The sequence below is a fragment of the Ptychodera flava genome, chromosome 4 (assembly GCF_041260155.1).
Source record: "Ptychodera flava strain L36383 chromosome 4, AS_Pfla_20210202, whole genome shotgun sequence".
Classification (NCBI taxonomy): domain Eukaryota; kingdom Metazoa; phylum Hemichordata; class Enteropneusta; family Ptychoderidae; genus Ptychodera; species Ptychodera flava.
Genome location: NC_091931.1, coordinates 46,154,306 through 46,442,663, shown reverse-complemented (window position 1 = coordinate 46,442,663; position 288,358 = coordinate 46,154,306). Strand labels below are relative to the sequence as shown.

At 37.5% G+C, this 288,358-nt stretch overlaps 8 protein-coding genes and 2 long non-coding RNA genes across 14 annotated transcripts in view; 3 read left to right on the top strand and 7 right to left on the bottom strand.

Moving 5' to 3' along the window:
* The window catches only part of LOC139131970 (dnaJ homolog subfamily A member 3, mitochondrial-like), a 19,816-nt gene extending 19,328 nt beyond the window's left edge, over nucleotides 1-488 (bottom strand). The window contains exon 1 of one of the 2 annotated variants that reach the window (XM_070698308.1): nucleotides 274-488. In XM_070698308.1, coding sequence (XP_070554409.1) covers nucleotides 274-454 — 181 coding nt within the window. In that variant the 5' untranslated portion in view covers nucleotides 455-488. The remainder of the gene's footprint in view (nucleotides 1-273) is intronic. The other variant, XM_070698307.1, reaches the window with a different exon arrangement.
* A 238-nt stretch (nucleotides 489-726) lies between these two features.
* LOC139131969 (coronin-7-like) lies at nucleotides 727-52,153 on the top strand. The gene is made up of 25 exons (XM_070698306.1): nucleotides 727-861; nucleotides 1,484-1,559; nucleotides 11,453-11,549; nucleotides 11,773-11,924; nucleotides 12,264-12,450; nucleotides 13,974-14,098; nucleotides 17,220-17,306; nucleotides 22,101-22,183; nucleotides 22,534-22,588; nucleotides 25,179-25,236; nucleotides 26,520-26,665; nucleotides 26,869-26,964; nucleotides 27,504-27,641; nucleotides 28,074-28,547; nucleotides 35,361-35,556; nucleotides 36,747-36,889; nucleotides 38,529-38,633; nucleotides 39,924-40,009; nucleotides 40,269-40,407; nucleotides 41,740-41,829; nucleotides 45,865-45,981; nucleotides 49,306-49,441; nucleotides 49,535-49,626; nucleotides 50,627-50,713; nucleotides 51,204-52,153. Exons 2-25 carry the CDS (start codon nucleotides 1,497-1,499, stop codon nucleotides 51,210-51,212), a joined length of 2,961 nt encoding a protein of 986 aa, XP_070554407.1. The 5' UTR covers nucleotides 727-861; nucleotides 1,484-1,496; the 3' UTR covers nucleotides 51,213-52,153.
* Nucleotides 52,154-55,276: 3,123 nt separating this feature from the next.
* LOC139131965 (muscarinic acetylcholine receptor M2-like) lies at nucleotides 55,277-67,334 on the bottom strand. The gene is made up of 2 exons (XM_070698299.1): nucleotides 67,058-67,334; nucleotides 55,277-60,026 (listed from the first exon to the last, which is right to left on the bottom strand). Exon 2 carries the CDS (start codon nucleotides 59,908-59,910, stop codon nucleotides 57,892-57,894), a length of 2,019 nt encoding a protein of 672 aa, XP_070554400.1. The 5' UTR covers nucleotides 59,911-60,026; nucleotides 67,058-67,334; the 3' UTR covers nucleotides 55,277-57,891.
* Nucleotides 67,335-72,731: 5,397 nt separating this feature from the next.
* Nucleotides 72,732-82,849, top strand: LOC139131961 (structural maintenance of chromosomes protein 2-like). Of its 2 annotated transcripts, none has more exons than XM_070698296.1 (8): nucleotides 72,732-72,955; nucleotides 74,418-74,627; nucleotides 76,627-76,792; nucleotides 77,115-77,159; nucleotides 77,927-78,103; nucleotides 79,076-79,204; nucleotides 80,615-80,806; nucleotides 81,125-82,849. In XM_070698296.1, the coding sequence occupies exons 2-8, from the start codon at nucleotides 74,490-74,492 to the stop codon at nucleotides 81,454-81,456; spliced, it is 1,179 nt and encodes a 392-aa protein (XP_070554397.1). In that variant the 5' UTR covers nucleotides 72,732-72,955; nucleotides 74,418-74,489; the 3' UTR covers nucleotides 81,457-82,849. The 2 variants fall into 2 exon arrangements, with proteins under 2 accessions (XP_070554397.1, XP_070554398.1); XM_070698297.1 differs by lacking the exon at nucleotides 72,732-72,955 and adding an exon at nucleotides 73,797-74,071.
* On the bottom strand, nucleotides 73,199-77,965 carry LOC139131962 (uncharacterized). The gene is made up of 4 exons (XR_011552222.1): nucleotides 77,299-77,965; nucleotides 76,657-76,890; nucleotides 74,389-74,495; nucleotides 73,199-73,299 (listed from the first exon to the last, which is right to left on the bottom strand). It is a non-coding gene; the product is annotated as an uncharacterized lncRNA (long non-coding RNA).
* Nucleotides 82,435-124,528, bottom strand: LOC139131960 (prokineticin receptor 2-like). The gene is made up of 2 exons (XM_070698295.1): nucleotides 123,640-124,528; nucleotides 82,435-84,438 (listed from the first exon to the last, which is right to left on the bottom strand). The coding sequence occupies exons 1-2, from the start codon at nucleotides 124,383-124,385 to the stop codon at nucleotides 83,736-83,738; spliced, it is 1,449 nt and encodes a 482-aa protein (XP_070554396.1). The 5' UTR covers nucleotides 124,386-124,528; the 3' UTR covers nucleotides 82,435-83,735.
* A 17,749-nt stretch (nucleotides 124,529-142,277) lies between these two features.
* Nucleotides 142,278-165,296, bottom strand: LOC139131967 (progesterone-induced-blocking factor 1-like). Its single transcript, XM_070698303.1, has 15 exons — nucleotides 164,689-165,296; nucleotides 164,096-164,215; nucleotides 163,423-163,556; nucleotides 161,915-162,023; nucleotides 159,667-159,848; nucleotides 158,866-158,991; nucleotides 158,065-158,163; nucleotides 157,166-157,331; nucleotides 156,288-156,438; nucleotides 153,735-153,825; nucleotides 152,763-152,865; nucleotides 152,079-152,209; nucleotides 150,224-150,308; nucleotides 147,888-148,040; nucleotides 142,278-144,198 (listed from the first exon to the last, which is right to left on the bottom strand). Exons 1-15 carry the CDS (start codon nucleotides 165,226-165,228, stop codon nucleotides 144,100-144,102), a joined length of 2,289 nt encoding a protein of 762 aa, XP_070554404.1. The 5' UTR covers nucleotides 165,229-165,296; the 3' UTR covers nucleotides 142,278-144,099.
* Nucleotides 165,297-166,157: 861 nt separating this feature from the next.
* Nucleotides 166,158-266,220, top strand: LOC139131966 (NF-X1-type zinc finger protein NFXL1-like). 2 transcript variants are annotated; one of them, XM_070698300.1, is made up of 20 exons: nucleotides 166,158-166,278; nucleotides 168,188-168,339; nucleotides 169,002-169,157; nucleotides 170,860-170,972; nucleotides 173,119-173,249; nucleotides 178,408-178,477; nucleotides 180,495-180,603; nucleotides 187,459-187,620; nucleotides 189,263-189,478; nucleotides 194,209-194,324; nucleotides 195,447-195,578; nucleotides 202,102-202,192; nucleotides 206,222-206,342; nucleotides 221,429-221,591; nucleotides 222,019-222,132; nucleotides 222,360-222,491; nucleotides 224,873-225,039; nucleotides 229,140-229,320; nucleotides 229,785-229,925; nucleotides 265,383-266,220. In XM_070698300.1, exons 2-20 carry the CDS (start codon nucleotides 168,189-168,191, stop codon nucleotides 265,551-265,553), a joined length of 2,637 nt encoding a protein of 878 aa, XP_070554401.1. In that variant the 5' UTR covers nucleotides 166,158-166,278; nucleotide 168,188; the 3' UTR covers nucleotides 265,554-266,220. The 2 variants fall into 2 exon arrangements, with proteins under 2 accessions (XP_070554401.1, XP_070554402.1); XM_070698301.1 differs by lacking the exon at nucleotides 166,158-166,278 and adding an exon at nucleotides 167,977-168,056.
* LOC139131959 (uncharacterized) lies at nucleotides 245,107-246,105 on the bottom strand. The gene is made up of 3 exons (XR_011552221.1): nucleotides 245,892-246,105; nucleotides 245,398-245,414; nucleotides 245,107-245,300 (listed from the first exon to the last, which is right to left on the bottom strand). It is a non-coding gene; the product is annotated as an uncharacterized lncRNA (long non-coding RNA).
* Nucleotides 266,221-268,130: 1,910 nt separating the features above from the next.
* LOC139131968 (NF-kappa-B-repressing factor-like) lies at nucleotides 268,131-279,525 on the bottom strand. 2 transcript variants are annotated; one of them, XM_070698304.1, is made up of 2 exons: nucleotides 279,316-279,525; nucleotides 268,131-270,312 (listed from the first exon to the last, which is right to left on the bottom strand). In XM_070698304.1, exons 1-2 carry the CDS (start codon nucleotides 279,495-279,497, stop codon nucleotides 268,854-268,856), a joined length of 1,641 nt encoding a protein of 546 aa, XP_070554405.1. In that variant the 5' UTR covers nucleotides 279,498-279,525; the 3' UTR covers nucleotides 268,131-268,853. The 2 variants fall into 2 exon arrangements, with proteins under 2 accessions (XP_070554405.1, XP_070554406.1); XM_070698305.1 differs by having other exon boundaries at nucleotides 268,131-270,468; nucleotides 279,316-279,494.
* Nucleotides 279,526-288,358: the final 8,833 nt, after the last annotated feature.

Sequence of the window (288,358 nt, the reverse complement as noted above, 5' to 3'; positions counted from 1 at the left end):
AAAAACCAAAACTCACCGACCGCCTCACCGTAGAGCTACAATTTTGCAGCAAGGGCCTCTGGATCTTCGGAGACAGGGCAAGATCACGATCGGTTGCGAACAAATCTAATTACTTTGGCGTGGAACGCACTCACAATTTTCGGGGGCCAAGTAATGCCACCGATGCATGATAACACACCACTCTCATAGTAAAAAAAAACCAAAAAAAAAACGATTACGACACTACTAACGTGCAAGTTGCAACCCAATCTCACGTTAGACTATTTCACTCACCATGCTGTGTAAATGATTTCTGGGGAGTGTTCGTGCACTGTCTAAGATCGATTTTTTCTAAGCCTCTTGGTGGTAATGTAACGGTCGAGGATTCAACGTTCGCGATGCTAACGATCGCTTTTTGGCATTTTAGAAGAGAATTTCGCGATCGAAAGAAGTACTGTAGCCTCATGGTCGCCATAATTGAGAGAAGCCCTGTGCGCGCGCACTACCTAAGCCTTAACTTATTGTAAAACTCTTCTATGGTACCAAAAAGTTAAGCCGATGTCTTAAAAAAAGAAGTTCGACAACACCTGGTATTAAAGGTTGAAGTATCTTTGTTTGTATCTAAACTTATGTTTGGAAAAAAATGGCTTGTTTTCGGGAGAGTTCTATAGTAAGAACTACATTTCTACTGCAACAGTATATTTTAATGAAAAGTTAGAGGGTCTTGTACGATTTGACCTTGGGTCAATTTGCCGGTGCTGTGTCCACGTGACAGGAAGAGCCTGAACGCTCAATGCAGCGCTAGTCAAGTACAACTGTGCAACGAGAAGTTGGTTACACCACGGTCCCTCCGTGATTACACGCAATAACTTGAAACTACAGGTAAGTAATCGTCGTTTGGCATGTTAACTTTGAGCTTTCACTTACAAAATACCAGGAAAATTGTTTCTTCAATCAAGTTATGTCTCAGGTATAAAACTCGAGATGGGAAGTGCATGCAGCACAAATCCTGGCAGTGAGAAGTGGCACGCCCCCTGATATGAATGTACAATGCTTATTCAATAACAGAGAGGAAGATTTGTGCACAAGTAAACAGATTGTTTTGTCACGTTGTCCTCCCTCCGGCGTATATGTTGTGCCTGTGCAATGTTTCTTAATCAGATAATGTAACTATCTTTGCATACAGTAGTTACAGGCTCGAGGCCTTGGAATGTCAATTTTACACAATTAATATTGTTCACTTGTCCAATCTCACCACTTTTATTAGAACAGTGTACAACAACGGTAGATTGAAAGATTTCTTGAATAAGGAAAGCATTTATATCAAGTAAAATTTCCTAAGAAGTGAAAAAAAGAATACAGTTGATAGAGTAATAATGCAGTCATGACTCCAACTGTCAGTGTCACTGTGATTCAAGCATGTCACAATATATTAAATACAAAGAGAAAGTTGTCAGAAAACTTGATAATTTTGTAAAATGCTTCCAATTTTGATTTCAAATAGGACAGCAATCACGATGTCATACCGTTTCAAAACATCTAAATACAAGAATGCTGTAGCAAAAATACCAAAGAAAGAGGTAGGTACCTTTTTATACAATGACATTTTATTATTGCAATAATTCCTGCAGTGTAGTTTCTCATGTCATATAGGTATCTTTTGTTTTTCTTTTAACTTGACAGCGAATATACACACACACACACACAAACATGTGAACACACACCCAGAGTATGATATGGTGCATCAAAGATAAAATGCAAATGTCTATAAAAGTTCAACAAACACAAATGAGAGACAAACACAAATTATAGTGACTGAACTTCGTAAAAGTACAAGGAAAGAAATGTGACCCCTGCAATCACCCTTAACGCAGTCTGCAGCGTGAGGGTGGCTGACCTCTTTGATCACATTAAATAGCAACCAGGTGACATCTGGCATGAAATGTAAAATAATTTAAAAGTTACAAAGCTTTTGTGTATACAGCCATCTTAGGACGTCTGCAAGAATGACATTGTCAGAATCACATAATCCTGAAAATTGTGATCGAAGAACAGAATGATTGTTACATTATGTGAATAATTTAACAATATACAGTGCCTTTTGGCTTCATAATTCTACCGTACTCGTCCGAGTATAAGCCCCTGCTCGTGTATAAGCCCCCCTACTGATTTTAGAGGATTTTAGAAAATGCATTACATCCGTGTATAAGCCCTACCCTAGTGTAACTCAAATACAGAAAGGTTAGGAGAGTATATTTGGTCATTTAACTTGGTAAAATTAATTTTAGATAATAAAGAAACCATTAAAAGATGTTAAAACAATGGGAAACTGGAGTTCCCTTGACAATATCGTAAGGAAAATGACACGTTTTTCCAGTACTATCTTGATTCTTTGACCCTACTCACCCCCGTCGCCTAAATAGAATAGTCTCACTCACGTCCGCCATTGTTTATTTTCATTCACGGCCACGATGTTCTCATGCTTGAAACATGCAGCTTCTTTTGTTTGAAGCAATTATCCTTTCATTTGTGAAGACTTTTCCTGGTGACTATTACAATTTTCACTGCTATGTTGTTGTTTTCACAAGATGTAGACAGTTTGATATTGGAATATTGAGTTGCCTTTCCGTGTGGGCAATGCATGCCAGTTCACAATCACATACTGTTGATCAGCAGCATACATGACGTCTTTGTTTCAAGTTTGGGTTTTTTTTCGACGCTGAAATTTCACCAAAATGTCACTTCTGTATTCAGAGATTGTACAATCAATTTCTTTGGATGTGTAAGTCGATTTTGAAAGCGATAGAAAGATCGAGTGGTGTTGAAAAAAAATCGTGCATAAAATTAGCATAAATTAAGCGTCCATGCCAGATAACATGGGGTTGCTCGAGTATAAGCCCCTCCCCTAGTTTTACCGCTGTTAGTGTTGCCGAACCGGGGGCTTATACTCGGACGAGTACGGTATGGCTTCATAAAATAAAACTGTCTCTAGTTTGCTGTAATTTTCAGGAGAGTGAGTCAATGAGATATTCAATCAAACTAGTGATTTGTAAAGAATTCATCTTCAATCAGAAGCGAAACCAAGAGTGATATCAGATACAGTCATCTGACAACTTTCCATTTAATGAATTTATTTGTTTCTGCTTCTCACATCAATAAACTGACAACCATTCAGTGTGAGTTACCCACCATGACTGCAGTAGAAATGAATGGCAACACAAGACTAACCTTTTGATATTGTACAATATTTGTTGAACTAAGTTTGTCAGCCTGTGTTAACACAAGACTAACCTTTTGATATTGTACAATATTTGTTGAACTAAGTTTGTCAGCCTGTGTTAGTAGAACTGAAGTATATGGGAAAAGCAATTCCTATGCATAGTCCTGGATCATCACTCAAGGTGTTCAGAGAATGCCTATGAGAGTCTAAAAGTTGATCTCTGCCCCAACATTTCTTAGATACATCTGTCAGTCATAGATAGTGTTTGAAGTAGGTATATCAGGTAAACCGTTGGCTGCATAAATCTATGAATAGCATATTTGAATATGGTCTTGAAGCTTAACTTGTGGAGGTACTCAGTTTTCATTATCATTGATCAAAAACAGAATCACAAATGATTGTGTGGCTGAATTGCAAAGTTTTAAAGGTTGGCTTTTGAAACTACAAGTCCATCATTTGTGTATTTCTCAGCGGCATACACAGTGCCCATCAGCTGCTGTATTTCTCTGCAGCATACACAGTGCCCATCAGCTGCTGTATTTCTCTGCAGCATACACAGTGCCCATCAGCTGCTGTATTTCTCTGCAGCATACACAGTGCCCATCAGCTGCTGTATTTCTCTGCAGCATACACAGTGCCCATCAGCTGCTGTATTTCTCTGCAGCATACACAGTGCCCATCAGCTGCTGTATTTCTCTGCAGCATGCACAGTGCCCATGAACTGCTGTATTTCTCTGCAGCATACACAGTGCCCATCAGCTGCTGTATTTCTCTGCAGCATACACAGTGCCCATCAGCTGCTGTATTTCTCAGCGGCATACACAGTGCCCATCAGCTGCTGTATTTCTCTGCGGCATACACAGTGCCCATCAGCTGCTGTATTTCTCAGCGGCATACACAGTGCCCATCAGCTGCTGTATTTCTCTGCAGCATACACAGTGCCCATCAGCTGCTGTATTTCTCTGCAGCATACACAGTGCCCATCAGCTGCTGTATTTCTCTGCAGCATACACAGTGCCCATGAGCTGCTGTATTTCTCTGCAGCATACACAGTGCCCATCAGCTGCTGTATTTCTGTGCAGCATACACAGTGCCCATCCCCATCAGCTGCTGTATTTCTCAGCGGCATACACAGTGCCCATCAGCTGCTGTATTTCTCTGCAGCATACACAGTGCCCATGAACTGCTGTATTTCTCTGCAGCATACACAGTGCCCATGAACTGCTGTATTTCTCTGCGGCATACAGATTGCCCATCAGCTGCTGTATTTCTCTGCGGCATACTCAGTGCCCATGAACTGCTGTATTTCTCTGCAGCATACTGTTACGTGCAGAGAAAACGAACAAAAGGGTGAACTCAGCAGTTTCCGTTTAAACAAAATTATTACGAAAACAAAACTAATTGCTAAGTTAGGGACAGAGTACAAGCTTTAAAAGTGTACAGACTACTTATCTCAGCTGGGACGGCAAAGGTCCAGTCTCAGAGTTGTAACAGTCAGTCGGATGAATGAACAGTCCTTCGGCTTGCAGGCTTGTAGTTGCACAAAGTCCACAGTATAAATCCAGCGTTGACAGTGAAGGTCTTGAAAAGTCTTGAGAATGACTACTGCTGGAGTTTAGTAACACACAAGAGACACGATCCCAAAAGTCTGACTGCAAGCCTGCTGTCCCAGTATTTATACTCATGTGTTTACATAAGCATATAAGAACAATCTAGAACTTTTATTGACATGCTAATTACTGTTCTAAAATTATCTCCCTTACACAACTAATCAACTTTCCAGAACATTCCAAACATGACTAATTGAATTCAAGGTTGTGAGGTCATCAAGGGCAGTGACCTTGAGAATGTTCTAGACTAATTGAACTCAGGTCATGATGAGTGTGGGGGAAATGACCTACATAACACACCCCTCTTCAAAAAAAGAAAATTTTTCAAAGAAAAATCTTTCTTTTGCAAATGTAATCTTGAAAAAGATTCAAGTACTCAATTTTTTTTTCTTACTCTAAAGTAAAACTTCTTGAAAGTGAACAACAATAAACTCTAAATACGAGAGAGACAGTCTGCAATTAAATTGTCTCTGCCTTTGATATGTCTAATATCAAGATTAAACTCCTGTAACATTAAACTCCATCTTAGCAATCTCTGATTTTGCCTTTAAATTTCTGCAGAAAAACAAGAGGGTTGTGATCAATATAAACCACTATTGGCTGATTTGAAGAAGTAACATAAACTTCAAAATGCTGTAAAGCTAATATCAAAGATAAACACTCTTTTTCAATTGTAGAGTAGTTTCTCTGGGATTTGTTAATTTGCGTGAAAAATAGCAAACAGGATGATCTACACCATGACTATCCTCTTGCAATAAAACAGCACCAGCAGCCGTATCACTAGCATCCACAGCTAATTGAATGGCAAAGTGAAATCTGGTGCAGACAACACTGGAGCACTTTGCAGTATGGCTTTAAGTGTATCAAATGCCTGTTGGCATTGCTCTGACCAAACAAACTTTACTTTCTTTTTAAGTAAGTTAGTCAAAGGCTCCGTAATTGTGGAGAAATTTGGACAGAATTTTCTGTAGTAACCAGCCATACCGAGAAAGCGCATCAGTTGTCGTTTGCAGTTTGGTATGGGAAAACATGAAATGGCACTGATTTTGGCATCAACAGGTTTTACCTCACCCTGTCCTACAGTATGTCCGAGGTAAGTTACCCTCGCCCAACCAAACTCAGATTTGGCAAGGTTGACAGTCAACATTGCTTTACTCAGTCTCTCAAAGAACTTCCGCATGAGCTTGATGTGTTCCTCCCAGGTGTCACTATACAGGACGACGTCGTCAACGTAAGCTGCACACCCGTCTAGCCCGGATATGACGTCGTTGATCATCCGTTGGAACGTTGCGGAGAGTTCTTCATTCCGAATGGCATCACCTTGTACTGAAACAATCCGTCTGGTGTAACAAAGGCGGATATTTCACGAGCACGATCCGTCAGAGGGACTTGCCAAAATCCCTTCAGTAGGTCAAATTTTGTCACATACTTGGCTTTTCCCACTCGGTCGATGCAGTCATCAATCCTCGGGATTGGGAAAGTGTCTGTCTTTGTTAAAGTGTTGACTTTCCTAAAGTCCGTGCACATACGATAACTGTGATCTGATTTGGGAACAAGTATGCACGGCGAACTCCAGTTACTTTTACTGGGTTCAATAAAGTCATTGTCCAGCAGGTATTTGACTTCTTCCTGGAGATATTTCGCTTTTGTTGGATTCAGTCTGTATGGATGTTGTTTTACAGGCTTACTGTCCCCAACATCAACGTCGTGATAGATGACGTTTGTCCTCGTTGGAACATCTTGAAACAGGTGTTTATATTCGTGGAGCAGTTCTTTCACCTGTTGTTGTTGTTGTTCTGGCTGGAGGTGTGCCAACTTTGTAGACTCCAGCTTCTCCAGGATTTCTGAGTTCTGAAGCTTGACCGAGCCCAGCTTTGAGTTTAGAGTATTTTCACTCAAGTCAGTTTCAGTATCACTATCTTCATAATGGTTTGAACTGACTGCACTGACAGGCTGAGTTATAGTAGGATTATCCCTATCCAAATATGGCTTAAGCATATTTATGTGACATAGCTGTTTTTGTTTTCGCCTGTCAGGTGTTATTATGATGTAATTTAAATCACTCAATTTCTTATCATTAGATATGGCCCAAAGTAGCGAGCATGGAGTGGTTTGCCAGGAATCGGAAGAAGAACAAGAACCTTTTGACCCGGTTCAAACTTCCGTTTTGAGGTGCTTTTATCATATTTGATTTTCATTGACTGCTGAGATGACTCAAGATTTTCTCTGGCTAATTCACATGCTTTAGAGAGTTTTGTACGAAAATCTGACACATATTGCAAAATATTCAGACAATCATCATCGTCTGATAGGAATTCTCTTTAACGAGCTTAAGTGGGCCACGGACTGTATGTCCAAATACAAGCTCAAATGGGCTAAACCAAGAGACTCCTGAATTGACTCTCTAACAGCAAAGAGCAAAAAATGAATTCCTTCATCCCACTGCTTCTCTGTGTCAAAACAGTAGGTCCTAATCATGTTTTTCAAAGTTCGATGAAATCGCTCAAGAGCACCCTGACTTTCTGGATGATAGGCGGTGACCTATACTGTTTAATGCCTAGCTGATCCATTACTTGTTGAAAAATTCCAGACATAAAGTTGGAGCCTTGATCGGACTGGAAACATTTAGGGAGGCCGAATAAAGTGAAAAATTTGACTAAAGCTCTCACTATAGTCTTTGTCTTTATGTTTCTCAGTGGTATGGCTTCGGGGAACCGAGTTGATGTACACATTATTGTCAGCATGTACTCATTTCCTGATCTTGTTTTTGGTAGGGGCCCAACACAGTCTATTAGTATCCTACTAAATGGTTCTTGAAATGCAGGAATTGGCTGTAAAGGGCCTTTGGAATGGTCTGATTCGGCTTTCCTACCATTTGACATGTGTGACAAGTTTTACAGAAATGTGCTACATCCTGCCTGAGATTAGGCCAATAAAAGTGACTGAGAATTTTATGATAAGTTTTCCTGACTCCTAAGTGACCAGCCCAGGGGGTTTCATGGGCCAGGCGCAATATTTCAGCACGGTAGGGCTTTGGAACCACAATTTGATGTTTTATAGCCCAATCGTCATCAACCAAAACATCTGGAGGTCTCCATTTACGCATGAGAATACCAGATTTTGTATAATAGGAAACAGAGCTATCTGAAGTTTTACCTTATCATCTACCCTGTCAAACAAAGACAAAATATCTGGGTCTTTGTGTTGTTCTGCAATGAGATTTGATCTAGAAATGTCTGACTTTGGTCAGCAGAAGTTTTACTGGAAGTTTCAAATCCACGAGGGATAACGGAATGATCCGTGTCAAACACCTGACTGAGAAAGGTGTCATTTAAGTCAACATCTGTGACATTATTTTTGAGAGTATTTTGATTCTCGGAAGTTTTCTTTGACATGGCTCGAGTAATAGCACATGAAGAAATAAATCGGGTATCTCTTGTTCAATTGGCTCTGGATCCTGATTTAAAGTAGGATTATCAGTCACAAGTGGATTAGTAATGACCTTGTCCCCAGCAAGGTCGTTTCCAAGAAGAAGGTGAATCCCTTCAAAAGGCAAAAAAGGCCTAATACCTAAAGTCACAGGTCCAGAAACAAAGTCCGAAGACAAATAGACATTATGGAGAGGAACAGGAATGTAGTCATTACAATCTACCCCCTTAATAAGAACTTTAGAACCTGAAAATGACTTTTCAGAAAACGGCAGGGTATCTGCCAACAAAAGAGACTGGGACGCCCCGGTATCTCTTAGAATTTTGACAGGGGTAGCGGAAGAAAAATCACTAGAAAGTGATATAAAACCATCATGAATAAATGGTTCGAAAATACCCATAATGCTATCTTGAGAAGAATTGACCTTGACCTCATTAATTGGGGATAAGAGGGGTTTAACCTCAGAAAATGTGTTGCACACATTATTAGACTCTAATTGAGTTGATGAAGAAATAAAGCCGGCGGGCTTAGATCCACTTTGACCACTTTGACCTTCACGTTTTCTTTCAATTTGAAACACTCTGACATTAAATGGCCGCCTTTCTTACAATAATTACAAGAAAGTGTACCAAACTGTTTGTCAGAAGGAGATTGAGACTTGGGATCTGATGATGTGGGAGTGTTACTTGAATTTTGTGGACTGTTGTCATTTGATTTTCTACTGTCCTTTGAGAAATTCTTGGATGAAAAGGAGGAGTTAAATTTACCTGCATTGTTTCTGTATGAAAAGGACTGGGATGGTTTGCTGAGAAAGGAAGATTTGTGGGTCAATGAATAATCATCGGCCAAACGTGCAGCAACCTCCAATGTATCTGCCTTTTGTTCATTGATAAATGTCTTGATGTCACTCCGGATGCACCTTTTAAATTCCTCAATCAAAACAAGCTGTCGTAATTTGTCATAATTCTGACTGACCTTTTCAGAAGAACACCAACGATCAAACAGTTGTTCTTTTGTTCGAGCAAATTCAACATAAGTTTGATCCTTCACCTTCTCACAATCCCTAAATTTCTGACGGTAAGCTTCAGGCACCAACTCATAGCCCTTGAGAATTAATTCCTTCACAGAATCATAATCTGAAGCCTGCTCTACTGACAACTGAATGTAAATTTCTCTGGCTTTACCCACCAAAGCACTCTGCAAAAGCATAGACCAGGACTCCTTAGGCCAATTCAGACTCTGAGCAATTTCTCAAAATGGAGGAAATATTTATCAACATCCTTTTCTTGGAAAGGGGGAACTAACTGAAATGCTTAGTGATGTCAAACTTGTCTGAAGGGAAGAATTTTCCTGACTGTCCAAGCTCTAAACGTCTCATTTCTAACTGTAGTCGATGTTCTTCCAATTCTCTCTCCTTTCTCTCTGTCTTTCTTCCATTTGTAATTCTTTGTCTTTCATTTGTAATTTTCCTGCCTTTCCCTTTCTTCCATTTGCAATTTTTCCTTTTCTAATTCCAATTCTTAAGCTCCAAATCTGCCTGTATTTCTAATTCTAATTTTTTGAGTTCGAAGGAAGACTCAGGCTCATAATCTTTTAAGGCAGACTCTTCAAAATGGCCAGAATTAACTAAATGTTTTGCAATCTTGAACTGTATTTCTCGCTTGCGCATAGATCTTTTGACATCTACTTTAAGGAAATTTGCCAGTGCTATGAGGTTGTCTTTTCTGAGGGAATTAAATATGTCCTGATCAAGGTCATCCATAAATTCGTCTGGCTTGAATTCCGCCATGATTGAATTTCGCTGAGTTCACAGTATACAGTAGTTTTGAAAAGGCTGGCAAAATGTTGTCAAACAGCTCAAAATATTCGTATCCCGGACAAGCCCCCAATTTTGTTACGTGCAGAGAAAACGAACAAAAGGGTGAACTCAGCAGTTTCCGTTTAAACAAAATTTATTACGAAAACAAAACTAATTGCTAAGTTAGGGACAGAGTACAAGCTTTAAAAGTGTACAGACTACTTATCTCAGCTGGACGGCAAAGGTCCAGTCTCAGAGTTGTAACAGTCAGTCGGATGAATGAACAGTCCTTCGGCTTGCAGGCTTGTAGTTGCACAAAGTCCACAGTATAAATCCAGCGTTGACAGTGAAGGTCTTGAAAAGTCTTGAGAATGACTACTGCTGGAGTTTAGTAACACACAAGAGACACGATCCCAAAAGTCTGACTGCAAGCCTGCTGTCCCAGTATTTATACTCATGTGTTTACATAAGCATATAAGAACAATCTAGAACTTTTATTGACATGCTAATTACTGTTCTAAAATTATCTCCCTTACACAACTAATCAACTTTCCAGAACATTCCAAACATGACTAATTGAATTCAAGGTTGTGAGGTCATCAAGGGCAGTGACCTTGAGAATGTTCTAGACTAATTGAACTCAGGTCATGATGAGTGTGGGGGAAATGACCTACATAACAAACACAGTGCCCATCAGCTGCTGTATTTCTCAGCGGCATACACAGTGCCCATCAGCTGCTGTATTTCTCTGCAGCATACACAGTGCCCATCAGCTGCTGTATTTCTCTGCAGCATACACAGTGCCCATCAGCTGCTGTATTTCTCTGCAGCATACACAGTGCCCATCAGCTGCTGTATTTCTCTGCAGCGTACACAGTGCCCATCAGCTGCTGTATTTCTGTGCAGCATACACAGTGCCCATGAGCTGCTGTCATCAGCTCGGTCCTAATCATTCTTCTTTTTTTTCATCAACATTAGAAGTAGGCTGGTTCACAAACAACTTGACTGTAAGTCTCCTTGCCCAGTCAGTTTGCACATATATGTCTCCATGGACATGCTATGAGTGCCGATAGAAATACCCAGGGACTACAGTAGCCATGCTATGGGTGCATTGACATATTTCAAGACCATCTATTGAATACAATGATTTTCATCTTGAGCATTGTTTAATGTATTGACTTACATCTGTTGGAATGGAGTTGTTGAAAATAACATTGTCATGTTTATAATTAAAATTCTGAAGTGTGATGCATTTGTCAATTCACAGGTCATTGTAGCTGACAGTCACCCTCTGATCGATACATCTTTTGAAATGTATCTGTTGCCAATATCTGCATGTACCAGTGAATAACTATGCCAAGATTAAACAGGTCTACCTTCATCTGATGTATCATTGATTTCCTTGTTCTTTGTTAGGAATGGATTTCTGATATCTCGGTTGGTTCACTTCAGTCTTGTGGTAATCACATCAAAGCTAGCTGTGCTTTAGTAGCATTCAGTGTGGAGCATGCTGGTAAGGTCTCATAGCACTGGTTTTATGCCACTTCTATTTTTTTTATTTCTCACTGCTGTTCTTTGTAACTAACTATAAAACCTGTTAGCAACAATGCTTTTTCAGCGCCTAACAGATAGCAAGGAATGCATGAAAGGCACACTATTTACTGACTTCCCTTGGACATTTCTGTCAAATCTTGTATCAGTACATTCAGTCTAAACTTTGTTTTCATCTACAACAGGGGGAGGGAGTCTTGCAGTGTTCCCAGTCAATGATTCTGGCAGGAAAAGCAAAGATATTCCTCTACTTCATGCACATTCTCAGCCTGTCACTGATTTGGATTTTTCACCATTTGATGATCATCTATTGGCAACAGCATCTCAGGATTGTTCAGTAAGTAAAATTAAATTTTTTTCTGGTGAAAATTGAAACAGTAGGAAAGTATACCATATTTCAGACCAAACATTAATGACAAATTATGGTAGAATGTACTCTGGGAACAGATATTCAGACTCAAATTTTTACAATACTTACTGCTTGTGTAAACTTTTTTGAGCTTTGTAGATTAAATAAAACATTCTAATCTTGTTTTTGTTAAATTTAGTAGTTTTCATTAATTTCTCCCTGTCAGTCAAAGTAGGGATGTAGCCATTTTGAATTTCAAATATCAGTAAATCTTAGAAAGGACACACTATGTCTGATTAATTTTCCTTTCATTTTGTCTCTCGGCAGATTCGGATATGGTCTTTACCAAAAGGTGGACTGACAGAAAGCATATCAACACCAGAGTTGACTTTACCAACTCAAGGGCACAGAATTGAAAATGTACTGTTTCACACAACTGCTGATAATGTTCTTGCAACATCTGTGTTTAAGACTGTCAAAATATGGGATATTGTGCAACAAGAAGAAAAATTAGGTTTGTAGCTCTTTAATTTTTTGCTTTTTGCCAATTCGCACAATTCAGCAAATTTGATCAATCAACAAATTTTGTTTATACTAGTAACTATTCATCTAAGCTAACAAATTAAATGGCAAGGAATGTTTCAACTCAGTTGGACTTGGTGTACATACCACCATGCATGTTGATCTTTAGTCATTATTCAGACATAGCTAAACCAGTTTTGTACAAATAAAATGCACCATTGCATATTTACTGGTATGTGCACTGACTCTGTCAATGATACAAATCAACATGGCCACCAGCTGTCTGATCACTTTGAAAACAATGTATTCCTCATTTTATTTCAGATCATTACCTTCATTTTTGTGTTCTCAAATCTCGTATATACATATCCCTGAGTCAATATTATAAACTGAACTCAAATCAGATACCTGCAGTTTATGTGTGCAGTATGGCTTGTACCGTGCTTTGACAATGACTTGCTTCTATAAAGATGAGATTGTACTACAGTGACTTAAAATAGAGACAACATGCCACATCCAATAGGGTTTTCAACATCAATGAACTATAATCCAGTTTGTCACTGTTTTGATCGTAATGTATGTTTTATGGCTGGGAAGTAGATGCTTTATTCACAGTTTACTTCCTTGAAAATGCCATTATAGTTCCTCACACCGAAACTCACATTGTTGTAATTTCCTGTTTCTGTGAACACTGACTGAGTTCTATCTCTGGGACACAATAGAGAGATTTTGAATGTGATTAGCATTGCATGTTTGTAGATCTATTTTGATATGATCCACTAATCAGTAATGTTACTTTCATTTTGGGCAAATAAGATATTGTCAATATTTTCTTCTTGATGAGCAGTGCCATTGTGTTTTTGATTTTCATTGTGAACACTTCCCTGGACAAGTTATGTTACAAAATAAATGACCTATCAAATTAGCTTACAATGTCAAGCATTTAATGGAAACATACAGCAAAAAGTTAAAGGTTCACATAATTTTAGCTCTCTGGGATGAAGTCTGCAGGGACCACTATGATAGATTGACCTCAGTCTGTCCATCTGCAGCCTTGAGAAACACTGTCGGTAGATTTTGTCCAGTCTATGCTAGACGTAACAGAAATTAACATCACATTGCCAGGTAGTTGTTTTGTAGGGATTTTCTCAGCGACAAAGACACTGGACTGATTATATCCAAACTTGGTAGAGGGACAATGTACTACAAGGGTCATATGCACATCAATTTATTTGCTGATCTAATCAAATATGGCCACCAGACAGCTCTTTTTTATGATATTTTCACTTCCAGAGCCATTATTACGTACTCATATCTGAACTGTCATTCAATCTTGGTATAAAGGACAATTTACTATGATAAACACATCTGTCATAATCGATGTAAACTTTGGTTAAATTTCAACAACCATTACAATATCTTTTCTTTGAGATTGGTCACATTTTACTTGAACCATAGTTATTTCTTTTTCAAATTCAGAGTAAATGAAACAGTTCTTTCGTGTTTTATTATCAGTTCTTGAGGGTTCAACTGACCAGATCCAAGGAATATCATGGAAACAAGATGGCACCCTCTTAGCCACCACCAGCAAAGATAAAATGTTCAGAATTTTTGACCCTAGATTGCAGACAGTGGTTTCAGTGAGTAAAATTCCATACACCTTGGTCATTTCTGTTGTTTTTTATTCTTAAAACTTTTTATATCTGTCAAGGTGCCAAGCCTTTTCCTTTTAAGCTCCACTGTCATATGTTCAACTTATCAGATACTATAGTAGGTAGCTGTCTGTCATCTATCAACTTTTTGCATTCTTAGTGTCTTCTTGAAACTGTAAGTTTGTTCAAATTGCGGTGAAATAAGCAACTGTATATTTTTATGGCCATTTGTTTTTTTATTTTTGGCTCAATTTTCTTCAAAAATCCTTTCCTCTGAAACTGAGCAGTGTAAGTTCCTATGTTTGTTCAAATAGAGATGAAATTTGCATATGCTCATTTTCTCATTGTAGTTAAACCATTGTTATCGCTATACCACCAGTCATACAACTTTGAAGTTCACGATACAGCTTCTGATGGCTGCCTTTTTATTAGCATAAATATTGCATATTTAAACTTTTGACATTTTTCCCCCTCAGTTTTAGCTCAATGTTCTTGAAAATTTTGCTTTTCTGAAACTGTGTGTCCAATAGCAATTAATTTTTTTTCATAAATTCCAAAAATGACCTCATTAAGTGTTTTTTTTCAAATGGCAAAGAAATTTGCATGGGCAAATGTTCTAGACTACTTTTCTCATATTTAGCCAAAACATCTTTTTCTCTATACCACTTGTCGCACACCTCTCAAATTCAAGACTTTGCACATTTAATGTTTTGAAAATTCTTGCCTTTTGCTCAATTTTCTTTAAAAATCTACCTATCTGAAGCTATCTATCCAATAGCAATCAAAGGTGGTTCATAAGCTTGCAGTAATGACCTTATTAATTTTGTTGAAATTGTGATAAAATTTATTTATGCAAATTTTGGAAGCTAGTATGTGCACTCTTGGTAAAATAATATTTTTCTCCGGTGGCTTCTGAATTTGACATGTAGAATAAGATGTTGGCACATTATGAAACTGTAAAACATCCTAAAATGTTATTTCTGTTCAAATATTCAAAACATGGTTCTGTGCAATTTTACCATCAAATCACTGTATTTCCTTGACACTCATGTGTCTTCAAATATGTTTTGAGGTAATCCCTCTATTGAACACTGTACCATATTCACTGAGTGTTTTAGTTGATAATAATGAATGATTTCCAATGGGATTGACCTTGGCACTGAGATACTGCATCAATGTAAGGCAAGCGTTATTTGAGTGTTGTTAATAATAGTACAAATTTGATGTTTTAGAAAAGCAGTTGAGCTATATCAGTCGTCAGGCAGCTTATTGTCTACAATAATTGAAATGTATAATCATCAGCAGTTGTATGACCATATTAATATGTCCAGAAAAACATGATACTAAAGTTAAAAAGACATGATAATGAAAAGCAAAACAGTGAATTTGAAAACATGACTGTCAGAGAATTAAAAATTGCAAGTTTTTTGTCCCCACGGACACCGTCCGGGGGGACTTATAGGTTTGGTCATGTCCGTGCGTCCGTGCGTCCGTCCGTGCGTCCGTGCGTCCGTCCGTTCACGCAGATATCTCAGAGATGCCTGGAGCGATTTCATTCAAACTTGGTACAAGGATTACTTCATATGTCATACAGATGCACATCGATTTGTTTCGTGATACGATCCAATATGGCTGCCAGGCGGCCATTTTATTACGATTTTTTCATGTACAGAGCAACAACTCAGGCATGTTTCAACTGATTTTATTCAAAGTTGATACAAGGACATTGACCAATGTCATAGATATGCACTTCAATTTTTTTGTGATACGATCCAATATGGCCGCCGTGCGGCCATTTTGTTACGATTTTTTCATGTACAGAGCCATAACTCAGGCATATCTCAACCGATTTTATTCAAACTTGGTACAAGGACATTGACCTATGTCATACACATGCACGTCAATTTGTTTTGCGATACGATCCAATATGGCCGCCAGGCGGCCATTTTATTATGATTTTTTCATGTACAGAGCCATTACTCAGGCATGTTTCAACAGAATTTATTCAAAGTTGGTACAAGGACATTGACCAATGTCATAGCTATGCACATCATTTGTTTGTGATACGATCCAATATGGCCGCTGTGCGGCCATTTTGTTACGATTTTTTCATGTACAGAGCCATAACTCAGGCATATCTCAACCGATTTTATTCAAACTTGGTACAAGGACATTGACCTATGTCATACACATGCACATTGATTTGTTTTGTAATACGATCCAATATGGCCGCCGTGTGGCCATTTTATTGCGTTTTTTCATGTCCAGAACCATAACTCAGACATGTATCAAGCGATTTTATTCAAAGTTGGTAAAGGAGATTGACCAATGTCATACATATGCATGTTAATTTGTTTTGTGATACGATTGGTCATACATATGCACGTTAATTTGTTTTGTGATACGATTCAATATAGCTGCTGTGCGGCCATTTTGTTATGATTTTTTCATGTCCTGAACTCAGACATGTATCAAGCGAATTTATTCAAAAGTATTTTTATCACAGTATTTTTATCACAGACCTAATGAAGAGGACTCTATCCTCTCTGAGGACCTGTAATCAAAGTACCCATTAACAAGTGGGGACTGTGTCATCAACGATGACTTGTTTCTGGTGATTCATGGAGCCTTACATTTGCATGACATTAAATGAGTTTATAAAAAAAATAGATTACAAAATCATAATCTGAGAAAAGCAACAGCCCTGAAAGAATTTACAGATCAGCTGACAACAAAAACTGTTTAATAGTCCTTTCCTTAGAATGTTTGACTAGAAGATCAGGTACAGCAATTCATAAAATGTAAACTTTGGAAGTTTATTTTTTCATAGAAATTCTGAGAGAACCTGAGATTTTGATATTTCAAATAAACCATAAACAGTAAAAAAATATCAGACATTGGTTTGTTGTAAATGTAAGAACACTTCTTTCAAGACAGACAGTTGTTGTATTGCCGGTGTCAGTTTCTTCATCTGAAGTAATTCCTATTCATTGTGCAACACTACTATAGGAAATAATCATGAGTAAAGGTGTTGAGGCATTTGTTCTGTCACATTACCGTAGCTTTTACAACTTTGATAAACGTAACACAGAATGTTATTGTCTTGTAGGAAGCAAGTAGCCATGACAACGTAAAGGACTCAAGAGTGTGTTGGCTCGGAGACCGAAATATGGTACTTACAACAGGCTTTGGTAGGGTGAGTTGTCAGTGTTTCAGACTTAGTAAAGATTTGCCATCCATTGAACCAAAAATGAGGAAGTAACAATCCAATCAAAATGTGATTTTATACGATAATAAATATTCAATAACCAATCAAATCAGGACATTAATTATTCACAAAATACCCAAATGTGTGGAGGCACTGTGGACCAGTGGTCAGGGTAATAGACTCACTGTCTGGAGGATGGTGAGTTTGAGACCCAGTTCAAGACTCGGTAGGTCCAGAGTAATGGACTCACTATCGGAGGGTGGTGAGTTCAAGACTCTAGCACGGTGTTGTGCCCCTGAGCAAGGCACTTTTCTCCTCAGTGCTCCAGTGGGGGTTAATGAGTTATGTGTACCTCATCCGTGTAATTGGGCTAATGCCCATTGGATGATGATAGAGTAAAGAGTTCTGTCTTCTTGTGTCCACAAAATCTTTATTCCAAGTGAACAGATCTTTGTAATTTACTTCAAGGTATATATGTTTTTTTCTCAAACCATGCAATGAACACATATTTTACTTTGACCTTTATGACGTTCATACTGAGCAATTATGTATATTAATGTTAACAAATTTTATGAAATGGAAATTTCAAATATACAGATGTCATTGTTTAAGCAATAAAGCACACCCAACAACGGTATACCATGAGATTTTGACCAGTTCACGACATATACCGTATGCACGAGCGATAGCGAGTGCATATATGAAGTGAACTGGTCAAAATCTCATGGTATACCATCCCTGGGTGTGATTTATTGCTATTATATCGTAACGGTATATTGAAATTCTGGCGTGGAACGTCAAAAACGGATTTTTGCTGAAGCTGAGAGCTCGTGCGTATGCCAGCCGTGGTATATCGCCAATATACCACGGTTCTTTTTGCGTCTCAACCAATCAGATCGCTGTATTTGCGCCATCAATATACTGTTATGATATAATAAATAATATTCACTGATCTGCATTGAAAATATTTGACATATCATTCCGTACCAGACCTATTCACAATTGGAAAGAGATATGAGTTGTTACCAAGTAATGTAAATATTCTTGATGAAAAATACAAAGGTAAAAATATTTATAGAAATACTTTTTATTTCTTGTGGCAAAAGTTTGCCACCGGATATGAAATCTGGTGGCAATTATGAAAAATCTGGTGGCAGTTTAACACATTATGTGATCGGTATAATACAACATTTTGTCATTGCCTTATACTCATTCTAATTTATAAATTCTTGAAAATATGGTGAGTACACGTCACAAAAAGTCAACCCATACTGCATGCCTCGAAAAAAATTTTCAAACTTACTAACCGTGCGACAAGTGAATTTCATTTTTACTTGCCCGAGAGGAAAAAGTACTTGCCCTAAATTTCTAATAACTGTACCAGTAATTTGTAACAGAGAGCAAGAGTTTGGCCATATGAAATGAATTCAAAGAGGGAAAAAACAGATTCAAACAAGAACTACATCTTGTTAAAATGAAGGACTATTACCAAATCTGAAATGTCCCAGAAGAAATGTGAGAATACTTTAGTCTTTTCTGTAGATTTTGGCCATTTAGAAAACATCTTTGAATTTGGAATTTTTCCACAACCTAGTCCAAATTAAAATCTTTGCATAAGAGTAATAAGATTGTGTGATTTACAATGTGCATGGCTGGCTGCTGCTCTTTATTATCAAGCTGAGATCACAAACAACTGCTCTGCTAGTGTTTATCTGCCAATGCATACGCACATGTACATCTGCAACTCTTTTACCTGTTTACATGTTTGCTCACTGAGCACAGCAGTCTTTCAAAGTTTATTGATAAATGTATTCGTCAAGAGAGCAGATTCAAGTTTCGTTTTCGTTACTCTTCAGTGCAGATTTGTTTTCTGTAAGTGAGAGCCGATCCCTAAAAACCAAGGTCACGTAATTTGAAACTGTCTGCATCTCACGCACTACGTAGCTGCAATATGTGGCCTCCTTGGTCGACTGAGCCTGTTTCGACTACGATGTAAACTTGTACTTTTTCATCTGGGTGTTGATTTACGTTGAACAGTAAGCATTGCCGAGATCTATGGCTTTGAATAAGTTTACATCCATTTACAAAGCACATGGTGCAATTACACTATCGCGTGAAGCCGATCGACTGTCATACAACTCATACGCTTGCACAAAGAGAATGGCAACCACTGTCAAGAGCATACCACTTTACGGCACACATACAAAACTGTGAGTTCACTCCGTGTCGTCGGAGAGAACATGTCGCAAAACTCTATTTTTACGACTTTTTGTGTTTTACAACAGCAAGAACGATTATTTTGCGATGTCGGCGGATTTTCAAGGGTTTTCAGAAAACACTTCTGAGAGTTGAGGACTTACAATGATTGTAGACGTGTACAGACCAAGTGAAATACGTTTTCAAGCTTGAATTGTCCAGATCAACCGCTGGTGGACTTGCCGTCGGACGGGAAGCATATTGATTTTAATTGCCCGACCACAAAATTCACTACCACGGGCGTCGGGCGATAGGAATTTTTGAGCCTGTACTGGCTAATGAATTGCAAGTATTTATTATTATTTAAATCACGCATGCTGCAGTTTGGCTTTGTTTTCAAAATGTCACAACATGCTTTTATCTTGTGCCCTATGACTGCATTATGCGGCTATCACAGAGAACAACAACATGTCAAGTGTACAAAAGCTGCTGTCATCGATATGGAGATTAGCCAATCACAAGTTTGGGTTCACGCTATGTTTTCATTCATGCCAAAATGTCGCAATTAGTTTGGTTTTTTTTTGCTAATGAGTTTTTCCGCCGTCCGACAACGCGTGTTCCTTCAGTGTTCCTTCATTCAAGCCGTAGGATCGATGACATGATAACCCAAAATTTAGTGGCAGAAAAAATACCACCAGAAAAAAATTTTGGTGGCAGATTGACAGTTTTTGGTGGCAAATGCCACCATTGCCACCGATTATTTCGAACACTACAAAGGTAAAAATATTTTTAATATTATAGAAATATTAATAATTTGAATAATATCAGGATGACATCAACATGAAATGCCCTAGTGTTATCAAAGCAACTTAAACCGGTGTGCGGGGTATAAAAGGCCCCTAACTTATTGAAAATTCATAATGGCGCTTGAGTGACAACTGGCAATAGCTAGGTAGACCGCTCCGTGAAAATCGGACTAAACGATTCTCAAACATATATTATTGGCATACCATGAACATAGACTGTTTCATAAACACCTAGGCCATACAGGTATCTGCAAAGTTTCACGAAGTTTTTTAAAATTACGACGATAAGGGGGAAAATCGCTTTCTGAACAAAGGGAATGGCCCTCAGGAGACAGTCGTTCCATGATTCACAATCATTCGGTGACGCGCAGAGGCGTAAACTGGTCAAACATTTGCTGTGCATACGAGAACAATTACGATGTAAACAAACTATATGTAAACTTAGAGTTATATCAGTGAGCGAAGGATGAAAACTTTGTGTTGCCATCAACTATTTTGCTAGCGTTTATGGTGCAATGACATCACGAAAGTGAATCATTTTCAGACGTGAGTTAGCAAGAGGACTAGTCAGTAAGCTTACCCGTAGTACGATGTTTTCTAGCAAAAAGCGTGTAAGCAGAGTCCGTAGTTTGCACTGAGAATGGCATCGAAAATAATCATCAAAACATGGCAGTAGCCTCCATGATCAATTTAATTATTGTCAGTCGAAGAGATCCACATTTTTAACAACTTCCCCCTTCCAAATCTACGGCCGAACGTGACGGTACTGAACAGTTGTTTTGGATATATATGCTGGCCCCGAAAACGGCCGTATGTACACGTGTTTTTACACGTGGAAATGACATGTCGTGTTCGGAGGGCTGGTACTAGTAAGGTTTTGACATACCGATTATCCCAGTCACATTTGGACTTCTGTGATGAGAATTTAACAAAAATTGTAAGATATTTGAACAGTTGAAACATTCAATCTTTCAGTTCAAGATGAGCAAGTAAGCGCCGTCACCCAATCTTGTAAACGCTTTAGGATACGCGTGTCTGAGGACAGCTCATTGATTCCGCGCTACATCGTAATAATATTTCGGCAAAAGCTGGACTTTAATTCCTTCAATAACCATGGAGGTAGCAAGAAAGACGGAGAGGAACCCAGTCTGTCATTGATTCCAGTCGAAGGTTAACAAAGGTTTCGAGCAAAACTTGCAATTGCTCCGAAAATAAACATAACTCGTGATAATTTTTCGATATCACCCCGCCGCCAAGCAACCGAGCAAGTGACCGCGATCACTATTACAGATGTCTTGATACACGAGATTCAAGGAAGTCTCGACCCTTTCGCGAACTTCCTTTATTTTTTGGGATCGGTCATGACGTCGCCGTTTACCTATTTCCTACCATTTTCCTGACGTGTTCCTTTTCCTTCCTAGTTTTTCTTTCTTTCTTTTTTCTTTTGAGTATTGCCATCGCATAACTGAAACGAACCGGGAAACGACGGCTGTACGTACCCAAGCCTGAGTGTGATTTGAGAGCAAACAGATTACACAGATAATGCGAACGATCGCAACCGTTGCCAACAGACTCATTATGCAGAGCCATGCCCCCAAACGCCCATCAAAACTTGGCACTAATCCTGATCCCGGTCCATTTCGAGCCGGGCTTTAATTTGACAGAGATTTCAAGCTATATTCCTTTTCTATCACTGTTTGTCAGTAATTAATGATGTTTACAAGATTTTCCCAATAGTAGAATCACAGAAGGGTATGTAATTTTCATTTGTCATAAACAGATGCGTGAGAGACAGTATTATCTGTGGGACACTCGTAATATAGGTCAAAGGTTATCATCTGAGTCAGTGGATTCATCAACAGGGTAAGCCTCTCTTGGTATCTTTCATTTCCATTGACAAATATGTAGTTTGTAATGTTTCAGATCATTTATTGGGCATGAATGGTTCATTGTATGGTAAAATCCTCGGTAAATCTATTTGTTCTAAACTATTTTTTATGCAGTCAAGTCTTGCAGTGACAAAACTGACCTTGGCAGTTGGTAGTAAGTCATGTAATTCAAAGGTATTATGTCTGCATAGTGTTCAGTGTCCAAGTTCATTTCAATTTAATATAAACTCTGTTTTTTAAATGAAAATATGATTTCTCAAAGTTTTCATTGAGGAGATCATGTAAATAGGAAATTTTATGAATTATTTCGTGTCTCCATGACAGAACTTTGATGCCATTTTTTGATGATGACACTAACATGCTGTTTTTAGCAGGAAAGGTAAGTAGTAAATAGTGCAGTTTAGCATATTCTGCAAGGGTATTCATGATTTAAGGTGTTTGTGGCTGACACAGACAAATTCTGCATAATTCTGCATTATTTGATATTCCAAGTACATCATACAGATATGAGATACGATCAATTCATATACACCTCTGGACACAATGAGCTGGAGACCCAGTGTCCAAAGTCACCTCAGTGTCTGTGTTTATGTGCCATTCAATCAATTTTGATATCTGTCTGTCCATCTGTCTGTCCATGGACAGATTTTGTTCCATTCTTAACTTAAAAACTGTTTGTGAAAATATCATACAATTTGGTACGTATCATAATTGTAAGATCTAGATCTGATTTGATTACAGTGGGTGTGGTCTGCATAAATAATTGGCAATTTACGTGATTAATGACCATGCAATGGGTTTTATCTCTAGAAATACAGAACAAAACTTAATGCAACTGTTCAGAGTCTCAAACTGTTCTATTGATGTTTCTCATTATAGTCATAGATCATAAGCTCATTTACATATTTGATGAAATATCGTAATTAGGCCATGTCCTAGCTAAATTCTGTGGTCTGAATTTAATCAAACTTCTAATAGGTATATACATTGGTCATACTTAGGTCTTGTCCTGAAAGTTAGTCAAGTATGACATATTTCATCAGACCCCTGAGGTATAGTGGCCATACCTTATGTGTAGCTGTGCTGAAAGTAAGTGGAGTGTGGCATACTAGATTTTAGCTCACTTGTATATTTGATGACTTTCTATAAAATCAGGACGGCATCAATGTGAAATACCCTAGTGTCATCAAAGAAAATATCAACGCTGAATGCACTGATTTTGACCAGACCTCTAAGATACCTTGATTAGCACTTAGATTTAGTGATGATGAAAGTTTAATTAGCATGAAGTTCTGATGATTAGCTCATTTGCATATCTAATGGATTACTGGGTTAGTCAATACACTGTGTATCCAAGCTTACTTTAGCTTCATTTTATCAACCTTCTGAGGTACACTGATCAGACTCAGATTTATCACCAATAAAGAGACACATGTTAATCATGTAATTGGCATATTACAGATTATAAGCTCATTTGCATAGTTAATGAATTATTAATTATTAGAACCATACACCAAACAAAGCTGACTCAACCTTTATGAAAAGGGGTTTTCAAGAAGTACAGCATTGTCAGTTTTAATAAATAAAGATCAATACTAGTAAAAGAACTTATCTGAATGCACTGAAATGACTGAACTTCAGCAGTACATTGGTCATACTTAGATTTAATTATGCTCAAAGTCTTTTGAGTATTACGTACTGATTAGTGGCTGATTTGTATTTTCATGAATTTATGTTATTTGGCCATGTGATGTATCAAAACGTAATTAAGTGAATTAGCTAAGACTTCTGAGGTACATTTGTTATACATGGATCCAGTTATCCTTAAAGTTTGATGAGTGCAATGTATGATAATGAGCTCATTTGTATATTTAATGACTTCTGTAATTGGACCATATATACCGGTATGAAAGCTGAATGCACGGACTTTGATGTGACTTGTTAGGTTCATCTGTCATATTTTGTTTTGATCATACTGAAATTTTGATTAACATGACTATAGTAACTCCTTTACTATCTTATGAATTTCTGTAATTAGGCCATGCATCAAAGCTGGATGCACTGAATTTGACTGAACTTCTGTGGTACATTGTCAAACTTCAGTTTACTTGTGCTTAAAGTTAAATGAGCATGTCTTATACTAATAAGCTCATTGCATATTTAATAATGAATTTCTGTAATTAAGCCATACCTCAAAGTGAATGGACTGAATTTGATCTGACTTCTGAGTAGCTCTGCATGGCAGGGCTTTGTGTTACCGGCATTATACGGCCTCACACAGCCCTGCCATGCAGAGCTAACTTCTGAGTAGCTCTGCATGGCAGGGCTTTGTGTTACCGGCATTATACGGCCTCACACAGCCCTGCCATGCAGAGCTAACTTCTGAGTAGCTCTGCATGGCAGGGCTTTGTGTTACCGGCATTATACGGCCTCACACAGCCCTGCCATGCAGAGCTAACTTCTGAGGTAAATTGATCATACTATAATTTTAGGTTTGCTGAAATTTTGATAACATGACAAACTGATCAATAGATTGTTTACAAACTTAATTATCTTCTGTAATTGGACCAGATGCTTATTTGGCATACAGCGGCCACTGAAGTCTGACCTTGATTTTTGATGGAGTGACACGTAAACAATAGTTTTGTTTTTTCTGATGACATTCTTCTTGGCATCATTTGTTTTTTTTCTAAATTATACTTTTCACCAGGTCATATCTTAACATTTGGTAGACATCAACTTTGTCGAGAAAATTAACATAATTTGAAATTCAACAGAAAGCCAAAAATATAATCAATAAAATTGTGAGGAAGTATAAGCGCCATCAATATTGATGATACAGTGAAATCTAAATTTACATATTAAAGATGTGTGCTTTAATTCTTTTATAAATTGACATTATTCATTTACCAAAAAAACTAGAAGAAATTTGTACAATAATATGATGTGCATGTATGCCTATCTTTCAGGGAGATTGTACCATCAGATTCTTGGAACTGACAGAAAACAGCCCATACTTAACTCAAGGTAAACTTTACATCCAGTCATTACTTTACATCCAGTCATTGTCACTCAGAGGTGTATAAATGTGCTTCATCGAACATTAATATTCAATTAAAATAACTGAAAATTCAAGGATTGTCTCAGGAAGTTGTCTGGCATAAATATCTGTGATTGGCCAAGGTCATTAATTTTCATCATTAGACCAATTTGTTAATTTATAACAGGTGCATTAATCTTTTAACCAAATATTATATCTCCTGACAATATTTTGTCAGCCCGAATTTAGTTTTCATTATTTGAATGGTTAGGATGAATTTCCCAAGGTCAACATGTTTAAACTTTGATGAAACAAAATCAGCCAGGTGGATGGAGCAATGTTGAAAACAGGATTGTAATGTCTTTGGTAGGGACAGCCTAGACCCAGTGTTTGTGGTAGGGTAGAACAGCCTAGACCCAGTGTTTATGGTAGGGTAGGACAGCCTATAGACCCAGTGTTTGTGGTAGGGTAGGACAGTCTAGACCCAGTGTTTGTGGTAGGGTAGGACAGCCTAGACCAAGTGTTTGTGGTAGGGTAGAACAGCCTAGACCCAGTGTTTGTGGTAGGGTAGAACAGCCTAGACCCAGTGTTTGTGGTAGGGTAGGACAGCCTAGACCCAGTGTTTGTGGTAGGGTAGGACAGACTAGACCCAGTGTTTGTGGTAGGGTAGAACAGCCTAGACCCAGTGTTTGTGGTAGGGTAGGACAGCCTAGACCCAGTGTTTGTGGTAGGGTAGAACAGCCTAGACCCAGTGTTTGTGGTAGGGTAGAACAGCCTAGACCCAGTGTTTGTGGTAGGGTAGGACAGCCTAGACCCAGTGTTTGTGGTAGGGTAGGACAGCCTAGACCCAGTGTTTGTGGTAGGGTAGAACAGCCTAGACCCAGTGTTTATGGTAGGGTAGGACAGTTCAGACCTATCATACTTCTGACTCAATTGTGTGCAGAGTTATTTTGTAAGTTTCTGTGATACTTTGCCAAAGTTTAACATAAAATATTATCCAGGGTTTAAGTCTGTATTTTTATTTTCTCCTCGGCATCTTCATTTTCAAGAAGAGCATGGTAAAGCTGCTCTTTGACAGAGCTGGAGATTGGTTCATGATATGCTTCAGGGAACAACTTGAAAGCCTTTCCAAGGAACATGAATTTTCTATTGCTTGAAAGACATGCAATTTTTATTTAAAACCAGAAACTGTCACAAAGTATAAATAGAAAACTGTACAGTTGTATTTGTAGCAGTTTTCTAATTGTCCAATACTTTTTTCAACCATTAGCATCAGTATACATGGGTGACAACCAACAGAAAGGTGTTGCCATGGTGCCCAAGAGAGCTCTAAATTTAATGAGTGGTGAAGTGAACAGATTATTACAATTAACACAACATGCTGTGATACCTGTCATGTATCAAGTGCCAAGAAAGGTAAGATCAACATTCAATATGAATGAACAATATCTGTTTTGTTTTCTATTTCTTGTAGGATGCAATTAACATTTTTGTCACCCATATTTCTGCTATGGTTGAATGCACTTCATCTTGTTTTCAATTATAATTTACATTTGAAAGTCACCTATGGGACGTGGACACCATTAAGTATCTTTTCATGTTTCCATATGATCTAACAGACATATCGTGATTTCCATGCTGATTTGTATCCTGACACACTGTCTGGAGAAGCAGCATTATCAGCTGATCAGTGGTTTGCTGGAACTGATGCTCAAGTAAGAAAATCAATTTTGAAAGTTTCAATGCATTTGTCATTGTTTTCATGACACTTTATTACAATGCAGCACTGCCTATCCTTGGCATGTATGCTGTTTTGTTGAAATGAGATATCTATATCAATACAGTGTCTAGATTGATGTAAACTTTAGAAACTTATATTTTTGTTATTTTGTAGTATATGTGTCAAAGTGACTTACTTTGATGAGTTGACCATCAAGCAGTCATTTTGTTTGGTGTTTTCTTTAAGTTCAAAGAAATATTAGTACAAGTTCGATACATTTAACCCAAACTGTTACAATGGTTTTTTTCCACATCAGCTCATTTTAATATGTAAAGGTTGAATTTTGCCATGGAAACATAAATTACGTATTATTCTTAATGAAATATCAATTTTTCAATGCTATTACAGTCCTACACTGCCATGTTAACATTGAAAGTCATTTTTTGTGGTGTGACTTGTACTGAATTTGACCTTGTCACATTGGAAAGTGGCAGAAAACAAGTGATTTCACTGTAATTTGTCTTTTCCTTTAAGGTGTCAAAAGTTAGTTTAAATCCCGGGAATCAAAGTTTGAGTGTGGGAAAGAAGAAGACAAGCCTATTAAGTCAGAATACTGGAAAGTCAGCGGAAGGATCTGTAGCAAGTAATGACAAACCAACAGTCACAGCCAAGGTAATACCAATGTCAGTGTCAAAGTCAATCTATGTTGAAATTCATCAACATGTAAACTTAATATGACAGATTTGCTTATCACTAATTGCAGAAAAATGGATGGAATACCACAATGCCAATGTTTCTTTCCTTGAGTCAGTCATATGACAGATAAAATGAAATGAACAGAAAAAAGAATGAAACAGTAAACATCTTTTGAAACATTGTTAGTTAAGTGTATTGTATGTAATTGCACAAATCATAAACAAATTTTGTGTATGTCATCCTTTAACAAGTATTTAACCAATATAGTTAATGCTCTATCTGGATCAAGTATAGAGATTCAACATTCATTCAATAATGTGCAACTTATCAAGACTAAATTTCCATTCTGGACAGCTATTCATTTTGACATTAAGACATTCGACTTTTTTGTCTTCTATTTAATTGTAGCCACCCATTGGTGAGAAACCAATTCTGCCATCAAAGCCAATGTCACTCAATGACAAGTCCAATGACAACATTGTAAGAGAAGCGACTTCCCTTGACATTGACAAAGAAGTGAAAAATGATGATGAAGTTGTCAAGTCTGAAATTTCTTTGCAAACATCTGAAGCCACCATTGAAACTTCCCAGAATGCTACAGTTCAGGAAGCTGAATTTCCAAGACCAGCAGAGGCATCCTCCGAGTCTAAACCTGGAACTGAAAAACCAAAGGAAAAACTTGCAAGTTCAAATAAATTTTCTGCTGGATACACTTCCAAGTTCAGACACATTCAGGGAAATATTATGCATAAGAACACTCACATTTACAACATCAAAAATTTGAGCAAGAGCACTTTTGGAGAATGTGATGGTTTCCATGCCAACAAAGACTTTGCCGCTATTCCATTATCTGGTCCAGGAGGGCTGATAGCGACTCTGAAGGTGAGTTACACTTTCTTTAATACCGTAGATTAGCTTCACTATGGGTGACACAGATTTTTTCACCGTTTTGTTTTTGAATGTCATTTCCAAGCTTCAGTTGTACATGGCAAAGCTTGTTGTAATACCAATCATTTGAGTTTGTCAACATAACATCTACACATGTAACGTAGATATTGTTTACACTTCAATTCTAGTCCACACTAGAATTCAGTTGTCAGCAAACATTGCAGTCTGTACATGTACTGTTGACAAACTTAATACTGTGCATTTGAATAAGTTTTGGGGAAAAGAACAGGTCACAGTTGCTAGCTCTTTAACACAACTTTGAAGTTATGGAAATAGCATGGTATGTTTCTTCAGCTTACTACGTTTTTAGCTCACATTTGGTATACCAATGTGAGGTTATCGTATAAGCTGAATCAGTTCACTTCGACTGATTTGCATGTCTGTATGTATGTATGTATGTATGTAAAGTAAAGTAAAGTAAAGTAAGCCTTTATTGAAATTGTATCCCAGTTGGGATCTTGATCATAAAGTACAATAAAGGTTTTGCAAAAAAAAAACAATGAAAGAGTATATATATATATATATATATATATATATATATATATATATATATATATATATATATATATATATATATATATATATATATATATATATATATATATGAGGTCAACATATTACAGGTTCATAAATAGTTTACTTTGTTTTTTTTATTTTGTCTTGTCTGAGTTTAAAACATGTATGTATGTATTTTCCCACTTCACATAGTGATGCTTTATCTGTCCTTGAAAAGATGCTTATAAGGTCTTGTGTGCCTCTGAATGCGTTTTTACAAATGTTTAGTTTACTGAAAAAATCATGTCTAATGTCTGTGTAGCCTTTGCAATGAAAAAGAAAATGTATCTCATCTTCTACTTGTTTGTTTTGGCAAATTGGGCATGCTCTGTCTATGACATCAAGGTTTCTATATCTACCTGTTTCTATGTGTAGTATGTGTGCACTAATGTGTAACTTGCACATGGCTGATCTGTGGTCTGGGTTTTTTATAGCATGAAGGTAGCTTTCGAGAGAGAAATCTTTTTACAACTCTCTGTATGTGCGAAGTTTATTTTTATGGTGCCCTTGTCTGGTATCATCATGAATCATGAATATGTACGTATGTATGTATGTATGTATGTCCGTCCGTCCACGTCAAAAACACCTAAACCGCAGCACCTACTGTCTTAGTATTTGGTGTACAGGTGCACCTAGGGGTGGAGATGTGAATTTGTTCAAATGAACTGGTCAGTGTAAAAAATATGCAAATGAGGGGAGAAAAGAAAAAACCTGCAAATTGCTAAGACTCTGTAAGCGTTGGTCAGATCGGGTTGAAACTTGGTGTGCAGGTTCCTTTAGGTATTCTTAATTAGGTGTATAAAATTTGGGATGAAATTTGCATGGTTCCATTTTTGGGGTAATTTTTTCAGTTTTTAGTCAAAAAATGATTTTCTCTGAAACCACTCATCTGATTGCTTTGAAAGTTGGTATACATGTTCCTCAGGATGACGTCAGTCAAGTTTATACAAGTTGAATTGAAATTTTCATATTTGTAATTTTGGGGCAATTTTCCAAATTTTTTGTCAAAATTTTTTTTATTCAAAAACTACTAATCTGATAGCTTTGATATTTGGTATACAGGTTCCTAAGGTTGATCAAAATCAGTTTTATGAATATCGTGAAGATATCTCGAATTTTGTATTTTTGCTGAAGTTTTTGGTTATGTTTCTCATTTTATGTAAAATTTCTTCTTCTTCTCTGAAACCGCTGGCCCAATTGCTCTCAAAGTTGGATTGGATGTTTGCAAGGATGTTACCCTTCTAATTGTTGAAATTATGACAAAATCGGAAATATTACTGTTTTGGGGCAATTTTTGTCATTTTGGTCAAAAAATCTTGAAAAATATTTTCTTTTTAAAGCCCCTGGACAGACAGCTTTTTCTATTTGGTGTACAGATGTCCAGGGATGACAATAGTTAGATATGTGGAAATTGTCCTGAAATATACATATTTGTATTTTAAGACAATTTTGTCATTTTTGGTCAAGAAAACTTGTTCTCAAAATTACTTGTCTGATAGCTTTGTAATTTGGTACAAAAGTCCTAAGGGATGTTATTAGATAAATTTTCTGCTCAAAGTGTTGGGAAACCCCCAAATTTTTATATTTTAGGTAATTTATCAGTTTGTGACCTTAAATGACCTACACCAACCCAGGATGTTGTGAGAGAGTTTCGAAGGCTGTGAACATAATTTTGTCATATTTAATATCAATTTGTAGTAAAATTTGATCCAGTAAACAAACCTTAGGTAAATGTTTTCATTGCAAATCAATTTTTGCAACTTTTGCATGTAAGACACACAAGGACTGATCAGAAATTTGGATCCAGGATAATTCCAGATGTCATAATCCCCCCCCCCCCCCCCCCACAGTGGAAGGCATCCTACTATCTGTAACTGATTTAACTGCTGTTTACATTCGAATGATAGCACTCATAGCATTAATTAAAACATCCCCAAGGTTGTAAATACATTTCCAGCCAGCTGGTCTTGTATAACAATGGTCAACCAAGGGATGGAACATTTGATATTCAGGAGGGGGTAGGGGCTAGAAGATTGATGAGGTAGCATTACTTTTTACCAGATCCCTTGTACATTTTTTCCCACTCTTTATTTTTCCCCACTCTCCCACCTTTTCTTTTTGTCAAGCTTCTCTGGCAAATTTGTTTGTTGACATTTGCTTATGTATGTAGGATCTGCTTGTCCCATTGCTATAGAAGTTGATATGCATGTTCCTAAAGATAACCTCCTGTACCTAAGTTGCAGACCTTATTTGCTTTTGTCATTCTTGTTTTTCTGGTTTAAATATTTCTTGAATTTACCAATTGAAACCGAATGTGAGCACACTGTCCTTGACGGTATTTTTTAGATTTGCCATTTTTTGACTGATAATTTTAGCAAAAATATCTGGAAATTACTAAACTTTTAGGCTATAGTTCTGTGAAAGCTACTCTTCTTGTGTTCAGATTTCACCAAACTTAGACAATGTTCACATAAATTCATGTTCAGGTTTTAATAAACTAGAGAGTTGCTTATTTAGATATGTTACAACCCTTCTAGCTGTATACAATGGACAATTTTTAGCTCATATTTGGTTTTATATATAAATACCATACCAAAAAGAGCTTATATAATGAGTCTAAGTGGCGTCTATGTCTGTATATTTGTGGGTGTGTGCGGATGTATGTCCGTCACACACAAAGGCTCCCGTACCGCCAAAGCTACCGTCTCAGTATTTGGTATACAGGTAGATGTAGGGGTTGAGATGTGAATTTGTTCAAATGAACACATCAGTGTCAAAAATGTGCAAATGAGGTAAGAAAAAGCGAAATTCTGAAACAGGCTTGAAACAGGCTTACTCCACTGACTTGAGTCATTTCCTGTCATTGTTTATGAACTGTTACATATTAACAGACCTGCTCAAACCATAGACAGTAGAGGGGAGGAAGACCGTCAGTAGAGGGGAGGAAGACCATCTATGGTCAAACTAAGGGGGGCTAGCTGCCTTTCTGCTATGCATGTTGCTAAAGTTGACCTCCAGTACCTAAAGTTTCAGACCTTAATTACTTTTGTCATTCTTGTTTTTCTGGTTTAAATATTTCTTGTTGTTTTTCTTGTTGTACTGTGCAGAAATCATTGTCATAACATCAACGTAGAATTTTTCTGCACTGAACAGATAGAAACAACATTTATTGTTGATCTTTGGTACCCATACTGGTATGTACCAATTCTGATCAAATTTGAGCGACACCGTATAATTGCGGTATATTTTAGCCAATGTTAATATACAGGAGCTGGTGAAATTTTAATATCATTCTTTGAAAACAGCTTATGACATTTATGCTGTTTGCGACACCCACAATTGATAAACAAGATTTACACCCATCTCAGACCAGTGGGATATTTCCTCACATCCTTCTATACTTGCTGTTATTGCATTTTCTATATCAGTAAATATATCCATACCGTCAGTACTTTCTCCTTCATTTTCCATCTATGTCATTCCTCATAGAAATAGATTTAATAGTTCTCTCATGTTCTTTCAAAACAAACATTACTAAAATATTAGTTGATGAGCTTCATAAGTATCAAAAAATTATCTACACAATTCTTTCAAAAATAACCCTGACCTCCACAAGTTGACATCACCCTATCCTTCCTTGCTGATCAAATGTGTAAAGAAGGCTTATTGCAAACAAACCTGTCCATTATCCAGTTGTCTACTTGATTTAATTCAACTTGTACACTCTTATGAAATCTAGGAGACAGACATAACTGCTATTTTCCATATTCAACACAATTTTTTCAGTCCCTTTCTGTCAAAGCATATTTCTGCCATTTCACCATATGAGGGCGCTCTTCAAACAGGTTGCTGAATCATTCAGAGAGACAAATATCATTAACTGTATCATTGTATTTTAATATTTTAACAGCCATTTCATGATACTACAGAGAGTACAAGACTTAAAAATTGATATGGTTGCACCACTCACTTACAAAAAATAAACAAAACCGCAAAAAAATAATTTACTGCATATTATTTAGAAATATTGCTGTTGATATTCAAATATTTACCATGTTCATAAGTATTCCTTAGATTATTGACAAACTAGCCTACACACCTGTTATCTGAATTTTCTTGAATATCACAATGGAACCATGCTTTGTCAGTTCATCCATTCATATCCCATCCTTGAGACTTAACACTGTCTGGAGTGAGAGATGGACTTGCAATCATGCCAACATTTGTTGTCGTGGACATTTGATAATTTTAAGATTCTATCATTTAGAAAGTACTCATTGATTTATTAGTCCCCATGGACACCGTCCGGGGGACTTATAGGTTTGGTCATGTCCATGCGTGGGTGCGTGCGTCCGTCCGTCCGTCTGTGCGTCCGTCCGTCCGTTCACGCAGATATCTCAGAGATGCCTGGAGAGATTTCATTCAAACTTGGTACAAGAATTACTTCATACTCATGGCATCGGTGACATTGGGCCTTAGTTAGTGACCACTACCTATCTGACTTACAGATTGATATATGGCGGGTGCCACATGTGGGGCAGGATGCGCTTACTATTTTCGAAACACCTGACATCACTTCTTGGTCTTTTGGCCAGAGGTCCATATATCTTTCTTTCATGGATTTGACTTTGTTTGTACCGTCTATTTACTGTCTGTTCTGTGCTGTTTTGTGTCTATGTTTACAACTATTGTCTTACAAATTTTGACCTAGTGTTATTGGATTATGGATTGGTATGATTGCGATTATTTCATATGTCATACATATGCACGTCGATTTCTTTTGTGATACAATCCAATATGGCTGGCGTGCGGCCATTTTGTTACGATTTTTTCATGTACAAAGCCATAACTCGAGCATATCTCAACCGATTTTATTCAAAGTTGGTACAAGGACATTGACCTATGTCATACATATGCATGTAGATTTGTTTTGTGATACAATCCAATATGGCCGCCAGGCGGCCATTTTATTACGATTTTTTCATGTACGGAGCCATTAAACTCAGACATGTTTCAACCGATTTTATTGGAAGTTGGTTCAAGGATATTGACCAATGTCATAGATATGCACGTCAATTTGTTTTGTGATACAATCCAATATGGCTGCCGTGCGGCCATTTTGTTACGATTTTTTCATGTACAAAGCCATACCTTAAGCATATCTCAACCGATTTTATACAAAGTTGGTACAAGGACATTGACCTATGTTATACATATGCACGTCAATTTGTTTTGTGATACAATCCAATATGGCCGCCAGGTGGCCATTTTATTATGATTTTTTCATGTACAGAGACCTAACTCAGACATGTTTCAACCGATTTTATTCGAAGTTGGTACAAGGACATTGACCAATGTCATAGATATGCACGTCAATTTGTTTTGTGATACGATCAAATATGGCTGCTGTGCAGCCATTTTATTATGATTTTTTGATGTACAGAGCCTTAACTCAGGCATATCTCAACCGATTTTATTCAAAGTTGGTACAAGGACATTGACCTATGTCATACATATGCACATCGATTTGTTTTGTGATACGATCCAATAAATTAAATTAATTGACAATTTGCATTACATGATGAACTTTTGCTTTTTTAGGGTGATTGTCCAGAAGCACTGCATCAAACTTTATAAAATATGGTACCAGTGATAATCTATCAGTGTTACGATAGAATGCAAAAATTGCAACATCCTGTTGATTAATTCCTAGTTTACTCATTTAATGACCTTTAGGATGGTGGCCTACATTGGTTTTATGTTTTCATCACCATGGAACTCATTCTTGGCCATTGAGCGCCATTTGTATCAAAGTATTTTTATCACAGACCTAATTAATGAAGAGGACTCTGTCCTCTCTGACGACTTGTAATCAAAGTACCCATTAACAAGTGGGGACTGTGTCATCAACGATGACTTGTTTTGAAAAAATCTGCTTAAATTTTGAATAGGTTGAAAGTGCTCGTATGCTAAAATGCTGCCACTCAAGGCAAGCATGGATCTTTCATAAGCATTAGGAGAAATTCAAAAGTCAAAAGTTGTCAAGAAATGTTGTCTCGTTCCCCACAACATTGTCATGTAATTTTCTCTTCAGCATCTTTTTTAATTGGAAGTTGATGTCAGTTTGTTGAGAATTCTTCTCTGTAAATATGCAAGATTGTCATAAGAACCCTTTCCCTATTGCAATTTCAGTTACAACAGGCTGGCAGATTACCAGATTCAGGATTGCCTGTCATTCAGAATGGAACAACAGTGATGGACTTTGCCTGGGATCCATTTAACAACAGACGACTTGCTGTAGCTTGTGATGACGCCACTATCAAGATCTGGGAAATCCCAGAGGAAGGACTGATGGAAACTCTTACTGAACCAGAAATTTTACTGACAGGTTTGTGAACTAACTTGCAGTAAGTCACAATAGGCAAGATGACAGTCTCTTTTTTGGTCTTCTTTTGTGTGAAGACTTTATTGTTAAAAGTTTGAAGTAGACAAACATTTGACATTTAGCTAACAGTTGGTATATAATAATATTATCTTGTATGAGAAATAAAGCCAACTTTCCCCCATAATCTAAAGAACTAATAATATATGTACAGATACTTGAAGTTATCATCAACAGTAGTGTTCAATGATGCTTTGCTATATTAAATCACACTTGAACTCATTGTGAAGTCTGTGAGGAAAGGCCAAGGCACAACTCATTGTGAAGTCTGTACGGAAAGGCCAAGGTACAACTCATTGTGAAGTCTGTACGGAAAGGCCAAGGCAATATAGTGCCTAAGGTATCTACTTTAGAATGATCTACCGTCATGTTAGTTCACTGTTCCAAATGTTGGTTTCTGTTCACATCCAGCATGATATTTTGCACAGGTGCTGTAAGCGTTGTCTGGATAGGCAATCAAATACAAAGGCCCCGAGTATGAGGCCGAAGGTCAAACCTCAGTAGAAGTGTAAGAATGGAAGATTTGACATGAGAAATCAGCGAGAAACCCAAAACCAACAAAATAAAACATCCATCCTAAAAAGTGACATCAGGTGATCATAATACCTTCAAAAGTTCAATTCTTTACACTTGTAACTGAATGTGACTGATACATGCCAAATCTCAAGAAAATTCAGCATCAGGCAATTCTCTACCTTCCCGTTGGCAATCTGTTTTGGAGATGTGTACTTTCACTCTGACCCATAATCCTTTGTACTTTATGATCCCCAATGGCGGACTGGCAACAAGAATTGGAAGAATTGGCCGATCACAGTGACATGCATTAGTCAAATACTGTTACCAGAGTAAAGATTTGAACTTTTGGAGGTACATGTTTCAGGTTTCAACTATCCGATGTTACTTGTTGTGTAAAACCATCCATTCTTTATACTACCATACTACTACCCAGGTTTGGCCTTTGGCCTTGTGCTCCAGGCCTTTGGTCTTCAATGGTCTATCCAGACAATGGTGCATGCACCTGTGATATTTGGTACCCTTCATAATACCACAAACAGCACTGAGTAGTTTTGATTCCCTCCCATACTACTGTGTGTCATTTTATAAAATCATTTTGTAAATTCTGGTTACATCTTCAGGACACACAGAAAAGATATATTTCATTAAATTTCATCCGATAGCAGAGGGTTTGTTACTGTCTGCATCATATGATATGACGGTCAGAATTTGGGACTTGGAGGTTGATGAAGACAGAATAACACTGCATGGACATAAGGACCAGGTTTGTATGATTGAAAATTGAAATTTCAAAAAACCTGACATCACTTCTTGGTTGTTTTTCCAGATATCGGTACTTTGTTCATAGTCTGTGCTGTGCAGTGCTGAGCTGAGTTGTGCTGTTTTGTCATATACAATAACTACGTACCAGTAATTGGATGTTGCCCTATGATTTTTTGATCACAGATCGGTATAATTGCTATTAATTTTCCACAATTCTTCATTGACTTCTGATTAGATTAGCGAATATCAGTCATTATTCCATATGTGGGTGTTGACAATGGTCATTAGTTCATGTGTTCCTCTTGATAGTGGTCATCGGTCCATGTGTGCATATTGATACCTACAGGTATCCGTAAGTGGCCCATGTGTTCCTATTGAAAGTGGTCATTGGTCCATGTATGTCTAGCGATAGCTGTCATTGGTCCATATGTGAGGCTTTTGATAGTATTAGCATGTCTTGGTAAAGATAGTGGTCATTGATTCATCTGTGCATATTGATAATGGTCATTGGTCCATGTGTGCTTTGATAGTGGTCATTGGTCCATGTGTGGCTATTGATAGTGGTCATTGGTCCATGTGTGGCTATTGATAATGGTCATTGGTCCATGTGTGGCTATTGATAATGGTCATTGGTCCATGTGTGGCTATTGATAATGGTCATTGGTCCATGTGTGGCTATTGATAATGGTCATTGGTCAGTGTGTGGCTATTGATAGTGGTCATTGGTCCATGTGTGGCTATTGATAATGGTCATTGGTCCATGTGTGGCTATTGATAATGGTCATTGGTCCATGTGTGGCTATTGATAGTGGTTATTGATTCATCTGTACATATTGATAATGGTCATTGGTCCATGTGTGGCTATTGATAGTGGTCATTGGTCCATGTTGGCTATTGATAATGGTCATTGGTCCATGTGTGGCTATTGATAATGGTCATTGGTCCATGTGTGGCTATTGATAATGGTCATTGGTCCGTGTGTGGCTATTGATAATGGTCATTGGTCCATGTGTGGCTATTGATAATGGTCATTGGTCAGTGTGTGGCTATTGATAGTGGTCATTGGTCCATGTGTGGCTATTGATAATGGTCATTGGTCCATGTGTGGCTATTGATAATGGTCATTGGTCCATGTGTGGCTATTGATAATGGTCATTGGTCCATGTGTGGCTATTGATAATGGTCATTGGTCCATGTGTGGCTATTGATAATGGTCATTGGTCCATGTGTGGCTATTGATAATGGTCATTGGTCCATGTGTGGCTATTGATAATGGTCATTGGTCCATGTGTGGCTATTGATAATGGTCATTGGTCCATGTGGTGCTATTGATAATGGTCATTGGTCCATGTTTGGCTATTGATAATGGTCATTGGTCCATGTGTGGCTATTGATAGTGGTCATTCATTGATGTGTGCATATTGATAGTTGTTATTGGACTGTGTGTGAGTATTTATAGCAGTCATGAGAACTTGAAAATTTAGTAACTCAGAAAAAAACATTTTGTTCATTGACATGAATGAATGAATGAATGTATGTAAGTAAACTGATCTGGTCTTTGGGTATCCTATCCAGTTACAATTGTCATCCTACACTTGTAATTAGTGGACTCTGCCAAGTTTAACATTCATGTCTTACAGATATTTAGTGCAGCTTGGAGTCCAGATGGAGTGTATTGTGCAACAATAAGTAAGGATGCCTTGATAAGAATCTATGAACCAAGGAAAAAAGTTTTACCAATAAAGGTAATTATTATGCATCTACCATACCATCAAGAACAATAGAATTAAGTGTGCGCTAAAAAAGCAATACTGAATGCCCGTTTCGTAACATTTACCATTTCCAGACCCCCCACCCCCTGCGGCTGTATCTGTGTGTTCACTGTCGAACAGCTTCAAGGGACGCATTGGATGAGTGCAAGACTACATCTCACACTCCGTACATGTACGTAGTGCACAGACTATCCAGAACGCACCGATTTCCAAGATAAAATTCCACTCTATACTTGCACAATAAATTAGAAGAAAAAACGTTGGCATTGCACAAAACAGTCAATACTTGGCCATTTGATGCCTAGTCATGAATTAAGATGCTTAATGATAAAGGTTATCACAAAAAGGATTTGCTTGGACTTTGAGGCCAAGCATCACCCAACGGGAAGCAGAGGGCAATACGCTGTGCCAATATGTTCTCGTGCATCCTTTGTGGTATTTTCATAATAATCTCATAATATGTAGATATCATAATAGTTTATGTTTTATATCACTAAGCTGATCAAAATTGATGAATTTATAGAATTCGTTCATCTGATATGGCACCTTTGTATCAAATAGTATATATGTTAAGTCCTAAATATCAGATTACTTCAAATGAATGAGGCCAAAGATGTGTTTATTTCTCAACCTTAACCTCTTGCAAAGATTATGTAGTGATGCAGTTTTATTATTTTTTCGGAGGATTTTCTTAGCAACGTCAATGTGTGAATAATATGCAGTGACAATCTAACAGGCAGTAATAAGCTAACAGAAACTTATAATCTAACATACAGTGATGATCTAACATGCGGTGACAATCTAACATGCAGTGATAATCTAACATGCGGTGACAATCTAACATGTGGTGACAATCTAACACGTGGCGACAATCTAACATGCAGTGATAATCTAAACTTGCAGTAATAATCTAACATACAGTAATATGGTAATCTAACATGTAGTAATGATCTAATATGCAGTGAAATCTAACACGCAGTGACAATCTAACATGCGGTGACAATCTAACATGCGGTGACAATCTAACATGCGGTAGGATGAGGACGAAAGGTCACTTTCAGAACTGGGTGTTATGTACATGAGATCTTAGGGCAATAACATTGTCAGCTCTGGATACCACACTGCCAATTTTTTCTATTTATTTTTTTCAAGTGAATATTGAAAATAAACCAACTCAGCAAATCTAGATCAATGCATGCAAGGATGAGAAATTCTGTTCTTGGCCTTGTGACAATAATTCCCTTGTGTTTTTATTTTATTCAGGAAGGACCTGGATTAACTGGAAGTCGAGGAGCAAGACTTGCCTATGCTTGCAATGGACAGTACTTGATAGCCCTTGGATTTGATAGGTTAGTTATGTCTACTCAGATATTGGAGACTATTTGATAAGCCTTTGATTTGATATGTTGATCATGTCTACTCAGGCAGACTATTGTCATTTGGACACAAAATGGATGACGAACAAAAATTATGACAAAACAATATGTAAAAAACTTTGACATACTTTTCATGGCAAGATTTTTCCTGAATGGAATATCTTTGATTCAACTTAGATATGCACTGTTCAGTGGACACTGACTCCTAACTGAAAAAATCAATTTCCTGTAGGCAGAGCAGTCGACAGATAAGCATCCATAACACAGCTGATTTATCATCACCTGTAACCATGGTAACACTAGATACATCTCCTGCAATTCTGATCCCTTTTTATGATGAAGATACGAGTGTTTTGTTCTGTACAGGAAAGGTAAGTTATAATGTCTTGTGTATGGATGTTAGTAGGGTGAATGTCAATATGCTTATTTAGGTGTGTTGAGTTTTGTGTTATGGTGTCAGTTTTGAGTAGACTTTCACCTTGCAGATGTCAAAAGATACTGTTTACTGTCAATGTGTGATAGATTTATTTCATGTTTTTCTGTTGGTTTGACATAAAGTAACAGATTACCGTTTAGAAAACTTTGCAGAAAGAGTTGATGACAGGAAATTTCATCAATAGTTTAAATGTTTTGTTTTGTATATGATACTACAAGCAAAGGGCAGTATTCATACGCCCTTGTCACAATATCAATGGAGATTTTGAAATGATATACACTAATTAGTCATTGGTTTTTATTGGCCAGTTCTCAATCCATGTCTTTGGTCTAATTAAACACAATGCACTGACAGTTGATTTTGAATTCAATATGACACTGAAAATTTAAATCCTTTAATTTCCTGTAAAGGTGCTTGCGAATGCATGCCAAACAGAAATGTGAACACATTTTGTGACCTTCTACATGTCCTATGCCATTCTAAGTGCTCTAATAGACATTTTTAGACAAGATGACCTACATTTTATAGCCATGTTAGTGTCAGCAGCAATTACTGTGTTGCATGGTTAGATTTTGTAGGACAAGGCAGCGCTTAGCTTTAATCAATGACAGCCTCAGCATGGTTGACATTTCCAGCTTCAGTTCTATGCTTACTTTCCATTTTCACTCTGGGTATAGAAACAATGAAAACATGCTGTTTTTAAGTTTGCCTTTTGTACCCGTTTTATCAGTTTTATATTCAGGATAATGTATGGCTTTACCACCAAACAAAACAGCCACTTCTGTTAACATACCTTGTGTTTGCAACAAATTGACTCATTAAATACTTTTTTGTATATGTTTACCAACATGTGTATCTTCAAAAAGAATATCACCAGTATAATAACCATCTACCTTCCACTGACCGTGTTCTTACTTGTGTGCCTTGGGTCCCGGGTACCGGTAACTGTCTTTTACTCTATCACTGATCAGGAGATGGCATGATAAGCTGTGGTAAAACGTGTAATATGACAAATGACAAATGACTGATTAGTTGAAGAATGCAGTTACCTTAATGAGCATCCAGTATGTGATTAATGGAATAGAATGCAGGCTGTTATTGCTGCCAGTTTGGTGTCAAAATCATATGCCTTACTTTCAATGAACAGCTGACTTTACAAAAGCCTTATGGACAATGAGTCGTATGGTAACATGTATGCTGTAACATCACCATACGAAAATAATTGCCAATTGAATGTAATATTTATATCTTGATCTTTTATTGTCAGGGTGATAGGATTGTACATGCCTATGAAGTGACAACTCAATCTCCGTATCTGCTAGAACTGTCAAGTTTCAGATGTGAGTCCGGTCATCAAGTAAGTAGCCTAGACAACACTGAAATAAATTTACCTTCACGATTTTTGTTCGATACTACATCATATAATTTGAATACATAATGAGTTAATGCCAAGAAACAACACCAACTGCAGGTTTTGGGCAAATTGGTTAAGGTAGATGACCTTCACTACATCACTGTTGCACACCTGTGATGGTTGTTCTACTGATTGGAGATGGAGGTACATGTCCAACCAGGCCCTCTGACATCACAGCATGTCCCACCAGGCCCTCTGACATCACAGCATGTCCCACCGGCCCCTCTGACATCTGGCAGCCTGGAGACACCAAGGTTCATGCCACAAGCCGGATCCTGAAGCCAAGATGACAATCACAAGCCCTTGTATTTTTATTGCAACTGCAAACGAAACTGAATGGTTTCAAATAATGGCACGCCGTTTAGGATTACTGAATGGAAAGGGAAAACATGTCACTTAACCCTCGCAACCCCCCCCCCCCCCCCATGTTCCTCTCTAGAGGTCTAACTTACCATAGAAGACAATAGGATTGGTTCAAACCATGGTGATGAAAGGGCATTGCACTTATCACTGTTTTGCTCAAAATTACTTTTTTGCAAACTTTCATGAAATTGTCCTTAATTTGTGAATTCAAGATGAAAATAATGGTTGGATTGACCTTTAAGCCTATAAGCAGATGTAAGTTGGATGAGATATGATGCAAATTTACACAAATCACCTGATTTCCTGGCTTATTTTTATCCTGTTTTCAACATTTCAAAACAATTTAACTCCATTCTGGCCAGGTTAAAGAGTGTGAAATTTTCACATTATGTTCTTTAAATACTATAGGAGTAAACTATTGCTACCACACAGGAATTTCAAGGTATCAAAAACGGAGGAGTGAGGGACAAAGTGCGGGACACGCAAACTGTAATTTATGGCACTCTGAGGGACGTCCCGCACTGTGTAAAATATGGGACTCTGAGGGAACGTCCCGCAGAGAGAAAAACTGGACTCTCAGGGACGGGGGCGCCCCCAACGATTTGCATTGGTATAGCACAAAATCACGATCTGGCCCAAGGAAATCGGGCTTACTAAACATTGCGCTGCAGGTCGCTGAAACTGCATGTACTACGTGAAAATTTATCGAAAGGCGTGTAGGTGAAGAGAGTTGCGTGTTCCCCGTGTTTAGGCTGTAGGCTATGGGCAGTCTTACAGCCAGTTTTCATGAAGGTGGGGACATTGTGTCCCAAGACTAGAAAAGTCAAAATTTCGATAAATAAACAGACAAATAAATAAATAAACAATTAGAGAACGAAATATTTTCTCTGAACACAAGAAATGCACATGGAATTAAGATAAAGTAAATCATATCTAATGTCGGATAACTTTTACAACGAATAACGGTTGCAAGTTTTGATACACTTGATATGATGTACAGCAATATCAGGGCATTTGAATGTTCCCTAATGTCTATCAGTGTCACTGCCACATAATCACATATCAATTAGTTTTTTTTGTATTTCTTCAAGTACAGCACGATATCGGCACCCTGACATGTACATAACGGCAAATAGTGTACAGATTTATTTCACGTCTTAGTCGTACTCAAACTTAATTTTTCTTGTCGGTCATTACGCTCATGCCCTCGCTTTCAAAGCGGATAAACTGCTCAAGAGAAACTGGGAGAAACTAGGTGTCCGCTGCTACGCGCAAGGACGTTTACTTAAAAAGTTATAGCAGCGTTCTCAGCCTTGCTATCCCTCACCTTGACAGGCTACTGAAGTTATGCGTCTGTGGCATGGAGTTATGCAACATTTTACGATGCCTTATATCAGGGTTCCAGACAGCACAATACTAGTAAATTCGGGACAAATAATCCAAATGTGTGTCTAATAACGTAGAAAGTGAGTCTGCCTGTGCAACGTACACAAACGAGGACTGCTATTTACTGCCTATCGATATCGATGGACATAGCGATAGTCTTTTCATCGTGTCTATAAAGTGGGTTGAGAGATAGCCCTGCGTACCGTGCTGTGTGTTCCCGACGTTATACAGACTACATGTGAGAGGCCGTATAACGCCGGGAACACACAGCATCGTATGCAGGGCTAAGGTTGAGGGACTGTGGTTGCTATGTCATAATCTGTTCACACGAGAAATTACGTCTCCAGACAGATTTTACGTACAAGCATTTCGATAAACTTCGAGGCACGATCTGCTTGTGATGTTATACCATTTCTCGCCATGACAGTGGTGGCAATCCAAGCCCACATCAGGCAGGACATCATGAAGAATGGGCTACATAGAAAGTTACATTTTCTTCTGATTTTGCTAAAAAGGAAATAAACGTTAGAAGCGATTTCCTGGCGTAGCTGCATCTTTCTTTTCACGTTCTGTCGGCAGGATTCAAAATGTCGACGACGCTGTTGGTGATCCATTGCAAACGAAAAAGCCTAACTGAAAAGTAACGCGTCAGCGCGTACCGGACAAATGCACATTGTTGGGGGCGCCCCCTCCCCGGTCCCTCAGAGTCCAGTTTTTAACTCTCTGCGGGACGTTCCCTCAGAGTCCCATATTTTTACACAGTGCGGGACGTCCCTCAGAGTGCCATAAATTACAGTTTGCGTGTCCCGCACTTTGTCCCTCACTCCTCCGTTTTTGATACCTCGAAATACCTCTGCTACCACACTAAACTTTCAATGCTCTGGAAATATGTATTATCACATGCCTACATTCACGTGCCTGTGTAAAGCTATGGGAGAAAGCGCCCTCAGATCCGTGCATTTTTTTTAAGTATCACGCCCCGGCCCGGTGCCCAAATATGGGCAAACACGTGCATTTCTGAACTATCTCGATTCTGGTTACTACGCGCGTTGCTATCCACAAACGTTCCATTCGTACACAAAGCCAGCGCGAGATTAGGAAAACGTCTACTTGCTCAGATCGTAGTTGCGCGTGGCAACAGTGGAGCCGCGCAGGTGACATCGGCTTTTATTTCTAAATTCTAGTGAAATCCTGTGTATCCTAAGTGTGTGCCTGTTCAGTATAAATTACCAGAAACTGACATTACGCTTTTGTCCTTCTAACACCTCGATTTCAGCCTTGATCTCTGTTGGTCACGTACAGTACGGATGTTGCTTTGCGCGTTCTAGAATTCTGCAGGAAAACAAATGACGTCATTATGTATGTCAATCCGCGACGGGAAGCGGCCGTCGTATTTCTGAAAAACTGACACAAATAGCGATGAATTTTTGATACTGCTCACATTTTTATCTCCTAAACAATGTTGAATATTATGTAAACTACATATTTATCATTCCATATGGTATATGATAAAACCTTTACGGCCCTGATACGGCTTTTGCGGCCCTTGGTCGTACGGCGTACGGGCCCTCGCACGCTCGCGCCCTTCCGCCGTACGACCTCGGGCCGCAAAAGCCGTATCAGGGCCGTAAAGATTAGTATGATGGGGTTTTCCTGTCATCTTGGATAAGAAATATATGCTTTGAATAAAAGTGTCAAGTGCAATGTTATCTTAAGCCAGTGTATAAAGCCTTGACTGCTTTAGGATGAAAGTGCACTGTGTGTTGGCTGCAAGCAAAAAAAGCAGGATATGCTGTGCTTGTGGAATTTCTAGAGTCAAATATCCAAAAAGAAAAGGGCACAGGATTGTTGTGTCATATTCTAGCATTAACCCTGATTACATAGAATTGTCACAAAGTCGCTGGACAGGTTGACTTTTAAGTTGGCAGGCATTTAAGTTGATCAAGTATACTTTAGTTGTAGCTCATGCTGGTCACTTTGGTTTATTGATCCAATCCAATGTGGCTACATGTGCTTTATGACACAATCATCACCAAGCTGCCTCTTTAATGCAATCAAATATGGTACTCCGGCAATGTCTGGTTTGAAATTTCATATGATTTGAAAGTGTGTCATATTCCAAGGTAGTGTCCAGCAATTGTACTTATTCAAAGAACTAATGGGGTAATGCTTTGTTATTTAAATGTTGCTTTTACACTTCATTGGTGTTAATTCTTGTTTTTATAACAGGCAATCTCATTTCTTCCGAAAATCACGTGTGATGTTAAACAAGTAGAAATAGCAAAAGCAATTAGATTGACTCAGACAACAATGGAACCAATTACATTTACAGTACCAAGAGTTAAGGTGAGTATTTTTACATTGAGATTTTATTGATTTCCAACTCAGTCATCGTAAAATGCCAAGTTAAAGCCGTATCCGCAATAGAATACCCACCCTGACTTTGCAACATTGTGTTTGAAAAAGTGTAATTAAGTCATCAACATTTAAATGTGTGATATTTTTTTATGATTTCAAACAATTCATGATATTAGCTTTTAAACAGTGTGCAATTTTGCCCTCAGATAATAAATTGTAATCAACCACACATTGTCAGTAATTTACCAATCATGCATTGTCAGTAATTCACCAATCATGCATTGTCAGTAATTCACCAATCATGCATGAGAACTGTTAAACTTTTTACAGACAGTTAATCCAGACAGATAATCCAGCAGGGACTATGTCATTGATGATGACTTAGGGTTTGGTGAGGTACACAGTTGCTCTGTACCTTGTGCAACACTACAAATACAACACTTTCATTCCTAATATCAAGTCCACTTTGCCAAATAAGGGCAGCACACCAATAAATAAACTGATGTCACTGCAGTTGTGTAGGCATTAATCAGTTAGCAACACTATAAACAAATCAGTGTGAGATTTGAAATTCATTTCCAGTCGCTGAGAAATGTTGCTACTATACAAATGCACCACCAGGAGTTTCACTAAGTTTTAAAACTGGGGCCATAATGAAATAGCAGGAGGCCAAATTATACTGACCACAAAGTGGGAGGGGGTGGGTTTGAGAAGGGGTTGTTTCCAAAATCACTGCAAATTCGCTATATAAAACACCTTCCACACGGTTTTTCATACAGTTACCACACCATACGATATCTTTATTTAATTCCATCATGACATTTCTCCCATAACAAGGTGATAAAATGATTTTGCTCGAAAACTTGTATCTTATACTCAAGCAACGTCAGTTGAGGTTTGCTGATATCGACAGTAGAATCACCTGACCTACATCCACTAAAATCTAAAATGACTACGAGGTTAGCTAGTGATTCAGCATCATAATCAGATAGTGACTTTGAACTTGAGAAGTAATTTCATATTATTTAAACTGTCCGTGAAGTTTTGGATTTTTGTGTACCCTTACAGTACAACAATAATGACAACATTTATTTCGGTGGATTGACAACAGAAATGTACGAACATTGCTATCCATTCAGTGGATTGACAACAGAAAACTAGTCCATGCATTTGTGACGTCCCACTTAGACTATTGTAACAGTCTTTTGTTTGGTATCCCTAAGGGACAACTTGCACGACTACAGTGTCTGCAGAATGCCGCGGCGAGGTTAGTTTCTCGTACGCGCAAATTCGATCATGTCAACCCGTTCTCACAGATTTACATTGGTTACCGGTAGAGGCTCGCATCAGATTTAAAATTTTGTTGCTAACATTCAAAATTATCCATGGAAATGCACCTATTATCTGAGACATTTATTAGATTTATACGGTATGTACCAGCTAGAGACCTGCGATCACGTGACAAATTATGTTTAACCCAGCCCCGTGGCAATTTTAACAAGACATATGGACAGAGAGCGTTTTCAGTATGTGCACCCTTACTATGGAATGATTTGCCATTTGAAATTAAGACTGCCACAAGTGTAGATAGTTTTAAGCGCAATTTGAAAACCCATCTTTTTACTCAGTTTTATGTGTAATTTTCTGTTTTAATTTTCTTGTGTGGTTGTACTTTTTAAATTATTTTATCCAGCTATGTACAATGCACTGAGACGTACGTGTAGTGCATTTTAAACAGTTTTAATAGAATAATGATAATAATAATAATACCGTACTCGTCCGTGTATAAGCCCCCGGTTCGGCAACACTAAACAGCTGTAAAACTAGGGGAGGGGCTTATACTCGAGCAACCCCATGTTATCTGGCATAGACGCATAATTTATGCTAATTTTATGCACGATTTTTTTTCAACACCACTCGATCTTTCTATCGCTTTCGAAATCGACTTACACATCCAAAGAACTGATTGTACAATCTCTGAACACAGAAGTGACATTTTGGTGAAATTCAGCATCAAAAAAACCCCAAACTTGAAACAAAGACGTCATGTATGCTGCTGATCAACAGTAATGTGAACAGGCATGCATTGCTTACACGGAAAGGCAACTCAATATTCCAGTATCAAACTGTCTACATCTTGTGAAAACAACAACATAGCAGTGAAAATTGTAATAGTCACCAGGAAAACTCTTCACAAATGAAAGGATAATTGCTTCAAACAAAAGAAACTGCATGTTTCAAGCATGAAAACATCGTGGCTGTGCATGAAAATGAACAATGGCCGACGTGAGTGAGACTATTCTATTTAGGCGACGGGGGTGAGTAGGGTCAAAGAATCAAGATAGTACTGGGAAAACGTGTCATTTTCCTACGATGCTGTCAAGGGAACTCCAGTTTCCCATTGTTTAACATCATTTAATGGTTTCTTTATTATCTAAAAGTAATTTTGCCAAGTTAAATGACCAAATATACTCTCCTAACCTTTCTGTATTTGAGTTACACTAGGGTAGGGGCTTATACACGGATGTAATGCATTTTCTAAAATCCTCTGAAATCAGTAGGGGGGCTTATACACGAGCAGGGGCTTATACTCGGACGAGTACGGTAAATGTACAAACACTGCTATCCATTTCTGACCCTTATCATTCAAGATATCAGGAAAGTTTTTCAAATTTAGAATCTGAGATTTAACATTGACTACTATTTTTCTCACAATTGTTTATCAGTTGCTTTGGTACATGGCTACACTACAGGTCACTGTATTCATAAAGGTCATAAAGCAATTACTAACATTGTAAACCAAGCCTTCAAAGTAAATCATTTCCATTAAGGTATTCACAAAAGTCATTCAAGTATCAAAATAAGTAATAACATGTCCATCTAAAGTAACGGTACTTTTTGCTGTAAATTTGTCATCTTTTTCACTTCATCCCCTTCATGGCAAATGCCATTTTGCACCACAGCAAATGCTCAGTGATCTCCAACCTTTTAAACCCCTCTATTGCCTTGTGTACATCACATACATGATAATTATACTACTGTTTAATACAACAACAGCATGTATGAGTACGTGATCTCAAATCGTTATTGACAATCAAGTCCATAAAAGAAGTTTCACTTATTTTTCAAATGATAATTCCATAAAACTATTTAAAACAAGCAATGCATCATTTTCAGGTAGATAAAAGTAAACTTTCTATTACTTGCATTCAATATCTGTGACCTTCAGGTCATGATAGGCAGCCATATTTACCTTACAGCTGAGATGATCAGTGACCGGCTTTTAATGAAACCACTGTACTTCTGTTTCAGATGGAATACTTCCAAGATGACCTTTACCCTGAAACAAAAGTAACCTGGCAACCAGTAATGACAGCATGTGAATGGACAAGTGGTGAAAACAGACAACTAAATCTTCAAAGTCTTCACCCAGATGGCATGAAACCATGTAAGTATGCAAATACTCTCTTCGGTGTGTGAACTGTTTTGCAACACAATGTGTCAGAGTGTAATTTATTTTTGTTTGTTCTTTCATGAACAGTAAGTTCAGCGCCTAAAGTTGTCGTGGCTAAGAAGTACGAAAGTTATCGGGAACTGGAAGAAATCAAGTCAGATGACCAGAAGAAACAAGAGGTAAAGTGAAAACATAATTTTGGTTTCATTGTCTTTCTGAGATTTAATACTTTATTCAGCAGTGCTTTGTTACACAATGTCTTTAATTCTGTTGTTGCACTGTTTATTATTGTCACTTGGTCCTGTTAAGAGTAAGCTGTTTGTAGTTTCTGTATTTGACCCTGAAAGACTGAATAACAACAGCTTAGATCAATTCTTTGAGTTGTTTAAGAATTCACAATCATTGTTTCATGGTTGAGAGCATTTTGAAATGTCAAGCACTTAACAACTGTCTGATTCTAATTGCATTTGTTAAGCACTATACTCAGCAAGAATTAAATGTTTGTACACCATGGTCATTGATATTCACATAGATATACTCAGTAAGAATTAAATGTTTGTACACCATGGTCATTGATATTCACATAGATATACTCAGTAAGAATTAAATGTTTGTACACCATGGTCATTGATATTCACATAGATATACTCAGTAAGAATTAAATGTTTGTACACCATGGTCATTGATATTCACATAGATATACTCAGCAAGAATTAAATGTTTGTACACCATGGTCATAGATATTCACATAGATATACTCAGTAAGAATTAAATGTTTGTACACCATGGTCATTGATATTCACATAGATATACTCAGTAAGAATTAAATGTTTGTACACCATGGTCATTGATATTCACATAGATATACTCAGTAAGAATTAAATGTTTGTACACCATGGTCATAGATATTCACATAGATATACTCAGTAAGAATTAAATGTTTGTACACCATGGTCATTGATATTCAGTGACACTTCGATAAGATAACTATACTGTATGCAATATCTTTTGTGACATAGGCTATGAAAGTACTGCAAAATTAATTAAATCTCACAATAACTTTGTTTATCAATATTTTCAGTGTTTCTTTGCTTAATTAAAATCTTGGCACCTGATCTCACATAGATTTCAATTGTCATGTTGACTGATTCACTAAAAACTATACAATTTGCATTGCAGTTATTAGATGCCATGAATGTAAAGTTGACTGCAAGAGATGAGCCTTTGCCTCAAGACTTGATGGAAGGTGCTGACGATGATGAATGGGTAGGTCAACTTTGAACTTTGACATCTGAACTCCTATGTCAATGTGAGCCATAATTATGTCGGTCTCAAATTCAATTGTCAAGTTTCTTAGCTGCCATAACAACATTTCTATTGCCATGACTACCAGTAAACGGTTAGAAGTTTCACTGTGCTGGCAATGTGTTTTGTTTCCCTGTGAATGTAACTCTATTATAAGACACATGATAGATGGAAACATCTACATCAGATCTGATGAAATACAGACTGACAGTTGTCAGAATTTTTTCAGGAAATGAAAAATTCAAAAAATTGAAGAAGGTGATCCACCATGGTGATTGCATATCTTATCATTGAATTAACTGTAAGTTGTTGTGGCATGTATACAAACTTCAATTTTAAACCTGTAAACATTATGACTTGTTCTAATAATCTGAGACAGTTCTGTTTCTTGTCTGCACAAAATAAATTTTCACAATCTCTCTGCTAATGCATCATTTATTTTACTTGACAGTCTGACTGAAGACAGAAGTTGCCGGATTTCAGTCCTTGAAAAGTGGATCATGATGTTTTCCAGAAAGTGAGCCTTCAATGTACAAATGATTGTAACTTCCATAGTGTTCATTCCAATTTTGAAATTGTTTTAAGTAAAGAAGGTATGAGTGTTTGCAGCCATCTTGTCACCATAGTCCATGATGTATATTTCATGATTGGAACCAACTTATAATACTGCCTAAATTTCTAGCTGCATAACTCTTGGTGTCCGAGTGTTGTTAATTGTAGGCTGAATGTATCATAAGAATACAATTATTCAAGAGTTTTTCGATATCGATGAGTAGGATGTTATATTTTATAAGTATGCAGGACAGGAATTTTCAAGAGTCTTTAGTAGTCTTACTTTGGATCAGATCATAGGTTTACTGATGTGAAGTCACATTCTATCAGTAATTAGAACCAAAGGTTTTCAAAAACAATCCCTCTAAAAATGTTGTTTGCATTAAAGTTTTGTGTAGTCAGAAGTTTTGAATCCTGGGAGAATGATTAATAATTTACAGGAGTGTAAATGTTAGCTCTAATGACAACTTCATTGCAGAAATTTTGCATGAAATTATAGTGTCTATTAATACTTTAAAATAAGAATTGGATATTGTATGATGCAACCAGAGGAAATACATTAAGACTTTATCACTTTTACATCCTAATAAGGCCCTAACCATTTTAATTTGATATTTCAAAGCCCTTCTTTTAGCACAGAAGTTCAAGGTATTAGGTTTTAAGATCACCTTTACTTCTCAACAAATGATGAAATTTAATCTTTTTTAAAAATTGTATTCTTCATAAATTGTCAGAAGTCAACCTTAGAAAAGAAAGGAGAGATATCTGGTATTCAGGCAATGACGACAGTTCTGCGTGTGATTTTTTCCAAACTGAGACTAATAGACAGAAGACAAACATGAAAAGACACAGGATATTGTTCTTTTTGTTTTTTTATAAGGCATGAATGTAGCTACCAATTTTACAGCTGTTCCTGTTTATCATCATCTTCAAAACTTTAAAGCAATATCATTCCAGTTGAGTTTACACCTTACTTTATAACTTATGGATTTTGGTGCTAAGTTACCTTTGCCCAATGACAGGGAGCTATACTGTCACCTGACCCAATGACAGGGAGCCATACTGTCACCTGACCCAATGACAGGGAGCCATACTGTCACCTGACCCAATGACAGGGAGCCATACTGTCACCTGACCCAATGACAGAGAGCCACATGGTCACCTGACCCAAGGACCACTAAAAAATATATGTAGAGGCAATACTGGTTTTATTACATGCCATTAGACAGCCAAAGTTTGAATATAGCTGGAAAAACAATGTATTGTCCAACTTCACTACATCATATAGATTGATATAAATAGGAGAATCTTATTATTGGAAAATCTTATAACAAGACATATGAAAGTAAACCATCATGGTTGCTGATAGAGAAGTGGATAAATGCATGGATTACTAAAAGACCATTTACAAACTTAAAAACTTGTCGGACCAATTTAGGTAAACTAAAGTGTTGGTAAAACTAATATTTAACACAAGTTCAGCCTAACAGCAATTTTGCTAAATTCACTGAGCCTCAATCCCATGATGCTGGCAGTTTGATGCAATATTGCCACAAAACATGAGAATGCAAATACATTTCTTGAAGCTAATTCATAAAAAATGTATTTCTTGCCAAATGGTTTCATTGGTTTATTGAGACCTGAAACACTGGGCTATGCTGTAAAACTTTTGACTGGACTGACAGTAATACCATGATTGTACAATTGAATACAATGGATAGACTGTGCACCCAAGATATACAATAATTATGTGAAAAATTTCTCAGAAAAAGTAACAATGGCAAAATATGCTATTTTCAGCGATTTTCATATGAACACAGTTCTTGGAATAAAACTCTTAACCAAGAGGTAAATGAGACAGAAATTGAATCTTTAATTTTCCAGAATATATGAATTAGAATCAATTGATATGCTTCATTGACTCTGACATCAGAATATTTTGTCGAAATGAAACTGTGTATAACTGAAGATATTTTTACAATTTTGTAATTGTTAATATCTGAAATAATATTATATGTTTATAATTTGGATTTTGAGAAAACATGAATATTAATATTTCTACCAAAGCAGTCCTCAATTCATATGAATGTGAATAATCAAATGTTAAGGGTCAAATTCCAAATATTTTTATGATTCCAATAGAGGTAACAATGAACAGTGAGTTCATTGCATTCATATGGTAAAAAATTAAAAACCTAGTGATCTCCATTTCGTTTCAATATGTAAATGATTTTAGTTCCTTCAAAGGTGTTCTGTTCAGTTCCTGCGCCATTGTAATATTTGACAATGTGACCTTTAAATGAAAGCATGTTTCTTTGTATCTCATGAATAAATAAAATTTATGTTTTGAAAATAATCTAGCTTTATTAATGCCAAACTATTAATTTTAGTCATAGAATCACAAAATATCTGGACTACATGTCATGAAGACATTTGTATTCAGAACAGTGGTGCAGACTGCATATATGAAAGTCATTTCATTTCACCATGGAGCTGGGTGTGCTTTATTAGTCCCCACGGACACCGTCCGGGGGGACTTATAGGTTTGGTCATGTCCGTGCGTCCGTGCGTCCGTCTGTCTGTTCGTCCGTGCTACACCCTTCATATATGGTATGATTGGACACCTTATGACGCCACATGTTGTACCTCATTAATTATGCGCATATCTAATTTTGAGCGAGCCAATAGAGCTAGAGGTCTGATTTTTGGTATATAGGGATAACTTAGCAATACAATTTTTTTGACAAAATGTCATGTGACCTCAATGACCTTTGACCTCAAATATACATATTTGTGCATAGCTCAGTAACCACAAGTGCTACACCCTTCATATTTGGTATGATTGGACACCTTATGACGCCACATATTGTACCTCATTAATTATGCACATATCTAATTTTGAGCGAGCCAATAGAGCTAGAGGTCTGATTTTTGGTATATAGGGATAACTTATCAAGACAATATTTTTGACAAAATGTCATGCGACCTCGGTGACCTTTGACCTCAAATATACATATTTGTCCATAACTCAGGAACCACAAGTGCCACATCCTTCATATTTGGTATGATGGGACACCTTATCACGCCACATATTGTACCTCATTAATTGTGTGCATATCTAATATTGAGCGAGCCAATAGAGCTAGATGTATGATTGTTATATAGGGATAGACTATAGGATAGAAATTTTTTGACAAAATGTCATGTGACCTTGATGACCTTTGACCTTGATTAAGCGTATATATGCATAACTCAGTAACCACAAGTTCTATACGCTTTAATTTTGATAGAATAATAGACCTTAAGATGTCACATCTTGTACCTCATTTATTATGCCCATATGTTTTTCTTGGCTGGCCAATACAGCTAGAGGTCTGATCTTTTTTCCCGATTTAGAACCATAACTTAGACATGCCTCTTGTTGCAAATTTGGAACAATGACATAGACCTATGTGTCCATAGATTTAATTACCATAACTTAGACATGCCTCTTGTTGCAATTGGGAACAATGACATAGACCTATGTGTCCATAGATTTGAACATATGCCTCCAGTGATACTTCTTAATGACCACATTTCCCTGCCCCATCAAGATTAATACCCCTATTACAAGTGGGGACTATGTCATTGTCAATGACTTGTTGCTTAAATATATATTATCGTCCAAACATGGGACTATTTTAGGGTAGGTGACCATTTGCCCGACGTAAGGAGGGCAAATTGTCTCCTGCCCCAAAGGTACATAGTCCCCTGTTTGGGCTATAATGTTTTTATTACATGCCTCTCTTACACAGTTTTCTCTCAAAATATTTAGATTTATTGGCAAAAGGATATCCAATGCTTTATTTCCATCTTAGATGAAAATCCATTCAAAATTGAAAAATTTTCATCATCGAATGGCGCATTGATATATTTAAACTACTGGTTTGCGGTTTATCGATTTTTTCAGCAAAATTTCCCAGAAACCGGATTTCCTATGGAGAACATGAAATTTCAACATTTTTACATCAAAAAGTTGTCAAGTTGAAATTAGTTCCAGTTCACTTTCATTCAAGTGATGACTATGTGGCCCGCGACATCACCGACAAGTTACCTTTGAATCCTATGGAGCGTGCGACGTCCAATATATGAGGCATGTAATAAGGACATTTTACATGCATCAATGAGAATTTGCCAAGCGCATACTTTGGAATTAGCAGATCGATTTTGCAAATGTTCTTTTTCATGGAGCCAAGTTGTCAAACTTTGACCTCAAGTTCTATGTATGACAATGGTAATAGTCAAAAGTTCCATGAACATCATCTGCATGCATTTAAAGTTTAACAACCACTGACAAGGTTAAGAAGATAATTCATTCACTGCCTTCGGACACTTCTGTCCAGGATCTGATTCCTCAGATATCATCATGGATGCCTTTAAATGATGCTTCACATCACTCAACTCTTTAAGGTCTCTTCACAGTATTATACATTTGACCTGGTAATTTCAAGCAGCTGTCTACTTATTAAGCAATCCCTTGATTGTGAATTGCCTGAAAACTTTCATCCAGTGTCTATTCTGCCATTTTCATGAAGGACTGTATAATGTATTGTTGCAGCTAGATAGACCACCCACTTTGTTAATGAATGACTTGATAAACCATTGCAACCAGCTGATGAGCCAGGACACTGTACAAAGATTGTGTGTGTTACTTTCTCTTGATGAGAAATTCAATCTTTTCTTTGGTGTGTTTCATCTTTCTTCAGCATTGATATATCATAGCATTCTACTTGACTGCCAAGGAGGTCATTTCAGTCTAGGCTTCCAGCTTGTAAAATGGTTTGTTATCTTTCAAATCATCATCAAAGTATGCTTGTCATTCTATTTAATTTTCTTTTTCACCATATGCATTGTGTACTCCTGGGATTAGTTCTTGGACTGATACCTTTAATGCATATACTCTCTGTTTAATAGGATAATTAATTTCTAGTACTAGTTGTGGGTGTCTCTATAGCGCCCACATTGATGACTCATTTCTCTATATGTCTTTTACCAGAGATAGGCAGCTAGCTTGAATTATGTATTGTTTAGGGGAGAACCATTTTATTTGGGGGGGAGGGGTATGGAGGATTTTGAGAAAAAAAAAATTGTCACCAGGTAAGATAGAAGGAAAAAAATTGATTCTGTCATGGCCTGAGAAAAAAAAATTGTCATAACAGACAGAAGTGAAAAAAAATTGTCACAATGCACCAGAAATTAGCAAATTTGGAAACCCTATTCTCATGTATTCTTTGCCGGCGCGCCGCCATAGGCGGCGCAAATGTTTTTACCACAAGCAATTCTTATGTTTTTTCCCCAGCGCTTATGATATAAGCATGCACTACATAGGTCTACTTTACACCTCAGTACACTCAATGTTTTCCTTCCCTTTTCTGACCCAAGAAATCATATTTCAGGATTTTCCGTTCCTGTATATTCATTTGTCTTCAGTCTCTGGCAAACAGAACTGTTTTTCACAAATTGTATTGTCATTGTTTGGTTGTTTTAATATTGTGACTCAACACTGATCATGCAAAAAATGTAAAAAAATATCAGTGTTCAATGTCATTTTCAAACAGTTTTAACAAGTGACTTTAAATTTCATTTTGATGGGTTCACGTTTTTGAACCATCATGAGATAACTGATGATAGTCTAGCAGGGTACATCAGGATTTGAAAGGTCTTTACTGTTGCTGTATTTTGTAAATTTTACAATTACATGTATTGGTATTTAACTTTTCTAAGTGTGGGGATCAGTCAAATTTTCAGAGTTAGAGAGGGAGGTTACTCAAATTCATGGTTGGCGAGGGGGGGCACTCGAAATTTCGGAGTTTCAGGCTGTAAATAATGACAACTCCCTTACATACAACGCATTACAAACTTGATGACCAATAAAAAAATTGCACTGCTACTCCATTTAGAAAAAAATATTGATGCAGGTCTGACAGTAGGAAAAAAATTGCTGTCACTCTGACAGGAAAAAAAAAATGCTCCCATACCCACCTCCTCCATACCCCCGCCCCCAGAAATCAAATGGTTCTCTCCTTATAGGTCCTAAGTAATGAACCTGTTGTAAACCATGTGAGCACATTCAGTTCACATCTGGTTCACTCATGTTGTATAGCATGTATGTGAAAATATTTGTCAAGACTTGCCATGGAACAGTTCATGCCTTCAACATAACAGAATATTGCCACTAGAATTGTCACCTGTTAAAGTTCAAAGTTTAAGCCCCGAGTCACTCAAGTTCTGTGCAGTGGCTACCAGGTTTCTCAAAGAATCTTGTATCAAATATTGCAGTTCTTACTTTCGATTTCATCCATGAGGCTGCTCCAAGGTATCTTTTGTACATGACTATCAAATATGCAAAGAATCAAAATTTAAGGTCCGCTGTTGAGACCAGATAACTTCTGAAGTGTTCTTGTGGATAAATTATCCTGTGTGGATAGGTAACAGAAATAATGAACACATTTTGAAATTTGATAGGACAAAATAAGTTGCACGTTTTACACCATTTCTCCATATAGATTAGCTACATATTGAACTACTGAATTCTCCATGTTTCATTCCTAGGACAGTTTTCCCTTCGTAATTAATCTGATAAAAGCCCGTCTGAATTGCTGGTTTGCAAGAGCGTAACATAGAGGGTTGAGGGCGCTGTTTGTATAATATATCCAGTAGACTGTTTCGAAGGTGTGCGACTTGATACACTTCGTGCAGAAGGCGTTTATCAAAGCAACAACATGATAAGGCATCCAACAAAGAACAAATGCAGCCAGTAAGGTTGACACAGTAATGAAAGCTTTCCTTGCGTTTGATGAACGAATGGTTGATCGACCGGGAGAGTTGAGCGAATCCCCTCGCGCCTGTTTTTCTGTTGTATCTTTCGATTTTCGCCTGGGACTGAACTTTGAAAGTGAACCTGTAAGTCGTGAGATCCGCGATGAACGCTGTCCTTGCTGTGATGAATTCTTTTCATTTAAAATCACTTCTTCCGTTGATTTTGAACAACTTTTAGTCTGTGACTGCATTTCGATGTCTGAGATGTTGACAGAATTCTCAGTGCTGTCTTCGTTCCTACCATCGTCTTTACATTTTAGATTTTCATCAGCAAAATTATTTTTCCGTCGAAGTTCTGATTCTGAATTACCCTTTACAGCTTCGTCGGTCTGCAAAGGGATATTGATTTCTTCTTTAGATTTGGAGGCAGCTTCAGATGATATATTAGTAGTCTCCGATGATGGCCCGGTATTTTCATAAGACGAAGAATCTATGTTTGTCGACAATTCATTTGCAGGAGTCTGGTCACTGTCAAACTCATGGACACAAGAGTGTTCACATATATCGTCTGTACTGGTTATACTGGATTGCCTATGAAAAGCATTTGTGCCATTGTCGGCTTGAGATCCCTCTGTTGTCTCTTTGGTTTCTATGCAATCACTGACTTTGGTATTGTCTATTTCGTTTTCAAATGCCCTGTTTTCATACACATTAATATTTTTGTTGATTGTATCCATAGATACTGTGTTTGTTACCATGGCATCGGTATCGAGATTCGTACAACTCTGTGCCTTGTTGCTTAATATGTCTCTATTATCAGTTGACCGTTTCTGCTCCATGGTGTTAAACTTGTCCGAATCTTCAGCGACCATAGCTATCTTCATATCGTCCGGATCTGACGTTTTGTTTTTACAACTGTCAGCAGATCTGTTCTTCTTTCGCATTGTATCGTGATATCTTATGACACTCTTCCGTTTAGCGATTTTATTTGCAACCTGATAAATTTTTATATACAATACGAATTGTATGATCAGAGGCAGCAGATATCCGAGGAATGTCTGGATGGTAATAAACCATATTACCTGAAGATATTCCACATAGCATTGTCCATCGGGTACTTTATGGTAGCCTTGGAAATATGGCCAAAGACAATTTGGAAGGGCGTAGATAACAATTGAGATTATCCAAGTGGTGGCTATCATGTATCTAGCTTTCCTTTTTGTCATTTTCGTCATATGTCCGATAGGGTCAATAAGCGATGAGTACCGATCTACACTGATAGCAATAATGGCAAAGAGTGAAACACTGCAGATGGTATAATCAATAGCGCTCCATAGATCACACACGATGTGTCCCCATGGCCAATAGGCTAATGTTGAATACATAGTATATACGGGGGTACTTAGGATGCCCACTAGAAAGTCAGCGACTGCCAAATTAACGATGAAGAAATTTGAAATGGTCCTTAACTTTCGATGGAAGGAAAACAGTAAAATAACGAAGAAATTTCCAAGTATTATCCATGTACTTAGCACGGCTCCAATTATTGCGATGGCGACAAGCGGTTCTCCTCTGCCAGGGCTTGACGTTGTTGAAGAGTTCAAGTTGGTCTGATTAAACGTTTCATTTGCTGACATCAAAGTAGTGCTCTCTATGTCATTATCGGTTTGAAAGAATGTCGTTACTAGTGACATCATTGTTGTAACGTAATTACTTTCTGTAGTATTCGCCGTGAATTGCATTTTATTTGAGATGCTGTGTGTTGTGAGATCCATAACAGTCATAGTTGAGTTGCTGCTGTATTCCATGGCACAGTTTTGTCGTAGAGTACAAGCAAACGTATTCCGGACAATGCGATACTCAGTTCAGAGCACGGCGAGGTAATATTCTATTCTGTGCCAGTCTATTTGTACATTTCTTGAACCTGTAAAGAGAACACAAATGATCGTTACATAGTTAGTTGATTATGTATATTGCCGTCCTCAATAGGCGATGATCCGTATAATATTGTAATTGCATGACATCATAAAAAGCGTATAAAAGTATTGACGAAAATAGATATGGTCTCTTGCAAATTATAACATGCATGGTTCGACGGATCAATGTCTAGCGACCTCATTGTCCGAGAAAACGGAAGGATCTGAAAGAGTCGAGCATTCAACTTTGGCATCAAACAGTAACACATCTGACATCGTGACTTTCAAGTTTTGTTTGTAATCCGCCCTGTGTTTGGGGACTCGATATTGAAATGTTTGATGCTATATTGATAGCTATAACGACGTGAATTCAGAAAAAGAAAACAGTGGCAGACTTATTAGAGTAACACGCTGTCACACCTTGGCCATTTAGCCAGCGTATGCCAAGGTATGAAAAATTTGGCGAACACCCTGGACGTACGTCTTATTGATAAGTTTTGTATAAGTTAAGAGCACGCTGAAGCATGCTGGTAGACGTCATAGTACGGCGAGGTCGTCGAAAACTTTTGTGCATGCACAAAACTTTTCGACATGCCAGCGTATGGCTCATACGTCCCGCACACGCAGGCCATTAAAGTTGTAGATAGGTTATGCGCTCGTTCACACGTAGTATATATATATATATATATATATATATATATATATATATAATCTGCCTTTGCTATCAATTACCGTAATTTCCCACGTAATGTCTTTGATGGAAAGGTTTCAAAGTTACAAAATCCAATAACATATGCAACTGACAATTCACAAGTACATTCCGTAATTATACTGAAGACGAAATACATGGCCAAATCAATAATCCCAGACAGAAAAATGCATCGACTTTTAAATTACGTCAGGTGTCTCATAAACGTCTAAATGCTAGTTAACCGGGGTTTTTTAAGCCAGCATTATCCTTGTATCACCCCATGCCAACTTACTTGATGACTCATATGTGTCGTCTTTCAAAATCAAAAACCCATAAAACTCGAACGTTTTGAATTGTTTTCAAACTAAAATAAGTCAATAAACTGCTGTACTGACTGAACGATGTGTATACAAGTATCGGTAACCATAGACTGGGACTGCAAATATGAGTGTCAATGGACTTGCCAAAACTAAACTTAGTCACGCAATCTGTCAAAAACAAATGTTGTTGATCTTCAGTAAAATGCTACATGGATTGTGTAATATGTCCATAAACTACAGAGAGATGTTGTCGTGGACCTTCAATCGGGTCGTTGATTTTGAGTTGTATGTTTAGCTAATGTCACATTCTTTCCGAACACGAATATCGCTATTATTTTATGACAGAGTTAAGTGCATAATGTTAGCAAATACGATCAGCTGTGCATACAATTTCTCAATTACCATCCGTCTTCGTTGAATGCACAGCAGTTCACCTGTTACAGTGTTTACAGCGATTAATCAGTCGCTCTTTCACTGGTTGCATACCCTCGCAATTTAATCGATTATCCTTTAGATCTGTAATAAATCAACTAGAAATGCGACCATTCAAAATGTATGGAATAATTGAAATACTATGGTGTCCTGTTCCTAATTTTCTATCTTTATGGTTTTTCACTTACAAAAACATGGTGAAGTGAGTCAATGTTAGGATATTCGTGTTTTGAAGAGCTTTCTATTTCAGAACACAAATTGTAGGTTCATATCTTGAGAATCTCCATGAAATTCAAATTAATCGCAGATTCTAATCAACGAATTTACCGCGAATCCGCGTCCCTTTCGTCATTAGCGATTAACCAATTCAAGTAGGTCGGCAACTTGCATGGAAAGGTTTTCATACCATGTTACATGCGTCATCTAAGCTTCATTAATAAAAAACATGTCACTGTGTTCTTCGAAAGGAAAAATTTAAACAATTAGTACTCACGAAATCAGGTATGAATTTAACGTCCGCTTATAAGATGTAAACTCTTTCACTTGACGCTATGATGTTGAAATGAACATACACCAATCTGTCTGACACTACAAATTGGAATGACTAATGACTTTAATATAAACAAAGAACAGTGGCATTTCTTACATACATGATTGATCATCAAATTTACGACTAAAGACGATTTACATAAAGATGAGTCTATACTAAATGACGCACAGGCAATAAAACTGTCTATGTGTTTCTTAATATTGTCTTCATTACTTCTCATAAAGAGTGGTTCACTATGGTTTGTTCGCCACAATTAATTCGCTTGTAACACATCCATTGTAAATAGTAAATGGAACATTTTATACAGAAGGGATTCGTCACATGATGACGACAAAATCACAAGTGTTCATGATTGCAAAACACACTCTCAAAGCTATTTCCATTGAAACCACTATTTCAAAGAACGGTAGCAACGCCGGTGAAATTCTGAAATTTAAATACAGTCCTCAAAACGCACATTCTCGTGAAACAGTACTCTTGTTTTTTACTGTATATGTAGGCCTATGAATGCTAATTTATTTGGGTTTTTTTACTGAATTCGGCTGAACATTGCTATGACTATTTTCAGAATTATCAACAGTTTGTTTGTCATTCGCCATTAGAAGACGTTTCATTACATCAAACATTCATACGTCTTTCAATGAAGATGTTTTAACGCAAATAACACGGCATGTCGGCGTTATCCCTTGCTCAGTAATTATGTTGTGAATACAAGAGCGCTGCGACCTATTTTAACTCCGTCAACATACGCTGATTGGCTGTGCTACCGCAGATCGATTTGTTAACGCTCGGTCACATTGAAATTTGATGACTTTTGTAGAGCAATCTTTTTGGCGCCAGTATTTGATTCCCACTTTCGTGGTTTCCTTCTCTTTCAGTGTGCGTCCAGTCTGGATTCAATAGTTGTTGTCCACTGTTTCTGTTACATCGCTTTACATAGCTGCAATTAATTCTATTCGAGTTTACCTGTAATATTCGATATTCACAAAATCAGGACTGTCGAAACATCATTTCCTCCACAAGCTTCAAAATGAGTTGATACAAACAACAAACATTAACGTATTGTTAAAAATTGATGGTCTCAAAACCTTTCCCCCAGGCGCAATTTACCTAAAGCTTTACCTTTTCTTGGTAGAGATTGTTTTACTTTCTGTGAACGCAAAAGTGTTACAGGGCATTGGTTACCGTTATTAGCAATGCTGTTAAGTTGAGTTTTGAAACATTTAATTCTACGTCGCTTGTTTTGATATATAGTACACAGAAGCCGGTTTTGATTGTGTGTGAAGCATTTTCTTCTTCGCCAGCAAACAACCTATTTTCAGAATTTTCAGTAACGTGGTTTATGTCAGTTTCTTTTTTTTATTTGTTTATTTACGTGTAAAGTCAATGAATGGTACTTAAAACACGATTGGAACTAATTTGGGATAATTGGATGGCGAAGTAATATCTTTAAAATTTGCAAATGTAAGCTCATCTGGTTTTTTTTTTACGTTACACACTTGTTTTTATGAGTACTTTGTAATATTGAGACATTCAGCTATAGGGCACCTTATAATTTTACATTTTTGAGAAATTTGAAAAATATGAAGATCCAATTATCCCAAATTAGTTCCAATCGTGTTTTAAAGTGTCTAAGTTTCCTGCTTAACCTGCTTAATGGTGGACACACATGAGTGCTTACTCCTCATGGCTAAGGAGGTATAAGATTTATTTCATATGCGAGATAGTATCAGAAACTTTTTAACACATCATTTATCGACTATACTCGAGCTCGTAAACAAATAAGCATACAAAAACAAATAAATAAATAAACAAACAGCGTTCTTTATTGACAGACATGAATATAAACGCAACTCTTTTTTGGTTCTTTGATATATATGACAATAGTTATACGTAACAAATAAACACGCATAAACAAAAAACAGACAAAAAAGGAGCCACAGTTCCCTGTGGTTAGACGGTGAGACAGTGTGTGTTCATGGACGTGTTCCATCCATTCCATTGAAATTTTCCTGGCTAACCTCCTTTTGGAGGAAGGATGTAAGCTTACTTTAACTTCACCTTTTTGATGTCACCCCGTTTTGAGCTCATCAGATTTGTTTTGAGCTCATCAGATTTGTTTTGAGCTCATCAGATTTGTTTTAGCTCATCGGATTTGCCATGTGGTCCGCATAAAATATGCCATGTAAAACAATGTGTAAGAAAGGTTAAAGTTTGAATTTATTTTAAAATTATTTCATTGAATGCAGAGAATGCAAAGTTACTCGTGCAAAGTGAATTCTAAAATCCAAAAGATTTTAAGACACTCCAAAACTCTTGAGGTTCCGTATTTTTGTAAAAACTGAGGTAACGATTTCAACGGTGTATAAACACTGTGGTATGAAAAGGGTGGATGTAGTTTAAAGAAAACATCGAATGCATCTCGTAGATCGTAAGTCGTGCGTAAAAAACATAAATTGGGACACACCAACAGACTGTGAATTGAAACACAATTGTTAGTCGCTAGGTTATATGTAGTAACTGTTGAATGGCTACGGAATGTCTGAAAAACATGAAAGGGATAAATTTACTGTATAAAGACGTAGTGACTTAAAATGAATAAAGCTATAAACACACCAAAAGACAGCAGACAGGGTAGGCGTACGAGTTTGAATCACGCCAAGACAGGGTAAGCATACAATTTGAAATCACATCGAAGAAAATCGTCGGTTCCTAGTGAGGTCACCCGCATGCAGTACTCCCAAAGCTTCAAAGATTCGATAGATTTAATTTTGTTCCGTATTATAAAAAGTTACTGATAAAACGGCAAACTGCAGATTGCTTTTTGAAATATTTTGCGGCGTTGACAAGGACCTGTGATCACAATATTTTGACACTTCGCTGTGGAAAGATTGGCCCTTTAATTTGACAACAAAGCCCAAACTTCAACTTTCATTATATTGTTATAATGATGATGAGAATCAAGTGAGTTCACATTTTATTCCGACATGAATTTCTTGGAATGGTAGGCAAAATAATTGTATAAAATGTGGGTTTTACTTAATGTTGTGCACAGACTCTAGGTCAAATAGTTGTACCTGCACGGACTCTATAGGACAAATAGTTGTGCCTGCACGGACTCTAGATCAAATAGTTGTATGCTAGGACTCTAGGTCTAACACTTGTGCCTACGCGGACTTTAGGTCAAATAGTTTGGTAAATAAGAGGCTTATTTTGTTGCGTTACTTATTTTAGAAAGCACTATTGTTTTTTTTTTTATGTTTCATAAATTTGAATGAGACATCTTTGCGTCAGCAACTTTCATAGATACAACATTAAATATGATATGTAATTGCGAACACTGAACTCGGTATACGGTATATTGTAAGCAAATTTCCACCTTTCACATAGCGACCATTCCAAATTTTAGATACATGATTGCACTAAGACAAAGTTTTGCCCCTTTAGCAATGTGATCAGGCTACAGTCCTGATGTCCATTATGGGACCACATCATGGAAAATAATCTTAGATAATGCTGATGTTCCTGATAGGAATTAGTTTGGGGGCATTGCCAACGAATATGCTATTAACACAGTGCCGTACATTTCATCTGTCAAAGTCAAAAAGCCTGTGCCATATGGATCACAATACAAAATGTCCAAAAGACCTCCTCGTTGCGTATTTAATCCCCGTCTTAAGGACTCGGTTTATCGCGCGATATCACCGCCACGTTTTTCAAATGAAATGTTTTTGGAGACTGTATTTGTAATGCATTTCTACTGAAACGAATTACCCTATTTTTGGTTTTGTATCTCAGATTTAGAAAGTATTACATGTTTCCAACAATCTTTTGGATACGTAGCTGACAGCACACTTGAAAATGCTATTGTAGTTCTGTAATGATCCACAGCTCGATAGAGTGTCAACTATGACTGTAGATTCACCAGGTGTTACATAAGTAGACCCATAGGCATTGTATAATGCAGCTCAATAAGAAGGTTTCCAAGCAATGCGTTGTGAAGTCAAGCGTGCCAACAGATAGGTCCTATAACCAAGTGGTTCCCTCTGATTATATGCCTGGGTGCAGTGCTGTTCAAAATTGACAGTTGTTTTGAAAATGTCCGGGCTAAAAATCGGGGGAAATGTAGTTTGCATTATGTTGAGTCAAAATTGCCCCTAGAGATAATCCTGAAGACATGGTATTGAAACCACAGAACTGATGACATGATAGTGGTACAACCGTTGAGCTGATGATGATCACAGAGGAAAACCTACCATAGAAACTCATTGTTTATATCAACTGGTCTAAATAAGGTGAATTAAAATATCAAATTAGCTTTTCATCGTTGAAAGATAACTTTGATATTTGCTAGACTTTGGTTAGCAATGGAATGTGGTATTCTGGCGTTCTAACATGAAAGAAATACACGCTGTTATACCATTAAAATGGAACTTTTGAACAGTTTAGTAAAAACAGAAATAGCCATTTATACAATCAATGTATGAACTTCAAAAATATTTTACCTTATAGTAAAAATGAAATACACACAAGACATCATAAGTCGGTCCAATGATTTGTTGCGAAGTGGTGGTATGCATGCACTTAGAAAGTGAGATCACTTGCGAGACACTGTCGATAATTTGATTGATTAATTATTGAAACCATTCCTCAAATGATGTGTTTGGGGATTTTCTGTTTACATTAACACAACATCGATTTTTCAACACTAAGGGACTGTTTGAGTCCAGAGTGCTCATGGACCTGTCATAACAATCTTCCTCTACAAACTCAAACGGCGACGCGATCACTTGTGCTCAAATTAAGCACGTTTTCACATAGGCCTCTTATACACAGTCACAGCGCTAATTTCAATGTCAACAGCAGAGAGTTAATGACAAACTTTAGCCATTCAGAGAAAAATAAACCCAAGTTCCCTGGGTAGACTATCTGAGTACGATCGTCTCTTACACAGCTACCATTAGCATTCTCTGCAAATGCACTGTCCCAGTAAAGCAACCAGTGTCATTACAATCACAGCCCTTTTGGCAAGGATAACATACGTACCTAATACGCCACCAGTCCAAACTCTTCGGGCAGAATTATAAATGACCAATACCGTAGACGTAACTCTCGTAGTATGGTGTTCAAAATTCCAATATTACTGTTCTCAGCGCTTTCCACAGTGCACGCCATCTTCTTTATCGTAACCGACGTTCACGAAAGTTCACTCGTCGTCTCGGAGTGTAAAATGAGTAGAATGGATTAACGGTTCAGTGTATCATTGGGAAGTGAAAGTCTACACACAGGTAGGGAGGTCTTTTTAATTTGCATATCAATCGTGCAAATCTGGTTCAACATTTCCATTGGTCAAACGTAGAACGTCTACTCACAGGTTGATTGGTCATCGTCCAGAACAGAACTTTGTTGACTACGGACTATTTGAGTTTCACTTTCATTGGCTTCCGTAATATTGAAAGGCTTCGAAAATTGTCAAATATTGATCTTATTCCTTGCCTTGTACGCAACTTTTTCGATATTTTGAGATAACCTGATGCATGAATTTGCCATGGTGCTCATTCGAAGACTGAAGAGAATGCATAGAAACACACACTTCGAAGACGTTGCACGCCTTACATACGATCGACAAACACGTGTGTGAATGTTTTACAAACGAATTCTCTCAAAATATAAAATACTGCATTGCATGAACTTTGGTTTGTAAGCAGTGTATGGCGTACAAAATTTCACATCACGAAACAACAAGACGTGGTCAACTTTATCGGATACATTTTATTTTTTGGATAAGTGTATTGCAGAAACAGTGACGTTCAAGGAAAACTGATCACTTACTTTCCCTGTCGGAAAGTTGTAAAATTCGATAGTTTATGTATCGACCGCTCTATCATGAAGTGACGTAGTATCGGCAAAGTAAAGGTACATTTGAGTTACAAAAGTTACATATGATGTTGGCGGCAAATAAATTGGCTTTTACTGGGCATAAATGTAGAAACAAAAGAACAAAACGTGGCGACATCGGAAACATAACGTCTCATGAGGGTTGATAGATGGCGTAACTGTGAGCGATAGACAGTACATTAACGAAGACAGGTACATCAATAACACTTAATATATACGACAGAGTAGGATAAAAGTTGGAGATGGTCAATGTAACAGGTAATTTAGATGTCTATAAGAAACGCCTGAACACACGTACGTGCTGATGCTCAGACAGTCTCTAAGCTAAGCAAGGTCATCCATTTATCTCTTATCTATTGGACAACTCAAATGTTAACATTGTCAAGAAATTCAAGATGTAGGTGAGCGGCTAGGGTAATTTATCGTGTAATATATAAAGTATAAAACCATAGATTCACGTTTCAATTACAAACTTGATCGCTCGTCTATCTTTCTACTGGCCGTAAAAAGTTATAGACAGTAGAGAAATGTTAATTTCATATCGGAACATTGACCTCACAATTTGATTGCAATGTTAGTCGTCGGAATAAGATTCAGTAGTTCTTTTAGGAGCGTTGCTTTTGTTAAGACGTCGGTTCAGTGAAACAAATAGGTGTGAATTTGCAGTCGTCTGTAAAATCGAAATGCTGTCTCGTATGCACGTAGATCTTCGTAATGAATTCGGCGGCTTTTACAACGAGGTTTCTTTCAACTGCAAACATTGTATTAAAGAAAGCATTATCTACACAATGCCTCTACTTTTCCCATGGGCAATGCTCTAAAAACAGAAAAGGAAGAAGGCTTTTGTTTAAGCTCTCTCGTTTTACCATTCAATCCAATGTGTAACAAAAACACTGGAAAACACCTTTGTCAAAGATTGACGTTTCTTGATTAATAATGTGACAAGTTTTTGGCAAGAATCCGACAACCTGTCAAGTGCTGCATCAACTCCATGAATTGATATTGATCATTAAATAGTGTAAAGCCATTTGATTGTCTATGGACATTATTTATGTCATCTCTAATTTGTCAAACACTGGTTTGCCAGTTTGCAATATCCGATAAGAGTGATGTTGCAGTACGTTATCTACCAGTGTTTTGTCAAAACATGGACAAGCTAGATTCATGACATCGTGAAATCGGTGTATCAAGCTAGACTCATGAAATTGTAAAACCGATGTGACAGGCAATGCTCATGACATCGCGAAACAGACGGCTAGACTTATGACATCGAGAAATCGATGTGACAGGCTAGACTTATGACATTGTAAAACCGACGTGACAGACTAGACTCATGACAACGTGAAATCAATGTGACAGACTAGACATGACATTGTAAAACCGACGTGACAGACTAGACACATGACGTCGTGAAATCAATGTGACAGACTAGACATGACATTGTAAAACCGACGTGACAGACTAGACTCATGACAACGTGAAATCAACGTGACACATGAGACTCATGACAACGTAAAATCAATGTGTCAAGCTAGACTCATGACATCGAGAAGCCCATGTGACAGGCTAGACTCAACTCATCAAGAAATCGATGTGACAGACTAGACATGACATTGTAAAACCGACGTGACAGACTAGACTCATGACGTCGTGAAATCAATGTGACAGACTAGACATGACATTGTAAAACCGACGTGACACACTAGACTCATGACAACGTGAAATCAACGTGACACATGAGACTCATGACAACGTAAAATCAATGTGTCAAGCTAGACTCATGACATCGAGAAGCCCATGTGACAGGCTAGACTCAACTCATCGAGAAACCGACGTGACAGGCTAGACTCATGACGACGTAAAATCGATGTGACGGGTTAGACTTATGACATCGAGAAATCGATGTGACAGGCTAGACTCATGACATCGAGAAACCGACGTGACAGGCTAAACTTGTGACGGCGAGATATCCGTGTGACAGGCTAGATTCATGACATCGTGAAAACCATGTATGATGCGATTATGGCTAATATTAGATAATAGTAAATATCTTCGTGCTCAACCATAATATTTTAGCCATCTAATATCTTCGAATGAGTAGAGTACAAACTTTGAAGCCATGGGTGAAGATCGCTATGTGTCTATGACCGGATATAGGAGTGCTTCCTGCAATGTTTTGTCAGGATATAACAAAAACGATTACTCCAAATGGGCCAATATAGTGATCAAGCGAATATGGATGACATCGGTGCAGTTTTACAAACGAAACGATCTGTCCAGTCAACATAAGTTACATCAACATGTTCAGACCGACATAGCATAGATCGGGAACCGTAATTGAATCACAATATGACATTGAATTTGATCAGGGAAGCGTTAATCTTGATTTGCATTGGTTTACATTAGCAATACAAACAGCGATATAGGTCTTTGAAATGCAGTAACCAGAATTACAACTACAAGAATGAAGACTAGACCTTCGACCAACAGTGAAATAGAATCCATGGGTGTATGGACGTCTAATAGCGGAGTATATTACGTGTAGGAGTTACAGACTACTGTTACAAAAGAGGTCGTGAATCCCACCTTGCCTTATGGTTTAGGAAAACTATTTTAAGACATTGGATTTTTTGCCTTTTACTTTTATAAGTTACAAGATGAAAGAAATAGAAAGAAGAAATGGTTTGATGGACTATTTGACAGATCTATTGATTTCATTGACTGATGAAGTGTGTTGTCGTATCGGAAAATGCCGACAAAGGTGTCCCTTTTCCTTCTACCAGCCACAAAAGATGAGCCTTGATTTGCGAGCCGGGTGTCAAAGCTAAATAAACACGATTGGAACTACTTTGGAATAATTGGATGGTGAAGTAAGGTCGTTTTAACCCACGAATGTAAGCTCATCTGCTTTTCTTTTTAAGTTACACACTTGCTTTTATGAGTAATTTGTAATATTGCAACATTCAGCTATACGGCACCTAACATTTTTGAAAAATTTGAAAAATGTGAAGATCCAATTATCCCAAATTAGTTCCGATCGTGTTAATATTAAAAGTCGATATCAAATTATGCTGGGTACTAATCTTCAAACCAAACCAAACACTTCAGCAATGCGAACGGAGTGAAAATAAGGGGGTCACCGTACAAAGTTTGGTGCTATAGAATCAATTCACCTAATATTTTCAGATATTTTAAATTCAAAATGGCCACCACTCCTGTGATAACTTTGATGGGAAAAATAAAATTTTCGATAAGGTGAAAAATTTTCTTACTTCAAGAGATTTACAGTCCGAATATCTGTCCCCGAGTCGCATTCTACCTTATAGTTAACAACAACAACAACAACAACAACAACAACAACAATAATTGTTATCTAGACAGCAATACTCTGAAAGCAATGCTCTGCCTTTAGAATAATGACATATCCTGCAAAGACGCCATTCATTATCCACCTTGCATACAGTTTAAAAGTTTCGGAAAAAGTGATAACATGACGATGCAATTCACCGTGGATTTATTGTAGAACATCGAGTGTACTGCCGGAGTGAGATGACTTGGCGCCCCCTGGAGACTTAACAGAAAATCTCTGTCTTCAAGTTTTCAGGTTATGTGCTGACAGTATAAACGCGTACATAAAGCTTACACTGTATAACATGCAATTCTGAGTACACCCTTTCACCCCTACGGAGTTCTGGGAATCTCCGGGTATTATAACCGAATTATAATGAGAGGTAGGGATGTTTGGTCACTATCTTCTATAAATTGTTTTTCTGCCAATCATAGAGAAAGAGTTCGCTTTCTGTGTTGTACCATGGATTTGCAGATTTTTGTAATTTATTTTACTCTACGAAAGTTTGAATTTGTAGCTCCATTGTATCATGGCTCAAAATTGAAGGTTTTGTCACATCTACCTGGTTGAAACTTTTGTAACACATGTCAAGCTTTGATTGGATAAAATAAGAAGTTGACGTGTGTGTCATTGAATAGTTACATGTACTGCAATAGTGCGATGGTTTGTCGGGATACATGGGTTTTTAGAATTTTAGAAATGATTTCTGATTGGTTGAAAGCAAGTTGACAGATGTGAGCACATCTTCGTTCGAGTCGTGCTTGTCTCGTTTTCGTCAACGACTTTGAGTAGGACACGGTTCCGGAACTTTCTATGCGCATGATTATGGCCGAACCATCCTGTTGATGTTATCACGAGTTGGTATCGATGGTAAGTCCGTATATGTATTTCAACAAACCATGCTAAAGCTGGAAAGAACTGAGCATTTCAGATACAATTGTGAAGCGGCTGAAAAGAAGACTAAGGCCGGAGAATCATCTGTAGGCTGCACCTCTAGCTAAAACCGCAAATATCACATCTCAGTATTTGTTAACCAGACAGTTTTTCTTTAAAAGTGTTTAGTTTACTTGTAATTATGACTGTTTTAAACAAAAGAAAGTCACTCGGATATCATAAAATAATTGATGATGGGGGAACGGAGCATGGTTAGAACAATGGCACGAGACACAAAAGGTTTTGCAGTGCATAATACTTTTATATGTTAAATATAAGTGATATCTTATGTTGACAAAGAGGCACTTTTTCATTCCAATGAACACTTTATGACATGACATGACATGACCTGTGTCATTTTTTAACGCAGCGCCCCCCCCGGACTACAGATCTATCATACTGTATCATAGCAACCAGACAGTTGGTTCAAGAGTTTTCAAAATTGCCGCTTAGTTCATACATACTTATGCGTTCCCTTTAAGCTTGTTCAAGTAAAGGGTTCGTTTGTCTGTCTCTTCAACAATGAAGTCAACGACCTTTGACCAAGATTGCAGATTCCTTCCCATAAAGCAGTCAGCGCTGTTTACCGCACCAGACGGCATTTTTGCACCCTCCATAATCTATGTCTGCCAGATAAAGGATATCAATGACCTTATACAGGACAGCCTATTTCTTAATATAGCAAGTTTACGCAAAATCTAAAACAAGATCGTGTGTTATTCAAAGATCAATTGTTTTCATATTAAGTCATCTGCGGTTAACAGGTAAGTTTGACCCAAGCTTCGCTAATTGGAATGTGGCCAATATCACGGTATGTTTATTTTGTATGATGAGTCTGGCAATGGAAATACAAATGTTTGATTCTCTGTGGCTCTGAGGGGAATTCGATTCTGTGGGCCGACCAGATCTATCGTTTCAAAAATGCATCTAAATCGAGCCTGGAAGTTATAAACGATTGAAATGACAAATACTTGGAAAGTCATAAAATATACAAGTTTGTTGTTTACCTTCGAACAGCTAGTGGTGCTGTTCACTCTACTTCACCACATTGTTCAATGTTCAAAGAGCGGGTTTTTGTTCATTTAACTGAGTGCGGTACATTTGTCATCTGTGAAATAACATCAATGTTATTGAAATGTTAAACACATGGAAAGCTATAGGTCAGCTAAATCGACGACGTCAGACTTGTGATGAGACCTCAACGACAGCTCCCTTAGTGGGTGACACGATGCTTTGATCAGCTATTCTTAACAAAAAAGATGTCATGTACAGCAAAGCCAGCGGACACGCCACTGAAAACTTTATGTAATATTTCGTGCATTGAAATTTTAACCTCATTTCTTTAGTGCTGGTCAAAGTTTTTTTGTATAGAGTTGAGTCAACGGTTGCAATTCAAAAAGTGTTACACATTTCGGTATCTATGACCAAAATTAAAATCTACAGATTGCATGTGTCGTCCAGTAGCGTCAGACTCTCCTCGGTGTTTTGGCAGTGCCAAGCAACTTTGGTATGCACTACATTTTAACAATGGAAGGCAAACAACGACAAAGATTTTAAACAACATAAATGCTCAGTTGCTTAGCAGGTTATTTGGTGTATGGTATGTCTGTGTATTATATTTTGTCAAAATGGTCGCAAGAAACTGTGTGCAAGATTGCAAAATTCTTATTCACCAATGCCACAGTTTGACTTCTTATGGTATAACTTCACAAAAAATATTAGACGCAAGTTGCCGTGAGTATCGTCAAAGGAATTAGTACAAATACTATTCGCTACTCTGAGTCCTCCCATCGTTCTTTCACTGTGGTGCGGTTGGATAGCCTTTTCTTTCCACGTTTGCGTTCCCAGCGGTAATCGAGTATCTTGCAAATTGACTAAAGGTGAGCATGCGCAAGCTGAGTGACCTTTTAGATCAGTTGGTTTCGCTATTAAGATATTTGCAGTGATGTATGTATGTATGTATGTATGTATGTATGTATGTATGTATGTATGTATGTATGTATCTGTCTATCTAGCTAGCTAGCTAGCTATAACTAGCCATCTATGTAGCTAATGTTTGTTTGTTTGATGAAGCGGAATTACAGTATTATTGTCTCTCGGAGTCGCGTGTTTATTCCGTGCTCCATAAAATATCCTTCTTCAATTACGTGCGTCTCTGAGAAAGAGTAATTATTGAAATAACTGATTTTTCACTTACCAGTTTTCTGTATCTAATTCTATTGAAAGACATCCAAGAAGAAATTACAGTTTGTCCTCTTCTTCCTGGTGGCGGTTTCTAGCGACGTACATCTCCCTGAAATGGATCTTGAGCAGAAACGAATTCTCTCTGAAAACTTTGAGTATTTCAGCAAAAACATAAATGTTGAACGTTTGCAAAGGCAGACACGAGAGCTGTATCCTAAAATAATCAGCGATGCTGATATAGTGTCACTCAATGTGAGTAATATATTACTTCAAATATTTCATTTGCTTGTGTCCTAAGAATGCTAACATTAATTTCCCGTTTGTCATTTGTACTGCAAATACTAACGCTTTCAATATCTCTTCATTGTTCATAAACAATAGATTGATACTATTTTTGCATTAAAATTGTTGACACGCTTGAGTGGATGGATTCAAAATGAGTAGTGATTTAACCTGGGGATATCTTGACTGTTTTCAGATGTTAATTCATATCATGAATCTGAATTCACGAAGCTCTTCTTACTCATTTTCATCTTTGTTCTTACATTTTGGTTTCTGCGTAAATTGGCAAACACTACAAAATACATAAATTAGGGAGCCCTCATTATTAATGGCCAGGGAGGTTGGTTGGAGAATTACGTTGGAAACTCAGAAATCTTCCCAGCCAACCATTTAATATGAATTTGTGTACCAAAATTTTGACTGACTCCTCCTCCCCCCAACAACTTGGAAAATTAAACATCAATTCATGGATTTGTATGATTTACGGATACAGCAATGGTAAAGACCTTTCAAACCTTGTTTTACCCTGCTAGATTATCATCAGTTGCCTCATGATGGTTGAAAATGGGAAACCAACAAAATGAACAAAATAGAGATATGACAGCTCACCCAATAAACCATATAGGATTGTTTAATTTGGATGGGTATAGTTAAATGTCAAAATGGTTATTAATTGGGATGCTTTTCCAAGTTTTGAGATATACAATGTAATAAACACATACTGTACTTTGGTCCTTATTACTTGGTTCCATAGTTAATGTTTATTGTTCTGTTAAAGCATTTATTTTGCTTTATATTTATTTATGAGTATACTTTATTAAATGGTCATTAAGATGATAGAATGCATTTTATGCAATTTATTCATTTACGATACCAAAAATCTGTTTCTGCAATTGTGTTTAGCAAGAAATTGCCAAAACTTGTATCAAGGAGGACCAAGAAAATATACATGACAAAGAAAACAAAAATCTAATGTAGAGATTAAATTTACATTTGGTTGAAAGATACAAGGAATATCTATCGCTCAGGTATTTTTGGACTATGACAAATTATTTTCTTGTAATAAAAGGTGGGTTTGATATTGAGGCAGTCCAATGTTTTGTATACTTTGTGGAATTAGCTTTCTTTACACATTCTCCCCATCTAATCAGTGCCCCAGAAATAGAGAGTAGATGTTTCACATGCTGATCAGTATACCATTTTTGTCAGAAAATACTGGAAATTGCTCGTTTTGTGACGATAGTCAAATTTATATGGTATACAAATATATCAAATTGTACAATGTTTTTATAAAATGTACCATTTTTAATCAATATTTTCCTTTTTGTACTATTTCATAACTGCACTAAATGCTTCGGTACATTTCCCAAAAATCTGTGTAGCCCCCTTTTTCCTCTCCATAGTTTGAGCAACCCCCTTCTGGCTTTCATTTTTTGAGTGACCCCCCCCCCCCCCGTGATTCCTCGAACCCCCAGGGCGCAAATAATGACGGCTCCCTTGATCAAAACAATCATGTCATTAGTGTTAGCCATGTACAGTGTCATATCCTTGACAGTTCCTTCATCAACATAAGTCATTATTCTCCAAACCATGTATTTTATTTGTGTACAGAGATTGACAAAACAAAGATACTGCAGAACGCAAGAAAGACGCGCCTACGTTCACGAAATCACGATGTCAAACACAAATTATGGCAGCCATCGTTATAGTACTGCGATGATAGCTGCCGTAATTTGTATTTGACATCGTGGTTGCCCTGTAGATTTGATCGAATCTCATTGGTAAATGAGAAAAGAAACATTTATGAATGGAACAATCTATCGCTAGAACCGACAAATACATGTCATATATAGCCTGAGCGAAATTTCGATTCCGTTAGACTAAAGAAATCGAGGGATTGCTAACACATAATAGTTACAAGCAACTGTTTAGCAATATTGTATTTTGGTTCATTGTTTGTCAATGATAGATGAGGAAACACGAAGCAAGGGTAGCCTACCTTCTTGATCTGTTCAAGAAAGAAAAGGATGGATACAAGAAGCTGTACGAAGTTTTGAAGAGAACGAATCAAGACAGTACTGTGTTGAAGCTGTTAGAACCGGGTATAGCAGGTCAGACACCACAAGCACCGTCAGGTAAATTATTTAGGTCCTATGAATTCATTTCAACGGACGCACTCGGTTAACGACACAAACAAAGCGACAATGATGCGTGTCGACTCTACAAGTGAGCCCTGTCAAAGTATACAAAGGAACAATTACTTTTCGCGTGAGAACTATTCAACTTTTATCTTACATACACTTCATTCTTTTTTACTTATGAACAATAAAGTTGTTAAGATTTATTGCAAGTGTTTGTGTTCTGGGTGACATACTCTACCAACTGCAGTGCAACATGTACCAGAGTTTTTTTGTTAGAATGTCTCTTAAATACTAATATAATATTGCATTTTTCCAGCCTCAATAACGCCAAGTCCCCGCGCAAAGAAGGATGGTACGGAAGGTAAATAATGCTTGACTTGTTTTACATCTGTAAAAACCACACATAAATTCAATAATCCCTCTCATACAGACACGTTTACATCAATGCTGCACTTGTGTACGTCTGACAGTAACATAACAGTCGACACCGCTATGCTTACCCAGATTTAGGCTGGTGCGCACTGCTCGTGCGCATGACGACTGGTTGGCAGGCTTACTCGCCTAGTATATTTGATTAACAAACTGAATATCTTCTTCGATAGATATTTGGTCATTTGAAAGTGAAAAACTGCAAGAGACTGTCATGGGTTTCTTATACATATAGCACAAAGTGGTAGGGGTCACTTGATTTAAAATGATGGCTATTCCTTTACACTCTTTAGACTGTCACTAAAACAATAGATGTATGGCTATATCATTACACCTGGTGTTAGAGTCTCATAGTACTATTTCTTCCCCAGACAAAACTATTCAAGAAACCGCGATGGATATAAAACTGTCATTCTGTTTTTTAACTACAGTCAAAAGTGAATCACGTTTCTAGTAATCTAACATGTGTTCGAAAAAATCTCATTTAAATGAAAGGATATTTTGATACTGGTCACCATCGAGGCGGTACAAAACCGGCCATCATAGCACCACTGTACAACACTGGCCATCATAGCACAACTGTACAACACTGGCCATCATAGCACCACTGTACATCACTGGCCATCATAGCACCACTGTACAACACTGTACAACAATGAAGTTGAAGTTGAAGTTTCATATTCACTCTTTAATCCACAGTATTACTAGCAGCTATGCAAGATATGATGACTCGTCAAACTAAATTGATGACAGAAGAAATGAGAAATGTTACACGAGACGAAATAACCAAGCAGTTATCCGACTTTAAAGAAACAATCAGACATGAATTAGATGAACTCAAGGCGAAAATGGATAGACTAGCTCTCCTTGAAACAGGTATGTTAAAACGTGAATGTTCTTGTAAGATTTGAAACAAGGTAGTTGGTAATTTGCTCATGAGACTTTACTGTGTAAATGACATTACGATGGAGATATTGGTATGTGTTTACGGATGTTTATAAGAAAGTACGGTTTCGCATGTTTAAATCAAGATTTGGATTTATATATATATATATATATATATATATATATATATATATATATATATATATATATATATATATATATATATATATATATATATATATATATATATATATATATATATATATATATATGTATACACTTGTAGTGACTTACGAACTGATGAGATGTTCAAAGTCTACCTGATTTCCAATGCCAACGTTTGATTGACGACGACGTTTCGGTATGACTAGCACACCTTTGTCAAGCACTGATGATAATAAAAACAGAACAAAGCATGGTGTAATGCGCATGCCTGCATAGCAAATCACAAAAGTCACCTGACAACGCTAATTTTGGATGCCTGGTGGCTCATAGTCATTAAGTCCGTTTGGATATATTGTCCCAGCTCTAAAAAATCCAAAGACTTTCCAGGTGTTTTGTATAGTTTCTGGATCATTACCACGAACAAGGCAGAGAATTGTAGCTGAAAGAGTATTGTCAATGATGGTGTGTCCGGGTATCCTGAAGTGTGGAACGACATACCGTGATCTGTCGACTTTGTTGGTTTTGATATTTGAACGGTGACCAATAAGTCTCTTGTGAAATGGTTAAGATGTTTTCCCGATATATTGAATTTGACATGTCCTACAGGTTAGAGCATATATAACTTTGCTTGATTTTGCAGTGACGTCATCCTTAATTTGAAATGAGGCACCTGTTGCTGTAGATATGAATATTTTGGTGTTTTCGATGACTGAACAGCAAGAACATCGAGGAGTGTGACAAGATTTACAGCCCCAAGTTATTTGGGTTGATTAAAATGCAATTATTTGTTTCCTACAGCTATCGCCACCGGAAAGACATCACAAGAGGAACTTAAAAATGTAGTTCAAAAACTCACTCAGGAATTTGCAAAATTCAAAGGAGATTATAAAAATATAGTCGACAAATTAAACCAGCTTGAAAAAAGAGGTATGTTTAATGTCTACTTACAACGTCTTGGCTAAATTTAGCGCATACATTGTCTCATGCAATGTCTAGTTAAAGACCGTTAACTTCACAATTTATTCGATGATATAGAGACTGCTGTGATCTAAAGACCTATCTAAATTCTTAAATTTCGATTTCAAATTGTTTAATTTTGAGTATGAATATCACAAACTTCTTTTGGTCTTTGCTTTTTAGACATGCATAGAGGGTTCAGATATACAAACAGCGCATGCTACATCTTAAATTATACTCTGTTGCATATAACAACAACAAAAACAACAACAACAACAACAACAACAACACAATAATATATTTATAAAGCGCCCAAATCAAAACATTTTTTAAAAGTCTACAAAATTGAAATTTCAGATAAAAGAAAATAGAAACAATCATAACCTTAAAAAGTAAATCTAAAAAGGTTGGTTTTTAGCAAAAGCTTAAAGAGTTTCAAAGTTTGAACACAGACGAATGTTGAGTGGAAGAGCGTTCCACAATTTGGGAGCAGCAACACTAAAAGCCCTGCCACCGTATTTCCTAATTCTTCTCTAACTGAACAGAACTTGAAATGCTTGTCCGAACGTAGATTACGCATTGGTGAGATACATGTATTCGGGGGCAGAACCATTGGGGGCACCTTGCAGTTATTATCAAGATTTTAAATGTAATCCTTTGATGAACTGGCAACCAGTGCAATTCCTGTAAAATTGGAGTAGTGTGAGCATGACGATTTGAAAGGTAACAATCCTGGCAGCAATGTTTTGTATGTGCTCGATATAGCTAATTGACTATTGAGGTATACCGTACAGCAGAGAATTACACATGTCGATACGGGAGGTTATTAGAGCATGAACTAGCTGTTCAGTAGTAGTCCTAGATATTTACAGATGAGGGCAATGCGACGAACGTGAAAGACAAAGGATCAACAGATCAAGCTGACCGTGACTTTCATAGAAAGACATGAATCGAGAAGAACACCCAGAGATTGTGTGTTACACTTGGCAGGAATCAATGCATCACCAATCACTGACCAATATACAGCTTTTGTTGTGACTAATGATCGATGTGTTTGACCATGAATGGAATGTTTAGCTTCGTGTTTTACCGTGTATAGAATGAAAATTGTGCACAATGTCGGATGTTATCTTCAATGAAACACATAGTCTGCGAATTTACCAAATTTTTATGTAATATGTCGATGCGCAGCGTGCAGAATGTTCATTCTCCATTCACTGTTTAGCATGATCAATTAGTTGGAAAGATTTTTAAATAACGTTTAAGGATATTTGCCGATGAGATATTCCAATAATTGATCTTGATTAATTTGTGTTTCTTCTAATTTTGAGAACTGATTTAGTAAAATGAGTAAAAGAGACTAAAATGACAATTATACAGATAAACGACGAGAAGATGAAACTTTTGAAAAATTTCTTGAGAAGTTAAAAAGTTTGGAAAATCTGCATGGTGATGAAATCTGGAAAGAAATAAAACATCTTCGAGAAGAATTTGAAATATTGAAAAAGTGGACGATGGAAAAGTGTGGTAACATGCAGGAAAGATTGGACGTCCTTGAAAAGCAAAAATCTGGTAAGAAAATGACATTGTTGTTAAATGTGGGAGTGAATACGTGATTGAAAAAGTGAATGATATCGTGAATGAAAGTGAACGAATAGTAATGGTGAATGAATAAACAAAGTAGGCCATGTAAATGAAACAAAACGTGTGTGAGTGAGCCCCGAGCAAGTAAGTAAAGAATGAATTCATGAACGTAGACCGTATTTAAAATAAATGACACAAACACATTTACTCATGTTTTACCAGACACTCGAATGTAAAATATCTTCGCAAAAACTTAATTTTGTAATAATGTTAGGAAATACAATATGTGATATGGTTGTCTGATAGGTTTGATGGTGACCTCAATTTCCCGTTCACGGTCAGATGTAATATCCGAATCTGATATCCAGTACATTGCAATCAAACTTGGAGTATACTGGCAAGTCATCGCAAAGGACGTTGGGATACAGAGTGATGCCTTAAAGGTACCTGACTCGAAACCAAACAATGCTGAAGCGGCTGCTGCATTGATATCGGAGTGGCTACATGACAGTCGGAAAAGTGCAACAGCGCCACCGACGTGGGGTACTCTTTACGACATCGTTAAAAGACACGACATGAAGGTTGCCGAAGAAATTGACGAATTAAGACGAATAACTGGACAACCCGAAGAGCTATAATGATGAAGGCTTTAAATTAAACCAAACAACAGTACGTGCTGAGTTTTGTTTTATGCTCGTTTGTAGTTGTACTCTTCATTTAAATTTATCTTTGTTAGTTTGTTTTTATTTCTACTTTACATGTTTTCAAATGTAAAAATCAGTCTTATGGAACAAATGAGTGGTCTATGAAATTGGGATGCCAGGATTTCTCAGAAATGCTAAGGTCAGCACAGATACATTTGTATATGGCCCAACCATGTCTGTTATACTGTAAGTTTAACCTTTCGTTATTTTTGTTTTGTTTTTCCCAAAATGTTCGAGTCGTTCAGAAAGTCGAGAATTCATCAACACTAAAAAGTGTTTGAATTGTCTGTCGCACCTCCACGTTGAAATGTAAAATCCAGAAGAGACATTTTTACCATCGGTAGCAATCTTCAGGTCTGAACATTGATAGATGCATGGAACTTACTAGTAATGAATGGATATAATTACGTTATACTTGAAGTAAATTGTATTATTTATAACGCTCTACTTTTAGCATCGAGCACTGTTGCAAGGGCATCTATACACTTCAATCTATCACTTTAGTTTCATGCATCCTGCAATTCTCAAATAGAACTACATTTCCTCACATTTATATGATTTGGACGTACTTTGTAATAATATATGTTTCGGTGGCGACGATTTGAAACCAACTCAGAGCGTTTGTTTAATATTGTGGATTTATTGGCATTGGTCATTTGTAGCTTTTCTGATTTGCACCCCTTGCTTGGCAGTCACCTTCCGACGGGAATGTAGACGTATCCCAGCAATTACATAAAGATGATCAAAATGTCGCCACCGAAACAAATATTATTTATCGAACTTCAACACTACTTAAGACCGTAGTATAATTGTACGTCCTAAATGTTTACACACGGATCTGAGCATTATCATATAAATATTTTTAATAATTTAGTCTTCATATGCATATTAAATCCAGTCAGCATCAACGCACCTGAAAAATTGATAGTTTTATTTGACACATATTCATCAACACATACATAGTCATACAATTTTTCAAAGAGTAAATGTGAACAATCAGTAAATGTTAAATAGATTTCACTCATTATCCTGTAGATCAATTCGTAAATCCCGAATAGTACAAATTATAACATTCAAAGAAAATTTGAATTTCTTTTTCAACAAAGAATAATAGTTATTTTCAGAAAATTTAAATTAAAACATAATGATTACATAATTCACCATAAAATCTAAATTTCGATAAAACAGTACGAGTTCAGTCAAGAATACTAGACGTGATGACTGTTAACAAATATTATTTGGCTTTGCTATTCAAATGTTCAAAGACATTCGGCAAAAGTTATATATGTTGTACAAATTGTTTTACAAATACAGATATTTCATCTCACCGTCTTTCACCAAAAAGGTTCCGTCATTTGTGTGTGTGTGTGTGTGTGTGTGTGTGTGTGTGCGCGCGCGCGCGTGTATGTATGCATGCATGCAAGCATGCAGATGGTATACATGCAGATATATGTGTGTATATGAGTATGTGTGTGCACATACGTTGATTAATAAAAAGAGATAATACGGAAGACCGATATCAAACAGTAAAATAATGGTGTTTTATACAATTTAACATGACTCGTACGTGTATACAATAATGCGTGCATGCATGGGTATATATGTGTATATATGTATATACATACGATGATTAACAAAAAGATGATATCTAACAGTTAAATAACGTTGTTTTATACATTTCAACATGACTTGTACATACATTCAATAATGACTCAATAATGACTCAGCTGAGGGACTCTCTCCGCATTTTAACAAGACAGTCTTATCTCTTCAATGTGTCAGTGTATTGCGTACAAAATCAACATTTTATTTACAAGGGTTTTTGGTAAATATTTTGGTCTGTTTATAGTCTTGAATACCAAATAATGGTTTTCATTTGCAAACAAACTGGTTGTCCATAGATAAATATTCTACTGCTGTCGAGTGTAGCACTGGTTTCTGTGAAAAAAGTTCTCGCAATATTCAGGAATAAATGCAGCATAATTTCCATGTTTGGCACTGATATTTCGCTCCTACATTTCTATAAGGGGTAAATTCTATTCCAAATGAAATTTTCTTCATAGAAGACGTTCAGCAATGACCACGTGTAATATCTGAGACTCGAAGGGTCGCCATTTCATTTCAATAGTACCTTTAAGGCAAGGAGCTCGGTCCATGTAAAACCCGTTACACAATGATAGAAGTTTTAGCATATCAACATATGAGTGGTCCACTCAAAGATTTGTTTCAAGCGTGCCTGCCTTGGCGGCACTTGTTCGCGTGACATTTCTTACAAAGCTGGCGTTTGTGGCGCTATTTGGATAGAATGTCAGCTTGACACAGTGCAGTTTTCCACAGAGACTGAGGCACTCTCTCCTAAAATTCTCATTCATCAGAAAAAACACAATAGTGTTCATAAAACAGCTACTCATAGCAATAGCTTCAACGACGTAAAATGCAGTGAAGTTGTTATCATGTTCCACGAAAACTTCTTCGTTGAAATGAACAGTGATATTATAAACATAATAAGGTCCCCAACATAGGCAGAAAGATGCTACCACTATGATTAACATTCGAATTGTCTTTTTCCGACTGCCGCAGACAAGTTCTCTTTGCCGATCCGTAGAATCACCAAGTGTCTTCCTAAACCACACTTTCCTGACGATCATCCAGTAGGCAACTATCATTGCGGTCATAGGCAGCAGATACTCAGCAATGGAGAGAAATACCATGTATGCTCTGGACGACACTCTGTCGTGCCAATATTCTGCGCAGGCCGTGATTTGGTTGCCATATTTATCAATTCCTGAAGAAGTTGTGACGTTGAGTGGTGTCGGTAAACTAACCGCCACAGAAACAATCCAGGTTAGCACTGTTATCAACAATACCTTACCTTTTGACAGTCTTGGCTTCATGGGATTGTGAATGACGTAATACCTACAAGAAAATCATAGAAGAATGCCTTGATGATGACACGAAGACCGTTTATTTTGCTGAGTGTTGATTTGTACATGTCAAGAGTGTCAATGAATTTGATATGGAGACCGCGCTTGAGAAAAAAAACTGTCAATCAATGTCACTGCCGATCAGTGTCGACGTCACTATCTATCAACGTCATCGTAGTGTTACTGAAAATCGGTGTTACAATCAACTAATTTCATTGTCAACAAGGGTCAATCTCAACCATTAGGGAGCCGTCATTATTTACGGCCCTGGGGGGGGGGGTCGGAGGAATTGCTTTAGAAACTCCAAAATTTCGAGTAACCCCCCTGCCAACCATGACGTGTTTGAGTGCCCCCCTTCTCTGCTACAGAAATTTTGAGTGACCCCTTCCCCCCCCCCCAAAAAAAAAAAAATTGGGAACGTTAAATATATATACAGTAAAATGGATAGCTGCTGCGACAGGCCCTGTACAGACCCTGATTAAACCCTGTGGTACAGGTCTGTGTTGGAAAGAGGTTCCATTGCTGTGACAGAGGCTGATGTACAGGTCTGTATCCAGTACTCTGATGACATGCAGTGTTCTCCGAAAGCACCACAAGCGACCGTGAAAAGGGGGGAGGTCAGGAGGGGAGACACCCTCGTCCTACTGTTGGAGCTTTTGAAAAATAGAGATTAAAATGGTGTTATTTGGTGGCACTTGGGGAGTATTTTTTCAGATTTTTTTCTTATAAAAAACTCAAAGGAACAGCAATCTGAGACAGTATTCCAAAACTTATATTCCAGTTCAATGAAGATTACATTTTTTAAAAACGAAAAAATAGCGACAGACATACATTTATTCACATAAAAGATGGGTTTGTTGTCAAGGCATTCCACTGGTTTTAAACTTTATAGAATCAGAATTAGCTTGCTTTACACATTTTCCCCTATCGGTAACCTATACAATGTAGAATATAGAAAGCAGACGTTTCTCATAAATGATCAGGCAAGTATATAATTTAATCAGGAAACACTGAAAAATGTACTCAGTACTTAGCCTCTAACATTAAAGGCTTGCCACGTCGAATAGCTAATCATTCTCGTCTGAAAATCACAATAACGTGAAACACATAGTGCAATGAGATTTTAGTTTCTACTTGAAACCACCTGTATTATGATATATATATATATATATATATATATATATATATATATATATATATATATATATGTGTGTGTGTGTGTGTGTGTGTGTGTGTGTGTGTGTGTGTGTGTGTGTGTGTGTACATATACCGGGTATGAACATACATATCTCAAGTATACATATTGCTGTTCTTTACTATTATTGTTGTATTAATTCATGACTTCACTAAATGCTTCAGTACATATCAACAAAATTGAGTGGTCCCCCCTTCTTGTTCTCCACTTTTGAGCAACCCCCCTTGTAGCTTTCGATTTTTTGAGTGACCCCCTCAGATTCCTCCGACCCCCAGGCCATAAATAATGACGGCTCCCTTATCACTGTCAACTAATGTTGTCATCAACACATGGACAAGGAACGTCAGTGAATGTCAGATGTGAATATTGCTGATGCTACTAATGATGAAAAGAGGTCAAGCATTTTAAGTCTTCCGCAAATGTAATATGGAAACCCATTCCATATGCAATACCATGTACGTGAAAAACATTACATTATTTTGTACTGTATATCATGATTACATCATCATACAGCCAACAACAACAACAACAACAACCAAACAAAGTTTCTGGTCCCCGCACGTGTCGATCAAGACTAGCCGCGTCAGTGTTTTTCACACATTCACTTGAAAAATATAAGAAATGATATTATGCTACTTTTGGCAGTGAGTGTAACATGTTATGTGTGTGTGATCAATGTTCACAAAACAGTCTTTTCGAGATGTTTACACCTCTCATTTTAATGTTTGTGAATACGTATGTTGTTTTGACTAGCGTGTTATGAAGACTTGCAGGTTTGGGGGTTATTGTAAGATTCATTGTATTGAAACATATTGTAATTAAATCGACGCCAATATGATTGCTTCTTTCACAAATACGATATTTCCCTAGATTTGGCGTCATGAATTTATAGAAAAGAACTGGAATAGACCAATAATATGTGTAGTGTGGCACAAGGTAATGGCGGTAATGGCGGTGAGACAAATCAAAGACACACAACGTAACTGAAAGAAGTAACAATGTAAACATTGAGTGAGATACCGCACACTATTTCCACTAAATCTCATTCTAAATCTGGGGAGAAAATTATCCCTGGTTGGAACCATCGTGTAAAAGAATATCATTCCATTGCCTGCGATGTCTTCCTTTTGTGGAGAGACTGTGGTAGCCCTCGTCACGGTCCGATTTTCGATCTTATGAGAAAGACTCGAGCTAAGTTCAAATGTGTCTTTAAGGTTTGCAGAGACAACGAGTCTCAGATGATAGCGGATTCTCTGGCTGACAATCTTTCAAACAAAAAAGCAATTTTAGAAAAATGCTAGTGGTAAAAATAAGTCTACCCCTTTACCTTCATCTATTGGAGGTTGCAATGGACATTATGATATTGCAAAAATGTGGCGTGATCATTTTGCAGATTTATTATCGTCGGTTTCAGACTGCAGTAATGAACCATATGTCCAGGATGATTTGTCGACAATTACTTTCGATGATGAAATGATTATTTCTCCAACAGCCATCAGTGATTCTGTTACAAGGTTAGCGAGTAATAAGCTTCTGATCTCGATGGTTTAGAAGCGGAGCATCTGAAATATGCACATCATCGTATTCATATTCATATTCATATTCATATATTTCTATCACGTTTACAGCGTCCCATATTCATGGTTATTTACCTTTCCGTATGCTTGACACCATTTTGATCCCTCTTATTAAAAAACAAACACGGTGATGTGACTGACCCCACTAATTATCGTCCAATCGCCATTGCAACAGTTATTTCCAAGTTGTATGAAATTTTGATTCTTAACAAATGTGACAGGTTACTCAATACCACTGACCACCAATTCGGGTTTAAAGAAAGTCACTCTACTAATATGTGTGTTTTCCTTTTGAAAGAAGTAGTTGATTTTTACAATCATCATCGTAATAGTCCCGTGTTTCTTTGCTTTTTAGACTCCACTAAGAAGTTCGATAGAGTGAATCAGTGGACATTATTTCGTAAATTGCTTGACAGAGGCGTACCTCTTTTCATAGTTGGAATCTTAACTTATTGGTACAGACATCAAGAGTTTTGTGTCAAATGGGGATCTGCTCTATCTGAGCGTTTTCCTGTTCGCAATGTTAAACACGGTGGTATTCTATCCCCTCGTCTCTTTTCTGTGTACATTGATAACCTCAGTAATTTACTTGTCGATACAAAAATTGGTTGGCGGTATGTGCATTAACCATCTGTTATATGCTGATGATATTGTTTTGATCTGTCCAACAGTGAAGAGCCTCAATAGCCTTTTGAAAACGTGTTCCATCTTTGCTATTGATCACGACATTATTTTCAATCCAAAAAATCGAAATGCCTTGCTGTTATTCCAGATCGACTTAAAGTTGTTCATATCCCTCATGTTTACCTTAATGACACCATGTTGTCTTTTGTTGATAACCATTCATACCTTGGAGTAATTTTGAATTGTATGGGTAATGATATCGATGACATGAAGCGTCAGATAAGGTATTTTTATATTAATGCCAATTCTCTTGTTCGCCGATTTTGGAATTGTACTTTAAGTAAAAATAACTCTGTTTCAAGCATTATTGCGTATTTATGGCGTCTTTTCACGAAAAAAGTGCATCAATGATGTCCGCGTTGCATACAATAACGTATTCGGAATCTTGTTATGGGTTGACTGCAAATTAAGTATAACAAGTACTTTTGTACATAATAATATCATGACTTTTGAAAGCAAGCAACGCACTTTGCGATCCATTTATCTAAGATTAGAAAAAAGTGAAAATTCTTTAACTGGTGCTGCGTTGTCTATGTATGTGCGACTTAATAGTGCTTTTTGGAAAATATTGTATAGAGATTGCTTGTAAATCTTCGCTCTGTTATTTTCTATTGGTCTTTTTTAAACATTTTCTCGAAATAAGGTGGTGTTGTTATTATTATTATTATTATTATTATTATTATATTATTATTATTATCATAGTTATATATGAGTGTGTTTACATTTGACAAGTCAGGTGACACATTAAAGCACAACTAGTAATTGATGCCAAATTTCGCCGCGAAGTTTTAATGATCGAAATTGACGACCCGATAAAGTTCTATTGCTGTCACAGTTGTGTCAGCTGTCATGGCAACGGGGATACCTGTTCCTTTAGTTGTGTGGTGACAGCGCCCCACCCACATTCGCATTACGACTACTTGTCAATACGTTGCCCACACAGCTGCTAATTTTGCCAAAACGTATTTTTCATAGTAAGGGCGATGGCGTCACCATTCTGTCATTGGTACGGTAAAATTCCCACTTTTTGTATTTGCATCCAACTTTAAAGATGACGCGTCTAGAAGAATAACGAAAATGACACTGTACAATTGTGAAAGTCATGATGTCCAAGGCAGGCCGTATTAAGGTGTTCGCCTGCGGTCTCATGACGGGCATGCGTAGTTTTCTTCTCCTGCAAACAGGCAGTCAATGTTTTCTCATTTATGCGATAAAATTGAGTTCTTTAGCTCAGCGAGAAAACTTGATAAACACAGTGGGTGGGAAGGGAGTATGATTCTGTTATTTAGGGGATACCGAGCAAGACAGTAGTTTTGGGTGGGATGGTACCAATCGACATTATCCTGGTGAGACAATAAAACTTATGGGTGGGGTGGGGGATTTTCAAATTATAGCAATTAGAACGATTACGAACAACTTTCAATCCTTTCTATTTTAAAAGTGCTTAAAATAGTATTTTTGCATCAGCAGGAAATCTCACGATAAAGCTAAGGTAAGGGCAATCTACCAAAAACTGCTGCAGCAAGCACAAACGCGAAGCGAAAACAAAACCCATTTCAACCGCAGTCAATATTGTAAGCGCGATGCGATATCTGCAGTCAAACTTGAAAACCCGATCAGCACTATTACATATCTCATCGGATTAAACTTTTTCGCAAAGGACGTGTATTTTACTGTTCAACCCTGAACATCGATCTCGATGATAGCGAGGAAACCTGACAAAGAAATTGACGTATATATATCTTAGCTACCTCGATAAAATCTGATTTGGAATAAACTTTAACGCTTTTCCAATCTTCGATCATAAAATGGACTACCCACTCCGGTAAAGATGCCGATTTGTTATATACAATGCAATAAAGTTTATCAAAATTAAGCCCTCTTTTATTTCTCCAAAAGTATATTTTTGTTCTTAGTACTTTCTCAACGAGTGACGTAAATCCGGTATGAACCGACCAATCAGTGCAAAGGAAGACATAACGATGAAAGGCAATTGTACCGAACTACGACTATCAGTTATCGTCACAAAGGTTCTATCTTGCTCGATCCCTAGCGATCAAAGAACTCTCGTTTGAAGTTTTACGGGCAACTTTAATGACCTATTCGTGTCTGTTGTTGAAATGCGACTTGTGTCGTATAAGACGGTTGGTAAAGCGTGTAGGGACAGAGGGAAGAATCAGAGCTAAAGCAGCATTATTGAAATAACTTACAATCCAAAAGCCAGAGCCTGTACTTTGAATGCAACATTAGAGGAGAGTAACCAGATTGAGTTAATCCACTCGTCATGTAAAGTCTGCAACGAGTCAGTAGTCTAAGGCGAGTCCGTAGTTTCCGTGATCTATTCAACATGTAGCAAAGCTTTATCAACTGCGATGTTTTCCATCGTCTATTTTAGCATGGAAAATAGTCGCCTCCAAAATACATTGTGCACTTTGCAGTAAGTATTATGTATTATTTACTTTCGGCGCACGAAGTTATCGCATTCTCATTTGATCGGAAATAAAAAAGTAATCATTTGAATGGGTGTTTGCCCAAAGCGAGTAAGCAGATATCCCGACATAGAGTGCATTACGGTTTTGTGTTTGAAGGCATTACATTAGACTTGCGCCAAGTCTGTGGGCATTTAATATCAAAACAGAATAAATTGAAAGGAATAAACTTCAGTAGACTGTCACGCTAAGTGGTAGGCTGTTGTGTAGAACATGGGGTGAACGCCTTGGTCAGCCAGTAACTGCTGCCGAAGGAAAAGCAGGCGACTGGGTACCAGTCTAGCTTGGAATACCTTGAAACACAAAAACATGACGACAGACATTCACTGTGGCAGCGATAAAATTGTCTTACTCCTATACTACCGCTGCTATTTGATTAGAATATGATATTTTTGTCGTTCTGTAAAGAATCTAGTCCATAACGTAGATTTTTAATTTATGACATCAGCATATCCTAATTTTAAAAAAAAATCTTTCAAACATGGTGGACAGCGTTCACTTTCTATCACTGTCACAGCGGTTTAAGTCTCAAGAAGGTTTGGTATACAATCAAGTCCAGCAACTGTGCTGTCTAAAACGATAGGTTACCATTTTTCCCGGTGAAGCGGCTTGTCTTGTAAATTGAAAGGAAAACCTACTGCCCAATGGGTACTTTGACTAAAATCTGAAATGCCGTCAAGAATGAAGTATTCCTACAAATCTGCACAAATACAATTTAAGTGCGCCTAATTGCTGCGATCTTCTCAATTAATGAATACTTCTGCATCTATCGTTTATCTGTCTGTCTGTCTGTCTGTATGTCGCTCTTGTACCATCTTTCTCTCGTGTTTGTCTCTCCATATCCTTTTCTCATGTAGTGCATTTACATACAGATAAAGTCATCCCGCACTTGTCCAATCTAATCAAGCCACATGCCTGACAACGTTTAGATATCTTAACGATGTTGCTACTTCGATAATACTCTTGTCACACTGCTTCAATAAAATTCTTTATAGTTGAAACACATGTTCTGCTCTGATACTAGACTCAATTTTATCAAACTCGTCTTGGTGTCACACACATTGCACAGCTTCCTCACGTTTGCCCGAGTCAATCTCTCTTCCAGTTGAAATAAGACACATCCCTCGGAGAGTTACCGATGGTGGATACAGTATGTGTTAATTGAAGTTATCTGGTTTAGGCTGGATTCAACTTAATTCAAGTCTAATCCTTTTTTAACTATTGTCCCTTTTCAGCTATTGATTCTATTCGTCTATTGTGACTTTCAATGTCATGACGTAAGTTTGATAAGTTTGTCAAAGCCTTCGGCTTCTTTGACGGATTTTCAGAAAGTTCCAAGAAAGAGATCCATGTGAACTGCATTTATTAAATTCCAAACTACTCTGCTGTCAATGTCGCAATTCACAATGAATAAGACGAGATGTCATGCTTACACCGTTTGTTTAACGTAAGCCACACATAGCTACTCATTAGCTGTATCCCGTGTACCGTTTTTCCAAAAAGTTTTTTACTGGCATCTTGTTCTGCGTCACTGACGTCAGCATCAAATCAGACAGCATACAGAAGATGATTTAAAGTCAGCTGCATGTAAAACACTGGCGGTGTCTTCTTTGCAGAGGGATGGAATAAAGCATTATCAACATAGATACTGTGGTTGTGAACACAAGTACTGGTTGGTACAGCACCCAGTGTGTGTAAAACGTTATCAATAGGGAGATGTCACTACGATTTACAAGACCAGGGACAGTCTAATCCTATGTACTGATAAGGCTGCATTCACAAATATCTCTGAAGGGCCGATTCTAGCAAACCTTTGTCTGATTTTTTTGAGTACCCCAAAAACTCGTAATAATATTGTAGTCCCTTTTACCTAATAGAAATACATTTGTCACCTTTTCTCGTTAAAAAAACCAAAGTGATCACTAGAAAAAAGGAAACTAGGTTTCTCACCTCATATATTGAAAAAACTGTAAATGCTGAGCGCCTGCAAAAATATATATGGTATATTTAAATAAAGGATTCCCTTAAAATTGTTTATAGACAGCAAGGAGGGACAAAAAAGCCTCCAGCTTGTTATGGAGAGGGTTGCAATTTTTAAAAAGTTAACAAATTTATGAGCAATTTCATACATTCTTATACCTTAAAAACCGAGAAAGGCAGTTTTTTGCATATGATAACGAACAAGGTCATGAAAAGTCGGACCATGATGATAAAATGAATACGAGACTTTCCAAAGGGGATGAAGAAATAGAAAGTATATCTATATATTTATAGAATATATCTTATTGTTGTGCAGAGGTTCGCAGAACTACCAAAATACCAGCTACAGTCTTGGCAAGACATTACGGCCAATCCACATTAAACGAAATAGCACTGAAGAGTAGCCAGCAAAATGTAATATGATAGATAGTCAGTTTTGACAAAATAAACATGCTGGAATGTAAATAACATATATTCACTTGTTATATTTTGGTACAACAATGTAACGTCCTATTCGTATTTTGTATTTCACACTGAGTCACACAAAAATCATCTATTTCGTGAAACCACATAAGAGAATTGTTTCGGATGACTCGAGCCCAAAGGGATTACTATATGATCAGCTTATACCTCATAGTTAGTCAATATGTGCATACTGATCCACTTAAAATTACTCTTTCGTCCACTGTGGATAGGTGTCCCGCATGGTCTGTTAGAATAAATGGGTACCAGTATTTGGCAACTTGACACGAAGCTTTGGTTTCATGTCTGTCCTTGAGAGCACTGCAGTATGTAGAGCATAAATTCCCAAACATTCTGCACTAGCCTAGAGGGTCATTGTAATTTAGATCACTGTGTTCATACTACTTTAAAACACTCAACATTCTCTTGACACAACAAAGTGGCTAGAAACTTTGATTTGGTTTGTACTAACCGTTATAGTTGTGGGAAAATGCATGGTTTTAACATATGTATTCAATAAATACAAAAGTGCTAATTTTTTTGCAATATTCTATTTTGGTTCACTTTTTGTTCAATATTGGCACATCATGATACTTCAAATCACCAGTATTGTTTTCAAGTCCAATCTTTAATTCCCACATTATTTCGAAGTTCCCTAATGTACCCCCATTCCAGAGGTGTGTTTGTGAACGCAGCCTAAAATGTGTCTTTTCTTTCGTTCAGTTGCAACAGGATCTTGCTTGCCTGCATGGAAATAGTATACGCTTGTGAACCGTCTTTTGCCTTGATGGTATTACGCACTTGTCAATTATTTGTTGAAACCGCAGGTCATCAACCGTTTGCCCAAGGAAATGAAAGCAATAGTTATGTGCTGCCCAAACGGTAAAAACTGGTAATAATACAAATGACTATTTATAAATGAGAGAGAGAGAGAGAGAGAGAGAGAGAGAGAGAGAGAGAGAGAGAGAACATCTGCTAATAGTTCGTGGTCTTATCGGAAACATCCATCGTAACATTATTTCCAGTCAAACACAGGCGCGTTAACATTTTTGTGAGTCGGAATTAAAATGCACTTCTCGTATCTGTTTTTCGATCGACAATTTGATCTTTGAAGGTGCTCATCAAAACTACAAAATCTGCAGATCGGCCGATATTAGAATTGCTAAAGCCTTGTCAAAAACATATTCACATGAGGGATCTGCCTTCTCCTGAAGATATGACAAATCTAGGAATATATAGAATCCGAATAATCATGCCTACATTAAATTTCCATTCTCTGAGACTGTAGACCGCAAATTGTGTTGATTTGGTCTTCAATTTCTCCATCGTGTAAGAAAATTCTGAACGGGCACTCTAAAGCAGTGGAAAAATCCTTAACGTATTGAGATTCTGCCTACGGATGCAGAGGCACAGTGTTAGACCATGACGGTTGTCGAAACAAGGGAACACACTTTAATCACAATTGCTCACGCAAGAAAATGGGTAAGAACGAACGTTTGACAGCGATGCAGTGCAGTTTGTTCTGGTAAAGGTGATAAATTGCACGTACGAAAACAGCGCGATCTCCGGTTTTTTGTGTGTTTGCGATCTTACTGTAGGTTTCACCGAATCTTCAGTGGACTTTTCGCTGTTATGAGATTTTGACATCGTGTTTTCTGCTGAAGGATGATAGCTGAGTTAAAGTTTGTCTTGCATCCATAACACTTAGGCTTTCCCATTCAGGACATGGCACGAGTTGACCTTGGAGAACAGCGAGGTCAACAACTGGCATAAACCACTACCGTAATGAATCAACAACTTGAAACGCAACCACAGATGTTCAATCCGGATAAATCTTTGCTGAAAGAGTGTTTGTTGTACCAGCTGGCTACACGACATACAGTGTGGGTTTAATAAGCCATATGATAGCTTCAACAGTATATAGATATCTGGCGTGGCAACATCCTTCCTTCCCTTCAATGATGACGTCACTGGGAATTATTGTATACTGTTCTGCAGGACAAATGACCTGACCTTAAAACATTGCTTTATTAGTCATGATTTTCTCAGCGGCCGTCAACTCTGCATGACGCTCTGTTAGGTAAAAGGTACACGAAATATGACGTCATCAATGGTGATTAGCGAGAGATACTAAATTGTCAGTGGACTGGTTTTGTGACGACATTATTTTTTACAAGGGATTTCCCTTCGATACATCTTATTCCCGGTAAACCCTGCAGAGTTCGTTTTTAGCTCACATTTAGAACATGTATTAAAGAGAGCTAATGTGATATATCGACGGCGTTTGTCTGTCTGTATATATGTGTGCAGATGTACGTACATACGTACGTACGTACGTATGTATGTATGTATGTATGTATGTATGTATGTATGTATGTATGTATGTATGTATGTATGTATGTATGTATGTGTGTGTGTGTGGATGTATGTCCGTCCACATTAAAAACTCCCAAACTGCAGCACCTACCATCTTAGTATTTGGTGTACAGGTGCACCCAGGGGTGGAGATTTGAATTGTTCAAATGAACATGTCGATGTCAAAAATATGCAAATGAGGTTAAAAAGGGAAAATCCAGCACATTGTTAAAACTCTGTAACCACAGGCCAGATTGGGTTGAAACTTGGTATGCATCTTCTTTATGTTGACTTTAGTTATGTTTATTCAAATTTTGGAAAAATTTTGATAGTTGTCTTTTGGGGGCAATTTTCCCCAATTTTGGTCGAAAAATCTTCTCTGAAAGCACTCGACCCATTGCCTTGAAACTTCAACATGACAGCTTTTCCCCACACAGATTTAGACGTGGTAGGTATGGCCTATTTGGGCCAAATCGGCCATACCCACCACGTCTATTAAAACTCATGAGTTTACTTTTCTTGTTTAGGCACACACTTTATCGATTAGAAATCTGGGGAATGGCTATTACACCAGGTTGACAACCCCCACAAGTGGGCAGCGAATGAAGATTACTCTTTGTAATGTGATCCAAGTGTCGTTGACACTATGTTTTGCATACATTATGGTGAAGATTTATATCTCCTCTACGTACAAGTTAACAATGAGTGTGGACAAAACTTCGACATTTTGTGATCCACATATTTTCATAAAATAGCCATATAAATAATATTTTAATTGGTTCCACCGTCTGCATCATGTGACTTTTAGTGTTTAAATGTAAAGCGAGTTGATGCTCTTCAGTAGGATTATATCTTTAGAAACCTTTGCTTTCCCATATTATGCAAAACGGTTCAAGAGCAGCTGAGTCCGAATCATGTTGATTTGGTATTTTTGCTGCAGTATTATATCCAACATTGCCTTGATTTCTATGCGCGATGTTTACGTTTTCGTCAAATTTTAGTTTAACAAATTACCATTGGAAAAATTTGCACGATATAAATTGAAATTATTTTTGGATTGTCTCCCGATATCTAAAGACAGCTGCATGGGAGATGTTTGTGGATGAATAAAATTTTGCTCGGGTATTGTGAAACTGTCCCTTGCTTACCTCTTGTTATTAAATTGTGTATGGGAGCAACTGAATATGTCTGCCATTTATTTCACGTATTTCGGTTTACACACATTGACTATTTCGATCAATTCAGTCAGTCTTTATCAGCTGTGTTAAGATGCAAGTGCATTGGTCGACATATTCAAGGTACATTTTGGTGTTCAGAATCCAGAAACTAAGTATATGTTCATGAAGGGGGGGGGGGGTGACAGCAGACGTACTCATTACTTTTTAAATTTATGACTATGAGCCACTGGACTGAGACAGCCAAGAAGTCAATTACAGTGCCAAGAGGGTGCACCGAGGAAAGATGTGAGATTACTATAGTTCTACAATAAGGACGCACCAAAAAGGAATGCAGACATTAGATGGTTCTCCTCTTTCTTCTCGCCAAGTATGGATGATTTTCCCCCAGGAAGTCAACTACGATTGTTTCCACCTACAATCTTTTAAACTCCCGCATTGTAAAATGGTGCATCACTTTAACTCCTACAGTCACACATGCCAATGTTGGAAGTACAATGCAGTCACACATGCCAATGTTGGAAGTACAGTGCAGTCACACATGCCAATATTGGAAGTACAGTGCAGTCACATATGCCAATATTGGCAGTATAATGCAGTCACACATGCCAATATTGGAAGTACAGTGCAGTCACACATGCCAATATTGGCAGTACCTGCAGTACAGTGCAGTCACACATGCCAATATTGGAAGTACAATGCAGTCACACATGTCAATATTGGAAGTACAATGCAGTCACACATGCCAATATTGGCAGTACAATGCAGTCACACATGCCAATATTGGCAGTACAATGCAGTCACACATGCCAATATTTTAGTTGACTGAGTTGAATAGCTTCAATTTATGTGACCAATAATTGTCGAGTTCATAGCAAATGTGATCTGAGTCATCCTCTAGGGTGTGTGGGAGTAACCTTGGAGTCACCGAGCCAAGGGAAATAATCTAAAATTCAACGACTCTAAAATTACCAAAGGTCAATATGTAACATCGTAGTTTAAACCCCTCGACATAAATTTTCATTAATTTACGTAAAAAACTAATTTAGGTTTGTCATTACCTTGAAAATACCGCTCTCTACCATCAAATTTAGGTTGTCGGTTGCTACAAGTTGTATTTCTTTGATTAAAATCTCAGGCACAAGTCCGTAGCCCTGATATTGCAGAAATATAGCGGACTATATGCTAATATTTACAACTTATTTTCCTCTTTTTCATATTTTTGTGTTTTTGTTTTTCTGTTATTCACTGGCTCGAAGACTTCAATATTGTAACCACGGTCACGTGTTTGGCAGCAATTCCGCTCTGCGCCTGCGCGGCTCATAGACGTGTGTGTATTTATGGACCGCATGGGCGCAGATCGGAATTGCTGCCAACAAATACTGTGACTGCAACCATTATCAAGGTTACTATATAACACAGCAATATGGAATTATTCACGTACAGTTCGCAGTTATTAACGTCCGCACGACACGTCTTGTAAGACACTATAAGCTACTGTGTTGAAGAATATCGGGACTTGAATAAACATTATTTTGTTCGCAAAATGAATGGCATTTTAAGAGTGCAGAGTAAAGTGTCATGTTTCTCTGCACGGAAATATTTCAAGCATAACGTAAAACAAATGAAAATATCATTAATCATAGCCTAGCCTTAGGTCTGACCATGGTATTAATGATACCACTGCATCATCAATATCGTATTAACATGCGACTCACCGTCCCTCGAGTGGTCAACTAATTCTAATGTTGCCCTCCTTGTCACGTTTTATTGTTAAGAATGATTATGGATCATTAACGATGATTTATGTATCTGCTTTGTTTTATGTTTGAAAACTTGTCGTTTCTGTTAACTAAATCCATTGGTTTCCAAGATTTCCAAGAGTATAGTTTTCTTCGGTTGATTCTAGCAATATAATGAAATAAAGTAACCCATGCAGCAAACAGAACGTTCGAACAGTGAAATTTTACCACACACCAGAAAGAAAGTAAGAACGAAAGATAGGAAAATGGTTGAATGAAACCGGGTATTGTAACCTCTAGTTAGCTTGTAATCCAACACGTTATTGTGGATACATTTGTTAGAGTGCCTTTAACCAGTTCATGCCAATGCCTTTGACCGGTTCATGCCGATGCCTTTGACCTGTTCATGCCGATACCTTTGACCGGTTCATGCCAATGTTTTTGACCGGTTCATGCCAATGTTTTGACCTGTTCATGCCAATGCCTTTGACCGGTTCATGCCAATGTTTTGACTGGTTCATGCCAATGTTTTGACCTGTTCATGCCAATGCCTTTGACCGGTTCATGCCAATGTTTTGACCGGTTCATGCCAATGTTTTGACCGGTTCATGCCAATGCCTTTGACCAGTTCATGCCAATGCCTTTGACCGGTTCATGCCAATGCCTTTGATCGGTACCTGCCAATGCCTTTGACCTGCACAACGCATAACATTATTGCAATCGAAGGTGATTTTGCATTCTAATAATTTGTCGTTGGCTGTTCTGAACACGTCGATGTCAGGGTCGTATTTTAAAGTAATTTTGGTGGCCAGTGAGTTTTTAGAAGAAAAATTATTCAAATTTGTAAACTTCAAAACAAAAGATCATTAAACTTGATGAAGTTTATAAACAAACAAACAAACAAACAAAAAACAAACAATTAAAAATTGTCGCCATTCTTGTGTTTTCACAAAAGTGAGACAATGAAAAATTTACGCGTAGAGCTTAACAATGAGCCCATAATAATAAATGACAATTTCGCAATAGTTAAAGGACTATGTCACAGTTCGTGTTTATAGGGTTGAGTTTATGAATTTCAACACAAAGTAGGCAAATTTTCATCAGAAGGTAGAAATAATTATATCCACGATGGGATTAGTGAATTCAAACGAGCTAGTAGCGACCTTGTAAGCTGAGAGGTAGAGAATTTTTGTAAAAGTCTACCCCTGCTGCTCAATGGCAAAAGCTTCTCTCACGTAGGGAATTAGTTCTGTCATTTTTTTGAACTCTGCACACAATATACGCCGAGACTGCTTTGAGACATTGAAATGTATACTGAAATATGTATTGAGTATTTGGTCGGTTAGGACCAGCTGCGACAAATTTGTAATTTGTACATGTGTAAATAGTGTTGAGAAAATGCCGTCCTCCTTGAAAGGAGCAAAAGGCGCAACATTTGACATTTGAAGTCGCATGAAAGTTTCGAAAGGGAGACAATGAATATTGGTTAGCGTTTTAACAGGAACATAAAGTCTGGTGTGAGGAAGGGACGCGTCCATGACCTAATTTGGGAGGCAGAAACAAGGAGACATATCCTTGACGTCACTGGAGAGACAGTGGCAGGCCGGCTAGGCCGCTTTAACCCTTCTTCCTAGCTTTGTTATATTAATCTATGTGTCAAATCGGTAAAACCAGATGTTGTAGCCATGATATTGAGAGATTGTAATCTGATGATTTTGAATTTCAGAGGCGGATTATTATGGAGGTTCTACTGAGGAATAACATCGTGAAAATGAACAACTCAGAAAAAAAGTCATCAAATATAAATATCGTAACGCAATAAGATTAAGTATAAATAGATGACAATGTACTTGTTTTTTCATTAAACCTGAAAAAATATTGAAGAGTTTAACGAGTAATTGATGACGAATACTTCTGCTACTGTCGTTACAAAAATTAATAATTTTCATTTACTCTTAACATGAACACTGGCACACTCAACCTCTTTGTCAGAATACTTCACGCTGTTTTTCATTTCACAATGATTTATTCACTTTTTTCTTGAAATGTAGTAGACTCGAGTGTTTATTTTTTATTTTGCTATTATTTTGAATTGCATCGATGCAGTTTTTACATGAAATGCCAATAATATTACTTGGCAAGATAGCAAGGGTGTAGATTTGGATGAAATTCTACTTCGTTTTGATCTAACTTTCGTAAAAATGAATTTTGTATAAACAGGCTGGCGAGTATCCCCTACTGTAATTTGTTTTGAAATTGCCCTGGGTACATTTTATCATGGTTTATTCAACATAGTATTTTGTAATTCTACTTCAAAAGTGTATCCTTTGGGGAATATCTTGTTCATCTAGTGTATAAATTAATGCTAAGAATAAATGGAAATATACGGTTCATGGAGCATGCGCCCTTGTTACTCAATTCTTTGTTCCATTTCATGACTTTATTAAAGTAATATATAAGGTGACTCATTAAATTTAATGATTCACATTTGACACAATTCTTATATAAAGTCACGTGAGTGTAATAGAGTGTCTAATTTGATAGACCAGTGTCTCTACTTGATTAACTACGGAAGTATTAACAAATGTATCGGAGGTAGACAAGCCTTCAATTATTCAAAACTTGCAAGTCTAACATAAGCGATGCTCTTCTACAAGTGCGTAGGTACTACTTAGACAACCAGTTCATCTTTATTCCATGATTTGTACAAATCTTTTAATCACATGGTGATCTACTCGCTGGCCCCTCTAGCTACTGTCGTCGAATTGAATTCCGATTTTTACCAGCAGATCTTGATTCTATCCTCAAAGTGCTCCAACAAGACGTCGAAAGATGGCCCGAAAACTAATGATAATAAACTTTTGCATCAAATAAGTTACGCTGAAACTGGAAGACTTTGCGTGTTGGTAAACCTTAGACGAATAACTAACTGGCACGTGATAAATGTTCTACCTATCTAAATAATTACAGCATTCTTACAACTTCGTTACAGAGTCCGGTTATTGAGCGAATACCACAAAGTGATCATTTTTATTTCTAGACAGTTTTTATGGTTCGGAATTTTCCTAACCGTTTTCCATCGTTCTCACGCACTTTGCAGAGCGGTATCACGACTGTTTTCCACGGTTCTCACGCACTTTGCAGAGCGGTATCACGACTGCACCCTGTATCTTTTTCTATTGTATTGCCTTTTCTGTTGTCGTGGCTTCTACTTACCATTTATTGTTATGCATTGTTTTTTCATAACCATATTCTTATTGAAATCCAGCCATTTACTGTTAAATAGAATAAAAAATCAACTTTATATTTGTCAAGCAATGCTGTTCGGTTGGCGTTATTTGAATAGTGCTTGACATCTACATAAAACTAGTGTTATCGTCACTGATATAATGTTATTCAGCTTTACATTTCGGAAAACACATCATACGACACTGCGGCGAAAAGAAATGTTTTCTCAAGAAAATTTTAATGAATTTTATTCCAAAAAGTTTGCGCAGGAAGTAACTGGAAGGCTTGTAGGTGGATGTGTCATTGTACGTCGATCGATATCTATCCGATGATCAACTGTTAAACGACATCTCCAGTTCTGTTCCTGTTCGAAAGCTTGGCATTGTCGTTTTGGTTTAAGACTAGAAATCATCTAAAGATCATATGTTTAAATAATCAAGATTTTATTATAATTTCTCTTAAATATTTCAGAATATTCCACTTTTTGAAATTGCGAGAAGACTTGTAGCATAGAGCTGCAATTAACAAAACAATACAAAACGATTTACCTTTAGGGTAGTTGCAATTGAACTCTTATCGATTATTTTAATGTAATCCTTCACCAAAGTACGACAGTTTTACTGAAGTATAACCTGGAATTCAAGAATTAGAATTCTTCTGTCTGTTTTCATGTCAATAAAAGTGCTGATTTCAGCTTAAGATACACGTGTATCGGCTGCTGCTGGACGAAGCGACAGATTGTTCGTGAAGAAGAGCACGTTCATCAAATTGATAAACCCGTTACCAGTGTGATCCATAGGGAAACGTACTTCCTGTTATTTAATCACAGAAGAATGAGAAACGCGACACACAAGCCGATGACTGAAAATGTTAACGTTGCTTATTTTGTTAAATGTAATCTTTTTTTATTCACAGTATTAGAGATTACAATTACGGAATTTGCCGACTTGTCATGGGCACCGCGCGTGAAGACATGGATCATTGCAACTGTATGTGTAACATGTCAGCTGACATGTGTGGTATACATTGCAATTCGCAAGTACTGTTCATCTTATTGTTGTGTGCAAGACATCCGAATCTTTCTATATGTTATTGATAAGAACTGTGAATCAGATACCTATGTACAAATCAGACACCTATATTTTACAACACAGTCATCGCCAAAGTAGATGAACTCGGCGAAGACGTAATTTTAGATCGCTGTTTGAGAGTTAGCTTATCGGTAATAATCACGATTTCGCGATTACTTTCTTTTTCGTGTCCCAATATAATCGATTAGACACGATTCTTTGAAACCCAAGGTAGTGTTGAAATAGAACCTTTCGAAATACAATGGTTCACATTACCACCCAGGCAATAAACATCGGGCACTTACTTTCTTTTTAAACACATTCAGACAAGAATTCTCTTTTGAAGGTAACAGATGGATGTTATTAATGAATGCTATGTGGTTTCAGCTTTCATTTTCATCCAATTATTTTTAAATTGTTTTAAAACTCAATATCCTTATACTTGATCGGAATTCAGATGTTTTCTCAATTAAGAGTGTTTGGGTCGACGTTTGAGTAAAGGTTTCAGAGACCGAAGCAAACACTTAGAACAAGGCAATGACCGTTGTATGTTGAAAATAGTGATAGGTTTCCACCTGTGCCAGGAATACCAGCCCAATATCGATGTCTGGTGATAATTGTGACAGCTGGTACAAAACAGTTTACCTCGGCACACTGCATTTATCCTTCCACTCTAACAAGGCTGCAATGCATCAATCCCTACACACAGTGAGACAATACTGCATCTGTCTTTACACGCAACTGCAGCCTGCATCAATCCCTTCTGATAGACTTTATCCGTCCCTACACTCAGACTGCACTCATCCCTACACAGACTTTATCCATCCCAACACTTAGGTTTTATCCATCCCTGCACTCAAACTACACCCATCCTCTACACTCAGACTTTATCCATCCCTACACTCAGACTTTATCCATCCCTACACTCAGACTTTATCATCCCCTACACTCAGACTTTATCCATCCCTACACTCAGACTTTATTCATCCCCAGACTCAGACCTTATCCATCCCCGTACGCAGACTTTATCCATCCCCAGACTCAGACCTTATCCATCCCCGTACGCAGACTTTATCAATCCCTACACTCACACTTTATCCGTCCTTATACTCAGACCTTATCCATCCCCACACTCAGACCTTATCCATCCCTATACACAGAATTTATCAATCCCTATACGCAGACGTTATCCACCCCCACACTCAGACCTTATCCATCCCCACACTCAGACCTTATCCATCCCTATACACAGAATTTATCAATCCCTATACGCAGACGTTATCCACCCCCACACTCAGACCTTATCCATCCCCACACTCAGACCTTATCCATCCCTATACGCAGACGTTATCCACCCCCACACTCAGACTTTATCCATCCCCACACTCAGACTTTATCCATCCCTACACAGACTTATCCATCCAAACACTCAGAAATTATCCACCCCACATTCAGACTTTACCCATCCCTACACTCACCCTTTATCCATCCCTACACTCAGATTGCACCCATCCCTACAGTCAGACCGCATCCATCCCTACACTCAGACTGCACCCATCCCTATACTCAGACGTTATCCATCCCTACACTCAGACCGCATCCATCCCTAAACTCAGACTGCACCCATCCCTCAGACGTTATCCATCCCGTCCACTTATTACTGAAATATTTCTGGTATAGAACACACGACAACGAAAAGCAAGCACAGTCCCTAAAATGCGAACTCTTGAAGTTGCCAAACAATCTACTGCTATGTTGCATTCCCTATTTTATCGTGATCTAATCAGAAAATGTGTTTCCTCTGTAACATTAGTGATTCGAGGGAATGTAAATAGTGAAAGGCTGTTTCAAATTGAACTTGGCATTTTGTGTCTCTAGGATACATCTTAATGAATACACTGAAGGCACGTGGCGTATACTGTGAATTATAGCAGGTTATGTTTTCGACATACACAAAGTCGTTGAGGCAGGTTTGAGAACATGCTAACTAAGAAGGAACATTTAGCGTCATTAGAACTTACCATTTACTATTGAATTTTGCGTAAAGCATTGGACACATTCGAACGCCTCCCCCCCCCCCCCGCTGTAATGAATCGACTATAACATACACTGAGAGTAGTAAAGTAAAGGTGGTCAACTGGATGAAGTAAGAATTTTACACCCATTTTATTCATTTATCTACATGAAGCGAAGGAAAAATTAACCATCCATGTAACTAAAGTATGACCCTGACCTATATACGAACTCACGCGCAGCAGCTTGCGCAGCAGTGCATTGTCCTGAACTAAGCGGGGAAATTCCCTGCTGAGCATGTTTATACACGTTCCGAAGGTGTACGGGAAATTCCGTGTGAGTCATCACCATCAAACTAGCCTATATAAAGGACCCCGTTGTCGGTCCGGCCGGCCGGTTGCGGAGTCTAGCTGATGTGAATTTTTTCCTACTGCATGACTGAGGTCTGAACACGAAGTTCCTATCGGTGCGAACTTGTTCACCCGATAGATAAAATTTTAGTAATTTCCTCTGAACTTAAAATATGTCGGAAGACCATTACTTCAAACAAAATGAGACGTTTCAGATGAATGGTACTGATATCTAAAGTGTTCACTCTTTTATCTCTACGTACAAATGTAGTTCCTAAGTCGTTCTCTATTCTATTCCCACCAACAAACATTCAATACTCATTTCCCCTCCCCGATCTTTATCAATACTTATAATAATATCACAAGTTGTTCTGTTATCTGTTTTCATAGCATAATATCCAACCAAATCGTCAAATTCATCTCCAGTAGCTAACTTTACACATCTAATGAGAACTGTACCATGTTGAAGTATTTTCATATTATCAGTCATCTGTTGATTTACAGTCTGTAAAGTGAGAACAGCTGCCTCATCACCGACACTTTTAAGACCCAGTTTCTTTAAAGTTGTGTCCCAAAATAATCTAACTGGAACTCCGCTAGCTGTATACGAGCAATATTCTCCCCCTCGTTTATCCACCTTCTTAGTGTATTATCTGCCTTCATTATTGTATTAAGAGGACTAATTTTAAGGTGAATCGGTATACCAAGAAGTGCAATGTATGGATTCGTAGGAGTAAGCCAACTACGAAAATCTAACAATTTATATTTGTTTACATTGCTATCAAAATAAATCACATTCGGAGTTCCTGGTGGTTCAGCAACACCTCCTGCAATTTCACTATCCAATATATCTAAGATGTTACGCGGCACATTATAAGGCATGAATTTCTGACTATCCCCATCCCATGTCAGAGCAAAAGGAGTAGGATCATTCGAAGCCTTTGTGGCGTCAATTACAGTTTCATCAATGTCTTTAAGTTCGGAAAATTCTACAGCATGTTCGTGGGATTGCACCGCGGCATTGGCTAAAACGAAATATTTTTCGCGGTCTTATAACGAAGGACGTAATCCTTATTATGATTAGCAGCCATCTTAGTATTATTGTTAACTTTAACATCACTCAGATCTTCAAGCTCAAGATTTTGCATACGAATTGTACCTAGACCGAAGCCACTTGGATCAGACATACTCCGTAGGGACCTATATACAGTGAAAATTAAAATAATACCTTGTAATATACAATACACATCATGGCTTCAGCTATAGGAATGACAGTTCTCGGTGCTGTATTAAATGCAACAGCATTCACAGGTGGAAATATTATCGGACAAAAGCTTTCTGGGAATGGTGAGGCTCTTATTGAAGAGAAAGGTCCGACATGATAAAGCATTAGAAAAATTTGAACATGATCGCAACGTCTGGTCAGAAAAAAGATTACTACAGGCTGACTGGGAAAGAGAAAATCAAGCAAAGGATGCGCATGCTGCGGCAGAATTAAGAGATACAGATGCAGAAATCCTGGAAGAAGCAGAAGCGGTGCAAAGCCGTTCCGAAGGGGCAGTTCAATTCTCAGATTATTATCAACCCAGTCCTGAGCAAAAGAAATATGAGATGATCTATATTGCTGGAGGATAGTCGTGGGATGGTTTATCTTCCGATAGGGTTACACCGGCCCCGCTTCAGAACGACTACAGCAATTCAATACAAAAGCTAATTGGCCAGTATTGAAATCGATCATGTTCCCATCCTGATCTGTTATCCAGATACGCATTGAATTCATGTAATCTCCCCCTTTTCTCAATGGCATAGAAATTGCTCCGTTTTTAAAATCGTAAGTAACCTTTTCACTTATTTCTCTCGTATCCCGGATGGGAAGTATTTGTAAACAGTTCGATACTTTCCCCTGTATGTATCCTCCGGAGGCACCCGAACCAAATGAAACATAATTTCCAGTAACATCGACTACATCTGAATGAACTATATATTTAGTGACTGTTAAGAAATCCACTTTCTTCGGACTAATAGTACTTTTTATAACTGGGTTGTTCTCAGGTTTATCTGAAAACCAACGACGTTGGCGAAGCTACCTGTGGCATTGAAATAGACTTTAATATCTTTAGCCAAAGTTAGATAAACATGGTTTGTCGGCAGATGTTTTTCAAATTAATTTTTTGCTTCAACCCGATTGCTTTGTTTAACGTATCGATATTGTAGTTACCTGGACGTATTGATTTAGTCTTCTTTGGTTGGTCACCTTCTTGATATTTTATTACATTATTCGTCGATGTTATGTTATGCCATGAATTATATAGTCCGCACTCTAGCAGTCTTATCTTCGTAAACTGTGTCGTGTCAATACAAGGGAAAAAATTAACAGTGACTGGTTCACCTGTTTGGCTTTCAATCCAAATGATCATCGTTGTACGTTGTATGTATATATTACTAAGTATAAATGTTTGATGAATATTATTATTATTTCGAAGGTGCCCATTACGAAGTATAAGGTTCTGCAGGAATAATATTTTTCTGTTCAAGGAGATCTTTGGTCGCAACCGCGGCAGCAGTCGCACCGCCTAATTTTGCCAAGCGAGTTAAATTTGGTCGACTTGGATCGCCAACCTCTATTTTCAGAAATTTGCTGGAGATCATAAGATATCCCATCGCAAGTCCTGCGATTACAATACCATCGTACATTGTGTTTACAACTGTTTTAATATCCATGATTGCTGACTAGTATATAAAATAAAAAATAAAAATAAAAAATATGGGGAGTTAATCCATCTCATACAATGTAGAGGAGCTGGTCCTCCCTCTCCCTCCCCCTCCCCCTCCCCTCCCGTCGGAACTGTTCTGGAGGGAGTCGCTACTGGCTCTGTTTTTCCCGCTTTCTGGGGAGGATCTTTCCGATCTGGACTCGATCGATTAACGGGACAAATATGTCGAGCACGCCCCCAATATAGCCCTAATGCAGTCAATGAAACTCCCACAATTCCTAAAACAAGATAACATTTATTATACCAGCGTGAATTATTATCACACTGTTCTTTCATTGTAGGCGGTAGGTCTGCTACCGCATCGCTCCCCCCTCCCTCCCTCTCCATTGCTTTTAGTTTCTTCTCCCTGTTTTGCCTGTTCCATTCCGCTAATTCTTGCCCGCAGCAACTCTCCCTGGATGCTTCGTCGGTAACGTCATTTTCTCTATGTTGCGCTGTGTCGGAGGTGCCGGTGTTGGTGTTAGGATCGTCCCTGGTAAGGTCGTCCCTGGCGGAGCCGTTTGCTGAGTCGTCGAAGTTGAATCCATTTATTTCAGGTACTATATTAAACCCGATTTTTTTAAAATTTAAATGTTTACCCGTAATTAAACCGGTGGAAATTAGTGCAATCAGGGGCCCCCACGTGTACGCTATCCGCCCTGATAATCGTTTTATTTCACTGTTTAGAATAAAATCCTTTTTAAGATCAGTGGCATAGTTATCTCGGTCATCGATTGGAACTACCTGACTTATTGCGCGGGCTCCTAGATCTATGAAACTTTGAGTGATGGTATCACTTATAAGAGAACTGTATTTCGCTTCATAGACTTTAAAGGCTCGTGTTATGAATTCATCTTTCCACGTTTCCACTTCTCTAACTGTAAACTCCTTACCAAAAAATAACTTACTTTGACCACTTGCGATGACACAGAGTATTTTTTCACGTTTTGTCTCTATTATGGATTGAGCGTCCGAAGGCGCCGAAGCCCCTTCGGAATGCGCTGCCATATTTGCCGCTGCCGATGACTTTATTAAATTCTCCATTGTTTGCAGTATGTTATCTATTCTTAGTAAAAATAAAAAATTCGTTTAAACCTGAATCCGAAATAAAGTATTAACATAGTCTGGAATGTTAGTACCCCTAACAGAACCGTACCGATAGGGATTCCGACAGGGATTCCGGGAAAATTCTCCTCCATTTAAATCTATATGTATATAGAAACACGAATAATGAGTACAGACTTATTCCCAGTTGCTTTTCAATTGAATAAGACGAGCGTACCGACAGTACAGCATGCTGATATTCCTTCCAAACCGGACGGGGGAGTAAAACCTATTCTCATGGACTTAGAAATATATGTAACGCCGACAGATAAATTTACTTTTCATCCACGGGATATATTTAAAGATAACGTAATCACTCATAGAACAGCAAAAGAAAGTAATGTCTGGCTGAGCGGTCCAAACATGAAATACTGGGACCAGCAATTAAATTTCGCCGTATGGTGCAGCACTACTGGTTGTGGTATATCATTCACCATCTCTTCAATAAGAAATTTCCGCCGCAAATACGATCATTCTGTCGTTTCATGTATACTTTACAATACGTCGGATCCTTCATGAAATGGGCGTTGCACTTCCAGACGATACCCCCACCTTCAAAGCGGGCGACAATCCGTACAATCTCGTCCAATATGAACTTCTATGTACAGAATTTGGAAATATAAGTCCAACGAAGTCCGACTTTCGTTATCGAAAGGTCAAAATAAAGGTCTTGGTTATGGATATGAATATTACACTAATCGTGGTCCCGTTCGACAGCCAAAAGCGATATACAACGGTCGGGACTTTTTCCTCTCCGCCGACGGAGGCGTTTTCTATACACATACCATTTTTGGAAAGAAAAAACATGTACTACCCGACAAAGACAGACCACACTATTATTTCTTCCGAAATGATGGATCGGAGGGACAATATAATAGTTTCATTCCTCTGAAGGGAGACTCGGGACTAACAAAGGCTGGCCTAGCCCGCCTCAATGAAAGCCTTGAAGCCTACGTATATTGCATACTCGGCGCACAAGCAAATATTCGCAGTACCATAGTGGGCGATACTGGCAGTGCAGAGCAAGTAAGAAAAGAATTCGGCGTTCTCCTCGAAGATGAAATTCGTAATACCGACAAAGTAATCAGTTATCGGCGATATCAAGACACAATAATGAATACTGGTGTCAAACTTGATATGGCAGTTTCGCCCAATTTACTTCTCTTACCGTCTGAGATGGTCATTCTTTCGGGCCCGGCAATCTCGGGTTATAATAATGAATTGCAATATGCAACAGAATCTATGACCTTCGGGGTGAACGGTGATATAAACACGGAAGTTCGAGAAAGTGCTGTACACGAGATGGAGGGGGAGGCGGATCCTGTGAAGTGGCAGGACGAGCCCGGAGAGTCACCTCACAATGACACGACTCGGATTCGGTCCCTCCCCTCCCCTCCCGGAACGGGCAGCATCTGCAGACCCTATTCACGAATATGGTAAAATTGGTTTGTTATCTTTAGCAATATTCATTACTATTGTAGGTACTGGAATAAAGTCACTAACTATATAGTTCATTCAGATGCTGTCGATGTGACTGGGTTTCATCTAACTCGAACCAGTAACTTAAAAGAACTAGAAGAGATTCATTAATTTACAGTATATAGATCCAGAGGAAATGTCAATATACGTAACCCCACCATTCAACATGATTATAACTGGACCGACATATTCTGGCAAAACAGAATTTATGTTGGACCTCCTCACCGGTCCGTACTTAAGGAAATTCGAATATGTGATATTCATTTGCCCAACATTCATGAATAATAAAGCGTATAATAGAAGATTCATTTTCACCGATGATAATGTGTTTATATTTCCAGTCGGACTCGATGCAGTGGATGATACATTAACCTACGTGCATAAAGAATGGGCTGGAACGAACACTTTAATAATCCTCGATGACTGCGCCTCGTCCAAAGATATGAAGAAGCGCAGTAACGTTTTAGTCCAACTTGGTTTCAGCGCAAGACATGACGGATTATCTGTCTGGGTTCTGACTCAACAATATACTAGTATTAGTAAACCATTCAGGGAAAACATACAGATGTTAGTACTATTTTACACACCGAACAAGATAGACAACAAAACTATTATAAAAGAATATGGAATGGAGGTGTCAGAACAGGAAGCCGTGGGCCTAATCAAGCAATTGAAAAGTAGACCATTCAGTAAACTAGTATTTCGTTTACGGCAACCGTACGACATAAAATTATTCGTATAATATAGCAATTATGGAAGCTGAAGCCGAAGGCTCCGCTGAAGGCACTCTTAGAGAATTATATTACAACCCGAAAACTGGTTTTGGAGGTGTACAAAAATTGTATGACGCAGCACGGGCCAGCGGACTCCACGTCACTAAGAAAGAGGTGAAGGACTGGTTAAAAACTCAGCTAACTTATAATCTACATAAACCGGTACCTCGTTCTCATGCTACGGGCGGCCGACGCGTTTTTGTAACATCGATAGACTCACAGTGGCAAGCAGACCTTGTGGAATTCCCTGCAGCATTCGCAAAAGAGAATCATAACATTCGATACATGCTAACAGTAATCGATGTACTCAGTAAATATGCCTGGGCTAGGCCAATACAGTCAAAAACGGCCGATGACACTCTGAAGGCACTACAAGATGTGATTAAGAAATCTGGGAGAAGACCCGACAAACTTCAGACAGATGAGGGGCGGGAATTTACTAATCAGAAAATGCAGGGGTGGCTCCAGGAGTCAGGCATTCATTGGTTTCACACCTACAGTGACAAAAAAGCTAGCGTCGTTGAACGTTTTAATCGGACCCTCAAGACGATGATGTGGAAATACTTTACATACAGACAGACACGTGAATGGCTTTCTATTCTACCAGAACTTCTTGAGAATTACAATAACACCGTACACGGAAGTATCAAAATGAAACCCAGGGACGTAACAGAGGAGAACGATTGGCAGGCATTTTATACACTATTCGGTCCTGAGTTGGCAGCCGGGGGAGCCAACCCTGAATTCAAGCCGGGAGAACGAGTCCGAATTACAAAATACAAGACCACTTTTAAGAAAGGATATTTACCAAATTGGACAGAGGAGATTTTCGTGGTTTCAAAAGTGGTGTATGCGGCTGGACTGGGAACGCCACCAGTTTACAAAATAAAAGATCTGAATGGAGAGGAAATACTCGGCACTTTCTACTCCGATGAACTTCAGAGCGCACCTTCAGAACGCGACGAGCTGTACAGAGTAGAACGAATTTTGAAGACGAAAAAAATGAGAGGAAAGAAATATTATCTGATAAAATGGAAAGGTTATCCAGAAAGTTTCAATAGTTGGGAGCCAGAGGAAAATGTTATTAGTACTACGTAAGTACTTCGTAAGTTCCTGTCCATGGTACTTGTCAAGTACTACGTAAGTTCCTGTCCATGGTACTTGTCAAGTACTACGTAAGTTCCTGTCCATGGTACTTGTCAAGTACTACGTAAGTACTAACGTAAGTATTTACGAAAGTTATTCAATAAGTACCATGGAAAAAGTCTTAATTTCTTGAAAGCCGAAAGTGTCAGTTTACCACCCCACTTCCACCCCCCACCTGGCCAGTATTTATCATGTACTGTCGTAAGTAATGTTCACTTACTGCATCTTTTTCGGCCGTATGTGGATGAGGTGGTACCCCCTCAGTTCCTGAACATATTAAGTTTGCAAGATCTTCAAAACGACTTCTCATGTTACCACAGTCCGTTCTTTCGAGTCCCCCTTTTTCAGCTTTATCGATAAGTTCTGGTTGAAGTATAATGTACACAACTGACATAAGCCATAGACAAGTAACTTCAAAGTCCCCCCTTTTCATAATGTCAAGTGCTCGTAGGTCAAACGAAGCATTATAAGCACACACAGATTCACAAGCGTTAAGAAGTTTGTGTAGGTTCTTTAGTGAGACTCGAGGTTGTTCTAGTTGTTCTTGACCAGGTGGGAAGTACGCTTTTTCAAGTTCCTCCTCCTTGAAACCGTCTATTAAAAATCCCTGGCTGCCGCTATCGCGTGAGCTGCCCCATGCAATTCCAAAGTCAAAAGCTCGTGGATATTCTACTGGCCCGACTGTCTCGGTATCAATTGTTGGATTAAGTATATTCTTGAGAACGGCAGGCGTAAGAGATTGATGAATTACCAAACATGGAAGTCTGTAGTCATTACAAATTTCTAAGAAAGTCTGTTTGAACTTGTTGTGAATCTCTTCTAGTTCTTCTAAGGCGGCTATTTCGTACGACCTGGCTCGAGTCAACACATTCCGCCTGCAATAATCCCAGGCATATCTTTGAATATGATAATGAAACTGGGTAAATGGTCAAATGCTCTAGAAACAATCTTTTTTTCTTCCGTTGCCACGGAAACGCCCCGGATTCGAGAAAAAGTCAGATGTTGAATTATGGAAGAGTCACAAATAATGTATTGTTCTGAAGGGAGGGAAACCTCCCTCCTCCTCCCAGCCTGACATTGTAAACTAAGCGTATGTTCTATAAACTGGTTCTGAAAATCGGCAATCGAAACGTGGGTGACACGCCCATTATAAAAGTCGGCAATGTTGCTGGAAAAACTAGTGTCAAATTCTGGTACGTGATACGGATCCAAATTTACTGCATCGTAACTCTTACCACTTCCAGTTGGTCCATTTATGAATATGTATGACATTTTAGGATACTATATCATAGAAAAATTTTTTTAAATTATTTTTTATTAAGATATATACGATAAGACAATGACAATCCTTTCTATTTCAACTGCAATAAAAATACTTGAAACCGGAGAAGAGAATATTCAAATCAGTGACGGCAAACTCATATTTGGTGAATCATTGGTAGATCCTATTATATATGTAGACAGTGAGCTAGAAGTGGTTTTCAACATCGGACCTAAATATGGATCGGGAGGTGATCCTGCTACATGTGATGGGGTGTGTGTCCGTTGGCAACCGAGTCTTCAAAAGTTTACTGATTTAATAATATTCCGTACCCTAGGTGAAAGTTTCGATGCATCTACTGCTAAAAGTTATGCTCTAAGCCTGGCCGCTCACTCCAAGAATACTACTGGATTTTACAATCCATCTAAAGTGTATCAGAAGCGAGGGAGCGAGGGGCCTCAGCCAGTTGCGTATTTTAAATTTCAGTTTAAAAGAGGGAGAGGGAGAGGGGCTCACGATTTCGCTACATGTATTGATATGGTTCAAGAAATTGACTGCGGTTTTAAAACAGTGAGTCCGTTACTACCAGTCCGAGAAAATCCTGCTATTGTACCTCGTAATATCCGAAAAGGTAGTAAGATAGAATTCTTAGCATTTAAACCGCGCTTAAGTAAGCGTGCTCTTTCTTTCACTGTTGAGAGATTAATATTTTGTGCTGCGCCTAATAACCAGAAATTCAAGATGTGGAAGAACTAGTCGACTTAGAAAGATTAGGCGAGATATATAAACAAATAAATGCTGCCAAAAATATTATAGTGGATTTTGATGACCTATCATAGAATAATTATTTTTTCATTTTAAAAAATTTTAGGATAGTATATATCATAAAGATTATTATGGCCCGTCGATTACATACAGCATTCAAGGGAGCAGTTTTACGAAAAGAATTTCCTGAAGTCAAGCGAGTCAAGGATATCGGGGAGCTGGTGGATATTGAAGGTATGGTCCATTCGGAACGAAAGATGTACTCTGTTTATACCGAAATGGAAGTCAAATTATCGGATCCGAAAACTGGTAATACACACCGCGTACATTGTATGTTAAATTAAATGATACATACACAAAAGATGTAAGAGGATCGGGATTGGATGTGGGGCAACAATTAATAGATCGCTACGATCGTATGCTTGATACAATTGAAAATGTTGAGGGTTCTGGTCTCGTTCTCGAGGAGATACTTAATTTTGAAGTAATTCTAGTAGAAGTTTTACTCGGGGCTGGAACGCGTTCCGAAGGGGGGCTGGCGCAGTCCAACTTCCCGGATGGTTAAAAAATAAGCATTGTGTTAGCGATCTGGTGCTACCTTCGGGCAGCGAGAACTGTTTTCAATACGCCATCGTAGCAAGTTTAAAGTTGGCCGACCCCGAGTTTCGTGAAAAGAAATGTGGTCAGGTAAGGAGAAAATGGAATACGTACGCCCCATTTATTGCTGACTACTGTTGGGAAGGTATTCCCACGCCCACGCCCGCCGATCTGACTGTATTCAGGCGCTTCGAGCAGCAAAATCCAGGCATCAAACTTCAAGTATTTCAGATCTACGAAAATGATCCCGCTCCCCCGTCCGACATAACTGTGTTATATAGTGCCCCTGGCGGAGCCCCTGACGGAACGGAAGGTGAAGCCCGTTCCGAAGGTGATAGGAATCAAATAGCAAATATCTTACTGATAGTTGGCGAAGACGGCGGCCGTTCTCACTTCGTACCAATTACTGCGGAAAATCGCCTTCGTAATTCTCGTACTAATCGAAAGAATGAGCGCAGACGGAAGTGTATTTGTATGGTTTGTAAAAGAGGTTTAAGTCAACAGAAGAATTAGAAAAACATCAGGTATACTGTGGAACAGACACTGCCCAGCCAGATTTTCCTAAGGAAGTGTGTCAATTTGAAGGACATCGGAAGAAGGTTCCTTCTCCCTACGTCGTCTATGCAGATACTGAGGCAATTATTGAGAAGGGGACCGGCCGGCACATTCCAATTTGTCTTTCGTATGTTATGGTGGAACGGGGGTGGGGGACCTTCGGAACGAGGCCCGGGCCGACCCACTGTTTATGGTAAAAGAACATTCACAGGTCTCTCCTGTGTTACAGACTTTCTAAAGGATATAAAGAACGGGCCGAGTATTATTCTAAATCGTATTATTGGAAAATAATACCGATGAGGGATCCTTCTAATTACCGGCGCGACGGATGTGATCCAGTCTGTATTGCATGTGGAGAGCCGGCAGGATACCGAGTAGTGAAGGAGGAGGCGACCTTCTATTGCGAAGGATGCCGGCCGTCGAGAACCATTCCTATCTACTTTCACAACCTCAAGGGATACGATGGTTCTTTTATTTTGAAAGAATTACATGAAATCGTTACCGAAGGAGATGCTGACGCCGGAGGGGGTTCCGGACCAGAGCCTAAAATCATAGCTAAGACGAGCAATGGAGGAATTATGGGTCTCTCGAAAACATTTATTTTTCACGCCTCAATTGTTGTTGCCGGAGGGAAGAGGGAGATAAAGAGACGTTTCTTTTCTATAAAGTTTATGGACAGTGCTCAGCTGATGATGGGGTCATTGGCGAAGTTGGCAAAAACTGTGCCGGAGGATGGGTGGACGGCGGCGCCACTTTCGTACCCGGACATTCAAAGGGCGAAAGGTTTCTTCCCCTACGAATATTTAGACTCGGTTGACAGACTGGGAGAGAACCAGCTCCCGGAGAGAGGGGAATTTTATAGCGAATTGACGGAAGAGGGGATTTCAGAATCTGATTATGAGCATGCATTGAAGGTGTGGGATGAAGTGGGATGTAAGACGATTCGTGATTATATGGAATTCTATTGTGAGACTGACGTTCTCCTTCTTGCTAATATATTCGAAAATTTTCGCGACACATGTTTAGAAGCATATAAGTTAGATCCGGCCCATTACATGTCAGCGCCTGGCTTGACATGGGATGCTATGTTACTTTACACGGGTAATAAGTTTAAACTCATTCAAGATGCTGAGCAGATGACTTTCGTACAACGGGGAATACGAGGAGGTATCAGCCAGTGTAATATTCATTATTTACAGACAAATCATCCGGCTTACGCTGGCCCCGCCGGCGGGAATTACGATCCAGAGAAGCCGGTGACCGAAATAAAATATCTCGATGCAAACAATCTCTACGGCTGGGCAATGAGTCAGGCAATGCCTACGGGCGGACTTCATTGGATGACGATGGAAGAGTGGGAGGAATGGGAAGGCGGGGCCGGCGGAGCGGGGGCCCGAGCTGGCGGAGCGTGGGGACCTGGTTCCACCTTTCCACCAAGTTTTCTAGAAGTAGACTTAGAATATCCCCCCGAATTACATCTAGAACACAGCGATTTGCCATTAGCACCACATCACTATGAATTTCCGAGGCAGGGCGGTCGACTGATTACAAGTGTGATGGATAGAGAGAGATACGTCTTACACTACAAGTTGCTGGAATTCTATCTTCGGATGGGAATGAGATTGAAAAAGATTTATCGGGTGCTTGCTTTCGATGAAGCTCCATGTCTCGCGAAATATATCGACTTTAACACTAAAATGAGGGCAAACGGGAAGACAGATTTTGAAAAGAATTTCTATAAGCTGATGAATAATGCAATGTTCGGTAAGACAATAGAAGATGTTCGAAAGTACAGAGACTTTAAATTTGTTTCGGACTGGAACGGCACGGATAGTGGACGTAAAAAGATTCAGAAGTATAATCCAAAGATGAAACATATAACTTTCATAACTTCCGAAGAGGATGGCGATTCCTGCGACAGTGCCCTACTGGAACTGAAAACGGATGAGCATAGATATGTAAAACCAGTTTTCATCGGCGCCGCAGTACTGGAACTTTCTAAGCTGCTTATGTATGAGACGCATTACAATTACTTTCGGGCCCAGTTCCCTGGAATACGATTAGCCTACATGGATACTGACAGTTTTGTTTACAGTGTACCAATACCCTCCCCGGACCCGGACGTAACTTTCAATGATATAGTCCGAGAAGATGTTGAAAAGAATGGTGAGAAGTCTATATATGATACTAGTGGGATGAGCGGTCCCATGGTGGCCCCCAACTTTCCGAAGATTAATAAAAAGTGATAGGTAAATTTAAAGATGAGTTGAATGGTGAACCTATTCTTGATTTTGTTGGCATACGCTCGAAAGTGTATGCTTTTCGAACTCCAACTTCGGAGACGAAAAAAATAAAGGGGTGAAAGATGTTTGTGTTAGAAAACATTTAAACTTTGAAGATTATAAAGATCTATTTGAAACTGGGAAGAAGCCCGAGCCGGCACAATTTGTACAGTTTGTACGGAAAAAGGCTGGAGAAATCCGTAGTGAAAGCGTAGTAAAATCATGATGGCGCCAAATGATATCAAACGTGTGCAGCTATATAATCCAGACACGGGCGAATGGTTGGCAGAAACATGGCCGATAGGACGGACGACGGTCATGGTTAAAATTGTAAAGACATTAATCTACTATTTTCAATAGAGACTAGGGCATCACTGATAACATAAATGTGGGCAAATATATTATCATTGTGAGCGTCATCACCACCCCACGCGGTATCTTTCTTCAGGATCTCAAGTTGAATTCCGTCCTTTGTGTTCATTACTTTTAAACCATTTCCATGAAACTCAATATCTTTAAAACTACGCAGATCGATAAACAGACAGAATTTATTCTTCAAATAATCGGCCTCATCTATATCAATTTCACACCAATCTTTATCTTCAGCAAATACCGTCGCACCTCTCGCCAAAATTGTCTTGGTATCATCTTCTGAGCGTACACTTATTTGCAATGCCTTCAATCATTACAGACACAGATTCAATGGATGGGTTAAAGAAAAGTTCACTGTTCAGTTCTGACTGATTCTGATTTTTAGTGAAGAGTATAGCGATACCTCTAATGCTACGTCGTGGTACATTTATATTTTCATTGATAACCGTGTCCGATTCTTTGAATGGGATTGTTCTAAAATAATGTATATGCTCGTAAAGGTAACTTTTTCCACCGTTGTAATAACCAGCAGTTGACCTCGCGAGATTGAGGTCAGAAATTGTCTCGTATTCCATTTGAATGTTTTTTAATTTATAATTGGTTGTAACAAACTGATTACTGACAAGTAATTGGGGGGCGGGTGCCAACGTAATTTCCCATTCAATATGACTCCCTAACGCTTTTGGATATGCAACTCCATGGCCTGTTATGAGGGGATGAGTGAGACGAATAGCATATTTTGTTTTATATGTGTCAAAAAGTAAATTATCGCCCACGACGGCAGCATCTGCATCGGTCGAACCGCTTCTTAATTTTCTTAGATTTTCGTTCTGAATTCCGTACAGTGTCATGTTCGTTCTCTCCTTTTTATGTTTGAAGAGATCACGATAGCATTCAATGAGGTTATATTTACTCAAATCGGAAAGTGCCTGGCCCTCAAATGTGAGTTTCATACTCTCCACCAAATTTTTTGCAACATTTTGTACTACACGGGTAGTTCCACCTCCCATTACTTCGAGATCAAAAACCAGGTCGAAAGTATCTGGAACTAAGAGTATTCCGCTTTCTAACTTCGGACATCGTATGATAAGTGTCTGGCCTGGATCTGCCTCACTTGGATTATGAGCAATCACATGATGAGTTCTTTCTGACTTCGTTCCATTCGGTATTCGGTTGGTGAAAGTCGGTGATAATGTTCTATCGTACCCCATTTTTTTCGTGTAATGTATATAGTAGAAGAAAAAAAAGAAAATTAAGTTTCACTTCGTGTATATAATGACTTAGAAGAAAAAATCACATCTTTACGTAAATATTTCCGTCTGCCTGAAAGATAAATCGATTGCCTGTGTCGCGAATCAATCGAAGAACCCAATATTCTTGGAGATGATGAGCCTCCTGGTCATCCTCAGTATCCTGGAATACAGCTATGAATTCTAGTCGCTTAAAGAAGTTAGTCTTTTGACATTCCTTCACGAAAGCTAAAATGTTATGATATAGATTATCATCTTTGAGTCGGACACCTGGATTTGCTCGAAGTATATGTCGATTTACCCGCCGAAGTTTGCACCATTCCAATTCGACGGAGAAACCAAACAGGTCTTTATTTTTAGAAAGAAACTTTGCAATATTCTTTTCACCAAACATGTCGATGCCGTAGGGGTGTCATATATTAATACATAATTTTATTTATAATGACTAATGTTAAACCAGTTAAAAATATCCATAGCTGTTCTCCAACAAATCCGACAACCGATCCTGCTGTTTTTAATAGAAAACTGACGAGGGAACCGATTAGACCGGTATTGCAGCAGCACTTTTTGCGGCCAAGGTTTTTAACCATTCGCCAAATTGCTTTACAATTTCTTTCGCTTTTGTATATACTTTGGGCGGACCTGAACCAGACCCGCCAGTTCCTGCTCCTGCTCCCGCTCCTCCCCCTCCTCCTCTAGTCACAGCCAGGGCAATTGTTGATATTGTCATTCCAAGGGCAGTCAGTATTGCAGCTATTGTAATACCATTTCGTTTAAATAACTCAGTCAGCTTCAACCTAAGTGACAAATCTGGATCGGAAATTACATCACGAAGAGACCTAGTCGGTGCCAAACTTTCACGTGCCTCACTGATCTTATCATGTTCGTATTCAATTCGATCAACAATTTTAGCTTCTCTTGTTATGAGTTCAGCTAGTAGTTTTTTGGCCTTTTCTTTTGCTTGGGTGTGATCTTCAGGAATTTCCTTTAACTGTTTTTCAACTTCTCTTTTCTCTAGCCTTATTTTAACTTTTTCATTGTTAAGCTCGCCAAGACGCATATTCGCAATCTTTAATTCGTCATTAATAGCTCTATATTCAGGGTTTAGATTGTTCCATTGTTCGATTTTATTTTCAAAAGCTTGTATTTTATCTGCATTACCAGAAGCATCTTGTCGTAAGAATGTCAGTTCATCTTTGTATACACCCATGTCTTCTGGCGCCATCTTCTCAGCCGGTATTTTATCATTTTTCACATCTTCAGAATACAATGTTGAACTAACAAATTCGGGCTCTGCGCTGCTCCCCCTCAAACTGTATACTTTACTTACAAATTCATATCCTCCTTCTTCTCTTTTTACTGTCTCGAGTGATCTAAATCCACGTCCTGTATATTTTGATAGCCTGAGTTCTTTATAATACAGCTTTCCATTCCTAATCTTTGCATTCAAAATTAATTCGTTTCGTGCTGCTTCATCAGTAATATTATTCTCGTTTAAGAATTTTTCAGCCATTTGTATTTCAATTGTTACTCTCTGTCTAGTCGAAGGATCTACCTGCGGGCTCCGCGCGCTTGAGACAGCCTGGGAAGAATCGGCTTCTGTAAAGGTATCATCATCATAGGAAAAAGTTGTTTCAGCAGTAGCATCATCATCGTCATTTACATTTGCATCATCGAAATCCTGGAGTCCTATATTTTCTTCTCCTCCTTCTGCCATATTGTCTTTCTATATTACTACAATTATTTTTTATCATCCCTTACATATACAGTAAAAATGCACATCTCAGTTGTTGAAAGCGTTGAACAATTGGCTGATTACATAGAAGAACAAGTGCTGCATATCGACGAAGTTATAAATTAATGGGTCGAATTGATATGGTTCTCAATATTACTAAGGGAATTCTTGTAAGCTCTGCTGTAATAGCAGCAATTCCAACAGTTCCGGTACTGTTAGCCTTAACTCCTATACCAGGTGTTGTTATTGATGTGATACAAGGGAAAACTGGTGTAGCAAAGAGACGAGAGAAATATAAACATTATTATGTTCAATATAAACAGCTGCTTACACAAATACAAGAAAAAGGCGCAACCCTTCGGAACGAGGAGGCTCCGGGGTCAGAACTTATTCAGGACATATTTCATCAGGCGCTAGAAATTCAAAAACAAGAAGGATTTAGTCCACCTCTGGAAAGATATTTAAGACATTATGGATTGAATGGATATGAAATTTAGTTCGCACCGATAGGAACTTCGTGTTCAACATCAGCTAGACTCCGCGACCGGCCGGCCGGACTGACAACGGGGGGTAAAAGTCCCTTTATATAGGCTAGTTTGATGGTGATGACTCACACGGAATTTCCCGTACACCTTCGGAACGTGTATAAACATGCTCAGAAGGGAATTTCCCCGCTTAGTTCAGGACAATGCACTGCTGCGCAAGCTGCTGCGCGTGAGTTCGTATATAGGTCAGGGTCATACTTTAGTTACATGGATGGTTAATTTTTCCTTCGCTTCATGTAGATAAATGAATAAAATGGGTGTAAAATTCTTACTTCATCCCAGTTGACCACCTTTACTTTACTACTACTGAGTTTGAATGAAAATTACAATTCGCCAAACTCCTTCAGTTTGCCCCAAAAACCATTTATTTAGGCAACAATTGGCGACATGCATGTGAGCTCGACGTCGGTGACTTTTTTTCGCATATTAAATAACACAACATAGGGGGAATGTTATCGAAAATTTGATCAAAATATTTCCTAGGACGGTGCATGTGTTTGGATTGTGTTTCTTCTGTAGATTAAATTGCCCATGTTCTGGGGCGTTAGGCAACAGCAAAGACATCGGAACAATCGTCGTAGATTTACTCGCAGTAATCATGAAATCAGAGAACATTTTCAATGTAGTACCTGATACTACTCGTAGTTTATTCTGATCAGAAGACTATACATCATTCTAGTCAATCGACTGTATTTTACTAACTGGAAGCGTGGCCACGTCAGCCATTCCGTAAAATGCCAATTATTTCTCCATTTTCTGATTTTGTTTTGCATTTATATTGATTATGCGACTGCAAACCTTCTAACCTGAAGAATGATATTTCCGCTCCGTTGTTGAACATGTCAGTGTGAAGTGAAAGCAAAATAATTGTAGCGTACAGTACCATGCTAAACTTGGCATACTCTTCGTCTTTTTAACCGCAGCAATGTTAACATATATCATGTTGCATCGTCATGTCAGAGTCGAAAACCATTCACAAAGGTTAATCTTATTTTATGTTTCATCAATTAATATGTTGATTAAATTTTGTCAATGCAACAAATAGACAACCGCCTGCAGTCCGACACCTCAACAAATCATGTCGAGTCTTGCACTATATTGATGGGAAAAGGTTTGAAATCATTTGACATCGATAAATTATATATACGTCACAATGGCGGCCATTTCTTGAGTACAAGGTGTTTTTTTATCATTTTACAGAATACAATTTTTACTTGCTCTCGAGATAAAAAAGGTGTTTGTAATACCCGGCTGATAGCTTTCGAAAAAATGTTTTGGGATTTTCCCTGGAGGAGTCGGAATGTTGTTACCTTGCAGCATGCTTGACATGCAGCTGTTGGTTTTATATTCTGCGATGCCTTAAACTTCTTTTAAAAATATTTTAATATCTTTGTTCTGTAAAACGAATGCATTTCCTTGCTCTCCTCCCTAAAGTTTGCTAAAGTATGAGCCCTATTAAAGTTAATTGTCCACACTGTGCAATGTTTAGAAAGGGACTCCCAGTCCGGACTGAATTGTAGTTGTAAACAATTACATCAGATATTATTCATATTTGATGTACTGACAAGTTGAACAAACATATGCGCATTTTCACGTTATGTTAGGAGTAGAACAAGCAAACCATATCTTTAATACGGACAGAACAAAAATTCTACATCTGTTGACTTTTGATAAATCAACGATGATATTGGTTTATGTTTGCCCTGTTGTGTATTCCCATTCTTTCGATCCTATATCAACCAGTTCCTTTCCACACACGCGTGCAGACACAGACACAGATACACACAGACACATACATACATACATACATACATAAATACATACATCATACATACATACATACATACATACATACAGACAGACAGACAGACAGACAAAGAGAGAGAGAGAGACAGACAGACAGACAGACAGACAGACACACACACACATATATATATATATATATATATATATATATATATATATATATATATATATATATATATATATATATATATATATATTGTAAATTATAAGTTTTTTATATGTTGTAAACACCATATATAAGCTTATGGTGTAAATTATTAAATGAATATATTGCCATACGTTTTTGAAGCAAATCACATCGCAGCGACAACGTGTGAACGAGTAGGAAGGAAAGTGGAGTCTTTGACATCGATATCAAACCTTTGCTATGCTCAATAATTATAGAAAATGGAGTCTTTGACATCGATATCAAACCTTTGCTATGCTCAATAATTATAGAAAATAACTTACCTTTCCAGCGCAATAACCAACAGCGTATTAACTGAAACATTTAATGAGATGATTTTGACAGATCCCACGAATGAACACATGAAATCTCCAAATATCCAGTTCTGCACCAGGTAGTAGTGAAGTGTGAATGGAGCACACAGTATGGCTACCATAGCATCGGACAATGCTAGGCTTGCTAAGAACAGATTTGTCACGCTTCTCAGTCTCTTGAGTCGAAGAATAGTGAAAGTGAGTAAAGAGTTGCCGAATCCACACAACACTATGACCAGTAGAAATGTGATGGTTAGCGTTATCTTTACGGCTGGATGGATCTCAGGTAGATAGTTGTTATCCTCAGAAAAATCGTCAAAGTTTATGTCTTTTAAATGATCACGATACTTTTCTAGAAACTCTCTCCATTTTTCAGAACTGTTGATATGCATTACTAAATGTTGTTCAATAAGTGGCTGGACTGGTTCAACTTCGATCTGTGATTCCATGGTGGAAATGTCTGCTTTGACAGGATACACTGTGTTTTCTGCGGTTGAAAATATTCCTGATGATTCCGAGAGAGAGAAAGTCACTGAACGTAAAATGCTTTCCTGTTGACTGGAGTTTCCTGTCCCCGTCTGGGCGACGACGACGTCTAGAAAGTTTAAACCACGCAATCCAGCTTTTGTAGTGTTATTATTGCAAATCGCCGATCCTAATATCAGGGCTGTCCATTTGCAAACCACAAACTTATCTGTAAAACACCATGACAACATTACAGCTATCGCTTAAGTGTTTCACAAATTCCTCTGTTTGCCGGCACAAGTGTAACAGACTGCATATCTCTGGAGTGTAATCTAGAAGCTAGAGTTTACGAGTAGAATTCTTACCGCGCCATCTCGGTACTGCTTCCACAACTAATCACTGACAGATGGGCATGTGTCCTAGTGCTTACAGTAATCAATCTCAGTGCTGTCAGCAAGCAACTTACTCATTCTCTCTCAACATGGGCGGCCCTAGGCGGACCAGTTCTCATATGATAAATAGATTGGAGAACATTTTGATGAACCATGACCCAGTTCTGAGACTTTCAAAAGAGCACAGTCACTGTTCAGCTCCATAAAATCCTTCCTTTCAAAATCACAGTGTAGGTTTTCTAAAACTAGTTTAAAGAAATGTTTTAGCTCTTTATTCTATAATGAAACTGCAAAGATGGAAATGTTTATTTCAAACGCCTTCTTGACGTTTGTATTAGCCAATAAAACAAAACATAAAGAGCGTTTGTAAGTATTACATTCCAAATATTTTGCCAAGTGTTTTCCGTCTTACTTCTCCGGCTTTTAAACTCTCGACTTTCAAGCGTTCAAGTGTTAATGATCTTGAACGCTTACATTGTCAAGTCATGTTAGCATTACTTTAGGCCTGTAAGTTTTGTTTGATACAGTATATTTTAGTTTAATCCACGTTATCCATTCATACACGTATGACGCGACTAATAATTAGTAATTTCATATTTGATTTCATCTGTGGAAAATAATTCTTATCCAATTCGATTCACAAATCTTTTCTTCACACATTTAAACATCGTGTTCTATCTCGAGAGCAACAAAAAATCATCATTAAAAACAACAACAACAACAACCATAATAACAGCGACGACACCACAAAAACTGACAATTAACTTGAATTTATAACCGGACATAAAACTGCTTTTTTTATTCTGTCACTCCTACCTCTGGACCATTCCAATAGTTTATAATAACCTAGTCCGGCATTTTTATTCAGTATATAAATTGCGACTTCAGATATTTCAAGTTGTCCTTGTAAGTTAATATTTACGAACCAAATGGAGGATGCAATACGGACCATAGACATGGCATGGTGTCCTCAGCGACATTGATTAGGGGTCAATAAACTTGGTTAATGACCACTTTAATTGTCAATGATGACTTACTGCCCGCGATAGGTCATTAGACACTTGCTTAATGACCTGTCAACAGTGCCATTCCAATTATTTTGGTATGTTAAATCAAGCGATGACAAATGACCTGACAAGCCTTCTTGGGCCATCTCGCATTTGTTAAATATTTTCTGCGTATCAGTAAAGAATACAAGTTGAACGGCATGACTGTGCTTTTATTGTACCTTACGTTGATCCCTGTACCCCAGTATCGTGGGTGTACTCGTAGTAGTTGAGCCATTCAGCGTCCTTGTATTCGTGGCAGCAGTTGAGCCATTCAGTATCGTCGTTGTATTCGTGGCAGCAGTTGAACTATTCAGTGCAGTATCATTCGTGGCAGCAGTTGAACTATTCAGCGCAGTATCGTCGTTGTACTCGTGGCAGCAGTTGAGCTATTCAGTGCAGTATCATTCGTGGCAGCAGTTGAACTATTCAGCGCAGTATCGTCGTTGTACTCGTGGCAGCAGTTGAGCCATCCATATACGGTTGTACGGTAGAGCAGTTTTTCAATAGCACATTTATTCATTTCATGTCTCATCGATACAGAATATGAATTGATCACAACACGTAAGCTCAAGGTTGCGAGAAGAGAATGGACATGAACATTTGAATGTATGAAAATGTTGTTAGGAAGTTAATAAGACAAACAGTCCAAGTGAAAATCAACAATCTATGCAGTGTTTAAAATTTGTCCAGATCATTTACCAGATTCCAAAGCTGGTAACTTTCAAAAGTCAACTTTTGTCTTTCCAGAGAGTTGCCAGCACTGATAATATGTCAGTTCGGAACACAGATTAGTTCTTTGGAAGTTAGACGGTATGAATTTACATTCAAAATGAATTAACTGCATGATAAACTGCACGTGATGTCGTTGAACGTTATGTTCCCAAAAACAACATAATCTGACATGAAGAATAAAGTTATCAAAACGAACAATGTCTGGGTACAAATATGCTACACATGTTGGCAGTAAGAGCGAGGTAAAACCATTATCACTGAAAATGAAATTTCACTTATTAATAAATCAATACACCGAGAATATTAACGAAACGTGATGCACAAAATGAAAAAAAAATGTGAACAAAATATAGAGCTAGCAGAAATACATAAAGCGAGGCCCGATGTAAGTCTACATTTGCATGCCGTAAATGATCGCTGTCCAGCTGTTCATCGGTGATCCTCGCGCGGATGATCAACCGCGTCCTACGCAATGAACATGTATAAGTTTGAACACAGCGAACATTTGTAAACTTTTACTTGATGACATTGTGATATCGGTTTGGATGAACCACGGACCTCTCTCAACGGAGTGTTGCACAGTGATTACGCTACCATTAATTGAAAAAACTTAAGTTGCAGAGAAAGATAGAGCATGCAAAGTCGCATTCTCGCGAGCCAGAGCAATAAGTTCCGCTCCGGTGACCTACGCAAAAATCAAATCTCTTAACGGGTAGCGCTGAGCTGTTGCCGTAAAGAGGCACGTAGTTTACGACGATGGCAAAGTCGGAGTGTAGATTCTATTACTGATGCGGCTTCGATTAGGAATGTTACGGTTACCGTAATATACATTTGTTTTATGTATAATCATTCATGGCCGTAGCCTGACCAAATTGCAAAGGAGGAAGAACCTACCTTAGCTAGGATTTATGTAATTTACATAGATTTACATATTTGCATATCATTTGCATTTAATTAGCAAACAACACTGGATGTAGCAATTATTATGTCTACGCATTCGCTCGATATACGCGTCCTGGTCATTGCGAAAACTAAGCTATAACAATGATATAGTTTATGTGTGTGATATGAACTAACCTAATACCAAATAAAAAAAATTCGAGTTCAATATTTTTGACAAAGTTTATAAAAATCACACTTCAATGACTTTGTTCTGGCATCTTTCCTCTACAGCTATCATGATTATAAACATGTTCATTAAGATTCTTGTTTCAATTCTGATTAGAACTTAGAGATAAGTAAAGCCAAGAAAAACGAAAAGTTTGTTTCTCATCCTAAACATATTGCAAAAATGATACGATGACGCGGTTTTTTTATCTCTCAATTTGTTTTTATTCTTCAACCAACAAGAACACGCAAAAACATGAAAACAACATAGGAATGCACGCAGAGATAAATGCACAGCAGTGTTGCTTTAGTATTTTGTATAGCAACAGTTCTGCGGTTTGACTTTTAGTGCAGCAACGGAGTTTTGACAGCTTAATAGTATAACAGTGACATATGTGTACAGTTCTGAATGGAATGTTAGTGTAAGTTATTTTGTTTACAGTTCTGTTTTATACAGCACTGTGTTATACACTATCGTTGCGTATTTTTGAGTTCATTTTTGTTCAAATTTTATTTCCTCAAGAGCAGAAAAATCGTTGACGCTGCGGGTCTGAATTGACACGTGCGAGGATGAGAAACAAACTTTTTATCTTTCTTGGCCTAAATTTCAAATTTCTCTCCCAGCATACACTCTCTACCTATAAGTATAGGTAGAGAGTGTACGATTGTAGAGTTGTATTGGGTCAAATAATGATAGTGTCCTGGAAGTGTTTCTCAGGACATCTACATTACTTTTGAAACAAAAACACAATAGTTATGTTCGTTGAATTATTAGTCAACAACAACAACATCAACAACAACAACAACAACAACAACAGCAGCATGACTGATATCAACATAAACAATACAAACAACAACAACAACAACACAACAACAACAACAATAATAATAAAAACAACAACAACAATAAGATTTCTTGTTCCCTATAGGAACACTAGAATTCTGAGTGAGCTTCATGATCAGCTATTTCGCCTCCAGTTAAACACCGAGTTTGGGGATTTATTTGCAGAAATTTCGGGTACTGTTGCTGCATTAGTAGAAGCCTGCTTTAAAAATGCAGCAAGTTTCAGTTCGTCCGTAACGAACTGGAACACTTTGAAGGGGCTCCAAGCTCTGATTCACAGTAATTATATTGATCGCTCACAAACCAAACGGCCCTTTTCAGGGCCACAAATGTTCCAAAAAGAGATCTACCTGCCAATAAGGTAGAACGCGCCTCGGGGACAGATATTCAGACTCTCAAATTTCTACATTTCGTTTCTGGTCTACCACTTGTTGGGCCTCACTTTGAAACTATCGGAGAAAGCAAACCTTTCACCGTCCTAGTTTTTTTCCAAAATCAAAAATTTCACCTTTTCCCCCCATAGAGTTTGCACAGGGATGGAGGCCATTTTGAATTTCAAATATCGCAAAAGGCTTGGTGATTTGTTTCGCTAGTTCCAAGCTTTGCACAGTGACCCCTGACTTTTACTGTTTATTTGGCAAGACAATGGTTGAAAGTGTTATTTAGGAAAAAATTGAGCAAAAGTTTCAGCCCTTTACTTTCGAGGCGCATACTACCTTAAAAGATGATATAGATCGCGTTCGTTAGTCATTGCGATGCATTCAGGCGACCTGACGTCACGTTGAACGACTTTTTTTCCCTTTGCCAGCTACAAAATGGTATGCTTACCCTGCCAGCTTCCTGACAAATGTCAAAATAGACTGCTAGACGCGACGTCGTTTCTTCGGACTTTCAGTATCTGACAATTTTGGCAAATTGCGATGGCTGAAAGCGTTCAAATGAAAGCGACTACTCTGTGTTTATACTTGACTAAATGAACAGTCCATGTGCGCGCACGCTTCTTTTTTGCATTTTCCCTCACAAAGATGTTGAATTATTCGTTTAAACCGCAAAAGAGCTACATTTTATTCAGCGCACTACAAAAAGTAACACTTGATTCAATTAACCCAGATTAAAATAAACCATAACAACGATAGAAATATTGGCGAAGAGTCAGTGCAAGTACAGAGACACTGAATGTTAAACCATTGAAAACACGCGTGCTGGGAATCGCCCGGAAATATTAGCGATTTTATGAGCATCTCTGTATCTTCGAAAACTTTGTACTTTCCCAAAAATTCCAGAGGCGGGGCAGCTCCCCCCCCCCCCCCCCCGAGGCTACAGCTATGTCATTCACGTCTCCATAACCAACTGTTTGATCTCCAAGTAGGGTGGCCAAGCCATTTTTTTCTCTTGTTTATACACACAGTTTAAATGGATTTTTAGCAAGAATGGGGTAAAAGCAGAAAAATAAAAAAAAAATATGCAAATAGCTGTATCCAATCAAAAGTTATGAAGTTTTAAAGCAAAAAAAATGCTATTTTTTCGTGACAATTTTCGGCAAATTTTAAAATTATTTCAATGAATGCCGATTCCTTCAAGTTTGGCAACCCATAATTTTTTATTTACTTCACATGGAATCATTAACTATATGTCTTGTGCACAGATTTACCAAATATTACGGAAAAATCAAGATTTGACTGATGCACAGTCTTGGATTTTGAAACTGTGAGTGTTGAAATTGAAAATATTTTGTCTGACTTAGTCAAAATTGCGGCGGCACCGTACCATCGAAAAATGGATGGATTTTTATGTTTTTTATGAATTTTGAATTCACATAACTTAAAAACTAGAGCTCACAATACAATGAAATTTTGTCACAATGTTATTTAATAACACTCAATTCTAACAAATCAATTTAAACTGCCAATTGTCTTTTAATGCAGTTCATTTTCAGCCATGAAATTGTAAGAAATAGCTGTCCCTAACTTCAGCCTCAGGCAGGCTGTCAATGGTGTGTCAGTGTGACTGCCTTCCGCCGCCATCTTGAGTTACACTGTACTGAGGTCTATGAATGAACATGATTTTGTTTTTATGATTCGTACTTGTGCTCGTTGACAGAGTTTCGTCATATTTCACAGAAATGTTGGAATGACGTTTAAAAAGAGCATGCTACAAGTTTTATGGCAAAATATGTATCTAAATGGGAAAAATCTACACCGAATTCACCGTACTCACTTTACCTCGTGTTTGCTGGCTAAAATTCCCAGAATATAACAAAAACTCACCACTACATGTAAATGGGATGGTCTGCCACTCCTGCCACTTCCTGCCAAGTTTCACAGTTCTATGACAGCGTGCACAGGGCCCGAAAGCAGTTCCGTTGCGAAATAGGTATTGACTGGATTCAGAAGTGCGTGCCATGAGCGGCGACCGCTCGAGCGCTGTGGCCGGTCAGTACAAAGTGGCATTTTTGGAGAGGAAAAACACTATTTTTCTATCGTTTTTTGTTCAGTTTTTTAATGAAACCTGCCTCATACATCGATTTTAATTGGAAATATCTATTTTTTCAGTAACTGAGCTACTTGTTTTCAGAAAAAATGGCGTTTAAAATTTCACGAAAATCAAATTTCACTTTCAGTGTGCGTGAGTTGCGTATAATGTCGCAACATTTTAGCTAACTTTGGCCACCCTACTCCAAGACTGATGCTTGGACCATCATTGAATTTGTACAAGTCCGACGCTAAAGTTACCCATCTTTGGTGGCAGGAGGGGTAATAAATTTCAAACACTGCTATTATCAAGAAGAACACCAGTTGAAGAACATCTTAAAGCATTATGTAGCTTGAAAAACAGATGCACATTTATCTTTCCAATTCAGCAATATGAGATGTTGATCTGGAGGAGAGATTTGAGATCAACAGATATTAGTATCCCCTGTTATGCAAACATCATGTCCAAGGCCCCCTACATCTATAGATTGGCGAAAATTGTATGCAAATAATATTCGAATCCGATTGGGAAAGTTCGTATCTGATGACATAACTACGACCTTCATATACAAGGAGGTGCACCTGTACGTTTGGAAACGCTATCTACACTGCGCAGTGATTGGCTTACAGAATATGATTATGCATGTTGGTTAGTTTATAATGATGTACCCAGGTGCACTTCTTGAGCCTTCTCACTGTGAAACGGGGCAGGTAGCATCTCACACACCCATCAAACAGCAGGTCGCCTGCAACGACGAAATAAATGCCAGACAAGGACTCCTCGGACCAGTTAGCTAGTTGGAAACGTACTAAGAGTGCACGGCACCACACGTTGAAGCATTGAAAAGTATCTCTTCATAGTAATTACATGTAATTAGGTGTTAGGTATGCAGTGAGCAAAGGTCTTGGCTAAATTTATGACTACTTTCCCATGCAGATGTTATTATTATTATTATTATCCTTTATTTCAGGTCGATGACCCATACAATAAAAATATACACTAAAAAAACTACATAAAATATTTAAGAAGATATACACTCAAAAAACTACATTAAAATATTTAAAAGAACAAAAAATGATGAATAAAAATCCCTAATAGAGAATACTCCGACTGTGTTTCCAAAAGGTGGAATGAAAATAAGAGTCGAGTGTACACAGCTGTAAATAACGGTATTTCTGCTGGCCAACAGACGTTGACAAAATGCAAATAACATCCTACGATGCAATGATGTAAAATTCAAATATTATTAATAGCAAATTATGACTCATACCAACATCACGTTTAAGATCAAAGACTAACCGCATCGTATTATTATAGGCCACCTTCAATTTTGACATTTGTTAACACTGTATTTACACCAAACATTTAAACAGTAAACACTGTAAAAAAAACTTTTAAAAAGAGTGCACTTCACTTTCTGAGAACATCTGCCAAAATTGCGAACAATGAAGTTGGCTCTGACGTACAAACATCGGAGCTGCCTTTGCATATCCACATCATCGTCAACGGAGGAAGACATAACATATCCTAAATATTTTTTGCTGTTTACAAAATTTAAAGGTTTCCCATACAATATACACAAGGGATTCTAGCTGGTTTCCAGGACTTTGGAAAACTTGCCATACACTCTGTTTTTTCAGTGTGGAAAAGAATATCATGTTCATCTCCATAATGCTCACAGATGTTTATCAATTTCTGTAATGCTTTAGTTGAAGGACATATCAGAACTAAATCATCTGCATAAATAAATGATTAATAATACAGTTAGCCAAGCAGCATCCAACACCAGCCAGCTGAAGTTTCGGACTTAAGTCGTCAACATAAACAGCAAATAAATTGGGTGAAAGGACGCTACCTTGACGCACACCGTTGATGACGCTAAAAGGTTTTGACTTGGCTGATGCCCAACGGACAAAGAATAACTGTCGACTATACCAGAACTGTAAGATTCGAATAATGAAAAGAGGAATATTATTCCTAATCAATTTTCCAAACAGGGTCCAGTGGTTTACCCTGTCGAAGGCCTTGGTAGCATCCATAAAACAGAGAATACAGGTGTATTCTGTCTTTTGTAAAAGTCAACAATTTCTTTCAACACAAAAAATGCACATGTCAGTGGAATGATTTCTTTTGAAACCAAACTGGAGATCACTTGTTTTTAACGAGGTATCGATTCGAGATAAAATACATAACTCCAACAATTTCGAGGTAGCGGTGACAATTGCAATAGGCCTATAATTATCTACTGATGTCATGTCTTTAGATTTGTCTTTCACAATAGGACAAATAGTCGAGTGCATAAGGATCTCCGGTAAATAACCATGAATAAAAAAGCTTGTTAGACACATGCTCAATAAAACACAGAGGACATGACTTGCATAAATCAAATGTTCCGCAGCGATACCATCATTACCAAAAGCCTTTCCCTTTTCTAACTTATTTAAACACTCTCTGATCTCATTAACAGTAACTACCATCCCATTATGAAAATTGATCTTGTCTAACGAAGACAACACAAATGCTTTATCATCACACCTTGGTACAGAATTCAGTAATTTTCATAGTGATTTTTCCACATATTGGCGATATTCTCATTACCACTATAGCCATTCACACTAGTAGCAAGATGAGAGGAGCGGCCAATTGTAGAATGCACAGTGTTCCAAAACTTACGTGAGCCTCCCTGTGTCAAGTTGTACGCCATAGCCTCCGCCCTAGCTTTACCCTCGTCTTTTTTGCAAGCCCTTAACACAGATTTAAATTTGGTATGTATGTATTCAAAATGTATTTAAAATCGACGTTCAACACTGTACAAAAAAGTTCAATGCGCTCAGTCTTCCCACACACTGTATGTTTCAACCAAGATTTTGCCACTCTTTATAAACATGAAGGTTTACCAGGCGCCGTCTTCTTCCTTTCTATCGATGTGTAGACTGACGCAAAATATTGTGATACATTCCTTCGAGCGTTTTATCGATATCCTTGTCAGTTTAAAGGTAAGGGACTGGATCCCAGGGATCAACTTTGTTCTAGTCTGTAAAAGGATTATGGAGGTGAGTTTTGTTTTCCATTGAAATTGTAATCTAGTAAATACATTTCCTGGCAAGACAATCTGATGTCTGATACAGGCCTTTAAAGCCGCTATACCTGCAAATTTTATGCATCATTTTCATGATTTAATTTTCAAACCAAACTTGGTTTGTGTAAATGTGCCATCTGAAAGAAATGGATAGAAGTATCACTACTCGCTGATTTTGACCTTGCCTACACGCGTTTTAACAGGTTAAATAATAAACGGGTGCCACACTCATAAAAAGGCGCCCCATAGAAAAGTACAAAAAGCAGTATTACCTGTACATACACATCGTGGTCATAAAAGGAATAATAAGCATGGTGCCATTTACTTGAATGCACGGCACACGATGGCCAACATTTTGTTGTTGTAATCTTTATTTTCTTTGTCACATGATTAGTTTTTGAAAATGGCGGGACATCTGAAATGATGTTACAACGTTTTAATTTACATACCACTTTCGACACTTATGACAGTGCTGTAAACTTATTCAGTCAATAATGGGTCTTATTTCGAATAGAACTTAGAAAACAGGGATATTTTGAGATCAGTTTATTGCACATTTACAGCTATTGGGGCATTAGGGCAAGGAAAACATGTTTAGCTCTTCATATTGAGTTTTAGAAGAGCAATAAGGAGACTATGCAATAGTCACGCCTATTAAAGGTACGACCTGATAGTCTCATGCCGGGGCTAACAGGCCTTGATCTGGTAATAGGGTTTGACTTTATGGACTAGGAACCGTCTTTCCCCTTTCTGCTAGTGGTAACACCCTCACTGGTGAGAAATCGTATGTGCAGTATTAAGTCCGTTATCACTATTTTTGTTTTTGTCAGTTGGTCACACATTAGACTTTGACTGCAAAATCTCAACCAACTATTTATAGCCATAGAAATAGAACATTTTGAGTGCTGGAATTTTCAGCATTTTTAAATATTTATTTTTTGCTCATTTGTATTATAGTAATCTTATCAAATTCACAATAGTAATCTTATCAAATTCGTTTGAATCAAAATAGAATATATCACTTGAACAATTTTAATGCCCAAGGATCAAGTAGTTTTTTGAGTTTGTAATGTTTGATCAGTTTCACAGTTATATTGCTAATTTGCATGTCAATCATCCTGTCAACTTTGGTCTGAACAGACTTGTATTTAAACGCTGTTCACAAATCGTGCAGTCGAAGAGATAATACAAACATAGGGCCAATGTCCCTGAAGCTACTATAGACATGGATACAAAATTAAGTGTAAACATTTTGACCAAAAATGGCAAAAATTGGCCCCAAAATAGAAAAATTGAAGATTTCGTCACAATTTCAATATATCACACTGAGACAACCCCTAGGAACCTGTATACCAAATATCAAAGGTATCAGATAAGTATTTTTCAAGAAACAAATTGTTTGACCAAAAAATGGCAAAAGTTGCGCCAATAATACAAAATTGTAGATTTCATCATAATTTCAATATAACATACTTAGTTTATCTGTAGGAACCTGTATGCCAAATATCAAAGCTATCAGAGAAGTACTTTTGGAGAAACAATTTTTTTGACCATAAATGGCAAAAATTGCCACGAAATACAAAATTGTAGATTTCACCATAATTTGAATATATTATATTTTGATCATTTCTATAAATCTGTATACCAAATATCAAAGCTGTCATACAAGCGATTTTGAAGAAATAAATTTTTGACCAAAAATGACCAAAAAATTCCTTAAAAATACAAATTTGCATATTTCATCATAATTTGAACAAATCTAAGTTAGGTCATCCCTAGGGACCTGTATACCAAATGTCAAAGCTGTCTGACCAGCAGTTATGAAGAAAAAGATTTTTTTACCAAATTGATGTTTAAACTTAAACTAATTTCTGTCATATAATTACCTACCTGTTTGTACTTATAGGACTTCTTCTCTAACTGCTCTCTAACCGCAGATAAGATCTTTTAAATCTCGCCTAACACCCCCTTGGTCTATGCATAATTACCCACGATACACCAGTTTTAATCTGCAGCATAATGTGAACTCACTAGCACACTGCATGTATCAACCTTTCCTGAAGGTGAAAGCCACCCAGAAAATAGGGGTAATAACTCAAGGATTACCATGAGAAAATAATAACCAATGGAAATTACCCTCACGGCAAATAAATACAAACAAACCGTGGGGAGGAAGGGCGGGAGCAAACAGGTAGGTAATTATATGACAGAAATTAGTTTAAGTTTAAACATCAATTCTGTCACCAATTACCTACCTGTTTGTACTTATAGGACAAACAACAGAATACCACAGACCTTAGGAGGCTGGGACAAATTATTTGCCTGAAACTACCTGTTGACTGACCGATAGCGGGCCAAGAGAATATAAACCCTCTAATTCCGAGGCCATGTCACGTAAATAAAAGCTAATGAAGGAATTAGCTGACCGCCAAGTTCCTGCACGAATGACTTCGTCTGCAGGCACTCCAGCTGATAAAGCCCATGATGTTGACAGGGCTCTAACCTCATGAGCAGTCACATTGGAAAGTCGTAAATTAGAAGAAGAACTTTCTGAATATGCCCAGCGTACAGCCGCAACTATCCACTTCGATATGTCGGCAGCTGAGCAATCTGTTTTAGGAGACGGAGGAATAGGTAGAAATAGTCTAGTTCTACCTGCTCGAAAATGCTCAGTCCGTTTTAAGTACCAGCGGAGGGCACGGACTGGGCACAAAACTCTCTCCTGTGGATCAGGGCCTGTGAGTGTGTCAAGTGCTTTGATGATAACAGGCTGTGCTACTGAATCCAGTGCTTGGTTCTTGGCCAAGAAACCTGGTCTAGTGCGCAAAACAGCTTCCGTTTTGCTAATAGCCAGCAAGCCCTCATCCACACCAAACGCGTGAATTTCACTTCTGCGTCTACCAGACGCTAGGGCTATAAGAAACACAGTCTTATACGTTAGAGCCTTAAGGCTAGTAGTATGTAGTGGTTCAAACGGGGGCTCCTGCAGAGCCCGCAACACCAGTGACAAACTCCACTGAGGGACCAATTTTCTTCTTGCTGGTCTCTCAATCATGAAGTTTCTGATCATAGCGGAGAGAGAACTATTATGACCAAAGTCCTCACCTCCTAAGCCTTTAATGGTAGCTGCAATGGCAGTACGATAAACAGCAATCGTACGGGGAGAAAATTCTTTGTCTCTAAAGAGGAAAAGAAAAAACTCCGCTAACTGTTCTACAGAGGCTTTGATTGGAGTAATCTTCCGTTCACCACACCAATCACAGAACTTCCGCCATTTGTCTTCATAGGTTGCCAGAGTACTGGCTCGCTGTGGTCTGGCGATAATGGCGGCAGTTGCCTTAGAAAAGCCTCTCTCAATGAGGGCTTGCTCGACAACTTGAACGCGTGAAGGTGGAACACGCTTGGTTCCGGGTGAGTCAGAAGTGTCCCCTGGGATAGCAGATCTTCTCTTTGAGGCAGTTTCAAAGGGAAATCTATTATCAGATCTAATAGCATCGGAAACCAAGGCCTTTTCGGCCACAGTGGGGCTATTAGAGTTATAATTGTCCTCTCCTCTGCTAACTTCTTGAGTACTAGTGGAAGCAGTGGTAGAGGGGGAAACGCGTATGCTGTTATGTTGTCCCAAGACATTGATAGGGCGTCCACTCCTACTGCTCTGTGATCCGGTATCGGCGACACAAAGAGCGGGAGCTTGCGATTTCTGAACGTCGCAAATAGGTCTAACATTGGAGTTCCCCAAATTGCAAATATCTGGTTCACAATGGTCTGAGGTAGTGCCCACTCTGTCGGTTGCACGGAGCGGTTCCGCGATAGGGCATCCGCTATGTGGTTTCGTTTGCCCGGCAGATGCCGGGCTTGGAGACGAACATTGTGGTCTTTGCACCACATCAATAGATTCCACACCAGGAAACAAAGAGTGGGAGATCTCGTCCCCCCCATTTTGTTTATATAGGCAACTACCGTGGAATTGTCTGTATTGACGAGGACACTCTGGTTGGCCACTGAAACTTCGAAGCGCTGAAGCGCTAAGAAAACGGCTTGTAGCTCCAACCAGTTTATGTGCCTCCTGCCCTCGGCCACTGTCCACTGACCTGCTGCATACAGGTCGTCCAGATGCGCACCCCATCCTGTGGTCGACGCATCTGTAAAAAGGAACTTGTCGGGCCTGACAGTTTTCAGCGAAACACCCCGCTGTAAATTTTCCGTGTCCTCCCACCATAATAGGTGGTAACGCAGGGCAGGTCTGACAGGGATCGGATATGTTATGGCATGCCGATTTGGCCGCCACATTGACAGGAGGTACAGCTGAATTGGGCGTAAACGAAGTCGAGCCCATGGGACGATGTCTATCATGGACACCATCGTCCCGATTATGCCTAATAATACTCTGGCAGGGACTGACGGCTGTGGGAGAATACCGCGTATTAGAGACAGGAGTCTGTCTATGCGATCTCGAGTCGGTGATACTATGCCTCTGTCTGAGTGCAGTCTCATTCCCACGAAAACCATGTCCTGTGACGGTGTCAGAGACGATTTCTCCACACTTGGTATGAAACCGAGGCGGAGAAGAGTGTTCCAGGTTAACAAGAGATGCTCCAAGAGAATTTCCTTGGCCTTGTTGCGAAGCAGCCAGTCGTCTAAGTAAGGGTGTATTTTGACTGACTGTCTGTGTAGGAAAGCAACCACCGCAAGTACTACTCTGGTGAAAACGCGTGGTGCCGTTGCCAACCCGAAGGGCAGGGCCGTGTACTCGTAAACTAGTCCGTTTACTATAAAACGGAAGTACCGGCGAAACTCTTCGTGGATTGCTATATGAAAATATGCATCCTTCAGATCGATCGAAATTAGCCAATCGTCTGGTTCTATAGCAGCTAAGATCGACCGATTTGTCTCCATCCGAAAGGAATCTACCTTTAAGAAACGATTGAGGTATGTGAGGTTTAGGATTGGCCTCCACCCTCCTGTCTTTTTTGGTACCAGAAACAGGTGGTTGTAAAACCCTGGCCCCTCCAGGGATGGGTTTACACGTCTTACCACATTTTTGGACACCAACCCCTGCACTGCTTCGGTGAGTTGAGGGGTCTGTGTTGTGTTGAGGGGGCGAAACTTTACTGGAGTACAAGCCAGGGGAGGCGGATGAGTGAACTCTGGCTTGTAACCCTCTTTTACTATATTCAATACCCAATGGTCGTCTGTTATGGCATCCCACTTGGGGCCAAATTGACAGAGCCGCCCCCCCCCCACTGGAATGTCCGGTGATGGTAAGGACGGGAGGGGAGGGAGCCCGTCAGGACTGCTGGCTGGGGTGACCCATTCCCCCAGGGGTAGAAGAGGGGAGAGGTTTCTTAGCCTAATACCCCGATTTGATTTGTTAAAAGGCCGAGCACGCGATTTCTGTGACTGAGGGCGTGCTTTGGCCCCTGTGGCTCCACCTTTAAATTTGTTAGTGGGTTTCGACACGTTAGTAGCTTTTGCACCACTCACTCTCTGTTTATTCCTTTCGAATAACCAAGCATTATTTTGGCACTCCTGGGTAGCCTGCTTGGCTAGGTCTGGTAAAGTGCCAGCAAACAAATTCTTTGGGGAAAAAGGTGCTAATCGAGCCTTCCCTTTTAACTCATCAGACAATTGAACGGAGTGGCGACTCAAAAATGCATCGCGTTCAATAAGATGTAGGGCCACATGATTTCGGACAGCAAACTCAGAGAGATGATTCACTGAATTAGCGAGCGCCCTAAGAGACTGCTTAGCTTTATCAGGGAGGTGCAAAGCTTGTAATTCACGCACAGTTAACCCCAAAAGCCAGTCAATATATGATGCTGCACGGATGGTCATATTAACTGTGTCACCCAGCTGGCGAAACATTGGCATATCAATCGAAATGGTCTTAAACGACGACGACTGATTATCCACAGTAGAGGCGTCTTTATCCAAATGTGGGAGTCCCCCGGAAAAAAGAGAGGCATGAGTCTTATAATATTTATTTTTTAAACTAGAGGTTAGAATCTTGCACTTCTCCTGTTACTTCTCTCCTAACTTTTTCGAGGTTTGAAGTGATAACTCGAGAAATGGGTAATGACCTGTGAGCAACCTGCTTCTCTGGGCCATTAGACAGTTCCGAAGCAGTGACTGACTCAATCTGGGCAGGTGCCTGAGGCTTAGGACAGTCACTACCAAAAGCTTCATATACCCAGGAAATGCACTGTGCAAAGTTTGATTCCCTAGGTTTAGCTTGTGATTCTGCTATGCTAACCTGGTCCTCTGGCAAATCGGAATCATGTTCCGGTGCCTTAGCTATAGTCTCGCTAAGGACTGATTGCGTTGTAATATTATCCGACTGATAACCCTCCAACTCGACATCCACTGAAGGGGCATGTAGCTGGATTATCTCTGGATTGTGATCTCCCTCCCCCTTTGAAAGTGAATGGACTGGCCCTGAAGACTCACCCTCACTTTCTACCGGGGAAACATATCTCTTATGAGGGTCCCTTGAGAGCGAATTCTCAGAATTAGCATGGGGACGAGACAAGGAAGGGCGCGGCTGTAATTCGATCGACACGTTCTTACTGCCAGTGCCGGATGCCGCCAAGTGCTGAGTCATCGTCCGGGCGCCATCTTGTTTTTTCCCCTTCCTCATGTCGCGCGAGAGGGAAAAATCACTAGCGCTACAAGACTCTTGCCCCTGACGCAGAGTGGTACGTGCATCACACGACGCTTCCACTCGGCCAGAATTCTGGGGGCTATGCCGAGAAGGCATTCTCTCAGCAAAATGAGGCCGCGTAGCGGTACCGCCCAATCCAGCATTAATCAGCATTTGCTGTTGAACTGATAGTGACTCCGCTATGGCGTGCAACGCCCCGCTCAAGTCGTGGTCCCGTTCAAAACGCCTAGACGTTGAATATCGGCGTCTGGACCTCGGGAAATCATCATCGGAATCAGAATAGTCAGAATGATATAACCCTGATCGATGATAGTAACCGGTCTCTCCCTCTGGTGAACGGGAATCGTGTCTAAAACGCTTAGGTTCGCGTCTAGATCTCCGGTGCTCGACCTTTCGGTCGAAGGTCGGACGGTCTGGAGAGCTCAATCGAGCCCCATAATCGTCATACCGATAGGGCGATTGATCACGCTCCCTGTAAGTTCTGCAAGGGGAGCGATGACGTCTACCCTCAAAACGCTGAGGCGGAAAATCATTACGACGTAAGCCTCGGCTGGAGCGAGAGATATAATTCGGACTAGAACGTCGCTTCGGAGATCTTTCGCGGCGTAAGTCCTGCCTAACTTCATCGTTAGGTTTGCCTACACTAGGTACCGTGACCTCTGGGGTATCCTTGGTACTAATGTCGGACATAGCGATCGTTCTCCCTGAACCTGAACCACCTACCTTATCCGCCTGACCGATCGTCGAGTCTTCCCAATTCCGGGAAGCCGACTGCCGGTCGGAGGGATCAATATTTTCGTTGGTCAGAGTCATAGGAACTTCACCGTCATCTGAACCAACGATTCTGCGTTCCGAACTTGCTAGCGTAGATGGAGAATTCACCGATCGTTGGCTAGCGAACGCAGTGGGAGAAGAAATATTGTTCCAATCGAATTCAGACCAATTATGACAAATGTCACAAGTATTGGACCGATTACAAGCGCGGCAAAGATGACATTTATCGTGCCGATCGAGGTTCGACATTTCATGTCCGCAAACACCCTCACGTCGGACTTGCAAGTTCATGACGTAAATAATAACGAGAAAGCTGGCCGACGAAACGAAAAGAAAAAACGAGAATGGCGATTGGGAAAAACGATACGCCTGATAACCCAAAAGGCGGGAAAGGCACCAATCGCCGGAAAAACAAAGAAGAACAAAGTCTTCAAAGAAGAACAAAGGCGATGTAAAGAACACAAAAAAAGGCACAACAATAGTGAAGATACACTTAGCTGTCTAGTGAGTTCCCGAAAAAAACACCGAAAAGCGATCTAGAGTGGATAAAATCCAAGCGGTAACGAGAGCTTCTTCAATACACGTCCAAGTGTAATGAGCGCAGAGAAAAAACTGGTGTATCGTGGGTAATTATGCATAGACCAAGGGGGTGTTAGGCGAGATTTAAAAGATCTTATCTGCGGTTAGAGAGCAGTTAGAGAAGAAGTCCTATAAGTACAAACAGGTAGGTAATTGGTGACAGAAACACCTTTTTTTGCACTAATTTGCATATTTTCAACAATATCAAAAATAAAAAAAGATGAGTTTCTTATAAGCATATTTTGCATCCACATAACAAATATCAAATCTGTAACTCCTGCGGTTCTCAAGATATTTGAGTGGACTCACAAACGAACATACATACATACAGACTGACTCCGGACAGATACCCATCCCAATAGCTTCTATAGACTGTAGTCTATAGTAGCTAAAAACTATCATTTTTTTCTCTCCTCTCCATCAAATTACATCCTGTCAATAACATACAATGTGATTGTTGACAAGCCTGCCTTTAATTGAATGATCCATCAATTGATTACACAATGAGTCAACTCATTTTCAGATTACTTTATCCAGTTACCAGGCTGTAGTTACATAACAGCTTCTTACAACACAGAGCTTTATTTCAAAGTTTATTGGTGAAATCAGATGGGTCCCATTATCATACTGAGTTATTTTCACCTATAAGGTACTTTGGCAAATTGGTGGCTGTAGTTTAGAGTAGATGCAATGGCCCACATAAAACCATTGAGGTGCATAAATTGATAAGACATGACCTTAGTTTGAATGAAAATCATGAAAATTAATGTACAATATTACTTAACTTTGTAACTAAGGTGCATTAGAAATTTAAGATGAAATCAAATCCAACGATGGGTAACAGATTAAGCTGTGACCTTGCATCCAATGATGGGTAACAGGTTAAACTATGACCTTGGATTGAATGATGGGTAAGAGGCTGAGCTGTGACCTTGGATCGAATGATGGGTAACAGGTTAAACTGTGACCTTGGATTGAATGATGGGTAACAGGTTAAACTGTGACCTTGGATTGAATGATGGGTAACAGGTTAAACTGTGACCTTGGATCAAATAATGGGTAACAGGTTAAACTGTGACCTTGGATTGAATGATGGGTAACAGGTTAAACTGTGACCTTCCATCTAATGATGGGGTACCAGGCTAAGCTATGACCTTGCATCTAAGGATGGGTAACAGGTTAAACTGTGTGACCTTGCAACCAATGATGGGTGAAAGTTTAAGCTGTGACCTTGCATCCAATGCTGGGTAACACGTTCAGCTGTGACCTTGGATCCAAGGATGGGTAGTAGGTTCAGCTGTGACCTTGGATCCAAGGATGGGTAGTAGGTTCAGCTGTGACCTTGGATCCAAGGATGGGTAATAAGTTCAGCTGTGACCTTGGATCCAAGGATGGGTAGTAGGTTCAGCTGTGACCTTGGATCCAAGGATGGGTAGTAGGTTCAGCTGTGCCCTTGGATCCAAGGATGGGTAGCAGGTTCAGCTGTGACCTTGGATCCAATGATGGGTAACACATTAAGTTGTGACCTTGCACCCAGAATCTATTCAAACTGTTTGTAACAGTTTTGTCACATGCTACATCATCAGTATTATCAAAGTCTATTTTTAATTATTGGTCATTAATACTCAGGTATCAGATAAAAATAGATTTACTACAGTTTTACCAGTTTGTGTATCTGATCATTGCCACTGGCATTTGATTATTTAGACAACATATTCATCTGGAGGATGAATGAAAAATTTGAGATTTAATTCTTCGTAGGAAAATCAAATTTTTAAAACTGTTTTACAAACAAGTAGTTTAATCCAAGGTAATAAAATATAAAAAGGAATTTGTTATTTTGATAAAATTCTACATCAAGGAAAAAAATTAAAATTTCAGTATAATAAGCTTTAAAAATTACATTGTCATTTATCTATACTTATTGAATGAAAATATAAATATGAGTTAGGTTTTAAAATTACATCATTTAATTCTTTTCTGAATGGAAATATAAATATGTTTATATGTAGGACAAAATAAGTACTGCTCCAAATAAATTTCAAAAATTAATAACTGTCCTGTGCAGTACTTCACTAAATCGTCATACACTTTGATGTGCACTAAATCAACTGTGTTAAAACACAGACAGTCTGTGTCTATTACCCTTAAAATTAACTGAATAGTTTTCCCAAAAAGCTGATTTTGAAAAACTGTGTTAGTTCTGTCTTTAGATATCAAAAGAAGTTACAGCCTTTTTTCTACAGCTATCTTCTAAAATTTAGAGTTGAAATCCTTTACTTGGCAGCACTACCATACACACTTGAATATTTACTTCTTTCTGACATGCTCCGTTCTTTCAGTTTTTTGTACCATCTTGGAGGTTCATCATTTGTCTGTAAATGAAATAGATACTGATTTGATATCATTCTATCTAATTATGATCACAATAAGTATGACAGGCTGTTTACAGTATTTAGGAAATCAAGGAATAGCAACTTTCAAAGGAGTAAGTTAACTGAAGCCCCAGTATTTGTAACTTTTAACAATTTTTTTCATATTTTTGATTAAAATGACATCCTCAGTATGTTAAAGTAGACCATAATTAATACTGAATCGCATGGTTTGCATGTCCAGCCCGCCTCACGATTAACAGTAAAAGGAGTGAAAAATGACTTCTTGTCCGGACCAGAAGTCAGCTTTGTTGACACACGAAACGAAACGTAATCACACCACCGCGCATGCTCAACCACATCTACGCAAGTTTTACTGTGGCGTCCGTAGAACCATACGCTCTTCGAAAAGGTCTGGTCCATCGAAACTGGAGACTCAGCTAAAAACGCGCGAAAGTTGGGTGAAATACCGGAAAGATATAAATATGTAAATGTTTACAGATTGTTCCGACTATAATGAGCCGTGCAAACAAACGTCTTGAACAGCTAAACTAACGGAGGCAGTCGATTGTAAGCTTCATGCAAGGCACTGCACGTTGTGACCGATGGTACGGAGATCAAGTTTGCTGAATGAATTGAGAGAGAAAAACATGTATGAATAAAAATTCAACACTTCACTATTGTAATCATTGAACTAGTCGTTTCTTCCATTATGGAGTATAATGAAAATTTCGTTGAAAATAATGACGGCACATTCTGCTCCGTCTACTCAAGCGAAGTTTTGTGTACGGCCAGGCTACGCTGCAGGCAACACAGCCTATCAACTTCGCATATCGTTGCCGTACGGCGTAATTGAAAACGCTCAGAAAGGAAAAATTATATCTTGAATGCAGTACAAAAGTCTTACTTATTAAATTTAAAAGTATTTCAAATAGTATCGAACGTGACGGTATCTATCCTCACAAGGAGTACAGTAGTACAACAAGTATCGGCTAGCTGCGATGCGATGGAGCTCCAGGCATTGTAAGCTTAGAAGTTCGAACGCAAGAGAGATCCCGGCCTCACTGCAAAGTCGTCCCCTGCGCACCCGGCCCGACAGCAAACTAACCTCCTGGTTTGATTCTGTTGTTTGTATATTTTTTGTATAAAATTCATGATACATATCTGACTTTCACAACTCAGAACTGTACAATTTGCTCAGGACTGTGAGGCTGTAGTCTACAGACGATCGGAGGGAGCTAAGGCAGGCCCCAAATCTGCATGGACAATGCCCGGGACAATTATAGACGCAGCTCGATGAGAAAGTCATTAACATAAACCTATATGAAGTGATCAATACAAAACTTTTAAACATCACTGGTTCTGAAAATTTATGATCAACGGTTCTGACCTACGGATTTTACACTGCGACGTTGTTTTTGTGTGTTTGGCCGGCTACTAGTCCTGTAAGGCTGTACTACATGGAGATCGTAGACTAGATTGGTGTGGGGCCAGCAGCAAGGTAAAATTGACAGCGTCCGTTGCAGAATGCCCGCGTGTTATCCTTTCTCGTTTGGGAGGAAATTTACCGCTGTATTCAGAATGCCTTTTTACCAGTATAAAAGCTCAGTAACTGATGCATCAAGAGCCAAGAGTCTGTAAATTTCTTAGCAGTAGCTCAATTGTTTTTTCTAAATTGTCGCTGAGATACAGCCGTGCGTGTACTGGTCCCGATCATTCTGACTCAGGCGTTCACAGCTGTTTAGGGAGCCGTCATTATTTATGACCTGGGGGTCGGAGGAATTACATTAGAAACTCCGAAATTTTGAGTCACACCCCAGCCAACCATGATGACTTTGAGTAACCCCCTCTCTAACAGAAATTTTGGCTTACCTGAGCCCATGTAACAATATGTAGATATAAAAGCTCACCTAATAAGCAGTCTCCGACCATATAGTATTGTTAAATTTGGATGGGTAGCATGTCATTATGGTATGGTTAAATGTCAAAATGGTTGTTGAACTCAAGTCAAATAAAATTTCTATGATAATATAAAGGATGAATTCACAACAGTTCAGTTTTGTCCTAGATCCTGTGCACTTATAGTGATATCTGTCGAGAACATTTCTCCATGACCCAGCCATTCCTTCCAACCCTGGTAACGACTGCAGAAAACTACTGCGTGACATCATCATCACCACTGTTGATCCCCATCTTTAATGTCGCTGGTGCCATTGCGTACATGAACAACGATATCATTCTCATCGTCACTATCTTCTCTTTCATAATAAGTATTGCTAGCAGTAGCAGCTACTTGAAGTTTTTTGCCTTGCTTCATCTAATTGATATTTATTTGTACTGTTAGAGTATTTATTTTCTTTTTATTTAGTATGTATCAGAGTAAAATATATATAATCAACTAATCATTATGTCATTGAAGACAGAGTAAGACAAAGAAAAACATCTTGAGCACCCCCTTAAAACTTTCAATTTTTGAATGACCCCCAGGTCGTAAATACTGATGGTTCCCTTACTTGCTGCCAAAGGCCATCGCGTTCACTGCATTCGACAGTCTACCATACATTGCCAAACTATGTTGCTTGGATTTCGCAATCACCTTGCCGCTAAAGCGACAATCAGCTGAAATTTATTACTTCAAGTTACTCAATTTTGATAGCTATTTGCCTACAGAAGTGACCCAAGTGTAAATAGTGTCGTCTTGATTTTACATCGGTACCCGGAGTTCTGAGTGACCAACTGCAGGGTGCGCATCGGTGCACTGCCGACTGCAGTTTGAATAATCCGTATATAACGCACACGGTACCAGAATAGAATGTTAGCCTCCTCCTCTGCCAAAGTTCTGTATCCTCTGAAACACAGTAGCAGTACGTATTTGAACGGAGAAGAACAAAATAAAACCATTTGCAGGTCATTCAGCCGGCGACCATGGGCGATTACCCAGGCAGTGTGGCGTGGCATGGCATGGCCCCAGGAATGTTGCAGGCTCGATGATGTCATCAGTATCGGCGTTCTCGATCACGTGCACAGCCTACAAGTTGTCAACAAACCCGCGCGGCAATCCAACTCGATCGGGCAATATTTAGCGTTTGTATGTCACTACAGGAGCACAAATTTGGCTTATTTCTTTACTGAACAACATTTCACGATGGATGTAAGAGAATAATATGTAATTTCGAACATAAAAAAAGGTTAAAAGTTACAAATACTGGGGCTTTAACTGAAGAAACCAATTGAAGTCATCCAAGTATGTTTTGCATTACATTGTCAACTTTAACAGAGAGTAACCAGAGATAATGTACTTGGATAATCAGACCCAAAAATATCAATGTTTGAAATTAAAAATACAATTGAGAAAATTGTTGGTTAAACATCAATTGCAAACTTTTGAGGAAAATTATTGTTACAATAAAGTAAATATTCACATTCTTTTGGCTGTTGTCATTATTTTCACAAAATGTTGGATGCATGATCTTTATTGACATGTTACAAGCACTGATTTATGTGTGAAGGAATGACATCTTTGAAGTTACTCATCTATGCTTTGTCGTCAGACAAAAAGATTTAATTTGTAACACTAGTGATCTGTATGTAAAATATCAAGGAGGTATGAGGTGCTACTGATGCAGGCTGAAATCTAATACAAAGATGTAGCCATACCAACTCTTGAAAGGAAAACTAAAATTGAGACTTACAAACAATGTGGGTGATGGTTTATGAGTGACATCGTGTTCTGGTCGTTGTCTTATTAAATTTGATTTTCTTGAAACTTCACCGTCATACATTAATCTATCACCATAACGACGAGATGCAAGGTTCAAAACAACCTGTTTCATCACTGACATTTCCTGTAAATGAATATTGAAATTTGTTGTCCATTTTGTAATGTTTGGCGGACATGGAGGCAATACTATGATCACCACACAAATAAAATGCACTGTGAATGTTTTAGAATTTTAGAATTAAGATACTTATCACATGTAAGTGAAACTGAAATTTTGCTTAAATACTGTAAAATCTACAAAAAACAGCACCAAACACGCAACATTTCATCTTTTGTTCTGATAATTACGACAATGGGTATGGGGAGGTCAAGGTGTATGGTTCATGGTCACTGCACAAATAATTAGGAATCACTATTGTTAAAATGTGTGCAACACCTGGGTAGATGAAATGTTGCGTGTTTCAACGGCATTGGCTGTTGATGATGTCACACCAGCTGTAGTGTCCTTTCTGATGTGGGTACAATGGGGCTAGGAGTCCTTTCTGATGTGGGTACAATGGAGCTAGGAGTCCTTTCTGATGTGGGTACAATGGGGCTAGGAGTCCTTTCTGATGTGGGTACAATGGAGCTAGGAGTGCAGTCCATCTCCATTGTAGATGGTATTTAAAGGGCAAGTAGCTGTAAGTTTGATAATTGTCTCTCAATTTTTATTTGTATATCAATTGTGCGGCGAGTTCTTGTTCTGCTCCTCAAGCATGTTGAAATACCAACTATTTAGCTTATCAACAGAGCCTCTATACATCATTTCATGTAAAATGCACTGTTACTTGTTTGCATTTGAATTCTGGTCTGGATTAGAATTAACATGTCAACAATAAATGCAGTTTACACATGTACAAGCTGTTTACAAGCTGAATACTGTGTATCTCAGTATGTTTTGGTGAGTACAACAAGAAACAGCACTTGACATTAAAAAGAGAAATAATGAAAAAAACATTAAGAAGCTACAGCTACTGGTCCTTTCATGCAGTTTTCTTTGATTTTAGGAATTATAATACAATTTAAAATATACTAATATTGCCTTTTCCATTATTTAACATATCCCTTAGCAGGATTTTTAGGAAACCCCTCTCCCCCCAAAATACAAACAAATGAACAAGCAAAACCAAAAATAACCCAAACAAACATCAACTCCAAAAAACATTGTTTGAATTCCATTCCCGTAAATGACTTTTGGCATTTTTCTTGAAGCCTTCATGCTCTGATTGTGTCATACAAGTCTCCATGCTAGTAGACATCAGTATGCTTATTAAAGGGGAAGTTCACCAAGGATGATTTTTACATATGTGCTAGCTTTGTGGTCACTTACCCCGGAAAAGCTATTTTCGCCATTTATAACTTGCAAGATTTTTTACAAAAAACGATAGAAATAGTACAGGAAGTTGCCCATGTAATTTGAATCATGGGAAAAAAGCGCCAAGCTTGGAGCTTGCATAATGTGATATGGAAGGGACCATTTTCCCATGGGTATGGCATTGTCCACTCACCCATGCTTAAACCAGGCTGTGCGTATTTACATAACTTTTGTTTATACTGAGTATCCTTGCATAAACGATGATTCACTTATAATAAACTGTCCACTGTCAGATTTTGTGTTGCTGTTTACTACCATGTTACTGTGAGTGGACAATGTGGGGGCCATACCCGTCCGGAGATGGTCCCTTCCATATCACATTATGCAAGCTCCAAGTTTGGAGCTTTTTTCCCATGATTCAAATTACATGGGCAACTTCCTGTACTATTTTATCGTTTTTTGTAAAAAATCTTGCGAGTTATAAATGGTGAAAATAGTTTTTCCTGGATAAATGACCACAGAGCTACCACATATGTAAAAATCATCCTTGGTGAACTTCCCCTTTAATACAAGACTGATATGCAATATTCTCTTTACGAGAATAAACAATGTAATGGAATTGAAACATGCATCCTCATAATGGAATGTACTGCATTTACAGACTGTTGGTGGAGTGACCATGGTTTATATATATATGTGTTGTTTGTGCTTCATCAAGTTCATGTGACATTCTGAGTTTAAAGTATTTTACTGATTATCTAAAACAAAAAATATAGCACAGTACAGAAATTCATAATAGACAACAATATAGCACAGTACATGAATTCATAATAGACAACAATATAGCACAGTACATATTGTTAAGTAGACAACAATATAGCACAGTACATATTGTTAAGTAGACAACAATATAGCATAGAACATGTATTAGTAATAGATTACATTACACTAACCTCACGTTGGTTTAGAAGCCTTTCCAAATCAGATGACATCTGGTTTTTATTTTTGACAAGTTCCGCTCGTTCCTCATTGAGCTTTCTGAAAGAAAATTTTAAACATAGGGCCAAAGTCCCTGAAGCTACTATAGACATGGATACAAAATTAAGTATTTCCTGACTGTATGAAATTATCTCACTAAGATCATCCTACGGACAAGTAAACTAAATATTAAAGCTGTCTGACCAGCGGTTTTGAAAGAACAAGCAACTCAACAGTTGACAGAGCTCTGTTGAGTTATGTAGAGAATAACCTTTTGTGACACATGTATTGATGAAGAAGGTGGATATCTTTGATTAACATTGTGTGTTCTGTTTAATAAGTTGAGACTGTACATACTCAGAGAAAGCACACTGAAGAGACAAAGGTTTGAAACTTAAGAAGTTCAAGGTCATCAAAAGCATTATAAGGAATCATGTTACACTTTCATTGCACTGTTTACACAGATTGCATAATTGCTATAAATAGCACATGAGGAATCTTTATACAGCCCAGCTTTACCATAAAACCCTATCACTTTGACCACTCTTTTAATTGACCACTCTATTTTTTTCCTCAAAAAGTAATTTTATTTTATCCTTACCAAGTCAACCATAAATGGAAATTAGAACTTTCTCTATCTCTATCTCTATCTCTATTGACTATTTTGAGCAATTTCTTTTAGATAACATACAGGGCACAATAAATGACGGTTCAGAATATGTCAAAGTTGGGATTCAGGAAAGTTGCCTTTACATGTTTTAATCCTCCAAGATGGTAAGCATTTCACTATGAACTGTCAAAAAAAGTTGAACTTTCTGATAATTCTACACTAAAATTATTTTGGCTTTGATGATTTCCTAATTAATTCAATTATTTAAAATCATATTAATTATTTTTTTCTGGGTGAATTGATAGGGTTTATACAGTACAAGAATTACATACAATGTAAGTCAAATTTTGACCAAAAATGACAAAAAAATTCCTTAAAAATACAGATTTGCATATTTCATCACAATTTGAACAAGTCTAAGTTAGGTTACCCCTAGGGACCTGTATACCAAATAACAAAGCTGTCTGACCAGCGGTTATGAAGAAGAAGATTTTTTACCAAAAACACCTTTTTTGGCATTAATTTGCCTATTTTCAACAATATCAAAAATTAAAATAAGTAGTTTCTCAAAATCGTATTTTTCATCTACACAACAAATATCAAATCAGTAAGTACTGCGGTTCTCAAGATATTTGAGTGGACGGACGCCTCACAAACGGACATACATACATACATACATACATACTACATACATACATACAGACTGACGACGGACGCCGGACGGATACCCATCCCAATAGCTTCTATAGACTATAGTCTATAGTAGCTAAAAAATGGCCGATGGTCAACATTTAATGACCAATTTGCAAAAAAACTTACACAAAGTATGTTACATCACAAATTTGCACTGCATAGCTTTGAGCAACAGGAAAATGAAAATAATTGTACAAACAGAATAGACAGACAATTCTATGACAGATAGGCACCTTTGTGATCAATTTTACCCAACCAGCATCCAGCTACAATGATTTATCAAAATTTGTGATCATTTGCACAAAAAGAACATGAAACAGGACAAATTGAAAATACATTTCCGATGATTCAGATATAGCATAATAAATTGTAAAAGTATTGGTAATTTGGTTAAAATAAAACTTACCTGACAACGTTTGATGGATGTAAACAATATTTCAAATTGCTGAATCTAAAGTTTGAATAAATGTCACAATAAGCCAACAATACAAAGTCAGCAGAAAGTACTGTATCCATGTAAAACTTACCCCATATCTTCTTCTAAAGCAACAATGTGTTTCTTTAGTTTGTTGACCTGTGTGTCTCTGAGTCTAATGCTGTCTATCAGGTAGTTGTAAGGTTGTTGAGACTGCTCCAGTAGATTGTTAGCATTTGCAAGCTGTGGGGAAAAATCCAATAACGGATTCAAAACAACATCTGTACATATGCTTTTATTAGCCTTATAACAACACGTCTGTTTGATTCAAGTTGAGTATGAGCTCCATCATGAAATTTGCTGTGTACATCACTATCTACCAGCATTTGATTTGATTTCTTTATGAATCAGCACCATGCATGAAATTAATGCACAAGGTATTTGACAAAATCTTTATGACCCTGAAACATTTTAGATGGGGCTTGGCCAAACACCTTGTAGGCACTACCAAGGTTTATTTATGCCTTCTATCTCAGCATTGACCATAAAATATCAGTCTGTAGATGTATTATAGAAAATTGATAAAAGGCATAGAAACCTAGATAATCTTATTTTTTTCGGAGTACACAATGTTGTTGACTATGTAAACTGAAATTTCTATAAATGTGATACTTATTTTGTTCTGTTGGGCTAATGTGCAGCATAATATTTCTACAACTGAATTCAGAAAATTCCTGATTTTTATTTATTTCACAATGGAAAAACTGAAATAAATATAACAATTTCATTTGCTTACCTCCTCTGCAATTTGCGTCACCTTTGCTTTCTCACTTTCAACTTCTCTTCGTAATGAGGTGTTCATTCTTTCAAGCTGTAGAACTCTCCTTGCCAAATGGACACTGATGTAAAATGACAATTTAGTCAGTCAACATATTACAGGCATTGAATGTCAAGTCAAATTTTCATACAGTGCATTCTAATGGTATTAACTGTATGATCTTTTGATGGTTTTACACGATTGAAATCAGTTTTTCCAAATTACGAATCGATCAAGAACATATAAAAATATTTTAATACTGATGACACTAATGGGTCTACAGTAATTGACTATATTCACTGCAATGTTCTTGCAAAAAACATTTCTACTTTGATGTCAGATAGAAAAGTAGATATAGTTTATGTAGTACCTAGTACTCATTAGTCACATTCACTGGCAATTAACAAAGTTAGATCAAGATAAATACATGTATAAGATTCACTTTCCTGTGTTGGAATATTACAATGCTTGCAAAACATCAAACCAAATCTTCAGAACAATATAGATGATTAAAATACACTAAGAAATACTAGAGTACTATAACCACCTATCCATTGAAACACTCAGCTTTATTATGCTCTATGAAAGACCCCACTCATAGTCATATACTGCTCTATGAAAGAAGTAGGTCTTCATTTTAAAGACTTCAAAAGGTGTTGCTTGCGATAGGAAGACTTTTTTGCATGAGCGGAGTGAAAATCACTTTAATTTTGATCACAAATGCCAGATAGGTAATAGAAAGTTGTGACTTTAATTCGAATAGGAGCTGTGGAATAAGATGATATAGCAAAATTATTCACCCATGCTTTATTCACAATGGAAATTGCTGCAGAAATTCAAACAAACATGCCCCACTGTGCTTTAGATAATAAGATTATATTGACTATATCACATACTCTGGTAATATTCTTATTCTGACTACACAAGAAGGGTTACATCATATATATGTACCTCTGTTTAAGTCTTCGCTTTGCAGTCGTTGGTACATTAGCACCATAACCATATGAAAATAACACTCTCTCAGCTTCACTCTCATCTTCAACTGAAAATAAATTGAAATAAAACTAAATCACTGAATGAAAAGAATCATGGCAATGTTACCATACACAAACATCTTGAGTTGCCTTTTCATTTGAAGTTGTCAAGGTGTCTACATTAATGAAGTAAACAATTGGATGTTTGTTACAAGTAAAGACTTGGATGTGTTACAAGTACACAACGGATATTTGTTAATATACAATTGGATATTTGTTGTAAACAGTTAGATACTGGTTAAAAGAAAACAATATAATATTGTTATAAGTAAACAATGGGATATTTGTTACATGTAAGAAATATGATATGTAAAAAAACCAAAGGTATATTTGTTGTATGATGATATGATGTATGGGTATTTTCTTCAACTAAATTATCATAACTGGTACCTCATGTACTATTAATAAGGCGGACAACTACCGTTAGTATAGGTTTACCACCTGCCGCTAGCATGACAACATAGTTTACTGCTGTCTGCAGCCTGTATAACAACCATATGTCAGGGCTCCCGCTACCTATTCGCCAAATGCGAAAGAAAGTTAAAAATGGCTACAAAAATTCCTGTTTGGCGAATGTAGTGGCTATTGAATTCTTAAACCTCCTCAACAGAAAACTACACCTAACAATAAAATGTTGTAAGATGTTGAAACAGTTTACCCTCCTTCCTACAAAGTTGCAATGTATTGAAACAGTTTAATCTCCTTTCTACAAAGTTACAAATTCCCTGGTACGTAAAACAAACACTGTTGCTGTTCGATACTACAATACATCACGAATGTAACGTCCATGAATACACTGAGGCCTGCTTTGCTTCTGTGAGTCCTGGGTCGTCCTTGAGTCTATCAAAAGTTTTACCTACATTGCTTGCATCAAAATTTGGCCTGCAACTACTCAGTTTGATAGTAAAAACCATAATTTCAAAGGAAACTTTCACAAACGGAGCCATAATACAAAGGACAAGGAGAAAATCTGAGGTTTTCTGAAAGGTCAAGTCTAGGTCATCTCATCATGTGATGTCATGCATGAAGACCCCCTAATTACACAATTATGGTTCCCAAGAAACCACCTAGGGTGGTCCAATAGGTGAAAGGTAATTTTGCTGCCTTCCAATTTAAATGGCTTTCAGCTTGACTGACTCCCATTCGGCCTACTTTCAAACTGCTATAACTTATACAATAAATTATGTGATTCTGAATGATTTTAATATTTTTGTAGATTCCACCAGTTTAATGATCTAGAAGTGAACATCATCAGACATTTCTTGATGATATCAAAATATCAAATGGAAATATATCTGGGCTAAAATGTTATCATAATCATTAAAACAATGAATGCCCTCAAACAGTGAGTAATTTAAATGAACATATATCGTTGTGGCTTGTTTTACAAGAGTTTGTTTGGCCCAGCCCTTTTTGTCTCAAGAAAAGTACTTATACTCAAGATGCTATTTCAGCCTGCTTGATCACAACTATGAAGTAAAACCAGGGCCTTAAATACCACAGTAATTGTGTCTACACTGCCATTGTGCTATACCATAAATGCTGTCTTCTGCATGGAAAATTGTTTTACTTGTGTGGCTCAAACATTTAGGTTATGGAAGACTGCATAAATTTGCCACAAGAGAAGCCTGTAACTTATGACAAGCTATCATACTGTGAATACTAATTGAATGTGGCAGAAATATTCAATCTGTACCTCTTGAAATATACACTTAACATTGCTACCAGATTTTTAGAATTCAATAGGCCAAACCCGGAATTCGAATCGACCACGGTACAAACAAAGCCATGTGCGCAAACGCGCACAGACGTACGTGTATTTCCATACGCGTTCAGTACACATGTGGGTTTGTTTGTACCGGCATCACGTGATTATTTGGGCGTACTGAGTATGTAGAACGGCGTACGCATCGCGTCCTTTTTATTCCGGAGTAGAACCATTGCTACCTAATTTTATTTCTGGTGTTTAAAGTTTACCACCAAAAAGGATTTCTATCCCTGAAAAGTCATAAAAACACAGATTATAAATGCAAAAATTAACACATATTTCTTTAATGTAAAAACCATCATGAACATCATACAAAACATCTTGATTTGTAAAATTAGAGATCCTGAATGACGAGAAAGATGTTGCCACACTTGAGATCATAAACTGGCTAAAAGTTACTCAAAATGGCTAAAAAGATTTTTGATTTGGCTAATGAGTTGGCTAATCATTTTGGTGACTTAGGGGGAGCCCTGTATGTTGACTCACTGTCTACAGCCTGCATGACATTATAGGTATACTCACTGTCTACAGCCTGCATGACATTATAGGTATACTCACTGTCTACAGCCTGCATGACATTATAGGTATACTCACTGTCTACAGCCTGCATGACATTATAGGTATACTCACTGTCTACAGCCTGCATGACATTATAGGTATACTCACTGTCTACAGCCTGCATGATATTATAGGTATACTCACTGTCTGCAGCTTGCATGACAACATCATCAAGTTCTTGTTCTAATTTTTCATAAGTCATGAGTTTAGCTTTCAGTTCAGAGTTCAGAGTGTCTAGTTCTGTTATTCTCTTCTGAGTTGAATTTTGCAAAGAATAGAATTCCTGGGTCAACACCTGAAAAGAAATAAAAACCCAAATTTTAATCTGTAAAGTTCTATGAAGAAGGATGCAGAGTAGGCCCAAATGTCTGCACAGATTATTTGACATTAAGCTGTTCAAATCAAATGCTCTTTGGATGAAATTTATATTGAAAGATTGACACTGTCATCAGAACAGCCACTATTCTATCAATGTATATGTATGTACAGATTAGGTAATGATGATAATGGTAATACAACTATCTGCAATAGATAATCAAGTGTTTGAAGTGGAGTTTTCATAGAAATACAATTTGCCTTGGCTATCAGATCACCAGTTTACAAATCGTCATTTTTTGAAAAATGACAGCTGAAATTGTTACCTCATGCTTTATAATCATGAAACTCTTTCAATTAATTGTAAGTCCATTTACAAAATATGGGACTAATTACTTTAAAAAAAGAGAAAATAACAAACAACACAAATAACAGACTCTGGATAAAATATCCCGAAAATTATCATGTATCTACCATTGACGACAATAGAATTTGGTGTGTTAAAAATGTACAGAGCGAAATTTGAAAGACACTGCAAAGAGTGCAACAGGACATCAGTGCCACACATCTTAAGCTTTGTATAAGGAAATATGTTGCACTTATTGCTTCCTATATACTGTGCAGTATATTCATAATAACCCTATGATAAACTGTGGATAAAAAAGACTGTTGACAAAATATCACAACACCATCAAAAAGCCTCTTACTTCAATTTTCTTGGATAATTTTTCATTTTCTAGTTGACACTGCTTGTAGTTTTTAACAGTTTCTTCATGAACAAGTTGAACTCTTTCTGCTTCAAATGTTTTGAGTTTAGCTTCATTTCTCAAATCACAAGTCTTGTTATCTGCATCAACTTGGACTTGACGATATCTGAAACATGCATGTCATTTTGTTTCATTTGGAGAAATCTGAATGACAATAAGAACTCTCTGCATATTACCATGTCAAACCTTTACGTCAATATCAACCTTTCAAATCAAAATTCTGCTGATTATATCCTCATATACAAAACTTAAATATGGTTCTGTATTTTGTTGGCTGCAAAATACACAAATCATATTACAATATACATTGTTTTGCAGAAATGTTATTAAACCTACAGCTTCTCCTGTCGAAGTGTATTTATCATGAAGCACTTTTGAAGCAAACTCAGACAGAAAGCTTTTTTTACATATTTATTTTATCAGCAAGTGAATTGTATTGAAAATCCTGAATTTACTATTGGATAGTTAATGAATTTATATAGTCTATAATATTTGCCATAGGATACTGTATCACCACCGCAACATACATAGAGGGCTGCCTGTATTCCTGTGCATGCATTTACTACATGTGATTGTTTGTAATGCTAGAACATGACTTCTTTAGTGTACATTTTCCATTGAAAACTGCCGTAGTCAGAATGACAAAGCAGGTGGATGCAAGATACTTCTTTCTGTTCCATGGTCAATTCGAATTCTGGGTTTCACCTGTTGTTGATGAACTTTCCAGTAGTATTTGAAGTATCAAAATTATCAGAAGCCATTTTGAACTTTAATTTTTCATAATTTTTTGGTGTCATGGTGTCAAATGAAACTTTGCACAAAATTGTAAATTGACCTACTGTGCGAGTATGTTTTCATATTTGCCATTCATATCTCTCTCAGCAGAGATTGCTCTGTCTCTTTCTGTAACGGCATTATCTCTGGCTTCTCTTAAATTCCTGCAAATAAACCAGATATAAAAATGAAACCAAAGCAAAACTGTTCCTGTCTTTTTTGTCTTGTATTTTGCCAATCAAACACGTGTTGTACCATGAAAATACCACTTTATGTATATGAAATCAAGCAATTCAATAGCTCGCCTAGTACAAACAATGGCACTTTCAGAAGATGTCCTGTGAAACCAAAGTACAGTAATTTGTGAGAATTGTCAGTGCAACCTTGGCAATTGGCCTCTGAGGTGGCAAATAGTACAAAGGCAACTGACAAGATTTGCAGAAACTAAATTCTTTCAAAAAAATTCAAATAAGTTGTTTATTTTAATATGACTTTTTGACTTATTGACTTTAGAGTTAAAGATATCATAATCAAACTTCATGGGCGCACACAAAAACAAATCCTGATGAAAGAATTGACACCAAGGGTACTTGATATAGGTGTTTAAAAATTACCATAGCAGATAACATTATCCTTTGGTTATCAACATGAATTTTCATCAATAAAATGAAAGTTTGCTGGGTATCTTTGGGTTGTGAAACTATATTGACAATCCCAAACTAGTTTGCTTAGTATCTTTATATTGTAAAAATTATAACAATTTTTGAATTAACGGTAGTGTTTGATGGAAAGACTTGGAAAACCTTCAAAACACATTATACCATACATTGTATATAGCATATATGAATTAGAAAACACACACTTACCGATTTTCCCGTTCATACATCTCCCTTGTTGTAACTTTCAGTCGATCTATTTCACTATCTGTTTTTAGTCTGATGGCATCCAATTCATCTCTCAATTTCTTCTCATATTCTGTTTTGTATTGATCTCTGCAGTATAAACATCAATATTATGAAAATAAAAACTTTCTTTTTGAATACCGTCTTCAGATCCTCTTCTTGAAATTATCTTGCATCCAGTAGCTAGTCTACTCAACTGTGACACTCTAAACACTCTAATGGCATAAATGCTTGTCTCAGATAGCAGTTCCAAGCAATCAACTCAAAATTCAATGCATAATTAACTTTAGAACCTGAGAATTAACAAACGAAATTGTTGATCTACAAAATTCAAGATGGTAATGATTTGTCTTTTTAAAAGTACAGAATTGAATTTCATGGATTTGAATTATCTTTGTCTAATGAACTGCTGCAGTCAAGAAAAGAATCTGTGAGGGTTCTCCATCAAGGGAATTTTGAGGGTTTGGCCACCCATGTGTTTTTGGCAGATCAATTCATACCTTAAGAACTACATAAAAGAACTTATTTACATAATAAAATATATGCAATTTAGCTATTTTTTATGTAAACGAACTTGAGTCATCCCTCTTGTTTTCCAGGTTGTAGAGAACACTGATCAAATATATGAACATAATAAATTCTATGAATCTGTGCAACTTCAAGACATACAGAGAAAAAAACAAAAAAACTTAGGAGTTTCAGATTAAGGTTACTGAAATGAAAAAAATGAAAGACACTGGGAAAACAGAATCCAGTGAGGAGTACCTAGCTTCCACGTATTTATCATACATTTCTTCCCTTGCTCTCTTGGAATCTTCTAATTGTGTATACGTTTGTTGTAAACGTTCATCTGTATGATGATATCTAGTGCTCAGTTCTGCAACTTGTCTTGTAAGATAATCTTTGTCTTGCTGGAGTAGAGTTATACTCTGTTTCAGCGATGACAACTGCAACAAAGAAGATTCTTGCTTTCTAAGAAAGACTCTGGATATAAAAGATATTTTTCTTGCAAAGAAAGAAAGATCTACTGTTTAGATAAATCATCTTTACATTTCCTGATGATGCACTTCCTTGTGAACAGAGAAAACACCATATGATATCGCAGCACATCTTGCACAGACAGCAAGTATTGCACAATTTCAATATAACAGGAGGACATCTTTTTAAAAGAAAGAATATCCTATATAATGTAATGTAATTTTCTATAAAGAAAGATTACACTACATTCTATTTACAATTGTAACATTACATTACTTGCAAGCATTGACACACAATCTTGTAATCTTTATAACTAGGGAAACTGGACAAATGTCAGAGAAACCTTCAGCAGAAAATCAATAAATGTTGTCTCTCAAGATAATAAAACAAATGTGCATGAGTTCTTAACTTTCGATGTGTGAATCAACATTCAATGTATGAATATATCAACAGTCTCAGTGGCTAATTGTATTTGTCTAACACTGATTGGACAGGCCAGAACAGTCTCAGTGGCTAATTGTATTCGTCTAACACTGATTGGACAGGCCAGAACAGTCTCAGTGGCTAATTGTATTTGTCTAACACTGATTGGACAGGCCAGAACAGTCTCAGTGGATAATTGTATTTGTCTAACACTGATCAGACAGGCCAGAACAGTCTCAGTGGCTAATTGTATTTGTCTAACACTGATTGGACAGGCCAGAACAGTCTCAGTGGCTAATTGTATTTGTCTAACACTGATTGGACAGGCCAGAACAGTCTCAGTGGCTAATTGTATTTGTCTAACACTGATTGGACAGGCCAGAACAGTCTCAGTGGCTAACTGTATTAGTCTAACACTGATTGGACAGGCCAGAACAGTCTCAGTGGCTAATTGTATTTGTCTAACACTGATTGGACAGGCAAGAACAGTCGCAGTGGCTAATTGTATTGGTCTAACACTGATTGGACAGGCCAGAACAGTCTCAGTGGCTAATTGTGTTTGTCTAACACTGATTGGACAGGCAAGAACAGTCGCAGTGGCTAATTGTATTTGTCTAACACTGATTAGATGGACAGGCAAGAACAGTCGCAGTGGCTAATTGTATTTGTCTAACACTGATTGGACAGGCCAGAACAGTCTCAGTGGCTAATTGTATTTGTCTAACACTGATTGGACAGGCTAGAACAGTCGCAGTGGCTAATTGTATTTGTCTAACACTGATTGGACAGGCCAGAACAGTCTCAGTGGCTAATTGTATTTGTCTAACACTGATTGGACAGGCTAGAACAGTCGCAGTGGCTAATTGTATTCGTCTAACACTGATTGGACAGGCTAGAACAGTCGCAGTGGCTAATTGTATTCGTCTAACACTGATTGGACAGGCCAGGATAAGATTATCAATGGGCCAAAATACATGACATTAAAGCTCCATAAGCTGTATCTTTTGGCTATTTTTCCAGAACTTTTGTTTTGTGGTTTCTCTACACTTTCTGCATTGAATCCCTAAACTCTAACTTAATGCCAAGTATTTAGCATATCAACACAACCTATATGAGTATAATCTACATTGTTATTGTTGAAAATTGTATTCTAGTCTGGACTAGAATTCATTTGTAAACAATAAACAATGATCACTACACACACACAAAATGTGTTGACAAAAAGAATACTCGAAATTTCAGCATGACAAACGGATTAGGGTCAGACACGGTAGTTGATATACAGAAGCAGAATACTGAAAAACTTGCCACAAGTTACAGCTTATGTCCCTTTAAAACAAATTGTTGTACACTTTGAAAATGTACTTATGAGTGAAAAATATTATTATAAATACCTGGGTCACCTTGGTCATGGTGTAATCATAATTGAACTTTTTCAAGAAAGATACAAAATACAATAAGGAAACCAAAACAAAGCTGACACATACAGAGGACAGACACAGCAATGTTACAAAGAAAGATAATGAGGATTTGTAGTCATAAATCCATGAAGTAATAGTGTAGCATCTTACAAAATGATTCTTTTAAATCAGAATTTAATGTTGTTACTTACGTCTTTGAGCAGATCATCTCTTTCTTTGGTTATTGCTTTGTATGCTGCATCAACATAACTGTATTTCTTTTGCACGTCAAGTAAGTCATGTTCAATTTCATCTCTCTCCCTAAAAAAAAATCAGTATACATTTATCAGTCTTGCTATATTTCAATACAATATACTATACCTATTTCTTTGACTTGTTGATCATTGCCTATGCAAAACCCCATCATATCACCCTTCATACCGCATTTCTACTACCATAATTGTCATGTGATTGCCAGCATTGTTCAGCGAAGGTTGGGACAAGAGGCAGCTCTCAGAATTAACTCTTTTTCAGATTTCTAAAGTTTGTTGGGAGAAAGGCAGACCTAAAGTGAGTGATTAAAAATAAATTGAAAATAATTGTCATTACGACACATTTGTGATTTATTGTATCTATGGATTAAAATCAATACACTGTACAATCTTTCCGTTCCTCAAGAACAGTATGCCTACAAAAGAAAGTGACAAAGAGACAGAATAAGTTAAAAAATGTAAATATTCAGTGAGAACCAGCAACCTGTTTCGCCATTGATGGGTAGCATTTTCCTAAGTGAGACAGATATTAAAATGTTGAATTACCTTGAAAAGTGAAATCACTTTACGTTGAGGAGTTTGATTAGTGTGTAGATTTGGTGACATTGGACTGGTACAGTATACAGTGTTGGACCATGTGTGCATTTAAAATAAAGCAAAATACTGGAATACACCAGTGTTGCAGCCAGGATTTTGAAATCTGGGTACACTGTATCCCACTACCATTTATTTTTGGGGACATTTTGCACATTTTGGGGACAACATGCATCAGTTTTCAATCAAATTTTTTTTATCATTTTTGTGACAAATTAGTTTCAAAAAACAAAATTCAAGTACTAGGATTGTAGCAGTATAATTTATCTGCCTCCTATCAGAGCTCAGTTGGACTACAAGCAAGTTATCATATGGAGTGCAGTGTTTTAATTACTTCTAATCACAGCTCCGAAAGTAAGTAAATATAAGCCTAAAAATAATCATGCAAAACAAAGGTCATTGTCAGTATCTGATATTACTTTCAGACTACATCCTACACAGTTGACTCACCCCAGGTGACCCACAGTACACGAGAATGCAGGACAATAGGTTCTGGCTGCAACACTGATACACAGAAGTTACCACAGATGGAGCTTTCATTGATCATCAATGAATTAATTGCAAACGTAGAAGCCTTTGTTTGCACTTTTGCAAAATAGTCTGATAGTTGTGTTGCTTACAGATCTTGCATGATTCCTTGATCACAGGGCAATAGTTGAAATTGTTGATTAAAGGTCTTTCAGCTTGATCGTGAACAATTGCGTGTTCATCACACATATTTCTTCTAAAGTATACACAGAATATGTTATTAAGCCGACATTAAAATTGCAGACATGAATTGTTCGCAGCCAAGCTGAAAGATTTATTTTCACAAGCTGAAAGAGTTATTTTCACAATTTTAATTTTATACAAACCCTTTCACTCTGTTGTAGTTTTCACACTTGTAATCATCCTGCTGAATCTGGGATTTAGTATCAGCTAATTCCAAAGTCAACTTTTGGGCTCGAATTTCAAGATCACTTCTGGCTTTCCTTTCTTGTTCAAAATCCTGGAGGAGATCCAAACAGAACAACACGGAAAGATTTGCTTTTGTTAGTCAGTTTGTTTGACTCATGCAAGTTGTGACACGTTTTTGTATAATGTTCACATGTACCAACATTTTCGTACTGTCTCAAAAAGTTCAAGTAATGGTAAGAATAATGTCTTCATATACACTGATTGCAAGATGCCCTTGAAGTCTGTGAGAGCAAAAGATTAAGGGAACAAATGAAACATTTCCTGGTATAATGTTGACTGACACTTTAACATTTAGTAATTAATACACAGACATGCTAACAGTCAGTAAACAATTGGGAGTAATAAGATGATTGTGTCATAACATAACTTTTCTTTGGTGTATCATAATAATTCACTTTATTTCAATAATATGATAATTGAAAAACATGACAAATCAAACAAGTATTATTTTTATGCATAAAATATGTACAGTGCTGTTCTTGAGACCTAAAAATTGTTGAACAGTTCTTATTTTCCTTGTTAACACTTTTTTGAAAATACGACATGATCTGAGGGTTCAAATGTAGTTACCTCTTTTATCATCTTGTAATCATCTCTGTATTGGTTCAAATCTTGGTCTAATATCCTATTTTTTGTTTTGAGGTCTTCCACTTGTTGTTTTAGAGGATTCACAGCATCATAGAAGGTGAGCTGAAAAAGTTAAGCTGATTTGTTAAAAGCAAAACGGGAAATCGTTCTCAACTTCAAGTCACCGAAATTCAAATCACTGCATATCGATATACAGGCATCAACATTGGTACATTGCCTGTAGGGCCTTGTGTACATAGAAAACTTTTCAATGCTGGAATAAATATTTCGGTAACGGAATCACAACGGTTTCAAATATGCTGAGAAAGGTCTTAAGTTGTAACCATAAAAATATCAAGTCTCTCTCAGTCTCAGTCTCAATACGATAAACCATCTTTGATTATCGCCTTTACTTAAGAACTGAATTAAAGGGCAAAAATTCGAGATTGCAAATTGGTAACTGGTGCAAACCATTGAGGTAAAAAACAGACGGTGGAGGCAGAAGCGAGCCTTGTCTCTACCACTGACGGTGCATGGATGCATGATCTATTTTTTTACATCCTTAGATGGTGGGACTGCAAAAGAGATCAACTCACCGCGACGTACTCCTTAAGTGTCATCTGCTCTTCACTCTTAGTTTTCAATTCGAAATACTCATTTTCCGATAATTCTACATCTTTAAGACTTCTCCGTATATCACCAGCTTTACGCTGCAATTCACTATTAGTTTTTTCCAGGTGGTGTTGTCGCTTCATTATTGCATCCAGTTCGGTTTGCAACTGTTCCTTGCCTCTTCGGGCATCGTCGTCGTGTAATTGCAATTGGGACTCCAGCTTGGCTATTAATAACTGTTTCTCACGCTGGGCGTCAGACAACTTTTCTTCGAGCTCTTCAACCTTACTTATATGTTCAGCGTTCAAATTATCGATGGTGAGATTTTTCTGTGACAATTCTATTTTCAAGAGTTGCAAATCATGCAAGAGCTGTTTACGTTCGATTAACTGCTTCGTGATTTTGGACGATTTTTTCCTGTCGGCATCGCTGTCATCGGCGGAAAGATCGTCAGTGGCCAGGGAGGTACTTATGTCATCTGAACTCATCTCGCTGAAAGTCATAGATAAATCCCTTCGAGCCATTTTTGAACAGAAAGTGCCGTCACACGTGTACGGTAGATGTAAATGTCCATCAATGATAGAAACTGGAGTTTTGGTATTTGAATTTGGCGCATGCGCAAATAAGGAGGCCTGAAAAAGAGCTGCTCTGATTGGATATTACGTGAAGGTAAGATTTTCGTTCAAAGACTTGCTATGATTGGATATACTTCTTTGACATGACCGTATCATTGTAAACGTTTGATGGGGGTGTGTATTTTAATCTTGTTTACAATTAATAAGTGAATACACAATTTTATCGTGAAAATTCTAGGATAAATGACAGCGGGAAACTTGAAATTATGTTAAAATAGAAGAACATTTTTATACTTGAACCTAACTCAGAATGTAAGTAAGCAGGAAAACAGTTATAAAGAGATGTTGTGGAAAATTGAAACACAAACAGCACGGAAAGTGAGTTTTCCCTTAATCTTCTAAATGCAATTATGAAGAGAGAACAGCTTATTTGCGAATTGATAATGTCATGCTTTGTGTGTTAGGAACGCACACAGGGAATGCACAGCGTACACTGCGTACGTACGCAGGGCTAGCGAGAGAGTTGCCGATATCGACGGTTATTTACGAAAAAAGAATAAAAGACTGGCATTTTTGGAAGCGATCGAGTAGCTGAGGTAGGCAGGGATACGACTTGGGCCCAAGAACGCTGAATTTCGGCAGTAATTTGGCTTTTTACGTCAAGTCCAAAAATGGATTTGAAGTCACCAACTCTACGTACGGGTCTTTGCAGGGCTGTGGTGTGTGGGGCGAATAGCTGTAGCGGAACACACAGCATCGTGTACGCAGGGCTACTATCATACATGCTCTGGATACATGATCGGATTCGCACTCACTCAACGTGCTCAAGACACGCGTGCACTCAAAAAGAGGTCACCGTCTATGAAAAGTCAAAGGTCATAGATGGCGCCCTCTAGAAAGGCAAGAGCATGGTGTGCAAAACAGCTGGTTCCAGGCACTAGGAAAAATGTATAAAATAAAAAGGAATAGTGAAGTTTTCGCCAAAAGATAGTCTCTGAGGTATGTGTGCGTGAGAAACAGCTCTTCTCAATATTATCATCTCTCTCATTTAATTGTACATTTCGACAAAAAAATGGCAACACACTTTGCCTTGTGTAGAGGTCCGGCCTCTCTCACTGTGTTTGACGCCATAACACACAGACGTACCTGCACGCAGGACTGGTACTGAGGCCCCCCCCCCCCTCTCCCCCCCCCCCCGTCCATGCATTCAAAATGCACTTCACACGTTTCAAGTGGCTGTGTGGACGTTCTGTCAGGGTTGTTGGACGGTTACCATAATATTAACCGTATCATTCAGCCAGGAACTTGTACTGGTATAAAGTGGTAGGGACACCAAGGGCTATATAACCACAGTCACCTGTGTTCTATTCCGCTCTGCGTCTATGCGCCCCATGAGACGTGTGTACATATGCCTGTACATATGTTCTTCTCAGGGCGAGGCATATGTACACACATCTATTGGGCGCATAGATGCAGAGCGGAATAGAACACAGGTGACTGTGCTATAACTTTACTTTGAACTTTACTTTGAATCTGTTGATTCATAACTTTATTGTCATAATAACAGTTGTCATATCCATTGTGAGATGGGCAATGGTTATTACACGATAAAAAGTTGTCCAAATGGGACAAAAAAACAAAAAAACAATAAAAACGAAACAATAGAGAAAGAGCTGTATCAACAAAAGCTGAATATGAAGAAGAATAATCGCAATCATACCAATCCATAATCCAATAACACTAGGTCAGAGTAAGAAGAAGAGTAAGCCCTGGGAAAATCATAAATAGAACTGTGGGGGAATATCAATGTTTTTGTTTAAATTTGCCTATACAGTGGTAAATATATGATTTCAGGGTTTATCAAAGAAATTAATTATGTGAGTTCATATCAATTAATTTTGGGTTGTACAGTTGAATGATGTTAATAAGTTTATTTCTCTTTATTTCCATGCTATGTATATTATATCATTACAGTGAAGAAAGATATTATTTTATTTCTTGGTCTTTTTACTGTGTGCACAAATTCTATCTATCAGTTACGTTTTTGTATGTCTGCCTGTTTCTACTTTCAGTTTATAATAGCTTAATCGAAACTTGGTGAAAGATTTCCATAGTTCTGGTTTTGTTATATATTCAAGGTACAAATAATCTCTTGCTGCAAATTTTTCTTGAATATTCTGTATATCCTAGAAGCTTACTTTGTTTCTACAGTCTTTGTTGTTGTTGTCACAGTATATTTCTTTTTCCCATTTTTCTACATACTAGGTTTGCAGTGACAGGTCAAGACATTTATGACAATATTTTATATATTATGTTTGGTTTGGTTCTCGCCATACCACACTTTCTGCAGTGTGTAATTAATAAGAGTGAGTTAATATTGGTAGAACCGACAGTGGTTTCAAAATATATCAATGAACTGAAAAAGTATGAGTTGTCAATACATTATGGGGTGATCAGTCTAATTGTTACATGTGTTTGTACAATTTGGACTTTAAGTAACCTTATCATGTGTATTTCTGTGTAATATTATTCAGTGATGTTGATACATGCTCAAGTGTTTAGATGAGGACAGAAACAGAAGTAAACAAATACCTTATTTGTGTAAGGTCAAGGCATTTTATTTTTTAATATCATAATTTTGTGTCTTTTTACCGTAAAGTTTTGCACATATGTGTCTTTACACCTTTTTCAGTTGCATCCCAGTCAACAATGTTGAGGTGAAATTTCAAATTCTGGCCCTGGTACAGCTGTACATGACTTTAATATCACTTTGATAGGTTGGTATATGATTACTGTTTTTCACATTCACAGAAACAGACTATAAAATATTATCTATATCAGTTTCATCAGCTGGCAGCTGTGAGAATTGAAAACAATCATTTTGATTAATGTTTTGGTTGTTTATCAGGATGAGTGAAGGTCGAGGTAGCGCTGCCTGGAGACATGGAAGAGGACGTGGAAGAAACCTACCTGGACGTGGAAGAAATGAAATTAGAATTGGTGGGCAGCAAGGAAAAAACAGCAGAGAAAATGATGAGCCAACACTTACACAACACAAAGGTATGACGCTTTTCACAATGTTCAAAGTTTGTTTCTAATAAACATCACAACAAGAATGATGAGAATTACACTTTTACTTTGACGTCTGAGATGTGTTCTTTAGTACAGAATTGTAGGAGTGGCCCTCAAAGGAATGGAATTCATGTAATTCTCAACACTTCCCATTGAAGTCACTGTTTTGAAACACTGTAGCAGTTAAAATTAGAAATTTTACATAAAAAGATGGGCAATGATTATAAATCCATGTTGACTTTTAGAAATTTAATTTTTGATTGATTCCAATGTTTATGAAAAAGAGTACAAGTGAAAGCAATATGAAGCAGGTATAAGTCGTTATTAACCCTTTTCCTGCCAGACAGTATCACTTCCCCATTTGCCAAGTCAGTTAAAAGCGGTATTGAGCCAAAATGTGACATATTTTAACCTACTTGGTTTGGTCTGTATAGCATCTTTAGTCCAAAAAAATCAAGTTTACAGTATATATGTTTTCAACAGCTTTCAAATGTACAGCATTATGCATATGGAATATGTTGCGTTTCATTACTTTTAACCATCTTGACCTGATGGTGAAATATGGACTTGGCAGGAAAAGGGTTGAAAGTACCAGTGCTAAATCACGTAGTCGAAAAATTTAGTAAACTGTTGATATTTTTTCATTATAGGCAAAAAGTCAAGCCAACAAAGATTTAGAGAGGTTAAGGAAAGCATGCAAGAAGCAGCTGAGAAATTTTTATCTCCTGAAGAAGAATCAGATGAAGAGGAAGAAATCAGTGACCAAATTTTGGACAAAACTTTACAAACATATACGCAACAGATGGGTAAGTAAACTGCTAAATTGTAAGTGTTGTTTACATACGCAATTCTTCATTGTCTGACGGATTTAATTCTTATTTTTCAACTTACTAGCAATGATTTGAATATTAACATACAACTGTATTATTACTTAAAGAGTAGTGTCGTGTAACTTTATAGATTTCCAAACTCTTTTATTCAATTTGAGAAATTCAGGAAATTTCCTTGAGTTACACTAAAATTGTGCTTTGAGTATGACACAAAACTCTTGGTTTGCGGCATATGAAATTGGCTAAGAAGGCAAACAATCTGATGAAAATCAAATGTAGAGATGTTAACGTGTCCACTTTTACTTTGCCCTTGCTGTTCTTGTCAGCAGTTTGTCCCCAACTACCATCACAGGACCTGTTGAAATGTCATTATTTCAGTAGCCAATCAAGTTGTAAACACTTCCGTCTTGGAGAAATCTAACATTCTGTGCTAATCATTAACACCTATCCTGCAGAGTTCATATGTCATGGTCAGGTCAAGTTGGTTGAAACTAATGAAGCAAAACATGTCTAACATGGTGCATTTTAACAAAGACTTGAAGAGTCTAAGGTCCCTGAAGACAGAGATACTGTAAACATAATTTAAAGCCCCAATAGCTGCAAATGTTTAACAAACCGATCTCAAAATATCCTTAGTTTTCCAAGAGTTTTCTTTGAATAAGACCATTAGAGACTAAAAAGTGTATAACGCTGCCATGACTGTCAAAAGTGGCATGTAAATTCAAAGATTTTAACGTCATTTAAGATTTCCCGCCATTTTCAAAAACTAATCATATGACAAAGAAAATAAAGATTTTAACAACAAAATTTGGCCATCGTGTGTTGTGCATTCAAGTAAATGGTATCATGCTTGTTTCTGGTATGATTCCCATGTGTATGCGCAGGAAATACTCTGTTTTTGTATTTTCCCGTGGGGGCCCCATTTTATGGTTGCAGCACCCGTTTATTATTCAGCCTTTTAAAACATGTAGGCATTGCCCGAATCAGCGAGCAGTGATACTTCAATACACGTCCTTCAGTTAGCACATTTGCACGAACCAACTTTGGTTTGAAAATAAAATCATGAAAATAATGCATAAAATTAGCAGCTAAAGCTGCTGTAACATACCAAGTCAAGTTGGTGAAAATACATATGGTTTTAGCTCAACACTGTGTTTCACTGATGTGGTAGATAAGGGAAGTGATATTGTCTGGCAGGAAAAAGATTAAATGTTGACAGCTTTCTACACAATATAGAGCTGCAATTAAAGTGCCAGTAGCTGTAAAGTTTGACTACTTTTGTTTTTATTGTCAACCACAGTTTCTTGTTCTGCTTCCCAAAGCATATTGAAACACTTGCTAAGCAGCTTGCTAATGCAGCTTCTACATGTGTAAATTGTGCTGATACTTTTTGGGTTTGAATTCTTGTCCTGATTAGAATTCATTTGTCAAAAATGACAATGTAGTCTACACATATGTAAGTTGAGTTGACAAGCTGAGTATGGTGTATCATCCAGTTAGAATTGTAGTCTACAATGACTACTGAAATGGAAAACAGAGATCACAAATGGAAAACAGTGATTTGACTATCTGGCTTCAGATGTTTATTCTGACAAGCATGCACTAACAGTGGAATGGTTTATCCATGGACTTATCCAGTCCGTTTCTAACTCAACAATCTGCATTTATGTATCAACAGGTGCAGATGATTCCATATACGTCAGCAAAGCAAAACAGTATTTAACTGATTGCTATACTGCCAGTACAAGTGTGTGTCTGATATGTATTGCAGTAATCAAACACAGTGATCCAGTAAGTTGTTATGTAAATTATAAAATTTTGTTGGTAAAAATATGACAACTGTACAGCGCAATTATGAAATTCACAAAGATTTAGGTTTTCAGTTGCAAAAAATCCAGTTGCCATGAACCAACAGTTCACTCTGTACAGCACCAAATCCTGTTGCCATGTACTGACAGTGTACTCTGTATAGCACTAGATCTTGCCAGTAGAAATCTGACAGTTCCAAGGGAGCAAATGCTTTGTCTTAATTTGCATGATTTCTCCTCCACTGTACTGAAAGTTGTTGTACTAAAACAAACCTGGTTTTGTTAGTCCCCGCGGACGAAGTCCGGCGGGGACTTATAGATTGGGTCCCGTCCGTGTGTCCGTCCGTCCGTCCGTCCGTCCGTCCGTCATCAACAGTTTCTCAGACACTGCTGAACCAATTTTGTTCAAACTTGGCACAAAGGCATAGCACTATGACCTACAGATGCACATCGATTTATTTTGCGATACGATCCAATATGGCCGCCAGACGGCCATTTTATTACAATTTTTTCATGTACGTAGCCATAACTCAGACATGTTTCAACCGATTTTATTCAAAGTTGGTACAAGGACATTGAATAATGTCACAGATATGCACGTCAATTTGTTTTGTGATATGATCCAATATGGCCACCAGGCGGCCATTTTATTACATTTTTTTCATGTACAGAGCCATAACTCAGGCATGTTTCAACCGATTTTATTCAAAGTTGGTACAAGGACATTGACCTATGTCATATATATGCATATTGATTTGTTTTGTGATACGATCCAATATGGCCACCAGGCGGCCATTTTATTACGATTTTTTTCATGTACAGTGCCATAACTCAGACATGTTTCAACCGATTTTATTCAAAGTTTGTACAAGGACATTGACCAATATCTTAGATATGCGCATCAATTTGTTTTGTGATATGATCCAATATGGCTGCTGTGCAGCCATTTTGTTACGATTTTTTCGTGTACAGAGCCATAATTCAGGCATATCTCAACTGATTTTATTCAAAGGTGGTACAAGGACATTGACCTATGTCATACATATGCACATTGATTTGTTTTGTGATACGATCCAATATGGCCGCCTTGTGGCCTTTTTTTTTTACAATTTTCCATCTCCTGAACCATAACTCAGACATGTATCAAGCAAATTTATTCAAAGTTGGTACAAGGACATTGACTTATAGTATACATATGTACTTCGATATAAATATGTACTTTGATTTGTTTCTCGATATGGTCGGATATGGCCACATGGTGGCAATTTTGTTATGGTTTTTTCATGTCGAGAGCCAATACTCTGGCAATTCTCAACTGATTTTATTCAAAGTTTGTACCTGGACATTGACTTATGTCATACATATACATGTTGATTTTTTTAAACAGTAAGATCAAATATCGCTGCGTGGTGGCGATTTTGTTACAATTTTCCCATGTACTGAGCCATAACTCAGACATATTTCCACCAGTATCATTCAAAGTTGGTACAAGGACATTGACATATTTCATACATGCTCGTCAATTTGTTTCACGTCATGTAGCAGTATCATGTCAATTACTGAAGTTTCATAATTAGGCTGATATGTCAAGAAATACTGCATCAAATTTCATGAAACTTTGTACAGATGTTAAGCTCACATTGCTTTAACAGTGAAAAAGACATTTATCAGTGTCATTTTAATTGATTTGTAATTGCGTATGTAATGAACTTTTCTAACTAGAGTGATATATCCACAAATACTGCGTCAAATTTGATGAAACTTGATACAGATGTTGATCTCATAGTGTTGTAAATACTGCATTAAACTTTATGAAATATGGTACCGGTGATAATCTATTAGTGTTAGGATAGTATGAAAAAATGTTTTGCAACATCCTGTCAACTAATTCCCAGTTGACTCATTTAATGACCTTTAGGATAGTGGCCTACATTTGTTTTATGTTTTTCATCACCATGGAACTCATTCTTGGCCATTGAGCGCCATCTGTATCAAAGTATTTTTATCACAGGACCTGTAATCAAAGTACCCATTAGCAAGCGGGGACTGTGTCATCAACGATGACTTGTTTATTTTAATAATGGTGAAATTGCTGTAACTGGTGCTATTCTTCATCTCATCTGTTGTAGGTATGGAGTTGTACTGGATGTTTCTGTATATTTCATCTCAACTGTATACAAAACTGGGCCAAGCATGGTGCTATCAGACCTTTTCTTCTTTCAGAGGAACATTTTCCAGCTGTTGATCCAATATGGCATTGGTAAGATGCTTTTGGTCTTTTCTGTTTTTCCATTCATTCATCACTCCATCATCTACACCTTTCAACACATTCCGCCACGTCACTTCATACATTCAACCTCATCAATCATGCCTTTGAATGCGACTAGAAATCCATTCTACTTTTTCGACCATATCAAAGTTCAAAGTTCAGTGTATGTTGAAGGATATGGTCAAAGGATACTTACATTCAACCATATCGGCACCATGGAAGTACATATCAGTTTGGTACCTTTGTTTAATTTTGAAATTTATTTGTCGTAGAAAAAGAAAACAATACGCCTACAGCTAGGGATTAAAATCAAACCAAGGTAGAGGAAATAGGTATGTTCATTCAGACTTGTTTGCTGCCGGTGATCAGTTGTCTTACAGTGTAGACTCTAAATTTGATAATATCACATTTAAAAGTTTTAATGGTGATATTTACCAAAAACAGTGGTTTGAAGAAAGACAATTTGCTGTTTTCTTGCTTTTTGACATTTACTGAAAACTATGTAGTCAAACCATCAGATTCAATATTGCTTTCTGGTTTGATCATGACCAAAACCATAGCTTTGATTGAACATTGATATATCAATGTGTTTTCTGTACTCTCAATGGTGATGTACGGCAAAATTGGTATGAATTGTCTAAGATTGCTGTACTTTCCCTCAGCAAGTACTCTCGTTTTCGACTCTTTTAGCTCCGCTGTCAACAACGTGGAGCTTATCAAATAGGTTGATTTTCCGTCAGCTTCCGGCGTCCATCTTCCGTCAACAATTGCCTTCTCCTCTGAAACTGCAAGTCCGATTGCTTTGAAATTTCATATGCAGTTCACTTGGGGTAACCTCACTTAAGTTTGTTGAAATCGTGGTGAAATTCGCATATTTGTATTTTTTGGGCATTTTTTACTGTTTTTGGTAAAAATGTCTTCTCCTCTGAAACCGCAAGTCTGATTGCTTTGAAATTTTATATGCAGTTCACTTGGGTAACCTCACTTAAGTTTGTTGAAATCGTGGTGAAATTAGCATATTTGTATTTTTTGGACATTTTTTACTGTTTTTGGTAAAAATGTCTTCTCCTCTGAAACCGCAAGTCTGATTGCTTTGAAATTTGATATGCAGTTCACTTGGGGTAACCTCACTTAAGTTTGTTGAAATCGTGGTGAAATTCGCATATTTGTATTTTTTGGGCATTTTTTACTGTTTTTGGTAAAAATGTCTTCTCCTCTGAAACCGCAAGTCTGATTGCTTTGAAATTTGATATGCAGTTCACTTGGGGTAACCTCACTTAAGTTTGTTCAAATTGTTGTGAAATTCGCATGTTTGTATCTTCAAGGCAATTTTTGTCGTTTTTGGTCAAAAAATCTTCTTCAAAACTACCAGTCAGATAGCTTAGATATTTGGTACATAGGTCCCTAGGGATGATCGATTTCAGGTTCATTCAAATTGTGCAGAAATAAATGCAAATTTGCATTTTTAAGGCAATTTTTGCCATTTTTGGTCAAAAAATGTGCATTTCCAAAACTACTCATCTGATAGCTTTGAAATTCTGTATACAGGTTCCTATAGATGAATAGGCCAAACCCGGAATTCGAATCGACCACGGTACAAACAAAGCCATGTGCGCAAACGCGCACAGACGTACGTGTATTTCCATACGCGTTCAGTACACATGTGGGTTTGTTTGTACCGCATCACGTGATTATTTGGGCGTACTGAGTATGTAGAACGGCGTACGCATCGCGTCCTTTTTATTCCGGAGTAGAACCATTAAATGATATTTATTGAATTTATGATGAAATCTGCAATTTTGAATTTTTGGGGCAATTTTTGCCATTTTTGGTCAAAAAATGTTTTCTCAAAAAGTATTGATCTAATAGCTTTGAAATTTAGTGTACAGGTTCCTACAGATGATCTTATGATATTTATTGAAATTATGATGAAATCTACAATTTTGTATTTTTGGGGCAATTGTTTCCATTTTTGGTCAAAAAATGTGTTTCTCAAAAACTGCAAGTCGATAGCTTTGATATTTGGTATACAGGTTCCAAGGGATTATTTTGATATATTGTATATTGAAATTATGGTGAAATCTGCAATTTTTATTTTTGGGGCAATTTTTGTCATTTTTGGTCAGAAAATTTCATTCTCAAAAAACTACTCGTCAGATAGCTTTGGTTAACATGTTCTCAGGGATCATCCAATGTGATATATTCAAATTATGATGAAATCTTCAATTGTGTATTTTTGCAGCTATTTTAGCCACTTTTTTCTGGCAATTGAAATGAGCTATCAAAGATTTCCACCTTCTTCATCAACATGTGTCAAAAATAGTTATTCTCTACATAAACACAGCGGAGCTATATCGGCCGTTAGGTTGCTTGTCTTTGAAAAGAGATGATTGATTGATGCTAATTAATGAAATAGTGACTTCATTTGTCACAACATCGATGCCAGTGTGCGAAATTAAAGTCGGTTTGACGGTCCGAGACTGACAGATTTCTGGTTGGGCCGAAAGTTTTAGCAGCATGTCGGTCCTTGTGACCAACTGAAATTTTTAATAAATGATGAAAATTTCTCCGTCATGACCAGTAATCGCTTCTAATACAGAGGATGACTGATCTAAGAGGGGTGAGCAAATCCACTAGCAGTTTTTACCACCGGACAAATAATATTTGGTGCTTACTAGCTGGCGGACAGGCTACCATAAATTAGGAGAGTGGTAAAGTCAATTGACATCAAACGATAAAGAGAACTGCATTACCTGAGGGCAAAGCTAAGGCAAAGTGAATACAGAGAGAGTTTCCGAGCCTAACTGTATGCAATTCTTGAATGAAAAAAATTGAATTCTGAGAAATTACATGTACATCTTGAATCTAATCTTAAAAAAAAGGACAAAAGTTATGCATTAATACGTCTACCTAAAAATTCAACTGATGTGGGTCCAATACACATATTATGCAGTTTGAGTAAGCCTTTGCAGCATGCAAAACACAGACCTTTCAAAGATCAAAATCAAAACAATATGGCAGTGAAATTAGTTGTAGTTACAAGTGAAATTCTTTGAATGAAAGGATAATTCATTTTGACCATGCTGTGAGAGATGAAGTCACTCATGTCTAAAGAGAAAATAAACGTTCGTTGTGATGATGAGTCAGCTGGATTGGCAAGTTGGAAGCTATGATGCATATGACATCAAAAGGATTCTTCTATTAGGGAAGAGGAACTGATGATTAAAAATACTGTAAAGAAGTTTGGCTTTACTTGCAGTTTGGTCACTTGAACTTGGATTCTTCATTAGTTTTTCGTTCTTTATTGCTTTCTGTAATCTATAGGGTACTTTTATCAAACGCAATGAGTATGTCAACCTTCCTGATATTCGCTCACCCCTTTCAACAAATAGTCTCCTCATCATAGCCATGCTTTTAGGATATTGAGGATCAAAAGTCAACAACCATAGGACATTGCAATTGACACCACTTTGAATCATGTTGGTGCGATGCTATTTTGTGTGTGTGTTTTTTTTTGTTGTAATTTCATTTATTTCTGCAATTATTATACTGGTATCAAGGAACAGAATGCTTCTAATGCATAGAGTCATTGAGAATCACAAAAGTGTCATAGTAGAGTAGGAATCCCTGGGTGGGAATCACAAAAGTATCACAGTACAGTCATACATGTATTATGTATGCTGAACGAATGGTCATGCACCACGCTAAAATGAATTGATTGGTATCTTGCTATATTTTTGGTTCACAAGTTTCGTTAAATTAAGGAAAAAAATTCATGTCAACCGCAATTTTTTCCCTTACATTTTACAGTTAGAGAGCAGGCGGTGAAATGAACTTCACAAAATTTAGCCAGTCGCTGGTGGGCTTATGGAAACTGAAACTGGGCTAGTAAATGTTTTTGGCTACTAGCCAGGGGGCTAGTGATCCAAAAAATGATTTGCTTACCCTTGGTCTGTTTCTTACCATGAATCCTGTGATTTAGACTTCAATGACAGTGAGGAGGTTGAGGGCTGTGATTTTTTTGAGATTGCAGATAATATAGATGAATGATCATTCACTTACACTGTCGGCACTGTAAACAAATTCCTTAGGAGTAAATAATTGCTGACTCTACTTATAAAAGGACGTGAACAATTAAAGATCACTGACTTTGTTACTGATAATGATTATGATCTGGTATTACTGGCTGAAATATGATTAACAGGAAATGAAAGTGACCACTTTGCAATGGGCAAGATCACTCCAAATGGCTATAAACTGTTACACACTCCAAGACTAGAGGCAATGGTGTTGCAGTGTTGCATAAAGCCAATCTCAACGTGTCCAAGGATCCAAAAACACAATTTTAAGTCTTTTGAATACAGGGAAGCCACTCTTAAATCTCTATCTGATGTTTGCAGACTTATTGTTCTATATTGTCCTCCACCTCTGAGCAAAAATAAATCAACTAAATCTTTCATGGATGAATTCACCGATTTTTTTTGCTACTCAATGTATATCTCGTGGTAAACTTCTGATCACTGGTGATTTTAATATTCACCTTGACAATGACTGAGACAGGGATACTTGCCGTTTCAAAGATTTATTGGATTCCGCAAATACGATTCAACATATAAAAGAACCAACCCATCAACAAGGACACATGTTAGATGTTAGTGTCTGAGAAAACTGTTGATGAAATCACAGTATTGGACTCTCTGATTTCTGATCACTATGCGGTATCTTTCAAAATTTCCATCATTAAACCATGTCCTATTAGAAGAGTTATATCATCAAGAAAAATATGTGATATCAACATTCCAGATTTCTGCAATGATATACAAAATTTGAGATTGGCCACTAATCCTAGGTTCTAGTATGTAAGAGGATTATGGAGTTGTGAAAGCCTTTTGTTTTCCATTGAAATTGTAATCTAGTAAGTAGATTTTCTTAAGAGATAATCTGGTGCCAATGCAGGCCTTTAAGCATTAATCAGTCATGCATATGAAGATCACGCATGCATATGAAGAAGCAGCAATGGACTGCCTTCTACGATCCTCTACAGAAGCTATTGCCATTGCTAAGTCTAGTGTGATACGTGGTTCCAGTCTTTGTAATTGTTCACGCACAAGCAAAAATTTTAATCAAATTTTTCTTTTTTCCCCTACAGTCCCAAGTGTCGCTATGACTATAAGCTTTCTGAGTGTCCAACAAAGTATGTCTGTTTTTGTACAAAGGAAGTAAGTACTTATTTCGCTTTTTTTCAGTTAAATGGCAAGATGTTTTCATTTAGAATGTGCTAATCTTTAACAATATGTATGGTGAGAATAAGTCAAGCTTTATGTTTTCATTTCTGTAGACATAATAACAAATTTATGAAAAATGACATTTTCTGTATCGTATCATCCATTACTTTTCTCAGCATACTTTTGTTAAGTTAGTCATAGTCAAAATGCAAGGTGTTTTACAGTCTCAGCCTATGCTGTGTTAGTAGATATACAGTACCGGTAAAATAAGATTTATAATAATAATAATAATAATAATAATAATAATAATAATAATAAAGGTTTATTGCAAAACACATTGTGACCAAAAGGTCAAATTACGTAAAAAAACATAACTTGTACGAAACATTTACATTGCTGTCCATAGCGTTGTAAAAAAAACCCAAAATAATGTTCAATCCGTTACATAATTATACGTCAACAATACACTCTAGAAAAACACCAGACTAACTTACATACTGTACAAAACAATAAATTAGACAGTGAGACTTTACACTTTTGTCAACAAGTTAACACTATAAACAGATGGCAGATTTCAGAACTGAGGTTCAATTTTTAGCTCCATTGTTTGTGATGCGGAGCTTATCTAATAGGGGTATGTTTGTCGTCGTCCGTCTTCCGTCATCAGTCAGGGCTCGAAATTATCGGTAGTCCCGCATACACAGACTACAAACTTTTCTCTGGGGCTACCAAAATTCATGAAATGGTAGCCCACACGGATTACCAAAGCCTGGAACCTGAAATTCAGTCAGTACTTGGCATGCCATGTCCAGTCCATCACTTTTGGACCAGCTAAATGCAGTCAAACTAAGCTGGACACAGAAAGGCCATATTATGACTTTGTTATATGAAGAAGACTGGCTGTGCGGTGGAACTATGCAACAAAGTTTCAATATCTGAACAGGCATACTTGAATGACAGGCACAGGAAATGAAAGGCAATGAAAATGCATTTTCGTTGCATTTTGATCATAATGTACCAATCACAATTACACGAAAATTATGCCTCCTCCCTACAGAAAGGCCATGGTATAATTTTAGCCATGCTACAGTATGTCTCAGTGCTGAGAAGGGTGTGTCGTTGTCATGAGGACTATCAAAATTTGTATACAACTCTTAGATCTTAGAGTGAAACAGGTTGTCAATAGGTCACTAAACTTTTGAGTATCACTATTGTAGACTCATTAACTCACTGCTGTTTAGCAATATATCTAATACAGACACATTAACTCACTGCTGTTTAGCAATATATCTAACACGGACACATCAACTCACTGCTGTTTAGCAATCTCTCTAATACAGACACATTAACTCATTGCTGTTTAGCAATATCTCTAATATGGACACATCGATTCACTGCTGTTAGGCAATATCTCTAATACAGACACAACAACTCACTGCTGTTTAGCAATCTCTAATACAGACACATTAACTCACTGCTGTTTAGCAATCTCTAATACAGACACGTCAACTCTCTGCTATTTAGCAGTATCTCCAAAGCAGTCTCACATCAACTCACTGCTGTGTAGGAATATCTCTAATACAGACACAACAACTCTCTGCTGTTTAGCAATCTCTAATACAGACACATTAACTAGCTGCTGTTTAGAAATCTCTCATACAGACACATCAATTCACTTCTGTTTAGCAATATCTCTAATACAGACACAACAACTCACTTCTGTTTAGCAATCTCTCTAATATAGATACATCAACTCACTGTTGTTTAGCGATATCTCTAATATAGACACATCAATTCACTGCTGTTTAGCAATATCTCTTATACAGACACATCAAGTCACTGCTGTTTAGCAATCTTTAAATATCGACACAAAGTTCGTTGCTGTTAGAAATCTCTAATACAGACACATATTTCTGCTGTTAAGCAACTCTTCTTATTATCTCATAGTACGTGAAATAGCCACATTGCAGTAGTCAATGTTGTAACCTAAGTGTCATAATCTAATTTTCAGGTAGATCCCAAGTTTGATCCATGGCTTGTTCCACATTCATGTGGCCACACATGTGGTAAAATTTTACAACCGAACTGTGGTCATACATGTCTGTTACTGTGCCATCCAGGTAAACCTTTCTAGCATTTTTTTGCACTATCTATGCTGTGATGTTTCTTGCATGCCATAATTTTATATCACCTTACTCGTGATTTGGCGAAACAGTAAATCCTGTCTTGAATTTTTATTAAAAATCTTTGAAGGAAGGCTGGTTACAACTGATAACGTATGAAACCCAATAATGTAGTGAAAATTTACCTATAATGTATCAAATCAACCGATAACATAGTAATGAACCGATAACATATTAATTTTTTCTTACCGATAAAGTTGCAAAAATTTACTTATAATGTACTAATTTTTCCTAACCGATAATGTATCAACAAATTTACTGATAACATATCAAATGGCAATTTTGTCGACCGATAAAAGTCTTTTCATCTTCAATATTCCATTCTAATTTCACCTATATAATATCCTAACCTCCTGTCACTTTCCTTCTAAACGTTGATTTGCCTTGTGCACCAAAAGAGATGCTGTATCTTATGCAAAACGATGAAAAAATAGCTGAAATAATAACCATGTATCAGTCAGTATGGCTGGCGAAACCCGGATGCCCGTACCGATTGGGGACAGAGTAGATCGAAACGTTGTGTTATTATAGGAAAGGCGGTGACTTATTTTAAAGCTGAATAAAATGCTCTCTCTGGTTGTTTAAGTCTGTCGGTCGAAATATATATTTTGTTCCCAGTTGATTAATCATGGCAGTCTCGATCTCCCCTTTATGGTTCAATATTTACTGACTCATTCCTTCTCATTTTTGTCAATCGATGAAAGCATTTTCGTCTTCCATATTCAATCTTACTTTGACCGATGTTATATCCGGACCTATACTGTCATTAGTTTTGACCAACGTACAAAGACGTGGCCCATGCGCCCAGTTGACGAGATATTTTGCGAAACGGTGAAGAAATATTTGAGCACATATGGCCATACTGTATGCTTGGGGTCCCGGGAGACATCGATGTCAGTCTTTCTGGACTTTTTACATGTAGCTTAGGGGATATCAAAGGAGATGAATCAGTTAGTTGAATAAAAGAAAACTTTTCAGACATATTTTTATTTCAATTTTGTCAATGTCGGACTTCAGATTCGATTGAGAAACCAGAATCACCTACAGAGATGTCTGTATTAAACACGGACGCACAATTCAGAATAGTTTGTTGTGCCGCTGCTCTCGGTCTCAGTCGTGATGTCTCTCCCATAAAATTTTGAAGCTATAGGCCTACACTTGTCGTTTCGATTCACAGCAGTACACCGATGACCATATATTGTATGTTCTTAAAACTAGTCTAAGCAATTTTACGACACTCTTTGTCATCGTGTCTCCCGTGAACGTCCTTGAACCTATGGCCGTGACCATTGTTTTCCTGTACCCATCAGAGTGTAAACCCCTGCTCATTCCCAGCAGAATACGTTTGAAGTTCTGCACATCCGTGTACACTGTGTATAAGCCCTTAAACCTAGTTTAATTCAATTATGGAAAGGTAAGTTAAGAATAAAGGGTCGTTACAGTTGCTAAAATTGCGAGAAAAACGGCACATTTTTTCAGTACTTTTACAGTTCTGTGCTCTCCGTCCCCGTTACTCAAATAGAATAGTCCCATTCACAAGCGCTATTGTTTTAAATCACGTCAACGATGTGCTGTTGCTTTTCATTCTTTCGTGCAATTTCATTCGTTTGAAGCAATTATCCTTTCATTTGACTGCTCCATGGGACTCTTCTGGATATGTGTTTTGGATAAAAACAACTCTACTGTGAAAGACATAAACTTTGACAGTGATAGGTATACAATATCGGTTCAATGTGCGACGGTTACAGATAACAAGTTATTTTAGAAGTTCTCAAAACTAGTAGAAACAATTCTGCACACCACTCATTGATAGCATCTTCTTGTGAACGCCCTTGAATCCGTGACCGCGACCATTGTTTTTGAAGTGTTCGAGGTCGATGATCGGTAGATTAGTTCATTAAAATATGAAGACATATGTTACTGAACTATCGTGTGATTGTTAGCATGGTTAGGTAACAGACGGTGTAGTCTGTAGAGACGAGACAGCGAAAGTCCACAGCCCAAGGTAGCAGGAGCAGTACATCGCATGCTTTCTTACAACAAACGAACCGTCAGTTTCCATAGCTACTACGTGAGATCCAGCCTCACTATTGTCCCTGTCCTGATTCGGAGAGCAACTTTCAAGCTGCGTGTTGAGGTTCAGATGTCCGATTTTTTCATATTCAAAAGGCTTATTAATTTACAGAGAATGCCTCTCTTGATTTTAGCTTTAACTTTAATAGCATATGAGGGCAATTGAAAATTCAAAGCCAAATAGCCAGTGGGAAAAATTCGACGACTCGCTCTCACCAGCGGTTGCAGTGAAAAATAAATTTGCAGTCTCTGAAGTCTGTATCATTGCTCCGCCATGTTTACTGTTGGTTGTAAGGCCAGTTTACTGTGGTTTTACGATTTATCCGGACACTAAACTTGCTAATTACTCAGCAAGATCGCTGATGATATTGAGACTTTGATCGGTAATTACCAAAGCACTTTGGTAATTCACCTCAAACTTGATACCTGATCTGGCTGCAGTAACTCCATGGGTGGCAAAGTGTAATTACAGACGCCAACAACTATAGTGTATGCATTGATAGCATAACCAATTTGAGACATGAGTTTGCGCTCAAAGTTTTCAACAGTGTACCCATACAAAAATTGCTGAAGAAAGTGATAAAAATGGCACTAGACAAATACAGCTTGCAATGCAGAAAACCTGCCGACTGCACCAAAAAGATTCCTTTAACCTCAGTGAGCATGATTGAAGAGTCCCGCTAAATACTTTTTCCATAAATGCCCAATTCATGCTGATTTAAGCACAATTAGTGAACACCAACGTTCAATCACTAACCTAAATTGACTTACACCCAAAGAAATTGTTAAGGAAGAAAATATACAGAAAAGATTTACAATCTCTCGAATTCCATGAACTGGCATTCATCACATTTGTACCATGGAGCTAAAAAAGGAAGGCAGCAAAACTCGGCAACGATTCCGAGCTAAACTGACTCATGATTTTATATCGCTATATCAAATCAAATTGATTGCACAATCCCAAGATCAATGACATTTTGGTGAATTTCTGCATGAATCATATCTTAAAATAAAAAATACATATGAAACAAAGACGTCATGTATTTTGCCAATCAAGAGCAAAGTGTGTGAACTGTGAACTGGTATGTGCATTGCCTGCACGTAAAAGCAACTCAGCATACCAGTATCAAATGGTCTTCATCTTGTGAAAACAACCGGCAGTGAAAGTTTTAATAGTCACCGGTAAAAACTCTTCAGAGATTAAAGGATGATTGCTTCAAACGAATGAAATTGCAGGTTTTAGAGGACGAAAACTAGGTTACATCGTCATGGACTTCAATGGAAAATAAACAATAGCCGATGTGCGGAGAGGGACTATTCTATTTTGGTGATTGGGACGGAGGATCATATGATCATAAATGTACTAGAAAACGTGTGACCCATTATACTCTCCTAACCTCTCCTCAGTTGAGTTTAACAAGGGTAGGATACATGGATGTGCAGCACACATGTACATCTGTTGGCTTTAATACTGAGAAATGCTGTCCAGTGGAATGCCAACTTCTTTCACAAATTAGTTTATGGCACTGGTATGGTACTTATTAGTGACTTTGTATACACATTGTGTACCCCATGGAGCGCTCATGCAGTCAGATCAAGTATCAAGTTGAGGTGAATTACCAAAGTGCTTTGGTAATTACCGATCAAAGTCTCAATTATCTTGTTCACATTGGCAACCCAACTGAAATTTGGGCCGACGCAAAATAATTGTCCTTTTGGGATTAAATTTGGTCCGTGTCCACACTTACCGGTACCAGAATTAGGGCCGACGTAACTTTACCTTCCTTTGTGACCTCTGACCTGTCAAAGTTCAAAATGGCGCATTTGAATATGGCACGCTGTTTCTACTGTTCATGATTTTCCTATGTTTTTACGCACAAGAAGGGCAAATATGACTACCACTCACCCTTTTAATCATCGGAGAGACCTTCACCATTTATTGGATGAGCATATGGTATATATAAGACCGCGGTGGAGAAATAACCAGTGCGCGGCATTTTTGACATGCCTCTCTAGTCTATTACGTGCACTGTGGAATCGAATGACATGGTCTCGTTTGCGGAACAAAGGTTGGTGGGAAGTTCAGCGTACATGGGATGATATTAAAATGTAAAGACTGGATTGAAAACTTTCGATAGGTGTAAACTTTAGTTTCAAACGTACGTCGTTTGTTTTGTGCGAATAGTGTGACTAGTTCAACTTCGATCCATAGCGGAGGCCTGGTCAACTGGGACCAGGGCCGACGTAACGTGTCCACACTGGCGATTTGCGTCGGACCAAATTTTGCGTCGGCCCTGAGTCGGCCCTGAACCCCCCCTTCTAACCGGGACCAAACTGAGTCGGCCCAGGGCCGACTCAGCGTGTCCACATTGGTTTTTTACGTCGGCCCCGGCCCTGGTCGGGACCTGGGCCGACGCAAAGTCGTCAGTCTGAACGTACCAAATATCATCAGCGAACTTGGCGTGTAATTAGCAAGTTTGGTGTCCGGATAAATCGTAAAACCACAGTAAAAGTCACAGACTTTCTTCACGGTAAAATTCATATAATTGCCATACCGCAAAGTTCCCTGTGCATTTCAATATGTCTATTTGGAAGCAAAAGCGTCACAGACATTGGATCGATGGTGATGAACTTTCTCCAGGCCATGACATGTTGATACGAAAGATGCAATAAATTATCAACGTTGTTCACGTTGTGTTTTGAGTCTGATATCGAATATAACAGGAAAAAACTAACGATTAGAGTGACGATAGAGACCATGCCCGATACGGGAAATTGACATCAACTATTGCATTGAGCAGTGACCTGAAACTTCAGACTGATATATAAATGTCGACAATATAAAACATCGAAATGCCAGGGGAGAGAGAGAGAGAGAGAGGTTTACGCTGTCGCGAACTGATTATACTCTTTGGGATATGACTTCAGTATAGACGCTACACTGACATCGAAAATGTACACCTACTTTCCAGAAATTCGACTAATCTTATAATAAGAGTGGAACAAATCCAAAAGTGTTGGTTGAAGTAAATCTTCAGATGTTGGTTTTCCTAAGTTAGACAATACTTACGGAAAATGGTCGTCATAGTCTTCTCTTAAAAAATATTATCTTCAACATCACATTTCTTATGATCGGTGCTGTCATTTTCTATTATTTTTACAAACTTTCGATGCATCAAACGCCCTTAGACTATCTCATCTGCCAGTCAGGGTTTTATAATATAATTCCAAGGGCTGGCACACGATATCAACTTGCGCGTCGTCCATCAAGTGGCAGTGTCACAGATCGCTCTGTCTGTAATCGCGGCCACTTGATTTTTATGTGACAGCCACGTGCGTTTGAGTATTTGTTTGTTACCTAATTTGTCGACCTCACAAAATTTCACAGTCCATGCTTTGAAGCAGTCTCAACATGACAAACATGTCTCGTGTAAATTTCATCCTCGTCGTTTCAATTAATTCAACCACTAAATTATGTCAGCAGTTTTTATTTCCTATTAATTCGACGTTTTTCAAATCGTTATGTTTTTCTGGTCGAATCGATAGGGTTTTTACGGTACTGTGAACAATAGAATAAATATCCATAGCTAGTAGTGCTATCAACTTGGCAGGATACAGGGTACGGAAAAACAGCCCGAAATCTACCGGCTTGGCAGGATAACAGTTGCCATTGCACAGATTCTGGCCACTCCGAATTTTGACCTGATTACGATGGCAGGAAAAAGGTTAATATTGTACATACACTCATTCAGGCCAGCTACATCGAACTGAACGTGAGCAAAGTCTCATTAATGCTATTTTTAGTATACATTGAGTGTGTTTCATATGAAACATTATTTGTTATTATATCATACCAGTTTATTGATGGTGCAAATACAGCGAGCTGATTGGTCGAGACGCGAAAAGAACTGTAGTGTATTGGCAATATACCACAGCTGGCATACGCGCGAGCTCTACTCAGTTTGAGCAAAAATCCGTTTATGACGTTCCACACAAGAATTTCAATATACTGTTATGATATAATAGCAGTAAAAAACACCCAGCGACGGTATACCACTCGATTTTGACCAGTTCACTTCATATATGTACTCTCATCGCTCGTGCATATATGTCGTGAACTGGTCAAAATCTTGTGGTATACCATCACTGGGTGTGTTTTATTGCTTAAATAGACAATGGTTTTATAAGTGCCTACGGACACTTAGCAGTATCATTTATGAAATGTGGTACAGGTGATAATCTGTCAGCGTTATAATAGAATGCAAAATATTTGGCAACATCTTGTTGATTAATTACTAGTTGACTTATTTAATGAGTTTTTGTTATCGTTATCGTTCGCCCAGTTAAAGCGATGAAATTCGTTTCTTCGCTTCGATAAAGTGTGTATGTGCGATGTATGATAGTGAGCATGCGTGCGTGAGTGCTTCACGAACTCTACAACGTGTTGAGCGGTCTCAGTCAGAAAAATGTAACAACTTAGCCGGCTATTGAACCACTCTTTTTTGGGAGTGGAGATTTAGCCGAGCGGTTCTGTCTGTGGCCTCTCAGCTAGGCGACTGATGCCGTATGTTGTGGGTTCGAATCCGATTGAAAACTAGCCGTATTTGTAATTAGGGTGGCAGCCCACATTGGTTTCACGTTTTTCACCACCATTGAACTCAATCTTAATCATGCTGGACTCCGTGGTAAATTTCTTGTGTATTGGTTGTCATATTTCAGGTCCATGTCCACCTTGCCCTACAACAGTTAAGCTTTCTTGTCTGTGTGGAAAACAAGCTGCTCAAGTTAGGCGCTGCAGTGCAAAGGAATGGAGCTGTGGTCAGATCTGTGGTAAGGCATTGTTATGCGGACAACATTACTGTCAACAATCATGTCATAAAGGTAAGCCAAGAACAAGTACTAGTTTTGCTATTTCTGAATTTTTTCATTCATCAAGCAAATCCTGAACTTCTCACTTGAAACAATACTTCAACGTAGTTTTCTTAAAATAGTAAGGGCAGTGCATAGATGGTTAAAGTTTCTGGTTGTATGTAAGTGCATAAATGGTCACACCGTTTGATTGAAAGCCAGTGCATAGATGGTACCGGTAGCATTTCTTGATGTAGGAGTGGGGTTTAAATGATGGTACAAAAGAGAGAAGATGATGTCAGCTTCTAGGTGTCGGAGAGGGCATAAATAGTTACAGTTTCTGGTTGTTGGCCAGTGCATAAATGGTTATAATTTCTGATTGTTGGCCAGTGCATAATAAGTCCCAACGGACACCGTCAACTCTCTACAATTTTGGATATGCTTTAAACATTCAGTCATTCTGTGTTTTAATGAAATTGTTGAAATTGTTGTCATGTCAGTTGTAAGATAGGAACGTAAAATTGTCAATTCTAAAGTTTGAATACAGTATTTTAAATTAGCTGTGAATTTACTTCACTCTTTTTATGCATAAGCAGATGTCCAGAACTGTTGTAAGCAAAATGTGATTTTGAAATATTAGTGCATGTTGCTTTCTTATACTGAATGCTCATAGAGGAAACAGAAAAGTATCAGAACTTGTCATGCTTTTCATATGAACTGCAGATTTCATAATGATCAGTACACTTTGCAAATCAGACTTTCAATTTACAGACATCAAGATATATCTGACATATATCTCTGATATATTAATTTACTGCGCCCGAAGGCGCGCCGAAAAATATTAAGGTAGAACGCACCTCGGGGACAGACATTGGGACTCTCAAACTTTTACAATTCTCTTCTGATATACCACATGTGGGGGTTCATTTTAAAGCTCTTGGTGAAAGAAAACTTTTCACCGCCTTAGTTTCTCGAAATTCAATTTTTTTTATTTTTCTCCATAGAGTAACACAGGGATGGTGGCCATTTTGAATTTCTAATATCGGTAAATCTTGGGTAATTTGTTTCTCTAGTACAAATTTTTGCACGGTGACCCCCTATTTTTATTCTTCATTTTGAAAGAGAATGACTGAAAGATTCCTTGAGGAAAGTTAGAGCAAAAGTTTAAGTCTTTCACTTTCGAGGTGCATATTACCTTAAACATCCAGATATCTCTGATATATATACATATCTGATATAGGAAAGTCATGCCGCTGAAGGGCATGCTGAAAAATATTGTTTGATATTTTAAAGAAATGCGCCTGAAGGGCGCGCCGGAAAAATTTAAACATACAGGTATCTCAGATATTTATATATATGTCCAATACCGGTATATTAAAGTTTTGCACCAGAACGGGGCCCTGAAAAATATGTCTTATTACTATTAAAGTTACGTACCTGAAGGGGCGCCGAAAAATGCAACAGTTTGAATGATGAAATTTGTGGCTGGCACAATGCATTTTTCACAAGTATGAGCCATGTCGAAATTAAAAAAAACACACTGACACCTCCTATTGGGCATTTCAAAAACATGGTGACCCCACTGTCACCAAAGTCAAAAACAAGTGACCCCCCAATTGAATCCACTGCCACCTCGTGATGTCAAAACTAAATTCTTGTGTTTCTGTTTTTGTAGGAGAATGTGCTCCATGCCAAAAACAGAGTATTCAAGCATGTGCATGCGGAAAAGAAAAAGAAGAACGGTCTTGTAGCAGTCCATTCTGGCAATGTAACCAAACTTGTAAAAGATCATACAGTTGTGGGTACCATGTCTGTGAAAAGACATGTCATAGTGGTGAATGCGGAGTTTGTCCAAGATCTCTGAACAGAACATGCCCATGTGGAAAAACCAGTGAGTTGAAATAGTTGAAAGACATTTTTTTTGTTCCATGATAAACAACATTTTTGGAGTTATAAAGCAACTAGAAAAAGGTAAAAGAGTTATTTTTTTTGTATTTATCATACCTTTAATTATTGTTTCTGAACGTGCTGCTACAGTTTGTCATGTAAACGCATTTTAAATATTGCTCAAAATATTGATGATCCTTTATGGACACATACGATAGTATATGTGTAGCGAAGTGTGGTATGCATCTGACCACAAATAAAGTTATACCGGATTTTTCTGAGAGTACGCCCAGGCCGTTAAACAGAAAATGGCTACATTGTCTGCTTCACACCTGTAGCTAAATAACGGCCCAGGGCCGTAATTCGGTAAAAATTTACCGCCAATTATTATCTAAAAAATAAAGGAGTTATCAAGATTAAGTTCGTTCGGGGTTGTTCGGGTGTTTCGGCCGTCCCTCGGCAGTTGACAGATCTTCAAACATGGCGTCACGTGTCCAAGCGTCGCGTCGGGAAGTTCGAGTCGTTCCACTGATTTTGATGTACACGATGTTAAAGAGGTCGAGGAACAGATAATTGAGGAAGGGAGCTTTTGTATCTGCAAAGGCGCGGAGACTGAGTTGATGATAGCTTGCGATTACAAAAAAAAAATGCCATACATCGTAGAGCAGCATTGTTAACACGCCAACTTTTTCCAAATCCAGTTCTTGGTTCTTGCCGTGTTTTATCATGTTGTACTGGCATTAATGATAAGGTTAAATAAGAAAGCATAGCTTTTAACTGCTACGTCCATGACTTTAATGAATGGTCGCGATATAAAAACAACACGTACGATGCATTGAAACAAAGCGTCGCGTCATTAAACACCCGGGAAACGCTACAAGTTTAACCCACGCTCACGGCAGTGCTGCAGTCCGCTGCACCATACTCAGTACATGATTGAAAAGTTCGTGATCAGAACTTTCATTCTAACAAGGAAAGGTTCCTGCGATCGAATGTAAAGTATATAAAAAAACGACGTTAAAATTACCAAGAGTTTGAGAATGAAAAACTTAAATTCCTTGTAACTTCACTTTTTGTGGACGGAACGTGTCGGTTCTTACACTATCATGACGCACTTGACCCAAGCTACGCAAATACAGTCTTTGCGCATGCGTTATGACACTGTGGAGAAACTGAGTCGCATTAGCAAACCCAGGTTAATTTCACTCGGTTCGGTTGCGAAGGTACCGTCGGCAACGCAGATGGCGGGAAAGGGGTGTTAAACAATGGACATAAAGGGATTAAACCAATGGTGTACAATAGTAATAAACATAATTATCTCAGTTGTGACTCCTTCTCTACTACCTCCATGGTTTGTCGAACGCATTCAAATTTAAGCGAAGAAAATCATCGATCAGATTTTGACGTGTGCACGTGTTCTGAGGTTGACCTAGTTTGTAAGTGTGACAAGTTAATCAAAGTAGTCGAACGTGTGAAAATAGATACAGTGTTTCACATTCGTTGCACGCAAAGAGGTCAATAATCGTAAACAATTGTGGATCATACCATTTCTACTAGGGATTACTACTACTGTTACGTTTGTGAATGCAACAAATTTCATGAAGAAAATCATCAGATTTTTGTATCAAAGCGAAAAAAACCTGAAAAGTAATGATTTACATTAAATAAAAAAATAATGAAACAGAGTTATTTTTTATGATAGTCATTTTATTTATTTCTGATCCCCATCGTGCAGAATGGAAAATTCCTGGCTCCTGCTTCATCTGTCAATCATTGTCGCATCGTGTGGCAAACTCTAACGTTGACTTTGTGTTCTTCTGGATCATTCCACCTGCATTTTAGTAGCATAAATAGGGGGATACGGACATATATCGCCGAAGTAATTATCTTAGAAGTGTAACTTATTTTATTTTGTACGCTATATAAAACTTTTTGACCTTTGCGTAGGTAATTTTTTCCAAGGGGAGTCAAGTTGAAATGCCGTAGACAAAGGTTGAGATGAAATTTAAAATTCTTAATAACGGCCCACCCCCCAATAACCGCCCATGGGCGGTTTTTTCGAGTGGGCGTACTCTCAGAAAAATCCGGTATGATGAACTGTAGTCAGATATGGTAAGTTGTCTTTCATCAAAGACAGTGCCAACAGACATAGTGACCTATCCTCATGTACCTTGGAAATTTTTTGAAAGTAAACAGGAATCATAAATTGTACTAGTTTCAAAACCTGATACAATACATACTTGTAATACCAGCTGTGATTTCATTCTTTCAATACAATGCAGAAACTTGGTCATGAAAGTTTCAAATTTGCAAAATGGAATAGTATTGTTAGAGAGGGAGAATAACAGATCTGGTATTCTTTTCAGTGCCTTGACATTGCTATGTGTGTAATGTATATCAGGCTGTACAAGGTCCTTTAAACAAAAGTAATTCACACAGAATGCTTCAAACTAAATGCCAAAAATGGTGAATGCAAAGACTAATCTTTGCATAGGGGTGCACAGGTTTACTTCATGCATGTCAGGCTTGCACTTTTGATGAGTGATAGTCCCTCAGCGTTATTAGTCCCCATTGACACCAACCAGGCCGACTTACAAGGTTTGGTCATGTCCATGTGTACGTGCGTCCGCTCACGCAGATATCTCAAAAATGCCTGGAGTGATTTCATTCAAACTTGGTACAAAAATTATTCCCTATGTTATACAATTGCACATCGATTCGTGTTTTGATCTGATCCAATGTGACCGCGTGGCAGCTATTTTGTTTCCAGTATTTGACGTCGGCGCATTGCGTTCACACAAATTACTCTGCGGTGCCTGGAGTGATTTCATTCAAACTTGGTACATAGATTACTTCTGATATCATACATATGCATGTCGATTTGTTTTGATATCTTATCCAATATGGTCGTGTGGTGGCCATTTTTAGTTCACGCGTTCAAACACGTGGGCTAATGTCGCAGCGATGTCTGTCTGTGTATTTTGTGTCTACGTGTCTGTCTGTCTCTGTCTGTCTGTGTGCTCGATATCTCAAAAATGGCTATCAGATCAGAGTCAAATCTGGTACATAGATTCACTTTGCATATGGCAAGAATTAATTAGTTTTTGATGGGTGTATCTTACTTACTTTTTTCTCATTTGCATAATTAATGATTTCAGAAAAAACGGATATACATTGAGAACGACTGCACACAATTTGATGAGATTTGCTACAAATGTTGATCACACCAAGATATATCAGCCGAGAAAGATATTAAGGGGTATAGTGAAAGATAATTGCTAATTTGCATATTTAATGAACTTTTCTAATTAGGGTAGGGATATATATCTGAATTGACTCAATCAAAATTAACAAAACTTGGTGTGTATATTGAAGATACTATGATTTAACATTGTTGAAAGTCATCAAGCCTTTTTACTTCCGCCAATTCCTTACTTGCATATTTAATGAACTTTCCTAATTAGGGGTATTTATCTGAATTGACTAGACCAAAGTTGACAAAACTTGCTATGTGCATTAAAGATACTATAATACAACATTATTTTACTTCAACCAATTCCCAATTTGCATATTTAATGAGAACATTTCAGTCAATTCCTAATTTGGATAATGAACTTTCCTATTTAGGGATTTATACTTGGATTTACTTGATTGAAGTTGGTAAGACATGCTATGTACACTGGTGATTATACCAGGTTATAACAATATTGAAAGTCTTTACGCATTTTCATGTCAGCTAATTTATAATTTGCGTATCTGATGAGCTTTCACAGTTTGGCATATATAGGTTGAAGGACTTGACCTAAGGAAATTACTCCTGCTATATAAAGTGGTGATACAATGACAGCAGTAAAAGAAATAAAGTATTTTTATTTCAGCTAATTACATATTTTAATACTTAATGACCTTTAGAATTAATCTGTGGTGAATATTGTAGATCATAACATTTTCAATGAAGTTGCAAACATGAGTCAAAGGTTCAAACTTACACATAACTGCAATATATATAATAAAACACGTGAGCATTTTCAGTACATGTCTGGTGTTACCTGCATTTGATATCCGTGCATCACATTCACACAAATTTCTCAACGATGCCTGGAGCGATTTCATTCAAGCTTGGTACATTGATTACTCCCTATGTCATACATATGTATGTCAATTTGCTTTGTATTCTGATCAAATATGGCCGTGAAACCAGCCGTTTTGTTTCCTGTATTTGATGTCCATCCACAGGGTTTCCAGGATTCATCCACAGGGGCTCAAGGAATGCCAATTAATTAAATTGAAATGTGGTACAGGTAATAATCTGTCAGTGTTGTAATAGAATGAAAAATGTTTGGCAACATCCTGTGGATTTTTTTATTATTAATTCTTTATTTCGGACAATGAGCATGTCCATATATATAAATGGTTACAGGATTGGGAAAAAAGAATGATGCAAAAAAGGTTACATCAAGAAATATTATAACTACTATTTGATACATTTAATGACCTTTTGTAATAAGGGTGGCAGCCAAGATTAGTTTTACGTTTTCACCACCATGAAACTCATTCTCAGCCAATTACACTTCATCTGTATTGCAGTATTTTTAATCACAGATCCAGTTAATGAAGAGTACTCTATCCTTGCTCTCCAAGGACTTTTAATCAAATTACCACAAGTGGGGACTGTGTCATCAGTGATGACTTTTGTTACCTGAAAAAGCTTGTACATGAATGTGTTCTTTGTAGGTTCAGACTTGCCATGCACTGAAGACATACCAACTTGTGGTGATACTTGTGGCAAATTACTCCCCTGTGAGCTACACTACTGTACTCAAAGATGTCATACTGGACCCTGTGAAACTGTAAGTGTCATACTTGGCCAAGTGAACCCGTATGTGACATACTGGGCCCTTTTGAAACTGTAAGCATCATACCAAGCCCTGTGAACCTCTAAGTGTCATGCTTGGCTCTGTGAAATTTTAATTGATCTGTTGAAGATAACTTTAAAGAGAGTGTCTAAAATTTCAGCTTGTGAAAGATTTCACAGAAATTCATTGCAACTGCACATAATTCAGTCAAAGCATGAGCAGTGTTGTCATCTTGTCACACAGTTATAAGAGAAAAGCCTGTTTGATCCTATGGTGCATTCTTTATGATATATCGTACCTTTATATTGATGATACAAATAAAGTGATCCAATTGGTCAAGATGTAAAAATAAACATGCTGTATTTGCAATATAGCACATTTGAAACGTGCACTAGCTTTCAACTTGAAAAAAATTCCTTTTTTGATGTTTCAAACCAGCATTTCAACATATTGATATATGATATAATAACAATAAAGCAACCAAGCAAGAGATATACCACTCGGGTTTTGACCAGTTCACTCCAAAGATGCACTTGCAATCACTCGATGCATTTATGTCGTGTGCTGGTCAAAATTTCATGGCATATACCATTGCTCTGTGTGGTTTGTTGCTTAACCATACACCTGTATCTATCAGTTTACATGAGTGATGTGAAATGTCAGGTATTATATTAAAGCCATGGAGATTCACTAAACTGTTCCTTGGAATCTCTTATTCTGCTTATTTTGCAGGTTTTTGAAATATCCTAAAAATTTATCTGCAAATATGTCTGCATCACAATTTTCATATTGCATAACCAGTGAAAATGCTCTGTTGTTTCACAGCACAGGGACTGTATTTGTTAGAAAATGATGTTTATGTTTTGTCTTAGTGTCTATCAGTGATAGTGTAACTCTGGTTTCATCTGTCATCCAATGTGACTGACATACATCCTTGGAAAATTTAATAGCTCTTACACAAAACAATTTACCAACTGCTGTCTTGCTCAGACAATCCTCTGAACAGATTTACTTTTCTAGTCTCATGTTTCTGTATGTAAGGTTATACTTTGATTTGAATAAATTAAGCTGTTACATTTCTGATTTCCTTGAATTATTGACTTTATCTCAACTCAGTGTCGTCAGATGACAGTGAAGTCTTGTCGTTGTGGAGCAAGAAAGAAGTCTGTTCAGTGTTTCAAGGATTACCAATGTGAGACAAAATGTAATAGGATAAGAGATTGTGGAAAACATCAGTGCAAAAGGAAGGTGAGATTTCAATGGTCTTCTAGACATTGTCTTGTTGAAGACTTATTCAGACAGATTAGGATGTGTCCGTCTGTCTGTTTGTGTGTGTAACCATTACTCACAAATGTCAGATCTCATACTCTTCAATGATGGTGTTATGTAGGTCATTTCCCCCACACTCATCATGACCTGAGTTCAATTAGTCTAGAACATTCTCAAGGTCACTGCCCTTGATGACCTCACAACCTTGAATTCAATTAGTCATGTTTGGAATGTTCTGGAAAGTTGATTAGTTGTGTAAGGGAGATAATTTTAGAACAGTAATTAGCATGTCAATAAAAGTTCTAGATTGTTCTTATATGCCTTTATAAAAGGGACGTGCACAGCTTCCAGTCAGACTTTTGGGATCGTGTCTCTTGTGTGTTACTATAACTCCAGCAGTAGTCATTCTCAAGACTTTTCAAGACCTTCACTGTCAACGCTGGATTTATACTGTGGACTTTGTGCAGCTGCAAGCCTGCAAGGACTGTTCATTCATTCAACTGACTGTTACAACTCTGAGACTGGAGCTTTGCCGTCCCAGCTGAGATAAGTAGTCTGTACACTTTTAAAGCTTGTACTCTATCCCTGACTTAGCAATTAGTTTTATTTTCGTAATAAATTTTGTTTAAACGTTAACTGCTGAGTTCACCCTTTTGTTCGTTTTCTCTGCACGTAACAAATTGGGGGCTTGTCCGGGATACGAATATTTTGAGCCGTTTGACAACATTTTGACAGCCTTTTCAAAACTACTGTATACTGTGAACTCAGCGAAATTCAATCATGGCGGAATTCAAGCCAGACGAATTTATGGATGACCTTGATCAGGACACATTTAATTCCCTCAGAAAAGACAACCTCATAGCACTGGCAAATTTCCTTAAAGTAGATGTCAAAAGATCTATGCGCAAGCGAGAAATTCAGTTCAAGATTGCAAAACATTTAGTTAATTCTGGCCATTTTGAGGAGTCTGCCTTAAAAGATTATGAGCCTGAGTCTTCCTTCGAACTCAAAAAATTAGAATTAGAAATACAGGCAGATTTGGAGCTTAAGAAATTGGAATTAGAAAAGGAAAAATTGCAAATGGAAGAAAGGGAAAGGCAGGAAAAATTACAAATGAAAGACAAAGAATTACAAATGAAAGACAAAGAATTACAAATGGAAGAAAGACAGAGAGAAAAGGAGAGAGAATTGGAAGAACATCGACTACAGTTAGAAATGAGACGTTTAGAGCTTGGACAATCAGGAAAATTCTTCCCTTCAGACAAGTTTGACATCACTAAGCATTTCAGGTTAGTTCCCCCTTTCCAAGAAAAGGATGTTGATAAATATTTCCTTCATTTTGAGAAAATTGCTCAGAGTCTGAATTGGCCTAAGGAGTCCTGGTCTATGCTTTTGCAGAGTGCTTTGGTGGGTAAAGCCAGAGAAATTTACATTCAGTTGTCAGTAGAGCAGGCTTCAATTATGATTCTGTGAAGGAATTAATTCTCAAGGGTTATGAGTTGGTGCCTGAAGCTTACCGTCAGAAATTTAGGGATTGTGAGAAGGTGAAGGATCAAACTTATGTTGAATTTGCTCGAACAAAAGAACAACTGTTTGATCGTTGGTGCTCTTCTGAAAAGGTCAGTCAGAATTATGACAAATTACGACAGCTTGTTTTGATTGAGGAATTTAAAAGTGCATCCGGAGTGACATCAAGACGTTTATCAATGAACAAAAGGCAGATACATTAGAGGTTGCTGCACGTTTGGCCGATGATTATTCATTGACCCACAAATCTTCATTTCTCAGCAAACCATCCCAGTCCTTTTCATACAGAAACAATGCAGGTAAATTTAACTCCTCCTTTTCATCCAAGAATTTTTCAAAGGAGAGTAGGAAATCAAATGACAACAGTTCACAAAATTCAAGTAACACTTCCACATCATCAGATCCCAAGTCTCAATCTCCTTCTGACAAACAGTTCGGTACACTTTCTTGTAATTATTGTAAGAAAGACGGCCATTTAATGTCAGATTGTTTCAAATTGAAAAGAAAACGTGAAGGTCAAAGTGGTCAAAGTGGATCTAAGCCCACCGGCTTTATTTCTTCATCAACTCGATTAGAGTCTAATAATGTGTGCAACACATTTTCTGAGGTTAAACCCCTCTCATCCCCAATTAATGAGGTCAAGGTCAATTCTTCTCAAGATAGCATTATGGGTATTTTCGAACCATTTATTCATGATGGTTTTATATCACTTTCTAGTGATTTTCTCTTCCGCTACCCCTGTCAAAATTTTAAGAGATACCGGGGCTTCCCAGTCTCTTTTGTTGGCAGATACCCTGCCGTTTTCTGAAAAGTCATTTTCAGGTTCTAAAGTTCTTATTAAGGGGGTAGATTGTAATGACTACATTCCTGTTCCTCTCCATAATGTCTATTTGTCTTCGGACTTTGTTTCTGGACCTGTGGCTTTAGGTATTAGGCCTTTTTTGCCTTTTGAAGGGATTCACCTTCTTCTTGGAAACGACCTTGCTGGGGACAAGGTCATTACTAATCCACTTGTGACTGATAATCCTAGTTTAGATCAGGATCCAGAGCCAATTGAACAAGAGATACCCGATTTATTTCCTTCATGTGCCATTACTCGAGCCATGTCAAAGAAAACTTCCGAGAATCAAAATACTCTCAAAAATAATGTCACAGATGTTGACTTAAATGACACCTTTCTCAGTCAGGTGTTTGACACGGATCATTCCGTTATCCCTCGTGGATTTGAAACTTCCAGTAAAACTTCTGCTGACCAAAGTCAGACATTTTCTAGATCAAATCTCATTGCAGAACAACACAAAGACCCAGATATTTTGTCTTTGTTTGACAGGGTAGATGATGAAGGTAAAACTTCAGATAGCTCTGTTTCCTATTATACAAATCTGGTATTTCTCATGCGTAAATGGAGACCTCCAGATGTTTTGGTTGATGACGATTGGGCTATAAAACATCAAATTGTGGTTCCAAAGCCCTACCGTGCTGAAATATTGCGCCTGGCCCATGAAACTCCCTGGGCTGGTCACTTAGGAGTCAGGAAAACTTATCATAAAATTCTCAGTCACTTTTATTGGCCTAATCTCAGGCAGGATGTAGCACATTTCTGTAAAACTTGTCACACATGTCAAATGGTAGGAAAGCCGAATCAGACCATTCCAAAGGCCCCTTTACAGCCAATTCCTGCATTTCAAGAACCATTTAGTAGGATACTAATAGACTGTGTTGGGCCCCTACCAAAAACAAGATCAGGAAATGAGTACATGTTGACAATTATGTGTACATCAACTCGGTTCCCAGAAGCCATACCACTGAGAAATATAAAGACAAAGACTATAGTGAAGCTAGCTTTAGTCAAATTTTTCACTTTATTTGGCCTCCCTAAAGTGTCCAGTCCGATCAAGGCTCCAACTTTATGTCTGGAATTTTTCAACAAGTAATGGATCAGCTAGGCATTAAACAGTATAGGTCATCCGCCTATCATCCAGAAAGTCAGGTGCTCTTGAGCGATTTCATCAAACTTTGAAAAACATGATTAGGACCTACTGTTTTGACACAGAGAAGCAGTGGGATGAAGGAATTCATTTTCTGCTCTTTGCTGTTAGAGAGTCAATTCAGGAGTCTCTTGGTTTTAGCCCATTTGAGCTTGTATTTGGACATACAGTCCGTGGCCCACTTAAGCTCGTTAAAGAGAAATTCCTATCAGACGATGATGATTGTCTGAATATTTTGCAATATGTGTCAGATTTTCGTACAAAACTCTCTAAAGCATGTGAATTAGCCAGAGAAAATCTTGAGTCATCTCAGCAGTCAATGAAAACCAAATATGATAAAAACACCTCAAAACGGAAGTTTGAACCAGGTCAAAAAGTTCTTGTTCTACTTCCAATTCCTGGCAAACCACTCCATGCTCGTTACTTTGGGCCATACCTAATTGATAAGAAATTGAGTGATTTAAATTACATCATAATAACACCTGACAGGCGAAAACAAAACAGCTATGTCACATAAATATGCTTAAGCCATATTTGGATAGGGATAATCCTACTATAACTCAGCCTGTCAGTACCGTCAGTTCTGGCCATTATGAAGATAGTGATACTGAAACTGACTTGAGTGAAAATACTCTAAACTCAAAGCTGGGCTCGGTCAAGCTTCAGAACTCAGAAATCCTGGAGAAGCTGGAGTCTACAAAGTTGGCACACCTCCAGCCAGAACAACAACAACAGCTGAAAGAACCAATCCATGAACATTTGTTCCAAGATGTTCCAACGAGGACAAACATCATCTACCACAACGAAGATGTCTGCGACAGTAATCCAGTGGAACAACATCCAGACGGACTGAATCCTGCGAAAGCGGAATATCTCCAGAGGGAAGCCAAGTATTTGCCGAACAATGACTTTATGAACTCGAACTCAGTAAAAATAACCGGACTTTGCCGTGCATACTTTATGCCAAATTCAGTGCCATTTCAAGTTTTCCAACAACAAATTGCAAGAAGATAGTCATGGGACATCCTGTTTGCTACTTTTCACACAAATTTAACAAATCCCAGAGAAACTACTCTACAATTGAAAAAGAGTGTTTATCTTTGATATTAGCTTTACAGCATTTTGAAGTTTATGTTACTTCTTCAAATCAGCCAATAGTGGTTTATATTGATCACAACCCTCTTGTTTTCTACAGAAATTTAAAGGCAAAAATCAGAGATTGCTTAGATGGAGTTTAATGTTACAGGAGTTTAATCTTGATATTAGACATATCAAAGGCAGAGACAATTTAATTGCAGACTGTCTCTCTCGTATTTAGAGTTTATTGTTGTTCACTTTCAAGAAATTTTATTGTTGTTCACTTTCAAGAACTTTACTTTAGAGTAAAACAAAATTTGAGTACTTAAATCCTTTTCAAGATTACATTTGTAAAAGAAAGATTTTTCTTTGAAAAATTTTCTTTTTTGAAGAGGGGTGTGTTATGTAGGTCATTTCCCCCACACTCATCATGACCTGAGTTCAATTAGTCTAGAACATTCTCAAGGTCACTGCCCTTGATGACCTCACAACCTTGAATTCAATTAGTCATGTTTGGAATGTTCTGGAAAGTTGATTAGTTGTGTAAGGGAGATAATTTTAGAACAGTAATTAGCATGTCAATAAAAGTTCTAGATTGTTCTTATATGCCTTTATAAAAGGGACGTGCACAGCTTCCAGTCAGACTTTTGGGATCGTGTCTCTTGTGTGTTACTATAAACTCCAGCAGTAGTCATTCTCAAGACTTTTCAAGACCTTCACTGTCAACGCTGGATTTATACTGTGGACTTTGTGCAGCTGCAAGCCTGCAAGGACTGTTCATTCATTCAACTGACTGTTACAACTCTGAGACTGGAGCTTTGCCGTCCCAGCTGAGATAAGTAGTCTGTACACTTTTAAAGCTTGTACTCTATCCCTGACTTAGCAATTATTTTTTTTTTCGTAATAAATTTTGTTTAAAACGTTAACTGCTGAGTTCACCCTTTTGTTCGTTTTCTCTGCACGTAACAATGGCAAAAGTACAATATACTTTGATCAATATGAATATATATTTCTTTCACAAAGGGAGCCAATACACTGTGTGGCTGCAATACTGCTATTTTAATTTTTAGCTCCCAACATTCTGTAATGATGTGGGGGTAGCTTGGTTCCATCTGCACTAGATGATAGACAATTATAATTCTTACTGTCAATTGGACTTTTGATCTTAATATGCTAGATTTAGTCACTGAATGGTTGCAACACTACAACCTTCATCAGCAGAATAACCCAATCTCAAGAGATCAGGTGTAGTGTTTGATGTCAGGGAGACGTAGCCCACAGTAAGTGAGGCTACTCACAATTCCCCTTGATTTGTTCACTCAGACTAAAGGCTTTTTCAATTTTATCAGTTTCTTAACAATTTTTAACTTACAATTTAAGTTAAGGATTATTTGTTAAAACTATGTTCCAAAATTATTGAATATGTTTAAAATTCAAGAGTAAATTTAATGAGAAGTCAATGTTTGGAGGTACTAAAAATTGCACACTTTTCAAGATAAAGTTATCAGCAACTAAGATGGTCTCATACCACCTGTGACATGCAAATTTCCTTTGTTACAAACATTAAAAAGAAATCAATACCCTTTCTTTTGCCAACACAGATGCAACTTATTCCCTTAGTTTCATTGAAAATATTGTGAATGGCTGTCAAAAATCTATGTCAACAAAATTACAAAATTGCTATCTCCTCCGCGGAAAAGGGGTTAATCTTCTCATTATTCACAGTGAGAAATCAGAAAATTATGATTATCAGAACTATGTTGCCAGAATTTTGAAATATGGCCTGAGTTGTTCTGTGTATAGAAGAAATTTGCTTCAGTTCAGTGAGTGATCTCCATATGTACAGATCATAGAGAATTTATGACATTGTCTTCAGAAGTTGTTGATAAAATTTCTGTCGTTATTTTCAGTGTTGTGATTGGAACTGTCCAGGTTGTGAGCAGCCCTGCAATAAATCATTATCTTGTAAAAATCACAAATGCCCATCAAAGTGTCACCAAGGTAATAAATAGTATAATTTTGTCACTTATTTTTTTTCCTCTGGTTTTTCAGCAAATGGCAAACATGTTCATTGTGCACATCATTTTGTATTTATGTACAGGTATCCACATGCATCATTTGTAATACATGTATATAGAAATAAAAACTTGTATAAATAAGAATGTTAAAGAATTTCAATTACTGCAAGTACATCAATTGTCACTTTTCTTTGAACAAGATCTTAATTCATGTGCTTTTGCAATCTCACAAGTAAGATTGTGTACTACCATAGATTGAAGTGACTGTGATATATTGGACAATGTGCTAAATCACTGATGTGTCTTTAGATATGTGATAAGAGTTCCTAATTTGCATATTTACTGATCTTTCCTTGATTGACTTGACCAAACTTGACGAAACTTGCTACGTACCATACATTGAAGATACTATGATAGAGCATTATTTACAGTCATTAAGCATTTTCACTTCAGCCAATTCCTAATTTGAATATTTTATAACTTTCGTGATTTGGGATATACCTGGATTAACTTGACCCAAGTTGGTGAAACATGGCAAAAATTTAAATTCACAGACAACTGGAAAAATATACTGAAGCAATATATACTGAAACACGTGAGCATTTTCATTTCATATCTGGTTGGTCACAAAATCTTTTTCTGTAGAAGCGCTCGTCCCATTGCCTTAAAATTTGATATGCATGATCCTAGGGTTGCCTTCTGTCAGATGATTCAAAATTGTTGAAAATTTTCATATTTGTATTTTTTGGGCATTTTTTTCCCATATTTGGTCAAAAAATCATGTTCTCCCAAAGTTCTTGTTGGATTGCTTTGAAACTTGATAATCTTGATCCTAGGGTTGTCTTCTGTCTGTGGTAGAGCAGTTGACAGTCACCCACTGTCTGTGGTAGAGTAGTTGACAGTCACCTACTGTCTGTGGTAGATTAGTCTACAGTCACCCACTGTCTGTGGTAGAGTAGTTGACAGTCACCTACTGTCTGTGGTAGAGTAGTTGACAGTTACCTACTGTCTGTGGTAGAGTAGTTGACAGTCACCTACTGTCTGTGGTAGAGTAGTTGACAGTCACCCACTGTCTGTGGTAGAGTAGTTGACAGTGACCCACTGTCTGTGGTAGAGTAGTTGACAGTCACCTACTGTCTGTGTAGAGTAGTTGACAGTCACCCACTGTCTGTGGTAGAGTAGTTGACAGTCACCTACTGTCTGTGGTAGAGTAGTTGACAGTCACCTACTGTCTGTGGTAGAGTAGTTGACAGTCACCTACTGTCTGTGGTAGAGTAGTTGACAGTCACCCACTGTCTGTGGTAGAGTAGTTGACAGTCACCTACTGTCTGTGGTAGAGTAGTTGACAGTCACCTACTGTCTGTGGTAGAGTAGTTGACAGTCACCCACTGTCTGTGGTAGAGTAGTTGACAGTAACCCACTGTCTGTGGTAGAGTAGTTGACAGTCACCTACATCTCAGTCTGCACGATAACCCGGCTTTTGAGGTGTGGCCGGTACCATTGATTTGATTGGGTATTGTAGGGTGATTGGCATGTGTGACATCATGTCAGAAACCATTTTCTTTCATGGGTGGGTTCAATCACTAAGGTATAAATAACAATTGATATTTGTTATCACATGAAGATATTTTACAATAATTTGATATTATTTGTAATTTATTTAATTAAAATAACTATTTTCTTGATGATTTGAAGACGTTGAGAACCTCAGTATGCACGTGTTCTATGACAGTTAAATTTCCCACCCTGCGCATAAATGGTTGACACTTCGACGAGAGTTGACCGCTGTCGATGCTATAACATCAAAACATTAGAACAAGAAACTCACACGGTTCTTAAAGTTACGGATCAAATTTAAAGCTAATTATCTCTCTAGAGTAGAAATGAAGATAGGTACAAAATGGCTTTGCTGGAACGAAACTAGATTGAAAGGTCTAAATATAGCGATCACAAAACTTCCCGACCGGTTCAACTACCCGTCGACTGCATGCCGTATTGTCAAGATTCGATGTCTAAACACCAAAGAGCTGCTGTTTAGCCCCTGCTGATGTGTACCACCCCCAAAGAGTACTGCCACGTTTATAGAAAGCTACAAACTATATGCGTCTGTTTTTATTCACAATGACTGAATCCTGTCTCAAAGCTGTCATCAATATAATTCCTGACGGGCAGTGTGTGGATACCGGGATACGATCATCGTTAACGTTGCATGGGCATACCACAGATGATCGTTGACACTCGCTGGAAAATCGACCGCTAGGACTATTATTTTGTTTGGTTTTACAGAGAGTAATGGGCTGTGGTACAGAGATATCGACTAATTACACACATTGGAAGGTAAATTGCCTGTCGGGCAGTGACGGGCAGCAGTATGACCCTTTGATCGAACACTTGCAACACTGCCTGCGATCGCAGACGTAGACCAGTTGTGAGATCGACAGAAATTTTAGTTGTCAGGATTTTTTCAACAAATACGGGCTACCAAAAGTTTACCTCTGAATGCAGTTGTAATTAGCAACCTCTACTACAGAAAATGTACTCATACGCTGACCAGTTATTCCGTATTGTGCAAGTTTCAGAAGTTTCGTGTATTTCGAGTGGCTCGCCGGTGGAATGAGCATGCACAAGCGAGTAATACACGACAGCTCATTATGCATGACCTCATTATGTCTAGCCTCTCAACCAATAGGCGCAGCTTTGAGATGTCATGTGATACTATTCATGAGCATTTGTTTACAACATATGCGATTTTCCCGCCACGTCGTTAGCCTGGGTTTTCTTGATTATCTACGCCTATTTTACCTTATTAAGGCATAGCTGATGAGTCATACTTTGAGGGCAATAATAATCAGCTAAGCTGCATTCAAGAAAGTGGTAAGGGATTGGCTAGTACCGCGCTTCGCGCCCTTACAACTTGGATTTGACATGTGTCAATCAATGGTTTTCACTGCAAGTTACTCGAAATCGTGTCAATCAGAGCAATTACCGACGAGGGGGCAAGCCCCCGATGAGTAATATGAAGCTGTATGTTGCCAGGAGTAAACCATTGCCGATTGGAGAGGTTTGCATTAGTCTGACGGTACTTAAGGTGGAACATAATCGGCTTGAAAATTTTAGGGTTTTTCATTGTTTCGCTCAAAAGTTAACAGTGCTGAGAACACATTTTAATGAACCACAGTAACGATTAATCATTTTTAAACAATTAGTAATACCTAAAGGCCTTACTTTTCATACTAAATTGTCTACATGATTTTTAGACCAAAAATTACAAAGTTCCCAAGAGAGGTCATGTCAACCCCATAGAAAATGTACCCTCCATTTCTTCGTGCAGTGAGGTCACCAGCCGAGCGGGCGGGACTTTAGCACCCGTTTACTGTATTGTGGAAGCTATGCTAAAAGTGACACTTGTAGCCTTTTTCAAGCAGCGTCGTCCTCAACAGCAGGATTATGCCACAAAATTGACAAAATTTTCATATTTTGCCGTATATTCACACACGTGAATTCGCTCCATTTCTGCCAACGATCGCGTGCCTAGTGAACCAGATGACTTTATTTTACGTTTACATTGACAATGGGGTGCGTTTAATCGGCATAGTTTGGCGATTGTGTCTTTAGACCAAAATTACAAATTTTGAAAGTTAAGTTCGTTCAAAATCAACTCATTTTAGCTATCCGATTGAAAAGTGATGAAATTATATTTTAAAATATGTATATTGCCAAAATATTTGTCGACAATATATTCAGACCTATAGCCGACACTTACCATCTCAAAAACAGTGAAAATATATCTCAGTTTATGAGAAAACCACGTCTTTATTTTGGCGATATTGCTTGCTTTTGTTTACTTTCAATGACGCCACTGAAAGACGCCATTCTTGCCTAGATTACCCGTCATGCAATGGTACCGGAAAAGCCCGGTCATCGTGCAGACTGTCTACTGTTTGTGTTCATTGAGATGGAGGCAAGAAGGAGTCACAATCACTTTACCACTTTATCAAATTGTTTGTTTTAGGTCTTTGTTATCCTTGCCCGTTGACTGTTGATATTTCCTGTCGGTGTGGAGACACAGTCATTACAGTTCCATGTGGAAGAGAGAAAGTAACCAAAGCACCTAGATGTAAATTATTGTGCAGGTAAGTCAGTATAATACAATACATGTATTCCAAAGTGACACTAGGACCCTGGCATCTTTCAGGTAATGAGCTTGTAACGAAAAAGTGGAATGTTCAGGATTTTAAAGTAAAACTCTTGGAGTGGATGAATTTCAATGATTATCACATAACATAGACCCAGTTATCCCTATAGTATGACGTCACACTATAGGTATATGACTACGATGAATCCATATTCCACATGTGGTGGATATGGGACCCGGACTACTTTTAAAACGTAAACAAACAATCAGCTGTTCAGTTCAGAACTTATTTTCAAATCCCTGAAATGCAAAAGTGGGAGGGTAATGAAACATAAGGAAATATGGAGTATTAAAATATATGTGTAGAACACAAAATACCGTCGATACTAAAATTTTTATGAATTTGTGTTTCTTCGTCGTTGATTTCGATTGAAACGCTTGATTTCTACACCACTGACATTTTAACGGTATGTTACGGCATTTTGTGTTGTCTACCTCGTCAAAATTGCCCTTCTGGATGTCAATCAAACAACATAATAAGCATAGCCGATAACCCAAGACACGTACCAATCATCCCCTACGCAGTAAGAATGTTTTCTGAAGCAACATGGACGGTTTCAAGTTCAACATCACGATCAATGCCGCCGCGGCAGTCAACCAGTCGAGCCCCCGGGGCGAGCCGATGAAGCGAGTGTACATTATTTCTGACAGCAATGACGATACTCCGGACTTGAGACTCATCAGAAGAAACGCTATATTTTTCAAGAGCGACGAGTTCACAATGTTATCAGTGCACTTAAAGGTGCAAGCTATTGCTTTGTCTATGCTGTTGCGCACCACGTTGTATTGTACCGTGTTGTTGAACTTCCGTCGTCTCTCGTCTGAGCTAAGAAAGACTTGTTGCTTGTATGTTGTCTTACCGATTGAGTCAGAGCCGAACACTGTTCTTCATTATATTTAAACATGCTCATTTTATTCGTAAAATATTAAACATACAATTGACAATTTCGTAAAACATAATAATTGTTAATTTTGAAAATTTCATACAAACTTTGCAAAGAAGAATTATTTGAATGATGTTCGAATATTGACAAAAATAACCCGTTCTCGCCAGCCGCGGCTGAGTGTCGCGACGTCCCGCTTGTACGTCCAATAATTTTATGAATGAATTTTCACTAAAATTGATGTTATAGTAAGTACCAAATAAATACCTTGCATTAAAAATCCATAGTCTTTCCTATTTCCGCTTGATTCGCACAGAAAAAACCCTACGAGAGACGCTAATTATCCATAGGAGCAGCCCCGACATGTTGAGCTGACCACAGTCAAGTCAGCTGTGACCCAGCCACGACCGCATAACACAAGCGTATGAATTCTTGTAAAATACTCCCTCTCGTTTTTTTCCCAGTAATTATCATTCCTGGAAGGTTTATTCACAGAAAACTTGGTCTATGCATGTGATAAATATATAATCTCCCCATATTCCTCACTCGTGTATCTGCGTCGCTGACTCGTGATTCCCCGTGTAGCGGCCGTATCCCCCCTCGCCTACGGCTCGGAGGGATACGGCCGCTACACGGGGAATCACTCTCGTCCGCGACGCAGCCACACTCGTTCGGAATACGGGGGATTATATATAATTATCACATAACAGTGATCAACAAAACTAACATGACATGAGAATTTTTTGATACATAGATAAATGGGAGATGTCTCGCCCAAAGACTATAAGTGAACAGCAGTGTTATAACACATGTATAAAATGTGCATCATCCATAGTAATTGAACTGAATTGAGAAAAAAATTACAATGAAATTATAAAAGATAAAAGTAAGAAATTTTTTTTGCATTCTGTAAACTCCTTCTTTAGGCAAATTCTAGAATTGTACTTGAGGAATAAATTACGATGAAATTATAAAAGATGAAAAAATAAGCAAGTTTTTGCATTCGGTAAATACTTTCTTTTAGGCAATACTATCTCAGTCTTGTTCATTCTGAAACTTTTGTGATTGATAATTATAATAATAATAATGGCCTATAACTTGATAGATTGAATTACCATTTTTACAACTCATTATGTCCACTGTTACGTCATATATTCTTAGCTCTCATTTGGTATACCAAAGAGAGCTTATAAGGTGAATCAGTTCATTTGCATCTCATTTACATGTTGTCTATGTGTATGTATGTATATATGTATGTACGTATGTATGTTTGTATGTCTGTTAGTCCGTCCAGATCAAAAACTCCTAAACCACAGCAGCTATCGTCTTAGTATTTGGTATATAGTTACAAGACAAGTTACGTCTGATTCCACCTCGCAGAAAATTCAGTAAAGCATATGGCCAGAGAGCCTTTTCAGTGTGTGCGCCATCGTTGTGGAATATGTTGCCTGTAGAGATTCGTACTGCAAGAAATGTTGAGTCTTTTAAACGCGGTTTGAAAACCTATCTTTTTAATCTGTTTATATCAGTGATTTGTTTATGCTTTGCGGTACATTTCTTCACCACGCAGGACTGCTCGTGTGGTGCGTTTTATCCCTGTCACTTGTATTTGTAAAATCGCTTTTTCTTTTGTGTGTTCTGTACAGCGCACTGTGACGTATGTGTAGTATGTTTTTCAAGAATTTTTAATAATAAATAATAATAATAATATATAGGTGCACCCAGGGTTGTAGGTTCCTTTCGGTATTCTAAATTAGGTGTGTACTACTGTGGATGAAATTTGCATGCTTGTATTTTTTGGGTAATTTTTTTAGTTTTTAGTAAAAAAATTTTTTTTCTGAAACAGCTTGTCCGATTGCTTTGAAAGTTGGTATCTATGTTCCTCGGGATGACCTCAGTCAAATTTGTAAAAATTGTAGTAATTTTTTTGTATTTGTAATTTTGGGGCAATTTTCCCAATTTTTTGTCAAAATTTTTTTTCTCCAAAAACTACTCATCTGATGCCTCTGATATTTGGTATGCAGGTTCATAAGGTTGATCAAAATGTGATGTATTCAAATTCTTATGAAATTTGCAATTTTGTATTTTTTGGGCAATATTTGTCATTTTTGGACAAAAAATGTATTTCTCAAAAATACAGGTTCCTAGGGTTTATCTTAATATGATACATTGAAATCAGGATGAAATCTGCAATTTTGTATTTTTTGGGCAATTTTTCCCATTTTGGTCAAAAAATTTGTTTCACACAATGTACTTTTTTAATGGCTTTGATATTGAGTAGATATATTCCTATTTACGATATCAATTTAATATGTTCAAATTATATCTTCTTCAATTACATATTTTTGCAGCTATATTTGCCATTTTGGTCTGGCTAACCTGAAGTGGGCTGTCAAAGATTTCCTCCTTCATCAACATGTGTCACAAAAAGTTGTTCTCTACAAAAAGGAGTTCTATCAGCTGCCAGGTCACTTGTTTTAAATATTCAGAGAAATATCTTCAATTTCCTATTTTTGTGAAGCTTCCTAATTTTTAACGGAAAAAAACTTACAGAAATAGTCCACTGTATTGATTCCATAACTTTTTTTGGTTGTGTTGATGTGAACAAAATTAATAAATATTATTTTGTGAAAAGATTTTCTTGTTTTTGGCAATTATACCTACAGGAATTAAGAATACATAATGTGGTGATTTAGTGAGCATTTCATATGGTAGACTGTATTTGGTGTTAAAATGTGGTAAAAGAATCATTAGAAAGCACAGTTGAAGGTGATTTAAGCAGGTTTGGTTTTGTGTATATTCCAAAATGCTTTCAATGTTGTTTGAGAGTATCAAGGTTGTAAATAGCTCATACACTTCCTGTCATTATATCTCGTTATGTAAACATTGTTGATACCAAAGGGTGGACCATTTGATATCCTGTTGGGGGAATCTGGAAGATTGAAGATTCCAAGCTAATGTCAGTGACAAACGAATCTGCCAGAAAAGGCTTGACTAAAAGAAAAGGTGGAAGAGTGGGAAAAAAATCTTCAGTGGATCAAGTAGAAAATACTGCTACTTCATCAATCTTTAGACCCCCAGAATATCAAATGGTCCACCCCCATGTCTTTGTGCACACATTTCACAATGCACTGTATCTCAGTTGAAGATTCCAAGTCAGGTCAGGATTTGACAGGAATAGTCAAGTTCACCACAGTTAAAATTCTTAAGTTGATCTAAGTGCCATCACCCTTGTGACATATTGGTTTTATAAGTTATTCCAAAAGTGGATGCACCAGTTGCACTGGAAGAAAACAATATATTTACTTTTCCCTGTAGGATTTCTGAGTTAATGGTTGTATGTTGAAATCTCTCCATGTATCTGGTGTATGAGCAAAATGTAAACATTGGTTGCATGTTAAGCATTTCAGTCAAGGTTATCTGTTGTTCATGAAAATCAAGAAAAGGTAGCTGTTTGCCTGTATTTGTGTACACATACTGACTTGCGGGTTGATTGTATTAAACATTATCACATAAGTAGAAAGAGGACAAGAAACTAATCAAATTGATGTATAATATTCACCCTGAGTGCCAGTATATATAACTATTTAATCATTACATCCAACTGTTTGTTGTATCTTTATCACTGTCCATGGGCCAAAGCACACTGAGGAGCCAATGTCATCATAGCCAGTCTGTGTATGTCAGTCTGTCTGTATGTCCATCCATTCACCAGTCTTTCTGTAGACCAAGTTTGTGGAGCTCATAACTGAATAATTTCCACATTAAATGTGGCCAGCTTTGGAATGCTTAGATGGTTATCTATAATCCAATGGAATCTTGTAGGCGTAAATAAAAGATTAAGAAAAATAATATTTTTCATAATCTGAAAGTTATATTGATAAGAGAGTGATTACTTTATTATTTGGTTCGTATGATAGGAGGAACAATGTATGTGATATTTTGATTGAAAAGCATAAAATTCATATATATGTATTTTTGAATTTTTTACCAATTTTTTGTCAAAAGTCTTGTTTTCGAGAGTCGCATGTCAGATACCAGATGTCAAATTTGGATTTTAAGTTCTACCATATATCAAAATATTGATGAAATTTGTATAAGTAAATATGAGTGAATTGGAAGACAGAAGTTTGCTGTGCAGCTGACACACTGTTTTACAAATAAATTAGCATGGAGCTATCTATATGTTGTGTTTAAAAGAAGTTTTGGGGTACCACTTTTTGCATGTTTTATTTTTTTAAAAATGCCAAATATGATATTCTTGAAATCCCTGGTCCAATTTTACCTGTGTATTTGTGGTAGATACATGTACATGCTCAACTGCAAATTAGTATTTGTTCAAATGAAGTCAGTGTTACTAAAACTGCTAATGAGCAACAAAAGTGAAAACTTTGTGAAAATCTCAATAAACATTTGTCAGATTTATTTATTTATTTATTTTTATTTATTATACTTCCTCACTGGCATTCAAAGATAACAAGACTGAAACATGGACACCCAAAAAAATAATAAAACAACTATACTACAAGAGAAAACACATACAAAGTCGAGACTGAAACAGAAGCCAGTAAATGGTTAAGACAAACAGGTGTCGGACACCTCTAGAACTGTCCCACCATACATCAAAAATGAAAAAAAAAATGAAAGGACAACGACAATCAGATAAAATGGTCATCAAACATTCACATGATAAAAACAAAAACAAAAACAACATGTCAGATAAAATCTCACACAGGAGCAAATTACGTTGGATGGCAACTGTGACAGCTGCATGTTGTTATCCATGTACATGTGTCAGTGGAATTGAAATGAGTTTTAAATTTCTGCTGATAAAACAAATTCACTTTTGATTTAAAAAGAGATAGACTCTCTGAAGATCTGATGTGGGAATCCAACTGGTTCCATAAGGGAACAATTCTGTTAAAATAAGAACGTGTAAATGATTCTGTGTGGCAGGAATGAGATTTGAGTTTTAAATAGTCGTTACTAGATCTCGTACTGGGATAATTGGAAGTGGAACTATAAAAAGAGACAAAGTCATCCAAATTTACATCACAAAAACCATTAAAACACTTATAGAAAAATATTAGATCCGCTATTTCTCTTCTGTATGTTAGAGGCAGAAGGTTAAGTTTAAAAAGCCTGTCTTTGTAATCTAAATCCGTGTAGTGAAGGAGATACTGAGTAGCCCTTCGTTGAACCCCTTCCAAAGCCTTTATATTCTGCTTGGATGTACCCGCTCACAGACAACTACAATATTCTAAGCCACTCCTAATTAGGGTTGAATACAAAATCTTACTGGCATTCTGCGGAGCATCGAAGCCCAAAATACGCTTTATCATACCTAATTTACTATTAGACTTGCTTATTATTTTTTTTATATGATTATTCCAAACTAAGGTGGAGGAAATATCCACTCCTAAGTCAGTAATTGAATTAACATGACGCATGATGGTACCTCTCATACTATATGAGTAGATAATGGGTTTTTTACGACGAGTGATTGAAATAATTTGACACTTGATGGGGTGAAAGCAAAGGTTCCAAGTATTACTCCACTTCAGTAAGGAATTAATATCGTTTTGCAGATACCCACAGTCAGCAACACTATTTATAACTCTATAACACTTTGAATCATCAGCAAACAAAGCAAGAGTAGAATTTTCGACAACACGGGCATGTCATTGATATAAAGAAGGAAAAGAAGAGGTCCTAATATTGACCCTTGGGGAACTCCTGAAACAACCGGGAGCCAGTCTGAGTGAAGTCCTTCTACAACAACTCTCTGCTTTCATCCAGATAAGTAAGCCTGTAACCATGTTAATAAGTGAGAATGGATCCCAAAAGATCTTAGTTTATGAATTAATAACTGATGAGGAACACTGTCAAAGGCCTTTGAAAAATCTAAGTAAACCATATCAACTTGACCAGCCCTGTCCAAAGTAGAACCAATATCATGAACAATTTGCAAAAGCTGAGTCACTGAACAACGTCCCTTAACAAAGCCATGTTGCAGATGATAGATGTGATCCTTTATATTTGGAAAAATGATGTTAAATACAGCCCTCTCCAGAACTTTACTACATATACTTAATAAGAATACTATAGGGTTATTCACAAATACGGCCCTGTATTGACGAGGGCTCAGTGAGTGACGTATTGGACGAGCCGAAGGCGAGTCCAATATGTCACTCACTGAGCCCGAGTCCATACAGGGTCGTATCTTGTGTATAACCCTATTATTATACACCTCCCTCCATTAATCGTCCGTATAAACTAATTCTATGGTAAATTTTCAGGGATGCGGCACGCGCGATATGAGTGGAACGCGCGCGATTGTTAGCTCCCATAGCCATATATATATATGGCAATGGAAGCTATTCTTATAGGCTAGGAAAATGTCTGTATGTATGTATGTCTGTATGTCTGTATGTCTGTATGTCTGTATGTCTGTCCGTCAACATCAAAACTCCAAAACCGCTGCACATTTCATCTTGATATTTGGTGTGTACATGGATGATGGGCTGTAGATGAGATTTTGTTCAAATGAAGTTGTCATTGCCAAAAATATGCAAATAAGTGCCAAAAAAGGCGTTTTTGGTAAAAAATCTCCTTCTTCATAACCGCTGGTCAGACAGCTTTGATATTTGCTATACAGGTCCCTAGGGATAACCCAATTTGGATTTGTTCAAATTGTGATGAAATATGCAAATCTGTATTTTTAAGGAATTTTTTTGTCATTTTTGGTCAAAAATTTATTTCATCAAAACCGCTTGTCTGACAGCTTTGATATTTGGTATACAGGTCCCTAGGGATAGCCCAACTTTGATTTGTTCAAATTGTGATGAAATAAGCAAATCTGTATTTTTAAGGAATTTTTTTGTCATTTTTGGTCAAAAATTTATTTCATCAAAACCGCTCGTCTGACAGCTTTGATATTTGGTATACAGGTTCCTACAGATAAACTAAATATGATATACAGAATATATGATGAAATCTGCAATTTTGTATTTTTGTGCAATTTTTGCCATTTTTGGTCAAAAAATGTGTTTCTCAAAACTGCTTGTCTGATGCCTTTGATATTTGGTATACAGGTTCCTGGGGGTTCTCTTAGTGTGATATAGTGAAATTTGATGAAATCTTCAATTTTTGTATTTTTGGGTCAGTTTTGCCGTTTTTGGTCAAAATATTTGTTTCTCAAAAGTTACTCATGTGATAGCTTTGATATTTGGTTTACATTTTTATACATAATTATGATGAAATCATCATTTTGTATTTTTGCAGCTAATTTTGCCATTTTAGGTCAGGCCATCCTAAAATGAGCTATCAAAGATCTCAACCTTCTTCATCAATACATATGTCACAAAACGTTGCTCTCTTCATAACACAGCAGAGCTCTGTCGACCATTGGGTCGTTTGTTAGCTCCCATAGCCATATGTATATATGTTTACAAGTTTACATTTTATTGAAAATCTCAATAGCCACTGAGCAGATTAGATGAAAAATTAGCATGTAAGTACTTCGGGCTGACCTGAAATGATTGTGCACATCTTGGGTCAGTATCTTGGACTTGCTATTTTTCATGAATTTTTTTGTAATTTTCTCCCATTTTGGTCAAAAATCTTCTTCTCTGAAACCACAAGTCTGATTGATTTGAAACTTGTTATGGAAGTGCATAGGAGTGACCTTTCTCAAATCTGGGCAAATCGTGGTGAAATTTGCATATTTGCATTTTTTGGCTATTTTTTTCATTTTTGATCAAAAATTTTTTTTAACTGTGAAACCACACGTCCGATTGAGTTGAAACTTAGTGTAGAGGTTTTTACAGGTGACGTCAGTAAGATTTGATCAAATTCTGGTGAAATTTGTATAATTTTATTTTATTTGGGGAATTGTTTCTATTTGTGATAAAAAAATCTTTAGCTTGATTTTAGCTTGTTTTGATAACTATATGGGAGCGACCAGTGACATTGTCACTATTTTTGAAATAAAATTTCTACAAACCCCAAACAGGCGTGTCGCGCGTCTCCCGTATTCGGGACTCCGCGTACTATACAAAATACGGAAAGTTATTGGACGGTCAAACTCCCATACGTTACGGCAGTAGGTGTATAATAATTGTCTATAATTGTCAACTTGCTGTCTATCAGACTTCTTATGAATAGGAACAACGTTAGCTATCAACCAGTCATCTGGCAAAATACCTGTTGTAAGTGATAAATTAAAGATGTAACATAGTGGTTCAACTAGTTGCCTGGCACACTGTTTAAGGACAAGTGGAGAAATACCATCTGGGCCGATTGCTTTACAAACGTCAAGATCGAGAAGGATATTAAGAATGTCATCCCGAGTAACTGAAATATTTCCCAAAGAGAAATTCTTGAAGATGGAAATATCCGGGAAAGTAACACGAGGGTCAGACTTAGTAAAAACAGAAAAAAAGTAGTTATTGAAAAGAGTGGCCTTATCTGCAGCAGTAGTGGCCGAACCTTGCTGGCTAACAAGAATCTTTGGTAATGATTTGGAACGCGTCTTAGACCGAATAAGAGACCAAAACCTTTTTGGATTTTCGACTATAGAGTTACTAAGATTGTCAATGTACTGATGAAATTTCGAAGTCACCATGTTTTTGAGCCTATTGCGAAGCTTACGAAATTTCGCCCAATGCCGTGAAAGATTTGATTTCTTGGCTTGTCTCCATGCAGAAAGTTTTATTTTTTGCATATGCCTAATGTCGGCATTGATCCAACCCGGTGCAGATGTATCCTTGATCTTTACTTTAGGTACATGAGCATCAAGCACTTTAAAAAGATGTTTTTTAAAAAATAACCAGGCCGAATTTACATCACTGGAATGTAAAACATCATCGAAGTTCGTGTTAGACAATGCAGACCTAATGAGATTGAAATTTCCCTTTTTATAGTTATAAGTAAAGTGGGGTTTGTGTTTAATGTAATGTAACTTAGCGATAATAGAAAATTCCAAAATCGTATGATCGGTATGAAAACTTTCAGGGGAAACAGAAACTGCCTCATCAAATCTATCAGGCATTGAAGTAAAAATAAGATCAAGAATGTTAGAGCAATTGACGCGTGATGGAATATGATTCATTTGCGTCAAGAAAAATTTGTGGACAGTATCACAGAAAGATCGATTGTTCGTGTTTAGAAATATCATAAAGGACAGATTCGTGACAACCTTTGATATTGGGAAAGTTAAAATCCCCAATGACAAGAAAAAAATTATAACAGTGCACAACTTTCTGCAAAGTAGCATTGAAGTCAGAAACAAAACTGTCTGCATGACTATGCAGTGAACGATAGCAGAGAATGATTGCCATTTTATGGCTTCCAGCTGGTGATATTTCAATTACCATGATCTCATTTTCTGGTTCAAGATCACTTCTAAGCATTGATGATATATGTGATTTCACCAAACACATGATGCCTCGATCCCCTCTACCATTGTGAACATTTTTTCTGTCTTTACGAAATAAAGAATACCCAGACCCACGTATTGATTGTATTGTCTTAGCAAGGCAGCTAACATACCATATTGTACATAAAGTGTTGCATTGAAGTCACTATGAGTGAATCTAAAAGAAGTTATGGTATACAGATCTTGTAAACAGCCAGTCTTTCATTTTCAAGATGCAGGAAAATATAAGTACATTCATACATGTAATAAGTGTCATCTGTATAGTCAGTACCGTAAAGTTTGCTGCTTAATCCAACAAGGTCAGGTTATAAGTTACCAACTCTTACAACTGTGGATGTAAATATGACAATTTTGTGTGAAAAAATGTTCGAACTTTGGTTTGAAAGGATTTTATTTTCTTTCATTGTCATGTTGTATATTTATGGAATTGTTTGCCTGTGTAAGTCAAGTAATGACTTCTATACAAATCCCTGGTTTGATGCTTTGAAATTTGGTTAGAATAGCTTTAAAATAGATGTACATATCTGATGCTTCAGGCTTCTTGCTATATATGTTTGTGTTTGCAAATTTCCCCATTTGTCTTTGACATTGCAATGCTTGTTGAACTTGGTGGCAGTTTGGGACATACCATTATCATGTAGGTGTGGCAGCTTCATTAACAGTGGAAGGTGAGGAATGCCCATTATTACATCTTACCTTTGTCTTCGATTGTGCAAATATAGACCGTAGAGAGACAAAATATTGTCTACATTAATTTTATGCATTACAATATTATAAGGGACACATTTAATTTGGTAAGGCTGATTTTATCACTAGTTATGATGTACTAGGTTGCATGGTATTGTTTAAGTGTATGTGATCAACATTCGTAAGTTGCCAACCATTCCATACTTCAATGGACGGTGCATCAAAATTTGTTCAAATGCACTTGACCATCAGTGTTCTCCCCAGGATCAAGCCAAAGCATAGCGGCTAATTTGCATAATCATTTGCATATTCATTATTTGTATTTGCATATGGATATAAGCATGCACATGCGCCCACACATATATGTACACTCACAACAAAATGCAATGGTAACACACAAGTATGCAGTTTGAACATCACGGAAACTCTTTATTACACTTAAATAAATCACCACAGTATTGTAATTACAATTACAATTAAAACAGAAGAATCAAACAGTAACAGCAAGTTCAGATTGAAAGCAAGAAATGGTTTGTCTGTTTAGAGTTTCATTAATACATATATTGCAAATAAAATTGTCAAAAATTGCCAATGGAGAGGAAAATTCACAAGTTTAAGTTTTACATCATTCAAATGTAATTGAGTTTTATATCGTTTTTGAACGACAAACACCGCAAATAATTTTTCATCACGGGGATCGATTTCAACCAAACGCCCCCTCCTCCCCCCCAGCGTAAGTACCACTGCCACTGAATATCGTCGTTCGATTCTTGATTTTAAAAATCCCACCAAGATGATCACAAGACATGAACTAAGTACGACTAGAATCACTCAAAAATCAGTTGTAAAATCTTTCAGAGAACGTGTCAGAGTGGAACCGCACATGACGCCATGATCAATGTCAACAGGTTATAAACATGGCGGCCAACATGGCCGCCGCCATATTGGAATGCAATGTGAACTTGATCGCGATAGTGATCGTACTCGGTCCAAAAAACGATCATCGTTGTAAAATCACAGTCAACCTCACCAGTCAACTGCTTCTCTTGATTCTTTTGCGGCCCATTTCGTTGATCAATGCATTGGTGTGTGATCAAAGGCCCTGCTAGTGCTACACCGCCTAACTCTGTGAATACTTGTCCTCAATGTATACCGACTAAAGGTCTTTGTTGGTCGTAATAGTCGTTGTAGAATGAAAACTTGTGAACAACCCAGCCGATTCTTCTATTGTTTTAACTTTCCTCTCAACACTTACAGACAACTTATCTGACGCATACCATACTTCACACCTACTAGTCTTTCACCAGGTTGAAAGTTGCAGTGACTGCTAATTGTAGACAATGCATGCAACAGCTGGTAGCTACGCAGAGTGTGTGAACTAAAGGATGGCGGGAATATTTTAAAGCGTAGCGGGGAGAATCAAAGCATAGCAGGGAGAGGCAAAAGCGTAGCGGAACCGCTACGCTAAAATGGCCTGGGGAGAACACTGACTATGAATATCACAAGCTAAGGTACATAGAAGCATGTTAAATATTGTGTATACACTCATTCTTGCTTGCCACATGTAACCAAATGTGAGCAAAGTGTCATTGACGCTACTTTTTAAGAAAAGCTATATCTGCTAGCATCACCCTTGTTATCAGTACACCTAATATTGATATTGTCGTTTTGACAAAACTGTAGGCCAGCACAGCAAGCTATATCATAGACTGTTCAAAAGGATTATTCTGTCTTCTATTAGAATAGTTTTAGTCCCAGCAGACGACGTCAAGGTGAACTTATAGAGTGGTCTTTGTCTTTTCCTGTGTACATGTATGTTTCTAGTTATCTGGAGTAATTTCTTAGACATTGCCTTAACTGATTTCATTGAAAGTTTTACACAAGAGCAATGTGCTGTGGAATATATATGCATTTCAGTATGTTTTCTATGACATTGCATTGTGATCACTCAGTTTGGCAACTTGTTTTGCAATATGATTTTATCATTATAAGCATTTAGCATTTTATTTCCACTCTTTCACCAAAACTTGTTACCAAGACTTATCTGAATTAATTTTGTTCACACTTGGCACAAGAATGATCATTTAATGTGTATAGGGACATCAATTTTTTTTGCAATAAAGTTGAGTTCAGTATGGTGAGACTTACGTTGTTGCCTTTCATTATTAAATTTGCAAATGTGCATAGCATGCATAAAAGTAGCATTACTTTGAAATACATCCATGTGCATTTTAAAATGAGTGTGTTTCATGAAATAGTCAAACGCAGATGAATCAGTATTAAGAAATACTGCTGGCAAGTTGCAGATCCAGAATTTTTATTTTAAACATCGATCTGGAAGAATTTGTTTTTAAAAATTTCTGAACTGAAAGAATTTATTTATTAAACATCCCTTATCTCAAAAGACTGTTTTTTAAAGCCCCAATGGCGGCATCTTTTAGCATTATTTTTATGACATGACTTTCAAACTAAAATAAGTTTGTGAGAATGTACTAATTTAGGAGCGTGTTATTATTAACTGCCTACTGGGACTGTATGTGCAATTTTGAACAAGATAAAGGTTACACTGTGATTAAATGTGTGCCCACTCATTAAATCGCAGCCCCGTGTAGAAAAGCAAAAACTGTGAATACTGTACATATCTACACTAAAATCTTCACATACCGTAAACTGCACAGATTAGTCCAATGTAATGCATAGGGGTGAATGTTTTCAACTGTGACATTGTATGTTCTGTTTCCTTTGTAATATTACCAAGTTTTTAAAATGGCGGGAAATCAAAATGACTTAAAATTTGAATTTTCTTATCAAATGTTTCATAAAGGAATGGTTTCCTACTGCAGTAAAAGCCCATATTCCTTCAGAGGGTAGAATTTAGAGAAAACCAGGAGGGAATAGGAAGATATTTTGAGTTAAAAAAAAATTCAAGAGTTACTGCTAGTGGGGCTTTAAATATCCCTAATCTAAAAGATTTATTATTTTAACATCCCTGATCAAAAAAAAGTTTGATTGACATTTCCGATCTAAAGTTTAAAACTTAGCAGTATGGATTGTGACATGGAAGATGAATATTCATAGTGTTCCACTGGTTTGACTTCTCCATTATTTACATAGGGCTCCTCGCATAACTTTGTTCTGTTGAAATTAACCATTATCATAAGACTTGGTTAAAGTCGGTGAATTTAAAAAAAATAATTTATAATAGTTTCTCTTGTGCCTCTGCTATTTCGTACAAACCTATTCCGAATTTGGCAGCCCTGGCCAGGATTTCCCAGCGATTGAATGCAATACCTTTGAGTCTGCACAGTAGTGAGTTAGTTTCTGCCGAATTCACTGACTTGGACTTTTTGCACAGTATAGGCGGCCAGACGGACTGTGTACACAGTGACGTCAAGCAATACAAAATGATTTACAGCTCCTGCCATTATTCTGGGCAATAAGGAGAATGCGGGCTAATAAACCTCTGACGATTATTGCATTTTGAAACATGGGTCCCACAAACAACACAGATATTTTCATGCATTTTCGGTGATACAACAGAGGTCGTGCTGACTTTTGTGGAAGTGATCGCACTCAACATTTTGTCAAAAACGCCATGTGAGTTTTTTATACACGTCTCGCCTGGGGTCAAGAGGTAACTCCTCCCAATACAGAGATGTCATCTAATGAATAATATATAAGTAAATAAAAACGTCATCTCATGAATAATTTATAGCAATGCAGATTGTGCAAGAAAACCATGTCTGTAATTCCGGGTGAAACTCTCCTGCATAGCGTTTACCCAACTCATGGCGTCCATTCCACTCACACGTTTCACATGAAAATAAAACACAAATCGTCGTGTTCACTCCACTCAAACATTCACAAATCACAGACTTGAACCAAGTCTACATTATCATGCAATTTACTGATTGATACATAGATCAATTCTGATTACTGGAGCACAGTCCCACAGACACATTAGGAAGTTTGATCAACAGGGTACATAGTCATGGACATCTTTTGTTCTTATAGAGTTCCTCCAGATTGTCACCATGGGAGCCGTCAACCACACCCATGTCACTTTGGTCGCTGTCCTGCATGTACTCAAATTTGTAACAAAGCCTTACCAAACTGTCACCATCATTGTCCAGACCCTTGTCACTCTGCTGTGCTTCATAGACAAGTTGAAGGACAGGTAAACTTCACTAATACAACATGTTCAAAAGAGTGACATTATTTGCAAATAGCAATGACATCCCAGCTTCCAAATTTGTGAAGTTTAAAAAGTCTTGAGTGTTGTAGCATTCTTTTTCCCAAGACTTTGCAATGCAAAGAATCATCAGCAAATGATACAGTAATATGACCTTTACAAAGCAGATAATTTTAACAAGAAAACCAGAGACTTTAGTAAAATAATCTCAGCTGCAATGCATTTATTTCATTTTATATCTTTTAACAATTTTTTTTCATGCAGAATGAATTTCAATAATTCTAAAAAAGACCTTTCTTCAAAGTTTCTCTGTGTTTATGTGATAAAAAATGAAATGTACCTCTAGTGTGACATTTATACTAAATGAATGCTTGTTATATCTCTGATTGTCAATTTTTCTCTTGGATCACAGGGAGCTCGTAGTGGACCATGGGAACCTAAAGCTCAGATTACACTGAAAGTAGTTGAATTACCATGTCAACCATGTAGACACCCGTTGCTGTTGTGGTGTCGTGGTAAACATCAGGTATTTGAAACCAATCTTGTCAAAAAACTGGGTTTTTTTAGAAATGAACAGTGATAATATCGACAATCAGAAGCCATTTTCAAGTTTCAAGAGTTTTGACATGTTTTTGTTTCCTATGTGAATGACGCTAGAAATGAATGAAGATTTTGGACAGTGTGAATTCTTTACCTGTCAATACCCAAACAACTTTTTCTATAAATCTGATTTACAGTTTGGTTTGCTTGCAGGAGTTTTCGGTGCCATGTTCTGAAGCACGATCATTTCCATGTGGACGTGTCTGTGGTAGAAAATTGAAATGCACTAATCATACCTGTCAGCTTGAATGCCATGAGGTGTCTTCTGCACCTGATGAAGACCAGGTTTGGATTTACATAGTTCACTGCACATCTTTCACTTCATATTCTGCTACAAGACCTTTTGAGCTCTACTTGTCTTATGGCCAAAGGTGTGGTGTATCCGTCTTCTGTCGTCTGTCATCCGTCTGTCCTCTGATCGGGGCGATTTGATGTAGCTCTCAGAATTCGAAGTACGAAACGTCACTGGCTGCAGGCTGGGCCGCAGGAGATTAGAAAACACATTTTCAAACTTTGGGTCAAACCAAGTTTATTTTCGATTGGATATGTTGAGGTCAAAAACAAACTTTACCATTGATTAGCGATTAAAAGGTGCGGCATTTCAGCATTCTTTGCCAATGATGATATGCTTGAAACATTTTTATTTAGATTGTCCTTTTTCATCGTAATGTTGACAAAACTCTACTATGTGCCCACTTCAATCAGATACCCCCTGTGAATAATGATATCATCTGTACCATGACCCACACAATATGTGACTTTATTACATGCCTCGTATATCGAACGTCGGGCGCTCCATAGGATTCAATGGTAACTCGTCGATGACGTTGCAGGGCGCATAGTCATCATTGGACTGATAGGGAACCTGAAGTATTTTCAACTTGACAACTTTTTGATTTAAAAATGTTGAAATTTCATGTTTTGCACAGGAGATCCGGTTTTTGGAAAATTTTGCAGAAAAAAATTGATAAACCGCATAACAGTAGTACAAATATATCATTGCGCCATTCAATGATGAAAATCGTTCCATTTTTAATGGTTTTTCATCTAAGATTATCATTTGCCAATAAACCTAAATATTTTGAGTGAAAATTGTGTAAGAGAGGCATGTAATAAAAAAATTATAGCCCAAACAAGGGACTATGTACCCTCAGGGCAGGAGACCATTTGCCCTGCTTACGTCGGGCAAATGGTCACCTACCCTCGGGCACATAGTCCCATGTTTGGGCTATAATATATAAAACTATGACTTCTTGTGTCATGTCAAGGCTGAAAATGGGACAGGGTGAGGCGAGGTTTTCTGAAATATAGCCGAGAAAAAAGGTTTTGCTTTATCTACGGTTTACTTTATTCTTCAAAATCACGAAAGCCGTCGACGACAGCTGTAGAGGTTATGGCTTACAGTTGAAGAATGTTTGTAACATAGATTCCCCGCCATGTCGTGCGCCAGCAGCAAGGACTATCCACGCTTTATTTCAACTTGATAATCAACTGATACACTGAAACTGTCGGACAACCCAAACCTTGTCTGTATTAGTTCTCACAGAATTTCGCTAAGATATGTCAGATAAAAGAACGTCAAAGTCTGGAAGTTTTTGCAACTTTAGAAACTACATCGGTGCACGTCCGATAAAATATACACTGGTACCATTGGTTATTTACACAACTGTCTATTCCTCACTGTCACTCTGAGAATACACATCTAGTTTAAACCAGTTGGCAAATTGGTTTCTTCAAAACGAAATTAGAAATTTAGCGACTTTGAATTTCACCCAAGGAAACTTGTTGGTTAGATGGGAAATTGTCGAAGTATGTGCTTGAGGTAAGATGACATCGCGTGATGGGTTTAAAAGGTGAAAAAGGTTCATGTACAACATATAGGAAAGAGATGCACATTTTAGACCTCAACGTAAACTGACTACTTTATAAAGATAAAAGTTTAAAATACAGATTTCATCTCAATGCAAGGCGCAAATTACAATTTTTGTGAGTTAGTGGGAATGATGGCATTTGTGGTGACAATGGCTGTGCAACGAAACGAAGCCCAACAATATACCGCCATTACAGTACCTACCGTTTTCTCTCCTGTACTTTTTCTGCATTTTGAGGGAAAGTCTATCAAATTGGGTTGCTTCAACAGGTTCCCTGGTCGATGAAATTTACTGTAGCAATTCAAAAAAGACTGCACATCTATAGGCAAAAGCAATGTAACTTTACTCAAAAAGTCAATCCTTTATTGTACCATCGTTCACGCAAAATGAACGGCCTCTGCTATAGTGTTTTGTCTATGAGACGCCGCATCCGCACACAGCAGTGTTTTCCATAAACAAACTGCAAGATGATCTGATGCACTAGAGATACTGCTGTTGGCTAATCACTTGGTGATACAGGGATATTTCCTGTGCTTTCTCTATATATATAGAGACTTTGGTGTTCCAAGTTTTATCGCGCCAGCAATAAGTTAAAACAATTTTTAAAACTATTTTTAATCTTGGTTAACAATTGATGAAAATTAAATGAATCTTTGTAACAAAGTGACTTTGAACAAAATACACTTTGTTAAGTGCAGCGCCACCTTAAGTGAATTTAATTTTCAGCATGTATGTAAGTAGACAGGTACAACATCTCTTATGTTGATATAATTTACTTTGGATCTTTCATATTAGGCTGGTATAGAGTGTCAGGAATGTGAAGCACCATGTGAAAAAGAAAGGCCTGAAGGCTGTAATCATAAATGTTTTGATGCGTGTCATCCTGGACCTTGTAAAGAATGTACACAGATGTTAAGAAAGAGATGTCATTGTAATACCACGCTACTCTATGTGGAATGCAGGTATGTATCTGGTGACACTATCCACTCTCAAAATACTTGAAGGTCCCATGAAATGGTATTACACACAAATGTTAGGATCACTCCTGGTGGCCTTCCACACTATATTTCTCATATTTGGTCAAAACATTGCCTTCTCTATACTACACGTCTTTCAGCTTTGAAATTTGGTTGCTTCTTCAAGTTCTCAGAGCTGCCCCTATAATGTTATGAATAAATTAAGGTAGCTTTCCACCTTTGCGACGACCTATTTTCAAACGTGAATTATGCCATCAAGATGTGTACTTTTACCCAAGTATTATATATCACCTGAAAGCTATTTCTATGAATATTTTTGTTTAATCAAGAAAATTAGTGTGCGATGATTTTATTTGAAGATCTTAGTGAAAGTGTAAAGAACATGGAAGGTCTCACGTAAAAAGTTTAAGTCTGAGCGGAGAGGGGCTATTGTTTAGGTGTTAACGGGCAATTGGTCTTCAGAATACTGGCTACAAAACCGTGTCTCAGATTTTTGAAAAAGGCCTTAGTTTTTTCACATCGTTGAGTCAAAGTTTATCCACCGATTGGTCTAACAATGCCGCCTAATTAAGCAGCAATAACTCGACTTTAAAAATCTTCATAAAGAAACTGAGACACGGTTTTGGAGACAACCTACTTGACAAACGTATGTGAAAATCTGGTGAACTTCCGTTCACGCGTTCTCGAGTTAAACTCTTTTGAACGTGCTGCCATGTGACAAAATGCCGAACTGAGAAAAAGGCGATTTAGTAAATGGTTCGGTTTTTTTCCTTTTGAATGGCAATAAACAATGTACTCAACCGACAAAACACTAAAACCAGATAGTGAAATCAAAGTGTTCAACTTCAACAGTATATTCACTCATTGAAACCAGTGTCAGTGGTCGAAATGAGGCTAAAAAGGGTGAATTTTGGGAGCGTTGTACTCTTTTTAGAGCGCAATCTACACAGTAGCTGATGAGTAAATAAACTTGGGGAGTGCCAGGGAAGGGATTATGCAAAATCTGTTGACTGATTAGTTGTAAGGTTTAAATAGAGTATTAACTGTTCGACCTAACTGTCGGAACTGCTACGGCATCTCGATGCCGTCTACACGAGCGCTTGGACTAATTACCACCATGACAGTGAACAGTGTAAGTTTATGGCAGCATTCGATTCGACCTCTGAAACGACTCACGGCTGCGGAATGAAAGCGAGCCCGATGAGTGATATAGGGAAAACAATATTGGCTGACAACAAAAATATTTGCGTTTGTATGTGGATGTACATTTGCCGTGTCTGTGATCATGGAGATAAAAAAGAACAGTTCCATGCCGTGATTCATTACGGTTAGGGTAACCGAGGATTTTTTAGATCTTCACGCGCCTTGAAAACCGATAAATACTAATCAAACTACGAGCATTTCTGAGACAATAGTTCGTCCTCACTCTGTACAGCATTTCTGTGGGTGAAGACCGTTTCTGGAGTCATTTATGCTAAAATGAACAAATCGCCTGTCGGCGGCATAAAAGTCAAAGAAGAGAAGTTGAGAAAACATGAACATAGAGAAAAGTTCGTCATTTCATCAAGCGCAAGTTGCGTGCAATAGACCGCTCGTCAAGCGTCATACGTCACAGATAGATCTATATTACTCTCTGCTGTCGTTCGTATCCAACATGAGTACCATCGATTCCAGGCGAATATGATATCAGACCCGTCTTCATTACATGTAAATCTCAGTATTAGGATGGTGTTTTGTACTGTATTCAAGTATTTAGCCCGTAAGCGTCTCATTCAATGGTTTACCGACCAATGATGACATGTTGATGAAAACTCAGGGCGATTACGTTATTACGTTGTGACGGTCAAATTCATATTGAAATGTGTCTTCGGTCCTGCAGCATTTTGGCTACTGCCATGATAACTGATAACAATGTTGTCGTGTCCATTCCCATAAAATCATTTGATTCACATTCGTCCGGTGTACGATGAACATTTGTTAGTCGACGTATGTTTTTACCTTGTCAAGGTCGGTTTCTCATTTAGTGGTAGGGTGGTTGCATTGTACAATTTTTGGGTAATAGCGCGGTCCGGAAACGAAATGGGACAAGGAAAAACGGGACCGCGGGATCGCGGGATTGAAACGACTTCGACATTATCAGTTCACTGCCATTGTGCCAAAACGTCTGCAAACCAAAGCAGTATTGTTTTGTGGCGTGTGATTTCTGCATCGCTACGTATTTTGCCTTGGGAAAATTTGCTGTGGCTGTCCTGAAGCCCATGCAATTTGTTTCCACCTTGTATTTTCTAATCCCGAGTAGTTCCAGTGCCGCAGTTTCTGATATTTCATTTTTATTCATAAATTATTCAACTTACTTAGTATTCTCATCGAACGGACAATGTCGGGTTTCTAGACCTTTTGGCGCAAAGTCGTTTCGGCCGCACAATTTCCGCCCCCAAGACGTAAGGCAACGCGACCAAAGACGGTTCGGCACTACCTAGTTGGGGAACTCGTGCCAAATGTTACAAATCAAAACACTGAGAAGTATAGTGTCAGCATTCACATGCTTTAAAGTTTGTGAGAACATGGTGAAAAACCGTGAGAAAAGAGTTTCATATCATTTTCAATAGCAATAGCCGCCGACACTGTCAAAGTTTGAAAAGCAGCGCCTAAACGGCACTGTAAAAGTCATACTGGTCAGAACGCAAAGGTCACGCTTATGAATATGACTGGTCTGTCAGTTACTAATAAGTTTGAAGGGAAAAAAATAAATCGTAACGGGGTGTCGAAATGTCTTGGGGCCAAAAGAAGCCGAAACTTCGGCCGAAAGAGGCCGAATATTGCTTGAATGTTGAAGATGTGAAGGGTGTCTGTTGCGGTATTCAAGTGTTCCCGCTGTCACTAAGGCCGCCAGTGGAACGTACCATTTATGTATACGGGACAGCCTCTTCAAAGATGTTTAACATTACGAAACTTATCAACCACTCCTGGTGCTTTTACAAAAGCACAACAATGTCCCAGATAAAACATTTAGTGCGTGGGCCATTTGTGTAATCTGAAATTGTACCGTCAACAATGTCATAAGTCTGACCTTGTCCGATTGTGTCGATAAATTGTGATCTTTTGGGAGTGGCCACCCCTATGAGAAAAACGGTAAGACCCACCTTTCGACGCCTAATTGCCAGGTACACACTATGGTCTTGACCCACGCAGTGAACGGTAGGTGTTAATGGGATTTTCACAGCGGATGTTGTCCAAGTGCATGTGAATACCGTGACGCTGCTTGCTTAGCGTAATCCCTTGTCAATCAAGACCTTAACGGTAGTCTCAAACGCCAAAATGTACACCTGTGCCTCTCATACATTTTTATTCCAAAATTTCACCCAAAAACAGGAACTTCACGACCAAGATATTCCACACACAAGGAAGATCAATATTATAGGAATACTTTTCAGGGATAAAAGAAAAATCGTGTTTTTGACTCAAAATACCAAAACAAAGGCGGAAAGCTACCTTAACTATACTATTTATAAAGTTACATGTGTTTTAAACAATTAGGTTTTTAACTTCCCAGGGGTGAACTTGTCTAGCTTTGTTCAAAATGATGATGAAAACTTCATTTGCTGAATTTTATAGTTTTTCATATTTGGTCAAAAGATTTTTTCCTCTGATACCACTTGTCTTTGAAATCCAGTATGTAGTTTTTCTAGCTCCTTATTTAGTTTGCAGTCATAATCAACATTTTATCTTATGGCAATAGAAACTGCAATGTCTGCATTTTTCTCAGTGCAAAGTTCATTATGCTATAACTGAATTCCTCAAGCAGGTGTGCAATATGTTACATAACAGGATGCATATCTGGATGTAACTCATTCTTCACAAGCATCAAAGAGGGACACACCACTTGTCAAATTTGTATCAAAGAGAAATGGCAATACTCTCCAACCATGTCAGTTTTGTGGGAATTTAATTTAAAGTGCTATATGCAATGATTCAAATATATTTGGTTTCAGCTGAAACTATGAGTAGAGCTATATGGGACACCAGGCCACCTGGTCTCCTCTTCTTATTTTTTGTATCGTAATACCTAAGTTTAATATCCACAGTAAATGGACAAGTGGAAATCAAGGTGATCGTGAAAAATTACTGTCCTGTCAACACCAATGTCCAAAGCTGTTACCATGTGACCATGCCTGCACCAAACCATGCCACCCTGGATCTTGTGTTACTTCTGAAATGTGTACAAAGAAAGTAACTGTGAGATGTTCATGCAGAAGGAAGAAAAAAGTATGTAAAACATGTCTGATTTTGGAATCACAGAGTTATAGTGGCAGAGTGTCCATAGCTGTAAAACAGTACAACGGTTATTTTAAAAGTATTTATTTACACATCCAATTGTTGCATATTATCCCTTTAAGTGCTGTATTTTTTCCCACCAAAATTTCAGTGCAACATTTTACCAATTTTTATGAACTTTTCTATAATTTTTCTGATAATTTTGGACCAAATGAACACAACATTTCATTGGCAACAGTTTTTTAATCAAAATTTTGGCAAAAATCTGACAAAAATTGACTATAGGTATATTTTATAAGGGTGACAAAAATTGACTTTGGGGCTCAAAGGGTTAAACCACAGGGCCATATCAAAGCTTGATGATGGGAGGGGAAGTTGTGGTGATTATTGAGAGGTCTAAAATGAAAACTTCCCATAATGTGGTAATATACAGATTACTGTCTCATTTTGTACAGGATTTTCCTTGTAATGTTGTCAGAAGTTGTAATGGCCAAGTTAAATGTGATGATATCTGTGAGATTGAATTGGAAAAGAAGAGGAAGGCTTTGATAGAAGCTGAAAAGTTGAAACAAGAAGAAATATTAAAAAGGCAGCAGGTAAATCAAACATATGATATTGTAACATAGCTTTTGGTACTGATTCTCTTAACAACAGCTGGTTTCTGCCTTTGTACTCTAGATTTGAACTTTGGAATGTACAATTTTTGTAAGGATATAACATACCGGTATAAGCCAATGGGCTTTATATAAACTAAACGGTAGTGACCAATGACTTTTTCACCGTGTAAACCAGTAAAATGAAGCCATTTGATTGGTTGATTGCTACATTGTCAGTTTTATTTGTTGATACTCACTTTAAACAGTGTGAGCTGGTCACATATACATGTATACTTGTCATTTTACCCAAATTTCCATTAACATACTGAAACAACCTTGTAAGATGACAGCTTGACATCACCTATTTGTATGTAAATATTAAAAAAAACATTAATACACACAGCTACATTGGCTACAGTAAGTTAGCATTTTGAAAAATGTGTGTACTGTTGATTTGCTCATTTAAAACTAGTATGATTATAAATTTTGTAGTTTTGAGATAGCTATCACTTTTTTAAAAAATAGCGTTAATGACGCTGTACTCCGATTTGATGTATCTTGTACAGGATAGACGTGCAAAAGGGTAGTAATAGTAGTGCCCAACATGTGCACAGCACATTGGTGTGTGTGTGTATTGTTATGTAGGTCATTTCCCCCCACACTCATCATGACCTGAGTTCCATTAGTCTAGAACATTCTCAAGGTCACTACCCTCAATGACCTCACAACCTTGAATTCAATTAGTCATGTTTGGAATGTTCTGGAAAGTTGATTAGTTGTGTAAGGGAGATAATTTTAGAACAGTAATTAGCATGTCAATAAAAGTTCTAGATTGTTCTTATATGCCTTTATAAAAGGGACGTGCTCAGCTTCCAGTCAGACTTTTGGGATCGTGTCTCTTGTGTGTTACTAAACTCCAGCAGTAGTCATTCTCTAGACTTTTCAAGACCTTCACTGCCAACGCTGGATTTATACTGTGGACTTTGTGCAGCTTCAAGCCTGCAAGCCGAAGGACTGTTCATTCATCCGACTGACTGTTACAACTCTGAGACTGGAGCTTTGCCGTCCCAGCTGAGATAAGTAGTCTGTACACTTTAAAGCTTGTACTCTATCCCTGACTTAGCAATTAGTTTTATTTTCGTAATAAATTTTGTTTAAACGTTAACTGCTGAGTTCACCCTTTTGTTCGTTTTCTCTGCACGTAACAAAATTGGGGGCTCGTCCGGGATACGAATATTTTGAGCCGTTTGACAACATTTTGCCTACCTTTTCAAAACTACTTTACACTGTGAACTCAGCAAAATTTAATTATGGCGGAATTTAAACCAGAGGAAATGGATGACCTTGATCAGGACACATTTGATTCCCTCAGAAAAGACGACCTCATAGCACTGGCCAATTTCCTTAAAGTAGAAGTCAAAAGATCCATGCGCAAGAGGAAATACAGTACATTATTGCAAAACATTTAGTTGATTTAGGCCAATTTGAGGAATCCACCTTGAAAGATTATGAGCCCGAGTCTACTTTTGAACTAAGAAAACTAGAAATACAGGCAGATTTGGAAATTAAGAAAATGGAATTACAAATGAAAGAAAAAAAGGCAGGAAAGATTAGAAATGGAAGAAAGACAGAGAGAAAAAGAATTGCGATTAGAAGAACAGCGATTGCAGGTAGAAATAAAACGTTTAGAGCTTGGACAGTCAGGAAATTCTTCCCTTCAGACAAGTTTGACATCACTAAGCATTTCAGGTTAGTCCCCCCTTTCCAAGAAAAGGATGTTGATAAATATTTCCTTCATTTTGAGAAAATTGCTCAGAGTCTGAACTGGCCTAAGGAGTCCTGGTCTATGCTTTTGCAGAGTGCTTTGGTGGGTAAAGCCAGAGAAATTTACATTCAGTTGTCAGTAGAGCAGGCTTCAGATTATGATTCTGTGAAGGAATTAATTCTCAAGGGCTATGAGTTGGTGCCTGAAGCTTACCGTCAGAAATTTAGGGATTGTGAGAAGGTGAAGGATCAAACTTATGTTGAATTTGCTCGAACAAAAGAACAACTGTTTGATCGTTGGTGTTCTTCGGAAAAGGTCAGTCAGAATTATGACAAATTACGACAACTTGTTTTGATTGAGGAATTTAAAAGGTGCATCCGGAGTGACATCAAGACGTTTATCAATGAACAAAAGGCAGATACATTGGAGGTTGCTGCACGTTTGGCCGATGATTATTCATTGACCCACAAATCTTCATTTCTCAGCAAACCATCCCAGTCCTTTCCATACAGAAACAATGCAGGTAAATTTAACTCCTCCTTTTCATCCAAGAATTTTTCAAAGGAGAGTAGGAAATCAAATGACAACAGTTCACAAAATTCAAGTAACACTTCCACATCATCAGATCCCAAGTCTCAATCTCCTTCTGACAAACAGTTCGGTACACTTTCTTGTAATTATTGCAAGAAAGACGGCCATTTAATGTCAGATTGTTTCAAATTGAAAAGAAAACGTGAAGGTCAAAGTGGTCAAAGTGGATCTAAGCCCACCGGCTTTATTTCTTCGTCAACTCAATTAGAGTCTAATAATGTGTGCAACACATTTTCTGAGGTTAAACCCCTCTTATCCCCAATTAATGAGGTCAAGGTCAATTCTTCTCAAGATAGCATTATGGGTATTTTCGACCATTTATTCATGATGGTTTTATATCACTTTCTAGTGATTTCTCTTCCGCTACCCCTGTCAAAATTTTAAGAGATACCGGGGCTTCCCAGTCTCTTTTGTTGGCAGATACCCTGCCGTTTCTGAAAAGTCATTTTCAGGTTCTAAAGTTCTTATTAAGGGGGTAGATTGTAATGACTACATTCCTGTTCCTCTCCATAATGTCTATTTGTCTTCGGACTTTGTTTCTGGACCTGTGACTTTAGGTATTAGGCCTTTTTTGCCTTTTGAAGGGATTCACCTTCTTCTTGGAAACGACCTTGCTGGGGACAAGGTCATTACTAATCCACTTGTGACTGATAATCCTAGTTTAGATCAGGATCCAGAGCCAATTGAACAAGAGATACCCGATTTATTTCCTTCATGTGCCATTACTCGAGCCATGAAAACTTCCGAGAATCAAATACTCTCAAAAATAATGTCACAGATGTTGACTTAAATGACACCTTTCTCAGTCAGGTGTTTGACACGGAGCATTCCGTTATCCCTCGTGGATTTGAAACTTCCAGTAAAACTTCTGCTGACCAAAGTCAGACATTTTCTAGATCAAATCTCATTGCAGAACAACACAAAGACCCAGATATTTTGTCTTTGTTTGACAGGGTAGATGATGAAGGTAAAACTTCAGATAGCTCTGTTTCCTATTATACAAAGTCTGGTATTCTCATGCGTAAATGGAGACCTCCAGATGTTTTGGTTGATGACGATTGGGCTATAAAACATCAATTGTGGTTCCAAAGCCCTACCGTGCTGAAATATTGCGCCTGGCCCATGAAACGCCCTGGGCTGGTCACTTAGGAGTCAGGAAAACTTATCATAAAATTCTCAGTCACTTTTATTGGCCTAATCTCAGGCAGGATGTAGCACATTTCTGTAAAACTTGTCACACATGTCAAATGGTAGGAAAGCCAAATCAGACCATTCCAAAGGCCCCTTTACAGCCAATTCCTGCATTTCAAGAACCATTTAGTAGGATACTAATAGACTGTGTTGGGCCCCTACCAAAAACAAGATCAGGAAATGAGTACATGCTGACAATTATGTGTACATCAACTCGGTTCCCAGAAGCCATACCACTGAGAAATATAAAGACAAAGACTATAGTGAGAGCTTTAGTCAAATTTTTCACTTTATTTGGCCTCCCTAAATGTGTCCAGTCCGATCAAGGCTCCAACTTTATGTCTGGAATTTTTCAACAAGTAATGGATCAGCTAGGCATTAAACAGTATAGGTCATCCGCCTATCATCCAGAAAGTCAGGGTGCTCTTGAGCGATTTCATCAAACTTTGAAAAACATGATTAGGACCTACTGTTTTGACACAGAGAAGCAGTGGGATGAAGGAATTCATTTTCTGCTCTTTGCTGTTAGAGAGTCAATTCAAGAGTCTCTTGGTTTTAGCCCATTTGAGCTTGTATTTGGACATACAGTCCGTGGCCCACTCAAGCTCGTTAAAGAGAAATTCCTATCAGACGATGATGATTGTCTGAATATTTTGCAATATGTGTCAGATTTTCGTACAAAACTCTCTAAAGCATGTGAATTAGCCAGAGAAAATCTTGAGTCATCTCAGCAGTCAATGAAAACCAAATATGATAAAAACACCTCAAAACGGAAGTTTGAACCAGGTCAAAAAGTTCTTGTTCTACTTCCGGTTCCTGGCAAACCACTCCATGCTCGTTACTTTGGGCCATACCTAATTGATAAGAAATTGAGTGATTTAAATTACATCATAATAACACCTGACAGGCGAAAACAAAAACAGCTATGTCACATAAATATGCTTAAGCCATATTTGGATAGGGATAATCCTACTATAACTCAGCCTGTCAGTGCAGTCAGTTCAAACCATTATGAAGATAGTGATACTGAAACTGACTTGAGTGAAAATACTCTAAACTCAAAGCTGGGCTCGGTCAAGCTTCAGAACTCAGAAATCCTGGAGAAGCTGGAGTCTACAAAGTTGGCACACCTCCAGCCAGAACAACAACAACAGGTGAAAGAACTGCTCCATGAATATAAACACCTGTTTCAAGATGTTCCAACGAGGACGAACGTCATCTATCACGACGTTGATGTTGGGGACAGTAAGCCTGTAAAACAACATCCATACAGACTGAATCCAACAAAAGCGAAATGTCTCCAGGAAGAAGTCAAATACCTGCTGGACAATGACTTTATTGAACCCAGTAAAAGTAACTGGAGTTCGCCGTGTATACTTGTTCCCAAATCAGATCACAGTTATCGTATGTGCACGAACTTTAGGAAGGTCAACACTTTAACAAAGACAGACACTTTCCCAATCCCGAGGATTGATGACTGCATCGACCGAGTGGGAAAAGCCAAGTATGTGACGAAATTTGACCTACTGAAGGGATTTTGGCAAGTCCCTCTGACGGATCGTGCTCGTGAAATATCCGCCTTTGTTACACCAGACGGATTGTTCCAGTACAAGGTGATGCCATTCGGAATGAAGAACTCTCCGGCAACGTTCCAACGGATGATCAACGACGTCATATCCGGGCTAGACGGATGTGCAGCTTACGTTGACGACGTCGTCCTGTATACTGACACCTGGGAGGAACACATCAAGCTCATGCGGAAGTTCTTTGAGAGACTGAGCAAAGCAATGTTGACTGTCAACCTTGCCAAATCTGAGTTTGGTTGGGCGAGGGTAACTTACCTCGGACATACTGTAGGACAGGGTGAGGTAAAACCTGTTGATGCCAAAATCAGTGCCATTTCAAGTTTTCCCATACCAAACTGCAAACGACAACTGATGCGCTTTCTCGGTATGGCTGGTTACTACAGAAAATTCTGTCCAAATTTCTCCACAATTACTGAGCCTTTGACTAACTTACTTAAAAAGAAAGTAAAGTTTGTTTGGTCAGAGCAATGCCAACAGGCATTTGATACACTTAAAGCCATACTGCAAAGTGCTCCAGTGTTGTCTGCACCAGATTTCACTTTGCCATTCAAATTAGCTGTGGATGCTAGTGATACGGCTGCTGGTGCTGTTTTTATTGCAAGAGGATAGTCATGGTGTAGATCATCCTGTTTGCTATTTTTCACGCAAATTTAACAAATCCCAGAGAAACTACTCTACAATTGAAAAAGAGTGTTTATCTTTGATATTAGCTTTACAGCATTTTGAAGTTTATGTTACTTCTTCAAATCAGCCAATAGTGGTTTATATTGATCACAACCCTCTTGTTTTTCTGCAGAAATTCAAAGGCAAAAATCAGAGATTGCTAAGATGGAGTTTAATGTTACAGGAGTTTAATCTTGACATTAGACATATCAAGGCAGAGACAATTTAATTGCAGACTGTCTCTCTCGTATTTAGAGTTTATTGTTGTTCACTTTCAAGAAATTTTACTTTAGAGTACAACAAAATTTGAGTACTTAAATCCTTTTCAAGATTACATTTGTAAAAGAAAGATTTTTCTTTGAAAAATTTTCTTTTTTTGAAGAGGGGGTGTGTTATGTAGGTCATTTCCCCCCACACTCATCATGACCTGAGTTCAATTAGTCTAGAACATTCTCAAGGTCACTACCCTCAATGACCTCACAACCTTGAATTCAATTAGTCATGTTTGGAATGTTCTGGAAAGTTGATTAGTTGTGTAAGGGAGATAATTTTAGAACAGTAATTAGCATGTCAATAAAAGTTCTAGATTGTTCTTATATGCCTTTATAAAAGGGACGTGCTCAGCTTCCAGTCAGACTTTTGGGATCGTGTCTCTTGTGTGTTACTAAACTCCAGCAGTAGTCATTCTCTAGACTTTTCAAGACCTTCACTGCCAACGCTGGATTTATACTGTGGACTTTGTGCAGCTTCAAGCCTGCAAGCCGAAGGACTGTTCATTCATCCGACTGACTGTTACACTCTGAGACTGGAGCTTTGCCGTCCCAGCTGAGATAAGTAGTCTGTACACTTTTAAAGCTTGTACTCTATCCCTGACTTAGCAATTAGTTTTATTTTCGTAATAAATTTTGTTTAAACGTTAACTGCTGAGTTCACCCTTTTGTTCGTTTTCTCTGCACGTAACAGTATATATATATATAATATATATATATATAATATATATATATATATATATATATATATATATATAATATATATTATATATATATATATATATATATATATATATATATATATATATATATATATATATATATATATATATATATACAGACCAGCCAGATGACGTGACAATACGGTTATACAGGTCGTCAACGCTGTGTATCGTACGAGAATGCACTTCCAAATTGATCAAGGCCCATAGATTTTCGATCGGACTCAAATCTGGAGACTGGGCCAGCCAATCCAAAGTTGTAAAATGGCCAAAAGGATAGCTGTAATCCTGGGGGTTTGTAGAAATGCTTTCACATCCAAAGCAGTATGTACGGGAGCATTATCCTGTTGAAATATGAAATCAGGCCCAACAAGTCTGAGTGCCGACGCTAGCATTTCGTTTTGGAGTATGTCTAAATACTTCCAGCGATTCATGGTTTTCTCGACACAAACAAACGAGCCAACACCAGCAGCCGAGAAACACCCCCAGACCATGACGCTACCACCGCCAAACTTGACAGTTGGATTGATGCAGTGTATTTCGTACTCCTCGCCAGGTCGCTGTCGTACGTAAACTCTCCCGCGGCTTCGAAATACCGTAAATTTCGACTCGTCGGTCCATATAATACGGGACCACTGAGCCGGTGTCCAGTTCACATGACGTCTGGCGAATCCTAATCGTGTTGCGATGTGCCGGGGTTGCAATTTTGGCTTTTTCTCGGCAACACATCCACGAAGACTAGCTCCTCTGTAAAGCCGTGATTTCACTGTACTCAAACTCAAGAGTTTCGCGGTGTCCTCATGAAATTTTGCATGGAGTTCGCGGGCCGTCTCGAACCTGTCAGCCAGACTCGACCTCACCAACATTCTGTCTTCCCGTTCAGTTGTGAGCCTCGGGCGTCCCGGACCGTTGTACGTTGGCCATGGTACCATGTTGCGACAGATTTTTGATGTTGTATCTTACACTGCCTTCAGATATGCCCAGCTGCCTTGCGATTTCCCGGTTTTTGACACTCTGAGTATGAAGTGCCTCTATTTTTCCTTTCATATATTCCGGAAGTTTGCGAACTTTTGGCATATTTCAGTCACGCAATGTTTACAAACAGAAATTATACAGTAACCTCCGACGACCTCTATCAGAATATACATAAGCAAGTCTGGCAGATTTACCGGCCCCAAAATTTAATCAGAATTATATTTAAAAAACTCTGATTGGTCGATATTTGAATATGAATGGAAGAAATTTAACCGCATGGACTTTGGCACCAAAGTTAATTGTATGCAAATGATATGCAAATGAGTACGTCGCCATTGAAATTTCAATAGGAAATTTCGCTATCTTGAAAAAACTCGCCGTACGTCTGTATTCAACGTCCAACAACAGGTCTACATTGATTAAAATGGGTTAAACCTTCTGCAGATCAATTATTTTTGGAAATAAGTCACATTGGTGCGATTTTTTTTAGTTATATTTTTTTCCAAAGGTTTATTTTTTAGGTGCGTAAATACTTCCTGGCGGGTCTGTGTATATATATATATATATATATATATATATATATATATATATATATATATATATATATATATATATATATAATATATATATATATATATATATATATATATATATATATATATATATATATATATATATATATCAGGGCTCCCGCTACCTATTCGCCAATTCGCCAAATGCGAAAGAAAGTTAACAATGGCTACAAAAATTCCTGTTTGGCGAATGTAGTGGCTATTGAATTCTTAGACCACCTCAACAGAAAACTACACCTAACAATAAAATGTTGTAAGATGTTGAAACAGTTTACCCTCCTTCCTACAAAGTTGCAATGTATTGAAACAGTTTAATCTCCTTTCTACAAAGTTACAAATTTCCTGGTACGTAAAACAAACACTGTTGCTGTTTGATACTACAATACATCATGAACGTAACGGCCATGAATACACTGAGGCCTGCTTTGCTTCTGTGAGTCCCTGGGTCGTCCTTGAGTCTATCAAAAGTTTTACCTTCTTTGCTGTATCAAAATTTGGCCTGCAACTACTCAGTTTGATAGTAAAAACCATAATTTCAAAGGAAACTTTCACAAACGGAGCCATTATACAAAGGAAAAGGAGAAAATCTGAGGTTTTCTGAAAGGTCAAGTCTAGGTCATCTCATCATGTGATGTCATGCATGAAGACCCCCTAATTATACAATTATGGTTCTCAAGAAACCACCTAGGGTGGTCCAATAGGTGAAAGGTAATTTTGCTGCCTTCCAATTTAAATGGCATTCAGCTTGACTGACTCCCATTCGGCCTACTTTCAAACTGCTATAACTTATACAAGAAATTATGTGATTCTGAATGATTTTAATATTTTTGTAGATTCCATCAGTTTAATGATCTAGAAGTGAATGCCAATTTAAATGGCATTCAGCTTGACTGACTCCCATTCGGCCTACTTTCAAACTGCTATAACTTATACAAGAAATTATGTGATTCTGAATGATTTTAATATTTATGTAGATTCAACCAGTTTAATGATCTAGAAGTGAACATCATCAGACATTTCTTGTGATATCAAAATATCAAATGGAAATATATCTGGGCTAAAATGTTATCATAATCATTAAAACAATGAATGCCCTCAAACAGTGAGTAATTTAAATGAACATATATCGTTGTGTCTTGTTTTACAAGAGTTCTGTTTGGCCCAGCCCTTTTTGTCTCAAGAAAAGTACTTATACTCAAGATGCTAGTTCAGCCTGCTTGATCACATCTATGACATACAAGTAAAACCGGGGCCTTAAATACCACAATAATCGTATCTACACTGCCATTGTGCTATACCATAAATGCTGTCTTCTGCATGGAAAATTGTTTTACTTGTGTGTCTCAAACATTTAGGTTATGGAAGACTGCATAAATTTGCCACAAGAGAAGCCTGTAACTTATGACAAGCTATCATACTGTGAATACTAACTGAATGTCGCAGAAATATTCAATCTGTACCTCTTGTAATATACACTGAACATAGCTACCAGATTTTTAGAATTCAATTGTTACCTAATTTTATTTCTGGTGTTTAAAGTTTACCACCAAAAAGGATTTCTATCCCTGAAAAGTCATAAAAACACAAATTATAAATGCAAAAACTAAACACATATTTCTTTAATGTAAAAACCATCATGAACATCATACAAAACATCTTGATTTGTAAAATTAGGGACTCCTGAATGACGAGAAAGCTGTTGCCACACTTGAGATCATAAACCGCTGCACGTTTCAGCTTGGTATTTGGTGTGTGGATGCATCTTGGGCTATAGATGGGATTTTGTTCAAATGAAGTCCGCATTGCCAAAATTATGCAAATGAGCTTACAAAATGTGAAAATGGTCAAGAATTAATATCTCGAGAACCGCTGTTTTGATTGCTTTGAAAATTTGTGTGCAAGTACCTTAGGTGAACCTTATACAGTTTTATGAATATTGTGAAGATATCCTTAATTTTGTATTTTTGCTGAATTTTTTGGTGATTTTTCTCATTTTCAGTAAAAATTCTTCTTCTCTGAAACCGCCAGCCCAATCGCTCTCAAATTTGGGTTGGATCTTTGCGAAGGTGTTACTCTGCTAATTTGTTGAAATTATGACTAAAATTGGGAAAATTACTATTTTGGAGCAATTTTGTCATTTTTGGTCAAAAAATCTTAATCAGTATTTTCTTTTTAAAACCCCTGGACAGACAGCTTTTATATTTTGTACACAGACGTACAGAGATGACAATAGTTAAATATGCGGAAATTGTCCTGAAATATACAAATTTGTATTTTTAAGACAATATTGTCATTTTTGGTCAAGAAAACTTGTTCTCAAAATTACTTGTTTGATAGCTTTGTAATTTGGTATAAAGTCCGGAGGGATGTTATTTAGTATAATTTTCTGCTCAAAGTGTTTTGGGATAAATTTTCTGCTCAAAGTGTTGGGAAACCCCCAAATTTGTATATTTTAGGTAATTTTCTCTGTTCATGACCTTAAATGACCTACACCAACCCAGGATATGTTGTGAGACAGTTTCGAAGGCTGTGAACATAATTTTGTCATATTTGGTATCAATTTGTAGGAAAATTTAATCCAGAAAACAAAGCTGAGGTGAATTTTTTCATTGCGGACCAATTTTTGCAACTTTCTATGTAAGACATACAAGAACTGATGAAAAATTTGGATCCAAGATAATTCCAGATGTTGTAATCACCACCCACAGTGGAAGGCATTTCACTATCTGTAACTAACTTAAGTGCTGTTTACATTAGAATGATAACACTCATGGCATTAATTAAAAACTGCCCAAGGTTGTAAATATATTTCCTGTCATCTGGTGTTATATGTAATACCAAGGGATGGAACATTTGATGGTGTTATGTAATACCAAGGGATGGAACATTTGATATTCAGGAGGGGGTAGGGTCTAGAAGATTGATGAGTTAGCATTACTTTTTTGCCAGATCCCTTGTACATTTTTTTACCCACTCCCACCTTTTCTTTTTAGCAAACCTTCTCTGTATATTTTTTGTTGTTGACATTTGCTTATGTATTTAGGATCTGCTTGTCCCGTTGCTATAGAAGTTGATATGCATGTTCCTAAAGATGACCTCCAGTACCAAAGTTGGAGACCTTATTTGCTTTTGTCATTCTTGTTTTTCCTGGTTTAAATATTTCTCGAATGGACCAATTCAAACCGAATGTGAGCACACTGTCCTTGACGGTATTTTTAAAAAATACTCTTGCCAATATCATCATAATTTAAACAAACCGAATTGGGATCATCCAAAGGAACCTTATGTCAGTTTTACAGTTGAAGCCATCATTCTTCGGTGCGGCAAGTTGGTAATTACCCACCTATTTTGCTAGCCATATACCAACATACCAAGGGAACTTCCTAAGCCAAACTCTGTTGTCCTATCTGGAGTGGCAAGATGAGATCTAAACAAACACAGTTGGTAATAAAATTTAAGCCACCAATGTTGATCTGATACCGGGATGAACCATAATATACTCCATTGTCCACTTCATGTTTCTGTAATTTAGCTGGTTGGAGGGAACTTTGGTAGTGATTTTGTATGTATGGCTCAGCTCATTGTGTAGTATGTTGAACATTGTTGAACTGCCGGCTGGTTTTTTACAGTACATTGTATTCTAAAAAAAGGATTTTGTCAATATTTTACTGGCCGCTATTAAAGGTTTTTTCACCCACAAAAAATTAAGCAACCAGTTGTGCAGTTCATGTCAAACTTTTTGATTTCGGCCTTCCAGGATGTTTTGGGCAATGGTACTGAGAGTTAGATGGGCGATGACATGCTGAAATGCTGTCTGTGGTGCATTTATTCTCTGAGTGATATTTACCATAGTATCAACTTCATGTATCTTTGTACGACTATTTTCCTTGTTAAAATATCAAGAGATTTTGTCATCTTGTCTCGAATTTCGATGGAGCTTTCAAGACAGACTGTAAAGATGACTTTTATGAGTCGCTGAATGCTTTTGAATTAGACTCCTGTGAACCACACAGTAAAGACTGGCTTTTGAAAGATTAATGTACATGGGGTGATCTCAAACTTTTGTACAAAATACCATGTTCTGTAATGATAATAATAATAATAATATTTATTTCTTTAAAGCGCACTACACATACGTCTCAGTGCGCTTTACACATTTAAAATTGATAAAACACCAGCAAAGCATGACAAACTAAAATGTTAAAACAATCAAAATAGGCTAAAACCATAAATGGTTAAAAATGATGAAAATTTCTGCAGAGTAAAAAACAGTCAAAATACAAAAAACATTATTAAAATTATACAGAGTAAGTAGCAGAAAACGTAAAATAAATCAAGCATCAGCGGTTCCGGTAAAATGGTGACCTTCCAAAACATTAGTAATAGTGCTTTGCAAAAAGGTGAGTCTTTAAAACGCGCTTAAAACAGTCAACGGAGCTGGCATTACGAATATCAGGAGGCAATGAGTTCCATAGAGAAGGTGCGCAGACAGAGAAAGCTCTCTGCCCATATGCCTTGTTGAACATTCCACGCGGTGGCACTAAGCGTAACGAATTACTTCATGCAGCTTTTTCAAACCTAGTTATGTGTAATATTTATCAAAAAGAAGACAAGGCACGATATGATCTCTTAAGATTGTGTTTTATTACCTTCTCGTGTCTATTTATAGACAGAGAAGGTATTAGAGTTGAAAAACCAGTATGCTGGTGTCAACTACTTCCGTCTGTCAATACTTCCGTCTGTCAAGATCCGTTGACGTCATGCCATTGTGATGGGTCATATCATAAACTGGTGGGGGTGTTCATGGTTCAGGTTGAGGTGCAGGAGAACGATTTTGAGCTGTGACAAAAATCAAAAGGGACTTAGAGGCATAGTGTTAAGCCTTTCTTCAAGGTTCTTAGTTGACTACGATCTATTACAGACTACTGAGCTGACGTTAGGGGTACTCACTTTGTGTTTGCTCACTCTGTGTGCACTAGTGTTTGGTACTGGGTTGCGTGGATATCCCCTCATGGCCTCACGTGATATGGGCCTGTTGCATAATCTGCAGATGATCATATGCCTCTGAGTCTGACGGTCATTGTGTGAGCCCGTCGGCATTTTCCTTGCATTTTTTCTCATTAAATTTTGCAAAATATCGGCGAGTACCTCAATATTTCAAGATAACTCTTTCTTCCCAATCGTTTCCTGGAGTTTCAGAGTCATATGAACGAAAATGAGTGAAAGTTTTAGACAGGAAAGTCGGACGTCGGCCATGTTCAATGTTTACAGTACAATCAGAAGTTTATGTGGAGGAAATAACTAACAAACACTATTCATGATGCCCGCCCTCTAGAGGCAGACCTTCCTATATGAAGTACCACATTTGATGCTTGCAGACTAAATGCTGGGGGTGTAATTTGAACAGCGCCCTCAGAAAAATAGCCTCGTTTTCATTTCAAAACAAAGGTCGCAGTAGTACGCAGGGGTCACACAAGCATGGGTCGCCTAAACATGCCTACATTCACGCTATACCGCGGACCTGAGTGAATGTTATAGGTAATATGTGTTTTTTAGGAATTTGTTTCTGATATAAACAGTTTGTCATGTAAAAATAAACCTACCTTCAAAAGATTGTCGATGTGTATACTGAGTAGTTTCTGTTGCATAACACGATTTGGGTCTGTCTATGAAGGAGAAACGGGGCTAGTAAATGGTCTTCCGGGTCTTGAACACCGATCAAATTTCAGCAGTGTCTTTTTCAGTAACAATTGATTGTGTATACCAATTTTTAACTTCACAGAGCTATTTTACTGGAAATGGTACACTTTTCAATAGACCCTTGGCGAAACTTCGTCTAAAAATTTCACCTATGAATGCCGTTTTCTAGTACTTGTTACAGTGGGCATTATACATTCACCACAGATTAGATGGCCTCTACAAACGAGAATAATTTTATGTTAACTACAACTACAGTTCTTTAGTATATTTTTTTCTCAGAATTGTAGAATTTATAAATTGTTTTATGTATCTTGAAGTCTGTTTCTATATATAGGAAAATGAGAGCAACTTTACACATCGTTTTCTACCTTTGATAGTGATGCGGTATATTGATTCGATCAATGTGGTTTAATGATATGGAGAAACATGGCGAGACACCGGTGAATCGATAGTGCTTTGACCCTGGTCATGTGATCTGGGTCCCCGGGAAAGAACCGGTTATGTGTTGGAGTTATTTATCCCACATGTTAATTTGATAGTAGCGATTGTTCATCAAATAGAGATGCTAGTATGGTTATGTTGTGGTCTGAACTTTGAGTGGTTTGTTGGTCGGACCAATCGTGTTCATTTTTATCCTCGTGCTTGATTTGTGCCTGAACGAGGATGTCTCTTAAGTTTTTATTCCTTTTGTATGCTATGATAGGTTTTTCTGGAAAAACTTTGACCAGTGTTTGATCGGCTTCTATAATTTTCCAATTTTTTGTTAGACATTGTTTGATTTGCCTGGTTTTGATGAATGGACTGAAGGTCGTTGTGTAAACCAGTTTTGTTCTTATGTCATATTCCTCTTATCTTTATCGGTGAGGTATCGATGGTTGGTGAGATTAACATCTTTCTTTATACGAGATATATCTTTTTTTTCTATAATCTTGTTGTTGAAGTTTGCGTGTGAGAAAGTTGACCTTTTCAATGAAGTCCATGTCGTTGTTGCATGTGCAAGCGCTAGCATATCGGAGAAGTTCACCTTTAATGAAGCCTTTGAAAGTGCCGCTCGGGTGACACGAATTTCTCAATAAATATTGGAACGTGTCGGTTGGTTTTGTGTTGGTTAAATTAAAAAGAAAATTAATAAGTTCTGAATTCAATATACTGCAAAGACAACAGCTTTATTCTAAATAAACCTGAAGTTTGATCAATACTTAAGCCTCAGAGACTTGACTGCAACAAACTGAGACAAATCAGACACGAAAATTACGTCAAAAAAGTTAAAAGTGAACAACCATGAGGTCACATGCACAAGTTTTTCTATGGGAAGCCCCGGCTGGAAGCTTCGAAGCCATCCTCGGACTTAGCCCTGCGTACAGGTCTGTGCGTTCCCGGCGTGATGTGGTGGAGGCAGTATCACGCCGGGAACACACAGACCTGTACGCAGGGCTACCTCGGACTGTGATGACCCTGAAAAAAAAAAGAGGAAAATAATTAAAAACAACTGTGACACGAATTTTACGTATTACAACCTAAAAGTGTCACTTGATGATAGTTTCCCCCAAAAAAGTAACATTTGACCTAAAAATACGCACATTTTGGGGATTTATTTCACTATGAGCGTATGCGAGTACACAGTGTACGTGTAAACGTACAGTACACTAATGTTGATTTGGCGCCATATTGGATTTTAGCGGCAAAACACAGCGGCGAACTTTGCCGCCCAACATCAAATTCCTGGCATGAACAGACAAAATTCTGCGGTAAAAAGCTAATTTATAGTATAATTCCACGAACTATGCTTGATTTTGGGCCTTAATTTCATGCTACCGTAGTTGGTACAGCAACACAAGTCCGCGCTCGACATATAACATCGTACTATGAAAAATCGCTGAAATCGCAAAATTCATTTTAATTTTTCAAACAGAGCCCCGAAAAGTCACTTACCTTCTCAGAAAATCCAATTGAAGAGATGAAGTTGGTCTCCAATGATAATTATCGGCGAAAAAATGAGGATTTGGGAGCGACTGAAAAACTGTGTTAGCCAACCAACGGTCACAGTGTAGACTGAGTTGCTGAGTGCCGTTCGAAAGGAAATGGCATTTGCATATGCAAATTGCACCCCTAGCGTTCAGACTGTTGTGGAAAGCTTGACCACACAAAGGAGCATTTTAACTTTTAGAAAATGACAAATTGAATAAGAAGGTATTCTGAAAATGTCAAATACTGAGGAAAAATGCGCAAATATTCAAAATAAACAGGTTAACTGACTGGTCAGCTATAAAAAACAATGAAAATGTTTATGATCAAAAGTTTTTGAGATGCGCACATTTTAACAAATACAGAAATTATTAATATTATAAATATAAGACCAAACTATTTTTTCAGGGATGGGACAGGTTGGAAATGAGGGGTGAGAGACAAAGGCACTCCTATTGCTGCATGTGGATGCAGCCACACCATTTCATTTACAGCATACTTATTCACTGTGTTGTGTTCAAGTTCCATATTGTACTGACTGTCATACAAGGATAACATAAGCAAAGCAAATCAAATTAGAAAAGGATCAATGCTGTTGTGTGGATTTTGCTGAACATGGCTGATTTTAATATTTTGCCCTATATATTTGGTATCCAGCAAAGGCATATTTTGATGTAAAGTCAAAATTAACACTACATTGCGGACAATATATGTACTGTTTCTGCATGAACTTTTCTTTTTAAATTATAGTATAGTAGTACTTTGAACAGATTAACAATTATCGTGATGTCAACCCATAATTTTACATCACAAAGACTGTAATTCTGCCAATTTTTTTATTTTTCAGTCATTTTATAAATTTTGCACTGCACAAGATGATGAACAAATTGCAATGTTTGAATTTGTAAACTCAAAGAATAAAAATCCTTTGGTCACAGATTAAATTATTTTTGAAAAGAAATTTACTCTTAAACACTTTTAGCATATATTCTTTACACTGTCATATATTTCAAGGAAAATATGCCTATTAAAAACAGTAATTTCTTCACTTTCAATTTTTTTTCAATACTATGACAATTATCAGCCATGAGGTTTTACAAACACAAGACCAGATAAGCGTTTTTCATCATTTCCACAGGACTTTTTGGAAAATCCATTAAAAACAGTTAAAAGTAACTTAAAATGATCACTTGGTATACATTTAATTTACAGATGCCAGGTTGTGTATTTCACATGCACTCAGGTCAGTAGGGAAGTGCGTCATTACTATTTTGGACTGTTAATTCTTATTTCTGAATTATTTAACTTTTTTTTCCACATTGAACTATCTTTAGGCAGTTTATTCTGTAGCTTAGAATTTTTTTGATTGATGTATTTAATCATCTTTTGGGTTCTTTGGGTCCATATCCCACCTCATGCCCCTACATCATCAACTATTTACCAACAACTCCATGCCAACAACCAATTACCTGACCTGGCCACACATTAGAGAAGGTGCAGCGTCATTGACGGTATTTTTCCTTGTAGTTTTCATTCCCCATTCCAGTCCCCTTTTATTACGAACCTACATGAAAATGGTTCATCCGGGTTATTAGATCACCATTGCCGGCCGTAAAATTCATTACCCACTGTGTTTGTTTAGATCTCACCTTGCCGCTCCAGATAGGACAACAGAGTTTGGCTTTATATAGGAAGTTCTCCTGGTATATGGCTAGCTAAATTGGTGCCAATGGTGGGTAATTACCAACTTGCCCCTCCGAAGAATAATGGCCTCAACTGTAAAAATGATCAGACATATTTTCAAGAATATTTTGATCAAAAAATGGAATGAATGTCCCAATGTTTCGCAAGCTTTAACATTTCATCATGATTTTTTCATGATTTTTATTTTATCAATCAATTGCAACTTCTTATTCTACTCCCCAAAGAATGTTACAAGACCCACTATACAGCTTGTCAACTTGGCGTTTATATGTATAAAATGGATTTTTATTGTTTACATTTTAATTCTAGTCTGGACCAGACGTCACTTTTCAACAATAACAATGCAGTTTACACACGAATGGGCTGAGTTGACAAGCTGAATACTGTATATATCAACATTCTTTGGGGAGCAGAACACTGAATTATTCATATTCAAAATAAAAATTGTGATAATATTATCAAAAGTTAGCATTACTGGCCCCTTAAGTATCGAAATCCTACAAAAATAACAAAAAATTCATTAAAAATTTGCAATTGCAGATTTCATCACAATATCGTAAAGTCTGACTAAACCATCACAAGGTACCTGTATGCCAAACATCAAAGAAATCCGATCAGTTTTTAGCGACGAAGTTACGTAACTGAGGAAGCTTATAGAGTTGGGAGAGGCAAAATTGACGTCATTTCCGTCAACAACTTCCGTAAAACTTTTTTGTCACACCACGTGATCAATGTTATCTCATGACCATAGCATACCATTCACGCTGCACACTCACTATCAGCGAAAATAGTATCGTGTTGATTTGACATTATAATTGAACTTAGAGCGTACGTGTGAGTGTATTGGCTTACATGAAAATGCCATAGACAATGATGCATTTACGTTAGAACGTCCATGCTCGATCAAATTGTTTTTGTTCTGTCAGTGTAAATTACGAGATTGGTGGATGTGGATGGACATCTTGCGTGCGTCTGGTCTTTGTCTGACATGCATGTCGTTTCGATCTCCTTTTTACTGTGCAGGGGAGAATGAATTACGTTCCTCATGGGTTTCAAATATGTAAAAAAAATATGAAGTTTTGAGTGGATTTACGATTTCGTTTGCAAAATTACGAGCGAAAATTTCAGCTTCCCGTTTCATTGGCGCGACCGTGCAAGAAACCTCAGTCTCATACTACCTCAATGATCACATGTTGTACCACACGAACATGAAAGGCCTCTGAAACACTCAGTGTGTAAGCGTGTGGAATTTTTCGTAGTGTTTTTTCTCATCTAATTTGGCAAATTGTCAGCAAAAACCGCAATAATTCAAGGTAACCCTTTCTTCTCAATCGCTTCCTGGAGTTTCAAAGTCATACCAACGAAAATGAGTGAAAAATTTCGGTGCAAAAATCGTGCATCGGCGAGAGTAGAGACTGGGAGTATTCATACAGAAATAGCCCATGATTCGAGCTTGGTTTTCGTGTTTTTCGTTTGAATTTTGGCCAAATAGTCGCTTTTAGCGGGTTTTGAAATTTTAAAGGCATCTAAAAACATTAAAATGACTTTTTATTAACAAACGAAATAAAAAAATAGAAATTAAATTATTTTTTTCTCATGAAATCATGTCACGATGCCTCCTCAACAGAAAACTACAGCTTACAATAAAATGTTGTAAGGTGTTGAAACAATTTACCCTCCTCCCTACAAAGTTACAATGTATTGAAACACTTTACTCTGCTTTCTACAAAGTTACAAATTCCCTGGTACGTGAAGCAAACATTGTTGCTGTTCGATACTGCAATCACGGTCCCTCATGGACGGACCGTGCTACAATTCATCATGGACGACCATGGAAAGACTGAGGCCTGGCTTAAATTTGCCTCTGTGAGTCCCGCGTACCGGTCGTCCTTCTTAGTCCAAGTTTTACCTACTTTGCTTGAATCAAAATTTGGCCTGCCATTACTCAGTTTGATAGTAAAAACCATTATATCAAAGGAAACTTTCACAAACAGAGTTAGAATACAAGGGAAAGGGAGAAAAACTTGAGGTTTTTCTGAAAGGTCAAATCTGGGTCATCTTATGTGATGTCATAAATGAAGACCCTTTAAGTACACAATTATGGTTCAAAAGAAACCACCTAGGGAGGTCTAATAGGTACAATCTTATGATACAAGGTATTTTCTTGGTGCTTTCCAATTTAATGGCATTAAGCTTGACTGTCAGTTTTAAATTAAATTTTATTAACAGTTATGGCAAAGGGAAATTGTCAACAGTAGTTGCAGTAAGCATATCCATTTCAAATCATCACATTAATATTTCTGCGGATTCCTCCAGTTTAATGATGTAATAGTGAACATCACCAGACATTTCTTGATGATATCAAAATATCAAATGAAAATGTTCCTGGGCTACAATGTTATCATTATCATTAAAACTATTAATACTATTTAAAACATTGGGAAATGAATTGAACAATATAATTGTGTTTTGTTTCAAAGAATTTTGACCTGACTCTTTTTGTCTCAAAAAAAAATACTTATGCTGAAGACGCTATTGAGCCTGCTTGATCAAAACTATGACAAAACACCACAATACTTGTATCTACACTGTCACCATGTTACCAAATGCTTTCTTCTGCATGGAAAATTTGTATTTGTGTGGCTAACAAAACCACTTAAGGAGCTTGTAGTGTAAGTTGTCATACTGTGAACACTGACTCAATGCTGCAGAAGTATTCTGTATCTGTGGTAATATACACTTCACATTGCTACCTGATTTTTAGAATTGCCACCTAATTATTTCTTGTGGCAAAAGTTTACCACTAGAAATGAAAAAGTATTTCAATCCCTTCAATGTCATAAAAACACAGATAATTAATGTCATAAAAACTAAACAAATATTTCTTTAATGTTTAAACTATCATGAACAACATACAAAACATCTTGATTTGTAAAATTAGGAACTCCTGAATGCCAAGAAAGCTGTTGCTACACTTGAGATCATAAACTGTTTAAAAGTTGCTCAAAGTGGCTACAAGATTTTTGATTTGGCTAATGAGTTGGCTAATCATTTTGGTGATTTTAATGGGGAACCCTGCAGTTTATGCACATACCATGTGGTAGCAGTAAACTAAATGATACTGAAAGTTTCACATGGGCACAATTTGACACAACACCGATGGCCTATTACATACTTACCCTTAGTGCACCTACCTGACTTGCCTATTTAACACAAGGTACCAGGTCATGATGACACACAATGACAATGTACCGGTGTTGTTTTATTGAAATACACTACATGTCCCCCCAAAATTTAATTTGTCCCCATTAAGACCTACTATGGGTCACTGTGTCCCCATGCTAGCAAAAGCTGGCTGAAACACTGTGCATGTATACATTTCATAAGATATTACTTTTGATACACAGAATAAGGACACAAATTTATCAGTAAGTTACAGCTACGGTTTCTTTACAATGACATGAATAAAACCATACGCATTTACTCCTTAAATCATCTGAAATTCAGGGCAAGTGAATTTTTATTCCGGACAAGTGAAATTGAAAATTCACTTGCTCTATGGCAAGTGAATTTTTAAAAAAATTTCGAGCCCTGATATATAAGTATGTCCGGTTCTGAGATGAGCTGTATTGGCATTGAAAGGAATTTGTTAATAACTGACAATAATACAATCAATTTTGAAATTTACTCAAAACTTTTGAGACTGAATTTGTAAATTTACTAAGAATTTTCGGAAGCTAGAGGGGAAACAGACATAACAGTGTGATGGGCGGACCAGAAAGTCCATGGAAATCAAGCAGGTTGTTCTTACATGAACATTGCTGTTTGGTGTGTTGATTTGTAACACGTACACTATGCTAACATGTTTCAACACCCAAGGAAACATTTGCAACTTTATAGTCAATGCGACATATCAATAAAATTATTTTAGTTTCTGCAAAAAATCATTTCACTGTCAATGACAAGCTAAAGTGACGTCTTTAATAAATGTGTCCATTCAATATCCAAAGAAAATCAAGGCTATCAATGACACGAAGAAAGTTTGTCAGTCCCCACGGACGAAGTCTTGGGGGACTTATAGATTGGGTCATGTCCGTCTGTCCGTGCATGCGTGCGTACGTCCGTCCGTCGGTTCACGCAGACATGCCCTGGTCAATTTCTTTCAAACTTTGCACAAGGATTATAGTACCCTACCCCATACAGATGCACGTTGATTTGTTTCACAATGCGATCAAAGTTTGCCGTGTTAGACTTGGAGGACTTTTTATTTTACACCTCCATAGACTCCCATGTATAAGGCAGTTCTCCATAGACTCCCATGTATAAGGCAGTCCTCCATAGACTCCCATGTATAAGTCAGTGCTCCATAGACGCCCATGTATAAGGCCAAGAAAAATAAAAATTTAGTTTCTCATCGTATTCTAGTGCAAAAAGGATGCAGTGACACAGTTTTTAGTCCCCACGGATGAAGTCCAGGGGGCTTATAGATTGGGTCATGGTGTCCGGGTCATTGTGTCCGTTTGTCCATCCGTTCGTCCATCCTTTCACACAGATATCTCAGACATTTTGACAAATTGTCACGTGACCTTGGTGACCGTTGACCTCAAATATACGTATTTGTCTATAAGTCAGTAACCACAAGTGCTACACCCTTCATATATGGTATGATGGGATGACGCCACATATTCTACCTCATTAATTATGTACATATCTAATTTTGAGCGAGCCAATAGAGCTAGAGGTCTGATATTTGGTATATAGGGATAACTTAGCAGTACAATTTTTTTATACAAAATGTCACGTGACCTCAATGACCTTTGACCTCAAATATACATATTTGTCCATAACTCAGTAACCACAAGTGCCACACCCTTCATATCTGGTATGATGGGAGACCTTATGACGCCACATACTGTACCTCATTAATATTATGTGCATATCTTATTCTGAGCAAGCCAATACAGCTGGATGTCTGATTTTTCGTATATAGGGATAACTATAGGATAGAAATTTTTTGACAAAATGCCATGTGAACTTGATTTTTTACCTAAAATATACGTTTATGTCAATAAATAAGTACCACAAGTGCTATGTCCTTTATATTTAGTAGGATGGGAGACCTTATGACAACACACACTTTACCTCATTTATTATGCACATATCTAATTCTGGGCAAGCGAATAGAGGTAGAGGTCTGAATTTTGGCATATAGGGATTTATTAGCAATACATTTTTTTTTTTCAAAATGTCACGTGACCTCAATGACCTTTGACCTTGATTATACATATATGCATATCTCAGTAACCACAAGTTCTATACCCTTCAATTTTGATAGGATATTAGACCTTAAGATGTCACATCTTGTACCTCATTTATTATGCGCATATGTATTTCTTGGCTGGCCAATACAGCTACAGGTCTGATCTTTTTTCCCAATTTAGAACCATAACTTAGACATGCCTCATGTGTTTCAAATAGGAAACAACGACATAGACCTATGTGCCCATAGATCTCAACATATCAATCCAGTGATACTTCTTAATGACCACATTTCCCTGCCCCATCAAGACTAATACTCCTATTACTATGTCATTGTCAATGACTTGTTTAGAATTATATTTTCGTTTTAAACTACAGTTCTTTGATGCAGTGTGGTCGTCTGGCAATCCATCATCACGGCAGATGTAGTGCATGCAATACACACTGTCCAATCATGCGTGCATGTTTTCCTGTTATAATTCAATTTGGTCAGATTTTTGTAGCAAGGAACATACAAAATCTTGCAGATAAATCAATTTGGATGATCTATGTACATCTATGCAAATTCCAAGTTTGGTGGACATGTGAAAATTATGTTTTTTGCCTTTATGTACAAGATGGCATGTTTACCAAGCTGGACGCTCACTGCTACAAAAACAATAGGTTTTATTACAGTTTCACATTTCAACCCTTTCTTTGCATCTTTCTCAGCAACATTCCCCAAACCTCTCTCCTTGCATCCCTACCGCTAAATGCACGGAGGAGCACAGTGTCATCATTGACGCTATTTTTTTATTTTTACCATTTTCACTTTTTTTTTTTAGCCAACTTGCATATTTTTGAAGCAGGCAAACTCATCTACACAAATTCTTCATCTGCAAGCCATAATGTATCTGCATACCAAATACCAACATTGATACAGGCAGTGGTTCACAAGTTTTTTGAGTAGACATACATACATACATACATGTACTTACATCCTTTCCAACCTGTAACTCCCTATTGTCATACATTTATCTTGACAAATGGGAAATAAAAAGTAGATAGAAGAGCTGTCTCAATATTACACTCGTAATGAGCTGTTACACAGTTTTTACGCTCCCATATATGCATATGTATATGTGCAAATGGGAGGTATTCGTATAAGGTGGCAAAATGGCGTCTGTGTGTGTGTATGTATGTATGTATGTATGTATGTCTGTTAGTCCGTCCACATCAAAAACTCCTAAACCGTAGCACACACTGTCTTAGTATTTGGTGTACAGGTGCACCTAGGGGTGGAGATGTGAATTTGTTCAAATGAACATGTCAGTGCCAAAAATATGCAAATGAGGGGGGAAAAAAGGAAAAATCCTGCAAATGGCTAAAATTCAGTAAGCATTGGTCAGATTTGGTTGAAACTTGGTATTCAGATTTCTTTAGGTATTCTAAATTATGTGTGCAAAAATTGGGATGAAATTTGCATGTTTGTATTTTTAGGGTATTTTTTCCCTTTTTAGTAAAAAAATCTTGTTCTCTGAAATCGCTCGTCTGATTGCTATGAAACTTAATATACATGTTCCTCAGAATGACCTCAGTCATGCTTGTACAAATTGTATTGATATTGTCATATTTGTAATTTTGGGGCAATTTTCTCAATTTTTGATAAAAAAAAATTTTAATCCAAAAACTGCTGATTTGATAGCTTTGATACATGTATTTGTATACAGGTATCTAAGATTAATCTCAATATAATGTATTGAAGGTATGTTGAAACTGGCAATTTTTTTTTTATTTTGGGGGCAATTTTTGCCTTTTTTGGTCAAAAAATTTTTCTCCTAAAACTTGTGATCTGGTAGCTTTGATATCTAGTGTACAGGTTCCTAGGGTTTATGTTAATTAGATATATTTAAAATTAGGATGAAATCTGCAATTTTGTATTTTGGGAGGCAATTTTTCTCATTTTTGGTCAAAAAATTTGTTTCTCAAAATTTACCAGTCTGATTGCTTTGATATTTAGTAAACCGGTCCTTAGGGTTTTTGTTAATAAGATATATTGAAATTAAGTGGAAATCCTGAATTTTGAATTTTTGGGGCAACTTTGCGAAACTTTCAGTTTTACTGGGATATCTTTCATTTTGTATTTTTAAGATTTTTTGTTGGGTAATTTTATACCTACTGGAACTAAGAGTATATAATGTGGTGATTTAGTAAGCATTTGATATGGTAAACTGTATTTGGTGTTGAAATGCGGTAAAAAAATCCTGGCAGATCGATCTTCCAGACACCATCCCTTATCAAATGGTCCACCATGCAGTGTATTTTAGTTTAAGATGTCAAGTTAGGTAAGGATTTAGCCGGCTATTGAACCACTCTTTTTTGGGAGTGGAGATTTAGCCGAGTGTTTCTGTCTGTGGCCTCTCAGCTAGGCGACTGATGCCGTATGTTGTGGGTTCGAATCCGATTGAAAACTATCCGTATTTTCTACCCTGGGTTGGTAACACTGCTGGTGGACAGAATTGTCCCCGAGGTTATCGTTCGCCCAGTTAAAGCGATGAAATTCGTTTCTTCGCTTCGATAAAGTGTGTATGTGCGATGTATAAAAATAAAAAAATACAAATATGACAATATCAATACAATTTGTACAAGCAAAAAAATAAATTTGTGAAATACATTTGTCGCAAACTCAATGTTCACTGCAGTAAATCCAGCTACCCATTTTATTGCAGAATTCTGAACATTCCTAAGTTACACAATAGAAGACTAACCCTTGACATGTGCTTTTTGTACAAAATAATTCATTCACATTATGATGCTCCAGATATTCTAAATCAAATCTGCTTTTATGCCCCCAGTAGAAATTTACGCAGGAAACCCCTTTTTAAACCAGACTTGTGTTCTGTTAATTGCAGAAAATTCTCGACAGTGCCCAGATGCATGTCTGTTTTTAATGATATCTCTTTTAAATGTAATATAGATATTTTTTCTACGCTGTGTAGTTTTAAAACTATTTTATCCAGTCATTTTAAAAGTTCACCTTTTTGATACGTGTATGTTTTTTTTCAATTTAATGTATCGTGCTACTTTTATGGTTGTCTTGTATATTTGTCTTGTGTTTGTGTGACTTTTTTGTTTCGCAGATCTGTTAGTGGGTTTGCCCGTTGATCTGTGTATCAAATAAAATAAAAATAAAATAAAATAAAGTATGATAGTGAGCATGCGTGCGTGAGTGCTTCACGAACTCTACAACGTGTTGAGCAGTCTCAGTCAGAAAAATGTAACAACTTAGCCGGCTATTGAACCACTCTTTTTTGGGAGTGGAGATTTAGCCGAGTGGTTCTGTCTGTGGCCTCTCAGCTAGGCGACTGATGCCGTATGTTGTGGGTTCGAATCTGATTGAAAACTATCCGTATTTGAAAGGAATAGTCAAGTTCACCACAGTTTAACTTTATCTCTTGTGTCATCATCCTTGTGTAATTGGTTAAGTTTGTAAGTTGTTCCAGATGTGGATGTACTAGCTGTTCTGGAAGAAAACAATGTTTACTTTTTCCTGTAGGGTTTCTGAGTTGATGATGTTGAAATTTCTCCATGTATCTGGTGTATGGGCAAAGTGTAAACATTGGTTGCATGTTAATGTATTTTTTAAGGTGTTAAGATTGCCTGCCTTGTAGCCCTAATGTGTGCAAGAACAGCTCAATGCTCTGCTTTGTTGCCTTACATAGAAGACTTTTAGAAAATGAACTTCATATTAGCATTCCTATTCTTTATATAACTTGCTATTCCACTAATTCTTCTGTAAATGAGATTTTTCTGTAATGTCCTTGGCATTGATAGGAACATAGAATCATTTTGTATTGGAATTTTCCTGTAAGCTTACCATGTATTAGGATAATAGTGATCCATTGTTTAATTTAGTTTTTTTACGCTCCCATATATGCATATGTATATATGCAAATGGGAGGTATTCGTATAAGGTGGAAAAATATCGTCTGTATGTATGTATGTATGTATGTATGTCCGTCCACTTCAAAAACTCCTAAACCGTAGCACCTACTGTCTTAGTATTTGGTGTACAGGTGCACCTAGGAGTGGAGATGTGAATTTGTTCAAATGAACATGTCAGTGCCAAAAATATGCAAATGAGGGGGGAAAAAGGAAAAATCCTGCAAATGGCTAAAACTCAGTAAGCAGTGGTCAGATTTGGTTGAAACTTGGTATTCAGACTTCTTTAGGTATTCTAGAGTAGTTGTGCAAAAATTGGGATGAAATTTGCATGTTTGTATTTTTAGGGTATTTTTTCAGTTTTTAGTCAAAAAATCTTGTTCTCTGAAATCGCTCGTCGGATTGCTATGAAACTTCATATTCATGTTCCTCATATTGACCTCAGTCATGCTTGTACAAATTGTATTGATATTGTCATATTTGTAATTTTGGGGCAATTTTCCCAATTTTTGATAAAAAAATTTTTTATCCAAAAACTGCTGATTTGATAGCTTTGATATTTGGTATACAGGTATCTAAGATTAATCTCAATATAATGTATTGAAGGTATGTTGAAACTGGCAATTTTTTTATTTTGGGGGCAATTTTTGCCTTTTTTGGTCAAAAAATTTTTCTCCTAAAACTTGTGATCTGGTAGCTTTGATATCTAGTGTACAGGTTCCTAGGGTTTATGTTAATTAGATATATTTAAAATTAGGATGAAATCTGCAATTTTGTATTTTGGGAGGCAATTTTTCTCATTTTTGGTCAAAAAATTTGTTTCTCAAAATTTACCAGTCTAATTGCTTTGATATTTAGTAAACCGGTCCTTAGGGTTTTTGTTAATAAGATATATTGAAATTAAGTTGAAATCCGGAATTTTGAATTTTTGGGGCAACTTTGCGAAACTTTCAGTTTTACGGGGATATCTTTCATTTTACATTTTTAGCTACTATAGACTATAGTCTATAGAAGCTATTGGGATGGGTATCCGTCCGGCGTCCGTCGTCAGTCTGTATGTATGTATGTATGTATGTATGTATGTATGTATGTATGTATGTATGTATGTATGTATGTATGTATGTATGTCCGTTTGTGAGGCGTCCGTCCACTCAAATGTCTTGAGAACCGCAGTACTTACTGATTCGATATTTGTTGTGTAGATTAAAGATATGATTTTGAGAAACTGTTTTTTTTAATTTTTTGATATTGTTGAAAATAGGCAAATTAATGCCAAAAAAGGTGTTTTTGATAAAAAATCTTCTTCTTCATAACCGCTGGTCAGACAGCTTTGTTATTTGGTATACAGGTCCCTAGGGGTAACCCAACTTAGATTTGTTCAAATTGTGATGAAATATGCAAATGTGTATTTTAAAGGAATTTTTTTGTCATTTTTGGTCAAAATTTCACTTGCATTGTATGTAATTCTTGTACTGTATAAACCCTATCAATTCACCCAGAAAAAATAATATTAATATGATTTTAAATAATTGAATTAATTAGGAAATCATCAAAGCCAAAATAATTTTTATGTAGAATTATCAGAAAGTTCAACCTTTTTTGACAGTTCATAGTGAAATGCTTACCATCTTGGAGGATTAAAACATGTAAAGGCAACTTTCCTGAATCCCAACTTTGACATCTTCTGAACCGTCATTTATTGTGCCCTGTATGTTATCTAAAAGAAATTGCTCAAAATAGTCAATAGAGATAGAGATAGAGAAAGTTCTAATTTCCATTTATGGTTGACTTGGTAAGGATAAAATAAAATTACTTTTTGAGGAAAAAAATAGAGTGGTCAATTAAAAGAGTGGTCAAAGTGATAGGGTTTTTATGGTAAAGCTTGGCTGTAAGATTCCTCATGTGCTATTTATAGCAATTGTGCAATCTGTGTAAACAGTGCAATGAAAGTTACATGATTCCTTATAATGCTTTTGATGACCTTGAACTTCTTAAGTTTCAAACATTTGTCTCTTCAGTGTGCTTTCTCTGCGTATGTACAGTTTCAACTTATTAGTCTCCATGGACACCGTCCGGGGGGACTTATAGGTTTGGTCATGTCCGTGCGTGCGTGCGTGCGCGTGCGTCCGTCCGTTCACGCAGATATCTCAGAGATGCAAGAAGCGATTTCATTCAAACTTGGTACAAGGATTACTACATATGTCATACAGATGCACGTCTATTTGTTTTGTGATACAATCCAATATGGCCGCCAGGCGGCCATTTTATTACGATTTTTTCATGTACAGAGCCATAACTCAGACATGTTTCAACCGATTTTATTCAAAGTTGGTACAAGGACATTGACCAATGTCATAGATATGCACGTCAATTTGTTTTGTGATACGATCCAATATGGTCGCCAGGCGGCCATTTTATTACGATTTTTTCATGTATAGAGCCATAACTCAGACATGTTTCAACCGATTTTATTCAAAGTTGGTACAAGGACATTGACTAATGTCATAGATATGCACGTCAATTTGTTTTGTGATACGATCCAATATGGCCGCCAGGCGGCCATTTTATTACGATTTTTTCATGTATAGAGCCATATCTCAGACATGTTTCAACCGATTTTATTCAAAGTTGGTACAAGGACATTGACTAATGTCATAGATATGCACGTCAATTTGTTTTGTGATACGATCCAATATGGCCGCCAGGCGGCCATTTTATTACGATTTTTTCATGTACAGAGCCATAACTCAGACATGTTTCAACCGATTTTATTCAAAGTTGGTACAAGGACATTGACCAATGTCATAGATATGCACGTCAATTTGTTTTGTGATACGATCCAATATGGCCGCCAGGCGGCCATTTTATTACGATTTTTTCATGTACAGAGCCATAACTCAGACATGTTTCAGCCGATTTTATTCAACGTTGGTACAAGGACATTGACCAATGCCATAGATATGCACGTCAATTTGTTATACATATATACGTCAATTTGTTATGTGATACGATCCAATATGGCCACTAGGCAGCCATTTTATTACGATGTTTTCATGTACAGAGCCATAACTCAGATATGTTTCGACTGATTTTATTCAAAGTTGGTACAAGGAGATTGACTAATGTCATACATATGCATGTCAATTTGTTATGTGATACGATCCAATATGGCTGCCTTGCGGCCATTTTGTTACGACTTTTTCATGTACAGAGCCATAACACTCTCAGGCATATCTCAACCGATTTTATTCAAAGTTGGTACAAGGACATTAACCTATGTCATACATATGTATGTCAATTTGTTTCATGATATGATCCAATATGGCTGCATGGCAGCCATTTTGTTACAATTTTGTGTCCTTAGCCAAAACTTGGGCATGTCTCAACTTATTTTATTCACCAATTTTAATCATTGTACAAGGACAGTGACCTATGTCATACATATGCACATTGATTTGTTTTGTGGCCATTTTTTTCCGATTTTTTCATGTCTGGAACCATAACTCAGACATGTATCTAGCGAATTTATTCAAAGTTGGTACAAGGACATTGACTTATTTATGTATGTCGATTGGTTTCACGAGATGGTCCAATATGGCCACATGGTAGCAATTTTGTTATGGTTGTTTCATGTCGAGAGCCATAACTCTGGCAAGTCTCAACTGATCTTATTCAAAGTTGGTACATGTACATTGACTTACGTCATACATATACGTGTTGAGTTTTGAAACAGTAAGATCAAATATTGCTGCATGGCGGTGATTTTGTTACAATTTTCAAATGTACAGAGCCATAATCAGACATATTTCCACCAGTATCATTCAAAGTTGGTACAAGGACATTGACCTACGAGTATTTCATACATATGCTCGTCAATTTGTTTCACGTCATGTAGCAGTAACATGTCACAGTCTGAATGCTGGGGGTGTAATTTGAACAGCGCCCTCAGAAAAATAGCCTCGTTTTCATTTCAAAACAAAGGTCGCAGCAGTACGCAGGGGTCACACAAGCATTGGTCGCCTAAACATGCCTACATTCACGCTATACCGCGGACCTGAGTGAATGTTATAGGTAATATGTGTTTTTTAGGAATTTGTTTCTGATATAAACAGTTTGTCATGTAAAAATAAACCTACCTTCAAAAGATTGTCGATGTGTATACTGAGTAGTTTCTGTTGCATAACACGATTTGGGTCTGTCTATGAAGGAGAAACGGGGCTAGTAAATGGTCTTCCGGGTCTTGAACACCGATCAAATTTCAGCAGTGTCTTTTTCAGTAACAATTGATTGTGTATACCAATTTTTAACTTCACAGAGCTATTTTACTGGAAATGGTACACTTTTCAATAGACCCTTGGCGAAACTTAGTCTAAAAATTTCACCTATGAATGCCGTTTTCTAGTACTTGTTACAGTGGGCATTATACATTCACCACAGATTAGATGGCCTCTACAACGAGAATAATTTTATGTTAACTACAACTACAGTTCTTTAGTATATTTTTTTCTCAGAATTTTAGAATTTATAAATTGTTTTATGTATCTTGAAGTCTGTTTCTATATATAGGAAAATGAGAGCAACTTTACACATCGTTTTCTACCTTTGATAGTGATGCGGTATATTGATTCGATCAATGTGGTTTAATGATATGGAGAAACATGGCGAGACACCGGTGAATCGATAGTGTTTTGACCCTGGTCATGTGACCTGGGTCCCCGGGAAAGAACCGGTTATGTGTTGGAGCTATTTAACCCACATGTTAATTTGATAGTAGCGATTGTTCATCAAATAGAGACGCTAGTATGGATATGTTGTGGTCTGAACTTTGAGTGGTTTGTTGGTCAGACCGTTCGTGTTTTTTTATCCTCGTGCTTGATTTGTGCCTGAACGAGGATGTCTCTTAAGTTTTTATTCCTTTTGTATGCTATGATAGGTTTTTCTGGAAAAACTTTGACCAGTGTTTGATCGGCTTCTATTATTTTCCAATTTTTTGTTAGACAGCATGGTTTGATTTGCCTGGTTTTGATGAATGGACTGAAGGTGGTTGTGTAAACCAGTTTTGTTCTTATGTCATATTCCTCTTATCTTTATCGGTGAGGTATCGTCGATGGTTGGTGAGATTAACATCTTTCTTTATACGAGATATATCTTTTTTTTCTATAATATTGTTGTTGAAGTTTGCGTGTGAGAAAGTTGACCTTTTCAATGAAGTCCATGTCGTTGTTGCATGTGCAAGCATATCGGAGAAGTTCACCTTTAATGAAGCCTTTGAAAGTGCCGCTCGGGTGACACGAATTTCTCAATAAATATTGGAACGTGTCGGTTGGTTTTGTGTTGGTTAAATTAAAAAGAAATTAATAAGTTCTGAATTCAATATACTGCAAAGACAACAGCTTTATTCTAATAAACCTGAAGTTTGATCAATACTTAAGCCTCAGAGACTTGACTGCAACAAACTGAGACAAATCAGACACGAAAATTACGTCAAAAAAGTTAAAAGTGAACAACCATGAGGTCACATGCACAAGTTTTTCTATGGGAAGCCCCGGCTGCTGGAAGCTTCGAAGCCATCCTCGGACTGTGATGACCCTGAAAAAAAAAAGAGGAAAATAATTAAAAACAACTGTGACACGAATTTTACGTATTACAACCTAAAAGTGTCACTTGATGATAGTTTCCCCCAAAAAAGTAACATTTGACCTAAAAATACGCACATTTTGGGGACTTATTTCACTATTAGCGTATGCGAGTACACAGTGTACGTGTAAACGTACAGTACACTAATGTTGATTTGGCGCCATATTGGATTTTAGCGGCAAAACACAGCGGCGAACTTTGCCGCCCAACATCAAATTCCTGGCATGAACACACAAAATTCTGTGGTAAAAAGCTAATTTATAGTATAATTCCACGAACTATGCTTGATTTTGGGCCTTAATTTCATGCTACCGTAGTTGGTACAGCAACACAAGTCCGCGCTCGACATATAACATCGAACTATGAAAAATCGCTGAAATCGCAAAATTCACTTTAATTTTTCAAACAGAGCCCCGAAAAGTCACTTACCTTCTCAGAAAATCCAATTGAAGAGATGAAGTTGGTCTCCAATGATAATTATCGGCGAAAAAATGAGGATTTGGGAGCGACTGAAAAACTGTGTTAGCCAGCCAACGGTCACAGTGTAGACTGAGTTGCTGAGTGCCGTTCGAAAGGAAATGGCATTTGCATATGCAAATTGCACCCCTAGCGTTCAGACTGTCAATTATTGAAGTTTTGTAAGTAGGCTGATATGTCAAGAAATATGTACTGCATCAATTCATGAAACTTTATACAGATGATAACTGATGTTAAGCTCACATTGCTTTAACATTGAAAAAGACATTTATCAGTGTCATTTTAATTAATTTGTAATTGCATAAGTAATGAACTTTCCTAATTAAGGTGATATAGCCATAAATTAATACAACGTCAAATGTGATGAAACTTGATACAGATGTTGATCTCATAGTGTTGTAAATACTGCATCAAACTTTATGAAATATGGTACCAGTGATAATCTGTCAAGTGTTAGAATTGTGTGCACAAATGTTTTGCACATCCTGTTGATTAATTCCTAGTTGACTCATTTTCTGAACTTTAGGATGGTGGCCTACATTGGTTTTATGTTTTCATCACCATGGAACTCATTCTTGGCCATTGAGCGTCATCTGTATCAAAGTATTTTTATCACAGACCTAATTAATGAAGAGGACTCTATCCTCTCTGAGGACATGTAATCAAAGTACCCATTAACAAGTGGGGACTGTGTCATCAACGATGACTTGTTCAACAGAACTCACTTACAATGTTAATGAAAGATATCCACCTTCTTCATCAATACATGTGTCACAAAAGGTTATTCTCTACATATTACACAGCAGAGCTCTGTCAACTGTTGAGTTGCTTGTTTTTTCAAAACCGCTGGTCAGACAGCTTTAACATTTGGTTTACAAGTCCCTAGGATGACCTATTAAAGTGAGATAATTTCATACAGTCAGGAAATACTTAATTTTGTATCCATGTCTATTGTAGCTTCAGGGACTTTGGCCCTATGTTTAAGATTTGTTTTCGGTAATTTTGTACCTACTGGAACTAAGAGTATATAATGTGGTGATTTAGTAAGCATTTGATATGGTAAACTGTATTTGGTGTTGAAATGCGGTAAAAAAATCCTGGCAGATTTTGAAAAAATTCCAAACAAATGCCAATAAAAAATTCAGCCAGAGAAGGTTTGACAAAAAGAAAAGGTGGGAGAGTGGGGAAAAAAGAATGTACAATGGATCGGATAAAAAACATAATGTACCTCATCGATCTTCCAGACACCGTCCCTTATCAAACGGTCCACCCCGATGTATTTTTGTGCACAATTAACCATGCAGTGTATTTTAGTTTAAGATGTCAAGTTAGGTAAGGATTTGAAAGGAATAGTCAAGTTCACCACAGTTTAACTTTATCTCTTGTGTCATCATCCTTGTGTAATTGGTTAAGTTTGTAAGTTGTTCCAGATGTGGATGTACCAGCTGTTCTGGAAGAAAACAATGTTTACTTTTTCCTGTAGGGTTTCTGAGTTGATGATTGTATGTTGAAATTTCTCCATGTATCTGGTGTATGGGCAAACTGTAAACATTTGTTGCATGTTATGTATTTCAGTCTATGTCAAATATTGTAAATGAAAAATCAAGAACAGTTTACTGTGTGCTTGTAAAAGATAACATATTTGTCAATACATAACCTGCCTTGCAGATTGATTGTTTTAAATATTATCACAGAAGTAGAAAAGGAAAAGAAACTAATCAAATTGCTGTAACATATTCACTCTCAGTGCCTGTATAGGCCTATACTTAACTATTTTATCATTACATTCAGCTGTTTGTTATATCTTTATCACTCTCCATGGGCCAAGGCACACTTGGGGTCAATGTCACCACTCTGTGCCAGTCTGTGTATGTCAGGCTGTCTGTATGTATATCCATGTTTCATACAATTGTTGACTTGTTTTGATAACTATATGGGAGTGAACAGTGATGTTGTCACTATTTTTGTTTATTTAATTCTCAGCTACCACCCACCAGGAGCTAGACACTCATTAGCTTTGCATTAGCTATTTTCTAGCTCCTATTCACATTCATTCCCCTTCATAAAAGAGAACATATTCCTCATAATTCTCGTGTGTCTTTTTTTTTTTGTAACAGCATTTCTTTATTGACTAATTTAATTATATGTAAGTTTTTGTTTCTATTTATTTGTACACTGAAATATTTACTGTTGTACATGTATATACTTTTGTAATACACAGTGAGAGTTTATAATGTGGGGTCTTTATACCTCATAAGAATACCAGTCTCTGTATCTTGCAATCATAGATTGTGATGTAATTACAGTCTTGTAATTATGGAAATGAATGAATGAATGAATAAACTAAAGCATAAATTGACTTGGTTGTATGACAATTCAGAGATGGAGAATGGTTACAGAAATATGATCAGTACTATTTTAAATGATTGCTCGTATTGTTTATGTGCTTGATCTTTTCAGAAAGAAGTTGAAGAATTTGAGAGAAGATTTCGTGGTAAAAAGAAATCGAGAAAACGACGGGTTGAGAAAGAAGAGCAGACATGGTGGCAGCAGTATCGAAAGTTTTTTACAGTAGCCATTATAGCAGTGTTCCTGGCAGTCTTTGTAGCTTACTTGCTACATGTAGAATAACAAGTTATTGTATCATTGTTTTCACCTCTGAAGGGGTTGATATTAGTAAAAGGGAGGCAGTATACATTTGTAGATCTCAAGTTCTATTTCAGAGAGGCTAGGGAATTAGCAACAAAGCAATATTGCATGTATTGTGACTCAAGCAATCAAACATTTGTCAATATTCAACTTTATTGTTATGGTGTCTTTGTTTCAGCTGAATTCAGTTGAACTTGTAATTCAACATTTACACCAGTGATCACAGTTTACCAATTTTTATAAAATCAGTAATATCTTTTTTCTTTGAAGTGGATGTCAGTTATTAGGTTTGTAGCCAATGTTAGTTATAGGTTTTAAGTTGAATTGCACATCAGTATACTACTGTAGTGTTGAGTTCTTTGTTAACAAGGAATTGCTAAATATTTATTCATAGTTTCACTTCTTGTAATTACTGCGACATAGATGCCTAGTTTGAATAATGTTGCTCCATATATGGTACAGATGTGTTCCAATGATACTCCATATATGGTGCAGCTGTGTTTCAAATCAGTTTTATTGATTGGGTGAAATTGTTCAGGAGGTTTATTAAGTTAAACAGAATCATCTGTGACTGAAGAACTTTCTTCAACCTAAGTATTGTAACTTCATCATCAGGACATAAAAATATACAATAAAACTGCTAAAATCAGCAATTGTGTCCTTTGTGCTGCATCAGACTATTTATGTTTGTTCAATCCATCATCCAACAGGCATAGCCCAATTACAGGAGGTACCCATATCCATTACCCATAGCCCATTTCCCAATGGAGCAATGGGGAGTTAAAGTGCTTTGCTCAAGGGTACAACACCGTGTTAGAATTCTCCAAAAGTGACGATCTTACTTTGGACTTACCAGGTCTAAAACTTGCCATTCTCATCTGATAGTGAGACTGGTATGCTAACCACTACCCCACAGTGCCTCCCCAGTTGGCAAATTGGGTTGGTTTGAACATCATTTTCTACTCAGACAGTTTAGAACAAGCATTTGCTGTGTCAGCACTGCCTATCTATACAATGCCTCTAATATGATGGGTTGTTTGTAAAATCCAAACTCCCTTGTCTGAGTCATCAGTAACAATGTAACTATAATGGGTGATTTTGCAGGTTTGTAAACCAATTAAAAAAGAAGGGTCGCCGTCTCTGTGGCTTTGCAAAAAAAAAATACAAGGACAAATAATTTTCTCTGGCTTTTGATTAATATTTTTTTACAGATTTCAAAAGAGAATGTGGACGAGTAATAAGGGAAACTGGTTTTAAGTTTTTCCATCACTTCTTGTCTATTGGTGTTGCTAACCATTAAAAAAATTTGTCTGGCATTTGTGGTTAATTGATTTACTATGGGCAGTATTGTAGTGACACACATTTGTGTTGAAAATACTCTGTAACAACTTGAAGAGAGGATTTTTAACAGGCAGAGCCAACATCGTCAACACTTTACCTGCAAATCATGCAATACCATGTAATAAAGAAATGAACTTCATTCATAGATTCATAATGCTTTCATCACTATGGTTTGGCCCAAACCCATTGTTATCATTGGTAATTGTGGACATACTCTCAAGGAATTTGGGTATACAGGGTAATCAATGGCCTGACATGACAAAAAAGCCAGTTTTCAATTTTGATATAGTACTGGAAATTGATTGAACAATCAACATTTTCATATCTGTTTTTTCTACTGACTCACATATTATTTTCTTGTTAGGCGGAAAAAAAAAATTGTTTCTGGTCAAAGTGTGCGTCATCTTTTTTTTTTTTGGGGGGGGGGTTATGTCACTCATCAGTACAGCTATCCTTGATATCCGTTTAAATGTCCAAAAATGCTGAAAAAAATGGAAGTATTATGCAGCCAGTGATAAAAGATAAGCATTGTTAGGAATTAAAAAAAAAGGAAAAAAAGAAAACCATCTGGATCACTTTTGCTGACTGTCAAGGTGTTTGGAATGAGATGCAAGGAGTCATTTATACTTACAAGAAAGATATCATAAGTATCTTTGCAATCAAGCGACACACTTCCAATCAAAAACTGATAAGACCTGAGAATTTTTTTAGGATTTTCGTGCGTTGGTGGCAAAAATCTAGGCCTGAAAGGGCCATTGTTGGTCTGCAACTCAGTATCAAACACTTGTGTAAACTTGACGCGCCAATCAGTCTCCTGTGTATATAGTCCGCGTCATATCAGAGCATGACTGTTGCAATTATAAACCTGGCAAATACTGGAAATGTGTCAGCAGGATTAGCAGAGGTGGCAAACGGTTGCAATAAATTGTGTAACTTAATTAGGGCAAATTAAACATTGTAACAAACCCAGTGTTTGCCTGGGAGGAGAACTCACTAGTGCAAGAACCAGGGTTGAAATTGCCTCTTTAAGGCTACAGCACAGCACGAATAAAGATGACACTGAGGGTTGCATAAAATAAAAGTTATGCTACACACACTTAAGTGTCACTTCATATATGAAGCAGGAACTCCATTGTATCTCCTTGTGACAACACCATTCTATCATTATTCACTCACTCACTCTGAAAATGACCAAGAAGCAGCTCCGGGAAACACAAGTTCAAGAAACTGTTGTGGCATCCATATTTTTATTTGCTGTTGATAACACCCTTGGAAACCAGAGAGTGCATTGAGCCAGCCATCTGTATAGTAGAAGTGGGAGGGTGGCTGCACACATTAAATTACATAGGTAATAAAAACTAGAGTGAGCATTAAACTTTAAAGATTGAAAATTAATAATTTGTCCACCACAGTTCTTACGCAAACACTGGTTTTGTGGTAAGTTCATATGTAACATTCAAATTTGGATCTTCATCCTCATATCGTCAAAGTTTAACAAACTATACCCCTTGATTGACAAACCCCACTCTAAAGTAAAACCCTCTCTATCAGCACATATCTCCGACTCAGATGGATAGATATCCATAAAACGAAATTAAAAGACATGTCTACAACCTTTTAGAAGCATAAGGACATTAACACTGACATGTCTGATGAATTTGATGTGCCCTGCTGGCGTGTAAGACAATGGTACAATACCTGAACTCTTATGAAACGATGAATTTTAAAACTAAATATGGTTACACTGACTTCCAGAAAATAATAAAATATTAATATTGTGAATAAACTAACTGAATTTTTACTCTAAACAGTAGAAAGTAGTCTTGGTGCATTCTTGGTGGCAGGACTGTGTTACAAAATCAGCTGACACAACTTTTGCAACTGCTTACACAAACAGCATTATAGCTTTAAGAACGTCTAACAAACACACCTAAAATTCCTTCAATGCTGTTCTGGAAGAATCAGCTCATATCTTGCTGATGATCCACCACTTTGAGTCAAGTGTTCAACAATGTCTTTAGCATTTCGGATTTTTTTGATCACTAAGTATCTATTATCACCACTGCCATAGGATCTGCTCTTCAATCCAAATTTGCCAGCAGCCTGATGAATAACTTTCCTTTCATCATTATTCAACTCTGAAGAAAACACTAAGTCATCTTGATTATCAGACAGGGCATAATTCTTTATTATTTCTTGCGCTGTCTTGTAATCAATTTTATCAGTTCCAACAGGTCTACCCATGCCAAGTCCTTCCCTACGATGTCTTTCCTCAATTGCAATTGGCACTTCTATTCCCTTATTTCCATCCTTTCCGAGTCCACCTCCACTCCATCCCATTTTTTTCATAAGTTTGCTTCCAATATTTGAATCTGGCAATTCTTTGTTTTCTTGTATTGTTGTTTTCATCACTTCCTGTTTTGTTAGGGCATCTTCAATTTCTTGGTTGACTTTTACAGTTGGACAAATCTTCCGTAATCTGGTCAATGCTTTTTCAGCGGCCGTTTTCTTTGCATCTTTCTTGATGGCATCAACCCCAACCCCAACTACCTGACCTTCAACAATTACTTTACAAATGTGCTTACTAACAAATGCTCTCTGTCCTCCAAGACTTTCAGTCAAGTCTTTAAACTCAAAAGATACTGCTAATTTTGAAATCTGACAAGAGTTCATGATGGTACATATGGGACTTGTTTCCTTGGCATTTTCCATGATCACCAACCGGGAAAGTGGATTTTTTTCTTCATTGACTTTATCTCCATCATCAGAATTGCTCCCTTTCTTTGTTAAAGCAATCAATTCTTGCCTCATCACCCTTTGCCCATGGATGTTCCTGGCCACATCTCTTACTATAAGATGGTCATTTTTTAGAAGTGAAACAGCTTTCTCTCCGCAGAGTCTCTTTGCTTCAAGCTTATTTGTGCTTTCTGCATGTGCTATGTAAACACAACCAATGTGCAGTACTGATTCCCATTTGTGGTTCACCATTATGGCTTTTTTCTTAGCCTTTGCATTTGAGGCAGAATTATTGTCCTGGATGATCTGTGATCTGTCAGCAAATGTAAATTCAGGTTTGAGACTGAACTTTGAGAGTGCATTCCCCAGCACACCAAGTGGATTAGCTGCTTCTTTAATCATTAGCTTCTTCACCTGTAGAGGGAGTTGTTGCAAGACCGATGGATTTAGCTCAGGGTGTACAAGATTGTCATCACTTTGTGTCTGGCTGGCTTGTAGTCTTGGTGACTTCATTTGTGATTCATGTTCAGTTTGCTTTGTGTCACTCTTTCTCTTTTTACCATCACTTAACGATTTTGTGTCAGGTGTCATACTTGGACATGAATTCCCAATCACAATACCAGCAGCCAAGCTGTTGATCCGTTCCATTAATTCTGGAGCATATCTTTAAATAGACACAGGAAGAAATTGACATGTCAGATGTGAAGTTGGAATTCATGGTTTTCTGTTCTAGTGTGTAATAAATTACTTCTGTTTGGAAGAATGCACTGTGATACCCGCGGCCATCTCTTCCACTCTTTCCATTAATTCATGGTCATATCTGGAAGAAAGGAGACATTGTGACAATTAGCTATTCTAGCTCTACCAGCATTTTTCTTATACACTGGATCTTTGACACAAAGCCTTGTGCTTGCCTAAAGAAAGTAAACAGCAAAGTGTTATAACTAGAACTAGAAGCAAACACTGAAATAAAATGAACATCAAATCATACAATTTACCTACATAACTGAAGAGACTCAGTTGAAGATGAACTACACAAGACATGTACTACCCAGCAGGTATCATTTATGAAAATGTTAATTCTTGGAGAGGACACGAGGTTGCACACTACATGTAAAACCACCGACTGAGAAAGATTGGTGTACTGAGAACATGCCACATTTGGCATTTGTCATCCTGTCCAAGATAGCAGTGGTTTTGAACAAAAATGTCAGTCAGAGTACTAAAACTCCTTTTACAGCCTAAAGTATCATTGCCCACCATTTTTGTTTTTGACTTTGGTGATGAGAGGGTCACCATGTTTTTGAAATGCTCAATCGCATCATTAAGTTTTGCAGTTTTTGGAATCATTATGAAATCTGCAGTTCATACACAAAGCATGACAAAAACCTGATTCTTGACTGTTTTCTCTATGAAACTCAGTATGAGAAAGTAACATGCACTACATTAATTTCATAAGACATTAAACACAGTGATCATATAGTTACAAGGAGAAAAATACTGTCAAGGACACTGTGCTCACATTGGGTTTAAATTGGTCCATTCAAGAAATATTGACACCAGAAAAACTAGAATGACAAAATCAAATAAGGTCTGCAACTTAGGTACTGGAGGTCAACTTGGGAACATGCATATCAACTTCTATAGCAATGGGACAAGCAGATGATACATACTTCGTATGTAGCAAAACTTGTCTAAACTGAACACAAAAGGGACTGACAAAATTGTACAGTTTAGAGATGTCTGGTTTATAGAGGTTCATTTAGCATAGTGTCGTATGTGAAAGGGACTTGAAAAGCCATCTACTATAGACAGGTTTCCAGATAAGACAGATTTAGGTTTAGACAGATTTCACTGCACATACATGTAGGATTGACAATGACCTTTGGTAATGCATAACTGAAGTCTTTAATGAGGGGGTGAGGATGCATAATATTCGCGGTCTGCTTGGTGGACGATTTGTTTCCCAATACAACTCATTATTACTGAGTCAGACATAAGATGGTTTCAATAACATTCAAGGAAATGTGTAACTCAATTCACTGCATTTTGAATATGGTGCCTGTACCACACGGTGACCATGTTAAACTGTCGTGAGTGTAGTTTTAACCGTTGCACTCAACAAATAAAGTTACTACAGTCTGTAGCTTTAGGGTCCGTCCGGTAACCCTTCATCAGCATGAATGACACTGGCTGGACAATTGCCATCATTCAGTGATCACCGGTAAATCATGTGACTGAATTAGGCTACTGTATACTGATGGTAAGGCATAGCTGCTGTGGTCATGATCCAATTCAAGATTAGAGCCAACAATGTGTATTGCTTCCTTGACTCCATGTAAAAACCAATTTGATTCCTTGTCCAGAACTATAATATTGTGATCATCAAACGTGTGCTTGGTCAACATCATATGGAGACCGACAGGTGACAAATCCCTCTTCACTCGGTAATTATTTCCTGCTGAATATGCTAATTCTCACCCCTGAGGTCTTATATCTGCAACCAAATACCCTCGCTTGCCATTTATACCCTCTAAATATTTTGTATGTTTGTTTGTACAAATGTTTGCTTTCTTAGGACTAAAGTACATGTGTACATTCAAACATAATAACAACATCTAGCCTTTTCCACTGTACCTTCAAGGGATTTTTTGTTCAATTTTATCTTAACTGTGCGCACTAACACAACGCAAGAAAAAATGTTCAGTAGTTATTAAGGAATGTTTTGTAGCTTCTGAAAAAAATAATGTACTTGTTTGTCACTTTTTTACATATATATTATCCCTAACCACTGTAAGTCTTGGATCAACATTGCCCTATACAAACCAGTTAGCTGTACTTTTCTAGTGACCTAGCTGGTCTTGTAGTCTTGTGTGCAGACTCAGTAGAGTTAAAATGAACAACTTAAGAGGACTAGTCTGCCATGTTTTGAATGCGGAGTTTCTCGATGTCAGATTTGCTCCAATTGCATTTTGTCAGTCATTTTAGAATGGGAAAATAACCGACAGTTAACTTTAGGGTTTATTTGCCTGAAAAATAAGTCAGTGTCTGTTCACTGAATTAAAAAACCGGACGCATTTACACCACATCATGCAGTACTGTCACAGTGCCATGCCATTCACTGTAACTGTACATGTTTCTGTAACAGGAAACTTCGATTTTTCATGTCAATTTATGCTACCAGAACTATTTTCATAGTGTTATGGACATTCATACAATGCACAAAAACTTCAGTTTGTCTCCTTTTCTTAATCGTACAGAGATAATGTGACACAGAAACCTTATCGGGCAAGGGCAATGAACTTTTGTGAACGTAACTCTCAACTGGCTGACAGGTTTTATATACAAAATCAGCATTGGGAAATTAACGTGTGGTATTGTTTCAACAGCATTTTATTGAAGCAGTTCAAAAAGTATCAAAATTGAACTAAAATCAGTCCCTTTCATGTAAATTTTTTTTTGCTACACTATACGATGCCTGTTGCTACACTATTAACAGGTGCTGATAACGGGTCAAATGCACCAAAGTGTAACACCTATAATATTTCATATGCCATTACAGCCAGCTCTGTGCAGTGCGCGATGGGTCGCCCCTTCTACGTACGATTGGCAGCGTGGAGCACACCAAAGAGGGGGAATCTCACAATTGTGCAGCCTAGATGAAACAATGATTAGCTGTGCTTTTATTGTTTTCAACTATAAAAGAAAGGGTCCTCAGACACTGTGTACATCTGATTTGGTTGCAATTATAAAACTAGCTCTCCAGGGCTTCTCAGGAGATGTAATTGGAACCAAGCAAAAAGGCCAATGTTTCTGTGCTCCTGTCCATTGTTTTGCTAAAGGCCTGATTGTACTTTGTTAATACTACTGGTAGTAATAGTTTCCTTTATAACGTTTCTGAATCTTTCAAAAAAGGTAACTGGGAAAACCCAGACGGAAAAAAGCATATTCAGTATAAGGACAATTATTAAATGCGGTTTCAGGGAAATAGTGCTTTGTCACTTTATGAAAACACAAAATTAAACTACTCTTGTCTTGATTCTCCTTTAAGGCCAAAAAAAAATTGTGCTGTTCCGATTACATGGTTTTCAAAAATAGGGTAGGTAGGTAGGGAATTTTTTTTTTTCATTTTATTTTTATTTCTCAATGTGCATTTTGTATGCGTTCAAACAAACTACCAGTGAACAATTTCCTCATGAAATGCACTCAAAATTAATACCAATTTATTAAACATAGGGCCGAAGTCCCTGAAGCTACTATAGACATGGATACAAAATTAAGTATTTCCTGACTGTATGAAATTATCTCACTAAGGTCATCCTAGGGACATGTAAACCAAATACTAAAGCTGTCTGACCAGCGGTTTTGAAAAAACAAGCGACTCAACAGTTGACAGAGCTCTGCTGTGTTATGTAGAGAATAACCTTTTGTGACACATGTATTGATGAAGAAGGTGGATATCTTTGATAGCTCATTTCAGGATGGCCTGACCAAAAATGGAAAAAAATTCCGTAAAAATACAGATTTGCATATTTCATCAGACTATTTTAGTCTATAATAGCAAATAAACAAGAGTTAATTACATTCTAATTAAAGTAAACAAGACTTGCTTAAATCAAGATTTACGTCATAATAAAACAGCATATCTGTCAGGTTATAAAGAATCTTCAGCTGGTTATCTATATCTGTATTTTCATCCTATTAAGGTGGTTGGAAAGGCTATTTTTGCACCAATTCTTTTCTCGGAGTTAATGTCAAATTTCAAGTGTTAGAATCAAGATATTTAGTTCAAATTTTCAGGATAACTCCCTTAGTTAATATTTTCTCCAAAGAATATAAAAATTATATATTTGCAGCCATGATTTTGAAATATGACACCAGTAAATATTAAAATTTAATTTTTCATGTTTTTTTAAATATTTGAATTTAATAATAATTGGATAGTATTAATATTACCAAATTAGTTATAAATATGTTGACACTATTTATTGTAAGATTTGTACGGCAGGATTTGTAAATAAAATTTGTTTTTATGATTTTACATGGGTTTATATATCAAAAAATTATTAAAAATTCTTTCAAATTTCAAAATGTGATTTTTCAAAAAGTACTTCAAATACAGGAAAATTGTGCCGTACAAATCTTATCTGTAACCTTGTTAATAGGATGTAAAAATTCCATGTCCATATCTCATTTCAAAGTTGGATTAAATTGGTATACAATTATGTAGGAAAACTGTTATTGTGTCAAAAATGTTGAAAACAAGCCATATTTGCACCCCTCTTTTGAAGTCATAGAGCAGTTTTTTTGGTTAATCTCACTTTTGACACATCTTTGACACTCAAAGAATCTAAAAATGCATTTACAATAGCAGTCACTCACTCTGAATGCCAGCACCGCCTTGTCAAACTTTCCTGAAAAACAGCAAATAATGACTTTCCCTTTTCAAACATTTTATTATAAGCTAGGGGACCTCTACCATAGTTAATACACTAAGGACTCCCCAACTTCTTCTTATTTGGTCAGTTTTTCAGAAGTTTTAACAGGCTATAACTCTGCAATGCCTTTGTGCCCAAATGTCTAGTTTTTTTTATTCCACAGAGAATGTTGACTACTTTTATATTTTAATAGTTTTGTTGAAATTTATAACTGACGCTCTAGCCTTTCTAACCACCTTAACCAAGCACATTTTAACTTTCAAATTAACATTGAAAGTAAGTTCTGTTGAATAAGTTGAGACTGTACATACTCAGAGAAAGCTCACTGAAGAGACAAATGTTTGTAACTTAAGAAGTTCAAGGTCATCAAAAGCATTATAAGGAATCATGTTACACTTTCATTGCACTGTTTACACAGATTGCATAATTGCTATAAATAGCACATGAGGAATCTTACAGCCCAGCTTTACCATAAAAACCCTATCACTTTGACCACTGTTAAATCAAGCCTAGCTGGGATTAAGCTTCGGTGAAGCTTGGCATTTAACCTTCACCTAAGGACAAACAACGGAGCTGTTACGTACGGCGGAAAACGCAGATATGCAGTTTGGTCGATATCGTATTGTATTCGAGTGATGTGTCCAAAATGCAAACGCATTATGTATAATAACCCCTCTATCATACATGCATACATTGGTTTTGATCATTTCCCTGGCGGCATTTCGATACTCGATACGAAATCGACAGAAATGGGCCCTTCTTTATTCATTATTCGCGCCGTACTCATATAGAAAGTTGGTTGCGAAGGAGTGATGGCAACCGTTTCACTTGTTGATATTATTCCGCTTTTGGGCCATTCCACTTCACTGGGTGGTTGTAGTAAAATTTCAAATTAAACGATTTAATTATTAAGATGTCAATCCGGGTTTCCATAATTTGAAGGATGTTAATATTTATATGAAATGCCGAATTAAATGTGAAACATAGGCTGGAGTGTGTAAAGTGAGTAATTTTTCAGCTCTGAAAAATACTCAAAGCCCTTCATGAAAGTTACGAGGCCCACCAAAATCCGGTCAAAATCGACCTCGCGCAGCTCCCGGAGGAAAACCTACAGATGTCTGTACGGCCTCGCCTGAAGTTGTACGAATGCAACGTGGATGCACATTTAATAGTATAGTTGTGCCAGTCAGTTCATCTTCAAGAATTATCCATGTCCTTCCTAACACGTCCAATATGCCGAATTTATCATCTTAGAAAGGAATTTGTGAGCGGATTAGGGAATACTTGAAGTGAGTACAGCTTCGTAACTTGTATATACTGATACTGTGTACATTTTGTTGCAATATACGAATAAACCATTTCAAAGGTATTTACTACATCGTCTGATCGTATATTTTTGTCACTGGCATGCCTAAATATGACTAAACTTGTTTAAACGACCTACATTAAAGTTTGTTTTTCGTGGGAGTATCTTTACTACGTAATATGATTTGTGTCAAAAACTTACAAGGAACAGGATCACGAACTTTCTGAGTCACTACAAATCGTAAAGTGTGGTGTGTGCATCTCTTCGCTGTCGTGTATTTTCAGAAGTGTAGTCGGATTTTTGTGGCTCATTTTGGCTATACTCGATATAATTCAGTACATCGGTATTAAACCTTGTCAACAAGAAACTTGTCATATAGCGGTTAATTCAGTGTTCTCCCCAGGCCGTTTAACAGGATCGGCCCCGATCCTTTATTTTTTTCGCCCGATCCTTTATTTTTTCGCCCGATCCTTTATTTTTTATGCCGATCCTGTTTCATGTCCGCTGATTCTCTTTAAATGTGGCTGAAGACCTATTGTTTCTCGGCGGCGATTTTGTCACTTTTATTTCAGCGAGCGTATCAAGTGTGAAACGGTTCTAATGTGGCAATAACATGACGTGCCAGATGATTAAAAGGTTTATTCCATTGCCAAAATGTGTGAAATGGTTAGACTGTTCTCCTTTTATGTCGATGCTTTAGGTGTTTTACACACGATGAGGCAGGGTTATCGGGTGCAAAGCACCCAAAGTCGCGCTTGTCTGTGAGGAGAATAAATGGGCCGGCTGTATTGCAAATCATCTCTTCCTACCTCCATGTGCAAATGAACATCGGCTAAGACGGATGAAACTTAAATTCAAAAAGCATGAAATGTGTTACGCTGCCGATCGTACAGACAACGGTCATTTCATACAACGGACATGGGGTATACTCAACGAAAGGCTCGGTGTTGCATCTTTGCCAGCGGGCACTCAGTCAAAGCATGGAGGTAGTTCATGGTCAAAGCATCGATACTATAGTAGTCTATAGGCAACTGGTTGAACTGCCGTTGCAACCAATGTCTCGCACTGGTAAGAATCCGAAGGTCAAAAAAAGTGATTTCGATCAGAAGTGGCTGAAATCGTACGATTGACTGAGACAAAAATCAGATGCAAAAATGTATGGTACTGCCGCGTGTTCAGATCGTTGCGTGTCCAAGTTGGCCATTTCGAGATTTGTGTACGTCAACATGACGTTGAAGCCATGTGTGTCACCTCGTGTCACGCATTCGTAACTTGCATGGATTTGTTCGATTGACTTTGAGAAACAACTGCACTTGATCCAGTTTCAAAACCCATGACCCGTTTTACAATATTCAAGGCACCATGAAATGAAATTAAAAGGAACTACATGAGCTAAAATAATCATTCATCTGATCATCTGAATACAGCAGCTATGTACGTACGCTTAGGGTATACAGTAAAGGTTCAAAGGTCGCGTGTGTTCAAGTGTGCTCTACACATCACAATGCATGGCCGCTGCCGACGCCGCGCAGTTGTCGAAGTTTCGTACGTTTGTTGAAGTAGAAGTCGATGCAATTTCAAATCTTGTTCTTGAAAATACCCGAATCAATATTTTCGGGCTTCTCTTTATTATGAATTGAGTTTTAAAGTCAACATATTTCTCTGCAGGCATGCTCTGCTGACTCCGAATTGTAAGTGCAATATTCAGTCCCGTATGAACTTGTCCGTGTAACTGTATTGCCATGGATGTTTAAAAAAGACATCCAAGGTTTTAGAATAGCAATCTGGCTACAGACAAACATGTACCGGTAGTAACAGAGGATCACGTAAAACGTCTGATTTTGAATGTTATTCGAGAGAGAACTGGAAGACTTTAAATGAAAATATGGATGTAATATATGAAGTGCTTAAAGAGCATAAAAGACTTTGCTTTATCCTTTTATTGTGGGATTTTTTCTGATGCTGTGGAGTGACCTGTGTATTGCATAATTAACATAAAATTTACATAGTTATTGTTATGCAAATTAGCCGATCCTGTTTCAGAAATTTCTGGGGAGAACACTGCATAAAAGTCGTGATGCAGTCGATCAAGCCGCACTCTTCAGCTGTGCAGACGACATGAGCACCGGGCGTCCTGGACAGTGATGACAAGAGGTGTTCCTGTCGCGATGTCAGTCGGGGCTAGTCTCAACGCAAACATATTTCAACACGTTCGTGGTTATTTTATCCAAAGCCCGCCTACTGGTCTATATTTTTACTTAAATGTGGATCATAACTTTCAAACCAATAATTTGGCAAGACTCTGCAGCAAAATCGGCTCCCTAAACTGAGCAAAAAAATAACCCTTAGGTCAAATGCTGGGTCAAGGGACCCAAAAGCTACAGTAGAAACGAGGATGATAAAAAGCTTATCCGTAAAGTTCGGCCCAAGCTTTACTGCCCAAGCTTGGAACAAGATTTGGAAGTTTAAGCTTTTATAAAGGTTAGTTAGCCCTAAGCTTCAACAAAGGTGTGCAAGGATAAGCTTCAGCTAATCTTGGGCGTCCCAGTCTTAATTTAAGGTTGGCACGCAAACCATTGTTCTAAGCTTCGGCGCCAAGCTTCATATAAGCTTTGACTAAGCTTGGACTAAGGTATTGCACAATCGCGTACGTGTGTAGTACGGTGGTGCCAGTGATCTATAGTGCGTAAAATAAATTGACGTGTACATGTTACATGTACCTCACTATACATTGTCCTTGTACTGTTCTAATAAGTCTAGGCACCTCTGAATAATGGATGCGGTGGGACGAATGGATGGAACAGAAGAACAGGTCCAAATCCAATCGCAACGGACTTTGTCCGCAGTGCGGCGCGGCATTGTGTGCGTGCGACCTCAGTGGTACATGGCACTGCATTTGCGCGATCACTATGACCTTACTTACTTGCACCCGTCAAACTGCATGTTTGCCCATACCATCGACAACGTAATAAGCTTATTTTCCGGATAATCACCAAGATTACGTAAAATAAATTCTCTTCTTGCTTCCCAGTGGTGCTTTGGCTCGTAATGATGCCGAAATTTTTCAAGGCGGGCCGTTGATTCGTTTGTCGTGGAATCCGCCATTTTGGAGTTTGGGCTCAGTAATTTTGTATTTCAAGATACACCATTCGTCCTCCTTCATCTCTTGTAGAATTGTGCAACAAACTTATTAAAATCCTAAAAAATTATATTATCAATTTATCGGTAAAATAAATGCTGTTTTTGCATTATAATCGGGGAACGAAATTCGAACGGCGTTACATAAATTCGCAAATAAGAGATTTCAAAACGAGGCTGACCAACGCACTGGACCACTGGACCCGGAACTTGAACAGTCACTGCACTGAAAATCTTTGTAGGCCAAGTATAATCACAGGCGACCCAAGTATTACTGAGTTTTTCACACTGTTTTCTCTATCATTTTCTCTTCTTTCTTCATGCTCTGGAATGATCGGAATAAATAAAATAAATAGTTTGTATAACCTAACCTAGCCTCTGTGACTCTTTATTTATTTTACACTCCATTACAAGAATGTATATCTCTCATACACACATGCTGTAATTAATTAGTCAACACAACTAATTATGCTAATCCGTGGACTTATCAGAGGTTGGTCAACATCGGAAAGATAGTGATGTTAATGAAAAAGTTAGTAACCATTCCTATCTTTCGCGATGTTGACCAACCTGTAAAATCCCTGATAAGTCCACGGATTAGCATAATTAGTTGTGTTGACTAATTAATTACAGCATGTGTGTATGAGAGATATACGCCCTTGTAATGGAGTGTAAAATAAATAAAGAGTCACAGGTTAGGTTAGGTTAGGTTATATAAACCATTTATTTTATTTATTCCGATCATTCCAGAGCATAAAGAAAGAAGAGAAAATGATAGAGGAAACAGTGTGAAAAACTCAGTAATAGGGCCTACTTGGGTCGCCTGTGGTATAATACACAGGCACTAGACATGTCGCTTTGCAATCGGTACTGATTCACACCACAGTCGTTTGGTGGGCTATTCAACTCTGGGACTATTCGCCCCATAGACGAGTGTACAGAAGCGAGAAACGCCCCGAGGTGTTTCTTGCTTCTGTACACTCGTCTATGGGGCGAATAGTCCCAGAGCTGAATAGCCCACCAAACGACTGTGTTCACACCCTCTGTTTACTGTGAATCAGTAGCGATCGCGAAGCGACGTGTCTAGTGCCTGTGGTATTGTAGAAGGGTTCATAAATATTTCATTACTGAATAATACTACTTCATTTGCCAACACTAACACTATTTTTTATGTGCAAGCATTATACTTTCATACGTATAAAAATTAAGATTTTGTTAGCTGCAATAAATGTAGCCCACGGGCCTTTGTTTGCCGAGTAGCTAACACTGTAAACAAAGGCCTGTGGGCTACAATTATTGCAGCTAAGATTTTATGTGCATAGCGTATTATTTTAGGTTTATTCACCATTATGTGCATGCAAATGCTATAGGCCCTATATATTATGTGTTAGCCTAGACCCTATTCGTCGAATTCGGCCTTTGGGGATGAAGGCCGAAAGCAACGAATAGGGTCTAGGCTAAGTACGTGTCTACAGTAGCATTTTAAATTTATATATTTTGTGCATAATGCATTATTTTATGTGTAAGTATTATTATTTATGGTTTAAACTGTATAGTAATAACTTTATTACACTACTATACCTTCTGTGGATACAGTATGGAAAGAAAAGTTGTAATAATAACTAAATAAGATCACAATACAGAAAACATTTTATGATAATACAAAAGGAAAAAAACAATAAAGTATATGCCTGCCAATTCAGCATGTATATTTTGAAATTGTAGAACACATCTCCAATAGTATTGGCGAAACATAACTAGGACTAGAATATAGTTTTCTTCAGAAATAACCCCTAAGGCCAAACTGTTTATAATGCCATGGATCAATGCAAAGTACCCTCTCTGTTGTCTTTATCAACAACTTGCAAATTACAGCTTTTAAACAAAGACTGTCTTTATTTGTTATAAAACTGGCAATCAGAAATAAAATGCATCTCATCTTTAATTGCTTTACTGTGGCATTTTTTGCAAAATCTACTATCTGCTGGTATCTTAGGTTTTTGTCTTCTGCCTAATTCAATTTCAAGATTGTGATCACTAAGTTTGAATTTTTAGATATTTTTACGTAATTGAAATCATTGTCTGTTTGATAAATCTCTTAACTGAAGTCTTTCTTAATTAATTTGAAAACTTTATTATCTTCATTTAATTTTTCTTGCCTATATTGTTATACAGTAGTATAACAATCTAAATAAATAAAATGTGCACAAAGAATTATTTTTGTGCAATAGCTGTGATTTAGCAATATCTTATGTTATGTGAAAACAGTGTGTCTACAATCTTATTTTATCATCAAATGCCATGTTTTATGTGTATAAACATTATTTATTGTGGTTTTGTCATGATAATGTTATCACGTTATGTTAGAATGCTATGAGCTTTCTATTGATTATAAGTTTGCATTTTCCACCACTTATGCTGCGTTCACAAAAAAACAGGAGGGGGCTGGAGGAATTTGGAGGGGGATGGGGATTCAAAAATTTTGGGGGGTAGTAGAGGGGGGACTTGAAAATTTTGCACTGCCTATAATGGGGCACCTGAAAATTTTTTAGTTCCCCTTTTTTATGATCCCAAGTTTTGGTGTTTTTTTTCAAGGTAAATTTAATAACATGTTAATGTGATCCAATCGTTCCAATTTTATTAATAATTAAATGAGATCTGGAACCATTTGGCGCATTTCAATACACTTGTTTTGAAAAAATCTAAAAATGTATGATAATTTCTGTAAGAAAACAAACAAATAGGCCTAGTGTCAGAGCAGAAGTTGCATGTGCATAATGTTTTCAATATTTCTATGCAGTATATCTAATACAGTTTCTTGCCGTCTCCCTACAGCATGCTGAAACACACAATATTCAGTTTGTCAACAAAAACTTGTTTATATGAATATTGGGTGATAATTGAATTAGCGTTCAAACTGACAGTCATTTGTCAATGATACAAATGCAGGGTTTATATTCACAGACTCTGTTGGCAAGCTGATTGATTACTGGATTGTTCAACACACTGTAGGAAAAAGAACAAGAATGCAGTTGTATAAACTGATCAAAATTATTGTCAAAATTATCAAAGTTGATACAGCTACTGTCCTGCTACTGCCTATGGGCAGTGTCACTGTCACTGCATACCATGCAGCAGTGACAGAGATAGCTCTGCTATGAAGTAGCTGAAGAAGAGTTCAGGTCATGTGATGCTCATGAAAGTGAAACATACTTGTACACAAGATCATGCCAGAAAACAATACATGGAAGACCAGGAGACTTCAAAGTTATCACAGATTTTTGAATTCTGGTATATGAGAATAATAAAAAATTAAAGAAAAACGATGGGGTCATCATGTTTGATTTCCTAAATTTTCACATTCTCATCATAAAATAACAATAGTAAAACTTTGTACAGTCAAGACTCTATTTAAATGAACAGATGGAATTATTTCAATTTTACTAAGTTTACAATTATTACGCCAAAAATTTGAGAGATTTAAATGTTTATTTGATGGAATATTTTATCCTTCCTGTATAACTTAATAAGTAGCATCTAGTATAGCCAGGAATTCACAATCTCTCATGATCGTCATTTTGTGTGCACTTCAGCAGATGCCATTGGCCTTTCATCAAGTTGGATTAAGTAAAGTCGGCTTTGACTGATAAATCAAAAAAGTCCACTGATGTGTTTTAAAATGCCTTAGGAATATGGCTGTACTAACTGCTAATAACAGGTACTGTTGAACATCTGCGAGCAGAGTCCCCACTACATGTGTATTTTTTCTTTGCTTGCATCCCTAATAAACATGCGGCTATATGATAATGGGGGGGAGGGGCTTGAAAATTTTCTAACATATAGACTGGGGGACTTGAAAATGCTTTAGGGTATTTAGGGGGGATCTGAAATAAAATAGTTCAGTCGTGATTCCTCCAGCACCCCCTACCCATTATTTGTGACCGCAGCCTTAACACATAATATTATTTGCACATAATATTAAATAAACCTGAATAATACTTTTGTGTAAATATCATTTAAACATTTTCATGTTAAGTAATGCTTAATGCACTTAAAAATATAGTGATGGCAAATAAAGTAGTATTCAACCTATTATTATTATCATTATTATTAAGAATTTGTTTCAAATGCACTACACGTGTCTCAGTACATTGTACATAACAGAATACAAAGTAAAATAACAAAAGTACAACAACACTTTAAGCTAAAAAGAGAAACTCACTGGATAAAAACAATAGAATTAACCAAGGGAAGCCTTGTTAAAAATTACAAATAAAATGATTAAAAAGGTAAGTTTTCAAATTGCGCTTAAAATTGTCAACAGTTCTATCTGCCTTGATTTCCATCGGCAAGACATTCCATCGGCAAGACATTCCAGAGTGCTGGCGCACAAACAGAAAACGCTCTCTGACCGTATATCTTGTTGAAATTACCACGAAGAGGTGTTGAACGTATATTCTCATTGGCTCATGGCTGGTACATATAATTTAACCAATTCTCTCAAATAAACAGCATCTTTGCTTGCCAAGGTATCTTGCCTGTCCGGGCACCTGGATGCTCCCCGAAATCAGATGTTAGTGGGAAGTAACGGACCCGTGCGAGTGGATGATGAATAAACGGGTGCATTTCCATGAATAATTTTGAAAGTCAATGTTTGGTACTTTGTTTCGCTAGTTCCAAACTTTGCACGGTGACTCCCAATTTTTATTGTTGATTTGGTGACAGAATGGTTCAAAGTTTCATTCAGGAAATTTTGAAAAAAAGCACTAGGCCCTATAGGGAAAAAGTGCGTGACTAGAGCGAGAAATTGACGCTTTCTCGCAATCGGTGAGAATCTGTTCTTATTCTCACCGCTGTCGGTGAGAAAATTTTAATCTCCACTGGAGATTGGTGAGAAATGCACTCCTTGGCGAGAGTCAAGTGTGAGAATAAATTCTCACCGGTGAAAATGGAAATTCTCACTAAGTACAGTGAGAATTGAAATTCACTGGCGAGAATCATCAAGAGTCGCCGTTCATTGGCGAGAATCATAAAGCTCCGAACGGCGAGTCTTGATGATTCTCGCCAGTGAATTTCAATTCTCGCTGTACTTAGTGAGAATTTCCATTCTCACCGGTGAGAATTTGTTATCACACTTGATTCTCGCCAAGGAGTGCATTTCTCACCAATCTCCAGTGGAGATTAAAATTTTCCCACCAACAGCGGTGAGAATAAGAACAGATTCTCACCGATTGCGAGAAAGCGTCAGTTTCTCGCTCTAGTCACGCACTTTTTCCCTATAGTGAAGGTTAAGTCTTTCACTTGAGAGGCGCTCACACCTTAAAGCTAAATTTGAAATTTTTATAAGTTGCTCATCTGTTGGATATCCTGCTATGAAACTCATTTCCCCTCTCATTTTTATTCACGGTTTCAGTCCAGTATTATAAGTCTGCTGTTTTCCAAACATATATTACAGGGACTGTGCATATACCAAGTTTATTTTGGTATATTCACTTTTGGGAATGTTTTAATCAGGCAAGAGGGAGAATGTAGGCTACAGGCCAAAAGCAAACCATCTGAAATTTTACTATTTTTTTCTCCATATATCGTCGATCTGCGGGCTCCGCGTTAGGCTTGTAGAATGGTTGGCATCATTTTACAAGTGGTATAGCCACAAACTGATGACGTCAAAATCGCCGTACACAAAACACAGACGCCCTGTCATTGCGGCACTGACTAACTAATAAGGTTAAAATAATATAAATTTGCACTTTCTTCAAATCACTGTCACAATCTCCGACTGCTTAGTTTTTGTATCGGGTGAAGTACAGTGGGGGCCAGGAATTGGGGTTAGCTGACTAAATTGTCGGAACGGAGCGAGCGAAGCGAGCGGAGTTCCGACAATTTGGTCAGCTAACCCCAATTTCTGGCTCCCACTGTGCTTCCTCCGATACAAAATCAAGCAAATGAAGACCATCACAGAGTTTTTAGGGTTAGGGTTAGTTAGTTCATGTGACCGCGGCAATAATTCCGTCTCATTCCGGGTACAATATGTCCCCTCTCACGTTTTATTAATCAAAATTGTTGTCATGTACAAACTGACCCCGACGGCAATGGCTATATTGACCCCTTTTCAATATAGCCGTTGCCAAAGACAGCACACAGTTACATAACAGAATTCAGAGTTCATTCAAATGCAAATAATAATCAATATGACGGCCAAAAAATCTTTGTATGTTTTCATTTGCATAACTTCTTCTACAGACCGAAAATCACACCTGTACATTAGTTCAAACTCTGTTATTGATTGGTTTAATTTTTTGTCCACAAATTTGTTTCCTTTATCTTCGCGATATGCCTTCCAATAAATTTGTGCCAGGCTGTATTATGGAAATTTATGAATACACGGATGTAAACAAAAAAAATCTATATTGAATTCAAAATCCGGAAGTCCAAATACAGCTTGAGTCGACACAGTGACAGACATTTGGTGATTGGAGTCATTGGTCGCGATATTTGTGCTTGCTTTTCAATTTCTGTTGACCGGCGTACGTAACGCCAATGCTTTATCGATTTGTTCCTGCAGGTTCCAATATTATTCCGATGAATGGTAGGGGGCTTATTCTTCATTGTCCAAGTCTCCTCAGTTCTCTCATTTCACCGCTAATCATTGTCTTCATTTTGTGGATCCTCAAACCTTCGCCCACACCAACACCTTTGAAGGTATGTGGATGCATGCCATGCGAAATTGGATTGGCTTCACACCTTCAGACTTATTTCCAACTTATCTTTATGAGTTCATGTGGCGGAGGCATTTCGGCGATAAAGCTAAGGCGTGCTTGTTCAACATATTTCAATTCTCTGTCCTTTAAGTTTACAGTCCCCTTCATCGATTAATTGCAACTCTGCACATAACAACATATTATGCCAAATGTTTTGAGACGGTCTAAAAACTAATATCACGCCTACATTGACAACTCAGGAGGCCACTGCTGCCGCTGATGTGTGACACTGGGAATGCACAGACCAGACCAAGTTCGTGCTAGTGACAATATATGCACCCTAAATCATTATATTGGCGGCGAAATTCGTTTGCTTCTGTACTTAATTCACTTCGTCGATCGGCGGAATATTTATAATGTAATTTTCGTGGCATATCCAACGAATTGTTGTTCACGTTTTCATCTACAATAGCAATGAAATATCGCATTGCATACATGTTGAGTGACGAACCACTTTTATATAAAAGTGTATCATGTCAAGAACGGAACACACACCTTTCGTATTGTAAAAAAGGCAGCAAATGACAAATTCAATAATAAATGTCAAACACAAAGTTTTCAACATATAAAACATCCTAAACAAGTGACAATTTAATACTTCAACTGTGCAAATACAACAAATAATATAAAAAATATTCAAAAAATAACAAATCTGCACAACAAACACGACAATGCAGAGAAAAAAATAGAGACAGGCACTAAAGCAATCAATTCAGAGGCATTAATTCAATAAAAGAAGGAAAATGCGTAAAAGACTTTCAAATCATTACAAGTGAACATTATAAATTCATCAGTTCCTGCTTAGCATTGTCATCCTAACGTTTATGTGAAACGTTGCATCCCTCTCTCGCAACTTGTTCTCGTGGAGTACAGGTTATAGGTAGTGCTTCACATTCTGCAGGTGCTGGGTTCGACCCCCGGTAGCGGTAATAGTTGTTGTGCAAAAAAACGTAACTTAAAAATAACACTTCTCTCCCTTGTCATTAATCAACCATTGCTTCCACATAGGTATCAGGCTGGCTGAAGAAGACATGGATAGAGAAATAGGATACTGCAAAATGAGGGAAAGGAGTGAAAATAGTAAAAAATTGGGACCCTTCTTTTCAATCATTTCCCCCTAAGTTTCCAAGCCCCCATTCCTAACTCTTACCCAAAAATAATTTATCGCCCCTTTTAGAACGTAACCTTTGACCTCATTTCCATAAGTACGCACATCTTTGACGTCATCAGTTTGTGGCTATACCACTTGTGAAATGGTACCGAATGGTTCTACTCCGGAATAAAAAGGACGCGATGCGTACGCCGTTCTACATACTCAGTACGCCCAAATAATCACGTGATGCCGGTACAAACAAACCCACATGTGTACTGAACGCGTATGAAAATACACGTACGTCTGTGCGCGCGCGTTTGCGCACATGGCTTTGTTTGTACCGTGGTCGATGGTCGATTCGAATTCCGGGTTTGGCCTATCAGTGGCGACGCACATAGTCGGAACGCACCAAATCGAACTTCTCTTCGTGGGGGGTATGGAACGAAAAAATTCAAATTTATATCGCTGCATTCTGCAATTGAAACCACGGATATTTTTCGCTTAGGGTCTGTCTACCTGTGTTCCGTGTGCCGTAAAAACTGAATACTATGAAAGATGTCTACGTAACCTTTAGGGCGGTACAGACTTTCAACACAAAATTGTCCATTTTGTGAAAAAATATGGTGAAAAACAAAGTCGTCGCGTGCGTTCCTACCCTCAAAATTACTCACACCGCCCTAAATTTTAGCGTTTTACTCCGTCACCTTGTCGTCCCCAAGTTAGATTTCGCCAGTGATCGATAGCTCAGATACTGAGCTTTGAGACTACGTATTCGGTTTTTGTATTAAAGCCGTGAGACGGAAATGTTAACTTAAAATGTGCCCAAAACACCATCGACCATGACCTAGCGAGTAAATAAAGCCGCCCTCTACCAATGACCTTTGCCATCTCTGTCGTTTTTTTTAGAATTTCATTTTTCATCATCATTGCCATTTTGTTCAGAAATCATGCTTCGTATCCATTTTGTAACTTGT

Excerpts from the sequence above, each read along its gene's own strand:
- LOC139131966 (XM_070698300.1), top strand. The coding sequence starts at position 168,189 with ATGAGTGAAGGTCGAGGTAGCGCTGCCTGGAGACATGGAAGAGGACGT. Across the intron at positions 180,604-187,458 it reads TCTGTTACTGTGCCATCCAG|GTCCATGTCCACCTTGCCCT; the intron begins GTAAACCTTTCT and ends GTCATATTTCAG. Across the intron at positions 222,492-224,872 it reads CTGCACCTGATGAAGACCAG|GCTGGTATAGAGTGTCAGGA; the intron begins GTTTGGATTTAC and ends CTTTCATATTAG.
- LOC139131961 (XM_070698296.1), top strand. The coding sequence starts at position 74,490 with ATGGATCTTGAGCAGAAACGAATTCTCTCTGAAAACTTTGAGTATTTC. Across the intron at positions 74,628-76,626 it reads CTGATATAGTGTCACTCAAT|ATGAGGAAACACGAAGCAAG; the intron begins GTGAGTAATATA and ends TGTCAATGATAG. Across the intron at positions 78,104-79,075 it reads ACTAGCTCTCCTTGAAACAG|CTATCGCCACCGGAAAGACA; the intron begins GTATGTTAAAAC and ends TGTTTCCTACAG.
- LOC139131969 (XM_070698306.1), top strand. The coding sequence starts at position 1,497 with ATGTCATACCGTTTCAAAACATCTAAATACAAGAATGCTGTAGCAAAA. Across the intron at positions 45,982-49,305 it reads TTACAGTACCAAGAGTTAAG|ATGGAATACTTCCAAGATGA; the intron begins GTGAGTATTTTT and ends CTTCTGTTTCAG. Across the intron at positions 49,442-49,534 it reads CCCAGATGGCATGAAACCAT|TAAGTTCAGCGCCTAAAGTT; the intron begins GTAAGTATGCAA and ends TTTCATGAACAG.
- LOC139131960 (XM_070698295.1), bottom strand. The coding sequence starts at position 124,385 with ATGTTGTCATGGTGTTTTACAGATAAGTTTGTGGTTTGCAAATGGACA. Across the intron at positions 84,439-123,639 it reads TTGGTTATTGCGCTGGAAAG|GTATTACGTCATTCACAATC; the intron begins GTAAGTTATTTT and ends ATTTTCTTGTAG.
- LOC139131965 (XM_070698299.1), bottom strand. The coding sequence starts at position 59,910 with ATGGAATACAGCAGCAACTCAACTATGACTGTTATGGATCTCACAACA.
- LOC139131967 (XM_070698303.1), bottom strand. The coding sequence starts at position 165,228 with ATGGCTCGAAGGGATTTATCTATGACTTTCAGCGAGATGAGTTCAGAT. Across the intron at positions 153,826-156,287 it reads TGTCATGCAAGCTGCAGACA|TTGAAGATGAGAGTGAAGCT; the intron begins GTGAGTATACCT and ends ATTTATTTTCAG. Across the intron at positions 152,210-152,762 it reads TGACGCAAATTGCAGAGGAG|CTTGCAAATGCTAACAATCT; the intron begins GTAAGCAAATGA and ends TTTTCCCCACAG.
- LOC139131968 (XM_070698304.1), bottom strand. The coding sequence starts at position 279,497 with ATGGCGGATTCCACGACAAACGAATCAACGGCCCGCCTTGAAAAATTT. Across the intron at positions 270,313-279,315 it reads ATGCAGTTTGACGGGTGCAA|ATATGCTCCAGAATTAATGG; the intron begins GTAAGTAAGGTC and ends GTCTATTTAAAG.